This window comes from Haemaphysalis longicornis, unplaced genomic scaffold, assembly GCF_048455015.1.
Source record: "Haemaphysalis longicornis isolate Haplotype H1 unplaced genomic scaffold, Haemaphysalis longicornis Haplotype H1 scaffold_7, whole genome shotgun sequence".
NCBI lineage: Eukaryota > Metazoa > Arthropoda > Arachnida > Ixodida > Ixodidae > Haemaphysalis > Haemaphysalis longicornis.
The window spans coordinates 38,816,211-39,057,739 of record NW_027526422.1 but is presented as its reverse complement, the minus strand read 5'-3'; the positions used below and the strand labels follow the sequence as shown (position 1 = coordinate 39,057,739).

Genomic DNA, 241,529 nt, shown 5'->3' with positions numbered 1-241,529 from the left:
GGTGCATGATAGCTGGGACACCCTGTATATATATATATATATATATATATATATATATATATATATATATATATATATATATATATATATATATACAGAAAGATAGGTCGGCAGTCTACAACGCCAAAGGAGGCATAGGGGTGCTAGGATTTTTTTTTTACTGTGGTTAGTGCAGTCAGTTAACATTTTTGAGATATACGTAAGAAAGACAGAAAGAAAGATATAAAAACACGCGCCCAGAGTGGGGACCGAACCCACGCCTTTCGATTAGATCTCGAATGCCTTACCAATTCGGCTATCTGGGCGACTGTGTTATTCTTCACTTTCTGGGGTATTTATATTTACTAGAATGGTATCTGACGCTTGAGGGTGGTGGCCAGCGCCACTCTGACTTCACGGGGAGAAGGGGACCTTCTTTTTCAACCCCTTGGGCGTGACTCGAACGTCTACAGCCTGTCATGAGTGGGTCAACTGGCGTGGAACCCTCTTATGCTACCTTGGCATCAAGGCTGTCAGAGCCGAGACCCTCGCTAGGCTTTCGCAGAATAATATAGTTAGGAAATGAGGGACTCGTTGAGAAAATACAGAAAGATAGGTCGGCAGTCTACAACGCCAAAGGAGGCATAGGGGTGCTAGGAATTTTTTTTTTACTGTGGTTAGTGCAGTTAACATTTTTGAAATATACATAAGAAAGACAGAAAGAAAGAAAGAAAGAAAAACACGCGCCCCAGAGTGGGGACCGAATCCACGCCTTTCGATTAGATCTCGAATGCCTTACCAATTCGGCTATCTGGGCGACTGTGTTATTCTTCACTTTCTGTGGTATTTATATTTACTAGAGTTGTATCTGACGCTTGAGGGTGGTGGCCAGCGCCACTCTGACTTCACGGGGGGAAGGGGACCTTCTTTTTCAACCCCTTGGGCGTGACTCGAACGTCTACAACCTGTCATGAGCGGGTCAACTGACGGGGAACCCTCTTATGCTACCTTGGCATCAAGGCTGTCAGAGCCGAGACCCTCTCTAGGCGCTCATTAAATTGATGTTTTTTTGTTTATTTAGTAGTCTCAAGCTATAGTAGACATGAGAGAGTCCGATCTGTCTCCAGGAAACTAGGTTGGCCTCCCGGACATAGTCCAGCAACGAACGTTAGGCAGGACCATGGAGCCACCGATGGTAATGCGTGTCTTGCCGAAAATTTAGGCCTGCTGCCATCAAACACTTCCGTCGAAGGTCCTTAGTTCCAGGGCATGAAGACAGAAATAAGGGTTGACAACCCTCGGAAAGCAAAGGAGAGAATGTGAGATGAAGAATTTGAAAAGACAGAAAGAAAGTGAAGAAAAAATGCCCGCCGCGAGGGATCCCAACCCACGACCTTCAGAATACGCGTCTGGTATCGCTGTGCATAATCCTCTAATCGGAAGGGCGTGGAGGGAACGTTATCACTACCTTTTTGCGAACAAAGTTTGAACATTGGCTGAACAATTTTTACCGCACGGTGGAGAATCAACGTCACACTTCTAGCGCACTGTAGTTGTACGCGATGGATTTTACCTATACGCGTCGGCTTTTTCACTTTATACTTGCAATGAAATTAGATTACGGTTTCGGGTTGCCACCAAGTGCGCTTAATTTTAATCGTAAATGGGCTTTTCATTAGGCTGTTGAGTAGGAAGATACCAGGTAATCGCCACAACACGTTTTTAATTCAATATTAACGGTTCACGTTCCCAAAATTTTGACATTTTATAACCATTGACAACAAGCATCGTGATACACTTGATTACTCTTTGGGCATGATACCTTTACGACGCTTTGAGTGGCGCATAGCTGCAATAAAAGCTTCCTCGCCAGGTAGCACCCCATTTTTTACGGATATTACTCCACAGAATACTGGTCAGCTTTCCGAACGCTTAGAAAGTTGCGTCATATAATATCAATATTTTCATAGCCTTCCAACAAGCTTCTCCCCCCCCCCCCCCCCCCCCAACTCTCCAGCCGAGTTCTTTTTATGAATTCATGTGAGGAAGAGGGGTCAAAAGTAATAAACACCACCGTATACTCCAGATTCCAGATTATTATCGCTCCCCAATAATAAACAGCAGTACAGAAAGTACGTAAAGGTAGGGAAGAAAACGCGCGCAGAAGGCGCTGCTCTTCGATCGACCTGCCCTTCGTGAGGCATTGAAGCAAGGCAGCTGCCGGACAGGTGCCCGAAAAGAGCGCAGAAGAAAAAAATCCGGCGCCGGATTTTATCGGCTTACTTCAGCTTCCCTGGGCAGGGAACTATCGGCAAGGAGCTAAATATGCAAAGATCAGAAGCATGTGTCTTGCTGAAATACCTTTCTTTTCTCTCGTATGCCAAAAGACGCTTGGACGCTGTTTTTTCCGAGCTATACTGAAGTTGTCAGCTGTTTCTGGTTGAGCACAAGCATCGATTCAAAATTGATTGCGGCGCATTGTAGCAGGCCCCTCCTTTCTTTTGGAAGATCACGGTGTGAGAAAAATAACATCACAAATTCAGAAGTGTACACTTAGTAAAATGGATTGGCTACTCGATGGTCGACAAAATTAGAATTCGTCATCATCATCACCATCATAATCATCATCGTCGTGATCGCATTTATCTCCACTCTAGCACGAACGCCTCTCGTATAAACTTCCTTCCCCTTTTAAACTTCAATGTTCAAATGCCCCAATTTTCTCCTCATCATCGTCTTCTCCTATTTTTAATCCCGTCTCGGCGTAGCCATTCTTCCTGCACTCAAAAAATGTCATCTAGTCTGCCCTAGCCCTCTAGTCTAGTCCTCTAGTCTAGTCTAGTCTAGTCTAGTCTTCTTCCCCACAATGCATATAGAAGGTTAATCACTGCAATAAGAGTGGTAAGGTAGGCCAATGACAACCGAAAGCATAAAATGTAGCTTGAAAAGTGGGGTCCTTGCTTTGACATCACGCGATGCGAGTATGACGATTTCCATTGCGCGATGTCACAGCGCACATCACTTTTTAGGTGAAACTATATGTCGGGGCTCTTTATTTCTCAGATTAGTTCACGCGGATGCCGTGATTTCTCACTTAGAAGCATTGCCGCAAAGCAGGCCAAGAGGCAATTTTTTAACACGAAATTGTTTTATTCCTGCATACACAAAGATTTGACTGACGTCATATCCGTCACGGAAATGACGCCAGTACAACGAAGCAAGCGGCCTGCAAAGGTTGCACCCCTGCCCACAGCGTCTTCTTGCGGGGAAGCAACCTTTTCTTCTAAGGAGTATGTTATACTTATGGTTGTTCGTTTTCGGGTTTCATATTTTAACATGAATTGTTTTATGCCAGGATACACCAAGATTTCACTGACGTCATATCCGTCACGGAAATGACGCCAGTACACCTTTGCCGAAGCTACCCGCCAGCAGGACGTCGCTCGCTAAGCACACCCACAAGACAGCCACCGACCCGCAAATCATGCTCAGCTTCAGATTTCGCTGCATGTTTCACTTTCGTATTTTACCGATTCGTATGACAGAGGAATCAACCACAGTTTTTTTAGTGTGGTGTCCCGCACGTTATCAGGTTTTATTAGTAATTTTTTTTCTTAATTTGAACTAGTGTTCCTTCCACCCGAGCTTTCTCCCTTATTGAGACCGGCCATTTTCTATGCGAAATCGTTACTCCAGTCGTTCTATTTTAAAAGGCTGGTTTAGTTTGCCGAAGCTTCCTGTTGAAATGTTCAGAAAGTACTCAAGATTCTTCCTCGTAAGCCAACGCCGCGAGTACAAATCGGTATATCCCCTCCTCTTTAATGGCTAGAAAAAAACATGCTGATGGTAAAGGCCACAACCCGAAAGTAAGTAAATTGCCTATTAAATAAAGCGTTGCGATTGAATAGCGCTGAAGGGCTTATAAATAAAACACAAATCGAAAACCTTGAACAGCATAATGCAGAGTGATCAGGGAGGGCCCAAACGGCGACGAACAAAAGCTGCCATGAGCGGTCAAGAATAATCGCTTAGATCACAAACAGAAATCCTACTCAAGAGATCTTCTGGAAGAAGATGGCTTTAAAGATGAGTAAATGCAGCATATTTGTGGCATTCCCACACCCAAGAAGTGCAAGGAAACATGGTGAGCAATCAGGTTAGCTGCACAAGAAACAAAAAAATACTACCATGCGTACAATCACGTCGTATTTGTTTCGCTACTTACAGTCGTGAAACAGACAGATCGTTTTGGAAACTACTTTAATAATGTGCATGCGAGTGCATAGGAACGGGTGTGTCCGCGTTTGCCAGCAAATTGTGGAATTCTATGCTATACCAAGACTAAACCAAGCTGTGAACGATGCAGATGTTTGCTGGAACGAAGACCAGCTAACATTTCCAAGAATTATCGTGCCAGGGCTAAAACACCAACATCAGCTTCAGCGCGTTTCCAGCAACCGAAAGCTGGTGGTGATTAAACGTTCCACCTCAGGTCGCTGGGCGAGAATTTTGAAACTTCTTGTTCAAAACTGGCCACAGAGGGAGCAGGAGGAGGTGCTTTTTCAGCATTCGTTCGGCGCTCGCCAGAGGCCCGTAGAGAGGAAGACAGATAGGAGTTCGCTGAGGACTCGGCTTTATTAGAAACCTCCCGATATAAACGGACAGCGGCGGGGTCGCGAGGGCTGGAGCCATTGTGCGACGTCGCGACCATTGTGTTAAAGCCTAGCGACGATTAATCGGTGAGGACGCACGAGGTCCTTTGGGCGGCAAGTCTTTCAGCGAAGCCCGTGTGTATACTGCGGGGCGCAACGCTGGGCCCAGCGAAGGCAGCGTTCCGAATAAAACGGCGATTTGGAATGCAAATTGCCACGGGCAGTGTTTCATTGTCGGAAGAAGAGAGGTTCGCCATGGGGCGCTCCAAAATTACCATTGGCGGCTTGGACAAAGGCTGCGCGCGGAAACACACATAAGCGTGTGTGCCGTTTGAGTGCTGCCCTCTCTTGGCGCTTTTTTTCTTTACGGTGGCTGACAGCGGTTCCCGTACAGGTACATGCAGCATGGCGTGGATTCTATACAACATTCAAGGGAAACTCCACTCAGTGTTAGCTCATTGTTCATGCTCTTGAAATGCTCCTATACAAACTAGTGTTTGCGTGACGGCTTGACTAACTGCCTGCCTGAGTAACTCATTGTCGCCAGGCCCTAACTACCCAATTCTAGCTTTTGTTCGTTTCTTCCCCCTTCGTAGCCTGCTATAAGTTGAAGGGAAATAACTTCGTGCTCCCGACCCACTTACATGCCACTGTATGAACAAGCCGAAACTCTGGATACCAGATACCAGGTTAGAAAGGGATACCAGATTATTGGAGAATATTGCGCCAACACCAGTAACGAAACGCTACGTCAAATCAGGCAAAGGGAACAGCTGAATAAAAAAGCAGGGGTAATTGCGAAAGAAAAGCGGAATTTTTCCGAACAACTCGCAGGAGTGTTCGTTGACGTTTGCAGGAACTTCTGGTTGGTGTATGCAGGGAATGGTACACGCCGGTTGCCGGGATAAAAAAAAAATTTCAAGCATCTCCACGAAGTGAATCATGACGAGTGGGCGAAGCACTGGGGATCGTTCTTACCGTAAATCACCCGTGAGAGTGCTTACTGCTGCTAAAACGATTTCTAATCCAATCCAATTCAATCCAATTAAATTTAATCCAATCCAATCCAAATCCAATTCAACTCGATCCAATCAAATCCAATCCAATGCTCCTCGCGCATGCGCAGCATGGCTATCCAGGAGCTCTCTCTCTCTCTCTCTCTCTCTCTCTCTCTCTCTCTCTCTCTCTCTCTCTCTAACCATATGTGAACTTTTTATTTTGTTCTTGTTAACCTTTTGTGAACCTTTTGTGAACCTTTTGTGTACACGGAGCTGTGCCGTGAGCACGGACGCCGGACGCCGGACGGACAAGCCTCGGCCTTAATAAAGGTGCTTCGCCCCTAAAAGCAGAGGTAATTGCGAAATGCGGAATTTTTCCAAACTGCTCGCAGGAGTGTTCGTTGACGTTTGCGGGAACTTTTGGTTCGTGTAGGCAGGGAATGGCACACGCTGGTCGCCGAGGTGAAAAAACAGCGATCGGAAGCAGATAGAGGGAGAAAGAAAAAAGAGGGGGGGAGGAAGGGTGCACTATAGGTCAGTCGGAGCAGACGTGCAACGACTGCTTCAAAATGATCGACTCCAGGAGGGGGGCGAGTCAACGCGGCTGGCGTCCTTCTGCACAGCAGTGGCAGCGGCGCCGGTTCGCACATTGGGCAACTCGAAATCGGGGTCACGTGCTCACAATGCGTGAACAACCTTGGACGACCGAGTGCGAGAAATGAAAAACCAGGCGCGCCAGTGAAGCGCTATATACCTCCGTTTGTACGTGACTCCAGGAGAGGAACAGAGGAGGGTGCCGCCCTCTTTTCAATCGGCCAATCACGTAGCCAATCAAGGCACAAGTGGACGACCGGGCCACTGGACGGGAAAACAGCCAGAGCACCGCCGCCGCGCACGGTCCAGAACACATTCATTTCGGGGTGGTGGTGGGGACCGGCAAATGAACAACAAATGAAGTTGCTCGGAAAGCGGCTCTTAATGACAATGGGAGTTGCGAAAACAATTCGTTAGCAACTCCATTGGCATTCTGGGAACCGGGCAACGTGCCAGTCTCGTACCCTTGTTCGACGGGGCTAGTCGGAGGAAAACACTGCGGCCTCGATCAGAAGTACAAGAGACAGACGCTGAGTAAGACTGACGCGAGCAAAGTTCGTTTCCGTGCGAGCAGAGGTGAGGAAAAATTACTCCAGATCGTGACAAATGTTCTCTTGATCTTGTAGCAGCGATGCAAGCACGGCATAGACAGCAGCCACGATGTGGAAACTCTAAAGGTAAAAAGAAAACGTCTCAACTGTGAATGAAACACGGAGTGTTGATGACGAAGGTGCAGCAGAAAAAGGCTTGCGCAGGTGCTCAGGCTCAGAAGTTTAAATGCTCGCAAAATAGTTACAACTTGAAATGTTCAAAACGGGTTGACTTCAATTATTATAGGAACTCAAATGACTACTTGCACATTACCGTTCTTTTGAGTATTAAAAAAGTCACAATTTATAGCAATTTCCACATACATAACTTTTACTGTTTTTTTTTCCCTATGTGTAGGATAGCAAACTAGGCCACAGCCTGGTTGACATTCCTGCCTTTCATTTACCTTTAATCCTTCCTTCCTCCCCAGCATATATAGTGTGATTTCAGGAAAGAACAGTAATAATGAAATAAAACAAATGTAAAAAAATAACTTCGAAGCAATCCATTAGCAGAGCATACAACATACTTGACGTGGAGAAGTAGAAGTATGCGGGACAAATAATCAGCTCAGATTTGAACCCCGATAAATAATGTTAGGCCTAATAATGAACATAAAGTGAGGGTCTTTTGGGAAACCCTGCCAAATGCCAAAATAATCTTCAACTACGTCCCTACATCGGGAGACGTTTCATCACTGCGTCCTTCTTAGGCTATTCATAAGGCATAACTCCTGAAGAAACACCTCGCTGAACCGAACGCACCCAGAAAAAAGCCCACATCATGAATGAACAAGAGGATATTCCAGCTCGAACTAAATAAATAAAAAAAATGTTTGGAGCCCCTAAATAATTCCGTAGGAAGAATCCGTGGACACGGGTTGCTGTGGTCTCCTACACTATTGTAGATGCGTCAGCGCGGTCGAAACTAGAGAGCGCGATGACATTCGACCGCCCAGGAGCGCGGTCATGTTCCAGGTTGGGTCGCGTGGCACTGCTGACGCTGGAGGTTAAGCACCGCCTATGAGGATCATGGAAGTATGCGGATGTTGCGCTTAAGGCGGATGATGTTGACATTACTACAATTCTTATACTGTGTAAATGCGGGAATAAGTTGTCGCTGATTAAAGTGTAGCGGCAAAATGTTGCTGAGTTTGCTGCTACTGCATTAAGTCTCGGAATGTAATGTCGCTATGTGGCGGCTTATGATGTCTCGACAATGTCTGGCTACAAACCATATAACCTGAGATCTCTCAGCTGATGTTTCGGCACGTCACGTCCAAAAGAAACTTCGCAAAATTTGTTCTCAATTTTTGTCATGCGTTCTTCCGACCAGGCGGGCTTCCGTCCAACTCTTGATTTCACTTCACGTTCACACTACGTGCCGTATGCAAGCTTGCGCCATCTAAAGAATCGCCCGCGAGGCAGCGCCCAACCTCATTCATTGCCCTACGTTTCTTTACCACTGGTTGAGTATAGGTGCCTTAGTACAACTTGCGCCCTCTAGTGAATCGCCCCCCCAGGCATTTCTGTGCCACTTTTCTCCCGAGGCTTTCAAGATGGAAGAAGGTTTGTGGCTGCCAAAGGGTAAGTTGGGAATAGACAGACCAGAGAAAGAGGTGGAGTGATGAGCAAAAAATTATCTAGGAAAGGACTTTATTCAGATGACGGAATGTGGGAGCAGACGGAATTTATTAATTCACTGAAAAAGGCCTTTTTAAAGCGATGCTTTCTACCTCTACCCCCAAGGGTTCTGTCGCGACCGTTGGTGTCAACAGAAAACTCCTGCAAACAAATAAAAGAATTTACCAATATTGGACGAGCAATATATATATATATATATATATATATATTGCTTAGTCAATATATATATATAGAGAAGTCAAACTGAAAAAAATAACAACATTTATTCTAACGTTTCGACCGGGGGCCGGTCTTTTTCAAATCTTTGAAAAAGACCGGCCCCCGGTCGAAACGTTAGAATAAATGTTGTTATGTTTTTCAGTTTGACTTCTCTATCGTACAGCTAACCTCATAGCCAGGAACCTTTTCTCTTTCTCTCTCTCTCTCTCTCTCTCTTTCTCTCTCTCTCTCTCTTTATATATATATATATATATATATATATATATATATATATATATATATATATATATATATATATATATCGTTTGACTACTCGTACCTAGAATACAGCAAGTTTGGTGAGGTCCTACTAAACTAGTGATGACAAGTTAAAGGCGCGTAGATAACATTTTCGCAAAAATTTCGCAAAAATTCGCCGGTAACCGTCTACAGAGTTCATTTTTGTTCATCTTGCGTTTTCGGAATTAAAACTGTGTGCCCTAAATAAAAGGTTGGCGACAAAACGTCATGGTCATATGCTGCTGTGAATTTGTCTAATAGAATGGGAGCAAGGATAGCAGAGAACTTTAGATAAAACTCTCCACTCAAACCATCTGGGCCAGGGGTCTCGTTAATCTTAAGGTCAGAGATGGCAGCCTTAACTTCTTCAAGTGTAATATGTCCAGAAACCAGAGCGAACTCATCGTCTGTCAGCTTAGGCAATAAACCAATGAGGGAAGTAAATTCGTGCCCCCGAGCCAATGGACTTGACACCGCAAATAGTGTGCTGCAATGGTCATTGAAAGCACTAGCAATTTCAGCTGCTTCAGTGTACCTAATACCTTTATGTTGAACTTCAATTACTCCCTTTGCAAGTGCTGACGCCCACTCATCACCAAGTGACCAACGAGTGGGGTAGCTATCAAAGAATTTTTCAGTTCTCGACCCAATTAGAGCGCCATGGTATTTTTTGGTAACATGTTGCTGAAGTTGGTTTTTAACAATACCAATTTCCTCTGCACCTGATCCTGGACTGACTGCTTCGGGGTCATGAAGCTCAACCAAGGTACGAGTTAGTTCCCGTACACAAAAACGTCTTTGAAACGAAAGGCGAGCGGATTCTTCTATTGCGCAATTCCTTACCTCCTGTTTGAACAGATCCCATTTCTGATATAAAGAAAGACTGGGAGTTTCAAAAACACAAGTCAAGCAATCTGACACACGTTTACAAATTACTTCATCAGCCAATAAAGAGCTTCCACAGATCAATAAAGAGCTTCTACAGATCCCTTTGCGGCAGCACACTAAGCGGCCTTGATTTTCCTACGCAACACATACCATGCAGTGGTCTTTGCAGAAGATCGGGCGTACAATATAGCCAGAAATGCTAGGCATCTCTTCTGCTGAAACATATATCCGGTCAAGACGTGCATTCGAATTGCACTGAAAGTGATAAAAGTGCATAGTACTTACTCCCTTTTTCCTGACCAACATCGACAAGACTATCATGCACTAAATCAGACAGGGTGCCTGCACTTTGGTCATAGCGTGAACGTGGTCTATATCGGTCCTGCTTACTACAGACACAATTAAAATCCCACATGAGGGAGATTTTCCGTTGTGGGCTCAGAAAATGCCCTAACGATACATGCGGAGACGGAGGAGACAGACGGCGCATTCACCGAGCAGAGCTGCGGGTTTACCCCCTGCGTTCTCGCTGAATGTTAAGGGATAGCGTCAGGCGACTTCTCGCGCCGCTGTGCGCTAGGCCCACGCACGTGTAGCGGCCGTCTACACACAGAACACAAATAAGCCGGAATGGGAGTAAATGGCTTGTGTCATAACTCAGTACCAATTCGGAGTTTTCAAAACTCCTTCCAATGGGAGTTTCGCCTTACTCCCATTATTTCGGCAGTTTTTTCAGTAGCATATGGGAGTTTCATTTTACTGCCACTACAATGGGAGTTTACAGGGGTACCATTGGGAGTGTATTGTTTCCTCCAACTGGGAGTTTTCAGGGGGCGCATTCGAGGTTTTTTTTGTGTGTGTTTTTGTGCGCTTCATATATATGCGCTGCAGTTGAATTTATTACTGCATTTGGGAGTTCTTAATAAGGGCACAGGCCGCATTTTTATTTTTCGTTGGGGATCACGTAATTTCTAGTCTTTTTCCGCTTCAAACGTTGAATGGCGAAACGTGAAAAGTTTGTTTTCTGCACAGTCAATTTATTGCATAAAAATTACATGAATACGATACACGTGTGAACACGTTAATAAGACAATAAAAACACTGAATCAACAAAACACCTACATCGAGAACACAAGGTATCTTGGTAAGAACTTTATCTACTACAACACTCCTAGATCTCAACGAAAAAAATCTAAGCCATTTGCAAACAATGAGGTCAGCATGTCGTCGGTGCGCTGTTTGCTTGCACCTGCCTCCCAAACGCTGACGTTGCCGCACCCCCTGGCACGTTCTTCTGGAAGCCACAACAGCACATTGATTAGGGCGATAGCAAAACGCTTTAAATCTGCGGTAACAAATACATAAGCATATTGTGCATCTGACCTGAAAAAAAAAGAAAAAAAGAAACGACACTGTAAAGACGCTGAACTTGTCACTCTTATGTCCAACTTTCCGTAATGTCTGAATGTTTGTTTAAACCTACGCAAAATTGCACTTCTGTCCGAGACACCTGCGCTCACTTGTTCGTCAAAACGAAGTGTTCTGCTGTTCAAAAAGGTGCGCGACCCTTGTGGCGACCAACTTCTCAAAATGCTTCCTTTCCCTCTTTTCCTTGCCTGTAGTGTTCTGGGAACGAGCTTCAGGTTTTACCCCCCGCACTGCCCCTCTCTCCCCTCACCGAAATTTAAGGAAAAATTTCGGTCGGTGTGACACCTGCGCGTGCCCCCCTTCAAAAAAAAAAAATAAAATAAGCAGTCGTCTGTCGACTCTACAGAATGTTCCCTCGAATGGAGTTTGCTGGTTATAGTTACACGCGCCTAGCGTACGGAGAGCTCCCACGGGGCCCCGACCTTCTCCCTGTCCAGTGAAAGCAATTAATCGCCGGCGGCACGCGGCAGTCACCCTCCTCGTAGCAGGCGCGGCTGGCACCACACCTACTTCTCAATAAAAGCGGCCGCCCTGCGACGTTTGACCGGCCAACTTCACCCTCGCTTGCCAGTAAGCCACAGACACAGCCTAACTACAGTGGCCTAACAAAAACACCTAACAGCCGTCCACAGTTCGGACAGTTTTCATTCTGCTTGCGAGTGTGAATGAGTGAGTGTTCCGCTCGAGACCCGCGCAAATACGCATTGCTTTCACACCGTTCGGCCTCCCCAATGACGTTCCGGGCATGGTGCCGTCTTTCACGCACAACGCTCACCTCCAGTGGCGGAGAATCGCCCGTGCAGTGGCGCGGGAAACACGTTGAGTTTATTTGACGCTAGAAGGGGCACAAGTCTCCCAAAATGTTGCGTACAATAAAAAACGTGAAAATCTTACCTTCAACCACCTCGCAGAGGCACAACCACGTTGTTTTTAACGAGCCACTCTCAGCGATCACTGCATTTAGGCCTCGCGCCGGCTGGCTGGCGTATACCGTCGGCTCGAAAGTCGGTGACACGGAGGCGACGTTGCAGTCCGTCGCACGTCAATCCAGGCTGGTTCCACAATGTTCGCAACGAGCTTCGGTTGTTGGGAAGCACTTCACATCCATTCGTCCGGCCGCAAGTTCACACTGGCAATAAATTTTCGGGGACGCTGGGACGCTGGAGCTCACACGACACACGACACCAACTGGCAGCCATTTTGTAAGGACGCGTAGAGGAGGAAGGGGTGAAGGAGGAGGAGAAGGAAATGGAGGCGGCGTGGGAGTTTTTAATACTCCCATTAGGACAAACGCAGTAATCACAGCCAGATACTGCGTTTTGTGAAGAGGTACAACCGTGGTAAATGCGCTTATTTACGACGGCTTGTGGCCCCCGGTGTAAACTGGCAGTTTTTCCACCATCATACTACCAAACGTGGGAGCAGGCCGCCTGTCGTGAGGAGTTTAAAAGACGTATTCCAGCCAAGAAACTCCCATTCAGGCTAACTTGTGTTTTGTGTGTACGCGCCTTGCGCATGCGCTAGGTGTTATAAAAATTGAAAGAAGTTCACACCAACGCATGAAACCTCACTTCTCCTCCGTCCCTGACGCCAATCTCGCCACCCCCGTCGGTGGCGGCAGAGACGGAGGAGAAGTGAGATCGTCTAACACCGGGTTTTAGCTGTCTTTAATTTTATATAAAAAAAAAGAGTTTCCACTCATGTACTTCACCAATACAACTCAACCAACCACCGTTCATGAATCATGCGTTCAATATCTCTTTGAACCAATAAAAGGTGTGGCTAAGTGCTTTTAATTGTACGTGGTTTCTCTTTGTAGAGCTACGTGAGTGAATTCAAGTAAAGTCGCATGGGTAATCCAGCTGGGTGTCGTTTAGAGTATCGCTTTCCAACCCCCTTCACAGGATGGACTGGCGCGCATTTTCTTTTTCTGCGGTGGATGCCCACCTATTATGGGTATGAACGTGACTGTTCAAAAACTACTCTGAGTGTCACCTGTCGCCGCTGTCGTTCTGGGTGTCGTTTGCCAGATTTGCGTCCAGCTTAAACTTGTTTCGTTGGTTGCACCAAAGCACAGTTCTCTTGTTTGTTATCAAAATTGAGCTGATGTTCTTATGAATAGGAACCTAGCATGTACTACGTGATGGTTTATATACTATACTTCAATACAGAAAACTTGATCAGCTATCAGGCTTTCTTTCCCGGAAAAAAATAAGATGTGCATGTTATGTACATATTGCACTTTACAGTATATACTCATATCACACGTCCGTGTGGGCTGAATAACTCCTTTCGCGCCGGCGCAAACATTCCAAAAGCTGATACAAATACGTAAACAAAACCAAAAATGGACGAGAACCGGCGTATTCAGCATGGTACGGCCGATGGCAAAAAAATTGGAAACTTTCCTTTATTCGGTTTACTGTGGGGGCCACTAAACGCAGCGATCTCGTATTTGCAAATACCGTTTACGACACATTTATGGTTTTTTTCTTCGAGCAATTCAATTATAATACGTGGGGGTGGCCCCATAATCTCCAGGAAATAAAATGTTCAGCCGTTACACATACCCCAACGAATATGCATCGCACATGTATACATGTCCGAATTTAACGCAGCGAGAACCACAGTTTGCTCGCGTTCAGGGCCGTTAAATTTCCGTTTCACACCAACCTAGAACATAATTTTCAAACCCGCTTCCTTCGTACAATGTCGAAATCAAGGAAGAAAAGCAGAAAAACAACCTTAAACTTTGCCCTAAGCGAGATGCGCTGCCTCATTTTCTTTTCCTTCCGTCTGCCGTCTTTCTCCCCATTCGCGCGTCTTTTTAAGGACGTATCATCGCAACACCATTCCCTTCCACCTCGTCGCCGCAAAACTCCTCGGAGCAACGGCCGTGGGCCGGAACGGTAACGACCCGAATTGACTCCGGAAATGACCGTGGGAGGATCATTTCAACGAAGAAGTTATCTCCGCTCGCCGTTGCCGCCTCCTCTTTCCCCCGCGCCACAATACATCTCCCAACCTCCCTATTTGCGCCGGCAGAGATGAATAGATATACAGACAGATAGATAGCGGCCTCTGCTTCGACCCTCTTCCTCGCCTGGGCGCCATTACGCCGTCCAGCACCGTTTCAGCTTGCAAGGGCGGCTCGGGGCCGAGTGGGAGGGGCTGTAATGTTTGAGGTCTGTAATTTCGCCACCGGCCGGACTGCGACGACTGCTGCTGTTGATGTTTGTTGAACTTTTTCCTTTCACACTGGGTGCAAAAGTCTGCCCCCGCTTTGATTTATTTTTCGTTTGTAGCTCTCGGTGTTTCCAGTCACCAACTAAGCGCGCCTCCTCTGGCAGCAGCGACGCGCCTGGACACGGCACGTTTACGCGCTTCAGGCATGTATATTATTGTCGTACGTGGGTGCCACGCGGCAAAGCCGTATAACAGGAAGCGTTTTTCAACTGGCTACCACGTTTTCGGGCCGGCGTTTACGACCGCTTATTTTCCTCTTCATTTCAGCCGTGTCCTCGGTCTCTTCTTTTTAACGATTCGGGCGCGCGCGAGTTGTAACCCGATCCCGGTGAGGGCGAATGCTGTTGGCCGCCGCTGAGAAACAGATTTTGTTTCGGTCGTTCGGAATCCATCGTATTTCAGCGAAATTGAGGTTCCGCTTGGACAACGCGCGCGAGATTTTATCTTTCTTCCCCTCCCCCTTCCTTTTTTTTATTTTTTGCTTTAAAAGGAATGCCGCTGTCGAGCTCTAAAATGCGACGGGGTGCCTGCCTAGAATGATGAATTCAGCCGCGATAGACCAGTGTAGGGCTTCGGCTATTCTCTTTATGATACGGAGCGCTCGTATGTTAGGCTGAAGGATCTTGCGAAAGCAGCACGGGGACAAACAATTTGATGCTTCGAAGATATTTTATAGAGACTACAGCGTTTAGGCAAGTATTACCTTTAAAGCTACATTGAAATTGAGAAATAGGGGAGCTAAAGCAAGGCTCTGCCTAACAGGTATTACGATGTAGACGAGAATCTTCGGGACCCAATATTTGTGGGCATATTACAGGAAAGGAAGAACCTGTAAGACCAACACAATAGTTCGTTTAAATACGACTCAGATTTCCCAATCTAACAGCAAAACTCCCAAACATTCTGTGTGCATTCAAAAATGCGAATAATCTTCAGTACTTCCTCGTGAGCTCTTGCCCAGCTCCAGTTCGGGGTTCTCCCATACACATCATCGTTGACACACCGCAAGTAGATGGAGATTTATCGCGGTGAGACTGAAATTTGGAAACCAAAGAGTGTCCCCGTTCGGTTCGAGCATGCAGGGAGGATGGGACGCTGGTATCAGCACGGTGCGGCGAAAGTGACCGACGCGGAAAGTTCCATTTGTCTCCCTTATCCCGAAATAAGAGCATACAACCCATTCAAAGAAACTTACAAAGTTCGTTAAATATTGTTGAGCTGACCACCACGACCCCGATGCTGCATGCGAAGCCCAATCGAAGGCTTGATACCGATCACGATTAAACTGTAACGATTTATCCAATAAACTCTAAAGTGAAGCAATATTTGCCTCTTCCTTCAGGTTTTGAGTGGGCTGCTTCTGCTTCCAGGCCTGGAGCGCCGGCGGGTTTTACCTTGCACCATATAACACTAGCTGGTCTCCAGGTAAAGCGTCTGCGGGGCCCAGAAAGAGGCTCGCGGAAGGCGAACTTACGCGAGATAAGGCTCATTTTCTCGGACCGAGCCCTCGAGCGAGGAAGCTACCCAGTTCTCGTGTGTGTAACATTCTCACCGCTTGGAGCTGGCGGCCTCTTCGTCAGGGAGATATAAACATTGAACGTTTCTCCTTACGAATCGTATTTATGGACGCACTCGCCGCCATGGCTCACCGTTCTGAAGAATAAGAAACAATGTAAAACTTGATAGCAAAAAAAAATGACCCATTTAGGTTACTTTCAACCTGAGTGTGCCACGATGAAAGCTTCGCTGGTACGGTGATTCCCACCCATGCCTCGGATCCGTGAGCTCTCTCTCTCTCTCTCTCTCTCTCTCTCTCTCTCTCTCTCTCTCTCTCTCTCTCTCTCTCTCTCTCTCTCTCTCTCTCTCTCTCTCTCTCTCTCTCTCTCTCTCTCTCTCTCTCTCTCTCTCTCTCTCTCTCTCTCTCTCTCTCTCTCTCTCTCTCTCTCATGCAATGTGCAGTGAGTCCTGACAACAGGTGACGGCGATGGAAATTTCAGTTACGTCGTTTGTGTTAAAGGGACCCTGCAACACTTTGTTCAACATTTCTCGAAGCCCCAATTGCTTGCAGAACGTAGTCAACCAACACATCCAGTATTTAAATTAGGGGGTCTCAAAGTACATCAGCCAAGAATTACTGCTTTATGCCGGTCAGATAACTTACAAAGTTTCTATTTTTCTTTCTTTTCCGGTCTCGACACTCTTCAGGCCCGTTCACACTAGCGACGAAAGCGAGCGAAAGCGACGGAAATTCCGTCGCTTTGTCGCGCGACGATCTTTTTTGGCGAATGGTCGGGACAAATTCTTGTCGCGCGACAAAACGACAGAATTCCCGTCGCTTTCGTCGCAGTGTGAATGGGCCTTTAGGCCGGCGGAATTACGTCATTACAGTGGTGTAGAGGCGATTGGTCGGCTTTTCTTCAATTGCAGCAATGAACGCACTAGAGAGCGGCTTTGAAAAAGAAAAGCTACAAGAGCCAAGCAGAAACGGAAGGCGTATCTGTTGCGAAGAGCGAATCACGCAGTGCCGCGCCGTGCTGGCGATAACTATAGCTTTCGTGGTGCTTCCAGACACAAAGTAAAGAGTGAAAGCGTTTATCAGCAGAGTTGCAAAGTTCCTTTAAAGGGACCCCGAAACATTTTTTTTTTACTTTTTTTTTCTAAATACGTACTACATGCTTTCACAACGTAGTCAAGCAACACATCCAGTACTACGAGTAGGAGGTCACAAAGCACCTCATCCAAAAATTACTGCTATGCCCATCAACCTAAAAGCTTGCTCAAAAAAATTTCCACTCTTTCCCTGGCTTGGCGTTCTTCGAATGCTCGAATTACATCATTACAGCAGTGCAGCGGATATTGGGCGGTTTTCTTTCAGTTGCAGCTATAAGCGCGTTCGATAGCTTATTTAAAAAAAAAAACAGCTACAAAAGTCGAGATGCAAGCGGGCACGCGCATTGAGCTTACTGCCTACAATTTCGCCCTTGCATCAACACCGCCAGTGGCATGACCGGTCAGCTTAGTTGACGCTGGTCCCATTCCCTTTGCCTTTCTTTTCCTCACTTTCCCCTGTGAACATTTAACAAATTTTACGCGCGCACAAAACGCTGACAGGTGTCTTTGGCACCGTCTCACGCCCCACGGGGCGCACCGCTCGGCACAGAGTGTAGAGCTTCGTACGCATCTATGGCCGCACGTAAAGGCTGTTGCAGTGTTGTAACATTGAAAACGATTGAAGAAGACCACATTCCTTTAATTTAAATCCAATTGTTCGCTTTCACTCGCAACCTTTATTAGATAATATGTCACAGTCAAGCATGCCCCTCAATGCTCAATGTACAGCCAGGTTTCACGAGGCTGCGCGGGTCCTGCAGTGACCGCATGTGGCAACACAAGAACTTAAATTTACTCAATGCGTTGGTTTTACGGGTTCCTCGATCTTTAGGTGGGGGCCTGAAGCTTTCCGAGTCATTGGGTTACGTATTAGATTTGTTTGGGTATTTTACAACATGTAATTTTGCGCGGCGAAGTATTACAAAAATAAATGTACTTCTTTGCACAGGCATGGCCAAACAGATAACACTTCATTGCTGTGTTCGATGCACTGCAAGGTGGCGGCTTCTCCCACGCTATCCCTGGTGAGACCACTCAACGCCGGAAGCACCAGGAATATCATCGTTGGGGCGACGTCATACTGCTGACCGAATTTGAGCTTTGGTCAAGACGACAAGGCATTGGCTTTCGTCGTGCTTTCCGTGAAGTTGAAGAGGAGGGGGTAGATTAGCTGGTTCCCGCTGTCGGTGGTGTAGAGTGACGCGTCGCCCGGGTTGTAGGCAAGAAAAGTTGTGTTGCCGAACGGGTTGCTGAAGTTTAACCTCGGTGCGTCCGTCAACAAGGAGCCGGAGTACAGGTCGTAGGCGAGGCCCAGATCTGTGGTGTGCTCGCTCTGGCTGTTAACCGCGTACAGCACTCCGCAGACGACGAAGAGGTGCGCCACCTGCCGGTGGTCCACGGTAAGGTTCCAGATGTACTCCGGACGGAGGCTTTCTTCGTGCACCTGCATTCACAAAGACTCCGCTGATTCGACATGAACGCTATGGTAGATTATCGTTGCAACAAAGTCTTCGAAACAGGAAAGTGGCTTCGTTATAAGCGATAATTGGCTAAAAGCGAGGATGGTTGGCTCTTAAAGCCTTGCAATGGGAACACCATAGAACACCTCGCATAAAACGACATTTTGAGCAAAGCGATTTTATTTCTCTCTTCCTTTCTCAAAGTTCATGCAGCATTGTAAAAGCTACAGCTCAAATATGCCGGTAGCGGATATGCAGAGTGAGCACCAGCAAATGAAGGACGGAGATGTACCGACAAAAATGTTCCTCCGCAAAAAATACGCTCCACGGCGTCTGTTCCGAACACGCAGGAGGATCGGTGAATCTTACAAGAATCTTGTCTTCACGTTCTTAGCTGAACCCCTATGCTTATAGATGTTCCCAGAAGCGTTGCACGAGGTTAGCGAAAAGACGCTTGGATTGACTGCGCAAAACATTACCGCATATACCTTGAGTATCATTGTGTTGTTGGATCTCCGGCTGGAGTAACTGATCCACAGGCCGTTTTCGTCCGCCAAGAAGTTGACGTAGTTCCTGAGGGCCGCGTAGAGGTAGCTGCCGTTCCGGTACACGGCGTCATCCAGCTTCAAGCGCGCTGCCACCCTGGAAGTTCCCGGGCACTCGTGAAGGAAATCGCTTCGCTGTGGTCGCTTTACTCTCTAACCCGAGTTGAGTGGTCACATATCGCAGACTAAATGCGGCGCTTTTCATAGAGATGAAGGCATTGAAAAAGAAGGAATGAATGAGCTTTGAGGTTAAAACGATCCAAGTCCACTCTTTCCCTGGATTCGAACGTTTAGAATCACTGAATTCGAACGTTTAGTGCTTCAGCGCTGGGCGTACCTGTCTGCTCCAACTTTTCTTCATTCTTTCATTTCTCTTTTTTGCCTATGTTCCCTTTCCCACGTGCAGGATAGCAAACTAGGCTCTAGACAGGTTAACTTTCCTGCCTTGCTTCTACATCCTTCCTTCCTTCCTTCCAAGTCACGTGGTCGTAAATGCTTCAGCTTCCAGTTACGAAGTGCGGAAGCGGGAGATAATGTTGGCTCGGAGTACCCGGTGTATTTCAAAACCCTGCGGAGATTCCCGTGTCCCCGCCTACATCGAAAATTCAAAGCCAAATGACCACCTTCTTTGTGGCCGTAAGGCGAATCCTAACGTCTGCGACTACAAGCTTTCTAAAAGGAAAATGAGGAATATATTCCTCATTAAGAAGAGCAAGTTGGGCCACCTTTTTCACCCTGCTCCTATAGCGCAATGATGGGTCTTAACTGAGCTCAGGTTTTCCCTCCTCGTCAAGGCGAAAAAAGGCTGGGCGTATGCACGATTTCCCTCCCGATCTCACTTGCCACTAAGCTGATGGACCAAGCTCTTCTGGCCACTCTCATTAGCAGCGGGATGAGAACCCCAACTTCCCTTACATTTCTGATTGACTGATGCCACGAAACTAATGGCGTTTGATAAGAAATGATTCGTGATGGGTACAGTGCAGACAAAACTTGGACAAGAAAGAACACAGGACGGAGCGCCATGAACATATACCAACACAAACCTATGCCAACACCATGGTATAGCACAATGCTATAGCATCGAAAAGCGCCATGGCTATATCAGCACCATGAACCTACACGAACACTCTCAACTCGCAGTTCTTCTGAAGAAATGATTCGCAGTTAGTGAAGTCACAGTTCATGAGAATCGAGCCCTGTCTCCGTAAAATGCTCACTCCAAATTTTGCTTCATTATCAACGGCTCCCTCAAGAAGTTTATTTATTTATTTATTTATTTATTTATTTATTTATTTATTTATTTATTTATTTATTTATTTATTTATTTATTTATTTATTTATTTATTTATTTATTTATTTATTTATTTATTTATTTATTTATTTATTTATTTATTTATTTATTTATTTATTTATTTATTTATTTATTTATTTATTTATTTATTTATTTATTTATTTATTTATTTATTTATTTATTTATTTATTTATTTATTTATTTATTTATTTATTTATTTATTTATTTATTTATTTATTTATTTATTTATTTATTTATTTATTTATTTATTTATTTATTTATTTATTTATTTATTTATTTATTTATTTATTTATTTATTTATTTTGCTGCGGCAGCGCCCACCGTCATCATTTCCAGCAGTTCACACCAGCGCCATATCTATCCCGCCGGGTGACTCAGTGGCAAAGTCTCGCTCCCGGCTTCGGGGATTGTTTTGCAGATCCAGGCGAACACAAAAACGCCCGTGTATCGAGGTTTAGGCGCACGTTAGAGTACTCTAAAGTGGCCCTCCACATCGGCGTGCCTCATAGTACAGGTGCAGATTTTTTTGCCTCCTGCACTCCAGAGAGAGAGAGAGGCTTTTTTAACAGCGAAGCCGTTTAGCAAATCGTAATTTTTCGTGTCCACAGTTAAAAATACCAAAAAATTGCCGAGCGCGCGCACGTGACCACGGGCTTCGTGGCGACCACCGGACAGTTAACAAAACCATGAAAATGCCTAGCGCTCGTGTGTCCGTGCCTTACGACGACAGCCCAGCGTCCCCGGCGCATGTTAGTGAGGCCAACATTGCCTACTTAGAGAGACTGGCAAAAATTGCCCCCCCCCCCCCCCCCCCGCAAAAAAAAAAACCCACAGCTCACCGTAGCCGTGGAAATGCTTGCTCGGAACAACAAAGACGCGCCATAAAATACGCCCCTCCAAGGTGATGTCTCATGATTATCACTCCCCCCCCCCCCCCCCCTAAAAAAAAGAATGAAGGAAGCTCACACATATAGCTACAATGTTGGAGTAAGGGTCGTTGCAGCAGCGAAGAAGAAGCAAATCGGCTGCAATCGGGGACTTAAACCTTCGTGATGGTCGTGAGGGTTGCGCACAGCTTCCCTATCTTCAAGTGTTACGCGTTACTGTGAGCTTCTTACATTTTTTTTCCGTCAGACTAAGGCCTATTTCCTGCACCCCATGTATTTATTTTTTTGCACATCTTTCATCACTTGCGAATGATAAATCTTCACCCCGGGCAGCCACGGAAAGCGCTCTCAGGCAGTGCGAAGCGGCACTTACTGCAGCGTCTCTCCGCTGCCCCTGGTGCTGAGGGGCACCCGCACCACGTAGTTGGTGTCGTTCTGGTGGTAGTAGAGCGAGCCGTTGTACAGCACCTGTCCGTTTCCGTGGAAGGGCACGGGCAGCCTGAGCGTGCGGTAGCCCGAGCCGTTCTGGAAGGCGGCCTTGGAAGGGAACTCGAGCAGCGAGCTTTCGTCCTGCTCGTTGGCCACGTAGAAGGTGTTCGGCTCGAACGGCGTGCTCTCCCGCATCCAGTTGCTGAAGTGGCCGCCGGGCTTGCGGTTCAGCACGGGCTTGCCCACGCGCTCAATCACGCGACGCGTCACCAGGCACTCTGGGGAATTGAGAGGAACGAAGCGGGAAATAGATCGCATCGTGCTGCCCGCGTCACTCTGAATAATGTTCTATTTTATTTATTTATTTAAAACATACTGCAAGCCCATTGAAGGGCCCAAGCAGGAGGGGCATCCCAAGGAAAAAAAAAACATTTAGGCGCAATACACATGGCACACTGATCAAAATAGTTTTAACAAATACAGGAATGCACCAAAGTTACAAAAATACCCATACACGTGGCACACTGTTGGAAATATATTGTACACATACACAAGAATGCATCAAAATTGAAAAACAATGTCATTCCAATGTCTAAGAACTACAGAGGAAGTTACAAACACAGAGAAAATTATTTCTAAACTGTTAGTACTCTAATAGCCCGCTAAACCGCAACACTAACGGGATTTAATCGATAATCGCCTTTTTGTTTGCTTGTTTGCTTGCTTGCTGGGATCCTTGGAAAACCCTCGCCCCATTGTTTCGTTGTTTAAAGTGGTGCCGACTAATCCGGGGAATTTACGATACTGCGAAGCTTCCTTCCACGCCATGCAGGTGATCTTCCTGGTTTATTGCAAAGTAAACATGATTATTTTGTCGATACCAACCTTGCTCACACGCTTTCACTCCCGAGTAATCGAGGTGACGTTCAATAAGACAGTCCATTGATGCTATTGGAATAAAATTTATGTGGCAGTGGAAAACCCATCTCCGAATTTTTGTGCGCGCGTTTGCACGTGTTAGTGCGTCGACACCTAGCACGTATCTAAATAAATTGAATTATTTTGCCAGTTTAAAAGTTCAAGTGAGAGAAACCATGCCTTGTGAATCGAAAGGGGGAGTCCTAAACATGGGGCCACGATTTCTTATTGACAACAAGGTAAAACTGCTGTCTTTTGTGTGCTAGTTTTATGCCTGTTACAAGCGCAAGAAGGGAAAAGTAAATTTCATCGGGGCTTCTAGGTTTCGCCGCAACTTAAAAAACAACCATAAATAACATGCCATTGCTGCCTTAGACTCGTGCACACGCACTCAAACACGGCACTTATCCATACAAAAAAAAATTCACGTATCTCCACGAAGTGAATCATGACGAGTGGGCGAAGCACTGGGAATCGTTCTTACCGTAAATCACCCGTGGCATTGCCCACTCGCGCATGTGACAACGCGTGTGTACAGTATAACAACTCCAATCCAATCCAATCCAATCCGATACAATTCAATTTAATCCAATCCAATCCAATCCAAATCCAATCCAATACAATACAAGACAATACAATGCTCCTCGCGCATGCGCAACACCGTGTACACGGACGCTAAGGGACAAGCCAGGGACAAAGCGAGGTCCTAAGGTGCTTCGCCCCTAAAAAATTATGGTAGGTTGTTTGGTAGATCTGTACGAATGCCCGCGCGGCTCATCCCAGGAGGCTCAACTCTACGCACAACTCGGTATTTCTCGCGAGCACCTCGCACACCATGCCGCTGTGTTTTGCCTTCTAGCCATCTAAGAGGTCCCATTCGCGCGCTGTAGCAGCGGCACTGGCTGCCTGCCGCTTCTTTCGCCGACAACCAGTATCCAGATGTCGTCCCATCAATATCCTACAATCCTGTGTTGCGGCCTACTGAGCTCTACACTCGCTGCGCACTCAATTTTACAATACATACAAGCTGTGATGGGATGTGCCGACACGGTATGCGTCTATCCGTCAGCCGATCCACCACTAGGCTCATAGAGGTTCTATCGCTGCAGTCGCGGGCCGCCGTGGGTGGCGCCATTGCCGCTAGCGACGTTCCCCGCCTACTTATTTAGCTAGCCATAAGGCTTCTTTTTTGTCTCGAAGCCAAAATCAACAAAAAATGGTGACATTTTTTTCTTGTTCATTGTGCATGAAGCTTCTGCATAATCACTGACAAATTAATCTTTTTGGTGGTTCAATTTCATGATTACAAAACAAATTTGATGAACCTTCTACACTAATATTGTTGCTTTTTTGCAGCCAGAGCCATCTTTTCAGATTGTTTTTGAGCCATGACAAGTGGAACGTGCCTGCCCGGCAGTTGACAGAACGCTCGCCGAATCGCGGCTCCCCTAGACAGTGGCGCCAGATTTCCCTCTAGGATGTATTAGTATGGAACTCTATGGCTGACGTGAACCCTCTCCAACGCGCTCTCTCGTTCTTTGTTCATCCGTCGCTCTGTCCACGGATCGGCGGGGAAAAGTTTTGCCAGCATGCCCCATTTATTGGCCACGCAATAAGCAACGTAAGCCAATCGAAGGCAGAGCTGGAAGGTAATCTGTCTCAACCGATAAACATATGGGAGCATACAGCAGACGCCCACACCGAAAATAAAACGGTAATAAATAGAATGGGAAAGCAAGCGGCTATGAACGCTGACTTGTTTGATTGCTTCATCCTGTGCTTTTTGCTTATTGCAGAGGTCTATTGTCCCTTTTTTTTTTGTACCCAATCGCTCTTTGCGTGAAAGATAAAGTGCCGTTTGTTTTCTCTCATCCGCACAACATGGCTAGCGCGTTTCTCGACACTTTATTTTCTTTTTTTTATTCTTAGCTATTTTCCCCTTTATTCGTTGCAATTGCTCTCGCACGCTTTCACAGAAGCAGGAAACGGAGGAGAAATTGCGGAAAAATCTCCGACGTCTACGCTCTTCGCTTCTCCGCTCAGTTCTCCGGCACAATCGAACCAATTGGGGCTACCCCTGCTCCCGGTAGCCGTTTAAGATTGTAAAACGCAGGCGATACGCGTTCGCGGGATGCGTTCGCCAGAGCGCAACAAAGTTTGTAATGGGCCGGTGTTGGGGCGGCGCCAACAAAGGGCTGCGCTGAATGTTCCCGTGTTTCGTTTATTGCATTTACGGTGTTTAGGCGCACTTACGAAAGGTTAGCGTAGGCGGAAAAAAGCCAAATTACGGACGCAAATAGCTCCGATAACAGCTGCGCCCCGAAAAGGCGGTCATTTGTTACCGCAAGCGAAAATTCCCAGAAAGTGTGATATAGGCTTGGGGAAGGGTTATCCTCCGTGTTTCTGGAGAATTTGAAGTTAAACGACTGCAGATATAAAGCAAATACTTTTATTACCCCCCCCCCCCCTTCTCGTGACCCGACAACACACACACTTTTTCTTTCCTCATGCCTTAGGGGTTCATGTTTCCTGCTGCTGAACTGCAGGGCGGTTGTTCGATTCCAGGACGCGGTGGCTGTTTTTCTGGTGCATTTGAGATATACATGCGTTCGCCCGAGTGCAAGAGATTGCGCCGCAGGTTGAGGAACCACGGCAGCTTCTATCCTGTCGCGTGCCTCTCCACCTTACTTTTTCTGTTTTTTTAGGTTTGTTATGGTTATGATAGTCTGTACCTTATTCAACAAATAAATATGTAATTTACTTACCGATTTGTGTTATTTGACCTTTTCCGCTTTTGCTCGTATCCTAGTCTGGGCCTGGTGTTCTTTGTTCTTTGTTCTGCTATTTGATGTGCAAACTTCAACTTGTCTGCTAATTGTACTTTGTGTACCCACTCCTGCTATAGCCCTACTTGGGCTGCAGTATTTATAAATAAAATACAAATAAAATAAAGTATTCATTTTTATAGCCCTTGCCACTGGTGATGTGGTAGGCGGAGTCCTGTTTATGTGCTTTAAGCGCCAACATCAAATTTTTAGAGCGAAAGCTCTACTACGTTACATCTTTCAAGGTCGTTCATCACGTCGCATTGAACTTCAGCTGCCGGTGCACGAATTGCGCTTTTCATATCGCTTCGCTTGCTCGGAGCTTCGCCGGTGAGGGTGCAACGGCTACTTTGCCTACCCCTTATCGCTGAGCGGTGACTGGGCCGTGCGTGCGTGTGGCTCAGCGTAAGCGAATGACGTGACTAGGCGAGAGTTTAGCGACTGATATGCTCTAACACAGCGCTGATTGATTTGATTGATTGTAGGGTTTAACGCGCCGACGCAACGCAGGCGATGAGGCGCGCCGTAGTGGAGGGCTCCGAATTAATTTCGACCACCTGGGGATCTTTAACGTGCGCCGAAATCTCGTACACTCGGGCGTTTTTGCTTTTCGCCTCCATCAGAAAAGCGGCCGCCGCGGCCGGGAATCGAACCCGCGACCTCGTGCCAGCGCTGATTGAGTTTACAAGAACGAAGGCTAGAAAAACACACGATGCACGCAAACGAAAGAAGTGCTTTGCCGGCTGCTTTGGGGCGCTAATATTACTTGATTCTTCCGCAATCTTGCCATCGATTGCGCGCAAGCTGGGCTGTCTGCGCCTGCCAATCCAATCACCCAGTAGAGATAGCTAGACCGCAGGCTGCGAAATCTTAAGCAAAGGTAAATGTTTACGGAACACTGCGGGCATGGTCTTTGCTTTCGCTCATGATACAAGGTTTGAAAGTTCTAACCCTTACCCTTTTAAGACGAAAGTTTTATTCCCGGATACATGAAGATTTCCCTGACGTCATATCCGTCACGAAAGTGACATGAGTACAACGAAGCGGCCTGTAAAGGGTGCACCCCTGCACACAGGGTCTTCTTGCAGGGGAAGCAACGTTTAGTACTAAAGAGTGCTTTATATGTAGGGCTGTTTGTTTTCGGGTTTTATATTTTAAGGCGAAAGTGTTTTATCCCGGGATACACCAAGATTTCACTCACGTCATATCCCTCACGGAAATGACTCCAGTACCCCTTTGCCGAAGCGACCCGCCAGCAGGACGCCGCTAGCCAAGCACACCCACAAGACAGCCGCCGAACCGCGAATCATGCTCAGCTGCAGATTTCGCTGCGCATTTCACTTTCGTGTTTTACCGATTCCTATATGACAGAGGAATCAACCACAGTTTTTTTTGTTACTTTTGTCTGTCTGATGTTTAGTTTTTGGAGTAAAGCTCACAATTCCTTCCTCACCTTGGTTCCGCGGTCTCCTCGCCATCCAGTTAGTCCTATTGACTGTGCTGTCAACGTTCTGCACATTGATGATGTCCGTAAGCGTGCCTGCAACAGGTCATCACTCCTTATTAAAGTGTAACACAGGATATGACATGCTTTAAATGAAACTACGCAGCCGAAGTGGGCACCATGCGAAACATTTTACAGTATTCCCATGACATAACTGCACTATACCGAACACCCTTAACAAAAAAAGGTCATTAAAGGGCAGTAACGGCCGTATTTACTAACTCCTTACAAATCTCACTACCCCGCGGTACTGTATGTAGGCCCCGCCACTAGCAACTGCATGGTTAGGAAATTAACTCGGTGTAGAAAGTAGTATAAACTAGATTAAGGCTGTGCTTATGACTAGGTTATGCATGCCCAGTTAGTAAACGCATGTAGCTGAGGAGGGTGCTATCGCTAGGACTTTACTAGTGAAAGTAGCGGTGCTTACTCCCTGCTTCAGTTATAACATTGACTAGTGCTGCATTTACTACCTCCAGTTACTGAGTAACTAGTGTATACTGAGACAAGTAACTTGTTAGTGTTCCGTTAGTGAATGCCACAACCCTTTTTTTTTAAGAGGGAATAGTACGGCGTCAAAATAGCACGTTCAAAAACAGCACGGCCACAGAATAGGAGGGCCACAAAGGCTCGTTAAAACTCTAGAGTAGCATGGCAGGCTGCTGTGATGATATGCCCATTGCGTCAGCAGTGTGCACATAGCGTTAGGCAACCAAAGCTAGTTTTCTTCAGCCTCAAAAAGGAACGATGTTTCTTCATTTCAATTCTAAGGGCCGAGAAGTTTGCACCGGCCAAACAAGAACTAACGGTTATCACTTTTCTGTTTTAGTCAGTCCTTTCCTATTTTAATTAGTAGACGTACAATAAACTTTTCATTGTCACTTTCAAAGGCAGGATCAACAACACCAGGGGTATTATTACTTTATAACCTGTCTGACAAGCATTTATATTATTCTATAAGTACAACTTGTTTCAAATGTTAGCTAAGACAGAGCCCAATATTTCTGCATTATAAATTTTGGCCTGAGGGCACTCAATTGCAGTAAAATTTCAGCTCACAGCACTTCGGAAGATGAAGTTGTCACTACACAACTGCCCATCGATACAACTTCCATTGTGATGCGCAGAAGCCTCAGAGAAAAAGCGGCTGAATAAAGTTCGCTGAATTGGCCGCATTACCCCAGCGCTTGAACCAGGAACTAAAAGCTTCTTAATTCTTGTGCTGAGCCCCGTTCATAAAGACGTAAGCACTTCATTCGTTTCGTGACCTGTAGGATCGTCTACCTTTATATGCGTTGGTAATCCTCTTATCCGACTAAAGAAGCTAGTCGAATAAAGTGGGCAGTTTCAGTATTTTTTTTTCTCCATTGCACTTAAGGAAGGTACACGCGGTAAAATGTTTTCATGTGATACGCTCTGTCTTTTGTAGAAAGCCTGTTCATAGCGTCCTTCATAGCGTCCTTCTTTGCAAGCCATTAAGCGTTACGCGATACAATTCCCGCAGTCGTTTTTATTTTATGACGCAATACTTCATGAATAAATTCTTCATTGTTCCAAACGAGCATTAATAAATGACGAGACACAGGGCAGCCTCAAAAACAGGGCCACAATATACCATCCTTTCGGTGTCTTGCCTTACTAGCTGGAAATATATTTAATATATGCATAGAGGTACGCAAGTATGCAGCCAAATGTGTCTAGCGCCGTGGGGAAGGCTTAGAGATAGGTGTGTTACTTAACCGTGCGTTTTATCCGTGCTTAAGAGCGCTCAAGGAGCGAAGTTTCTTGTTTCTGTTTCTTTGGATTATTATAGTGGAACATTTATTTTGAACAAAGGTGCATTCTGGAGCGGACTTTTGTATACCTATTTTCTACTCATGCCATATCTATAGTGTTATGCTTTGCCTTGGTGCTCAGTTGAAAGGGCGTTAAAGCTTTATACTATTTTTACTGTGCTCTCTGTATGCTAAAAAGAACAAAATCAGCCTGCCTAGTACAAAATCGAGAAAATACGCTGGCGGGTCCTTATTTTTTATCGCGCACTATAATTTTCTTTAAAAAGCAGGTAGTTTTAAAATTGTCTGCGCTGACCACACATCGCCGCTCGCTAAATGCGTGAAGTTTAACATATCTATTTTCGATATCTTGAGACTTGAATGATTGCCTATATCAAAAGATACCATTTACTTTTTTTCTACAAACCCCCATTTATTATATCCAGCTATGGAGTGTATAGATTTGCTTTGTAGCGATGTAATCGAATTTGTAACGAAATTTGATTTATACAAATGAACATTTTTTTACCGCGACACCAGTGAGACGTGTTCAGTTTACGCGTACTCCCGTTCAACGAAATGCGCTTTTAGCGAAAATTTTCTTCCCTGAAGCCAAAGAAATCCTTAGCTGCTACTCAGTTTTTGTAAGTTTCGTTCCACTCGATTCCCCGGCATATTTAGCGCAAACAAATGGAAGCGGCTTGGCTCAGCTAACCTTGGATATGCAAACAAAAAGCTTAGCTTAGTCTGGTTGAGTCTTGGTTTCGCTTGGTTAACCTTTGATGTAGCTGCATTTCCGACCACGGCTGGAAGCCGTTCGGTCCCGTGTAGCGTCACTAAATAAGCTACGCTTAAGAGTACCGCCACTTCGTTCACCCGGAAGCGTCTCGGGGCCATTTTGTTTCGGGCTTGCAGTGTTGCCGTATCTCCCAACGAAACCGCCGCCGGTTATGACGGGCAGAGTGCGAGCGGCCGCTCTAGCGCCCGCCCAGCAGAGAGAGAGAGAGAGAGAGAGAGAGAGAGAGAGAGAGAGAGAGAGAGAGAGAGAGAGAGAGAGAGAGAGAGAGAGAGAGAGAGAGAGAGAGAGAGAGAGAGAGAGAGTCACTCAGAAACAAAATGGATGTGCCCATATGTAAACAAATATCACGTGGTGCCAACCGACCAAGGAAAATCTTGGCGGCACCTAACAATGGGAGAAAAGAGTGCCGATACTCTAAAAGCCTTTATTTAGTGACGCTAGTCCCGTGCAACGCTCATAATAAGAAGCCCGGCCTCGCTCTCATTCTAGGCGAACGCGGCGTTTCTCTTTCACGGCGAACCCGGCGCAAGATGAGTCACATAGCCCGAGACGCCCTAGCGGCGCATGCGTGGGAGGCTGCGGGTTTGGTCAGCCGTCGATCAGCTGAGCGGCCGCTCCGCCGCCGCCGCGACGGGAGCGGCCGTGATGTGAGTAGAACGACTTAAAATGGGGCCTTGTGCGCAGCGCCGACAGCGGGCCCGGCGAGTCACGCGATGCGCTTCGAGAGGTGCGGCGCCGGGGGTATGTCTCCATTCAAAAGGTTTACTTGCACATCCTCCGCGAAACCGTTGGGCTAAAGTAGTATAGCTTTGCTTTAAAAAACCGAAGGGAAACTTGCCAGGTCCGCATGTCTTCAGCCGAGCGCTGCTGCTGCAGTCGGGACACCGCTTGCACTCGCCCAACGTCTGTTTCGTCAGGGGCGCTGAAAGGGGATGAGGAAAACGAGATTTCCCTGCCATTTTATCAACAGCAGCAACCTATCCCGCTAACCATTGACTGACCTTGACCGGCTGTTCTTTCCGAGTCATCGAAGTCATCCGTTCTGTCGTCTTCACCTGGAATGTGCGCCAAAATTAAGGCACATGGATAATTTTAGAATTTTTACCCAGGCGAATACAATTGGCTTTAGGTCTGCTCCAGAACGAAGGTGTGTCCTGTGGGTAACAGCGCATTTGGGTGGATTTCAACTTATTCAAAAGGCAACACAAATAATCAGAAGCAGCCTAGCTGTCGTGCTGAACAGGAATAACGTTTATGGGTGTGTGACGGGGATGGGGGGCGTTGCACGGAGAGGAAGATGGAGGGAGAGGGAGTATGGAGAGAAAAAATGGAAGCTAAAACGTCGTTAGAGATGTACAGGGCTCAGAAATTGGACATCATAAAGGAACATTTCTGCGATAATTCCGAGAGCAGTGCTTTGTTTTTGAGGCTAGAGCAGGTTGCTTGCGAACTAAGAGCTTTGTTGGGGAGTATTCACAAAATAATGGGGTATGCGTGGTCTCCGGAAAAGAAACAGAAACTATGCGGCACATAGTGTTAGAATGTGAGGGTATCCATCCAAATCTACATGAAGGGAATATTGGGCTTTCAGAAGCCCTAGGATTTAAGGGTATCACAGAGGAAGTTAACTTCGAGGCTGTCGAGGGGACGAAAAGAAGATTAGAATGCTGGTGGACGAAAAGCAGAGAGGGGAATATTGCCTAGGACAGTTACCACCTGTAACAGAAAAAAATAAGTATTTTGTGCGTATTAAGCTTTTTCGTGCCTGCCCTAAGAGGAGCGCTGGTATTAAACGAAGTATAAAACATAAGTATATTTGTTTTATTTTAGGTAAGATGACACGTCATCACCCCGCTACAAAGGGGATACCAATACCTATCATCAATCACCATAATCATCGTCGTCATCGTCATCATCATCATAATCATCATCATTTCCCATAGCACTGGAGATCAGACTGACTTTATACCCGCACCGAGCGCTGGCCAGCCAACATTCCCACTGCTACGTCTAAAGAAGGGATGGGACCTGAATGATAGGTGTGTATTCGCATACAAGGTGACAGGTAGATTTAGGTGTGTGGCACTTCGGTAAGTCGTATGGGTATGTCATGGTGGATATTTAATTGAGGACGGTCGAGTTGAAGTCGGTCTCGGTATATTGTATAAAATTTTTATTTTCTATAGTTTAGTTAACATTTTGACAAATGTCTGCCATAACCCATTATGGTGGTGGCTCGGTGGCTAAGGTGTTGCGCTGCCGAGCACGAGGACGCGGGTTCGATTCCCGGCCGCGGCGGCCGCTTTTCTCATGGAGGCGAAATGCACAAACGCTCGTGTGTGCGAAATTTCGGCGCACGTTAAAGATCCCCAGTTGGCCAAAATTAATCCGAAGCCCTCCACTACGGCGCACCTCGTCACCTGCGTTGCTTCGACGCGTTAAACCCTATCATCAATCAAATGTCTGCCATAAATCAAGGTGCTCTAGAAATGAAAATATCGGCCTCCAGATAGGCGAGTACAGCGCGACTTGTTTCTGCGTAAAAATAAATATTCAGATTTCAATGGTACCGGAACAAGTATAGATGGCATAGAAAGGGGAAGTTTCACCATCGTACTACGCAACGCAACACAATAGGTGCAGCTTACTTTAGTAAGCAGTGCGGAAGTGATTTAAGCTTTCTTGTTAAAATGTGACTCAGAACAACCTCCCTTCCCAGACAATTTTTTTATAAGCGAAGCTTATCTTAGTGTACCCGGGCAGGTCTGTCTGGCATAGATTCTTCGATCGTTACTCATTTTCTCCTACATTTGTGATTTTATTAGGTTTAATGCACTCAAAGCAGTATTCTCAAGTCAGGAAATTGGGACTTTGTCTGCATCCTACTCTGGTTCTCTGTGTATTGGTGCTCTGAATTTGCATATGAACAGTTGAATTTCTCCTACCAGATCCCTATCACGGATAAGTCACGAACTTTTATAGGAGAGCGTAAAATCGAAATTAAGGTTTGGGGGGTTCACGCGCCGAAGCTACATCTGTGCTGTGAGGTGCGCGGTAGGGAAGGCCCACGTGACAATCTAAACCACCTGGGAATCTTTATTCTACGCCTGAATTTCTACACGCGGGCGTTTTAGTTTTTTGCCCACATTATAAATTGATGCCACCTCGGCCGGCATCGAACCTGCGTCCTTGAGCTCCGCAGCACAACGCCTTAACCACTTAGGCAACCTTGTAGGTGCGTATAAGCTTCGATGCAAAACAGAGCATGTTTGGGTAAACAAAAATTAAAAGAGGAAATGAATATTGAAATGTTCTCAAGAGGCAGAAAACAGAACGTTTGACACAAGAGAACGACGCAGCTTTTCCCTAGACAGGAAAGCATGCGCAACACGATATAAGCCGCAAAAATTACAGCCTCCCAACAGCCTGACCGCCAGTATATTGCTACGGTTTTGAAGGGACGCCCAGAGGCGTAACGCACCACTTCCATACACAAATCAGGGCCAATATTTACGGAGCTGTTCGCACGGAAAATATCGCAAGAGGAGTTTGTGATCACCCGACCTTCAGGTGTGTATGCGGGCAGCCAACCGCGTTATTGCGCCGGTCGATTCAACCGCCGATGTTGCTACAGCTTATCTGCGAACACCTCTGTTGGGCCTAGGTGGTGTCGCCGCAGTCAGAGGACCACTTAGCAGATCAAAGTGCATCCCGCATGCGCATTTGACCCGCCTAGTAGTGTACTCACTGTAGACGGTGAGCGAGCCGATGGCCTGACCCAGGGCGTTCTTGCTGACGCAGTGGTAGAGACCAAAGTCCTGCTGCTCCACCCGGGTCACGTTGAGCGTCATGATGGTCGAGTAGCCGCGGTCCTGCTCGCGGATGCGGTACTTGGCGCCGTCCTCGAGGAAGCGCCCCGATCGGAGAGTCCACGTGTTCACCGCTGCCGGGAAGGACTCCACGTGGCACTCGAGCAGCGCCCAGCCACCCAGCCGGGTTCCCACCGACCACTGCTTGATTCGGATGAATGGAGGAACTGCCGACACGGATGCAGAAGAAGCGGGCGGTAAGGGGGGCTGGGGGGTTACATTACCGGAAAAGGTTTAAATGCAGCAGGGGCCGTGCGAGAATGAAGCTACAAAGACTGCTAACAGGTGAGTTTTCACTCACGGTTGTCAAGCTGATAACTTCTTGCTTTTCTTTTCAGATTTATAGTCAAGAAGGTCTTCAACATTTTTAGTATAACATTAATCTCATAAGAACACCTACACACAAACAAAAACTCTTGCAGGGACATGCTAAATATTGACGAGGCAACAGAGGCTGTAGCCACTTTTGTTTCGAGCGCCAGGTGTTTCGTCTATTCAGGGCCGCTACACAGAACACTCAGTAGAGCTCAAGAAGGACGCCTATAGAAAACAGTTCTATGGCTTGTGCGTGCCGACTTAACTAGATCGATAAGAAAAATAGGCAGTAAGTAAAGTAGCACTACAGCATACCTGTAAAGCTAATACTAGTCGGTGTTTTTTTTTTTTTTTGCACTGCAGTAAGCACATAAAACAGAGCACAAAAAAGAAAACATGCTTTCTTCTAGCGCTGTTTTTCTAATGAAGGGAATGGCTGTCAGGCAGGGTAGACCCACAGGTGACCTCCAGGAGGACTTCCTTGGTGGCTTCGACCGGCACGCCGTTGGACGCGGTGCACAAGTAGCGGCCCATTTCCTCCCTGGTCACGTGGGTAAGGTTCAGCTGGCGATCCTCCACCAGCGACTCTGCAAGCCGAGAGCACGCGACTCGCGAACTCTTCACTACAGTGTATACCAGATTATGACCCCCATGCGCGGCAGCCGCGACTGGAACGGTTATTGCATTGCGGCACGCGATGTGACGGACGCTCCTCATTGAGATTCCACTACAGTTTGCCAAATGGCTTATTGTACGAGGGTCTACTGTGTATGGCCCTCATTATATACGACGCTGTCTTGCATCCAAGGGTTGGGAATTGCGGGTATTTGCACGCGATGAGTAAAAGAAAGTTCAAGCCCCTTTTCGGCAGCAATTTCAAAGGCCGATTGTAACACAATATGTGTCGTGCGTTGCTTCACAACTATTCTAAGGACTGGTAAGAGCGCCAGTACCGGCTGTAATCGCCTCGCATAACAGAACACGCCGACAGTCTGTTTACCCAACTAGCAGTAGCAATGTTTTGCGGTGCCTAGTGTTCTTATCACGGCATTGAACCTCTGTTGCAGCCATCCATGAAGTATGCTTTGTAGACAAAAATATGTCGCAGTTTTTGACAAAACGTTGGCCCTATCCTAGTGCACAAAAAAGGGGAATGTCAAAGAGGCTAAAAATTACAGGCCTATCAGCCTATCATCAGTTGTATACAATTTATTTACAACATTCACCCTTGGCATTTAACTATCGTGAGAAGAGGACAGCTTTCGGAGAGGTACCTCAAATATTGATCATATTCAGATAATTAGCCAGGTAATCAAGAAATCTGCAAATTTTAATAATCGTCGGTGTACCTATGGAGTCCATACATTAAGAAAGCCTTTGGCCACCGCCGCTGTGCTTGGAGCGCCAAGACAGCATGAGGATGCCTGCTGGATGCCTGCTAGATTGTGTATAGGCGATGCCCTGTAAAAGCCACATTCAAACGCAGCCGATGTAGAATGGCTTCATCGCTCTTACTAAGTTAATGAAATACAAGGAGTGCATACTTATAACTATTATTGAGCAAATTGCTGCTGCTCATGCAAATCGGGAGAACATTAAGCAGACAATTGTTATGGGCTGGGAGCATACATTAAGTACCTCGAAACGATGAGCACTACGCTACCTTTTCCTAAATCATTATATTCATCCACATCTTGAAGCATTTCATTACCTAGGCTTAATGCGAAGCTTGCCGTGTTTTTTAAACATCACTTTCGATCTCTCATATTCACCTTTATTCATATTACATAGCTGGCTCAGTACAGTTCCTGAGCCATTTTTATTGCAGTTGTTCTCCTGATTCACTCAACAACATAACGTCGTCTGGAAACCTCAAGTGGATCAACTGTTGTCATGACAATCATGATGATACTTAAATTCTTGTCGTCTTTTGAACGTGAGTGAGAACTGCTCACGTGTAGAAGCGCACCACTTGCAACCCCCGTATATACGCGCAAGCAACTCATAACCGGAAACGCATTGATTAGGCCATCTAAGCATCTTTACGTTCAGGCAGACACACTTATCTCGATGGCAAAGCGCTTGTTCTTTTTCTATTGTTATTCTCATTTGCTTCACGGGCTATTCTCAGGATCGTATGCCAATGACAAATGTGAGTGGGAATATAATACTAGTCCTGTCATTTAGAACGGATTATCTGAGCTTTTTGTTGCTTGGAAAACCACAAGCTTGTGAAACACTGAGCAGAGCAAGAGGCGGGGGAAATATGTACGCGCAGCTGGGTGATTGTTATCTGTAATTAATGCAATGAATATTCTTTCTACGCTGCTCGTTCTATTGCAAGGGAGAGACGGGAAAATTATGATACCGTTTCGTTTGGCTTCGTTTTGCTATGAACAGGAGCGGAGAAACTTTCACCAGTGTTGTCGGTGTGCAATAGCACACTTTCTTTAAGCATAACAAATAAGTGGTTCTAGAAGAAGCCCGTACCATTCTAATCTGCGCCTCACGTCTACCTCATTTGCAGCCCAGTAACGCTAAGGAAATCTTGTGCTCTGGTATAGGCGACTGCTTGCCAATGCAGGTCCTTCGCTCTCACAATCTCCGTTTTTCCTTTTATTCAAGTATTTTTACCCTCTGTGCCATTACAGTTCTCTCTCTCTCTCTCTCTCTCTCTCTCTCTCTCTCTCTCTCTCTCTCTCTCTCCTCTCTCTCTCTCTCTCTCTCTCTCTCTCTCTCTCTCTCTCTCTCTCTCTCTCTCTCTCTCTCTCTCTCTCTCATACGATTTTCTTCCCGCCGTCCCAGAGCTTGGCAACGTAGATAGGAAATAAGTACCGCAAGAGAAATTTACCCATTAACTAAAATTTATCTTATTTATTTTTGACAATGACAATTTTAACTACTACTGTGCTAGCTGGAAGATCCTATTCACTTTCCTCTTAAAAAAACTTTGTCAGGGATAACACGCTGTTCTTGACGTGAAAAATTGGGCGTGTTTGTAACCCTTTGTCAAAATTTTCTAGGCCAATACTAAGCCTTTTCGACCACAAAGAATTCAAAGAATAAGCTTTACCATTTAATGCGTCGAAAATATTTTACGACAGACAGAGAGGGAGGTGTTTCCTCTAGCTTTCAAGCATAAAACGTTTCAGCCTCGGTCGGTACCTTAGCTTGCACGTTGTTTTCTCTCTTTTTTTGCGGCCTGCGCGTTTCCGGCTTGGCCTAGAAAATTTTGACAATGACTGTACATCTTTTGCAGATAGCAGCGAAAAATAAGACAAGGACAGAGGCAGGATGACAAGGACTGCGCAGTCTTCGTCGTCCTGCGCAGGCGAGACAAGTGAGAGACATTGTCCCCACTCTCTCCTCCCTCTGCTCACCATGGAAGCGTTCTCCGTAGATGGGGCTTCCGTCCTCCTCCTCCAAGTGACCAGGGGCTCCGGCTGTCCCGTGGCCGAGCAGCGCAGACGGACGTTCTCGCCTTCCCGTATTGTCACCGTCTGCACCGTGTGCGTGTCCACAATCGAAGGGGGGACTGCGCATGCGCAATGGCAACGGAAAGGGAAGTCGGTGAAGCTGTAAATTAGGACGCAGAGTTATGGGTTCTCTTTTCTGCACTCTACGGCAATGGAGTTCAAAGTTCCCCTTCACTTTTGTTGCGACGTACGGTAAGTGTATGAGCGCCGATCTTAATATATGCGGGAAAAAAATTACCGCATTTTTCCCATTCTTAGTGCATCCTTCCCTGAAGACCTATTATGCTTTATTTGGCAATAAAGTATAAAATTAAAGCATGTGCACGCTAAAATATTAATTTTTTAGAGCTCTTGCTATCTCACTTGCTAGATCATCGCTTACTTATTATTTTAGAGCGCAGCTTTATGCGGACGTTTCTGCGGTTGAGCGACGTCGTACCCGAGTGAACCAGGAGCACGAGAAGCACAAGGGAGGATAGAAGAGGGCGACCGCAGGGCGCAGCGGAGGCTGAACGACGGTGATAGCGAATAGGTTACGAGGAAGAAAGTGGAGGAAGGCACATCCTAAGAACAAAGAGTGAAGCGGAGGAGATGAGTATTGTGAAGAGCGAGGAGGAATGTGGAGTTCTGCACTGGACGGGCTCCTCTGTGGCGACCCGCTAAGATATGGCGCCTGCCTGTATGCGCCGACTGCTGGCAAACGCGCCCACGCAATACTCCACGCGCTCCCTCTCGCGATCTCGCGATCAGAGAGGTATTCTTGCCCCATTCCGCGCAGTTTTCCATGTGCCGCACAACGTATTGTCCGCGCGGCAACGCTACTCGCAGCGTTCTCTTAATCAAAATACGAAACAGGCTCAGCCAGTTCTATCTGAACAACGACCAACGCAACCAATGGAAGTGCCTTGCCGGTCGCTACTCCCAAACGACCTTTCTGGACAAAGGTTCAGCGCTGCCGACGCCAGATGCCGGAGGTTCGCACGGCCGAGGCAGTAGCTAAACGCCGCCGCCGAGAGGCCCCTCTCTTAAATCCTTTACCGCAACATGTCGCAAAATCTAAACGCCTTAACATCTGCGTTTAAGTTTCACGCTAGGGAGTATCGTAATCGCAGTTAAATTGTTTACTTAACGTTTTACGGGCCAGCGAACCTTTCACATACGGGTGGTTGATTTAGGTTGTTCGTGTTTCCGCTTCAGGCGACTGAAATGTGAAGAGGTACAACGCCGCCTTATTCAAGGAATTTCACAGAACCCTAAAAATGCGACCGCCCTCGGCTTCCTCGCGGGAAATCGCCCACTCGGTTCCTTTTTAGCAGACTCCGGTGAATCCATTGTATGAAAAGTTGAATTTAATGGGCGCTTTTTGCAAACACCCCGCCTCGTGGTAGGCTTCATTGCTTCCCAACAGTTGATAGCGCAACTTTTCCCCCCGGGAGTGTGGTCGAGGTTTTCGAATGTGCGCCGCTTTTCTCCACAACAGGCGAGCGTAACGACGCAGCAAAGCGTCCCGTATTTGCATACGCATCCACTCGCGCGGTGGTGAAGGCGACGCAGCCGCCAAAAACGCGCTCGACTGCGGCGACACCCAGCGGCGAACGCGAGAATGATGCCCGGAGTTTTCAAAGACGCGAAGTGCGTATATGCTTCGGCGTGCGACTACCAGCATGGTCGTTCACCCGGAGCCGTAAACCATCTCGGAGCTCACTCGTCAGCAAGTTCAGAATCCGCAATGACTCCCGCGAGAGCGACACTTGAAATGCACCCCGCAGCCGCCGCCGCTGCCATTTCTTCTGATCACAGCCGTCGGGAACCTCCCAGGCGTGGGCACCGATCGACTAAGCACAAGGGGTGCGCGCAGGCGTGCTTTTTCAAGGAGTGCAGAAAAATAATTCTTGCTTCAGTTCACGTTTTTACCCTTTCTTTTCTCTCTTTTTCGTGTATTTCAAGGCCCAAAGCACCCCCGAGAGTGAATTTTAAGCTTCTTTCCGGGCGCGTAAACATAAACATGCGCGTCGACGGATCCCGGGGGAATATTTTATTGCGTTCCGTGGCGCTAAACACTTAAACTCGTAGCAGGCGGTTTTTCACCACCTGCGTTATTTTTGGCACCTTTATTTTTATGGGTTTTTAGTACGTGAACGTAAATGTAGAAAGGTCGTAAGATTTCTTTCTTAGGAACAAGCATCGTACGGCAGACGACATTTATTTCGTTGGCCTAAGAAAAGGAACGTAAAGTTCAACAGCGCGATATGATAATGTCATCAGCGATACGTCTCACGTACGGGACTCAATGTTCCTTGACAGCGAACACCAAAAGCTAAATGCCAGACGAATGTGTAGGATCATTGACTCTAGAGCAGCATTCTAAAAAAGGAAGTTGGCGCTGTGGTGTGCCCTTCTGCTCGTGCGCGTGTGCGCGTGCGTGCGCAGTGAGAGAGAGTGTTCTAAGCCACCCCACCCGCAGCACGCAGTAACAATCCTCGCTGGTTCATGTATATATTCCTCAAAATTTTGTGGCAGCGTATACTCATTCTGGCGTGGAACTTAAACTGGACGCTTCAACAACACTTGAGATCAACGCTTAACCTGCCTGTCGACCAACCAGTAAACCAACTAACCGCAGGGCTGAAAATCACCAAGTGACTGTGCACATATCCTTAAGTACAACCTAATATGGTAATTTGGTCATTAACTAGTAAACACAAAAAGGTGTAATGTTTTCTATACAAACATTGCATGGGTTAAAGATTTTCTGTCATCAAGGGTTCAATTCACATCTGCTAATAACGTTAATTCTTCTTTCGGTCAAGTACACTCTGGTGTTCCTCAAGGCAGTGTCCTGGGCCCTTTACTTTTTCTAATTTTTATCAATGACTTACCTAATTGCGTTTCTTCAAGGATCAGGCTGTTTGCTGATGACTGTGTTATTTACCGTACAATAACCTGCTCTACTGACCAACTGGCCCTCCAAACTGACCTTGACTCTATATCTACTTGGTGTTCCACTTGGTTAATGTCGTTGAATAATTCTAAAACTAAACTTATGTCATTTACAAACCACGCATCGCGCATTCAAACTTCCTATTCCTTAAATAACACAACTGTTGAGCTAGCAGACACCTACAAGTACCTGGGACTTAACCTGCACTGTGACCTGACATGGAATCATCATATCGACATCATTCTTGCATCCGCCAACCGCTCATTGGGTTTTTTAAAGCACAGACTAAAACATGCTCCATCTAACCTCCGCAAACTTGCATACACAACTCTCATCAGACCTAAAATTGAGTACGCATCTGCCATTTGGGACCCTGACAAAGCATACTTAGTTGACAAAATTGAATCCCTTCAAAATCGTGCCGTTCGTTTCATCTTTTCAGATTATTCACGTCATACCAGCGTCACGGCTCTAAAACATCGCGCATCTTTACCTATCCTATCAGATCGACGTAAACTGTCACGTTTATCATTGTTTCATAAACTGTACCATCACTCTTCTCTTCATCCTGATTTCTTTTCATCGACACCGACCATCTTTCCCCGACGGGACCATGCCTTAAAAGTGACACGTGTGAAATGCCACACTTCCAAATATTCACAATCCTTCATACCTCGCACAATTGTGGATTGGAATGCCCTACCATCTCACATTGTAAATTTTACAGATCCGACCAAATTCCAAGAACTTTTACACACTTACTTCGTATGTTAACTTTACTAAAAAGTGCTTTTATAGGTTCTAGAGTTCCTTCAAGATTTTTTGTTTGTTTTCCTTCTTTCTTGCTTTCTTTTTTTTCTTTTTTTCCTCACACCCACTTGTATTTATTTGTTTGCCTATTAACGTGCTGCTAGTATTCTTTTTTTTTCTCGTTCTCAATGTATCCTGCCCCCTATGTAATACCCTCCTAGTGAGGGCCTTTAGGGGTATTTTTGAATTAAAAAAATGAATAATAATAGAGGGGAGGTTTCGTTTACGTGGTATATCCGAATCGCCTGTCACAATTATCGGCGGACAACTTTCGAAGCCATTTCACGAACCTAGCCTGGAAAGACTGTCGGCGAGAACAACAGAGCCAAGCATGCGTGTCCGCCTTTGTATGCGTCTACCATTGAGCTTTCTTAGCGATCTTTTGCTTTCATAGATATCGAGTTGTTTCCGAAATTTACCCGTCGCTGAAAACAAAATTTTGGAAAACGCAGTCAGTCAAGTTAAACTTACTCAGTAAAGATTCGGTCTTGTGCAGGCGGGAGCTGTTCACCGTCCAAGCAGTGATGCCAGGCACGCCTGTAGAAGCACATCCATGCCGGGCCATTAATGAACTTCTGTGGGCAACCATATAATCTTTAACCACTGCGCTTCACCAAAAGCAGAGTTTCCAACGTTAAGCATATCGCGCTTCTAGTGCACCCACCGTCCATTATCCCCGTCCGAGTACGGGACCAAGGGGCCATGCAGGTATAATACAAGTTCGTTTCAGTAAAAAGGCTGTATTGTCCCGATAACAACAACGCCAATTTTATCTCCAACGTCAAAAAATTAATCGAGGTATTAAAGAAGGCATATTCAACAGTGGCGACCCCCTAATCACTTTCACAGAATCTCATTTTCGCGATTGGCAGACGCTGACCTTAGAAACCGCCAATAAACGTGACTCGGAGATTCTAGTGCGGCCTCTATTTCCATTTGATCGCATCACTTGAATGTTAACGCGCAGTTAACACAATGGGCCTCCTCGATTTACCAGTCTTGGACGGTCCGCGGGCAGTCCGAGGACTGCGCACGGGCCGGAAGCCCCATAGGAATACAAGGGAAAAACGAGCGCCGGATCGCGTCTTGGGCAGTCCACGGACGATCCGGGACCGATAATCGAGGAGGCCCAATGATAAGATGTTTCAGCGCCCGTCCATAACACGTAACTCCTGCCTGCCTGCATATTACGTCACTATTGCGCAAAATTTGAAAGTTTTTTCAACATTTCTTGTGTTTTTCTGTTTAAAAACGTCTTTCGCTGCTGGACGGGAGTTGGTGGGCAACCAAAGTTTAGTTCTTTCAAATAGAACAAAGTTTTGTTTTGTCTTTATGGCCCCTTCAAAAGGTTCAACGACCCCGTAGCCCTCTCGGCGTTTGTTCGGCGGCGAAATACGGTTTAATTGCCGAGAAATTACCAATTCAAATGCATATCCTCCCTCTCGCTATTTCATGCCGTTTCGCACGACGCAAACGGAGGACGCAAGTATACTAGAGAGGAAGCTGCGGCTGGGAATCCATATTGGTTGGGGCGGTTATTTCCTTATGGGAAGACCACAGCTACTGTCTTGGCATGTCTATCGTGTTCCGCATTGCTATGTCTACGGGGTAGCCGCTCCGGCTGAAATGGCCAAAACTGGCTTCGCTTCTCTCGCTTCGCTTAGAAACTCAACATTTGTTCCATCATTTCATGCCAGGACAGCTATTCTTCACTGTAAGCAATTGCGAGGACTGGCGCCGCCGGGCGACCATCAGTCCATGTTTACACAACTACAAACCCACAATGTAAACACGTTAGTTTGTGGTAAGCAGAGTGCGCTGAGTTCCCGGTTCTTTTTTGGAGTGGCAGTACACACGTTAACAGCCGCCGCATAGCTTGACTGAGCGGGTAATTAATCGCCGCGAAAGTTGTAGCAGATTGCCTGTTACGAAAACATGAACGTAAACACCGCGAAGGCGATGTTTCCCGAGGTACGCGCATAGAACGTTTCTAAGCTTTTTAAACATTTTGTTATTTGAAATGTTCGTAAAATAAGAGTATTTAATGAGTTTCTCCCCAAAGTTTTACGTGATTGTTAATTAACAGCTTGGTCTGCAGATTATAGACGTGGTTCCTTTTATATGTACTATCGTGACAAATTTAAATACGAACAACGCAGCGTGTGGCTTCCAATGCATGTCGCGCATTCTGGCAAAGGGCGCCGCATACGCAGGCCAAACAAGTTACGAGAGTTAGTGACCAACCTTGATATGGAAAGAACATCGTATTTCCATCGTCTGTTGGGTGCTCAGCACGGAAAAAAATAAAGGAATGTAGCTGCGTGCGCCGTTTCCATTCATCCCATCAACAAAGAATTAGAAAACGCTTGCGTAAGCGGGTGCGGAACGTGGTGCGAAGACAAACCAAAACGCTCACACGCCGGATGGCGGTGTCTCTATATCAACGTTGGACACAAACTCTCGTAACGTGATACGCAGCCCGCCGCCAGGATGCGCAGCATGTACTGAAAGCCACGCGTTCCGTTCTTCGTATTTCAATTTATCACGATAGTACATCGACTCAATCTGGAACTTTTTTTTTCTTTGTGAGTGAACAGCATTTATGTATTTGTTAGTGGGCACAAATTCCTGCATATGTACAGAGGTCAAAACTGGTAACAACAACGCGCCAACGCGTGGCTTTCGATACGTGCAGCGCAGCCTGTTGATAGCCACCAGCGTGGCCAGCGAGATTAGGTGACGGCGCTGCGGCGGTTTGGCATGCGAAAGCTATTGCCGATGCTTCCTCGTTTTGGGGGGAGAGATTCGGCACCAAAAGGCCCTCACCCCGACCACCGCCAACGCCTACATTAAACATTATCTGACACTGATCAGCAGCGCAGTCTCGTTTTCGCCTTTGGTATGTTTCCTACATTGCCCTTTTCTTTATATTGAAACCATACCAAAGGCTATGACAAGGCTGCACTGGTTATCAGCGTAAGATATGTTTAATATAGGCTTTGGCGGCGGTCGTGGTGAGGGCCTTTCGGCGTCGAACTTTGCCCACCAAAACACGGTGGGCATCGGCAGTAGCTTTCGCATGCCAAGCCGCCGCAGCGCCGTCAGCTAATCTCGCTGGTCACGCCGGTGGCTATCAGCAGGCTGCGCTGCACGTATCGAAAGCCAGGCGTTGGCGCGTTGTTGTTAACAGTTTTGACCTCTGTACAGGCCATCTTAAGACTTGCCATCCTAAAATCTGGAACGATGCCTGCAATATTAAAAACATAACGTAAAAACGGGTGTCGTCGTCATGTACATATTTCTGCGCTACGCGTTGCGAAAGGACGAGTCGTAACTGATTAACCGGCATTTATGGAGGTTGCCGACGTTTTTTTAAAGTAGGGTTGGTGCATGCAAAGAAAATTCCTATAGGAAGTTATTCCAGAAAGGCACAGACTTGAGCTAGTAAAGAATTGAAACAGGCTGGTTCACAGCCACGGCGGTAACGTTTGTTTTAGCTTTGATTTCGGCAAACGTTTTGTCTCGTACGGATCCGAGCAACATATTTACGTTGCCGAACGATAGAGCTATTGTTTTTTTTACTGCCTGCGTTTACCTTTGACAACAAGCAAGAAGTCTCTGAGCCCGAGAAGCCGCTAAGCGACTGCTCAGATTGTAGCCTTTACTGATCACTATGACGGCGAATTGTCCTGTATTTTCTCTACGCTATTCCGGGTGGCAGCACCTCACTGGCTCTGTGGACATAAAGTGGTCACAGAGTTTCATTTTGCATTACAGAATGATACAAGACGTCAGGTAAGTATACATAGCGCCGTTTGTAGTTGACCAAAAGTCCAAAGATCTAAGAAGCTGCCATATTAAAAAAAAAAAGAAAAAGTTGTTCAACTTGTATTACACTTTCAGAGATCAGCTGCATTCAATGATCGGCTGTTCAAACTGCGGGCCTCATCGTTTGGTTGATGCCCTTATGGTTGATGGTTGAAGCACACATGTTCTGCGTTTGTTTTTCCTCTCAGGTAAACAAAACCTTTCTGGTGTACCTGGTGTTCCCGGTTGGCCAGGCAGGCCCCTCTTCCCTCGTGATCCCGGAAGGCCTGAAACACGCACGTAGTGGTTAGTGGACCAACAGTTCGAGAAATCGATCAATAGGATGACCGACCTACCGGTGATCGATCGATCGATCGATCCATCAATCAATCAATCAATCAATCAATCAATCAATCAATCAATCAATCAATCAATCAATCAATCAATCAATCAATCAATCAATCAATCAATCAATCAATCAATCAATCAATCAATCAATCAATCAATCAATCAATCAATAAAATAGATAAATTTATCAATGCTAACGCTATGTGAAGGGAAGTATAGTAGAGTTCATTAGGGCGAAAGTTTCCAGGGTTCGATTTTTCGTAAAAGACAACTTCTTTACGGCCAGTTGGCTCAGTCCTTACATTCTGTTCGTTAGCGATGCATCACTCATCACAGCTCCATTGCCTTTGCGCGTATCACATGCTTAGACTCCCACGCAGTGCAGACATTAACTTTGATAGTTGAAATCGTGTCGTAATTCTTAGTCATTACATGGTGCTTTAAAGCCGCTTCAAATTGCCGCCACCATTACTTCATCGAATTGGTACCACTGCGATGTAGTAAAATAACATTCGTATTTGACTGAGTGCGATTTCAAAAACTGTGTTTTTTTAGAGCAGAAAACCTGCTGTTTAGAGAATAAATTATATTTATGAGATGCGCAAAACTTCCTGGCATTTGCTTTTCGCATAAATCCTTCGGTTAGTCCTCCAGCTTCATTATCAGTGCAGACGAGCATGTTAACGAAATGATGCGCTGTCAACCCTCAGTTTGCCATCATTTGCGAATTCTTTACAAGTTGGCTTGCGTCCTATATATAGCGGAGATCGGTTTCTCGCGACTTGTTGAGTAGAAGGGGCTGCGTTTCGCCCTCAAGCTCTCATTTTTAATAGAACATCGATTGGCAGAAACTGTACGAAGCAAACTAGACGCTCGAAATCATTCTCCTACTTGAACGGGTTTAGAACCAGAAGAAGGAAAAAAGTCCGTCCCGAATACGACGCTCTATACAGTTCGTAGCGAACCGGTCCCCAAGGTACTTGTCTCGACACTTCAACCCCCCTAAAAATGTTCGAACTTCCTTACCTGCCGCTCCCTTGGCACCGGGTGGTCCTTGGGGTCCGGGAAGGCCATCCTTTCCTTTTAAGCGCATGCAAACGGGACGATAAGGTTCCTTACTCCGCATGGCTTCTATGTTTGTGGTCTTTTGATACGTCAAGAAAATAAACTACGCAGCAGTCGTACTTGCGCCACTGAAGCACTATTTTCTCTGATGCTTTTTTCTTCTATAAGCTTTACAGGATACTAAAACAAGTAATAAACATTCTCTATTGGCACTTGCAGCACTGAAGCACCATTTTCGCTGGAGCTCTTTCATCTGTCAGCGTTAAAGGATACTAAAGCGAGCTTTAAATCTTGTGCATTAACGTTACCTGAATAAAATGTCGACCACAGCATATCGTCTGCGCTTTGTTTGCTTTCGGCGGATTAACGAACATTCTTTAGGCTACGGAAAGGTGCCTGGAAGCGCCGCTTCCCTCGAAAACCCTCTTTCCATATTTGTTGACGTCTCTATGAGCAAGTACGCGCCAATCCGCCGGTTGTAATTCCAAGAACTCCGAGCATGTATCACACTATATTTACGTGCACAACAAATCAATGTTTACCGGAAAACTGGGTAAAAATCAGTGTTTGAAGACAGATCATATCAAACTATGTTGTAAACCAGTGCCAGAGAAGAGAAATGTCGATTTCACGCCAACGCAATTAACGACAGTGCCAACTTCGAGTTCGATAGTATGAGCTATTCGCGGGAAGTTGGCTATAACAAAGAAGATCGATGCTTCACGCTTGCGGACATTTACGGGCTACGGTGGCCGGCATATCTTACCATCGATTCCGTCCGTGCCGTTTCGGCCGGGAATGCCGTCCTCTCCGTCTCGGCCATCAACACCGGGACGTCCATCCGGGCCCTGCGGCCCCGGGATGCCGTCCAGGCCTGGCTGTCCAGGAAGGCCGTCGCGGCCGTCCAGGCCGGCAGGCCCTGTCTCGCCCAGGGAGCCTGCACCAGGGAAAGAGGGAAGACAGGCAGGAAGGTTAACCTGGCTAGTGCTTAGTTTGCTATCTTGCACGTGCGAAAGGGAAAATAGGCAAGAAGAAAAAGGAAAGAATGAAGAAAAGTTGGAGTATACAGGTGTGCCCAGCGCTGAAACACTAAACGTTCAAGTTTAGTGATTTCCCCTGAAGGCTTTCAGTCTAGATTCTAGAGTTCAAGTCCGTCGCCTTAGAAAGCGTAAGAGTTCCTTAATCGCCTTCTGAGCGGATGTCAGAGGAGGCCAGTGGCACAGAATCTCCTCCTCCGGAAATGGCCGCCGGTAGTCTAGGTTCCTCAGTGCTGATGACAGCTTCTTCCTTGCAGGCGAGTAGCGTGGGCCCTCGCATAAAACGTGGCGTATCATCTCCGGCGTGCCGCACGTTTCGCACTCCTCACTTGCTGCCATTCCTATTAGGTATGAGTAAGCAATTGTGAATGCCACGCGCAGCCAGAGACGGCAAAGAAGAGTTGCTAAAAAATTAATCGGCGCTAAAACAGGGACGAAGAAGAAACACGTAACACACAACACGGTGCCGAACTTCCAACTAGAATTTATTTAAAAGATGCTGCTTATATACCCAAAACTAAAATACTAAAAGCATTGTGACGACAAAATGCATCACATTTCTAAAAGCGCTACTTCTCTATCTGTCAGTGATATGGACGGGGTACTAACGCAGTTAGCCCCTGCCTGTCTGATAAAAAGAGCTTCCATAATTTCGCGCTCAAGCTTACCTCTTGCTTTCCGCAAAAACTTTGTCCTATCTAGCAAAGGGCTACACTTGCAACTTTTGCAGTGCTCAGATAGGTTGCCACCAGCTTTATTTGCAACTGTGCAGTTGTGCTCATTTGCCCTCTCATTGAAGCACCTTCCAGTCTGCCCTATGTACACTTTTTTGCAACTCAGGGGAATTTCATAAACTACACCCTTGCTGCAGTCTGTGTAGCGAACAGCGTGGTTTTTAGCACAGGGTTCGGATTTTTTCTTCGAAGTATTGCTCATCATAGGGCAAACTTTGGCAGCTTTTCCGGGGCACTGAAAACGATATTTACCCGGTATCTTTGCGCCATTTTCTTTACATTGTGCGACACTCTGTGTAAATATGGTAGAGTTGCGTCAGACCGTGGAAGGCTTAGTGGAAGGGGAGGTTGCAGGTGTGGGTCAAGGGCACCAATACGTGCACATGTGAAAAAGGTTCGCACAATTGCCGATATTCTCAGCTTCAACTGCATAACACGCCTCATTAGATAATGACGTCAGTACTATGGCCGAACTAACTTAGTGTGTATCGGCGTTTCCCGTTTGGTTTAGTGCTGTGCTGAATACTGCTTCAAGAGAGCAGCCTACTCGTCAAGGTCTGTAACGTTGGCTCTAGCGGAATTTAGGTTATGTGGCAAAGTTTCGTAGCTGTGTCAGAAGTGCTGACCTGAGAACGTCCATGGGTTTAGCGTTGACCATCGTTATACGCAAGTATCGTGAATAGCTTCTGATGGAATATGGTGCACGAAGAGGAAGCTTTAATGTCATACCTCATCCTGAATATCTCGCGTATTCTCACTTTATTTAACGCAACAGAAACGTAAAAAAGGCAAATTTCTCACTGAAATGGACATGGCGCACTTTCACAAGGATGTCACTAGCGGTAGAAAAGCTTCGTTGTCGGTTGGAATAAGACAGGAAAGGTCCTACAGACGTAATCTGGCTTGCCAGAGGGTTGGTATCGGAACGTGCAGTGCGTGGAGTCTGGCGAGCAGTGATCCGTGGTGGCCCAAAAATAGGCGGCACAGAAAGGGAGACGTTTTCCACAGTTTTCGGGCTAAAGGGTATGATCCTCTTACATCCATCGTAAAAGTGGAGAACGGAAGCCTTTCTGAGACTTCGAGCAGTCGGACCAGGGATTTATACACCCCCCCTAACACCCCCCCAACACCCCCCCCCCCCCCCCCAGAAGGACTTCGACACCCCCCCAAAAAGATTCCACAACCACAAGCACCCTGCCTAGGGATTTATACAACACCCCCCAAAGATCCCACCGACACCCCCCCAAAATCAAAATTCTGCATTAACCCCTAATTCCAACCCCAGTATTGCACACAGGTAAGTCCACATTAGGCATGTGGGTATCGATACTTTCTCAGTATGACTAAAGTCTGAAGTTCAGCCAGCTGGCTAAACTTTAACAGTATTAAAAAACAAAGAGAAGAGCGGTCCTCGTTTTCTCCCTGAAGGAAAATTTTCCCGCTCACTCATAGCTTTCGTTGCACACCACAGAACGGCAGTACATTTTTTTTCCGGTACGTAAAGCAGTTTAGAGATCTTCAGAATACCGGCACCACGCCGCCCCAAAGCCTGAACTTTCGAGTGCGCTCTTCTTTTTTCTAAGTACAATATCTCAAATTGTGCGTATCGCAATTCAATGCTGTGCCGTTATGTGCGCATGGCTGCACTGTTATAGGAGGGCGGAGCTACATCTTATCATATACGCTGTGTGCGGTCCTGAATCCGCGTTATGACCAAAAAAATCTCGAGAGTTCCCGACTTCCGGCTCTAAAAGCGGCCGTTCTTTTTCTTGTTGCACACAACCAAATATTTAGGCAAAGAAACGAAGCAAAACCGGCATTGGGAGCCTCGGAAAAACAATCCTACCGGTCTCCGTTCGCTCGGATAGCGGCTGCGGCGCCATCATAGCTGCGAGTTTCTTCCGCGCTTTGATCTGGAAATGTGATTTCAGGAAGAATTTAGTTCCGAGGGCGTGCAGCGCAAGGCCGTATATGGAACGCTCGTACTACCTGGAAATCCATAGCCCACCGATCCACCACTTTCGCTACCGTATAGGCATCCTCTTCAATATCGAACCGAGCAAGCTCCCGCGTTGCGGCGAATATAAGCAGCCATTACCAGATCCTTGTTTATAAAGCTAGAGCTTCTGTAGGCTAGGGCAATTTTGTAGCTGCTGACGGGCAGCATTGTCCCCTCTATTCCTCCTGTTCGCACCCCTGTGATTCTTCGCTGCTTTTACCTAAGCTTAAATTTTTCCTCCGACCGAACCGGAGCAGTTGGGACGCCTGTGAAAGGTATTTTAAAGGAAATCGAATTACTTCCATTCGGCCAGCCAGCCAGCCAGCCAGCCAGCCAGCCAGCGAGATAGCCAAAAGTTTTCACGTAGACCACATTAGCTAACGGCAACGAAATTGATGTGACCATCTGGCCAAACTCTTTTCAAAAATCGTTTCTCCCATGACTACAGATGCGACGCGTTGCTTGTGGTGCTCACCACGCACCGGTATTGGTTTTTCTAGTTCGTATTAAGATGTTGCAGGTGTCTCACTAAGGGCCCCGCTCATCAGAGCGCCACGACCACGGCGGCGCCGATAAGAGCAAGCCACTGACAAGATTGTTGGATCAAGAAAAATCTTCTTTTCCCCTCCCCTCAGGGGAAGGCCAGTGTGTGTGTGTTGCTCCAACGGAACCTCGAGAGACAGCTACAGTGACCGCTACAGTGAAGCTTGAACATTACTTAGTTGTACTACACCTACTTAGTGGCGTCTTTCCCAATCCTACTTTCCATTCCCTACCCACAGGGCTTTATAGCCTCCTCCCTTAAATAAAGTCATTCATTCATTCATTCTTCTACTTCTTTCTTGACGTCGATCATAATGACATAAAATTTCAGGAGAGAAACTATGATTCTGAGCCCGTTGTGCTTAGAAGACAGCCAATACGGCACATGCGGTGAAAAGAAAAGGACTCGCCGAGGAAATCATTGGGCGGCAAGCCCATGCCCCCAGCGGCTTTCGGTGCCTGCCGTCCGATGGTGTTTGTCCCGCGTGCTCGGGGCCCGCATCATCGTCCCAGCCGCTCTTTTCAAATGGGCCGCGCGGTGCAGCAGCCGCGGCGCGTCACGTAGCGGGAATCGGGGAGCGCGTATAAAAAGCAGCGTTCCTCTACCGCCAGCGCCGCGTCGAAGGCCATTTTGGGCTGCCGATAAGGCAGTTCCCATTCGGCCAGCGTGGCTTCTCGGCCGCTGTGGCCGCCACCCCTGCGCTCGGTCCGCGTCAGAAACACGGAAAGGCACTTGATGCTGGCCTAGGCATCCTCGGCCCAAACTCGGTATATGTCCGCCATCGACGAACCGGGATGGCGGCGGCCCGGTAGCCCGGCTGTAGTGTTTCGTCGGCTGCCCACTTATCGCGCGCTGCTTCTTTTCGGCCCTGTTCTGAAGAATTCTTCGTTTAAAGTGCTCTGTGTGGCTCTGATGGGGAGTTTAAAATTTATGCGGAGGTGGGCGGCGAGACGAAGTCGTTGCAGTTTTGAAAGGCTACAATGTTAGTCTGGCTGAGCTGGCAAAGCCTTTTCTAGGGTACGGAAAGGAATGGTGGTCTTCCTTTCGTCCGTAGAGGTGATAAGCGGGCCGTGTAGAGGACGATGGCGCTGACCCTCAGTTCTTCTAGGGGCCAACATTGACGAGATAAAGGTTGGTTGCTAGGTATTACGTTATTGTGTTGAGGTATGCCTAATTGGCTGTTTTAGAGTTTTTTTCTAGCTGCATCCTGGCTATCAACTACGTAGTTCATCATTTTACGATTTATGGATTACGGAAAGAGGAAATGGGGAGTAATGAGAGGCGAGAGAATGGGATATTTTAGGGGAGTAGGAGGGAGGGAAGAGGGGGATGGAACACGAAAGGAAGAGAAGGAAAGGAGAGAGGTGGGCGGAGGAGGAGGAGGAAGAAAGAAGTTTGATTTGATTTGATTTCTTGGGGAAAACCAAGGGGAGACTGAGACTAAAGGCGGACGTGGCCTGACAGAGGCCACCGATTAACAGTGTACGCAATAAAAGTGAAGTTCTCAAATTTAAACCAATTGAAAGTTAGACAAAGTTCGCGCAAGAAGAAAGAACAGATGGGATGAGTCCACGTAAAGAGAGACGGGCAGGTGCTTGGAGTGCCAGAGAGGGTTTGGAGAAGAGTTGGATTGGAGGAGAAGGGAGTGAGAGGAGGCAAATGCAGGAAGAGGGGAGATGAGCAGATGGGAGCGTCCTTGGACGGAGAGGGAAATGGAAGAGCAAGAGTGGTTGTATAGCTAGGGGAAGAGAGCGAGGCGCTATGTGGCGAGGATGCGATCAATGCAATCGGCTTTCGGGGTCACTTGCCGGATGAAAGCAGATACGCCAGATACGCGGCCAATGTTCAGCGCTGTCGCTTTATCATAGCTGCATGAAGTTGGCGAAATGAAGTGACAAACATTCGAGGAGGTGTGAGCTCACCTTTGTCTCCCTTGAAGCCAGGAGGTCCGACGGGGCCGACAGGACCCGGGTTTCCAGGCACGCCCGGCAGTCCGCGTAGGCCCGTGTCGCCCTTCTCTCCAGGGTAGCCGGGAATGCCTGGGTGGATGGCGGCCACAAAAAAGAAAGGCGCGCAGAGTTCCGTGACGCGTTAAAGGGACTCTGCAACACTTTCGATAAGCGCTTTCTCTCTTTCCTTCCCGTCTGGAACCACTGCGAAAGTTATAGTTATCGCCAAGCACGGACCGGCACTGCGTGATTTGCTCGTCGCACCAGATACGCCTTCCATTTCTGCTTTGTTTTTGTGGCTTTTTTTAAGTTGCTATCTTAAAGCGTTCATTGCTGCAACTGAAGGAAAACCGGCCAACAGCCTCTACATGGCCTTAGTGACGTAAATCGAGATGTCGAAGAACGCCAAAACCGGGAAAGAGAGAAAAATTTTGGGGGTGAGTTTACAAGCTATCTGATGGGCATTGAGCAGTAATTTTTGGCTGAGGTACTTTGCGACCCCCTAATCTAAGTACTGGGTGTGTTGGGTGACCACGTTCTGCAAGCATTTAATATTTTTAAAAAAGTTGAAAAAAGTGTTGCAGGGTCCCTTTAACGGTCAGTTACGTGCCCCAAGAAGGCCTCTTATGCGGACATTGGTGTCGGATAGGCGTTGCTAAGGAAGTGAGGTTACAAAGCCAGCTGCCTCTTCAGGTGTTTATGAGCGTGACAGGTTGAGGTCATGCCTATTTCTACAGTTCTGCGGGCTTTTTCTTCACATTTGAAAACCGATTAGTCATGAGCTAACACCTTGGCCCACGAGGCTCATTTACTAACCATTAAAAATCTATTTTTGAAGCTCCATGGCTGCGCCTGCACAATCGCGGTAATTAATTTCGTCCGCCATTTTCTACCAAAAAGAAATGCTCGTTGTTTGAAGCCATTTAAAAACCCTGTAACTGATTTGTGGATTTATAGTTTGATTATTAACCGTTAAGAGGTTCTTCCTTGGAACTAGCAAAGAAGATGTTATTCTACTAAGGTGAGCCATTTTCTTAATGCTGAAGTGGACTATAAAAACATCGCACTATCAAACACTGGACAGAATGTAGCCATTTTTATTCGCTATGCACAATTCTGTAAGCCCATTTCGCGAACTTTTTTTTTATGTCAAGGCTAGGCTCGTTGTACTGCTGAGCATGAGGTCGCAGGTTCGATTCCCGGCCGCGGTGGGCGCTTTTCTGATGGAGGCGAAAAGCAAAAACGCCCGTGTGTACGAGATTTCGGCGCACGTTAAAGATCCGCAGGTGGTCAAAATTAATTTGGAGCCCTCCACTACGGCGCGCCTCATCGTCTGCGTCGCGTCGGCGCGTTAAACCCATAAATCAATCAATCAATCAATCAATCAATCAATCAATCAATCAATCAATCAATCAATCAATCAATCAATCAATCAATCAATCAATCAATCAATCAAGGCTAGGCTCAAAAAGAAGCACTGAAAGGAGATAGTTGCAAACGCATTCAAATTACTAATCACTTTTTCATATTAAAGTTTGAAATGGCTACACTGAATTGTTCTCTTTTTTTTCTTTTGTTCTGTGAAAAAAAAAGTGCTTTGAAAATTTCGGTTTCCCTTAAAACATATTTATTGTGTATTTGAACACTTCACATCACACACTTTGACAACACACTCCGACTCCCAATTCCGGACGGTGAAGTTCAACAGTTTGCGAACAGGTTTTCGAGAATTAACTACGCGTAAACAAATCAATTGTCAGAGTTCAACACGATAGATCAAACAATTTAAAGTGCGATGACTGAAATACAGCAAAACAACATTGCCAACTAGTGGGCCGTCATTGCGGTGGCTCACGAGGCGTTGGCCATGAATGGCCCCTGGCATTATCGATTTTTTTTTATTTTTAGTTTTGAAAGTCGACTAAGCGCCTATAGGCACCCCCTAAATAGTAAAACAGGGGATTACTTGAATTCAATTAGCCACAAATTTGCCAAATTGTCGGCGCAAAAAATAGTGCAGGAACTCTTCGCCCATCTTGACAGCACATCTGTGTCTGTGTCTTCAATCTCATTGAATTTTCTTTGATGCTCGGGCGCTTGTAGATCGCAGTGGCCGCTGGTAAGCCATATGCCTAAGATAGGTACCGCGCGGATGGCCATTCAGCCGATGTGAACACAAATTCTGCATTTCTGTTTTCTGCATCCTTTCTCAATAGAAAAATATTCAGGTTTAAATTCCTCGCTAACGTTGAGGATCTACTATCTGCATACATTCGGTAGCCGCCGGTCTTTCTTACCGCCATGAACATTTTATGTCAAGATTCTTTTTTTTTTCGCATGTACATTAACGCCGGAATTTATATCGAACAGCCTATGACGGTGGATATACGTAGCCAGGGCAAATATGTTGACGCTGCTTCCGCTAGTAAGTCAATATTGCTTCGTCCTTTCCTATACGCTAAACAGACTCGTTCAGGCTTTATTGCGTGAACACGCCATCTCAATTTGAGAAATCCATGCTACAACTAAACAGATTACCTAGAAGATGCACGTTATACTATACGCACAGTTTCGCGATACTGATGACGTAAAAACACCCTGCTACATTTTACTTTCATTCAATTTAAGTATCTGTGAACAGTTACCTACAGAGGGAGAGAAAGGCATAAAGGGGCAATGAAGACAAAATGCAAGTTTGTTTCATTCAAAAGATTGCCTCGTTAGAATCATGCATGCTGGCACTAATTTTAACGTAAACTTCGCTCAAATGAGCTGTATAATTAGGAAAAAAAAGGGAATGGCCATGCAACCCACTCGCTCATTTCCCGAAACAGAACCTATGATGTCCTACCAGCCAGCTCTGGGATTGGCGGAGGCTGGAAAACGCAAACGCAAATAAGGCAAAACATGCCGAACAAGATATTTGTGCCTGCCTGCATTTTGGGTGCATTCTTTTTATATCAGTAATAATGGTGGGACAAACAGTGGAAGTTACGAAAGCGCACGTAAACATAGAAGTACCGATGCGTACTGCTGTTGGTACTGCGCGCCCTATGCTTCGTTTAGATACACCCCACTGCGGGGCTTCGGTGTTGTCTCAGACGACACTGGCCGATTGAGACAAGCGGCGGTGTCTTACGTGACTACATTTGTCGAGCGAGCACCATGTTTCACGAAACGATTATTTTCTCCATGAACAAAAACAAGCCAGATTTAAAAAAAAAAACAACTGGGGGAGCTTGCACTTATGCGCAAGACTTGAATCGCGAAGCTGTTGTAGGTGAGCATTGACAGATACATAGGTATTTTCACTAGCATGCTCTGCCTTTCGGTTCACGGCCACTTCCACGGCCATGAGAGCTATCCGCAGCCGGGGGGCCATGCAGAGAACTGCGAAGACGTTGCGCGCGAGGTCACGACGATGCGAGCTAGCGCGATGGGCTCTCCTTATAAGGAGAGCCCATAGATACTGAGATACTGAGCGCATGCGCACGCCGCTCTCGAGTGTTGCGGCGGCCGCTATCACGTGTCCTTTCGTTGTAGAGTGGGTAATGCGACAGCTGCGTGACGCCTACATGATAACGTTCCTTGCGTGGAGTTTTCGGCGCGCACGAATCCCGAACTTATACGGCCAGTAACAACAGATCCGCTGTTAATACGGCCACAAACAAACCAAAGGCAGAAAACGGCTTGCCGTGGTGTGGTGGCTCCATGTAGGTTGACTAACGGTAAGCAAGTCTCCGCTCCACACCAAGTTTATTTAGCTCAAAGACCTGTTGTTATGATGTCATTGCAAACGTCGTTCAAACACACGTTTTGACGCGAGAATCAAAATTTTAGCTTAAATTGATTAAGTTCGCAGTGAATAGAACATCGTTTTCTTTTGGACAAGCGCTGGGGGCAGCATAGAACACGAAATCTTTCGAATAAAACAAACTTGTATTTTGTCTTCATGGCTCCTTTAAGAAATCCTAGATGTCCGGTGATATTATAGGTGCATGTTGATTGAACCCGTATTTTATTACAAAGCAAGCGGGTACTACTGAAATCAGATATGCCGAAAATCAAACGTCATAACAACAACGTAACAACGTTCACAAATGTCCCTCACCAGGTTTTCCCGGCTGCCCAGGGTCACCAGGTCCGCAGTACTCCTTGGAAGTAAAGCAGAATTCCTCCAGCACCGGCACCTACGAAGCCGTTTGGGGCACCGGAGTTCCTAAGGGTTCCAAACTGTAGATAAACTCACTCCGATACTGTGTAGCCGTGAGGCCGTGAGTGAATTGCTTTTTCACCTCTGAGGACGCGTGGTAAAGATGTTCTTTTTTTTCATTTTGAAAGTATTCTGGAGGTCATAAACAAATTATAACGATGCAAATAGATCATTTTCCCTATGTCTACAGGCACCTGCACACGTGAACCTGTCACAAGTGAAATCTCACCAAAACTTTTTCGTTTCGTTTTCCCCTTGCACATTTGCTCCCATTAGGTCCTTGTTAGTGAATGTATGCCATCTTCTTTTAGATATTTTCTATTCTTTAGAGACTACTCACTAGACTTATCTATGTGTCATTTGTTTTTTCTTGTATGTATTCCATCTATTTGTTTTAGTTTGGACTGGGTAAATACTTCACTTTAAACCCTACACTGTGTTCTTCTTTTCTTTTTTTTTCTTTTTTTTTCAGAGAGCAAAGGGCTAGCCAGCGTTGCCAGAGGCCTCGAAAACTAAATTCTTGAACACTTAATATCAAAAATAGTGTCCTGTGTTACTGCTTGCATCGCTCAAGCTGCGTTCGAAACCTAAGGCGCACGTGACATGCCTTGTCTCCCCTTGCATAGCTCAATTCACCCGCTGCCCTGAGTTACATCGGATGCTTTCCTGCATGCTGCCGCCGAAGGGCCTCTTCCGTCCATACACCCGACTCTATTCTTCATCCCATCGTTAACCTGCCATTTGTGGCCGATTGTGTGCCTCATCATCTGACATGCGCCAGACAGGTTCGATTTCTAGGGCATTGCACGACGCTTCATATGGACTGGATCTATAACCACGAGGTCCTTCATTGATCCAATTATTCCTTCGATCGGTGTGGTGTTCCCTACTTAGCCTCGCATGCCCGCCTATACGTAAACAGCAACAATTAAAGCGCATTTTTCTCTACAGTGATTGGCGTGCCCGCATTGAGCGCGATTATGCAGCGTCTGGAGAAACGGGGAGTAAGCGGAAATCAATGAGGAGGTAACGATGTCCGCTAGACAGCTCATCATTCAGCGCAGCGCCAACATGCGTTAACGGGCACAACAAACGGAATGATAATCGTCACTTCCAGTTCACCAATTCTCGTCTTCGATTGTTTCTGAGCAGAAACACAACTCACCGGTATCCTGGCGTACGAGCTGACGAGCATGGTATTTCCGTTCGGTCCGTTCATGTCGTTGCGTGGGAAGAACTCCACGTTGGGCACGGTTGCCGCCTTGGGCGACATCTTGGCGTAAACGGACTCCTCGGCATCTCGGCTGGGCTTCCTTGCTCCAGTGGGGCTTCGCTTGGTCCGTTCTGGTGATTCGACAAACCACCGGCGTTGCTCTGCCGCGTCTCCTGCCGCTGCGCCACCCCTCGTGGCTAACACGTGGCCACTCAAAGATTCCGGCGGAACACAACAGCGGCTGCACTCTTGAATGGTACACTGCGGTTCTTTCCTTAGCAGCAGATACAGGTTCGTCGCTGTCATCGCGTATAGAACTGTCAAAAGAACGTGGACGACTGCGAACGACCTGAATGGCGAAAAGTCTTCCGCGAGCTTCATGGTAAAGAGAGACAGTCGTGCCGGATAGGTATACTAAGCAAAGTGTAACGGCGTCACCAAAAACAAGAACAGGCTGGTGGAATGAACTTACTATTGCTGTCTACATTAGTCGCGTGTTGACAGTGTCTTGAATAAGCTAGCAGTACGATTTGAGCTCGTTTCATGGCACCAAAGCTATTCCGACCGTTGGCGTGTCGCAACTAGGGGACATGCCGCGGCCAGCGTGCTGCTCTTCGGTAACGGGATATCCGTCGTGCCCTCTCGTCGGAGTCAGCGCCTGCTTCAAAGCGGCTCCTGTCGCACAGAGGAGATGGCGTTGAAACGGCCCGAATCAGGGCCCCTCTGGCGGTGCGCTGATTGCGGTCGCTGGCAAATGTCAACACTTGAAACGTGATGCTCCCCGAGGGAAGCACGTATGATGAAAGAGTCTGCGCGGCTGCTACTGAATGAGCCTAGAATGGTTCCAGCCCTGTGGCTATTCGTGTGGCTCGCCTTTCTTTATGGCTTTTTTTGTAATTTTTACTGATCACGTCGTCGTCATCATCCCCCTCTCTTCTTTGCAAAGGGACGCACGTCTTGATATAGGCGGAAGAGTGACAGATTTGAGATGCGTATGTTTGGCTCTCTTCGTCATGTCATTTGGGAAGGAGCAGGCCGCCATTATGTGGAACCTAATTAAATAATCTTTCAACACGATAAGGATACAGGTTTTCAAATTGGCCTCATTCTTACAAGCGGCGCGGTAGCGCGTTACGTTGCACCTAAATTACTCTTAAATTATTTATTTAATCACGTTTGCCTTCCTACAAATAGGTGCGCATTCTTGTCAGGCACGATAATGGGCTTGACCGCAGATTTGGTATCTGGGCTAGGGCAAGTTCTTTATACCAGTAACATTTAGTTTGCACTGATGTAACGTTCACAATACTAGTTTCCTAACAAAGCTCATTTAGCAATCCCTAACAAGCCCTAATACGAACAATGTCGGCCGCATTAAATGTCCCGGATTTCCGCCGCTGGAGAGGCGGACGCCCCCTGGTACCTTTTATTGTTGTTATTTGAACATTGGGGCAAAAATGGTGATTTTGAAGAGAAAGAACAAAAAACATTTGCGTACATGGTACCGGGACCACTGGCATTATTTTTAATTTCTTAACCCTTTAAACTCACTCACTTCTTCAGTCAACCGCTTGTGCTTCGGCTGCTCTACTACACCTCATAAATTTGAAATTCCAAAATTTAAAACGCCAACTAAACCAAACTTCAAAATTTTTGTTTTGGGTTGCCAACCCAACTTTCAAGGCCGCAGGTAGAACAGAACGCTTGTATGGGCGCTTTCCTCCCACGTATCTTTTTTTTTTTTTTTTCGCTGAGGCCATGACAGAATACCCCAAGACCCGACGAGGGAAAAGATCGAATAGTTCAGAAAAGGGTCTTTTGGTGCCTTGTTCATGAAGTCGTCCAATTTTAGATGAACTAGGGCAGACGATAAAATAAACTATTACAAGCCGGATGAAAACTTCTTACGTACGCGAAGGAGAGAGAGTCTCGGAAAGGTTAAAAGGTCCCGGCATAGATGCAAAATTTCCGAATATATCAAAATGGGCTTAACAGTAAGAAACAACCAGTGTTTTTTTTCCTCCCTCCCTCAGAGAATCAATATTTAAAAAGTCAAAATTTGTTTTGGTAAATAACACCATTCTGCAAAGGCAGTGGGGGTTAATTAAGACTCTTAGAGTAAAGTTGAAGTTCGTCGCGTACGAAAGTTCTTGAAGATCGTGTCTTAAAAGGACACTGAAGTTATTTGTAGACATTGTCAGGTTACTTGTGCAGATATAAGTCTGGAGTCCCTATACCACATTTCGACCACTCTGGGTCGTTTACGCGAATTTATTTGGTAGAAACATTCATTCGAAAGTGCTGTTTTCCTTCCTGCATCCCCCGTGCGATGAAAACATGGCCTTAACGTCACCTTGTAACATAGAAAATGATTATGTAGTTGTGGGTATCATAACATACAGTGGTGACGAACGATCGTCTGCGGTCGCCTGCTACAATGAGGAGCTCGCGCAAGTAGCGACGGCGCTGGGGCTGCAGGCACTGACTGACGAGCGCCAGTGACGAGCCGCATGCCATGCACGTTGGAATAAACGAGGCCCTCCAGTTCGTTTGCAGGCACTGTAGTGTAGAGGTGTCTCGTCCTGCGATACATCCTCAACACTCTGTATTTGCAGCAAAAAAAAATGGCCTGAAATGCTCTTTGTTTCTCCGTGACTCAGTTTAGTGTCTAAATGTTGACAGGAGGTCATGACTACATAACGCCTAAATAGTATTTCGCCTCTAGCTGCTTTGAGAGCAGCAGTTGACCCACTGCTACTGAAAAGCTTATCTCTACATCTGCAACTTGGTTTTCCTAAAGGTCCCGCGCACGGCTTCGGCTTTGGGACCGTCTTCTCTACTACAACCCAACTGCAAATATGTATGATTTAGTGCAGTGAAATTGAACTGAATTGAATTGAATTTATTGTTGAAAGTGGTTACAAAGACGCGACATGTTTCATTCGCAGTTGATAACCGGGTGCCACAGTTTAGGAAGCGCTGTGGTGCCTTCCGGCAGTACGCGACTTGCATCGGCTGAAGCAAAAAAAGGAATGTGAAAGAAAGCCGCTAGCCTTGCTGCCTATAGTGCTGGTTTGTGAGGCGAAGAGGATAAAGGAGAGGGAAGGGCAAGATTATCAAAAAAAGATACGCAAGCACGCGCACTAGAAGGCACGTAAGTAGAATGCAAACTTGGGCTAGTTCGTACATTACGAAAACGAAAACTGCGCATAAAACAAGCACACAAGAGAAGACGACTGCGCCCTGCGCCCGTGTGTCTAGTCGTCTTCCCTTGTGTCCTTGTTTTATGCGCAGTTTTCGTTTCGTTTTCACGTAAGGTCGCACACTTGGACGCGCCAAAGCATGTCGGTGTGAAGGGATAGCAGTAGTTGACCCCCCACCCCCCGATCAGTGTTCCGATTGCCAGAGAAAAAAATGAAACCAACACGCAACCAGCTCATTCCCCTGCCCATATTCCTTTCGCGTCGCTATCTTCGCCTTCAGCCTCCGTCCCCTCATCCTCTCCTCGCATCCCCATCCCCTGACCCAGAGGCGACGATGACTCCTCGCACCCTCCTTTCCAGGGCTGAATATTTGCCTTGCCAGCACGGAGCAAGAACATGGCCTCCATCTGTCGGCGTCTGTGAAAACCGAGAGAGTTGGGCTGCCACAGCAGATGGCAGCACGTTGCCTGCAGCCTCTGTAGCCTAAGTTGCCTAAGTGGAGCCCAATACACTCCCTGGCCCCATTAAAATGGCTTGTGAACTCTCAAATGCGATTGCACTGATGTCATTTTCCCATGCTCTGTGCTGTTCTGTTTGTTTCAATATATTCGACCCCCTTTATTGGTTTTCTTGCTCCTTCAGAGCTCGCGTTTTTTGCATCTCGAATGGCAGAAGTTACTCTGTGGTCACTCTAATTACTGTGAATGCCGTTATGTCTCAAATCTGGTAGCAAAATCGCCAAAGTATCAATAAGCGAACTGTGATAGTTGCAGCAGTGCTATATGCTTAGCACAAGATTGCTGAAATTCTCATCATAAATGGCCTTATACAGGTTGACAGCCAGCCAACAACGCAAAAATAGTTGGCCTTTGGAAAAACCTCTCACTCTTTAGTGTAACTGCTGTTCTTTAAACCTAAGTTGATAAGATCAACCTTCCTTTCATTACACGAAATACATAAGATACTGACATCCAGCCATACAAAAATGTATTTTTTTTTTTATTAGAGGACATCTGGGGTACATTTTGGGCCAAAAGAGACTGCATTGGCACAGTCCAACGATAGAGTCACTCGATGAAACGTCCGAGGCTGTCTATTTTCGGTCTTGTATGCGTTCACACTTGGACAATTAATTTCACCACAGGACACACCTTTTCTTGCTGTACATTGGAGAGCCTTTGGGACACTTAAACGCCCTTGCAAACTCGGGCATGTTACTTAGGGGCACATTTATTCTGAAAATGAAGATAAAAGTGAACGTTAACAGCGCTGTGACTACCGCCAACAGAACGTGTGCAGTGCAACGTGCAACAAAACATGCACGTTTTATCCACGCCCTCCCCCCCCCCCCCCCCCCCCTCCTAATACAGGCACATATGGCCGTTTACCTTGCTCTTGTCGCTTTTATAGCGCAACTGCGTCACTGCAGGTCTATCCAAAATGTCGAAAGGTTATACTTTTTGTCTTACTAAAACAGAATTCCACTTACGTCACCTGTGGCTGATTTAGCTTTCCGATAAGCCTGCTTAATAACGGGGAAGAAAGGTCGCTCTAAACGTAGGACGTGTCTAAATTTTGAGCGTCGTAGACGTTAACACTGGATTCACAACCACGGGTTGAAAAGAAGGTCTCTCTTCCCTGCGTGTTCTGCAGTGAAGCAATTGATGAGGTACCATAAACCTAGTTATATTACTGCGTTAGCTACATGCTAGAATTCAACTGGCGCCACCAAGCAACACAAGGCCAAGAAATTTAACAGCAAAGTCGTGCTTATTGGTGGCATCCCTTCTTCGTTTCCGACAAACCCACAAACTAGTCCGCGTGACGACGTAGGGGCGGCACGAGGAATTGGTTGGAAAGTCTCACTCTTTTGTCTGTTTTCACCGTTATACACCGGGTGTTCAAAGTTAAGATTAAGTGTTTTCTTAAAATTAGGCACTGGGAGGCACGCGAAGGTCATCTGTGCAAATACGTTCTGTGGCCAGGAGGACACAAAGTGAGACGATGATTATCACTGTCAGCAGCCCAATTACTGAAATTGAATAAGTAACTTTCTTGTTTACTGCAGTAAGTGGGTATATTTGTATTGAGAAGTTAGAGACAGTCGTGTTTCTACGCAGTATCAGTAGGAAGAGTTCTTTAGCGTGTCTGTGCGCCTAAATATCCGACTCCAAACTTTAATTGCCGTTCGCATGATTACGCATGAAAGAGAGTTAGGTTCGGCGCAAAGCTCCTCCCTGGTGTGACGCGGCTGTTGCGCTTAGCTTGACAACGGAGCGGAGGCATTGACAAAGATGACAACTGTCCCCTTTCCCCTTTCGGCTGGAAAAATGAAAAGAAAAGACCGCGCAACAGCCGCAACAGCCGCGTCACACCAGGGAGGAGCTTTGCGCCGAACCTAACTCTCTTTCATGCGTAATCATGCGAACGGCAATTAAAATTTGGAGTCACATATCTAGGAGCACAGACACGCTAAAAGAACTCTTCCTACTGATACTGCGTAAAAACACGACTGCCTCTAACTTCTCAATACAAATATACCCGCTTACTGCAGTAAACAAGAAAGTTACTTATTCAATTTTACTTAATTGGGTTGCTGACAGCGATAATTATCATCTCACTTTGTGTCCTCCTGGCCACATAACTTATTTGCAGAGATGATCTTCGCGAGCCTCCCAGTGCCTAATTTTAAGAAAACCATAAATTTTAACTTTGAACACCCGGTAGATTGATTTTATTAAGTTTGCGCTAAAGTTGGCATAATTTTTATTTCGTCGTGAGAATTCTTCGAATGAACCCAACCTCCATTTTGCTCCATGCTTCTTTTCAAATTTCTAGTTTCATCAGTAACTTGTGGCGCAATCTTCTTTTTTTTTCGACGTACCTGTATCGTGCCGGTGCATGTTCGTCGCTGTATATCTGAGCTTTGAGGCGCTTTGCTCGGGGATTGGTGCACCACGTCTATAAAACACAAGAAGACAAAATGAACACTGAGAAAGGTATTAGTCAGTCTGGTAAATAGGAAAGTCAAGGTATTCTTAAACACAAGTCAGCTTTTGAGGGTGTGAAAGACGGGAATGTAAAAGAAGAATTGACGGTTTTACAAGCCAGGCCGTATAAGGCGACAATGCCATAAACTTTCGCAGGAGGCAACGCCAATAATTCTCACTATCAAAATAAAACTGATAACAATGAACCTTGCTGAGAGTATGTTATCGGGGAAACAACTACGCTCACAGAAAATGTCTAAAGAGTTCAGCCGAACATAAGTATACGTGCATAACAATGCTCTACGGCCAACACTAGCAGACACGGACAACTGAAATGCGAACACGACAATATAAATCATGAACCAAAAATAGCTCGATTTCTTTTCATGCAGGTCAATAGGATGCGTGACTTATTGACAAAAACAAAACTGGGAAATGTGGCTTTTCAAATATACCAATAGCACGCCATTGTTGGGCCTCAACGAACAGTATTTTTCAATATTGCGGGTTGGAGTTCATATATTCGTGTTTGCCTTTCATTTTTTTCATGACTGTATATTGCCGCGAACCATGTACGGGTTTGTTTATTTATGGTTTGTTTTTAATGCCCGGCCGCGCCCGGCTCTGTTATCTGTGTCCCATGCGAAGCGCGTGTTCCATTCTTTATTTTTATGCCGCACGGGCTATCTCATTCAGATAAGCAGAGTGTTTCGCCCTAACGCCGCTAGCCCAGAATAATCTTCTGTGATCTACAATGTTCTGGATGTGAATCGACGGTTCCAGAAACTCTGGCGCCTAAAGATAAAAGCCTGCACAGCAGACGCCGCGGCATTCGATTCTGCGACGCTCGCCGACGCAAGTCACTTTGTTGACCGCTGCTTCGCCGCCTCTGTATTCTTTTGAGTTGTTAGGGGAGCACAAGTTCGCTCCAATAAACTTGTTTCTCCTTCAAGACAACTGCGTCGTCCTTGTCTTCGTGACAATATATTGCGAATTCTTCTTATTATCTTTTTCTTGATTCCGAAACAATTATGCAGGTATGAACACTTGACATTTGCTGAGTGTCGTAACCGCTAACGTACCTGCAACCACTCGTAAACGTTAGGCGTAAATTTTGCATCAGGAATTTCCAAACACTACCCGATAAGTTTGTTGTACAGGTGTCATCATAAGTAATTAGAATGAGGATTTGTGAATATCACAAAATATTTGTCTTACTGGCTTTATGACAGCAATTACCGGTTAATAGGAAGCTTTTTCTATTAAGAAGTTCTTTCAATGCACAGCAATGCAGCCAGGCAGTTTCTGAGAAAATAAATTAAGAAATTCCTGTACAACGACGATACCGTTTTCCCATTACTTTTTAGGGCTCCTGCAAACTTTTGGAACACTAATCCTCAGAATTCAAGGTATTGCTTATGGTGGCAGAGAGGTACAGCCTATCCTCGAACTCAGGCTATCCTAGACTTCAAATTTAATTTTAACTTGTTGCTTCAGTGGGTCAACCACTAATGGGCCCATGTTGTGTCACTATTTGTTTGTGGGCCACGGTTAACTACTGTGTTATCCACCCGTGAATAACACGTCACTGGTCCCTTGTGGGTCATTAGTAAATTTTGGGTAACGGGTTGTGCAACACATGCTGCTTTAGCCCTGAGTGAGTGAGTGGGTGAGCGAGTGAGTGAGTGAGTGAGTGAGTGAGTGAGTGAGTGAGTGAGTGAGTGAGTGAGTGAGTGAGTGAGTGAGTGAGTGAGTGAGTGAGTGAGTGAGTGAGTGAGTGAGTGAGTGAGCGAGCGAGTGAGTGAGCGAGCGAGCGAGTGAGTGAGTGAGTGAGTGAGTGAGTGAGTGAGTGAGTGAGTGAGTGAGTGAGTGAGTGAGTGAGTGAGTGAGTGAGTGAGTGAGTGAGTGAGTGAGTGAGTGGTCTGAACATTCATATCGGCTGCGTCTAAGTGCGTGTAAAACTCCATCATTTGCAAGCCGCAGTGCTGAGAGAGAAAGCTAAATAGCTCACCAGGGCCACCGAAATGAAGAATAGTTGATCGGCAGTGAAGTTTTGTAGGCCAGGCAGCGACTGAATCTTGTTCTTTGCCGCCCAGAAACGGTAGGCCTGCGATGAATAACCATATGACGTCATATTAGTGCACGAGTAACGAGTTTACGAAGTACAAAGGATGATGGTCGAACTCTTTAGCACAAAGAAATATTGACTAAACATTAATTTTGGTTTGCTATCAGGAAGTTCTCTATAAGGAAGTTCTCTGATTAGATAAAGCGGATAACTACAACCGCTGGGAGCAGAATGACAGATATTGGTGATGGCTACTGAACATTCTGCACGAAACTGGATGCATGCCTGCCTGGAGACTCGACCACTCTTTTCGTTTTCCTCACCGTCTGTACCCCCGTTTTTCTCTCACTTTCCTACTTTAGCCTCTCTTCCATTCTTTAAACTTCTTTTTATAAGTCGCGTGGCGAAAACGTGAGCGAACTAAAAGATAAGGAAATGCGAGGAGGTGTATGTACATCTTATAAGTAGAAAAACTGCGCGTAAAAGACAAGAAGGACAGGATGGGCGCAGACTCGCAACAACTTTATTGAAAAAATGATCATAAATATATACCATTGATTGCACATACGCAAAAATCAGACAGTTTATTTCCTCTGTTCTTTTTTTCTTTATCATTGGACCACCCTGTTTAAAAACTGAAACTCATTTCCATACAAACTAACAGAAGGCTCGCCGACACAATTTTCATGGTTCTTACGAGTAAAAAAGGCCTCTATCAGCTCGCGGACGACGCGTTGCCGGCTTTCGCTCAGCACTGTTGCTTCATTCCGCATCGGCTGACATGGGAGTTTTGCTACTTTTAAGATGCAGTACCAACTAGCCCAACAACATGTAGTACGGAGGAGTACATGTTTCAGTCAAACCGTTCTGATCGAAGCACCAACTTACGCGGTATGCCTGATGAATTCCTCCATTGTCTGCTGTGTTCTCCCCTTTGGTTTTCGCACCATCAAGCTGTAAGAGGGAGCAGAAATGAGGCGATATATGCAGTTTCGCTTTTTTTTTTGTCATAGGATAGATATTATATCTTGCTCCACGCAACAAGAAAATGCCCCTAAGTGCATACGTACGTCATAGCTTTTTCGCTGTCATTTCCACCGTCAGCATAATATCGAACAGCTTAATCGCATTCCCCTCCTTATACCGTAACTCTTAAAGGTAGAATTTCCCGGAGCTTTCAACTGCACCCCAGTCCCCCTTGTTTGCTGTCCTATAAGAAGGAGTTGGCTGTGGCACAGTTGCTGCTGCTGGTGCGGCAAACTGCAGGTTTTTTGTATGTCGAAATGCAAATGTGAGCAAAAAACAAGTAAGCTCAATTAACTTTACAAAAGAGAATAGTACTATCGTGCTGAAAGAGATTGAGAAAAGCAAGACTGAAGTAATGAAATTTGTCTTGCAATTTCTACGTTCTCTCATAACCAGCCAACAAAACTGTTTTTTCTGGGCGTGGAGTCATAGGCGTGCGCAGGGTTCTAGATTATGGGGGCGAAGTCTTACCGCAGTGCACCCCCCCCCTCCCGCTGGCAACTCCCGACTTATACCCATGCGTAAGAATTTATAAGAAGAAGAAGAAATGCGTAAAAATTTATAAACTTGATACTGTCTATTCTGAAACTCTTTTTACGCGGCTGTTTTGATCGGTGCTGCTGCGCGCGTTGTTTACGAGGAAAAGTAGAAAGAGGACAAGTTCCGCAATAGATGTAAAAATGAAAATTATGTGATAACGTGTTTCTCACAACAGCCTGCTTTTGGTCCCAACCTTTCCGGGGCTGAAAGTAAATAGCTTTTGGAAGGTAACGGGGGGGTTCTTCGGCTGTCATTATCGTGAAAACGCACACGTGGTCATACCCTTACGAAACAGGTTCGATTGAGTAAAGGTATGGGGCACATTTGGCGCCCCCCCCCCCCCCCATAAGACCTAAGATGATTAGGGGGGCGGCTGCAACCCCCCCCCCCCCCCTGTGCGCACGCCTATGCGTGGAGTGATTGAATTGGACACGCCGCAACTATTTCCTTGCCTTCATTTTGATCCTTTCATCCGTGATGTTGCCGTACTGTTCCTTGAAGCAGGTGACCCTCTTCAGGAATTTCGTTTTTGTCCTGTTCGTCCACCAATTGTGCAGGTTTCCCTCACTGTCGAACTGGCATCCTAGACAGTATTAATAATACAGATAAACACCATGGGGCAGCAGGTCATCCTTCAATGCTCATCAAAAGTAAATAAGAGCTAAATGCGGAAGTCACTGCTCCGTCCCGCCTTCGGCACTGGCCGGCGTTGACACGGAGGGCAGATATCCGAACAGATTGTCCATCATTTCTCGCTTGCCACGGGATGCGGTGAGTTCATTTTCGAGATCAAAATTAATTACGTGACACGTCTAAGTCAGCCTCGTCAAGCATTGCATTCTCGTTAAATTGCATTCTCACTACTAGCGAATAGTGCCGAGGATATAAACAGAATACGGTTAAAACAGGTCACCGTATTCTTTTCGGTAAAACAACGGTTCCTCACTGCCTGTGTAACCGAATGGTCGCAACCAGTATACAGAAATCGCAACCAGTATACAGAAGTCATTAAGATTGTCTCAATTAAAAAAAATGTACGAAACGATTTTTGTAGATGGGCTGAGTTACAAGTCGTTAATCACTGCCCGCTTTTTTTCTTCGTTTCTCACTAAAAGATCATGTTGGGATCGGACACTTTTGCTTTAAAGAGGCCCCGCAGACAAAGTACAAGTTTGTTTCATTAGAAAGGTTTCGTGTTTTGCGGCGCTCCCGGCGCTTGTCCGCAAGTAAACGATGCTTTATTCACTGAGAAATTAATCAATTTAAGCTAAAATTTTGATTCCCCCGCCAAATCGTGTGTTTTCGTGACGTCTGTAATAATGTCATGTGCTGGGAAGCCTTGTTTACCGTTAGTCAACCTAGACGCGCCACCATGCCGCGGCTGCCCGTTTTCTGCCTTCGTTTTTGACCGTATTTGTACCTGGCTTCTTTTCGTTCAGGTAGAAAATAATCCTTTCGTGAAACATGGTGTTCGATCGACAAATATGGTCCCGTAAGATACGGTCGCTTACGCCAATCGACCAGTATCGTCTGAGATATCCCCAAAGCACCGGAGAGCTGTGACGCACTACTATCAACAGTAGTGCACGCACTACTATAGTAGTGCACGCACTAGTAGTGCACGCACTACTATCAACAGTACGTATCGGTACTTCTATGTTCACGTGTACTTTCGTAACTTCATGTGCTTACCCCACCATTCTTACTGCTATAAAAAGAATGTGCCCTAAATGTAAGCGCAAAAAGCTCGTTCGGCGAGCTATAAGCCCTGCTAATATGTCTTTGCTTTTGCCGGGCTCAGTCAATCGCAGAGCTGGCACGTATGACATCATAGGCTTTGTTGCGGGGAATGAGCTAGTGGTTCGCATGGCCATTCCCTTTTTTCCAAATTGTGTAGCTTATTTGAGCAAAGTTTACGTTGAAAGTGTGGTCAGTATTATTTTAACGAGGCAATCTTTGGAATGTACCAAACTTTTGGTTTGTCTACATGGCCCCTTAAAAGGTTGGCCTCGGCAGGAAGCTTGTTTTATATATTATTAAATACCTGAAATAATCTATATTATCAACGCTTCGTTTGTCAATCACATGTTATGAATGTCACACCATAATATTCCTCCTCCCAGTCTCTTATTGGGTATCCCAAGTAGGGTGCTCCATGATTTTTTTTTCTTTTGTATTCTATTGAGGGGTCGCTCCAGAGAGACTTCGGGTGGGTATGGATTGGGAGGGGGAGGATATTCTTTGAGAAAATTTGGTAAATTTGAACCGAACTCTTTTGGTGCTTGTAAAGAACACGTTTTTAAGTTGTGCTTTCGGAAATGGGGGAGGAAACCTAGGGGCGAGTAGTACTGCTGCATGTGAGAAAACATGGCATTGCCCGAAAATTGTTAAACAAAAAAAAGGCGTTTTAGGATTTACCTGTGTCGTCAAACGCATGTGTTACTTCGTGCCCGATAATTGTTCCGATGGCTCCCAAGTTCATATACCTGCTCACAGAGGCACAGGAAAGAAGAAGACGACGTGTACGCCCGTATTCACTATCGTGTGTTGGCTCACTCTCATGAGGAAGAGCGGGAACATTGTTTTGGCTCTTTAATTGAATAAATGAACAATTTCCACTTACATGGGCACACCGTACTCAAACACAGGCGGTTGTAGGACTCCAGCAGGAAAGGCTGTAACGAGCATGGAAATAATAATATTCATTATTTAAGCATTGCGTACTTTAGAGAGAAATTTGAATTCTCTCAATGTTTTACCAGAAGCCACCGAAGCGCGGTCGAGCGCCTAAGAGCGTTGTTATTCCATCGTTTATTTAAAACATGCATGCAAGCTTGGCATACAAATTATTACTGATTGTTACGCCGATTTTTTTCGGTCTGTTATGTTTTGTATGCTTCTAGTAACAAGTCTAAAGTGCGGAAAAAGCTTTGTGAGCCCCCCCTCCCACCGTGCGGGCGCCCAACCATAGGCGTCTGAAGCTCGTCTTAGTAAAGTTTTCACTCACTAAATCTGCCATGGCCTGCTCCACTTTGTTTTAAAGCCAAGGCTGTTGTTATACAGATTTTTTCGTAAAAATATATCTACTGTACTACGTGATTGTATACAGCTTGTTGTTTTCAGCTAACATTTTATGCACGTGTGTCATCGAAGCTGCACTTCTGGACCCCTGGCCCCGTCAAGCTGCGTCTAGCAGCTTTTATGCCAGGGTGGCCTTCAACATTGTAATGTTAAAAATAAACTCGATTTGATTTGATTTGATTTGATTTGATATTAACATTATCACTGACATAATTAAATTTCACTGTGATTAGACGTGCATAAGGGTGCAAGTACAATAGGTAGTTTATTTCGCACAGCTAAAAGACATTGAACGTCCGTAGCACGGACACAAAACATACCGTTGATCTACTTACTTATGCCATTCAGTTGCGGGTAATAGTATGCATTGACAATAGCTGGACCGGCCGACCAGCTGAAACAAAAAGTGCAGCAAAACGAATCCTCACTTGGAATCCAACGAAATGAGGAATGCAAACGCAGTTTATAATTCTGCATTTATTCAGTCAGTGCTGCGAAGGTCCTCCTTGCTCTTACATACCTGAAGCACCGGTATGTAGACCTGTGGCTAAAGGGTGCTGTGCTTGAGCTCAATCACATATGTGTTTCCAGTTCGCGGGCATGCATTTGGGAATTTAACTGCGCATAAAAACAAACCTTTGCTGTGTAAAATTCTATCATATAAACATAATTACTCTTTCACACCAAAGTGGCCTGAGAGTGTTCACATCCACAGTATATTTTTATATGAGCGTTAGCAACCATAACGTTTCATACTAATATGCACAAGAGGGAAATCTGGCGCCACTGTCTATGCGAGTCGCACTTCAGCGAGCTTTCCGCCTTGTACCGGGCAGGCACGTTGCCCTTGTCCTTGGCATGGCTCGTGAATAGGCTAGAAAGTTGCTTCTGGCTGCAAAAATGGAACAATAATACTGTAGAAGATAAATTTGTTTTGTTGATGTTAAATTGAAGCGCCCAAAAGATTTATTTGTCAGAGATTATTTAGAAGCTTCATGCCAGAAGAACAAGAAAAAGATGTTACCCTTTTTTCCTTGATTTTGGCTTCGAGACAGCAAAAGACTTGTGGCTAGCCAAGTCAAGTAGGCGAGGAACATCGCTAGCTGCAATGGCGGGGCCCACGACATCCCGCGATTGCAGCGCCAGTTTTCCCTCTAGTGTATATTAGTATGAAACTATATCTTAGCAACACAGCCTGAAATTCGTTTAACACAGGGCTGAATCAATTTTTTAAGCGCCGTTTCCCATCTCATAAGAACTGTAGTTAAGAAAACAGCCCCGCAGGCCTCCTGCTCGGTGATATAGCGGCGGCAACGGACAACGAGTTTGAAACCGACTCCATGAGTTACCATACCGTTCTTCAATAGACGTCTGTCGAAAACGTACATACGCTCTGACCCAAGCAATTTTTTGGGATTACACATGAAGCACACCCGGTTTTGATAGTTGTTACGCCATTCCGCAGCTAAAGAATGCCCCGCTGGATTCCACGTTGATGATAAATTTAGGCTTTCTTGCTCAACAATACAAGAAGGCTCGAACACACTTCGCTCCTTGCGCCTCGCCACCCCCCTTTCCTGCTCCAACACTTCCTCGAAAGCCCTAGATGGCAACCGCGATGTAGTTTGGGAGCAGTACACGTTCGATGGCGCCGTCAAATGTTATTAATTGCCATTCCTTAAAAAGGAAACGAAACAGAACGTACTCCTTTTGTCTGTTCCAGGGCCTGTGCAGCGCCCTGAGGTTGATCTTGGCCCATTGTTTCCGGAATGAAATGTAACTGAGGAGGAACGGTTGACCGGGCGGGACGTTGTCAACCTGGGGAAAATACATTGTTCGAATTATTTCTCACAGCTGGCTACCGGAGGGACATCGTGCGCTCAGGCGATAAGGGTCGCCTGGAACCGCAATGTGTAGTACATAAAAAGGGTAGGAGATAGGCACGTTGGTATCTGCACATCAGGGCTAACATGGACGAGCTCGTTTTCTGCGCTTCTATTCTCCACGTCCATTTTTAGCGATGTTCGTGGAGAGGTCGGTATACGATGTAATTTTGAATGCTAGATTTCTCCTTAACTGATGGTTGACCATCATTTTGGGGGAGCAGCAAGAGAAGGGGAGTTTTCTCTCAGAATTTAATGGTAGTGGACCGGCAGGTTTAATTTACAGAATTTTTCGGCAAATTACATGATGCGTAATTATTGCAGCAATTGTACGTATAAATTTACGCACCTCTTTAAACATTTCGTTCATGTAAGTGTCGTTCAGAAGAGAGTCAGCGTATCCAACTTGGGTGACCATGTTGTCTAGCTGGAACAGGCAGAAGCAAGTGGTTAATATCTGCATTGTGAATTCGCTTCCGAATTGCTCGGGATGAGATTCGCTGCCTAGTTTCTCTTATTTAAAATATACTACTGTAAATCAACACTTGCTTTTTTAAGAGCCTCGGCCTTTGTCGAGCGATCCATCCATCGTGTTTTCCGAATGCTTTTCCGAAACGCGTCCTTCAGTTCACGAACAAGCTCGATAATCTGCAAGGAAAATACTAGTATGGAGCCAATTTTTAACACTGACACGACACTACAATGTATTTTCTCCTCTACGAGCTAAATAGCGGCAGTGCTGATCTTTATATAAAATAATGACTGACTGACGGACCAACTGATTGACCGACACCCTTCTGCAACAGTTAGAACTACCAGGTCGTATTTCAGAGACTATATTACTTCGGTTACATAAGAGATAATAATAAGATATTTTTTAATAAGGGATAATAAGATAAGAGATAATAAGATAAGATAATAAGATAATAAGATAAGAGATAATAAGAGATAACAATAAGATATTTTTTTTTTCAAAGCATGGTAACTGATAATCAAAACATAACCGCAGGTTTCTTCCCCGTCCACTTAATGTAGCTAATGTTGCTGAGAAGTTGCTGAGATGTTTTAAATTGCTGAGATATCGAATTGACTTCAGCTTGCTATCATAGACTGCCCCTCAGATTTGCTGAAAGCAAATTTGTGTGTCTTCTTTTAAACTTGAAGCATGACGGCTGGAGTTGAATAAATTGCTTTGCATCGTTTACTTGCGCAGTTGCTTTATTCTATTATAGGTTAGACATTCGCAGTTGCTTTATTCCATCATAGGTTAGACATAAACTGTCTTCAGCTTATAGAAATGTATACATAGGAGTTACTCGCGCGGTTTCTTACTAATTTCAGCCTTACTTTTCATCTTTATTTGTAATAGTATATGAGTGAGCACATTTTAATCGTTGTTTTGACTGTTATGATATTACCCCTAAGTCTGCCTGGACATCCACTTTTCCTATAAAAACGACACATTCAAAAGCTTCAAGCTAATTTCACACGATTCAGCTTGGGGTTTACAGTGCCGAAGCTTCTACTGAGCTGTGGAACGCACTCTAGGAGGCGGGCTACGGGTCAATGTGGGCAATGTAGGGTGGTCTCACTGACCTAAAAAAAAAACACTATTTTGCCTCACAAAAAAGTGAGCGGAGGCCTCATCTGGTTGGCAAAGGCTTTGGCCCTTTATTTGTCACTGCGGACATGGTGCTAAAACATAATTATCTCCCTTTAGAGCTCAACAACCTCCTGCCCCTACGACTGCACTCACTGAACCACTACTCCTAACACAGTGTCCGAAGAGGTATTGCTTTGGGCCGCCAACCCACCAGCTCCTTTGCCCTCCTCCCCAGAGCAGTGGGAGACCCTGGTGGTCAACAAACGGCTTGAAGACCAGGGGTTTCGGATCTCTCGGGCCAGAATGGAGGCGAAGACACGCGGCCTACCGGACTAGCATGGACACCCGCTGTTCATTCCCTCTCCTCCTCCTTTTCCTCCACCTCGTTCTCCTCCTCCTTCCTTCTTCTTCCTCCTCCCCGTATCCTTCTCCTCTCCCTATACCTTTCATTCCAATTAACGCTTTCACCCCCTCCACTTTTAGAGCAGAATGTTATTACCAAGTGGTTGATAAAAGTAATGTTAACGGCGAAAAGTGTTGGTCACATTTCTGAGAACGAACATAAGACATCTAGAGCTCGCAATTGAAAACATGCACTTTCAAATATTCACATCCACACTATAATCTGCAACAACTTCGTGATGACAGCATCGTTTCTCAACTGACATGTGGTGAAAATATATGAAAGCCAATTGTTTTGAACGAAAACGCTTTGTGTATTCGTTATGTCCCGTTTAAATACCCCTATCCAGGTGTTTGTCGTAGCACCACTGCGTCAATATTATCCTGCATTTTTCTTGGGGTTTGATTTTGTGCCGACCTGTTTATTCCCAGTTTACGTAAGACTGGCCGGTTTCTGCGTAGTCTTGGACTTCCCCTCCCGTGCCGACACAATACGACAGGTTCCGCTAGCAGATTTAATGGCTTGCTTTAACTTAGAAAGACAACACTAAACACGCGCCCAATGGCTAAGGCGTCGTGCTGCTGAGCCCGAGGACGCGGGTTCTATTCCCAGTTGCGGCGGCCGCTTTTCTGATGGAGGCGAAAAGAGAAAACGTCCCTGTGTTCAAGTTTTCGGCGCACGTTGAAGGGGCCCTAAATAGGCTTCCGGAGGGCGCCATTGCAATCGCGCAATACCTAGAGTACCCCTTCACGACAACGTATACCAAATATAACACCTCTGAATAAAGCAGGGGCACACAAACACGCAAAAAAAGGTTAACTTGCGCATCCTCCACAAAACCACTGGACGAAAGTAGTAAAGCTTTGTTTTAAAAGGTCCTTTCTTTCTTTCTTCCCTTGTTTAGTTTACCTACCAATTGTTGTCGCCATACTGCGGCGCTCTGACGTGCGGCAGAATGCTCTGACGCAGCCTCTATGACGCACGAAGCACTGAACAGTACGGCGCCGCTATTGGTGGGCCCCTTTGAATGCTTTAGCCAATCAGCGTTCCCGGCTCGTGGGGAAACGCGGGTGCAGGTTTCAGCGAGTGGCGCTCTTGCACCGACGGCACGGCGTATCTTAGTAGGGACGAATGTCGATCGTCGCCATCCGTCACACGATCTTAAATGAATTTGTAGATACAGCACGTCGTTTACATGGTATTAGAAACGCTGAAAAACACGGGGAGTCTCTGTAGATGGAAACGCCGTTACACGCGCGACCGCGGCAAGCATCTGCCTCCACGGTCGACAAGTAGCCCACTCTGTGTTGTATGCACGATACAACGTACACCGCAGCTCTAAAACTTGTCACCGTCCGCAAGAGCGGGGCTATTGCTGAGAATTAGTTTATAAATGCATGAGAGGGGTTGTAGTGTAGCGAAAAAATGCGCTGGTGATCATCGTCGGCGCGGCTTCGTAAAGTGGTGACTGAATAACTACGCGGTTGCTAAGACTTTTCTGCGCTGCGAAAACTGACGTCCCGACGCGAACACGGCCGCACGGAATTTCGTTGCGAGCCGGCCGCCGACCGTCCCCGCTCAGCAGTAGAGTGGCGGCAGTAGCAGGCGGGGCATGGCCGTCGACTGCTAAAAAAATTCCCTCGCACTTCCCCGAGGGGGAGAGTGTGTAAGTGCGAATGCACGGTTGTTGATTGCGCGATTACGGTGGATATCGTGATCTTGGAGTGGAGAGGAGAGGAGGCGCCCAACACCCGCAGTCACTGAGCGGAGAGAGGAGGAGGAGAGTAGCGCCCGCCGTTACGGCGAGGGCTACACGAGCGCCCTCACGCGTCGGAATGCGGAGCGCCCGCTACGCGAGCGAGAGCTCTCCCGCCCGAAGTGGAGAGGAGGCGCCCAACACCCGCAGTCACTGAGCGGAGGGAGGAGGAGGAGAGTAGCGCGCGCCCATCTCCCCCCGTTGCTAGGGAAGACGAGGAGGAAGACGAGGAGCGCGCGCACCCGCAGCTGTTGCTATGCGGACGACGGCGGCGGACGATTCAGGCTCGCTTAAGAAGTGCATTCGCACTTAAAAAAGTATGGCGTACCGCCGAACGGACCAAATGGTTTCCCGCATCTCGAACCGGCAAGGAAGGGCCTCGCCCTATTTCTCTAGGTGGTCTTCCGCCTGGTCGGTAACGTCACAGTTTCCACGGTGCTTTGGAAGCGTGATGAGAGCGTAAAGGCTCCAGGCCTTATTGCTGGCCCTTTTTAATGAACGATAACTCGGCCAATACTAAACGCTTTTAAACCATTTTTGCAGCAGGACGTTCCTTGGGTTCCTTGGATAGTACTCCAGCGATTGCGCACGTAAAATCGCAACCTTTGGAACCCTGTATAGGCCCCTTTTAAAGATCCCCAGGTGAAAAACTAATCCGGAGCCCTCCACTACGGCGCGCCTCATCGCCTGAGTAGGGTCGATGCGTTAAACCGCGTAATCCCTCATTAGCACTTAAACATGCACCAAAAAACAAGAACTCGGAGCAGGGGTTTCCACGGCGTCTTCATATTGCTAGCGCCCTCAAAGAGCACCGGGCGTTATATAGCTCTGAACAAATAAAGAAGACACCCTTGACTTCGTGCAAAACTAGGGAGAACACAGCGATGCAACTTAAAACTTTAGCTGTTTGTGTAAACAGACTCACATCCTTCTTCGCTTCTTTGCTGAAGTAGCGCTGAACGTAGAGCCTTCCAGCGGGGAAGTCCATTACTTCGTTTACGTAATCCACGCACCGTTCCCGCAAGGACACGTCTCTCCGGACGCCACGCGATGCTTGACTCATTCTGAAGGCAAGCTTCCGAAACCTCGGCAGCGCTACATCCCCGAGGTTGCGAATCAGGCGCCATATCATGTAGTTGTACGTTGTGTACCTGCAGAACGATGGAAACAGCGTTAGCCTCGGCTAAGCGCAGGAGTTTGTTAGCTGTCTCGTCATGTCTTAATGGTTCTACGGATTGAGAGATTTTATTTCTTCAGGAGTACGAGGCTTGGTCTAAAAGTTACGAAAGCATGTAAGAGACCCCTGCCCCCTTCGGTACAGTTCTACGGCAGCATGCATACAATTCAGCAGACAAAAATGGCACACAAACAAGGCAGGTTACAAAGCAGGTTACACATTTCATTCACTGCTTCCGAGGCATAACAAACAGAGGCATTCTCCGCTCGCCGTGGATCAACGCAAGACAAACTAGGCGCGCCAGATCGCTGACAATGCAACTTCCTTACACAATTATTTCTGTGCAATATAACCGAATGAGCTGTCAGTGCCGCGACGGCTGCATTAGTGATGTTCAGCGTGGTTGATGTCCATAAAACAGTTCCTGTATGGTCCAATTAAAGTTCGATGGAGAAAACAACGTTACTGAGTAGCACGTAGCTGCGTAGGGAAATTTCTTAAGACCTGATGAACTGATTATTCACATAAACAATTTCGGTCAATCAATTGTATAAATAATAACTTCAACGTCTCAATCAAAGCACGGTTGTACCATACCAATGTCCTCCACGTTTGCATTGACCGGATTTCCCACCGTGCACAATAGGCCACCTTTTTGTTACTGTAACAAAACTTCCATGGGGAATCTCTTCGTGATTGTGAACATCTTCGACAGAACTCTGTCTGGTTGGGTTAAACTTGAAGAGGAAAATACACCAACCAAGGGCGTTTATTCAAAGCGGAGCCCTTCCCACCATCTACGCCCACGGCCTCCTACGCGCAAGGGCAAGATTCCAGCAAGAAAAAAGAAAAAGAAGAAGACACCTTCTATAACCGCTGCTTCTTGTCGTACACAGTCACCCCTGATGAAGGAGCCGAGTTGGCTCCGAAACGTTGGGACCGCTTTGAATAAACGCCCTTGGTTGGGGTATTTTCCTCTTCATGAATCTCTTCGTGTAATTGCGTAATTCAACAAGGCCTTAACGCTGTAATAAAGGTGTGTAACCCACCTTGAGGTGTTCCTCATAATGAAGTCGATGGCAGTCTTGAAGTAGTACAATTCGCTTAACGCCACCGGTTCTTGCGGTGTCAGCGTTATGTTCACGGGGTCAAAGAGTCGCTGAAAAAACTGCAGCCAGTCCACCTGTGTAAAAAGTATACGAACAGAGAACTATTGTCGTCATTACGTCTCAACTCGCCGCCATTATGTAAAAAAGATTAGGACGTGTGTGGTTACACATTATTTACCGGTATTATTCAACTCCATCTGCGGCTTATCAAACCATGATGCATCTCATGAGCAGCTTACCAGCAGTTTTGCTTGAAGCTTATTCGCAGATCGTAATCATGTTTTCATATTGTCAAACTTACTTCTTTTTCTTTTCTTTGTTTAAAATTGATATTGTAGTCTACTTTAAGTGTAATAACACTCGCTCAAAATTGTATAATGATGTTGTCACATAATGATGTTTTATGCCATTTCGCCTTGCCTCTGTTTTAATTTTCTACCCCACCTGATACCACGATGTTCATAATACCGTGCATTCCCAAATTCATGATGCTTCATTGTTGTTTCATTATTTACCCCAATTGAATTCCAGTGTACTGCGTTGTGTATTTTTGTTTTATTTTGTTTCCCCCTGAGGCAATGCTCTTCGGAGCCTGTGAGGTACTGTGAAATAAATAAATAAATAAATAAATAAATAAATAAATAAATAAATAAATAAATAAATAAATAAATAAATAAATAAATAAATAAATAAATAAATAAATAAATAAATAAATAAACAACGTAATAACTCTATGTAGAGAACGACGAATCCAAGTAAAGGGGAACTGTACGGGCTCATGTCAGTGTGTACTAAATTGAGTAGCCATGACATGATGCCCTGCGTGAAGCAGGTGAAAACAACTTACGTGCTCTGAATGAAATGCAGCGTGTTGTTATGGAAGGTTATTTAATAACTGGCTGCTTAATCGCTTTAATGGTACCACTGAAATACAGTATCGGGGGACGTTTGTCGGTACAAAAATACGCGCTGTCGCCAAATAAAGATCTGCATTTTCTCAAGTGCGGTAGTGGGGGTATGAAAAGCCGCCCCACCGACAAAATTCACTCACAATGATAACAATATTGACACCGCCAGCAAAACTGCCGCAGCTGTTTTGCTGGCCGTCTTAGATTAGTGTAGGAGAGTGTCTTAAGTTTGCACTTTCGCGGTGAACATTAAATGCTAGCTGCGAAGAATGAAAATACAACTTACGTGTTCCGAGATATTTCTTAAATCGGCGATAGTCATCTTATAGTAAGTGACATGTTCTGTTGATTTATTTTTTGCAGCCTCAACTATCTGCAATACGAAGCGAACATGTTGTCACGAAGCACATTCGACCCAACAAATGGCAGTTAAGTGCAGATGTTGTGTTACTGTATTCACCGTATAGTTAACATAGTTAGCCCTTCCGCTAGCAGATCTACCTGTATGACCGCCCGATTTTAATGAAAAGCTCTCTCTCTCTCTCTCTCTCTCTCTCTCTCTCTCTCTCTCTCTCTCTCTCTCTCTCTCTCTCTCTCTCTCTCTCTCTCTCTTGTATCCAACTGGTCAGCCTAGCTACCTATCCGCCCTCTCTACTTGGTAGTGACACCTTGAAAGTGATTTGTAGATACACTTAAGAGCACGGGGACTTGTATACCAGATGGCTTGCCCCCAAACAAATGACCCCCAAATGGTTTATTGCTGGTCATACACTTTATGCCAGTTCGTAAAAATGAAAGCCTCCTCTGTAATCGCTGTGTGCGTACAAGTCCAACCGTAAGAACTGCGTTTTAGCAACACAAGGTGCATTACGGGACCAGTGCCATTGTTGTTCGATATGGGTGCACTCCAGGCGCGACAACGGCTCCAGAGGGGAATGACAATGTGCAGTAATGTCTGTGCAGCCACAGGGTCGCAGAAACGCAACTTACTTGCCAAAACACAATTCTTAATGTCCGTACTGTGAGCCGCTAGAGAGGGTACTGAGTATCAGCCTTCTTCTACTTCGAGCCTCCCTGGTAGCGAAAACCCGCTTTCACAGCACTCCCCCTTTAGTTCGTTACCTATTAAGGACGGAGAGATGGGCTAGTTGGTTTGAGGATATTCGGTACATTGTACTGGCGCAAGGACAGGACCCAACACAGAGAAAACTACACTGAGATTTTCTTCCTCTTGTGTTCCGTCCGTGCGCTAGTACAATGTACCCAATATTCGTTACCTAGTCATCTACCTCCCCTGTGCCGGTGGCCATCAGCCCACCAAATTCTGCGCGCTCAAAACCACCCCTTTCGATAATAAAACGAAATAGTCATTCTGCTTTTGCAATGTGAAATCTAGTTTAATCTATCTTCGCTTAGATGGAAAGCACATGAAACGCTTTTGTTGCCACAAAAGTTTATTTTTGTACTTTTGCTGCGAAGTGTCAGATATCAGGGTAACGTGGCTAAAATCAGCAAAAAAGTGCCGCTGAAGGGAGAGAGAGACAGAGATTTTATTTGGGAAGGATGACTCTAGGTCAGGTGCGGGAAGTGGTAGTAGAAGGTTGCAGTGTTTGTGGGCAGGGACACCTTGAATGTCAACAGTTGGAGAGCGCACCTTGCTTTGTCGGCTTCGTTAACACGCACCTTCATGATATCCCCACAACCACTCAAAGGGCAGAGGTGCGAGGAGCAGTGAATGGTGCTGCGGTAAGCAATGGAATAGGTGTTGTTGACGTAGCTGATACCAACTCAGTAACCTTCGTAGTAAGACACAGCATCATAAATCCGTAGTTATATCCATCCCACCAAGCACAGTGATTTCCCAGCTCATGAAATATGGACACAGAAGATAACCAGGAAGGTTTCGGGGCAATCCTATAGTCTGTATTCACTGACGAGGCACGCATGCAGGTAACCATGTGAGTGCGCCGTTACTGGTTACGTCGGGCTCCGCGGGATGGCGGTACTTGTCTCTGATAAGCCCATGATCTGTGTTGGACGTTCCAAACTCTACCCCACTGAACGCAAAGTCACGCCTCGAGTCCAATATGAGTGCGATTAATAACATCTCTTTTGACGCCACCGTTGAGAATCGGATTGAAATAGAGCAGACGACGCACGCCGGTGTTTTTTTTTTCTTCGGGATGCGGGCGCAATGGCACAAGCCGCGCCATGTCCGTGCCCGTTTCCAATGTTGACAAGCGAAGAAATTCAGAGCTAAACTTTTCAATGAATGCCACCTATAGACCGCACTCTACAGTTACGGCTTGAATCAATCAACATTTCTTCAAAGCAAAAGCTTTAAGCTTCATCACGCATTTGTACATGCTGACTCACGAAGCATACAACTGGCCGCATTTTAATTAACACTCTTCTATATCATAGTGCTTAGCCGGAGAAATTCCTGCCTAAAACAGCCTTATCGTAAATAACAGGCGACTCTGTTGCAACTAAAGGTCGAAGCAAGTTAAGTTTTGTTATCAACACGTCATGACACTTCAAGAATGAGTTCTTTTTCAGCGTACTGTAATAGAGGATCTACCTTGCTTTTACAAGGCAATAGAAACTTTAAAATGTCCACGAAACATTTGAAACCCTTCCCTCAGGCAGTACGTCTGATAAACCAAGTCGAGCCATGCTAAGATTTCCCAAAACGAGCGCGGAGATCATTTATATTTCTTCTTGAGAAAGAAAATTACTTTTGGCTTCAGCCCTTCATATGCGTACCCTGGACATACTACCCTAAGAGGGGTTTGTCACCGGAGTCGGGAAAACGACTTTACTTCATTAAGAAAAAGCTCTATTTTTGCGCTGTTCCATGGTTAAAGGAATTGAGGCATTCCGCGGGGCTTACCTTGGCGATTTTGCTCTCAAACCACAGTATATCAATCATAACTTCTTTAACTTTTTTGTACGATAACCTTGGGTTAAAGGTCTTGATGCACGAAGCCATAAGAGAGAGGTACGCCTTGTCTCTGGGGCTCATGGTGACCTTTCGTTGGAGCCTGTGCCGATTTCTGAACTGCTGCAGGCCTGCAGGGTTCTTCGGCCTCTGCAACTGAAAAAGTTACGGGTGCACAAATCTTAGTATGAGCATGCTGAGGCTCATATTTTTCCGTTATTTTCATTTCTCCATGACCACATTTAAAACAAGCAAAACGAACTGACAATGAGTCAGAATATTGACTTTCTAAACTAATGTCCATAGCGGTGGTGAGTATCGAAGTTTGTATGTCTTCCTAAATCCCGGTTCGCAACTAGTATTTCTAGCATTTCAACTTACATTTTAGTTTGGCGATGCCTGTGTAACAGAAGTCAGACACAGACAAACGACTTTTTCGAGCTGAAATCAGGCCCCTAAAACCAACCTCCCCATCAAAGTTGCTATCAAGGTAGAGGTCCGCCTAGGAAAGGCCGCTTCACCTTTACTTGGGCGTAATTTACTTTCCACAAAGATTACCTTACCAAAAACTTCGCCTCCAACTTCGCCTTATTTCAACCGAAAGTTTTTCCTCATTTGAAGTCAGTTCAAAGCTATCTTCGAATACGCGTCAAACCCTTAATTAATTGAAAAATTATCCCTGCCTACTTAGCATTGGGGGCTATCATTAACAGCCACATTTAGCTCAAACGTGCAAAATTTATTCGCCTGAAATGTTTCAAGCAGGCTTCTCTCATTATCGCAGTTCATTATCACAGTTCATTCGTTATTCATTATCATTAATTCATTATCATTATTACAGTTTACAGTTTACTTGCCAGGTGACTGCATAACGTACAAGCTACAGTTCTAACTGCTCCAATACTCCCATGAACTTATTTTGGAGTATGGTTCCGTATACGAGGAAACTACAGTTTGTGCGGAATCATAAGTGCTTAAACCAAATCGAATCTTTATTTTGGACATTGATGCGTATGCCACGTGGCAAGGCAAAAGGAGATCCAAACGTCCCCTGACGGGGCCAACACCTCGCGTTTACACACAGGACAGCAGTGTGCATATATATTTTAAATCAACACGATGGATTCAATCTCAGCAACAATGGTAACGAATACACAGGCATATCCTCGCAAGTGGATGGGCTGCACAAAGGTCGGAGTGGCAGGACCCTCACCGCAGGTATCTACCACTGCACGCTATTGACCCGCACTGTGACTTCCGTTTTCCAAGCGGCCTCAACAAGCGGTGTGAAGGAGTTCTGCACCGACTGCGCCTGAATGTGGCGTTTACTCGGAGTTTTAAGTTTAAGATTGGTTGGGAAGATTCCCCCTGTGCCGGACTTGCGGTGTGCGCGAGACTGTAAATCACTTGCTGTGCGTCTGCCCTCGATACGCTGCTGCGCGAAAAACTGCAGCGAGCTCCCTCTCTCGTGTACGTCATGGAGGCAGCCTCGAACTTTTTCATTTTCTTGGGCCCTGGGCCAATAGTGCTGACAGTACCTTAGATACAAAAGTTCTGCTCCATTTCCTACGAGAGACTGAACTGGACAAATCTCTCTAGATCAGAGACAGAGCAAGTGTGTCACGATATCATCTCTTTCGCACTGTGGCGTTCATCTATTTACTTTTCTTGGGTTGGTGTTGTTACTTTTTTTCCCATCGTTTACTTTTCATTTTGTTTCAGCGTTTCCATTAACGATTTTCTTTTCAATTGTATTTTTTTTGTCCGGACTCTGTTGGCAGCCATCTCTTGTTTTTCTTGTCCTTTTTTTCATTTTTTTAACGCTTCCTGCTGTAACCCTGAAGTCTGATGTGCAATACTGATCAACGTAGTCACCCCCATCTGGTGTAGCAAGCCTTGTCCCTAGCAGGGCTGACCTCACCAGTTCATATTAAAGAGCATTCTCTCTCTCTCTCTCTCTTTCTTGCTACATGAACATTATCGAGAGACAAATTCTCCTGCAGATATTTGTGGGACCACGTCAGTCGAAGCACACAGTCGGTTTATGCTTAGTTTGCTCAGTCGATGAAGCCACGTTAATTGCCAGAACATCTTCTGGGCCTATGTTCCTAACACATTTGTACGGCCTTATGGCGTAGAAACAATCACCAGATTTCTTGTTGTAACATTTGGCGCTATACTGAGGTGCTCGATACTACCGAAGCAGTGAAAGAAGCATCTAACAGCGTTAATATTTGCAACAATGATCGTTTTGTACTGCAGAGTGACTGCCCTGTGCCAGTGATACATTCATGCTGAAAATTAGCAGAACGAGTTGATGCTAATCGTATTATGAAATTCTCAAGTAAACACTAAATATTAACAGACATACGATATGGTTTCAAGAAATGTTAGTCGACCGTAAGTCGGTTGTTTACAGTATTTCGTTTGTTTGCAATATGTATAGAGAACGAATGCTAATTCGCATACTGTAGTTGGATTTCAATAAACCATTCTGACAAAGTTCGCCATTGAGAGGTAATTTTTAAGCAGCGAAATTGCTACATTCAAGTAATACTAAATAATGAGTTTCCGACTATCATTACAAATCTTTCCGTGCATTTCTGTTGAGGCAATCAAGCCAAGCTGTTTCCTTGTGTCATCTGGGTACCCCAATAAATTGTTCTCAGACGACTACAATTCCACTAGGTCCACATTATTACGGCCGGAGTATTAACTCGGTTGTTTGTAGGACATTGTTTTATACCTCGGTTTCGCGCCTACATATACGATCAATCTGAAAGTGTGACCGTACCTCTAAATAATTTAAGCCGTGCATTCCCTCTGCGAACTCTAACTTTTTCTATGCAGTTGATGATGGAAATCATTTTACTGAACATAATATGCCTTTAAAGGATGGCAATAATTCTGCTTCCTTGCACCGTACGTTACTTGCCTGTCCCTTGTGTCGTGAAGAGCCCGTTATGCCTAACCCATATTGGGCTCCCGAGTATGCTATACGTAAATAAAGCAAAGCGAGTGCTTCTCCCATGGGGAGCGCTACTTGCCGTCAGGCGAGATTCATCTCACGCTAGCCGTTTACTGTACTACAGCTGATGATGCTGATGATTAGAGGCCCTCCCCTTGTATCGGGACGTCGGTTGTTACTAACCGACTTGCCTGTGTTATTTTGCTTATTTGCCCTACCCTTAACTAGCCTAATATGTGGCGGCGTTCCAGCGGCGATGGCGCAGGGGGTGAGTGACAACCAATGAGAGCGGCCCACGCGTCGCCGGTGCGCAAGCAGCCACGAACGCCACGAGCGTAGAATAAAACGGGGCCCCAGTTTTTGGGTGCACGGCATAGCGTTCAGACGTGTCTCGGCTCGTCTCTCTGTCGCGTTCGCGACTAATGGGTTAGCAGCCCTCCCCCCCCTCCCCCCCGGTTTTAAACTCCTATCGCTTCCCCCATTCCTGCCCTTGCACACTTGTTTACCCCTCCCCCCTTCTGTTCTAAATTCTAATTCGGTATATTAATTTCCTACATCCCACTCCCTTCGCTACTTTTCCTCCACCACCATTCGAGTCGCCTCTTCTTCACCTCTATGGCCCTGCAGTCGAGGCTACCCCTCACACCAAATTCCAAAGCCTCCGTCAACGTCGTTCGCTTGTAACGTACATGCGGGACGATGGGGACATCGTTCGGCCTCGGTCATATCTCTGTGCATTCTATGACAATATGCTCTACTGTCTCCCGATCCCTGTCGAAGCATACACAAGTTTCGTCGTGTTGCTTGGGGTCTCAATTCAGCGCCCCTAGCGTCTACGAAAGGCAGGCAATTACTGTGTTGAATAGGCATACGCATTCTTTACATCTACCTCCGCTGGTGGGAAAGGCTGCTTCCTTACATGAATGATCTTGTCGGTGACGTTGTCAGGGTCCTTGGCCACACCTACGACGAATATCAGGTTTATATCCATCTCATTGTGGATCCTCGTGAGTAGTTGGTCCCATGTGGGCAGCACTTCGCGTACGTGCGGCCGCGGCCAAACCGGCCAGTACTCTCCACCGACCCGCTTCAGCACTTCGTACAGGGCATAGAACTGCTTCTTCTCTGAAATTGCTAACAGTTTATAACGTTAGCATCCGAATTGCAATAAGAAGCACGACAAGTCATAACATTGAGCAACACATTTGCTGCTAAGCCGGAAATCTTAGCCGCCCTCTCCTTTCCTCCCACATTTTTTTCAAAGCTTTCAGTCGCAATATCTGTATCTTCATTTGTTTGTTCATTTATTCAAGGCCTTACAGGCTTATGGTGGGGCATAAAGTAAGGGTGAGCGCATAAGTAGAAACGAATTCGGCAATGAACAAAACATAAGTACCACGAGGCACAAAGTAAATACATAAAAGGAGGAAAAATGAAGCAAACACAATGCAAAACAAGACAAAAAAAAACTGAAATCATCGAGTCCATTCAAACAATACATTAAGACTGCTTCCAGTGTGTGCATATATAATCGAAAGTAAACAAATTCACGAGACGCGAGCTTGGGAAATCAGGAGCTTAGGCTTTGGAGCTTGCGCTTAGGAAGCTGAGATGGCAACTTAAGAAATAACAGATTCTTGCCAAAGGTGAGAAACAGACCACGAATAAAAAGTACACAAACACTAGATTTCTGCGAATTTCTGGAGCTCATAACAAGCTTTGCAAGTTTTAGATACCCGTTTAGCGGCATTATATGGGGTTTCGCATTTTATTCTTCCACGCATGTACGTTACGAGCGAAAGAAACTTGTCGGTATCACTTCCACACCTGTGTTGACGCGTACACGACACGTTGCGCGGAAAGAGCGTAGAATCTCGCGTTCCTCATTCATCTGCTCGGTATTGTTGCTGTTTATCTGCACAATAGCCCTATGCAGGCTAACTCACGCTAAGCTCTACAAAGGTTGTATTCACTGGCGTGGCACGCATGCGGGCAACCATGCGCGGTCGCCGCCATGTTGTTCCCCCAGCGTCTGGGTTGCTAAGGCGACGCCGCACTGGTTACGTCGGGCTCCACTAGATGGAAGCACCTAACCGAAAAAGCACAGCAGGTGACAACAATGAGCTGTTAAATGTTCCAAACTGTACCCTATCGAAAGCGGAGTAGTACTTCGATACCAAATGCTGCTACGTGCAGAACCTTACGGTCTACTTATCGCCAGATACGGTTGAAATTGTCGCACTACTAGGTCGAACGGTAATAAACTTCGGATCTGTATACGTAATACCCCTGTCACACGGGCATTTTCAATTCGGATTGAAGCGACGCGCGATTGAATTTTCGAGCGCGCTCGAAGCACCGCCGCTGCTAGACGGCACGTTTCAGTCCCGATTGAGAAGTAGCACCGGTTGCACTCACGTACGCCAGATAGCGCCATAAAAACACTTCGCGGCCGGCGTCTCGTAACTTCTCGCGCTTTTCGCGGTCGTAGGTATACGTAACTATATAAATGTTACCACACGCTTATTTGGCTCGAGTTATTTGATACAATTTCTCGCGTTTGTTGAAGTTTTCAACTTCTGTGCCGTCAGCCAGCGGGGACGAGAGTATGAACGCTTTTGTCCGATCGCGTTTGGGAGCCTCAATCGCACTTGAAAAACAGAAAAAACAGGGATCGGGCTCGATCGCGATTGAAACTGCCGTGTAGCAGCGCCCGATCCGGATTGAGCTCGATCCGGTTCGACTCAATCGCGATTGAAAGTTGCCGTGTGACAGTGGTATAAGCGTGCAACTGCGTCGTGATGTATCAAGTCAGATGCGTATGCAAGTGAAAGCCGATTCCCACTCAAGGCTGTCACCTGTTCAAAGACAACCAATATTCTTGCCGAAAATTTTGCCGCGCAAGCCAAACTTAAGTGATTTGTTCAAAGGTCGCTTGTGATTCGCCAGAGCTTGTGCCGGCTGGGCAGTGCGAGCACGGTACGGCTCGAGAGACGGCTTCGCATCCGCTAGCTGCTACGCTATGATCGTATCTAAATCAGCGTACGCGGGAAACATTTCTTCAAACCCATTATTTGTTTTTTGAACTAAACCACGCATTAGAGGGCACTCGTGGCGACATCCGTGGTGGCAGGCAACTGCAGCGTCGGCCTCTTGAGCGCCGTGTCGCTTTCGTTCGAAGCCGGGGTTTCATTCTCCGGAGATGCGATGTTGTCGAGGGCAAGAAGAGCGCCACCACATAACGCGAGTGTGATTAATAATATATCTGCTGACGCCACCGCCGAGAATCAGCTTGAGACGCGGCAGATGATGCATGCTGGTGTTTCTTTTTCTGTGAGATGCGGGCGCAAAGCGCATGCGCAGGCACAGCGGGCACTATCATTGCGGTTTTTATTGTTGTCAAGCCAAGAAATCGCCCGCTAAACTTTTCAGTAAATGCCATCTATACTGCGATGGTGAGCGTTCAAGTGTGCCTAGCGGACCAGTTTAATATAAAAAATCACAAAACCAAAACAAAAAGCGCTGAAAAACACTATACTTGTTGCCTGTGATATACGAAACATCGTATCTCTAGACCCATAACTTCGACTAGAAGGACGATGTGGAGTAGTTTCTAGCTGTTCTGCCGCGGGCCACGTCCACGGGAAATCCAGTGCCGCTGCTCGCGCAAGCGCGATCATAGCCTCGGAAGCCGTCTGCTACAGGAACACGTTTCTCTTTTGTTTGTTTTTTTTGTTTTTTTTTGGGGGGGGGGGGGGGGAGAAAATGGTTACCGGTCGAGCCGGAGCGCGAGCCAGCGTCTTCCTTTCCGTTTTTGTAGTTCGCGCCTCTCGCTCCAGAGCGAACCAGTCCCTTTGTTTACCGTCTGTTTTTGTTCTGCTTGCATATAGCCTCTCTTCGACGCCGTTTTCTTTATTCAACGTTTTTTCTTATATTCCTGAATGCAAATCCAACGAAAACCTTTAAATTAAAAGAACGCTTTAATGTTCGTTTATCTGTTTATGTTCTGCCTCAAATATGCTAAAGATTTACTCAGTGCTGAAGAATGTTGACATGTACAAGCCGTGCCAGCAGTGCCAGTAGTTTGTAAAGGTCTTGTCACTGTATGATTTGTATTCATGCTTTCATAATCCTTGTTATGACACAAATGTTTATGCAAGAGGTGCTTCAGGCGGGATGCCGCCGCCACGCCACCACTACTTCAATGTCAGGGTGCCTTCGGGCACGGCGGTCGACGCCATTATCGATGCGGCGGAGGCCATTGTCCCAACGTCCGACCTGTACAGCGTGCAGCACATGGGCGGATTGGATTTTCAAATCGGAGTCAACACCCAGGCAGCGGTAAGGAAACTTTTGGGCGCAAACTTTCTACGCATTGGAAGCAACCTAGTCACCCTCGTGCCAGCGAACAAACAATACGTTAGCATCGCCGTCTTTTTTTTGCCCACCTTTGTTACGGACGCCGAACTGGCGAAAGCTTTGGAACCTTACGGTAAAGTCGTGAATATTGATTCGAACTGCTTTCGTGACAAGCCGCACCTAAGGACGGGGTTGCGGTACGTCAAGATGGAAATGCGCATGGACAACCCAGTGCCGAACTTCTTGAGGGTCAGCGGCCAAAGGGCCACTTTTGACTATCGAGGAGTGCGGAAAGTGTGCCGGCGGTGCGGCATGGAGGGGCACTTCAAGGCCCAGTGTGCCACCCCGCGGTGTGACAGGTGTGTGGTATTCGGGCACGCGATGCAAGGTTGTGTGCGAGATTGTTCGCGGTGCGGCGGGACGCACGCTACGGCCGACTGCACCGCGCGCAAGTCGTACTCGATGGTGACGGCTTTTCCCCCGCTGCAGGAACAGCAAAAGAATGGCGACCAGGAGCGAAGTCAGGTGATGGAGGTGCACGTGGACGAAGCAACCCCTGAAACCACCGACGACACCAGGAGTGAAGACACGCAGTCTCAAAACACACAGGTAGCTCACAGTGACAGCAACGAGGAGGAGACGCAGCATCAAATGGTCGTAACGGTGGAAGCAAAGGGCGCAAGAAGTGAAGACGGCAGCGAGGCGCCAACCGGAGCGGGAGGGGGACAAGATGGCGGCAGAGGAGAAGACGGCCGCCATGACAGCAGCAACCGGGCAGTGCTCGGGGCGGAAAGGAGACAAGATGGCGCCGGAGAAGATGGCCGCCATGACGACAGCATCGAACAAAGCCAAAGGAGCAGACGGGCACTCAAAGGGCGAGGAAAGCTGAGCTTGCATCGTGACGATGGAGAAAACGAGACAGACACCCACTCCGACTTCCGTCCCGGCGGACCGGGCGCGCAGCAAGGAGACAACGGAAGCGACCCGACGGCGGTGCGGGAGGTGGCGGCGCACGCCGCGCTGCAGGCCGCGGCGCACGTTGCGCTGCCGACCGCAGCACAGGACGACGGGGCTGCTTCGGGAACTTCAACCGACGACGACAGGCTCGTCATAGACGAGCGGATAACCTCCACAAACAGTGGGGACAGTGCAACCAGCACGGATGAAACGGACGGACAGGGGGGGGGGGGGGGGGGGGGGAGTGAGTGAGTGAGTGTAATAGAGCACGCGACGAGCTAAAAAGAGCAAGCCGGCAAACCGACAGCGACGCTTCGACAAGCAAGGTGAAAAAGAAGCTCAAGAGCACGGAAAAACAGGGTGAGCAACTGTTTAACTCAGAGGAATGGACGAGTAGCGAAAATTTTGAGGATTACGACGATGATGACATGTGCTTCTAAAACATTGTAATAAGTTTCTTTACAGGTTTTTTTTTCTTTTTTCAAGTGTTTTCCTTCGTTTTTCCTCGCTTCTTCGTCCACAAAGGTGGTGTTTTTTTTTTTTTACACGCGTACGGAATTCGTTCTTCCTCGCGTCTTCGTTCACGGTGGTTTTTTTTTTTTTTTTTTTTGCAGATGGAGGGAGAGGAGGTGTGCGCCCCCCATATTATAGTCTGTCACTAGTACAAATGGGCAAAATAGAAAATAAGCAATCGCGCAGGCACGGGCCCGAGCGTATGGGCAAGGGCGGTGGAAAGGACATTGTTTTCGTGTGTTCCGGTGCCCCATTGGCACCCGCAGATCATGTGAACCTCTTGATGAGCAAACAGACGTGCCCCCAATCGGGGCCACGACTGGGAGTTGTGAGTGACAAGCGGCGGGCACGCCGACCCCAAAAACACAGTATCAGGTGGCTAACAGCTGTAACGAAATGCAGGGCAGGGAAAGCGTACTCCTTTCACTTGGTTTACGGTTTTAGAGAGAGCTGGAGCTTGCAGCAGGCCGAGTGCGGTGCACGGCCCGCCCGAAAGACAACGCAGTCAGATAAAGCACCTGTAGGGGACCCTGCATTTCTCGGGCATCTTTTCCTGTCTCGCACTGTTGAGCGTCCTGCTGGAACAGCGGACGCGCCCGACGAACGGGGCTCACCCCAGAGAATTGTTGCGCCTGAAAAGGTGTTGATGGAGAAGCGTGCCCGCAAATATTCAATGACGGGAAAATGGTCCTATGTTGTGTGCGATGCGCCTGCTAAGGTAGTCAGGGCAATGCCCCCACCTCCTCCTGTAAAGTGGTTCCGACACTGGAGCCACAGCAAGTGTACAACCGTTCTTGGCAATTCAGTACCAGCAAAAAATAGCAGCAGGTGCAAGTGTGTAACTGGCCTTTTAATCCAATGTCAAGTTGGTTTTTTTTTTTTTTTTTTTTTACGAGTGCTTTGGTGTCGCAGTTGGTGTGACCGCGCCAACCTTGACAACCCATCTATAAAATGTTGAACATTTGGACTTGGAACGTTCGGGGTTTTAGATCGCCCTCCAAACAGCAGCAGATAATAGACCTCGCGAAACAGAACAGATGTGACATACTGTGCATACAGGAAACAAATATCAAATCTATTCAGGATGTCCAAAAATTTGAGGCTCAGCATGGCCTTAAGGGCATCTTTTCTTTCCCAATGCAGAATTCTTGTGGAGCCGGCATAATAGTCCTTAATACATCCTTGTTGGCACATAGCCACTTCACCTTTGATACAGAAGGTAGAATAACAGTTTTGGACTTCAACTGGAGTGGTGACCGATACCGCCTAATTAATATTTATGCTCCCCCATACCCTTCCACTGGGAAAAACTTGTTCAAAAATATAGAATATCTGTTTCTCGAAAACCGGCATGTCATATGCCTTGGAGATTTTAACTGTGTATTAAACCAGGATGACAGGATAGGGCCCTCACATAGAGTAGATTACCAAGGACGGGATTTAAACAAGTTAATACTTCATTTTAATTTAATTGACGCACACGTACTCCTTCACGGAACAACGGTGCAGTACACATGGCAACAAGGAAGGACGAAAAGTAGACTAGACAGAGTCTACGTTAGCTCGGTTCTGGCAGACATTGTCACAGAGTGCGAAATAGTGGAAGCTGCAGCATCGCTTCCGCAAATCTCGGATCACAGCCCTGTGGGAATTAAAATAGCTAGCCAAGGAAACCCAAGCAGTAATCAGGCCTGGAAGCTGGACACTCGCATACTATATGACAGGACATGCAAAGACAGCCTAAGAAACGGAATAGCAGCGTCAATCGAAGGGAGGCAAGTTAACGACTGGGACTCGTTAAAAGTGGAATGGAGGACCCTCTGCATTGAAGAGGGAAAAAAGCTCAGACACCGGCAGTCAGATGAGTTAACAAACATCTTAAAACGAATAAGAATAATAGAACGAGGCAACCCCGCAACACTGCTAATGCTAAGATTTAAAACTGCTAAGATTTAAAACTGAGACACTCCAGATTAAGCAGGCTCTACTCCACCACTGCCGATGTTCATAGAGCTAGACAATCTCCCAGTGCCAACCCTGAAGTCTTGAGGTACGAACGAAACAGGCAGCTGAAAGCAGAAGCAAATAAGTCAAACCAAGCAAATCTCACACCAGGGGACATCGACAAGTTCATTACCTACTTTCAGGAAATGACCTCTAGTGAGACAACCAGAGACATCGATAGCATTACCTCTAGCTCCTACTTAGCAAGCCTTCCACAATTACCAGATGAAGACTTTGTACGCTTAATCGCTCCGATTACATTAAAAGAATTAACAGAGTCGATGAAGCAACTCCACAAGGGCAAGGCACCAGGAGTGGATGGATTGCCAGTCGAGTTTTACAGCACATTTTGGGACCTTCTTGGACCCTTCCTATGTGCAGTACTAAATGATGTTCTCACAACGCACACAGTACCCCGCAGTTTTAAACGAGGTAGGATTATCCTAATACCAAAAAATGCCGGGGTTTGGAACGAACCTACAAGCTGGCGCCCCATCACGTTACTGGGGACGGATTACAAATTACTTGCATCAGTGCTAACAAGACGACTACAACTTACTTTGCCGGAAGTGATAACATCGTGGCAAGCCTGCTCAGTTGCAGACAGGAACTGTCAAACCTTAAACATGTTAAACAGAGACATAATAGAGTACACCAAAACAAGACAGGCTAGAGGTTGGCTCATTTCTTTAGATCAAGCACAGGCGTTTGACAGAGTAGAACACAACTACATCTTCGCAACTTTAACAGCCTTCGGATATCCACAACAGTTTATTAATATATTAGCAATCCTTTATGAAAACATGCAGAGTGATCTAGTAGTAAACAAGCAAGTAGCAACTAGCCTGAGCGTAACAAGAGGGGTACGACAAGGGTGCCCACTTTCCCCATTACTTTTTGTTCTAGCAATAGAACCGTTCTTGAAAAATGTTGAAAATAACTCGCATATCCTAGGCTTACAGCTTCCAGGGAGTCAGACAGTTAAAGTAACGGCGTATGCCGATGATGTTAGCTTGTGTCTAAGGGACGAAGATAGTTTAGTGCACGCACTTAATTGTTTTGAGGAGTATTCCGAGTTAGCTGGTGCAAGACTAAATTGCACAAAATGTAAAGCCTTAAGCCTAAGTCCATCAGAAAAACAACACATATATGGCATCCCAGTAGTCGCACATGTAGAAATCCTCGGCGTTACTTACACGTCAAGCGGGGTATCACTTAAGACATGGCACCAGACACTTAAACAACTCAGGGAGGATGTAAACGAAGCCTTAGCTTACGACTTTCCATACGCGGTTAAAAGGTATCTGGCATTAAATGTTCTCACAGGGAAAGTATGGTATATAGCCGGGACAGCTGCCCTCCCTCGATACATAGCGGTTAAAATTACATCTGAAGTATTGCGCCTGTTCTGGTCGGATAAAACAGCCCTGGTCAAAACCGGGAAACTGGGCCTGCCCAGACAATTCGGGGGGTGGAACATCCCCTCTGTAACCAATTATGCCGCGACCTATGCTTTGAAAAGTGTTCTTAGGGTCCTTGATCTGCAGACGGGGCATCCAGCGAGGCGGCTCTGTGTATACTTCTTGGGAGCGCAAGCTAGGTTATTTCCCCAGCATACTCTGGATGGACCCAAGGCAACTCAGCCACCCCCCTTTTACGCCAAAGTAATAGCAGCATATAAAAAACTAACCACACATAACTCGCAAAGAGAAGTAGAAAACATGAGGAACATAGAACTGGCTCAGAAATTAGATGAGACGAGTCCTGAAAACCTAGAAGAGAAACAAAAGAACTTTCCTTGGCGCACGCTGATCAATGCAAATGTACCAGGTGAAGCCCAAGACGTAACATGGAAGTATGAGTGGTCAGTCTTGCAGACGAGAACTGTCTTAAGGAGATGGGGTACAACAACAACAGACAAGTGTGTGCACTGCAATCAGAGGGAGACAAATGAACACGCAATGGTCCAATGTACAGTCGCCAAAACATTTTGGCTCATAGTGAGTAGGGCATATAGACAACTCCGCATTCGGGACTTCCTGGAGGGCAGACGATGCCCAAGACACCCTCTAGCTGTGCTTATCATAACGATTGGTCTTTATGTACTGTGAATAAACAGGTATACTGCCGTCAAGCAATCACGCCCCCGACGTAACCAGTGGAACTTACTGATCCACATGCACACAAAACTAACCGAAAACCTGGAAGCAGAGCTCTTCTTTTTAGGGGAAGAAGAATTCTTGAGAAAATGGTCTTGTCCTTTCATTGAGGTTCAAAACGGGCGAGTGCACTTGAGCTGCACTCCAATACACGGGTTACGTTTCACAGGAACATAAAAGGAGGCTTATAAAAGTGGGTGTGCCTGAGCCGCACTCCAATACAGGGGCTACATTTCAGGGAAATAACGGGAGGATCATAAAGGCGAGTGCACTTGTTGCACCCCAATAACGTACGGGTCAAGTTTACGGGAACATAAGGGGAGGCTTTTAAAAGGCGCAGGCGCCTCGGGCGGGGGAGACTCTCCTCCCGCACCTGTGCACTTGGCGCCTCACTCTACTACAAAGTGAGCGGGCTCGCAAATGTAAGCCGCTTACTCGCGTTTTTACAGGTGTAAGCCATGTGGTGACTATGTGATTGTGTTGCTAATGCCAAAGGCAGTTCCAATTGCATTATGTAAACAGAAGTCATGTTCAGAGTATCTAAATAAGTCTTGTGGCCCCAAATGGGAAGGTGGGCCAGATAAGTGTATGCGGTACAGTCAACAAACCAATGGTCGGTTTCTTTTGTATTTGTTTTTGCATTTGAATGTCTTGAAGTTGTGTATGTATCAAGGAAGACCCGAGTAAATGAAACATCTTGTGTAAAGGGAGCTGGTGCTTGGGGTGGGGGAGTGGTTCCCCCCCTCCCAGGACACAGGCTGTCCTCTCAGTGCACAATTTATGTACCAAGAAGTGTACGTCATTTGTATTTGTGTTCATGCAATGTTAGTTTTTCACTCATTCTGTATCTGCTTTATTGATAGCAAGGAGAGATGTCGTCCTGCAATGTAACGGATGAACCAAGTATGTAAACGTGGGAAAGCGTAACCACGAGTGTTTTGTACTTCCTTTTGATACGAGAGAAAAATAAAAATTCCTTTGCTGAAAACGGCTTCAAAGAAAAGAGGCTACGACAAAAAGCCTCCTCAAAAAAACTAAACCCAGTTTCATCCACTGTGAAATCTTCTGAAACAACGGAGCTGCGGTTTTCTTGTGTCGGCTCCAACGTCAACGGGCGCTCGCCAGAGAACGGTAGCGCCGTCGCCGCGCAAATTCTACAGTTCAGGCACAGGAATCGTCAGCTAAACGTCAGCGGCGGGAGTCTCCCTCCCTACTTCCTTCCCTACCGGGAGGGAGAGGAACCCGCCCCTGCGAGACCACTGCACCCTCTATCGGGGGGTATGAAAACCGGCTTCTGCGAGGCCGCCGGCTGGTCTGGGAACCTTTTCCTACCCATCCGGGGTGCACGACGTGACACACGGGTGGGCTGAGTTTAAAAGTGCAGAGTACTTTAGGCTCTCGCCTTGTCGTCGTAGCTCGCCAGCTGGACCCAAGTAGAGCAACAGGGTATCCCGCGGCAACGCCGCCTGTATTAACATTGCCTAACGCGTGAGCGAAAAATGGCCAAACAGCCACTCTCCTGTTGCTCTCTCCTACCCTTCCCCGCTCCGTAGCCTTCCAGCGTGCTTTCGTGTCCGCCAGCCAGCGCCGCTTCTCGGAAACTATGCGAAATAGTGGAAAGTGTTTTTAGCGTTCCCGAGGCGGCGCTCCTACGCCTTCTTGTTTTTCACCATGCCTGTCTGTCTTGGTCTGTCACTGATAAAACTTCCTTTGTCACAAAGCAAAATCCCTTGCGCTGCCGCAGGCTGATGCCGGTTTTGCGCGCTTATCTACTCGGATCACAGGCCCTGAAATTTTCTGAGTGGGGCATCCCAACTCTATCCCCTCCGCATTTAGGTATTGTTTTGACCCCGCTGTTCGCACTCCGCATCGGTACGCACTTCTAAAATTGAGGACTGTACTGTAGACGCGCCCGGACAGCGTGGCGGGATCCCAGCTGCTTAACCTTTTGTTTCATATAATTTTCCGAAGTTTACAAGCACGTGATATTATTGGAAAGTAATCGTAGAAGTGAGCGCCTGAACAAAAAACGTGCACGCAATTTTTTCTTCTCTAAATACTCCAGAAAGAAAAATATCAGTAAAATAATGGCTGCCCCATCCGAAAATATCATTTTTCTGTTAGCTATATGTCTACCCGACAATCAGTATGTTCTTACACTATTTCAGTCCGCCTCCGTCTTTATCTTTGGAAAAATGCAGCAAGTATGAAGCGAGCGACACGTTGAACGAGATCCCCAGTGCGCCACAGAACTAGCGCCCCGTGGCGGCTAAGATGTAAGCGAAACGGCCCTTGAAGCCCAACAGGCAAGCTGACAGACACACGTCGTAGAAGTGGGTGCAGCGTTCGCGACTCGCGAGCAGTGACGTAAGGCTAAATGTCCGCCGGCACGCGCCACATAGCGGATCAGTGCCTGAACTAAGCGTCCCTACCCTTCCCATTGAAAAGCGCGCGACGCGTCAGGCAATGTTAATACAGGCGGCGTTGCCCGCGGTAACGCTGTCATTCGCGGCGTACCCCAGAGGTTTCGAAAGCCAAGCAGTTTATACAGTCACAAGCGTTCGAAACTCGCGAAGCGCTGGCGCTTGTCCCACATCTCTCCGTTGTTTAGCGCAAAGAAAACTATAGGTACATTTAGGGCAAAATATACGTAATTAAGCTGCAGCGCCCGCGTTCATTTAGTTAGGTACGCTTGTTGGGTTGGTTTTCACGATAGTAAGCGAAAGAAGCGGCAGCGCAAAGAAAGCAATGGCGCGTTCGAAATAACGCAGAAAGGCTCCAGCCGTGCAAGAAAAAAAACAGGTGTGTTCGAAATGCCGCGGACAGGCTCCAGCCCCGTAAGGAAAAAATTACGCGTTCGAAATGACGCAAAACAGCTCCAGCATACGAAATTAAAGCAAGCGTAGAAAGAACAGAACTCCCGCGGGCGCAGTTTCAGGCAGGGAGCGCGCGAGCACTGCGAAGGCGGGAAATACGAAATATGGGGTGGTAGCAGTGAGCGTATAACGGCGATACAGCCCCTTATGGCAGATCACTGCTCTGCACTTCCGAATGCTTTCACATTGAGTGGAACAGCTTTAATTTTTTTTTTGTAAAGCTCCAACGGCGGAACTAAAACTTAAACAACTCTGCTGTTAAAATCGACGCAAAAAAATCCTGCCGCATTTCGGCAAGATATCTCTTGCATATACAATTTTGTGCAGTCATCTAGCTCTGCCTATAGTGCTTATAACCTGGTTTTTGTACTAATACAAATTAAGGCACTTACGAGTGCGGAAAACTGGGAAAGTTGATGAATGTTAATAGTGAAAACATCGCATAAAAGACGAAGACAGAGATAGGGTGAACACAAACAAGGCACCGCGTTTGTGTTTACCCTATCTCTGTCTGCGGCTTTTAGCGCTGTTTTCACCATGAAATTAAGGCACGTGAGAGTAAATAGGTCATCGGTACCTCATGTGCCCGTCGTATTATTCGTAATCCTACGAGCTCCTTACCTTTTTTTGTAATAAGCTAGTAGGCTTTAAAAGATTTCCCACTCGGAGATAGCCTCACCGAATCGTAAGCCTTACCCACTCGACGATGTTCATTTTTATGGCCATTTGGTTCGTTGTGCTTCCAACGTACAGAAGTAGTAAAGTAGCAGTGCAGTATTGTGTTACCACTGGCGGCTTAGGTTTATGTGCCATCTACCTTTCAAACGTTTAAACAATACAATTTGCGAGAAAGTGATTGTTGTTCATCCGTGATCCTTTCCCATCGGGAACGAAAATGCACAGCAAAGGCTGTATGAGGGTAGCCTGATGGAACTTACTCTCAGACTGACTCACATGTGTTGATGCAGTTGTGGTACGACGCAAGCACCTTGTCAGTCACGTTCTGCCGTTCTGTTTTGTACGTTGTGTTTTCAAAAACTCCTGAAATCGAAGCGTGCACATTAAAGGGGAGAGAGATGTTGCTGTCTGGATGTTGAGCCTCAAAATTAAGAAAAACTGTTTGTAATTACGTTTTCGAAGGACAATTTGTTTCAGCCCAAAAGAACAGGCAAGCATTCGTTAAGCATTTTCACCATGAGTGACTCCCGACATCGGTGAGCAAAAAAATCATTTCTGTGTAATGAGCCAATTCTGAAGAAAACTGTCAATTCTGACAACATGGCTTCGAGTTTTACTCAACATTGCTTTGTAAGCGACGACGTAAATCAAGACGGCCTATATATCACCCGTCACGTGCAACCTCCCAAACTTACAAATTTGTAGTTTCACTTCTCGTGTCAAATAAAAAAAATACCTTGTCCTTAATTATATTTTGAACCAGGGCTGTAAATAAACTGAAATAAAAACTGCCTGCGACCGCTAATTTTTATTAGAAGGTAACTAAAAACTAAAGATTCACTTACACGTAGGAAACCTTCGCCATAGGCTTTATAACGCACCTTCTAAAAGTGACTGAAGTTTAGTTCGCCAAACTGAATCCCTCGTCAAGAGGTTAAAAAGCGCTTCATTTTCAGGGATGAAACTTGGTTTAGCGCGCACTTGGGCGTGAGTACTAGCGCAAAAAAAAGCAGAGTAAAGACATGAGAAAGGCCAGACCCCGCAAATTCTAGGTCCTACACCCTTCATCTTCGCTTATCCTTCTTTCGTCATTTTTGTACCCATCCCTTTGCAATATTTCAGGCCTCTCTCTTCTCAGCCCGATACTTCCAAGAGAGCGAGGCAATAAAAGCACCATACGCAACAAATCCCGGTTGAGCTGGTCGTCCAGTCCATTAAGAACGCTGGTAAGGCTCTTGTCATCTGGGATTGGGTTGTAAAATATCCAGTTGTTGCAAACGTGGTCGTAAAAGCTGTCGCATGGCTTGTAGTTGTTGTTCAAGGCCGCCTTAATGAACTTGGCTGAAAATAAAAAGGCTTAAATTTATTTAGAGCAATCTGCGCTGTTTTGTATTTGCATTATGGCTGCTAATTCTTTCGTTAATAGACATTTTCTAAAGCGCATTGCTTTCGCCCTAGACCGGTTACGATGCTAAACATTGTCAAATTCAAGATACCGTAGAGACGCCTATGTCCTTGCATTGAACAATATACACTAAATAAAGTTATTTTAAAATGCGCCAGCAATATTCAAAATAATTTCTATATGGTCATTTGCTAGCAGGCAAGTTCTTTTTTTATGTCATTTAAATGATTGGCTCGCTGTCACGCGTCATGTCATCCAGAGTGAGCGATTTTGTACCACTGCATACCGACGACGTGAAGACTCCACCCCTACCCATTCTGGCGGTGTCAGCTGGGCCGTGTAAACGCGCTTTGGTGACACACTTCAGGAACGCAGTACTCTATTACAGGATAAGGCGCTCTTGTGATTGCCCTGATCCCTCCTCCACCCCCACTTAATTTATTTGAAAGTAATTACCGAAAACCTCTAAATGTAATTACGTACAGTTATATAGGCCGCCAGGCGTCCCGACAACGTTCGATAAGGCTGCGCAGGTGTAAAGTTTAATGCTGACTTTCGGCTAAATGAGTGAATTCAGGAATAGCATCTAGCGTAGGTAGGTACCAATCACAGGGATTATGTTTGCTATTCATTTTTTTGCCACTTGTACTGTAGTGTGCAGTGCTCTAACCAATAAAGTTTCCGATGCCATAAAGTTGCCGACGTTCCGTGTTCTCGACGGAAACGCAAATAAATGGGCAGTGTTTCCGGCTTGTTCCCATTCAGTGAAATATTAAACTAAACACCAGGCAATTTTTTGCAATGTTTTATGCTTACACCAAGGATGAGGGAAGAGACAAGAAATAGAAAAAGGCACTGCCTTTTTTTACCTCTGATGTGGCAAGCTGGCGTGTTGCAAACGTTGGAGGAATTTGAGGCGTGTGTGTGTTTGCCTGCAGGGAAAAGATCATTAAAAGACAAAATACAGAAGACTCCCAACGAGTTGAAAAGGACTCTTCAACACTTCCGATAAACACACTTGTACTCTTTTCTTCGCATCTGGAAGCATTGTGGAAGCTACAGTCGCAGCATATCTGCCTTCCGTTTCTGCTTTGCTTCTGTGGCAATTTTTTTAAGTGGCTACCGTATCTGTTTATTGCTGCAACTAAAAGGAAACCAGCCAATAGCCGCATCCCGGCTGTAATGACATCACTCTGAGCGTTTGAAGAACGCCAATACCGGGAAAGAGAAAAAATTTTTGAGCAAGTTTCAAAGTTATCTGATTGGCATAGACAAGAAATTTTAGTTTGATGTAGTTTGTGACCTCCTATGGGCTTGTTGAGTACATTCTGAAAGCGTTATAAGATTTATAAAAATGTTGAAGAAATTGTTCCAGGGTATCTTTAAAACTTACTATAAATAGTATAAACGCAACAGGTTTTTCTATGCACATTTTAGAGCAAATGAATTTAAAAATCTGAGACTCATGACCTACCCTCATATTCTGGCTGATATTGTACGATATGGTTTTCGCAATTTCATTACGTGGCTGCTATTGCACAGCTTTTAAAAGCAAAATCCCGTCCTTGGACCCAAACGAAGTTCTCTATGCCGTTATACTTGTGTATGTCTCAGGAAAGGAGGTTCGGCGACGACTGCAGGAGCTTTTCTTCACCTCCATTATCGCGAAACAACGCAGTTTAAAGGTGCTGCACATATAGCCATTCAATTTTTTAGGCTGCATCGGTAACAATTTCGCGAAGCTTACTACTTCATGTGCAAACTCAGGAAACGCCTAGCAGCGTCCCTTTGACCTTCAAGCTCAGCCAAGGACACGCAAGCGCCTTGTGTGGTTTCGCGGCACCGGTGGCGCTTAGGTCTCGGGCCGATGCTTGGAGCTGGCAGAACAAGGTCTCGTAGCTGTGCGAAAGCAGCGCGTCTCGTTTGGGACAGAAAAATACATCGAAAATTGAAAACATTTTGTAAGGGACGAATTCAGAACGACACGCAACTGAAGCTTCGCTTCACGTCGTTTCCCACCGATGCGTGGGATTTACGAATTTAACTTTTTTTTTCAACATCTGAAGTGCTTTGATGGCGTGTCGACAACGCGTTTAGTCATTTGTGAAGTGGCCTTGAAGGGTCAGATACATATATCCCTCCTCTATGCACATCAGATAACTTTATGCCCCCTCAGATTTTCCGTCTGCCTCCGTCACTCAGTCACATCGCAGCTCTTGACCGGCTACGTTCCGTTGTTGCAATCAACGCATTGTATATCCACGTGAAAGAAAATTGCAACAAAACCAAACCAGAGGCAGTACTCGTAACACTTTTCCTAAAAATGTGCCTTCATGTCATTAAAGAATAACTCCCGGAGAGTTTGTTAATCGTTACAACTTATTGCAATAACACTAACTCACAAGAAGTGTGATATGGCCTATCGTTTTTCAATCTTGCACCTTTCTAGGTGGTAACACCAGGAACAGCGATTCTAAAATTTTGAAAAAAGTGTGCAAAAGTATATACAATAAGTCTTTTTTTAGCACTGCGTTTTATTTTTTCGTTCTTGCCTTTCTTATCACTGCTGCGTCTGTGTGCGCTCAGCGATTCTTACTACCACTATGTCGCTCTTTTTGTTTCATTTTTTTAAGCTCTCAGCCCTGCATATTGTTTTCTACCTTTTGTACGCCTCGTAATTTCTCGCAAGGAAGCACTAGCAATATTTCTCGCAAGAGAGCACTATAAGAGAGTCTCAGTGGGTCACTAAAACGTAGTACGTCATTTACTTCTGTCCTAACACTGAGAGAAAGTAATATACAAAAAACGTGGTAGATTCTTCTTTCATAGGAATCGGTAAGACACGAAAGTGAAATGTGCCTTCACAGGAGCATTTGAATGGGTATTGTGCATCGATATGCAATCGCACATGGCTATTTATACTTCGTCGGCATGGCACCGTTAGTCGCATCAACATCAGACACTGGATTACACGCGCCGGAGCATTGTGTAAATCTGATTGAAACCCCAAGCACTTGCAAACTGTGCGAACGAAACCGAACAGGTTGTCAGCGAACCGTTTGGCGAAGTCCCGATCCGCTACAGCTTAAAGGAGTATGATTTGAGTGTCGGCAGCTTTCTCTTGGGCGTGCTTGACGAGCGACGTCCTGCTGGCGGATCGCTTAGACAAAGATGTGACCACATTGGTCCTGCTCCGTGGCGTGTACGCCAGACACTCGCATTGCGGCGAGCTCAGCTTGTGGAACGCGGCGGCGGCGGCGTTCCACAAGGCGGCGAACGGATAAACCAGCAGTTTCCGCTGCTATACGCTGCCCTATCGAGGCGCCAACTATCGGCGCTCATTAGCGTCATGACGCACTACTTCGCTTCAGCTTTCCTAGACGGCAGCACCATCTGTTTGGAGAAGTTAGAGGGAAGGGCATAAAGCGCATTCATACAGCTATCCCGGCATGACTTCGTGGCTCAGTTGGCAGAGCGTTTGCTAGCACCGCCGCGTCAATGTAACTTTTTCTGGTGATGTCATTTCCGTGACGGACATGACGTCGGCGAGGGTTGTGTACCCGGCATAAAACACTTTCCTGTTAAAAACGTCTTTTTTCCCGCGCACAGTATTCAGCCCGTACTACAGGCAGCCTACTGGTACCTGAATTTACAGTAGCACAATCGACGCCATAACATCGTCTTTTTAATCAATTAGAATGACGTTTCCACGGCAAATATTTCTATATAACGGCCACCAGCATCCAGTGCTTTCGTCCACGGACATAATTCCTCGTATACGGCAACGACAGCTTAGCGATTGACATTTAAAACGTTACTTCCAATCCCAGTCCATTTTTCGATACTAAACCTCCTTTTCAGACCCTTGAAAAAGGCCGTCTCGGTGGCGTCTTATAAAAATGTTATGTAGAAAAAAGTAGCCAATAACAAAATGTAAGCCCAGTAAAAGACGTAGCTTGTTGCGCTAGCCAGATGCGGTTCAAACATAGAGCGAAAAAAACGTCGGGATGGATCGCGATATGGCGCACGCATAAACGCCCAAACGCATGCGACCACATAAGTATCTACGCCCACCAATTAATTAGCCGCCTTATGGAGGTGAAATAATTAGAAATTCTCTTACGGCAAATACAAAATTAAGTGCGAATGTAAGAGTTATCAGGAGTAGAACATTTACAGACATAAGGTCATAATAGAATGGTCAAATGACGACAAAGTAACGAAATGTCTCGAGGAAATTTTCGGCTCCCAGGCAAATGGCGTTCTTTAGACTGACCGTCGCTGGACTGGCCAAACTGAAGGGCAAAGTTTGGGTAGCATTTAGAGTCTGTCAGCTCAGAGCCGATGTGCGTAAAGCGATAATGTTATCCCTACTGTAAAGCGTCTCTTTGAGAACACGCAGGTGCATCGTGAAGACCGCCGCACAGCTACGCAGTGTCTTGCCAGTACGTCGCATTTCTCTCCGGGATAAGTACGCCAAGTCAAGCCATTTCAATGCACTCGACGGAGAAAAAACCTCCTACTTCTAACTATATCTACTAGTTCTGTCTACATAACAGAAAGCGCACGACTTAAGATTAAAAGAGGTGAAGCAGTTCCACAATGTGAAGCCTGGGAAGTGCGGAGCAGTGATTCGCCAACGGGGCCGTGGCGCTCTCTCTTGACAAGTTTCAGTATCAGCCTGGCGTTGGTACCGAAAGTAGTCCAGAGAGGGCGCCGCAGCTCGTGAAAAATGAAAAAGTATCAATCTTTAGGAGTATGGCTCAACGACAGCGAAGATTGCACGCACGCGCATGAGGCTCACCTTAAGACGAAAGGAAGACAGAACGCGGCTATAATGAAGCATAGAGCCCTCTGGGGATACAGCAAGTACAAGGCTGTTTTGGGAGTCCGGAAAGGGGTCATGGTACCGGGATTAACTTTCGGAAATTTTGTTCCGTGCATGAAACCAGAGACCCAAGCGGGCCTGGAGGTAATCAGAGGGCGGTAGCAGATTGGCCCTAGGGGCCCACAGCAAAACTACAAACGAAGCGGTACAGGGGAATATGGGCTGGTCGTCTTTCGAGGTGAGGGAGGCGCAGAGCGAGATAAAGTTTGAGGAGCAACTTCGTGACATGGAGGACGAAAAATGGGCCGCGAGGGTGTTTAAGTACCTGTATATGAGGAGCATGGACACGCGGTGGAGACGGAGGACCAGACAGCTGACCAAGCGGCCCGGAAAGTCGGTAGGGGAAGGCGGGGTGTACACAACAGTTAAAAAGCAGGTAAAGGCAGCAGAGCCGACAAAGTGGGCACAGAGAATGCAAGCTAAAAAAACCCTGGCGTCTTATAGGATAGCGAAACTAGACATCAGGAACTAAGGTTTCTATGGCAATACGAGAGGCAGTGCATTGCTCTTCGAAGCACGGGCGGGGTGCCTGGGAACCCGGGCATACACGGGTACCTACAGGCGGCAGGATGAAACATGTGCATGCTGCGGCAGTGATCGGGAAACTATAGACCATATTGTCAGAGGCTGCACAGAGATACGACAACCGCAGGGTGAGGGGGAAACGACGTTGGCAGAGGCTTTGGGATTTGGGGCGAGAGGGAACATCAACTTCAAGGCCATAGAGGTGACGAAGAGGCGACTGGAATGGTGGCGGAGGAAAACTAGGGAAGGGATGGGTACGCAGGCGGAGTAATCATATGGGTAAGAATTTAGAACAGCGGGGGAAAAAAAAGAGGGGTGGGAGCGATGAGAGTTTAAAACAGAGGTGAGGGGGAGATGGGGGGGGGGGGGAGGAAGCAAATCTATCGTGTTAGCTAGGAGTATGGCAAGTAAGTGGAATAAAACAGGCAAGTCGGTTTCTGACAACCGACGCCCCGATTCAAAGGGAGAGCCACTAATCAACATCATCATCATCATCATCATGCCTATAAGTAGACACTGGATTAAGTTTTCGTTATTTGTGGTAATTAATGTATTAATTCATGATTCTTTCTTTATTTTCTGCTATTGTGCGCTCATTTGCGGCCTAGAAACGGCAGCCCTCGTGGCAGCGCCCCAGCGCAGAGATCACCCCCAACACTTTGCATATGAAGAACGTGTGCCTGCGTCTGCGTGGCCCAATGAAATTACCATCGGTTTCGTGACGCGAGGGACCCACGTTGGATTCCGATCAGGGAAGGCGGTGATCTTTTAGAAGCCCCTGTTTGGGGGCTTGACGCGCTACGAGTTACTACGGTGGCAAACACCGTGACACCGGACGAGCTATAATGACCTGCCGGACCCCTAAAGTGATCCGCACTTAAAACAAAGCCTGAGCTGTTATTCTTGTCGTACTATGATTAGTGCTTGCGCTTTCTTACTTTTAGCTGCACATGCTGCTGAATCTGGGTGAGAATGTTAGTGATTCCTGCCGACGGCGCAAATTTGTTTTAGGCTCCTTTGGTAGACACTAATTCATAGTTCATAATTGTAACTGCGGTCCAGAAAGGAGCACTGGAGAAGGGCTCTCGTTTTTTAAAGGCGATCACAAACGCTGCTTTAAAAAGTTCTGAACGATTGGCCGAAATCAATCCGCATTCCACTGTTTGATATCTGACGGCATCCACATATTGAGGGTACATCATGCAAATGATTTGCTGGTGATCAGAAGAATGCGCTTAGCAAGGGCTGTCAGTTATCTGTTGTACACACGAGAACCGCCTCTATAGAAACGAAGCCGTTTGACTCCGGAGTCATAACTGGGAAACCCCTCTGGGGATGTGAGTGGTTCATTTCAGAGTAATCTTAGAAAATGTCAGCATACGGAGGCGGGAATGCGGCATATATAGTCATTAACATAGTGTGGAAAAACGTCAGGCGTACGGTGCACGAGGCTCCCATTATTAGCTGCCAGATTAACACGAAACAATTAAATCACTCCGAATAAAAACGTACGCAAAATACAATACCAGTCTAATTAGAGACTTGCCATTCACTCCAATCGACTTAGCGTAACCTTTGCCCTACACACGAAGCATGAGCAACCCTTGGCATAGAATTTCAAGTCGTTTGAAGTGTGCATATGTGAAATATTGGAAAACATGATGTGGGCGTACCTGTGGATGCGCTTCTTGTTTTGCAAGTCACGTGCCACGTAAAAGCGGACAAAATCCACAAAGCAATAAATACGTTTGAATCGATTGTTCGCATTTTTTGCGAGTCATCCGTTTCCTGGTGGGGCACAAGAAAAAGTTTGCGCAAGAAATATTTTTATTCTTAACAATACTTGCAGTAAAACGAAACAATAAACTGTTACTCAGCATTGCAAATCAGGACTCCTGAGTGCTAATGAAAGCATAAGATTTCTTAAAACAGAAATGACGCAGAAAATGGGTTACACAGGGATATGGTGCAGTGCTAAGCAATGCCACTTGGTATCTTAAAAAAGCATAAACGTTGTAGTGCAAAAAGGTGCAAGCGGCCAAAACGAGCAATCGATGCGCATCTGTGCATGCATTCTACTGAACATATTGAAAAAAAAACTTAGTTTTTCATTCAGGCTCTTATATAACTTAACGTGGACATAAAGTACGTAGTACGTTTGTTTTCTCTTCTTTTGACTAGGCCTAATTGTTCTCGCAGGAAAAACTATGAAAGAGCGTTTTCTGCGACAATTCACGTAGAAGGCTATTCCACTTTTCCGAATCCCATCTCGTAAACGCTTGCGTGGGCTTGTTACGATCGCTACACACATGGGTCACGGGGGCAGTATTCTTTCTCAACGGCAATAGTATATTCAGGCCTCCTACCATACGCTAAAAAGCATCGACTTCCGCGATTTATATCATCAGAACGCGCCCTTCATCAATTTAATTTTTAGGCTTGTTTTTTTTTTTGCCTAACAAAATTGACAAAGCGCCTTTAATAGTCTTTGCTGTTCTAATAATACTTGACATTCTTCGGAATACTCAGCTCGAAGGATATTCTCCAGAGTGTAGTCTAGCTCTTCTAACCCGTGGGTTTTAAAAACATAAAACACGATAAAGGATTTATTCCTGTTCCATAAACTGTCAGTGCAGATGATATCGCATACTTAACCATCCACGCTATTTCATCCGCAGTGCGTATTTTCGAAAATTAAACGCAGTTAACGTGAATTCTCTCAACATAACTTGTGGTGGAGCATACAATCCAATACCCTCTACACTATGCATGATTTTGATCTGCAACATAAATCGCACATTTACGCACAGTATTGCCGAATATAGTGTCATTTAAAGCCTGAGCATCGTTTGTGATCAATAAACAATTTCTTCCTTCCACTTATGGAACGATTCCGACACACAAGTGTAAGGCAATTAAAATACTAGGGAGCGGCCATATTGTTTCAATTAACTGGTTCTCAACCAAAGATTCTCCTATCGGTAAGTGACGTAGAAACCACCCACGGCAGCCAACAAAACGAAAACTTTCACACGAACTTCTTTCCATGTACGAACGCAGGAATTCGCCGGATCACACTGTTTTCCAAAATTTTAAAACGGGAGTTCCTAGAGTCAAGATTTTACCGGTTATAATCTGAGTTGTCCAAAGTAAATGTCAGATTACTGCTTAAACGTTATTACCTCTTTCGAAATGCTACCTGTGGAAATCCTTCCTCAGAGCGCCACCATCACCTTCATCGCAAGACGTATTGACATGTACGCGTCGAAGAGATGGGGAATCCAAAGCGCAAAATGAAGCAGTGCATACTCACCCCTGTTTCCCGTTCAACGTCTTCGGCAGCGAGCCGTCAAGGCGGCCATCTTTGCAGCAATCTAACCTGACGTCGCCGTCAGGCGCCGACGTCGTCGTCACAGCTCCAGAAGTCAAAACGCGTGGCATTTGCGAGAGCAGCTGCGGGCCAAGTGGCTGCCGGGAAGAAGGCCCCGCCGACCCTTTGTGTTTTCTCACAGAGAGGTCTTCCATCAAAACCACTAGGGCGGGTCCTTGTCCTGAACGTTTGTGAGAACATTTTCTTGCGCTGTGTTCATTTTTTAACATATTGTAACGTGAAATCGGAGAAAGAGAAATTGAACGTCGCAGCTAATTTCGAAGAAATCCTTCCCTATGACGAAAGGGCTTGATGGGCACACAACTTTACTCGTCGTACGTGCGCAAAGGATTACCAGCACTTCACATAGACTGTGTGCGTTCAACCACGACGTCCCCGATTTGATTCTTTGCGCCGGCGGGCCGGGTTTCTGAGAAAGAACATACCAGAGACGACCGGGATGGGAGTGATAAAAAGTTCTTACGCTGTATCCGGGACATTTTGTCAACGCTAGAAAATCCTAGGTAGCCGAAATATTTTTTTAGCTTTCACAACGTGGCATCCCTCTAACATCCAGGTGTTCCTCCAACGCTCTAGGACTTTCAGATTTTAATTTATTACGCAAAGAATTTTTTTTTGTAATGCGGTGAGCATTCTTTGCCCAGGGTACCCCTTCGCTCCTTCGCATAGCTTCAAGTTTCAAGTTTATTTAACATCACACGACGTTGGGAGGTACAGGGAAAAAGCCATGACAAGGCTTGGCTGGGCCGGCACCCCCTGCTTTGCAAACAGTGGAAATGTTTCACAGGGTACACTATTAACAAATCTGCCGTACAGTGCATCAATTGAAAATCAAAAAATACAGATTCGGATTCCGAAACAAAGATATTTACAGTCCGATTGCTGAAATTGCTATGATTGCTATGAAAGATTTCATAGGGTGAAACATACAGGGGAAAATGCACCACTTTATCTGTACATTATCAGTAATCCATGACAAGTGACTCAGCAAATTCCCATGAATAACAACGCAAATACATAAAGAAGAAAAAAGCATATCAGGCTAAAAGGAAAAAAAAGGGGGGGAAGACGTCAAAGAGAGGGAGAGAGAACAGCTCAGACACAAGAAAAAGTACGCACAAGGCAAAGAATTCGGCACAATGCGGAGTCATTGCAGTCATGCATCGCAAAAGAGACATAAGGGACTACTACTACTACTAGGTGGTTCGGGTGAAAAGGAAAGGAAGTGAACTGGGGATATTATTGAGCCCAACTGGGGGCTCACCTGCATACAACCCAGTGTGGTGGGGAGGGGGAGGAAGGGGATATAAACATTCGAGAGGAGAAAGGGGGTGATAAAGAGATAGGTGGGCGAGTAACAAAAGGGGAGAGAAAAAATACGTTTGTGTGCAAGTGCAAAAAACTACAAGAAATTTTCCCGTAAGCGTTTGAATGAGGTGAAAGTGATATCTGTGTTGCTTTCACGTGATAACGTATGAAGAATGGACGGTAGACGATATTTCAGCATCTGTGTACCATAATCTGTCCGGCATGTATCAATTTTGTAAGGCCCAGGATGGCGAGGGCAGTAACTTGGATCATTCATTCTTAGGTTAGCTAATTCAGCCAAAGTGGGTTCTCTTTTGTTAAGTTCCGTTTTGTAGCATCCACACAATCGGAAAGAATATAAAGATTTAACGCTAACAACTTTCAAATGGTGAAAGAACTGGGCAGTGTGGGCATTGCCTTGTATCGGAGCAAAAAACCTTATTTAGAGAAGTTCCCACATTTCATCCTCATAACAGGGCCGATTTAGGCCTTCGTAAAAAAATACAAATGAAAACAAAAAAACAAAGAAATTTATTGGGGCACTTAAATCTGTTTACGTGATTTGAAAGCGAAATCATTATAGCTTCCCTAGAAGTATACTTTTTCAAAAAAAATTCAAAGCTTCTTTCTTAAGTTCCTTCTTCCTTAGGTGCGAAGAGAAAGATGGTTAGAACGCGAAGCTTTCTCCAATGCAACCTAAGTCAAAGTCAAAAGCTAAAATCCAAACGTCTTTGACCGACTCAGAATGGCGCAATCTGATAAACAACGTCGGTTTTATAATGCTAGGGACCTAGGTTGGATTCGGACCATGGGAAGCGTTCTTTTATTTTCCCCTAGGGCGCTTGATGTTCCTTTGTTGAAACGTATTGTTCAATTTGGCTTTCCTTCAGTGTGTTTTGGCCGTGTCAATGGACGGCCCTAGTGAGGCGAGCGACGCTATCAGTGGAGCATAAGAAGCTTCGCTCTAAAACTTCGTTACGGCTACACCATGTTTACGCCTATTTCTTCGCTTTCGTTCCTTCTTCCTTGCACGCAAATTACTTCTAGAGGCAAACTGGTGACACTTCACGCCAAGGCTTCCCCAGGATCGTAGTTATTGGTGGGTGTTACGCACTTGTTCTACTCGCGTGCCGTCATGCTCGGCTGTAACGCAATACAGTAAAAGCTCGTCAATTCGAACTGGAAGGGCACCATAGAATTGTTCGAATTAAGCGAAGTTCGAATTATCGGGTGGGCGCTAGAATGAATAGACATCGCGCACACTGCGCGGGTAGAACACAAAGAAGCCACCTCTGGACTCACCATCACGTATTAGGCGCTACGGCGCGTTCTTGGCGGGTGATTTCGTAAATTTAGTTCATGGAGCTCGAAGAGCGAGCGAAATTAATTGATCAGTCAGTTATTTTTTTTCGGTTTCGTTGTTTTGCATCTCCAGAAATTTGGTTTGGTTTCGATTTGCAACACATTGTAATCACTCTGGGCCGACTGCTGCGAGAAGCGATGGACACCAGGGGATCCCAGTTCGAATTAACCGTTCTGGATGCCGACGCGTTCGAATTATCGGGAGTTTTCCCCCACTGAAATATGCAGGGTTATGCCGGGACAAGCGAGTGAGTTCGAATTAACCGGAAGTTCGAGTTAACCGAGTTCGAATCAACGAGCTCTTACTGTATAGCGTGACGTCATCGTGGCATGCACTAGGGTAACTCTGGTTCCCCCTATGGGAGTGTGCCAGGCTAGCGTATACTTTATAATTTACATTGCATACAGAAATGGGATGATATCCTTCTTCCTTACGCAGTTTGTCAAAATCATTACTTTTCGGCACTATAACAGTGTCGCATTCACTGTAGCATGATCTCTCGCACCACAGGATACAATTATCCGCTACAGTTTGGCTATGTAAGCCCTCTGGAGAAAAAAAAGGGCCTTTCCACTATGTGAAGAAAGATTACCAGCAAACCTGCGCCCAAACAACACGTTCATTTGTATTTTTGGTTGAGCACACTTTCTAGCTAATTAGCTGAATGATACTCAGAAAGGCTAAAGATTTATTCTAGCGGACAAACATTGGGCTGTCCATTTTCCTCCCGCGTCATAAGCATCGTACTGTCTGTGTAAACACCCTAACCCAAACCGCTTGACAACGCGGAGGACAGCAGTCAGATCGCATCCGCCCATGAGACGTCTACACTGAAATCTCAAACAAGCCTAAAGAGATGTCATCTGTGAGCGTATCAAGACTGCCCGCGCGTGCATGCCGCCGCACGCGCGGGGCATGCAGGCATACGTTCATATGTTCACCCCCCCCTCTTTTATACGTACACGCATAAAAGGCGACCGGTGATGTGCGCGTGTTCGAACGGGAAAAACACCGGCCAAAACGTCACTCCAGGCGCCCTTCAAAAAGGCAACGCAAAACATAACCTCTGGTGACGAAAAATGTCCGTTCTTCGCCGATTTGTCCACGCACGCTTGATGGGGACACCGAAATATATATATACAGCTTCGCTGCAAAATTCGACGAAGCCTGAACACTTCTTGTTGGTTGGGAACGCGAAAACATGAATGCCCAGTAGAACATCTTAGACGTCTTCCTTCCGCCTTGCGTTGCCGAATGGCCTTAGAATCTTGCCACTTCACCCGCTGTGCCTCGACATCCATAAACACCTTCGAATGGCTTTGATCCGTCTCCTACACGTTGCGCCGCTCCTTCTTCCTGCCACCTTGTAATGGGAGAGATGACGACGACGGGAAATTCTGCTGCTTGTTCTTCCGCTCCCCCATTCATGTACGGTGCGCTGGTGCGGAGGAAAACCTCTCGCTACTCCAGAATTTAGGCTCCGGATAGGGAACGCCACCAAAGGAACCGTTTTTCTGTTTTCCTGTTACGGACGCCAAAGCCGGACGCCGGCTCTTCCGCTCAATGGGCCATTTCAGACTTACGTCCTAACACATTGCTCCCCCAGTACTATTATTGCATAATGGATGGCTTCAGTTAGAGTCACGCACCTCCGGAGTTCACTGCGACTGGAAAGAAATAAAGTGCGACCAAGGTAAAACAAATAGGTCTAAACGTCCTTAGCAACTGCCAAACGAAACCTAATGACCCCTTTCAAACGTCATGGCAAAGTTACCGTCGCGATCGCAGTTTTGTAGATCCCTACGTCCACATTCCTTCCATTATTCCCGCAATACGTTTTTTTTTATTGATACTACAGCGGAAATGCAATCGTCCTTTCCATTATAGCCTGCCATTGCCGGTGCAATACGCTGCTGAAGTCATGTGAAAAATGCAGCGCTAGTCGAACACAAAAGAACACAGGTTCCCATAGACCTACCGCGAATACTACCAGGGTCATAAATATTATTCTCAATAGCGTGCTATGCTCGGATGGTTTTCATATGTATTGGACTTTGTCACGTGACTTTTTGGACACCGGTCGGGTGGCAGAAGGCTATGGTGGAATTATCGGGCTAGGTCAGCCTGTCGGTAACGGCTCCTGAGGGTTTTGGTTTCTGTCTTGTCTAAATAGGATAGACTCTTTTTTACTAGACATTTTCTAATTTTGCTACGCTATATTGCGTCATCAATATGAAAACAGTAACAAAGAGAGTTATTTTTCGAAAAGCTGTTGCGCTTCTTGTGGTGATAAATGCTTCATTTGGTAAGTAGTAACACCTTTTTCTTCCATAGTGCATCAAGATGCTATATTACGCCCTTGTAAAATTGTCGGGCCGAGTCACAAAATCATTCTTGCCCAAGTCCTCTCAACAGGTACCCAAGATGCAGCACGTGTACTGCCTACAGAGTGGTGAAGACTGCTACCCCCATTTTATTAAATAGATTATTCATGTCCCTTAGACCATCTCGCGGCGCAGTGGAAATTTAGCTTTGACGCAAACTTACCTGGCATGCCGTATTCAATTGGCCCTGTTTACACCGTTTACACAAGGTTTACACCGTGATGTTTATTCCACAGCTATTGAGGCAGTTCGCCCACTTCTGCAGACTACGACCTTCAAGAACGGGGTTTCAACAGCAAAAACCTTCTTTTATTAGATCACCATTTCTTGTTCCATACTTTCAATCAAGCAAAACTTGCACTTATTCGAGCAGGAAGATGGGATGCGGCCTACCTGTTCACTGGGTTAGAGTTGCAATTGAGCCCATACTATAAGTGATCTTTCGAGCTACCTTAACATCATGATTGGCTAAAATGGGGAAATCGTTGCATGATTCATATCTAGTACGTTAAGTTTAGTATATCGAGTTTGCCTTACTAGCTCTGGTGCTCTCGCGGGCCTATTTCGGGCTTAGTTCTTAAGTATCGAGCACAGTGGCGATCAGGAAGCCTTGTGCGATCTTTCCAGTGGAGTTGTTTTCAAAGCATTGGCTGTGACTTTGAGAGAATGGCCAGAACAATCGTCTAGGCGAGTAGCAAAGTACGTTTCTGGTTGATGACTTTTTTTGCTTGAAGTCGAGGGCGCCATCATGCGGCGTCATCATCGGAGGACGCCATCATGCGGCGTCCTCCGAAACCTGCGATCGTTCGACGCTGCTCCAACAGATGGCGCCAAAGAACTATCAAGTCGAAGGCGATAAGAATGCGGGAATGTGTCAAACTGACGTTAGGCCTAAAACTGCGCTTCGAACTTTTACGTGGACAGCCCGTACTCCCAGCATGGCGTTCAGTGACCATGACGTTCTTTAGCGCGCCGTAAGCCCTAACGTTGCGACTTCCCAACGTCAAGACTAGCTCTTCGACTAGCAAGAAGACTCAGCGAGAACTTCAGTTATATTAAAGGAAACAAGGAGAAAAGGACGCAAAGGAAAACGAAGGGTGATGGCACTGAATGGACACACGACCTCAGCGCGCGACGCGGCGACTTCACACTTTCGCCGCTTTTCACCCGGCCATACAGCAGTCACCAGCGATAGAGTGCGCTGTGGAGGCTCCCACAATACCGCGATATTTGTTGGCGGCTGAACACTAATGGTTTTACATTCAATACGTTATTTACGATGATGTCTTAGTTGTACTTGTAATTTTTGATGATAATTGATTCTTACTACTTGTGTTTGTCCTCTGTAAGATGGAACCAGTTTATCAGATAGAACCGGCTCCTCATATATTAAAAACATGAGATAAATGAAATCAAATGAAAAATGAAATGAAAAAAGAAAATGAAAAATGAAAAAGAAAAAAGAAAAACGAAAATGGAAAATGAAAGTATTATTTCAATTGCTTCCTACTTTTTGTTTTGGTGCCGTGTCTGGTGGGCAGCGATTAGTTTAACGCCCTTTGTCCGGAAACGTAAAATTCTCCTTGAAAAACAAAAAAAGGATAATGTTGCTAGCGGGGCGGTGGGATATCTGTTGTATATTTATTTGTTTTTACTCCACGCGAGTTTCGCCCTGTAAAAACATTGTAGACACCCTCGTACACGTAATAGAAGAACGTGCACATACGTGTGCGGAAATTCACGTCTACGAGATTTTTCTTGCGTCGGTTACAGAAAGACAAATTGACAAATTTGCACATTTAAAAATTCTTACACAGCAAGAAAAATATGGAATGCCTGAATTTATAGGCGTTTCCCCCAAAACAAAAATTCAGGAACCTTGGCGTTACCGAGTATGATCTCGTATAGTGAAAGCTCTCGCTTTGAGCGTTTTTTTTTTTTTTTTTCATTTTGTGCGCCTCTCTCTTGGCGTCAAACAGCGCCGATCCAGCATCGCTGATCAAGAAATGTTTAAATTGGGTGCTTCCCCGTTTCTACAGCTATTGCAGCCCGGAATGTGTCCCTGCCGTAGTCGCGTCTCTGTTGCCTCGCAGAAAAAACGCCGTTGCTAAGAAACCCTGGTGGTTTAGCAGCAAGAAGGTTTGGTCGCAATGAAAACAACGCACGTTTGTTCACCGTTTCCACTTTCAAAGTTGAATTCAAATACCTTTACACTCCGAACCATTACTGAGAATGGAAGGGGAGATGCAGGGGGGTAAGTGGCTGCCATCATTTAAGCGATAAAACTCGTTACTAGAATGTGGTGAAAACGATTTTTTTCGGGTGCGTTCTTGTTTGCAGTTTTTTGCATTTATTCTCTCTCTCGGTGAGAGAGAGAGAGATAATAAATTTTAATTAAAACAAGGAAATACTTCAGAGAGGCGCCCTTCATAGAGACAGCCCTTTCGATCAGGCGTATCTGATCTTCGAGGCCCGAGCTGGCCAAGGCTCTCACCCAAAGCTCCGTGAAAAAAATGGATGTTAGGGGGGGTCTAGGGTAGACTTGCCGGAGCCGCCCACTATGTGTCTGAAAGTCCAAAGCTCTGCACAGAAGCAACAAAGTCCAGAAAAGAATGTCCGGTGAAACGATGTCGCATGCAACAAAGTATAAGCGATGATGTCTGTGGTGTTACGCCACAAATTGGAAATTCGGTGGGTAAAACCAATAAAGCCGTAGACAGAAAAAAGCACCAGTGTTATTAACCGACTAAGCGAAATGGAACAACACCATGCCGAGGGTGCAAAAGCTTTGGTCGTTTAAACTACTCGGTTTGGTCGTCGACCATTGTTCAGTCTTTTTTTTTTTTTATTTGCAGGATTTGGCGCACCCGCCGTTTGCACCACGCCTGCCTGCAAGAGCCGAGGTATTTACCATTACTCCCAACAGCACTGCGCTTTCACCTTCAACTTGCGCCACATACCGTTGGTGCTTTTCCCCCAGACGCGCGAATTTTGCCAGTGCTCGAGTTAACTCAGCCCCGTTATCCCGTTCTAGGAGCTGAGCTCCTAGAAAGCATCAACACAAGCGTCAACCCATGCGACAACTTCTACGAGTTCGCCTGCGGACAGTGGATTTCGCGCCATCCAGTTCCCGGCTATGCGTCAATGCATGGTCACTTCCAAGACTTGGATACCCGCTCCAAATACGAGATGTCAGGTCAGTATATCCCACGACTTTCATCCATCACTAATCCACCCACAATGTGCTTTCCCGTGGTCGGTGTTGTCTTCATCGAGCACTGTGAGGCACACCCTGCCACGCCATCTCTAGGTGTTGCATACTCTGCTCATATCACTGGGGCAGGATATGCGCTCCACGAGGCAGTTCTGAGTGCATGCATGGCTCTTGAGCGTGCGACGTTGAGCCATGATCTTGAATGCGGTATACAGTTGAATCTCGTTTATGCGATTCGGCATAATACGCTTTTTGGCTTAATACATTTTTTTCTTTTTATTCCCGGCCAATGCCCCTCAGAAATATTGCATCTTTGTGCATTTAATACGATCACATTTTTGCCAGAAATTGGATCATGCGATCGCGAAAGCGCATCTTTACCGACATTTCTAGGACTCTTACGTTTACTCTTCGCTGTACTACGTCAAACCGCTTTCCAACAAGGCACGCTCTGTACGTTGAGGAGCCGCTGGGGCAGCGGTAGTGCTGGTTTTGAGGCGAAAACATCGCTGCCAGGCGTGGCCGCTCCGTCCAGTGATGATACGTCAGGTGATACACTGCGCCATCTTGCAAAACGTAGCATGCTCGCACCGGAAGACGTCCTGCTTGCATGGTTCGAGGAAGTTAGAGCGGCAGGATTCAACGTCGAAGGGGCAGTTCTACGTGAAAAAGTTGACATATCCGCGCTCTTCTTGCACACTGAAGACTTCCAAGCGTCCGGCGGCTGGATTCACCGATTTAAGGCTCGACACGAATTGTCGTACAAAACACGCTAGCCTCCTTTTTACGTTGCAGAAGAATATAGCCCTGGACGTTGAAAAGAAGAACGTGCCGCACGAATTGACCAGCAACTTCAACGTTGCTCAATATACGTGAGCTGCTGACAGAGTATGCATATTTTCCTCCCGTTTTTAACCTCTTTGGGTGATACAATTTCCGTATAATACGTTCTATTTTCCGGTTCCCCTGAAAAACGCATCAACGAAATTTCACTCTAGCTCGTAGGTACTCAGATAGTATATGCTGCGCAAGGCAGGGGGTCTGTCGTTCGGTCGTTTTCGAAAGTTTTAACAAGATACCTCTGGTGACAGGCCACACCGTACAGTATTAGTGGAAAAAGAATGCTAGCCCATGGCAGACTCCCGTTTAACTGGTGTTATTGTGACAATTTCATGTGAACACAGGCTCGTAATTTTTCTCGTCCACCCGTGTCTCTTTTCCGAAACTGAACCGCGATGCGCTCGAAATAATCAGAGGAAACTAATCAGAGGAGAGTAATCGGAGGAGTGACGGGTGGGGCCACAATCCCATTCCTCCTTAAAATAGAGTGTGGTGTCATCGCAATACACGACGCCTTATGCTAATGTACGTGCGTACAGACTTTTCTTTTTGCTGTCAGGCCTACATCATATACTATGGCAAAACCTGTTCCTCCCCGCTAGCCCCTGTAGTACTTAGAAGTCCCGCTTCCCTCCTTTATAGGGGAAAAAATAGAAGGTGCGAACGGAAAAAGCAAGTTGAGTGTGTTACCGGTTTCCAAGAATGCGTCAATGAGTACCGGTGGGTGAACCCACAAGTGTTCAATATTTGGAGTTCCCGGTATGTCGTTTTTAGGAGAAAAATTTGGGGGAGCAGCTAAAAGAAGGTCAAAGGACGTTCGCATCAGACACAGGCTTATTAGTACAAATAACAAGTTTCAGGGTGTAAAATTGAAATGTGAAAGAGGAGCTTGAAGGCAATACCAAACTTATAACACAATATTTCAAATACGATAAAAGAAAAAGAAACAATAGGACGAAAAGGGGGAATTGAAAGGAAGTAAAAAAGGATATGCTATTTAACAAAATCTCGCACTTACATGGTGATTTTGATGGTCCCGTTCCCGCTATATTTACAGTGCGACAGACATGTTTATGTAGATGACAATGTTTTGGTAGCTGCAAGTACGCCTGGTGTCTTTTTATACCTTTATTAATTGTATAAAGTCGGTAAATACGGTACGATTTACGTTGTTACCGCTCTCGGTTTGACTTAAAGTCGGTTGCTAAGTGTGTGATGCTTGGTTTCTCCAATGGTTTTGAAATCAATCAATCAATCAATCAATCAATCTCTCTCTCTCTCTCTCTCTCTCTCTCTCTATATATATATATATATATATATATATATATATATATATATATATATATATATATATATATATATATATATATAAATATATATATATATATATATTTATCTATTTGTGCGGGTGTGAGTGGGTGTCGACCTGGCGGTTTTTCGTAACAATAACAACACACTGCATGCGATCGTTCCTTTCAGAAAAACTCGCTATGTCCTTCAACCCGACAAGTGCCTCGGAAGAGCTGCTTTTTAAAGCTCACACGGCCTGCATGCTCGGCGCAGGTAAGTGGGGTCGTAAAGACAGCTTTTAATTATGTCGCTAATTGGCTTGTCGTAGACCACCAGAGCAGCCGACCATCAGTAGCAACGACGCGGATGCCCCCGTAACGACTAAGCTAGAACGTTGCTTAAACGACTCTTGACGCCTGCGGATGCCCGCGCACTTAATTTGTAAAGAAACGGCTGAGTAGCGAAGTGCGTGCTTTTTCGTTACCACCAGCAACAGGTAAAAATGCCGATGCCTTCGAAGTTTTTCGCGCATTTTCTTCAGAAAGGTTCCCGACGGTTTTGTCTTGCCGCGATGAAGGGAGATATTCTTATCACCTTACGCTAGCTTCCTAACTTGGACTTCTCCCCTATGCGAGGGTGTGCCAAACACTGATTCGAAATGTGCGAGACAAAATGTGCGAATATGCGCAGGAACGATTCGCAAAAAAATAACGGAAATTAAGGAGATGGAGCCGTAATGAAGCAACGTTTGAAAAATACGAACAGCAAGAAAAACTCTCCGCAACAGGCGAGCAGATAAAAAGGGTGCAGCGGAACTAAAGATGCGGTTTAGAAAGATGCGCGTAGCTTACAGCGTACTGAAGGCTGACTACATGCCCGCTCACAAAAAAAAAAGGATGCAATGGTCAACGGTGGCGGCGGTTGAACGCGAAGCTTTCGCGTGAGGAATTCCTTGGTTGTCGTCTGAGTTTGGACTTTCACTCGCAGACTGTTCGAACTTTTGATCGCAGAGGCTCTGACATGGATGCTTCGCCGTTTAATTTTGCGAAATAAAGAGCTTCTCATTCGACCATCGTCCTCGTCGTCAGACGGAGGTGTGCATGATTTCTGCGTCTAAATTTGCACGTTCATGGACCGCTCTCCAAATCCAAGCAGCTTCGGTCGTGTCGGAATGGTGCGAACACATAGGCGTCGGATTCGTAACTCAACGGGCCAAGCTTCGATTCCGACCACGGGAAGCGTTTTTTTTTTCTTTTTTTTTTCTTTCACTTGACACACGAACATCATCGATGATGATGATGATGATTGCTATTGGTTTTCCCTTTGAAGCGGGGTGATGACATGTCATCTTACCAAAAAGGACTAATATAACCATGTTTTACACTCTTGGTTTAATACTAGCGCTGCTTAGGGCAGCACTAAAGCTTATTAGGCACGAAATACATTTTTTTCCTGTTACAGGTGGTAACTGTCCTAGGCAATATTCCCCTCTCTGATTTTCGTCCACCAGCATTCTAATCTTCTTTTCGTCCCCTCGACAGCCTTGAAGTTAACTTCCTCTGTGATACCCTTAAAGCCTAGGGCTTCTGGAAGCCCAATATTCCCTTCATGTAGATTTGGATGGATACCATCACATTCTAACACTATGTGCCGAGTAGTTTCTGTTTCTTTTCCGCAGACCACGCATACCCTATCATTTTGTGAATATTTCCCCACAAAACTCTTAGTTCGCAGGCAACCTGCTCTAGCCTCAAAAAGCAAAAACACTGCCCTGGGAATTATCGTAGAAATTTTCCTTTCTGATGGTCAATTTTAGCTTCCATTTTTTCCCTCCATTTATTCGTTTCAATCTGCCTTGCCTCTTTTTTGGTTACCTTGGCTGTTTTGGATTCTCCACTGTTCTTTCCGTATTTCATCGTTAGCCTTCTAGTCTTTCTTAACCACTGCGTGTCCACGCTTTTCAAGTATAGGCATCTAAAAACCTTTGCTGCCCACCTTCGTTGATCCATGGCCCTCAACCTCATTTAAAAGCATATTTTACTCTGTGCTTCTCTAACTTCAAACGACGCCCAGCCTATATCTCCCTGAACTGCTTCGTTAGTTGTTTTTCCATGCGCGCCTAAGGCCAAACGTCCTACCGTTCTCTGGTTTACTTCAAGGCCTCATAGAACGTCTGATTTTAAGCAGAGCACAGCATTCGCAAACGTGAGGCCCGGAACCATTACTCCTTTCCACATTCCTCTTACTACTTCTGATTTCTTATACCCCCACAAAGCTCTATGCTTCATTATAGCGGCGTTTCGCTTTCCCTTAACCTTAAGTTGCGCCTCGTGAGTTCTTAAGTAGTTATCCCCTTCGTTTATCCACAGTCCCAAATATTTATATTCCTTCACTCTAGGTAATTCGCCTTGCTGGATAGACCCTACGTCAGTGGTAGCGTCATTGAAAACCATTATTCCTTATTTTTCTGCACTGAAATTTAACCCGAGGTCGGTGGCTTCCTGGCCGCTAATATTTATTAGCCGCTGCATATCGGTTTGGTTATCAGCCAAAAGAACAATGCCGTCTGCGTAAACATTCCCGGAATATGCTGTTGTACCACTTCGCCTTGCAGCATGTGGGTTAGGCTTAACCCTACTTGACTTTCTTCCAGTTTCTTTGCTAACCCTGCCATGTAAAGCATGAACAGTATTGGGCTCAAGGGGCATCCCTGTTTCAGTCATCATAGATAGAGAACGCACTGCCTTCCTGCATTGCGTTTTTGACGCGGCATTCGCCATCAGTCAGGCATAGAAAGCTTCGCTTTAAAAAACCGGTCAGTCAAACACTACACAGTTTATCTGACGTTTCGTTGTGGTACGGGAAAACTCTGGGCACGTAAAGATCAGGTGACGACAGCGCAGCTGGCGCGCGGACAGAAAGGGAGACGGCTGTACAAACACTAGCGCTCGGACCAGCACTTTACTGACAGGAGATACACATACATATATATTCGCAGTAGCCACACTATACTGCTTTTTAATCAACGGCGCGTGCGTATGAAGTTTAATTCCTTTCTAGACTTGGCTACGGACGGTGAGCTGACACATTCCCGCCCCAATCTGTTAGTTAGTTCTGCCTCAATAATCCCCCGTCTCACAAAGTCAGGGCATATTTTAACCAGAGCTGGTCTATCATTTAAACCAATCATTTAAACATCTTCAGGTTTGCCCAACGTAAACCTTGTTACCGCGAAGTGGAAGAAGGGGTTGCGTACAAAATTCCGCTTCGCTTAACAAGTTTTACGTTGGGCAAACCGGAAGATGTTTATATGATAGGTTAAGGGAGCATGCTTAAGAAAGACATGGCAATAAGGCAGTCGAAAGAAACGTGCCCGATTGGGTTCCTAGCACAACACTGCTCCACGTGCGGATGTGTATATTTCTTTGATAGAGCAGTTCTGTTGAAAAGATGCTCTGACTGTATGACGCGGGGGATTATTGAGGCAGAAGTAATTAACAGGTTGTGGCAGACATGTGTAAGCTCACCGTCCATAGCCCTGTCTGAGAAGGAATGAAGCTTCCTACACAGGCACCATTGGTGAACAAACAGTATAGTATGGCTACTGCGCATATACAGGGTGTCCCGCTATAATGCACCAAGATTTAAAAAAAGAGTGATGGCGTAAGTCGGAGAAAACCTAGTGGATAATGTTTTCAGTACTGAGGAGAAGCGGGCAGCATTTTTTTAGTTAATGAGGCTTAACTAATTAATTGCAATTAATTATCTAACTCGAGAAGTACTCGAGAACTCGAGAAAATGTCAATGAGGCACTTGTAGGTACCCACGAGGGGCATCTAACTGCGGTATTTTCAGCGACGAACTAATAGCGTACTCATTTATTCTGACTGATGAAGACAACCCAAGAAATATAAAAAATACCACGTGACGGCGCCTCCGCGCGCATCATAAAGCAATGCCCTCAAACAGGCTTCCTCTGAGTTAGCCAGAATGAAATAAGCAAAAGAAAGAAAGAAGAAATCGCGACCAAGTTTGTGCCTTATCTGCACACGCGCCCCGCGAATCTTGCTGTTGCTGCTCCTTCGATGCACGCCATTGTCAAGGTGATGCGCTCTCTCTTCGGGCGGGTGACAGGCGAAGCAGTTGCTTTCAATCAGCTAAATTTGGGGACTCTGCTTTACAATGCGCGCGGAAGCGCCGTCACGTTCTATTTTTCATATTTTGCGGGTTTTCTTCATCAGTCAGAATAAATGAGTACGCAATTAGTTCTTCGCTGCAAATACCGCAGATGATGCCCCTCGTGGGTACCTACAAGTGCCTCATTGACATTTTCTCGAGTTCTCGAGTACTTCTCGAGTTAGATAATTAATTACAATTAATTAGTTAAGTCTCATTAACGAAAAAAGTAACTATCCGCTTCTCCACAGTACTGCAAACATTATGCACTAGGTTTTCTTCGACTTACGCCATTACTCGTTTTTAAATTTTGGTGCGTGATAGCTGGGACACCCTGTATATGTGTGTGTATCCCTTTTCAATAAAGCGTTGGTCCCAGCGTGCGTGCGTGTCCAGTCGTCTCCCTTTTTGTCCGTGTGCCAGCTGCGCTGTCGTTACCAGGTAATATTAAGCCAACATGACCAAATAGTCACTTTAAGCGTGTCACGCTGATAAGGCGGCTGAAGAAAAGATACCTAGTGCCACAGTCCTTCAGTGCTTTCTCTACAACCCGCAGTGGGCTTGAAATAAGTTACGAAGTAAAAATTAATAATTTACACGTGGAAACAAAATAATATTTAATGCCCACATATCTTGAGATCTTGTGTTTCGAGCGTGGACAAGTAGTGAAGTTTCGTTTACCGTTCGGGAGCAGAAATTCCAGCGAAGAACGACTTCACTTATTTCTCGCTGCTCCAATATTGGGGCCATGCGGAACTATGTTTCAATATAAAATTTGAAGTTCTACGCGCGTTGTTGAAGTTCTATGCGCGTCACTGAAAGAATGTCGCCAACGCGGAGAAAAATGATAAAAGTGGAATAGCGGTATTCCTTGCGAAGCGATATAATAAAAAAAACACCATAGGATCTTCTGCACTGTCGCTTAAGGGGGCAAAGTTTACGATCTTCTGCAATGTCGCTTGAGGGGGCAAAGTTGAGAGATCTGGATAAGGGCTATCGCTGTGCAAATCTCCCACTCCGTTGAGGTTGGGGTTTGGGTATTTCAGCATATCACAGGCTGTACCATGCCTAATTCCTGAGCAATGTGCCGTCATATCATACAGGCATAACAAACTGAATCACACTCATTTGGACAGCCAAATGTAGGATACGCACCATATACAAACTGAAAAGTCAAATGGCCGATGTCCCCTTCGTTGCGATCCAAAGGTTAATCCGTAAGTTTTCCGTGACGGTGAAATTAACAGCTCGGGGAAGGGGTGACTAGCCTTAGCATGCCTCACGTACTGAAGCCCTCCATGGCTGTAATTCGTCGTCAATTCAATTGCAAATGCTTCTTCAGTCGCACCCTACATTGGGTAGGAGCGTACTATCCGCAATATCCACGATCGCTCACAAAACGAGGGGACGTAAATCTAGCTCCTCATTCTGCTCTTCACGTTAGTGATGAACCGCTTCACATGCGCGACTTGCGTGAGTGATGGGGTCGGGATAAACATCATCATTCGGTTTATCACGTTAGGGAGGTTCCTATCATCTTCCGGTTATTACAGAACGCTCATTATGACGATCGTAAGACTTTGAGATTGGCGCGACGTTCGAGCATCCCTGCGCATGGCCGCAGGACCCAATTTTCTTCGAGGCATGTGGGCACCAAATACTATCATTCTCAAAAATGCCTCAAGAAACTAACGAAAGCTGCATTTGCTTCGGGTTGCCCTATCTTGCATGTTTGCACTTTTCACCAGCCGACGATGAGAACAAGGATGACGAAGACGCCTGGAACGAGATTGTAACGAGCCTGGGCGTCGAAAATTGGCCCACCGGACCGGGAGACATGGTCATTCCCCTGTGGAGCGACCTGCTGGGGAAGATAATCGCCACCTTCGACTACGCGCCCGTTATCGACATCGGCGTGCGGCCCAACGAGGCCGGAAACAATAACACCATCCACGTAAGCTAAACAGGTGCCCCTGTTGACAGAGAGACAATCCGTTTCCAAGTCAGTGCCGGCCGGGCAGTTCCAGTTACATCTAGCGCCATCTATGGGTTACCTTTGAACACCACCGAACAAGCTCGCTGCCCGGTTTCCGTGGCATTGCATGCAGCGTCGCGGCTTCAAACACATCTAAGGTTATGCTCCCAGAGAGAGAGAGAGAGAGAGAGAGAGAGAGAGATTACTTTATTTGACGTGCGAAATGGGTTCTGAAGGGTAGATGTCGCTTGGACTGTCTCCCTCTTTCCCTCGGCAATCCGGACTGCTGTGGGTTGAGTTGTGGCTCCGGTGTGGAGCTGAGCAGAACAGTCTCCCATTGTTCCATAGTCCTAAGGTTGTATTAGCTAAGTGTAATCATATCACCCCTGCTGCTATAGTCCGACTTTTTTTTTTTTTGTAGCTCAAAGCAGGACCATAACATGTTCTGCAGGTATGCTTATGCTCCGCTGATACACAAGGTGCAGAGGTTTGAGTAAAGGTCTGGATAGCAAGGCTTGAGGGAAACAGGGCTTGGAAAAGTGTTCGCCTGCAACCGTCGCCACGTGATTGACTCTTTCATGGTAAGGGTGGGGTGGGCCGATGGACCCTTTTTATGCGTAGCATTCTTCGCCGAGTCACACCCAAAACCACGACCGTGTAACGTGCTGCATTTCCGCAAAAAGGCAGATTTAGTGGAAGTAATATTTTGAATTGCTAGAATAGCGTACATGAAGATAATTGGTAGGGCAAAATTTTGGAAACCCAAGAAATAAAAAAGAGAAAATAAAATTTTCCCGATAATGATCTGACAAAATCAAAAATATCCATTTATACATCTCCCCCCAAAACCGAAGAATAACGAAAAAGTCTGTAACCAAACGTTAAAAATACAAAAAAATAGTGAACATGGCGAGCCGTGTACCGCCCCGCATTTCCACAAAAATACATATTTAGCACAAGTAGCATCTTTATTCGTTATAATAGCGTAAATGGAGATAATTGGTCGAACACAATTTCTAAAAACAAAAAAAAATACAAATAGAATAATAAAATGTTCCCAAAAAGGACCTGACAAGATCAAATATATGCATTTTATTCACACATATCCCCCCCAAAATAAACGAATACTAAACAAAAAAATCCGAAAAAGAGAATTGGAAACCCGAAAACAAATAACGTAAACGGACCAACTCTCCAGTACGCCTTGCATCTTCGGGAAAACAAAATAATTAGCGAAGCAAAGGCACTTCATCATTATTGAAAAAACAAAATGAAACTTCAAAGGAACAAAATATTCCAACGCCTTTCGCTACTCATCGCCATATTTGGCTGTAAAGAACTCACACTCTAGACACGCGGCATAAGAATGCTACGCATCAGTAGACATTTGCCCCAATTTCAGCTGATTTTTATTTCCCAAATTTTACTATTAGAACGAAAGATTTCTTAGTTAACTAATGCGTTTTCCCATAGACCAGCTGGTCGACCGAAAAGATCTGATAAGATCTCTGGTAACAAGGCGCGTGCGTGAAACCTGGCTTCCATTGTGTCAAAATGGCTACTCGAAAATCGCGAAAAAGTAACGGTTCTAGATGAGACAATACACGCATCGATCATGAAGAAGAGTAACAGAATACCTCTATCTCATAAACCACGTATGGGCACCCATTTAAATCGTTCGCAGCTGCGTTTGCTTAGTGCGCAAAAATCGTCGCTGGGTCTTTGAAGGTTTGACGATAGATTGGACGCACTTTCAGCAAATGTTGGACACACTTTTAGCGAAGTTTTCGACGCAGATTTGATGTGAGAAAGCTTTCGCACTTCCCTCAACTTTCTTTAAGAAGGAATGGAAATGTTTTTGCGAAAATGGTCCCGTAGGTCCGTTTTACGCATTTTTGTTTCTTAACTGAGGATGGTTTAGTATTCGTCAGGTCGGTTTAGGGGGGAAGGGAGCCTACTACAACGTTTAATTAAAGCTCTGCATCACACCGAAGTGCCCGACCTGCAGTGACTTGGAAACGTAATGTATGGCTGGCAGGCGTCTCTTATTTACGCAACTGTCACTGTCATCCACGATATCGTTCCCGACGTTAATGTTCGCTAGCACCTAATCCTCACAAAACAGATATGTAAGATCCCCTGTTCAGTACAGGCAAAGCTATTGATCACGAAAAAAAATAGACAACTGTCAAATGTTTACAAGCTATGTTTTCACACGTGGCGATGTCATTATCATCATCCTCATCTTTATGGGCGTCGTGCCGTTTTCAGCTCACCAGTAGTTATAGAATGGGACAGCTGTTCTCTTACTAAAATTATAACATTGAGAAAACGTCCACTGTTGTCCATCTCTTATTTACCTTCGCTTGAATACAACAGCTAAATCGAACGAAAGAACAGCCGGAGAAACATTTGAAACCTGTGCTGTACTAACTTAAAAAATTCTCACGTTTTGGATTTAGACATACTCCTCGCCCTTTTTTCCTCTTCCCTCATTCCTGCATCTTTTTCAGTACAGCATGTATAACACATACAGCTCACTCCACCCCTTGTCCTTGGGTATACCGCTTCTTGCTGTTACTGTTCTCCCTGTAGCAACTATGCTAGCTCATACCACGGTACTTACTCTACCGATTTGTAAGCAGTTTTTACACCCTCTGAATCTGACGCGCTGGTTGACTACGTAATGGAAATATGAAAATGGTATGAACTAGTTCATGCGAAAACACGGTCCCAAAACTCACACAAAACTTTTTGTGACCAACATACTCACTGATACTGGAGGCAGAAACCAACGCCATTGAATGTGCGGATGTCTGTGGGGTAAACACCATTTACTGGATAATAACCTGCGCAATCTACATCACACCTAGAAAATCGAAAACAGACATCGACACCAGGAAATAAGAATGAGACATACCAGTGATTAACGACGCTGACTTTATTGTTGACACTGCCAAACACGACCAGGGCTTGCTCTTGTCTTTTTTCTTGGGAAAGCTTAGATTGATGTGCTACAAAGCACTGCAATCAACCACTCACACGGTACAGGTCGTGTGTGGTCTTGCAAACAAAGTGATTGTCGCTGCCATTACTCGAAAGCAATAAAGTATTGCATCAACCTATCACATAACATAGGGCGTTGCAACAACTTGGCAAGTCATCCACTTTCCCAGGGTCGGGACGATACATCAACTTCTTAACTATAAATTTATTTAATTTCTCACCGTTACCATTACCATAAACAATGACCCTTATTTTCTATCCACCGGCAACGGGATCGATGACAGTGATAGCGGCTTGTGCGCGAGCAGCCGAAATCTTCTTTGCAACAGCCAACACTGTGGAACATTCTTTCCAGATCAAGCCGGGTGGGCTGGCCACGAACTCCAAACATTTCAACAATCCCGAATACCTGTCCTACATTACGACTGTGTCCAACATACTCAATATCACATCCTTGGCTGGGGAGCAGTTAACCTCCGCTGTACAGCAAATGGTGGACTTCGAAAAACAACTCAGTGAGGTGAGTCTACCTTTCTCACAATAAGCTCAGCTTGGCCCCGTCGGGCGTGACCGGGCTTTTACCAGCATCGTACGAAGCCGCGTGCCTTTCACGATGACAATCACGCTTACATTCTAGAGCGAGGCAGAGTCTAATGCGGCAAGGATGCAAGTAGCGTCGTTGTATTCGCCGAAGCTGCCGAAAAACGAGAATGCGCGCGGCCAGTTCCCTCATTTGCTTACCTCACCCTGTTTTGTGACGTGTTGCTAGTCGTAGAGCTTTAACTTGGGAAAGGAGGGTAAAAAATAAAGCCGTTCCACTCAACGTGAAAGCTGTTGGAAGTGCAGAGCAGTCATTCGCCATAATGGACGTTGGCGCCGTTATCTGCTCACTGCTACCACCCAAAGCAAATCAAATTTCTCGCCTTCGCAGTGATCGCCCCCCCCCCCCCCCCTCCTACCTGAAACGACACCAGCGGGAGTTCTGTTCTTTTTGTGCTTGCTTTTCCTCCCGCGCATGCCGGCGTCGCACTGCTACTTTTCTTCGTTTACTATCGTAAGAACCAACCCAACGAGCGTTGTTAACTAAATGAACGCGGGCGCTGCCGGTTAAGCCTCTGGGTTACGCCGTGACGACAGCCGCTACGACGGAACGCCGTGTGGCTCTACTTATCCCAGCGAGCGAGCTACGACGGCAAGGCGAGCCCCTAAAGTGATCTGCACTTAAAACCACTGTGTGAGGAAAAGAGGTTAGCGGGGACGGGATTGAAGACCCAACATTGCGGGCCGCAGTGGCGGAAGATGCAGCGGCAGTCTGTTACTGGTTAAGCCTAGATTCCTCGAGGAATTCCTCCCCTCACCAAAAGTTCCCCTATAGACCACCGATCCAGATAGGGGTCGCTGAGGACATTACGAATGCGATGATGCAGCTCGTTGGTCACTGGCTGTAAAATAACTGCACTTATTGAGGTCGAAAGGAGAAGCCGATGTAGGGTTGAGTTACCCGCTCCGGGTCAAAGCACGTGCCGTTCTCGCGTCTTGCATAAACGATTAGGCATCATATATCGTCCTTTTGCTCAAACTGGTGTTCCCTTTCAAACTCCCGTTTCCAGCCTCTTGCCTGCCTTTTTAATGTGTAGCACTATTTGCCAATTACCCTCACAACCGGGACCGTGTAACGCCCTGCATTTCCTCAAAACTGCAGATTTGAAGTTTCACTTTTAATCGTTATTGTAGCATAAATGGAGTGATAACTGGTCCACCAGCGTTCTGAAAAACCAAGAAATAAGAAAATTATAAAAATAAGAATTCAACAAAAACGGTCTGACAAAATCAAAAACTTGCATTTTATAAATCTACCCCAAAAACCGAAGAATAAACGAAACGGGTCTGCGAAAGAACGTTCAAATTACGAAATAAAAAATAGCGAAAAAGGCGACACTCCGCGTTATGCTCTGCGTTTCCACAAAAATGCAGATTCGGAGGTAGTTCCACCTATAATGGTCATAATAACGTGAATGAGATAATTGCATGGTCGAACAGAATTTTGAAAAACCAATAATAAGAAACAAAAATAAAAAAATGAACAGCAATGATCTGAAAAATCCAAAATATGCATTTTATAGGTTGTACTCACTGGCGAGGCATCCATGCACAGGCAACCATGTGAGTGCGCCGTCACTGGTTACGTCGGCCTCCACGGAATGGCGATACTTGTCAGTGCTAAGCCCGTGATGTGCGTTGGACGTTCCATGTTGGACGTTCCAAAAGTAGTTTCTCTGGTGATTATGATACTCCCTAATGCGAAATTTGCGCCCTGGGCGAACTGCAGTCATCTGGGTGACGGTGCATACCTGCTGCGCCTCACTAAGGGATCTCGGCGTCAGCGAACGCACGAAAGCGCGCGATGTAGTCGGGCGTTGTCTCGTAGCGTGTTGCCGCGAGGGACCATGTTTCGCGCCTTTCGCCACACTTTCATCCTCCGCTTCCCTGCTCCTGCTATCTTGGCTGGCCTCTTCGTTCTCTCAGTTATCTCGTAGCGCGTTTCCGCAGGAGAGAATGACTCGCGCCGTGTCCGCGTACCGCCCTCCCCCTCCCACTTTCGCCATACTTTCCAACTCCACTCCCCTGCTTGCTCTATCTTGTTTGTCTTCGGTGTCCCCTTCGTTCGCTCGGTTACAACGAGGGACGGCGGTACCGTGAAACTACAGGAACGGTCGCTTAATTGCTGAAGCACTAAAACTTCTTCTTAGCAATGCATTTGTGTTGCGAGGTGAAGCCAAATTTAAAAATAGGTGTAAGCTTGTTCTTTGTAAGCTGGCCTTCCAACAGTGCCTGTTGTGCAGCGAAGCATGGCCATCTGCGCATGGATTATGTTTACAAAAAAACTCTTGTTTTATCAAAAACATTCCAAAAAAAATATCTGAGAATTCGGTGGTAAGAGGACTCTACCATTATGCCGAGTTTCATTTACTTGTCATAGTTCACAGCGAAGTTGTTTAGGTTGAACAATTACTGTTTGCTGTCAATATACGGCCTTATAAGGAGGGAGTATGGTTACAGAAAATGGTTGTAACTGTTCTGAAACGGAATTATGTGACTATTAGCCCCTAAGACGACTGCAACATTACGCACAAGAACGGAGCTGAAGCTAAAAAGAATATTTATAAAGACAAACCAGAGCTACGCTGTTTCAGCAGATTTCACAATGGTGGAACTGGGTTTACTCTTTTAACCTTACAAAGCTCCCCAAACGAAGTCGCATTGTGAGTTACAAGCTACAGTAAGAACACATGAACTCTTCCTGGGCTCTCTATCGCATCCAAATGAGAGATTCAGCTCATTGTGTGTCCCGAATTTTTCATTTTCGTACACACATACCACGACTTTACGAGTGGAGAGTCGCGACAAGTGAACCTTCACCGATAAGAGAATTCTCGTGTACAAAGTCGTTTAATTCGAGAGTATTCTCCTTTTTGTTTACTTTCAGATACTTAGAACGCCTTCCACGAATCAGGTCAATCTCACCACTGTGGGGGAGTTCGCAGCCGACCAGGAAATGGTGAGCCCGTTTTTACAGCGCCATGTTTGTGAGCCAGGATCCTAAATGAAGCCAGGAAGTACGACCTAAACAAAGCTCACAAAACATAGACTGTGAAACGCAAGGCCTGGTGTGCAACCTTACACAGCAAAGTGTAAACAAAATGTAAAGATACGAACGAAAAAAACATGCACCAGAAACACCGACAACACCTTTGAAATGCATTGTAGAGCAAAAAAAAAAAAAAAGCTGACGATTACTATATTGCCTAATACGAAATTTGTGCGCAGCGAAAATTGTGCTTCAGGGTCAACAGACAAACGTTGAGACTGGCGTCGCTTACGCTGTTGATCATACCGGCAAGCGCGACGCCGAGGTACTTGGCGCATCCGTTCTCCGAAACTACTGCAAAACTGTAAAGGTGACGGAGGCAATACGCCGCACAAACGCCAAGAGGTCGGGCCACATAAATGTATACGCTAACCTTAACTCCTGACTACTATTTTCTGTGCATCCTGTTGAGCTACCGCTCTCTCCATTGGCCCTCACAGCAGCCGCTATGCCTATCAAGGCCTGTGATACAGCCGCTTTAGGCAGTTTGAACGCTTACCGCCGCACATTAAAACGTCAAACGTACGGTACAGAAACTCAGTGTCAGCAGAAGTAGTTTTTTTTTTTTTTTTTTCGTAACCGGCCTGTGTCGCACTTTATTCCCCCCAGAGGCGATCTCAGGTCGACGTCTTCCGAGTGCTGAAAAACACCTTCGAGCCCGCCGACAAGAAAGTTTATGACACTGACCAGCTGTGGGTGACGGACATAGCAAAAGTTCGTAAACTGCTCATGGCTTGCGGGGAAGTGGAAAAGTAAGCCACATCATCCTCCCTCCACTTGTAATCTCTTTCCCATATTGGCGCGGGTCGAACTCACATAAGTAATAGAGACGCCTAAAACTCCTTCCTCGTGTTATAGGTGACAGCCTTACTGGCCAATCACCTCCAGAGCGTATGCAAGAATTATAGGCGGAGGGCTGACGCCACAGCCAGATGAGAATTGGTGAATCGGATTCGAACCTTTTGCGGCATCCGTCGTCAGGGTCCGCGCTCGACGAGGGACCACGGTCGGCCAGAGGTCCGCAATAGGGTCCGCGCTAGACTAGGTGCGCCTGTACCCATTAAATAAACTGGTGGGTGCTTGGTTGTACGCGAATTTGAACCCGGTACCTCTTAAATACGAGGCGAGTGCTGTACCTCAGAGCCATCATTGGCCAATCCATTTGATAAGGTACGTTGTTAGGCCTAGATTCAACCCCAAACAGCTTTACGCCATCCCTGCTTACTGTCAGGGCACATACTAAGTAACATCATAAAGATAAGGGGTTTTTACTATATGTACAATATACGCAAGATTTCAGGCTAAAATACTGGCTGGCGAGCAGGCTGGTTGGTCGGGTGCTTCCGCCGCCCAGGCGGGATCAGATCCTCGTCGTCTTCACCCTAGGGCCCTTTCGTGCCATTCTAAAGCTGCTCTGGAACAATGTAAACCCACATGAAGATCAATGCCAACAACCCAATCGCTGAAGAAACGAGAAATTTCAGAAAAATGGCTGCGGCTTAGCCCTGGATATGCAAAGCGAAAGCTTGGTTTAGCCTGGTTGAGCCTGTGTTTCACTTGGTTAGTTTTTGATTTGGCTGAAACTATTATGGTTAGGTATACACTCATCATTAAGCCAAGTATGACGGCTGTGCCTAGGTCGGTCTGTAGACATGGCTGTGATTATGCTTAGGTAGACACGCTCCAGTGAAGCAACTCGCCGGACGATATCCGCGAGGTGATCAGCCGCGGTCTGCCGATGACGGCTCAAAGCCTCCGCCCCGCGCAACGCTCAGAGAAGACGGCCAGGCCTCGCTCTCATCCGTGGCCAAGCTCACACTGACTAGGCGAGCGCAGCGCTCTTCTTACCCAGGTGCGTGGCAAGTCACGTGGTCAGGCGGTGACCCGGCTTCTCAGAGCGCATGCGCCAAGCCGGCGGTGGCGGCAGAAGCTAGGGCACGTTGCGGCGGCGGAGCTTTGCGCGCCGAGTCACGTGATGCGTTGCCAAGGCTATGACGCAGCTGCGGTCAAATGATGGTCAAATTGATGGAAACGACGAGAATCAGCTCAACTAAGTAAAGTTTTGCTTTAAAATACATACGAAAACCTACTTACGCTAATCCAGACTATCGCTTATATCTCCAGAAAAGTATAATGAAGACTGCAAACATCACCAAAAAGCCGATTCATTCCATACAGTTTGGAATTGTCCAATTACTTGGAACAAAAATCACTGTAAAATCTCCTTAGAGTACTGGGAGGAAGCCTTGTTCTGCTCGGAACCTGCAGAGCAGTTTGCGGTGCTTAGTAAGGCCATGGCTGGCCCAATGCCTTCTGAGGTCGTAGAATTTGCGTCGCACTCTTGATCTCTCCCCCTTTCGCCTCCCCTTTTACAAAATAAAGATTACTACTACTACTACTGCTACTACTACCTAACGCTAAGTAACCTTACCGGTGAACTTAAAGACTTTACAAACTATGTGAATCTCACTGCACGTCACGCTACGGACTAGGTGACCTCGTTGGGCTCAAGACCTAAAGTAAGGCCGCCGCACACCGGTGTTTGCGGCCACACGACGCGTATCAGCCAATGGAGTAGCCACGCAGGTGCATATTCGCAGCAAAGTAAGGCGTCCGGCCAGCGCATACCCCCGTTCGCAGCCAATAAGGAAGTAATTGTGGGCGGGCATGCTGACTTTTTAGTCGGTATAGTTTTCTTTCACTGCTTGGAATATAACCACCGAAGCATCTCATTTTTTGTATAATTTCTCGAGAGATGGGCATGATAAAATTGTGCAACTGACGTGAGCTATTTTAGCTTTTTTTTTTTCTAAATAGCAAGTATTCATCAAATGTCCTTTCTTTGTAAGGTTACGAGTTTTTCAGGATGTACAGCTTTTGAAGTTGCAAAACGCAACGTTAAAAGAATGCCACTGCGAAAAATGAGGTCCCACAAGATGCAATAAATACTAACTTTCGAAATTCGCGCTACACAATGCCAGCAGTGACGCAATCCGCTTTTTTGCGACGACATTACCGACACCAATTCCGGCAAAAAACGGTAAGAGCCGAAAAACATTCGCCACGAGTGTGCCGTGCAGTCCCTCCGTGAGTCATGACAGGGGAAAGTATCAGTGCATTACGCGTCAGGCGTCCATCCAAATCGTATTCCTAAATCAACACACAACCGGGGAGTTAATTTCACGGTGCCCCATAACAGGATTGCAGTGACGACAAAACCCCGAAGTTAAATGCAACCGCGCCGTTAACAAGTGGCCAGTGTACGAGCGGATAGGGCAAGCGGCAACCACCAGTGAGCGAGCGGCTCCTGCGACGGCTAGCCAACAGCGAGTGCGAGCGCTGAAGTGGCGCTCACCGTAATGAGTGCTTGCACATCACGCGGATGCACTCACTATTCGCGAGTGACGAGAGGCCCGAGCGGTGAGAGGGGCTTACCACTCGCGAGTGGTGACCAATGAGAGGTGCTCACATTCGCGAGTGGTGAGTGGGGCTCACCGCGAGTGGTGAGTATAGGGCTCGTACTCGTGAGCCCGAAACGATGGCAAAGCACTTTCACCCCTCAATTCGGAGTGGGGAGTTAGCGGTGTGTGAGTGCACTCATGAGTGAGCCTGCGAAGTGTGACACGCGATGGAGGAACATAAAAACACAGTTATCATTGAGTTAACTGCACGTTTGCATTCAAACGATACGATCAAACGCCCTACTGCAATCATCCATTCATGTATCTTAGCAGGCTCTCATACGTGGCGGCCAAGCGCACAAACAATTTTATGTGACGTCACAAAATCCTCGCTTGGAAGTGGCTGGGAAGTCGCTGCTTCTTTATCTGTTCTCATTATTATGAAGATTACTATTTTTTACGCAAAACTGCATATGGATAGGATCCCGGGTTTCTCTTCCGGTGGCGACGACTTACCCGCCACCGCTCTTTAACTCCTCCTCGCCACCGCCGAGGCCTGTTTCACAAGTTTTATACACCTCGCGCCCCTTTCATAGGCTGAGCAAATGGCTGACAACAGCGCTAGCGCTGTTATCAGCCGTTGAACTTCTAACTCGCTATGGGAAGGACGCGTGCCGTTTGCTCCAAGGAATAAGAACGGGAATTAAAGGAGCGTCGACGCGCGAAAACATTTACTGGAGCGAAAACAACGAAAAAACAACGAAAAGTCGCTGTCGCAGAACGTTCAGCCGCTGCCATTGCCGCTTCAAGTTCCACCTCGACGAGTAGCTTCGAATCACTCCCAGATGAAGTGCAACTTGCCCGCTTAGAGAGCCGAAGTTAGCCAATAATGATAATATATAAATTATGTGTAGCAAAAATATGCCATAGCAAAACCCATCATAGCTACCGCTTCACTTGTTTCCATTTTCGAAGAGTGGAAAGCTCTGCTTTTTTTGTTTGCGATAAAATTGCCATAAATGTTGTCACTACCAAGTAGGTTTTTTAATTAACCCAACTTGTATTCTGTCTTTGTGGCCCTTTGAGAAAAAAAAATTGGTGAATACGTCAAATTTACCCTTTCTGTGCTGCTGTTGGCATGAGTCCCCAGTAGCGCTGCAGTTACTCAATACCAAATAATCCCGGTGAACACAACGCCTCCCGTGCGGTGGTAGAATGATTTTTTTCTTATCTCAACTTTTATCTTTTACATGTGCACGTTCGATTCCCGTTTTCGAATAGTTCGCTATGCTTTAAAGTTAATGAAGAGTTTTCCTTTTAACGACTAGCCCCATAAAGAACTGCTTTACATGACCAATTGCCCTATTACGATGGTCTTTTGACGAAAGATCCGTATGCCAATAAGGATGGGGTGCCTAAAACTGCATTAATGCTGGATATAGATTTTAATTAAAGCGCAATTAGCGAAAAAATTATTAATGAAGTCTTGTATCGTTTACAAAGCCCAGCTGCTAATAATTCTTCGTGAAGTGAGCTTTCAAGGAATACAAGGCAGTTATATGCACACTGCTCTATGTCTCCAAGAAAGGCAAGAACAGCTAACTACGTATGTGTGACTTTCCGCTCCATCCGAAGTGCGACTTCTCTCCCAGGCATATCGTGTCGAACGTCTTGATCTGGAACCTGGCGCAAACCGTGGGCACGGAAGTGATGCCGGAATTGCGGGTTCTGCGCGATACGTTCAAGGCCCAGCTACGTGGCAAGAAGTACACCGCAAGCCTTCCGCAGACGCTGCATTGCAACGGCGTTCTGGCAAGACTCTCGCCAGTGGCATACAGCGCGTTCTTCAACGATCATGTATTCACGTCGACGCCGTCGATCATTAAAACCGTAAGTGTGGCCTTCATCTTGGTAATCAGCAAGGAACGTTCCAGTGCCGTTAATAGGCCACAAGCTCTCTAGTTTCCAACAAAAATTTATACTTCATGTTCTCAATTAAAATAATTTTAAATTGGTCCAGACTATACGATGTCCTTGCCTAACTATTCGTCATAATGAGTTAGGAATGCTGCCCAAGAAATTATTTCTTTTCGCGAAAGCTTTCTCACTAGGCTCAGGGCATGGCAGTGTAGTCACGTGCTCATAAGCGCATAGACCCTAAAGCTCAAGCCCAATAAATACCAATATGATGACAACTTTATTTAAAGGCGTTTCCCAACAACTAAAGTTGATTTTTTTTTTCTTGTAATATCGATGATGAACTTGTAGGCAGGGCAGGCCGTCGCTTGAAGAAGCGGGCCTCCCGCGTCACAAATGTTGCACGGCGCCTGTGGTCGAGGGCTCCAGGGCCGCGCAGAAAGGAGGCGCAGACACAGTGGTGGCTTTCGAGCCTTGCAGCCTACTTCGTTCTTCTCTTCTTTTATCAGATGGCCCCGCATTCTAGCGATAACGGTGGAGTCAATGGGGATGCCGCTGCAAACTAAAGGGGAAAAAAATTGCAGCACTGCAGCAATTGTGTTATAAAACAATATCTATCTATCTATCTATCTATCTATCTATCTATCTATCTATCTATCTATCTATCTATCTATCTATCTATCTATCTATCTATCTATCTATCTATCTATCTATCTATCTATCTATCTATCTATCTATCTATCTATCTATCTATCTATCTATTTATTTATTTATCTATCTATCTATCTATCTATCTATCTATCTATCTATCTATCTATCTATCTATCTATCTATCTATCTATCTATCTATCTATCTATCTGTCTGTCTGTCTGTCTGTCTGTCTGTCTGTCTGTCTGTCTGTCTGTCTGTGCGTCTGTCTGTCTGCCGGTCCGTCTGCCTGTCGGTCTGTCCGTCCGTCCGTCCATCCACCTGGCTCGCTGGCTAACTAGCTGTATGTAGCTGGGAAAGAGACGCTCACTGAATAAACATAGGGATGATAGTTAATGGCTAGGAAACCCAAGTATAGGCGTAGGTAAAACTTTATTTGTGCGTGCGTGTGTGTGCACGCGCGCTACAGAAAGCACAGAAACCGACTTCGTCGCTCAATGGGCCGTCCCGTTGTCCGGTCGTGCCTCTTCTGTGCCGTTGTGTTTATCGCGCTCTTAGAAGCCACTCTAAGAAGACAACAGAAGGCCCTTGTTTACTGTTGTCCCAGTTCACTTCAACCAGCCAATGCCCGTCAAGCAAGCTCGTGCGCGTGCACCTCCTAGCCATAAATTCAGCCCAGGGACTTTGCAATGAAGCCGAAGAAGGGCAAATCTCAATTAAAGGATGCTAGCATATAAACTCGGCACGTGTGCTGAAACTCATTAATAATTCGCGCTCTGATCCTCCTTTTGCCTCTATCGCAGTAACAAACTGGATGCTGCCGCGTTCGCTTTGGCTTCCAAATGTAGCGCTATAAAGTCACCGCAAGTGAAAATGATTACTTAACAATCCCGGCGCATAGTCGCCAGGCCTTCAACTGACACTTAGGGACTCAGTAGTCGGTGTGGAAAGCCTGGTCTCGATATTCTGGGGAAAACGAGGAAAGATAGAGTTCGTACACCGACCGGCGAAACTCTCCTTGCTTAGTGACAACCAGTAGAGCCGGACTCATCTAACTCTCGGCCCTTGAGGCCGGACTGGCTCCATGACATTCCTGTGGACTTCTGTCCGATACATATGGACGATGAGTTGGAGAAAAGAGGACTGTAGGAACTTTCATAGAAAGCAAAGATGACACTGGCAACCAGCTCAGCAGGCACATAGACGAAGATGAAGACGACTAGTAGAGGCGGCAAGATGGATTCTCACGGTACGGTTCTATGTAAATAATGTAAATATATTGGGTTTCTATCGACGATGGCCCCCTCCCTTGCCTCCCTGGACGTTCTTCCACGAGGACATAAAGGGATTCATGCAGGCCGATGAGCGAGCTAGTTTATTTACACGAGTTCGCAAACAAAGTACCGGCACCCGGTGACTGTGAAAAGCAGGAGCTGCAAGACCCCGAGTTTAGTGGAAAACTTCCTTGATGAATCGAATGCTCCACTGATCATGGCCCGTTTGTATTCACGGCTGTGTATGCGAGCGTTGAGCAGGTGCTAGTGCTGCACCCCCATTTGGGGTGACAGCACTAGCACCTGCTCGGGAGCACTCTGTCCCTGACGGTCGGAGCTCAGCAAGCAGACCTTATAATCCCGTTGCAGGGGCCACAAAATTTGCAAATTGGCGTAGTCTGATGCCCCACCTGAGGTGAGAAATCAGTACTGAAAATGAGTCAGACACTGCTGGATCAGAACAAAAACCAGCGGCCCCCCATTCTCTCCCCATTTCCTATAACCCAATAATGTCATGTCCATTTTTCCCTTTCCCTTCAACCCAACCCTTTCCCCTACATCCCACGGGAGATTCAGGGGGGATATCTCCTGGCCCGCGACCCTGGCTGTGGGTCACTGAGTAGCTTTGCCCCTTTATTTCACCTCTACCCACGGAGAGTCACATTCCACTTGCCATTTTTACTATTCATTTGTTTTACGATTGGGTATTAGCCACTTGGACGTTGTGTGGAAGCCGGGAGGCCTTTGCCTAATTTTCTCAATGTGCATACGACACGTCTTGCTTTACCATCGCATCTGCGCGGTAGTGAAGGAGAGTGCCAGACTTTTCCCTTCTCTCAGGCCGACATCTCTACTCCCTTTCGTGAACAGGTGCGTGATATGGTCACATTCCAGAAGAATATATTTCACGGGGAGCTAGTAGCTAACGAGTGGATGGACGAAGAAACGAGAACTGCTGCCATTAACAAGGTACGTTTCCTGTCGTCTGTCAGTACTTTTTGCTCTCAGAGTCATGATTATTTGCATTGCTGCCCGAGACATACCCCGGATGTTTCCAATGAGTAGAACAACACCTGCTCTTAAAACAATCCGTTTCCTTCCGCTCTATGAAGAAGGATGACTAGCGACCTGCCGTGGTGGCTCAGTGGCTAAGGCGTTGGGATGCTAAGCCCAAGGATGCGGGTTCCATTGCCGGCCGCGGCGATCACTTTTCTATGAAGAAGGATGACTAGCGACCTGTGGTGGTGGCTCAGTGGCTAAGGCGTTGGGATGCTAAGCCCAAGGATGCGGGTTCCATTGCCGGCCGCGGCGATCACTTTTCTGATAAAGGTGAAAAGAGAAAATGCTCTTGTGTTCAAGATTTCGGCGCACGTTAAAGATTCCCAGGCGGCCAAAATTAATCCGAAGCCTTCCACTGCGGCGCGCCTCATCGCCTGTGAAGCGTCGGCGCGTTATATCGCATAATCAATCAATCAATCAATCAATCAATCAATCAATCAATCAATCAATCAATCAATCAATCAATCAATCAATCAATCAATCAATCAATCAATCAATCAAAATGATGACTTGCGAATCTCGACGTAGCGCAAGAAGTGCACGAAATGAAACGTGTTTGTTATTTGCGATTAAGGATACTCACACGGAGGAGAAAGAGAAACTTGCAAGAAGGAGGAGGAGTAGAAAAGCGAAAAGAAAAGCAGAGAGGTAAACAGGCGTAGAACAGGGTTTGCTACTCGGCACTGGTGATGAGCGTTCGGGGGGGGGGGGGGGGGGGCGAAAGACAGGACCTCGAAAAAAAATTAGTCTTACTCCAGGAGACAGACCTGAGGCTCTCAGACTGTAGCGCAAGGAACTGCTCTCTGTGAAGTCAATGAACTCTATCGTCTATAGTGTCGTAACGCCGTCCGCACCTCTTTACGTTCTGTATTTACCTTCCCCTTCTTTTACTATTTCATCTTTTTTTTCCCATTGTTCCCCTTCCCCACGTGTAGGATAGCAAACTAGGCCACAGCCTGGTTGACATCCCTGCCTTTCATTTACCTTTATTCATTCCTTCCTTCTGTTTCGCTTCCGCGTCGTAGACATTTTACTATCTGTGAAATGCTTCAACCCAAACCGCTCGACGACAGACGTCAGCAAGCAGGTTGCATCGGGCCGTGAGACTTACACGTTGAAATCTGCCCCCAGCAGAATGGGTATGATAACGATAAGCGCGTGAAACCTGCCTGCTTTAACAAATCAGCACTATGTACAGCCATGGACTAATGAAACGCGAACGCGAAATTATAAACCCACAAATAGTGCCCTTTGTTTCGGGGCAGGTGAAATTATCGCATTGCATTACAACAGTAACAAAGGCTGAAAATGTGTCCATATCCTTTGATTTTGCGAGTTCTGGTTCATATTTCCATGCTCAAGTTTCATTTTTCCATGACAGTACTTCAGCGTTGCTCTGTGCGCACGAATTTTGGAAAAGTTCCGCGTGTGACGGTGAAGCCAGCTCATCAAACGTGTTCCGACAAGCCGTAGCCTGGCTGCCCCGCGCCACGATCGGTCTGCTGAGTTACGGGCCCGTTGCATGATCCAGTGCGAACCAGCTCCAGCAGCGCGGCGTGTTTAAACAAGCCGTCTACAAACAGCGGCCGCCCGTTGGATCCCTCCTCTAACCCCCTCTCTTTCACAGCGTGCACCGGCTTTTGTGGAACGCCTCACCAAACCTATAGAAAGCGTTTTGTGTATTTGTACTTTTTGGTGCCGTGTGCCGCCGAACGCCTCTTGATGGTTTGGAATTTCACAAGCCCAGGCCAGGTCGTCCTGGTCCACCGTGGGAAACGTTTCTCTGCCCGTTCAAGTTGACATGTAAACACGTAAGCATGTTGCAACCTGTATTACCACTGTTCTCTACTCGCCATGCATTAAGCAAATTAAGTTTGACTCCCGGCTCGTCGTCTTTGGTACGGAATCAACTCCCCTGCAAGTCGCTCGCCCGCCACGCTACCACGACGGGACGGGTCGTAGTCGCACGTCTGCACCAATGTTACACTGCGTGTCCACGCCCCCATAAGCGAGTTCAACCCGCCGCGGTGGCTCAGTGGATAAGGCGTTGCGCTGCTGAGCTCGAGGACGCGGGTTCGATTCCCGGCCGCAGCGGCCGCTTTTCTGATGGAGGCGAAAAGCAAAAACACCCGTGTGTACGAGATTTCGGCGCACGTTAAAGATCTCCAGGTGGTCAAAATTAATCCGGAGCCCTCCACTATGGCGTGCCTCATCATATGTGTTGCGTGGGCGCGTTACGCTCTACAATCAATCAACCATAAGCGAGTTCAAAAGTGACAAGGGGGAGGGGGAGATGGACGCCGTGCGTGGCGAGCAGTATTGGCCGCGAGGGCCACCACTGGGGAAGCTGGCGCTGCGATCGTTTTGACGTCACTCATAGGATCCCCGTTCCTACCTTGCTGCGGAGTTGGTTTGCAGCGAGTGCCGTTCGTTCAATACGCGCTTTCGAAATTTGTTTTCGGGATAATCATTGGCGTTTGTGAAGCATCATTTGACCACCTGAGGAATATGTGACCGTATCGACATTGGTAGGCTGCCCGCAAACAACTTGACCGTGGTGGTGTATGCGCCGGAGGTATGCGACCAAACCAGGAGTGAGCGAATGCTGCGGCCCGCTTTTTCGATCAACATTGTATGCTACGTTGATCTCTCGGGTAAATTTCTGTTTTACTCGTCGTTCGCAACAAAAAGATGAGGCAGGAAATCCTCAAAGGAGCCATGACGACAAAACACAAGTTGGATTCATTCAAAAGATTGCCTCGTTAGAATCATACGGACACCACTTTTACAAAAACTTCGCTCAAATAAGCTAAATAATTAGGAAAAAAGGCAATGACCATGCGGTCCACTCGCTCATTTCCCGCAACCGAACATATGATGTCAAACCAGCCTGCTCTATGATTGGCGGAGGCCGGCAAAAGCAAACGCAAATTGGGCAGAACTTATAAGCTTCCAGAACGAGCTATTTGTGCTTAAATTTAGGGCACATTCCTTTTAAACCAGTAAGAATGGTGGGACAACAGTGGAAGTTACGAAAGCACACGTAAACATAGAAGTACCGATGCGTACTGCTGTTGGTACTGCGCGCACTATCCTTGGTTTAGCTACACAGGACTGCGGGGCTTTGGGGTTGTCTCAGACGACACTGGCCGATTGGTGTAAGCAACGGTGTCTTACGTGACCATATTTGTCGAGCGAGCACTGTGTTTCGCGAAACAATTATTTTCTCCCCAAACAAAAACAAGCCAGGTTCAAATACGGTCAAAAACAAGCCAGACGCAGAAAACGGCTTGCCACGGTATGGTGGCGCCATCTAGGTTCAGTAACGTAAACAAACGCGCGAACGCCGCCGCTCTAGCGCGGCCGTACGCCGGGCTGCAAAGCGGTCGGTTCCTGTGATGTCATTGCAGACCACGAAAACACGATTTAGCGGGAAAATCTAAATTTAACTTAAATTGATTAATTTCTCAGTGAATAAAGCATCGTTTTTATCCGGACAAGTGCTGGGGGCACTATAAAACACGAAACCTTTCGAATAAAACAAACTTGTGTTTTGTCTTTATGGCTCCTTTGAGCGTTTTCTGCACGCGAAACGCTCAGCGCCACATTAGCCGTGCCTGCTCGCATGGCCGACGAAGCGAAGCAACCGGAGCGGGCCGCGGGAGCAAGTTTGTCGCCGTTCTTCAGCATAACACTGATTGCGAAAAACGAGCTCCACATAATATAAAGTTGATCTTAGTGTGCTGAAAAAATAAGCTATGGGTTGTAATTCGCGGGATTTTGAAAGCAGCGAAAAAAATATCTGCCGCGACACTAAGCCCAAAGTTCCCAAACTCGGAGGACGTTGATCCTAGCCACCGAAGCCTGCTTCGAGCTGTTTGGGAAGACCCTCTTATAAAACTTGGCGCGCGCGAGTGTGTTTCGTGTGGGTTGCCCTAACTACTTGGGTCGCCCAACGCTGGGTTGCCCTATTCCGCATCTGCCTATATATTACCCAATTCATTACCCCACGACGTGCTTCGCCTCGTACACAGCCCCACCTCCTGTGAGCAGTCCCGAGTTCTCCAGCTGCTGTTTGATGAACTTGATGATGCCAGAGAAAGGCAGGCTCATTGCAAACAGACAAAAGCAGAAAAGCCCCCGTTGCAAATATAATCTTCCACGGTGAGATCCTAATGAAACGTAGCCTAGGCATGTGTACACTCGCCCGGAAGGCGTTGAAAACTCGCTTTCATACACTGCCGACCACTTGTCACGAAAAGTAAACATACAATTCCTACACAGTACGGTGGTGATCGTTAATATCAAATAAGGGCGTAACTGAAAAAAGAATTGAAGGGTAAAAGCCACAGCTTGAGCCAGCCTGCAAATCCTACTAGCTCCTTTAAAGGGACCATGCAGAGAAAATAAAAGTTTGTTTTATTCGAGATATTTTGTGCTTTAAAGTTCCCCCAGCGCTTTTCGGAAGCAAACGATACTTTATCCACAGAGAAATTAATCAATTTATGTTGAAATTTCGATTCCCAGCTCAATCGTGTGTTTACATTACGTCTGCAATGACATCACAAGAACAGGCCTTCAAGCCGCTGTGGGGCCTTGTTTACCATTAGTTAACCTAGATGGCACCACCATACTGCGGCGAGCCGTTTTCTACCTTTGCTTTATTTTTGACCGTATTTATACCTGGCTTGTTACCTGTTACGGCAGAAAATAATCGTTTCGTGAAACATGGTGTTCGGTCGAGAAATATGGTCACGTAAGACACCACCGCTTACGCCAATCGGCCAGTGTCGTCTGAGACAACCCCAAAGCGCCGCAGTGCTGAGCAGCTAAAACAAGCACACTGCGCGCAGTACCAACAGCAGTACGCATCGGTACTCCTATGTTTACGTGTACTTTCGTAACTTCGACTGCTTACCCCACCTTTTTACTGCTTTAAAAATAATGTGCCATAAATTTACGCTCAAATAGCTCGTCCGGCAAGCTTATAAGCCCTGCCGAAATTCACTTGCTTTTGCCGGCCTCAGCCAATCACAGAGCTGGCACATATGACATCATAGGTTCTGTTGCAGGAAACGAGCTACTGGGTCGCACGGTCAATCCCTTTTTTCCTAATTATATAGCTTTCTTGAGTGAAGTTTACGTCAAAAGTGGTGTCAGTATGGTTCTAGCGAGGCAATCTTTCCAATTAAACAAACTTGTGTTTTGTCAGCATGGCCCCTTTAAGCATGTGCGGAGAACCAATCGGCTCACCGTTCCCATGTAATCATTACCGACCATGAGCGACGTGCGGGCTAATGAGATTACAACTGAGCGGCCCGTATTCGTCGCTGTTGCAAGGTCTAATGTATTCGTAGCACACCCTGTCTAATACAGGCAACGTTGCAATATTTTATAATGAATTAGGAGCGTATTTTTCTCGGCATCAGTTGCGTCGTTCTCTGTGGCATTGGCTGGCCGTAAGAGCTGTGGGCCACGATGATCACAAAGAATTTCTTGTTTTCTCGCTGGAATAATTACGACAGTAGAACACATTTTTGTGTAATTTGCGTCAAAGCCATGAGGAGGGAAGCACACAATGGCCACAACAACAAAAAACGCGGTCGCATAAGCGCAGGAAATGTTTCCTACACTCGGGAACAAGTTAAGGACGGCAGTAGGTTATGTACTGTTGGGTACGGGGAGGCCGACCTGAGCCGAGCTCCGTCGCCTCCGCCATACGTTTGGAAGCGTGGTGTGAAGCGAGCGGCCAGCCACTGTTGCAGACGTGAAGAAGTCCAGAAGCCGTAGGCTAACGTAACTGTTTACTTCTTAGCGAGAGGTGAGCCGAAGCCAAAGAACAACACTCGAGCAGAGTGACAGCATTGATTCTCTGCTCAAACAGGAATGAGTTATTGTGCTTGAGGGGCTCGTATTTATACCCAAAAGCGCCTACGGTCAAAACAGCGCTCCCTATAGGTTGTTCACACGCCACGAACGTCACAGACACACACCACACTCTTTCCAGAGTTCGTGAGCAGTCGGTAGCAGCGGCGCACACTGAGTTCGAGAGAGGGGAGAAAGGAGGACTCCGCTGCGAATGCGGGGTTCTCGTGTCCTTGGGGCGCGTCTCGACGTGCCTCGCCGGCAACCGCCGGAGTTTGAAGCGCGCCGAAAACGAGGCGTCTGACCCAGGCTTGTCCAGACGTGAAAGCATGAGTCACCAACATGGTGGGGCTTGTTTGAAAGGCGCACGTAGCGGAGGCTTCGCCGCACAGCCGAGGAGTGTTGAAAGAAAGCCCAGCTACGGGCTCAGTCGTAACAGTACGGTATCAATCCGCCAAAGCGACGGACCCGGATGTCAACAGGCGTGCACGTTTTGGAAGGAGATTGCTATGAATGCGTGATATCGTCTGCCTTTTCTCGCGTAGTTTGTTTGTCGTCGCTGCAGAAGTTTATAAGTATATTAAGTCCAAACAATCACAGAACAAGCTAGTACCACGTTCAAAATATTCCCAGTGACGCACTACTTACACCGCGCAGAGTAACATCCGGCTGCGGTGGTGATGATCATAACCATCATCACCAGCCTATCTACGCCCAATGCAAGGCAAAGGCCTCTTCCATAAATCCCCAATTATCCCGGTCCTGTGCTAACTGCGACCAATTTATCCCCGCAAATTTCTTGATCTCATCTGCCCATCTAACTTTCTGCCGCCCCCTGCCACGCTTGCCTTTTCTAGGGATTCACTCTGTTACCCTTAATGACCAACGGTTATCTGGCCTTCGCATTACATGCCCTGCCCACGCCCATTTCTTCTTCTTAATCTCTACTAATATGTCCTTAACACGGGTTTGTTCCCTGACCAACCCCGCTCTCTTCTTGTCCCTTAATGTTACACCTATCATCTTCCGTTCCATTGCTCGCTTTAAGTTGAACCCTCTTAGTGAGCCTCCAGGTTTCTGCCCCGTAGGTGAGTACAGGTAAGATGCAGCTGCCATGCACTTTCTTCTTCGGGGACAATGGTAGGCTGCCATTCATTATCTGAGAATGCCTGCTGAATGCACTCCACCTCATTCTTATCCTTCGAATTTTCTCTGCCTCATGGTTGGGATCCGGGGTCACAACTTGGCCTAAGTAGATATATACGCAGCGGCAACTCGCGTTGCTGTTCTTAAGTTGTACCCTAGTATAGCAGACGACTGCGTAATCCAGCATCCTATGAGGGACATCACTCGTAGGTGGCGCCGCGGTATGTCCTCGAGGCCATATTATACGCGGCTTGAGTAAGACGCGGCAGCAGTGGAGAGGAGTATAAAGGGGGGATGTACCCATACTCCCTCCGTAGATGACCATGCTTCACTGCGCAACGCACACAGTGGGAAAACCACCTTACAAAAACCATGCTTACACCAATTTTTTAGCGTCGGCTTCTCCTCTAGACACAAATGCATTGCTGAGACGATAGTTTTCAGGGGAAATGTAAACATTAAAGGAGCACTGACACGAAAATTTTATGTTACACTTTTATTGCTTTTATCGATGCTTAATGGTCTGGCGAACCTGAAACAGCACTTCAAATACTTCAGCGCGCGATAGTTAATTACATTGAACGGCCTGAAAATCGTTTGTTTCAAATTCCCGCGCTTTCATCCCGAACGGCGCATATGACAGCCTCCCGATTTGACCTCACCGCTTTGTGCGGACGTCACCGGCGCCCGCTTGAGAGGGTGATGCGCCCGCTCGCCGCTCGTGGGGCCGCGCGCGTGAAGTGACGTCACGAGTTTTTGGCGACCGCTGTCGAGTCACTTCTTTTTGCTCTCCTGGAGTGATGTCACGCTGATGTCCATTTGCTGAGTGCCACTCCGCGCGCTGCTCCGTCGGCACGATAAATGCGATGCAATTGAACTATGTTCTTCGCGTCGCAGGCCGCTCATATTTCAGCCAGGGTATTCTGTTGAGTGAAGGAAGCGAACTGTGCAATAATATTAACGCCGAAAATTGGTGTCAGTGCTCCTTTAAGATATGGAAACCCTCATTTTGTTTTCTGTAATTTTTAAAGACCACAGTCTTTCTTGGGCTACTTCAACGCAGAAAGTTTGGTCTGTATGTCTGTCTGTCAAAAAGAGAATTTATTAGAACTAGTTACAGTTAGGACTCGCTGCAGTTAGCTACTACACGGGTCGACAAGGTACAGGATATAAGCAATGTGCTACAAAGGAAACGAAGTGAACATCACGCAAGTTCACAAAAAATGAGGTCCACCGCACGGAAGGCGTTTTACGTTAATGTCCACGGCACAAGGTCCAGACACCAGAGTTCACGTGTGGGAGTCAACATAAAAGCCACAACAGTTCACACACATCAGTTCTACTCTGTACTCATGTCTATGTCCGTACACAGAGGCATGCTCAGCCAGGCTGCATAAACTGCGCCTTGGCTTCTGAACATACGACTCCCTTCAATAGACATCACGCAAGTGTTACAACTTGTTGATAAGGCACTATACACCATTTCGCGGTGTTATTGGCGACCTTGATGAAGCGAGTCGACCAACGCAGGAGGATTCTTCCCACAGCGCCACCAGCTTATGTTGCAGGTGCTCTATGGCCATTTTACAAACGCGCCACAACGGGGGGTACATGGCACGCTGCGGTCATGGCTGCAGGGCGGCTATACCTCGCTGGCACCAAACAACAAAGGCACCCACGCACAGCAGTAAGCTGACGAACGAATCTATTCGTTTCGTGTGGGTTTTAAAACCTTAGCTCAAACATTCTGCTGAGTAAAACCCGGAATTTGGTGTCCACACGACACTCAAAAAGAGCATGCTCTAGAGTCTCAGTGCGTCCGCATTGCGGGAACCCGGAAGATCGAACCACACCAAATGCTGCAAGTCGATCACTAGTCGACAGGGCCGTCCAGCCACGCAGCCACACGAAATGACCAAAATCTGCAGGAAGCACCGCTGACGTTAACTGTTGCCAGCGGGCCCCGCGGGACTTCTCTTTTTGCCTGTCTGTCTGAGACTCGATTCAGCCACCCGGCCAAAGTGAAACAGAAGCTGGGCAATAGTCTTATATACCCACAGCCAAATCTAAGCGTCTACATTCCGGTGGCAATGTTCATACTTGTCAACATTGGTGAACAAGAACAAGACATTACGCAAATATAAGGCCGAAAATCAATACGTAAATAATATTTGCAGTGTTCCTTTATTTAAAAAATCATGGAGGCTTGGTTTTTGCGATAGCAAATGAACTACTACATTAACTGCAGAAAATGACTTGCGCGTCACGATAGCTTCTGATAGAATTTTAAGAAATGAAATGGAAACGGTAACGAAAGGTTCCACTGGATCAGTTTCCCGTTCCGCTTAACGCACGAGGAGTAGGGCTACGAGGTTCTATAAACGTTGTAGTAGGGTTCCTCGATTGGCGCGCGTCTTCATACGGCAGCGCTGGCACCGAGGCGTCCGACTTGGAGCAGTAGAACGCGGTAACTTTAAATTGACTTGAGCCAACCTCTAGCGTGTTTATCTTTGGAGGAGCGATACGGGAGAGGAACAGCCTGAGAGGTGAGTGGGAAAAAGAAGGGGGGCATTTACTCGGCAGGGGTGCCAGTCGACTATCGTTTTTCGTCGACATTTGCAACGAAAGAAGCAGATACGCGGCCATTTTTTCCATACGCTTCCCACTTGGTTCAACCGCATTTATCCACGCCAAATTTATACCTAAATTCGATGTCACCCCTGCATCGTGTGCTAAATTACTCCGCTGGTCACCCAGCTTGACAGAGGGGAATTGCTCGTGGTTTTGGCACTGCATCGGTCCCCCTCTTCTCATACCAACCAAACTAAGGATACAGAGGCATACGGCCGGGTGAAAGCTCGTGGGAAACTTTTTACTCTGTTTTACAGCTTGAAAAAATAGCTACCGAGGTCGGCTACGCCGCGGAGACCAGAACCAAGGATTGGATAGAGCAACAGATCCCGAAGGTATGTTAGCATACTTCCCTATGTTGGGTGGCAATTATTTCAGCATACGTAACGTTCTGAAAGTTTAGTTAAGACATAATCAAGACATACTCTGAACCGCCCTTAAAACGTTTATTTGTAGTGTTAAAGATTTTTGTTTGGTCCACAACTGTGAAAATATTAATTCCCATACTTTCTTCTTTGTTGATACTCCTAGCATCTTTCTATTATTCCCACCATAGAACCGAAGGGCGGGTAGGTAATTTCTCATTAGAAAAATGGGATTGAATCTCATGGTATTGCTTCATTTGGTTTCAAAACTGCAGCGACTAATATTATCGCGAACTCTAGCCTGATATTTTATCTAGCCGCTGTACATTGTCTGGTCATTTTCTTGATGAATGGAATCAGCGAAGAAACAAACGGTTTCTGACCGCTTTTTTTTTTTTTTTGTTGTCAGCTGAACGTATGGCTAAAAAAACTACGAAAGCGCAAGGGAGAAAAGAACTAGCCACTTTCCAGGAAATCTGTCACTCTCGACAGTTCAGAAAAAAAACTAGGTTTCGTGGAAAGCTGGTCGCCTGTTTTTGCAGATCGGAGATGTACAAGGCGAGCGGTTCGTGCACTTCTACGTTGCTTTCGCAAGATTCACGAAGACTAATTTGTTGAAGTCACTCCGGATGGCACCCGAGCAACCACGGTGAGTGGCACGGTGCCTCCCTTAAAGGGACGCTGAAGTGATTTATTTACATTTCGAATTACTAGCGCGTATTGTATACACTGGAGTCTCTAGTCCTTATTTAGACTACTCTCGCTTCGTTTAGCGACTTTATTCAGTAGAAAAGACCATTCTAAAGTGTTGTTCTTCTCTCCGCATCCTCCTTGCCGATTTCGATGACGTTTCGTATGACGTTAAAACGAGATGGCCTGGCTTGACTGCACAACTGCACGGCTCGCCGGCGCTCCGGCAGAATCAGTCGGCCCAGCGTTTAGTCGGCCGGTCACCGGCGGGTCATCGCAGTTCATTCGCTCATTTGAAACTACGCCACGACACATTTGTGCCTGGAAGAATGCGCGTTTAGTGTTTAGTTGTCCGCGCTTCGCTGACGGTACGCTAGTTGAAAATATAAGGCTAATATAGGTACTAACTAATAGTTAAGTATAGTTAAAAAAGTTAATATAGGTACTGATGAATTAAAATGAACCGAAACCTTTATTTACAGCGTAAAACGAAGATGCGGGAAACACTTTTTGCGCTGGGCGGAGGACCACAGCGGCCAGCAGCACGACAGCACATTGTCGGTCGCTTTTCTGCATAAGTAATGCAGTCGCTAGAGATGAGATATTTGCGGTAATTTAGGGGACGCTTACTGCACCAGCGTTATTTAAAATATAGTCATCTAAGCTGCTTGAAATGCTGAAACAAAATAAAGATGTAGACCGGCTGTGCGATATATACTTTGTACTTCTGCACCTGGAAGCGCTTGTTCATGGCCAAGAATTCTGGAGCGTAAGGTCATTGTTATGCAATTCGCAAGTTCGAATCCCGATAACGCTAGTTTTTTTTAGCTTATTTATTTTGGGCAATGTTTTTACAGCAAGGCTGTAAATGGCTAGGATCCAGCAGATCGTCTCCGGTCCCAGAGCGATGTAGACAGGAATCGCTAGCGAGCGTAGTGCCACGTTGCGGAGCCCACTCAAATCCCCGGAATCGTAAAACTGCGCGCCACACCCCCGGGGCATGGAAAAAATCATACAAAATTAAAAAGCTCCTAGGGCCGTCATAGAGCATGCGCCGTGATTACCATACCCGCGCTATAATAAATTTCTACCCACGATTGCTGTGTGTTCCGTAGCGTAAGCTACACTGGCCGAGGTTTAGGAGTTCCGCGTGTGCCGTGAAGGGCCGTTCTGAGCAAACGCGAGGGGCATTGGATTGCATCAAAACACACAGGAATCGTGGGTAGAAATTTATTATTGCGCGGGTATAGTAATCACGGCGCATGCTCTATGACGGCCCTAGGAGCTTTTTAATTTTGTATGATTTTTTTTCCATGCCCCGGGGGTGTGGCGCGCAGTTTTACGATTCCGGGGATTTGAGTGGGCTCCGCAACGTGGCACTACGCTCACTAGCGATTCCTGTCTACATCGCTCTGGGACCGGAGACGATCTGCTGGATCCTAGCCATTTACAGCTTTGCTGTAAAAGAACTTATTAAACAACATGAGCTAAGATTACCTTTGGCGGCTGTACCAAGCATGAAGCACCGAGCGCACTGCATTTCCTGTAATCAAGACCTGAGGATACACTTCGTATGCTCAGGAAGCTCGCCGGCGACGGTAAAGCCTGTGCCGGTTAAGTTACCGCTCGCGGTAACTTCTTGCTCATGCGCAGTCTTGCTCATGCGCAGCACGGTAGGCGGTTACGTAAAGTAAATTTCTACGGGTGGACACGCGTCGCCACGGCTGTTACCGCTCTCTCAACCCCCAAGAGCTGATCGCAGATTCAGGAGCACAACGGAGTGCCCCGCCGCATAGAGTTTCGCACTAATAATATACACCAGAAGGATATGAGTCGCTGCAATCGCGTGCCATCGTGGGTGCCGCCATTGCGGCTAGCAACGTCTCTTTCCTACTTGGCTTGGCTAGCCACATGGCTTCTTTCCGCCCTTAAAGCCAGAGTTAACAAAAAGGAGTAGCATGTTTTTGTCCGTCTTCCACGAAGCTTCGGAATAATTCCTGACAAATGACTCTTTTGGAGCTCCATTTTCTAATAAAAAAACAACATTTAGTAATCCCTTACAATAATATCATTGTCGTTTTCTCGCAACCACAAGCAACCTTTGGGCTTGCTAGCGATCCATGCCAAGCAACGATGGAACGTTTCTCCGCGGTACATGACGGAATGCTCGCTAAAACATTGCTCGCTTAGCCACTAGTGCCAGATTTTCCTCTATTGAATATTAGTATGAAATTATGCCACACTGCTTGCGGAAATGAGAGGGTAGATTAATTTTGGTTCTACGCGCATGCGAGGTTGAGAATGTGTCTGAGTGTTCTTTATTGCGCGGGATTCATACAGAATGGGGAGCAGCACGTGCATCAGTATTTGGTGGAAATAACTATTGCTTTGGACTAACCTGACTGTGGTCTCCTTTGTCTATGTTAAAGAGACTCTGCAACACTTCCGATAAACGCTTTCACTCTTTCCATCTCGCCTGGAAGCACTAAGAAAGCTAGAGTTATCGCCAGCTCGGAGCTGCACTGCGTGGTTCGCTCATCGCAGCAGATTCGCCTTCAGTTTCTGCTTTGATTTTGTGGCTTTCTTTTTAAAAGGGCTACCGAATGCGTTCATTGCTGCAACTGAAAGAAAGGCGGTTAATAGTCGCTACACCGCTGTAATGATGTAATTCTAGCTGCCAAAAGCTCCAAGACCGCGAAAGAGAAAAAAAATTTTTGAGCAAGTTTTTAAGTTATCTGATGGTCATAGAGCAGTGATTTTTGGCTGAGGTACTTTGCGACCCCTTATTCTAAGTACTGAGCGTGTTTTGCAGCAAAGCTGCTAGCCTCTCGTTAATCGAAAAATTCCGTGTCGTAAACAAAAAACCCAGGCAGGACCCAGCAGTTCTTGCCCAAGATGTCGAGTGCATGCGTCAGGATAATCAGGCGTGCAGCATAGAGCTCAGTATTCGTGCAAAAAAAAAAAAAACACAAAACAAGAATCGAAACTGCGTGATAGATGATAAGGCGCCGGTGAACAATGGGACGCCCTCCTTCATGTGTTCTGGTAAAAATTATGTTTGCAGCTTGTCTCGAAAAGGGTCGGGGGTTGATGTCATGGGAGTGGTAGCGCATGCGTCAGGCTAGGCAGGGCCCAACAGTTCTCGCCCAAGACGGCGAGCGCATGCGCCGGGACCCAGAATTTGCCTCCAGAGAAGCCGAGTGCAAGTGGCACTCGTCGAGTGACAGGCGAGTGACAAGTGACAGGCCCGCCGAGACAACGAGGAACATTTCATACTCTCTCCCATCAGCATGTGTGGTGGTTTACAGCAGCTGCGCTGGACATCCATTTTCAGTGCGGGATGGCGTTGATTACGTTCTGCAAGCATTTAACGATTCGAAAAAGTTTAAAAAAGCGTTGAAGGGTTCCTGTAAGTGTAGGTTCAGTTACAGAAGTGTTCAGCCATTAAGCCTGTAATGTTGAGGGGTTTCTTGGTAAACCGTAAGGGGTGAAGAAAATCGCCTTCGTGTAAAATGGGTACGAGAGCCTCGTTTCGCGTGATGGGATAACGCCAGACGTGGCAGTACTAAACGAACAAGTTTATTCTATGGCAAGAGAACAAAAAACACAAAACTATCCCGCGCTTTCCAAGGCCGGTGAAAAGAACGGAACGCAACCCTAGGTGAACACGGACAACATCTCGTGATAACAGTTGACTAGGAGGAGCAGTGGAATAGTAACCACCCTTGCCGGTGAGCTACGCTATGTCAGCCGGTCGTGTTCAAGCAAAGTCGGCCACTTACTCGAATTCCTTGGCGCCCCCCATCGTCCTGCCGTCCGGGTCACGTATTTCCAAGCGCTTCGCTGCATAGAGCACCCACCTGACCTGTTCGCGCGTTGGAGAACGGTAATTCAACGTGGTCACTGGCTGCCCCCCAAACCTAAAGTGACCTAAAACATACCAAATCACCATTATTAACGAAAACGACCCATAGATTTGAGTTTAGAAAAAATGAATAAAAAACAATAGACAATAAAAAAAACTAACGGCTGGGGCCGGAACCCAAGCCGTCAGCGCCAGTACTCTGCTCTACTTAAAGGCTACAGAGCCAGAACAGTCGGTTCGTTTTAGCAGGCGCTCAAAAGAATAGCGCCAGCAGTGACATCACACATGTCACGTGGGTGCTCTGTGCAGCGAAGCGTTTGGAAACACTCGTCTGGGTCCGTGTGCTCTCAGCCTCTTCCGCGGGTCACCTCGCCACTGCCCCGTTTATCATGACTGACCGCCCCCCTCGGCTTCACTGGCCGACTCTTACAGTCGCCACTATCAGCCTATGCTGTGCGCGCATTCTGCGTAGAAGATTGGTATCTCCCGCCGGCTGTGAACTATCAAGGTTCCGTCGTGTGTGATGCTCGCTGTTCCCGGCTGTCGTCATGCGCGCATGCGCTCAACGCCCTGGGCTGATGTGGCCCACATGGGTAAAGGTTCGGTAGGGCCCTCCTCTTCTGGTCAAGGGAGCCTCGGGCCATGACGTTGGCTTGCTCGTTGGCCCCTGGGGAGAGGCGGGCCGGCGACCAAATCACTTCTGACGTCCTGTCTGCCGATTGTTTACTACTCGCAATCTGTTGATAGTCGCCAGTCCGCACAATTATTGGCAGGTGGATGTACTTTCCCCTGACTTTGTGCTAGCCTCGTCTGATGGTCAAATTGCGTATTGGATGCGCTGGAACGTGGTGCCTTGCATTAATCCTATTTTCTACATTCTTATTCTTTCTGGTGAAGCACGTATTTTACCCCTCAAGTAAGCGGTTATCTGCTAGACTGTACTGCCATCTTGCACGACATTATTTACTGCCCTTTTTGCCAGCTTCCCGGGATTCAGGTTTTTCCTATTACTGCAAGGCTGTTTTCGAAGTAAACCAATATCTTTAAGTGGGGCTGTTGTTACCACATATTAATTTTGCTATGCTAAGCCCTTAAATACAAACATTCATTGGCATTTTTTTTTTATTATTTTCAGTGAAGTCTTCGATGTAACCGTCGTGAACGCCTATTACAATCGGAAAAAGAACAAAGTTTGTAAGTCCCTTAAACTTTATCCTTACATCTTTCCGCTAAATCGTCTCACGCTCAGGCAGCGAGGTGCGGAGAACTGCTGGCGCGTAAGGTCGGTTTCGTTAACGCTCAGATTCTGGTGTAACGTCGGATGCCGTCACTGGATTCCCATTTGGAAAACAACGGAAAACACTAGGTTCCAGGCTGAAAAACAACAAAAAACACTGGGTTCCCGGTTGGAAAACCACAGAAAACACTAGGTTCCCGGTTGGAAAAAATAGAAAACACTAGGTTACTAGGTTTCCACTTGGACAACAATCGAAAACACTCGGTTCTCAGTTGTAAAGCAACCTGTGCGTGAAGTGTCGCTTTAAATCTGTGGCCCTTTTTGTACAGGATGCAGTTCCCCACACGAGATAGGCAAAAATTTTAATGAAAAAAAAAATTTTAGTCCTCTATTTGTGAAGCGACTTATCGTCTCTAGACACGGCCTATTTTGCTTGTGGCGGTTGCTTGTTTAGTCAACACTGAGGAATCGCATTAGTTTTTGACAAACGACACCAGCGCATATTTTTTTAAAGGCGGAAGCTGCAGTGACGGCTTAAATTCGCAGGCCCTAGCATTATTGTGAGGAGCAGGGCTAAACAAAGCTGAAAGGATTGGACGGCGTTATAGAAAAAGCAGGGTGATTTTTCTCCGGGAACATCACAGTATCGCTTCACGCAGCTTCTCGTGGTTTTGAGGAGAGAACTTATCATAGTGCACCTCTCTTGTAAGGCGAAAGCCTCAGGTCTTTATGTTTCGTGGAACGCGTGAGGTACGGAAAATCATTCCGAGGTACGTAGAGTCGCACTTCTAGAAAATCGGAGCGCACGCCGGGGGAGGCAAACAGCAGCACTTGAGAGGAATAGGTAGCAGCCATACGTGCAATACGAGCTACCTTAAAAAGAGAAGGAATCGACGGCGGCCCTCCTGGCGATGGCGAGCAACCGGAACGAGCTTCAGAGGATGCTGTCCAGAGGGCTGGTCAAGTTATGACGGGCGCGGCGGCAAAGTTGAACAAAAGGTCCGACTAGACTTTTGCCTGCACATTCCTAAAACATTGTAAAGGACCTTGACTCTGACCCACTCGCTTATCGTGTGAGGTGAAGATGCACTAGACTTTGGAGGCTCAGGTGAAGATGCAATACCAGAAAGTTGCCCCTGATTTTTTCTTACAGTTCGGAAAAAATTTGCTGAGGTAACCCGAATAGCTAGTCACCGTCGGGTGTCAATGTCGAATTCTGTAACACACAATTCATACAAGCCGGAACACGTAACAATATGTTGCAAATTCGCGTATTGAAACCGGTCACACTTACCTTTCTCGCTTTTCGGTACGACCATCTATCTGTAAGTGTGTTTATATACCGCGTTTTCATCTTTTTTTCAGTCATCCCATCTGGCATTTTGCGGAGGCCCTTTTTTGACCCTGACTTGCCTGGGTAAGTTTGACGTTTCAAGACTTTTTCCTACACTTAAATCAATCCCGTGGTTCCACTTCCTTGCAATGCACTCTAGTGACCAATCCGTACTTCGAACAAAGCAAATTCGGCGAATGACAGCAACTTTCCTAACATTTCATTCAAGAAAACGTGATCGCGCTGTGGCTTTGCGCAATGCATAACGCCATGCTTGCATTGCGTGAGGGCACAGTGCAGAACGAAACCTTATTGTTGGCTGCGCAGATTGGCCAATCGAATAGGTAAGTTGAACCAGGTGATTGCGGGATAGTGTAACACGCACAAACTCTCAACTCTGGATATGTTTATTTCTAGTGAGCAGAGAAGGAAAGTTCGGCTTCAAAGCCCCTTTTGAAGGGATCGGTGCGAACGTAGTGTACGATAGCAGGTGATGGGGACATACTACATGCATACACAGGCAAACCAACGCAAATTTCTCATGAATCCGCTTGTCGCAAGCGTGAGAGGGGATGATTCGTCCTGAGAAATGGATCGAATCCCTATCCTCCCTCGCTCAAGGAAGGTGTGACCCGTTGACGTCTCTTATAAGAACAACGATTGAGCATCATTTTCCTCGCGTTTAGGGATGAGCGGTAACTCCCTCCTGTTAGCGAAGAGCGAGGCATAATATTGACGACAATGATGCATGTTTAGATGCGACCACACACTTTTTTCATCTCGAGGTCTGCTTTCTCTCCAGACGCGGAAGTAGAAGAATACCTTTACCCGTAGATTTCGGCCGAGTACGCGGCAAAAAAGCTGTATTATAAACATTCAGAATTTAACTCATGCTTAAGGCTGGTCACGGAAGAAAAACCTTTATTAACTTGTGTACATGGCGCTAGTTTTAGGGGCGAAGCAGCATGAGGCCGAGGCTTGTCTGTCCGGTGACCGCCGTTCGTGCTCACGGCACAGCAACCTGTAAATCGAAACATTTGTGAACAAAAGATTCACGAAAGGTTAACAAGAACGAAATAAAGCGTTCACAAAAGATTAGAGAGAGAGAGAGAGAGAGAGAGAGAGAGAGAGAGAGAGAGAGAGAGAGAGAGAGAGAGAGAGAGAGAGGCGCACAGTACCATGCAAATCGAAACATCCGTAAACAAAAGGTTCACAAAAGGTTAGACAGGGAGAAAGAGAGTGTGTGTGCTCCTGGATAGCCGTGCTGCGCATGCGCGAGGAGCGTTGGATTGGATTGAATTTGGATTGGATTGAAATGGATTGGGTTGGCTTGGCTAGGATTAAATTGAATTGTATTGGGTTGGATTGGGAATCGTTAGCAGCAGTAAGCACTCTCACGGGTGACTTACGGTAAGAACGATCACCAGTGCTTCGCCCACTCGTCATGATTCACTTCGTGGAGATGCGTGAATTTTTTTAGTGCATAGCACTTTGGCGCCCGCCACTTGGCGCCCGGCGGCGTTGTCCTCGTTACCGAGCGAACGAAACGAGAACCGAAGACAAAGAAAACAGAAGAGGAGTATGGCGAAAGTGTGAGAGGGATACCAGCATGCCGAAGCGGTACGAGACACTCCCCGGCGGCGAAGCATGACGAATGTGTGAAGGGGAGGCAGTGAGACATGCTGGGCGCTGGCGACGCGCTGCGAGATGACGCCGCTCAAGCGCGTGCCGTCGTGCGCTCGACGATGACGCGTTCACTTCCTGGGACGCATTTCTGGTCCCTTCCCGAGACGCAGATTGCGATCACTTCCTAAGACGCCATTCGCGCGGCCGACGCGGGGGCTTACCATCGCTGACATTTGATTTGCGCAGGAGGTTCACTGCAGATTTGCGCTGCGCACGAATTTCGCATTAGGGAGTACATAGTAATCGTCAGCCATTTTTAATGGGAAGAAGAGAAATAAGTGAAGCGTCCCAGTTAAGAGGCATCTTAACGAACCTCGAAGCCATGCTAACTGCATATGTTCCGCATAAAGGAGCTAGCCGCCGTGCATATTCCGCATGATGAGACAGCGATGGTTGAACCGCGGCCACTCGTTGAAAGACGCCTCTGTTTCATTAGTTGAACGAATAGAACGAGTAGCTTTGCAGCCTTACTTCCCGGAACAAAAAGCGTGTAATAAATCAGGGGCGGTATTCTCGAGTTTTGTCCCTTTTGCGTCCCTTTCAAAAGTGTCCCTTTTGGCGAGCCAAGATTGGCAAAAAGCAAATAACCGGAAGTGACGTAACGCAAGCGCAACAAACCTACTGCCAACGCTTACTGCTTAACCGGAAGTACATCACCGTGAAAGGGAAAGGAACGTTTTCAAAAGGGACAGTTACGAGAATACCGCCCCAGCTTTGGGTAGCTTTCTTGACGCTATAGCTAAACATGCCGGCGGGTGCAACGTACCGGTACGCGGCGTTTGAAGACACCGAGGGCACGGTAGTGTTTTCAATTGCTGCAAAGCCTCCCTGCGCATCCGATTTTAAATAAAGCATGTATGCATAATTTACAGTGTTTGTCAAAATTTTGTGGGCCAAAACGGAAACGCGCAGGCTGCAAAAAATTCAAAGTATACAAGCATACGTCCCCAGCGAGGCTGAAACTTTATATGCAGGAAAGCTAGAGAAAACACCTTTCTTTCTTACTGGCGTAAAATATTTTTGTCGAATTTAAAGGTAAAGCCGATTCTTTGAGCTCTTTGTGGTCCGGAAGGCTTAGGATTGGCCCACAAAGTTTTGACAAAGGGTTTACTTTGCGCACATGCTAGATATCTGGGCTTGGAAAACGTGGTCTTGCGACATCTCCGCCTAGCACCAACTCATACTAAGATGACGACGCTGACGATTAGGATGTTGGCTATCCTCGTTACGACGATAAGAATGCGTTGTGGCGACGCACATGTCTGCATCATCACCCATGTTCACTATTATGATCGTCGCCAGCGTTCTTGGTCAGTGCGGAACATGATGATGACTATGACGATAGGTCATGACGTACGATGAATAATTCGCTCATCTTTATTATAAAATTACAAAGCGAAATCACGATGGCTGAGTCATTAGCACAATTTTTTATAATTTTCGGCAGGTACCTAAACTACGCTTCCTTGGGCTACATCGTGTTCCATGAAATCGCTCATGGTTTCGACAGCAATGGTAAGGATGCCGAAGATAATGGGTAAGCGTCCGCCTCTCGCATACAATATTATCCCTGGCAACTGCGTAACCGTCATTAGTGGTTATGTCCAACGTAATCACGTTGATCGCCTGCAGTGTGATGCCATATTTTCATTGCACGCGCGTTCACGAACAGTGGTGTTTGCAGGCGCGGCGTTAGAAATAAAGTGCTCCTTTCTCCTGCACGCCGCATAGTGACAACTTTTGACGAGAAGCCGAGATACAACAGCTAAAAAAAAGCGTTACCTGATTACATTCCTAATTTATACTGTAATTATTTAAAAGAATGATGATATTGTCGGGCGTGTTGATCTCGAATATTTTGCCTCAAATATCCCTCATGTCTTCTTATGGCGGAACAATGTTGATATGTATCCAGTTTTATTAATTAAAATCGTTTTATCTATAGTCTAACCTCGTCATGACGAATTAGTATCAGTGGTATCGGGGCAGTAAATCAGTTCGCTATATTCGATATTCGTTAATAACAGTACAGGTAAAAATAGGCTCTAAAAAATCGCCAATACGGCTTCCGCAAAAGTCTTAGATAAAAACAAAACGCATTATTCTATGTTTTCGAGCCTTAAAATCATTTCCTGCCTTCTTGTGGCATTTCAAACTAAATGAACCCGCACATGAGAACGTGAAATTACTACAGAACAAAGTTAGTTTGACAAAACAGGCGCGCGTCTTTATTCATTTGAAGAAGGATGTGACCTTCGTCTGGTACTAGTCTGGTACGGCCTTTTCTACTTCAACGGTTTTGGACGTCGGGAGTTTTTCGTTCGTTACAGCCGATATCGCGCGCGGCTCTCGTGGTTTCGGTATCGTTATAAAAAAAATAAGTGTCACTAAAATCAAGCTTCACCAATCAACGTTCGCATTCGATTCGCTATTGCCGATAATTCGCTGTATTAATGTTTGTTATAACGTGGCTCAACATACTTCTTATGCGAAAATTCTCTCGACTCTTGACCCGGTGTTTGAATCGAGTGCCAGACAGACAGACAGACAGACAGACAGACAGACAGACAGACAGACAGACATGTTCGAGTTTAGGGAGCCCCCAAAAGACTATCGTTTTTCAAAGACCAAACATTACCTCCACTCCTAATGTAAAAGACATAACAAACATCGAGCTTTTTTCCGACGTTTCAAGAGGCTGTGACAGGGGCTAGTTGGTACGCCAATAGCCGCGGCTCTGATGCTAGCCCCATCGCAATTGGTAAATGTTGCACGAACGACATTTCACCCATATGCCTCCAAAACATAGACCCACACGACGGGGCCCGAGCTTCGTTCACCGTCAAGCACGCTAAAATACCTTCCAATGATTTGACTTCCCCTGTCCAAATTGCAGGGCATTTTAGATATCCCCAGGTGGTCAATCTTGGTCCGTAGCCCTCCACTACGGCGCGCCTAATTGCCTAAGTGGAGCTTCGGTGCGTTAAACCGCCAAAATTTGAATTCCATTCGACTTCCTGTCGGCGTCGGCGCTCTCAGCACGTGAAGGACGCAAGAACGCGCGGTAATGGCTTCGTCCGTTTGCCTCGGGCTGTTTCCGGGGCACGGGTCGCGTGCGGCAACCATGTAGCGGCTTCAGACTGCAGTTGCAGTTTGCACAAGTATGCATAAAAAAAGATCAGCTTTCTAACTACGAAACTGTTTTTATTTCTGCCCCATTGAGCGACTCACCGTGAAAGAATCATCGTAATCCTGTCAAAATAAACTCGGTTTTTGTTGGATTTTGCAGTTTTTGCAACTGTTATCATTCGGGAAATCCTGTGGATGACACAAAAACTTGCCGGAAAATGTTTTGTCCAGACGTCTTTGATTGATAGGATCGAGTTCCAAGTGAGCCCTGGCCGTGGGAAGCAACTACAAAATAAATGCGGTAAAAAGTACATACTTTCGCCTCCACTTGCATTCATTGCAATGGTAGGTATCGTGTGCTTTTACTTAGTCAGAGCGAGAGAGAACATCTTTATTTGCACTTTATTTAATGAGAAAGTGACCCCGGCCATCCAGCCTGTGGCGAATGTGCAGCAAGCACATCATACTTTCGCTCCTAAAAATCTTTGAAGTAGATCTCGTACATGTCTACTATCTCTAATTATCTCATATCCCGTAAATACCTTCTACTATTCGCGTGCAGAAGGCATCACATAACGATAGGTGCAGCTTTCGTATATGTCACCCACCACTGGAGGAGGAAGAATAGGCTTAATTTGTACCAAAGATTGGTCCATATTGGGACTTAAGGCGATCGTCTTCTTTTTAGTCCGAAAGTCCCTGGGGTGTCACTGCCTGGCGGGCCCTTTCGACCGGCTGAAGCTGATCACCGCGGGTCCGGGCTGGCTAACATGCCTTCCCACTGCTCATTGTTCTTTTTTAATGCATGATTTGTATTTACTGCCGAAGATATTTTGACATGCCGATGTTTCCGCAACGAATCTTTCTTTGTCATAGCTTAAACACTGCTAGCTTGGCGCAGTCTACTACATCACGTGGCGTGGCTGAATTAGGTTGATTTACAAGGTTCCCGCGAATGGCTTAGGCCGGATGTGATTGCCAGTAAAACTTCGTTTAAGATCCAAGAATCGGTTCTTCGTTTTACCTTGCTATAATGTTTCGTCGGTGGCTGCGGTGCTCTAACGTTAAGATGACATTTAATGAAACCGGGTGGGTATTTTATTTGTTCGTTTGTTTGCTTTACGCCTACTTAAATTCGCTAAAAATGGCATTTTGGAGACCCCAACCATGCTAAGGTGTGGAAGTAATACTAAAATACTAATACTAATACTAATCCGTACACCGCAGCTACGATGTAGAGCTGCGGTCTAAAATAGTGTTTTCTTTTGTTTTTTATTATTAGTTTTTCTTGCTGACGCGTTAAGTTGAAAATGATTTCATGAAGACACATTTCGAATATGCACAATGTAGCTCCATTTCACCCCTAACACCTGGAGACGTGCAATACGAGACTATACAGCAAATATTACTCAGCTTGTGCGACAACGCATAGATTTCGCAGCAGTTTTTCAGCCTGCTGGGATATGCGCGCCCGAACATCGTTACCCATACGATGCCCATCTGCCAACAAGAACCAACGAAGATCGAAGCCACGTATTTGGGGTGCAGAGCACGTTGCAACGTCACGAGTTTGTTTTCAACCTGTCTCCGACATTTTTAGCCGGAAAAATTACTTTCGACTGCTTTCTTACTCGCCCTCGCCTTTCGCAATGTTTTCATGACGGAATGTAACAGCGCAATAAACGAAGACGGACACGGGGACACAGCGCCCGTCTTGCGAATTTCTTCTGTGTCCCTCGTCGTTTATTGCACTGTTACATTCCATCATGAATACGTACCAACTCGCCAAACTTTCCATCTTGTCGCAATGTTTGTTTCATTACCTGGTATGTTCGTATGAAGTCGACAGTGCTTGTTCCATCTGCACGCAACCTGCGCAGGGAGACACTTTGACGAAAACGGGCAACTGCGTGACTGGTGGTCTGCAAAGACAGCCGAAGTCTTTCTACAGAAATCGGAGTGCTTTGTCAACCAGTACGGCAACATAACGGATCCTGACTCTCACATCCAGGTGAGAAGCAGTTTGAGCTGCGTCGTTATGTATTCCAGTGGTCTTTGGTGTCTCTCGTTCAATGTATAGAACTGAAGACTTTTGACAAAAAAAAAAAAAAACTACGCGGCGATCCCGCGACATGATGCGATATTAGAGAGTTTCAGCATACCGGGTACCGTCCGCTAACGCTATGGCGGCGGGTAGCGGGGCCCGACTGGGAAGGTTAAAAATAGGTTCCGGGGGGGGGGGGGGGGGGGGGATTCGTTCCGCCGGCCGGCCTTCGCCATGCCCGCGCCTTCTCTCCACTGAGGGGCAACCTCCTCGCCCTCCCCGCGCGCGCATGCGCGGTCGGGTCCCGGTAACCCGCCCCCGTATAGCGTGAGCCTCCGCTAGCCGCTATAGTTTTAGCGTAGCAGTTAGCGGAGTTAGCGGGACCCGACTGCGCATGCGCGGGCGGGGAAGGCGCGGAGGTCGCCCCTCAGCGGAACTAATGCGCGGGCATGGCGAGGGCCGTTCCGCGGAACTAATCCACTCTACCAGAACGAATCCGCAAGTGCCCAGTCGAGCCGCGGTACCCGCCGCCGTAGCGTTAGCGGACGCTACCCGCTATGCTAAAACTCTGTTAGCAGTTGTAGTACGTGCATGTTAGGCAAAGGAAAATTTGACATTCAGCTGAAATGCGGCCGTACGGCTACAAAGAAAACCTATACAGCTTTCTCAAGAAATTTGCAGTTGAAGAAAAATTCGACCCGTACCAGGATTCAAACCCGGGACCACCAGTACTGGGTTCGAACCACCCGGGACCAGTTGGTCGAGCGACTGCTGTTGGGAAGCGGTGGGGACAGCGATTGCTGTACACAGGCGACCCTGTGGTGACACGCGTCACATCAGGGTCGTCTGCTTTCAGCCAGTCAGGGCTCGGCCAAAATGCACACGTTGAAATGAACATAAGAAGAACAAAAAAGAGAATTCCGCCCCAGGTGGACTAAACTGAACTAATCCGTGAGCCTCAACTAGGGCGCACCACGTGCGCTTGCCAGGAGTGGCTTCGGCGTGCTAATTTCTATGCAGGTAAAGAAAATAAAAACTGGCAGTTCCTCTGCATGTTCGCCGCCAAAAACCCGGGAATTTTCGAGCTTGTCAGTGCCACAAACATCCCCGTGCATAATTGATAGTGTATCCATCTAATCGCTTTTATTTTGGTTCAAAGATATGCATCCTGTCTATATTACAAGATGGATTTCCCAATCTTTTTAATAGTCTTATCCATGCATTCTTTCACATTAAAAGCTTCCTTGAGCGGTTTTTTTTCTCCACCTTATCATGTTCATTCGGTTCCATCTCCTCAACCCTACCAAACCCTACGGGAAAACAATGTTAAAATTTTATGAAACATCTTTCCAGCTAAACTCCAAGCTCACCCTCGGCGAAGACATCTCAGACAACGCCGCAGCCCGCCAGAGCTACTTGGTGAGTTTGGAAATCACTAAGGTGTTAATCCCACTCGCGTGACCAATTTTAGCCCGGTGGTCAACTGAAGGCGACGAAGTGCTCTTAAAGGAGCCATGAAGACAAAATACAAGTTGGGTTTGTTAGAAAGACTGCTTAGTCCCGATAACTATGATACCAATATCATCGCAATCTTCGAACAAAGAACGGAGATATTAAAGAAAACGTGTGAAGCAGTCGCGACCCCCTGGCCAATTTCCCGCAACTTTTCTATGACGTCACGGAACCTTGTTTGTGCGATTGGCGGCCCCCTAACTCACCTGTCGCGACGACACATGACTGGACGCCTGTAATGGAGCCTCTAGTTCTATTTGACCGCATCACTTGAATGCTAACGTGTAGTTAAGGCACTGAAAATTGTGCTTTATTGTTGGCCCGTATGACGTCATTCTTGCTCATAACACGTCACTGTGGCGCAAAATTTGAAAGTTTTTAAATACTTCTTGCTTTTTTGTCTATTAAAAAACATCTTTTGTGGCTGTAATGGAGATGAGTGAGATACTGAATTGTAGTTCTTTCAAATTAAACGAAGTTTTATTTTCTCTTCGTGGCTCCATTAACACCTCTCGCTGGGAAACACAGGCATTCCAGGCGATGGAGCGCGAAAACGCAAGGCTGGAACTGCTGCCCGGAATGGAAGCTTACACGCCCGCACAGCTACACTTTATCATGGCCGCTCAGGTAGGCACGCATTCTCTTCTCCCTCTTTTCGTTTTAGATGTCGCTCTGTTAGATACCCCGGGGATATCAGTGGCGGAGGCGTTTTTAATCGGTGGACGGAGACATGAAGCAGCGCATACACATTACCGCGGTCACAATACTGGACACAGGTGTAAGACTTCGGAAGAACTTGCAATAAAATAGCATAGGATCGTAAGGCAACGGGTGTACTGAAGCGTGGGATAAACCACCAGTGCCTCTTGTGAGGATCAAAAGCCCGATACCGCTTATTGTAGTCACTAGGTTAGCTAGGAGCAGCCATCTCCTGTTTACTGAGAAGTAGCTAGTGATGATGACGATGATATGATGATGATGATGTGGTGGTGGTGGTATGTTATTGTAGATAATGATGATGATGGTTATGGGGAAATGCACCTAGTGAAAGGTGAGGTGCAGGAGGTCTTGCTGCGGAGGCTTCGAGTTGGGGTGGTGTTATCCCCAGCAGTTATTCACGCTTGGCCTACCAGCTATCACGCGCCGTTTGCGAACACCTGCCCCTTTTGTGTACTTCCTGCGTCAGAAGCCGACGCTGAACACCTGATGTGCATTTGCCCAGCTCTTAGAAACGCACGAATGAAACACCTCCGAAGCACAGGGCTCCACCCTGGGAGACTCCCAGATCTTAAGCGTTTGATTTGGGGACCCGGGCCCGAACCGGTCTCCATCTGCATTTTTGCGCGAAAGGTGTGCGGTGTTGTACCTTTGAAGACTTTCTCTTAGGCTGTAGGGCAATCTTTCACAAAAAACAAAATTGCTTGAAGAAGCTTCACAGAGCAGTCTGCGAATTTACCGCGAAACCGCCAGAGGTAGGGTAAAGCATGAAATAAAAATATCAACGACAGGGCTGGAGCGCTCAAAGTGCCTCGAATGCAACTATGCAATGTCCCGCAAAATTAACAGGAAACGACGCGCCTATTAGGAGCGGAGTACCTTAGGACCTCACAATGTCCGTCCGCGTCCGTGCGCATAGCATTTACAATCGCAAAAAATCGCACAGGCACCAGCAGGATTCCAGCGTGTGTCTGGTAGACCAGACAGAGTTAGTGGCAGTCGTCTTACCCACTGGGCTACGACCGTGAGTTAGTACCTGAAAGTCAAATGGCTTACTCCCTCGCCTGAAACGGTGCGGACTACCTTAGGACCTCCCAATGTCCGTCCGCGTCCATCCGTGCGCACACCAGCATCAAGCGATTTAGGGAACAATCAAGGTGCAACTCACGGCTCAAATCGAATGACGGTCGGGGCGCAAACAGAATGTCAATCTGGGCGCAACTGGGATGTCATTTCGGGTCCCCGTTCTCCGCACCCTCGCCGTCATCCAAGGAGTGGAGATGCTGCCATATTTTAATCTTGCCATCACGCTAGCCGTCAATCAACAACACATCGCACGAAATTAATGCTCCTCCGCGAAAGACGCTGCCAATTCGCATTGCTCTGTTCCTATTTCCAGCCCTGGTGCAAGACGTACAGCCCGGAATCGAAGGAGTTAGTCATCGCAGACGACGTTCATTCCATATCTGAATACAGGTGGGCAGTGCTTGACGTTCTATTTTTTTTATTATTCTTTGTATTTTCTCAACCATAAAGATAAAATTATTTCTTAGTGCTTCTTTTTCTACCGTCCAGCAGCTGTGCATTCGAAGAAGTATCACTGAACTCTTTGTAAACTAGTCCCGCACAAAGCAGTGTGCTTAGAAGCGAGGTCGTTAAGCTTAAATAGACGATTTTTACAGCTATCGGTACACTACCCCATCGCGGTCGCGACCTTAAATTGTCTCACGACTGCAGCTTCCGTGCTCAGCTGTGCGCTCAAGTTTAGAACATCCAGAGGCCATAGTCTTTTTGCAGCTGTAAAAGGTGCATGAGCACCTTTTTGCACGGCCTTGAGAATCGCGCTCTGGCATGCTTGTTAACGGGAACATTGCATGGCTAGGTCGGGGAAAGTGTGCACCCAGCTGCAATCCGGAAAAGACGCTCACAAAAACAGACACTTGCCGCACACAAATTGCACCATCCAAAGAAAAGGAAAACCTGTGGCAGCACCACTAATCGAACCTACAGGGGCGCGCGGTGATATACAGGTGACCATACGACCACTCAGTGCGGACGCCTTTTTTATGGCACTCCACGCTGACGCCACGCGGAACAAGGCGTTCAAAAATTACTTTAAATATGAGCGAAAGGGGGCCAAGAAAATAAATAAAACACAAAGGAACACAGCGGCCGCCTACCATCACTTCACAACTTGGTCCTAAGAAATAAAACAAAGGCGCGCGCCTGTAGCTTTTTTTTCTTTCGCACCGGCAAAGTGTTGTTTATTGAACTTTTGATGATAAAAAAATTGCCAAGGCGCTGAGACAAAAGGCCACTGTATTAATCGTCTGACTTGGCCCCTAGCACCTGACAGCGCAAGCGACAGGAACAGAGGTATAAACCTGAGGTATAAAATCATGGTGCTGTGCGTGTGATTGGGCGCTTCCTGGAGGTAGATTGTCAAGACGGCAAGCTGGCCAAAGGAGCTAGTTCGATCCTGAAGTCTAGAAAGTCACTGTATGATCAGAAATGTGCCAGCTGTGCGACCTATATAAGCTTCCATAGGTGATCGGTAGGAAGCGCGAAGGCTGATGGGTACATTATCTGCTCCCGCGAAGTCTCGCCACTTGCAGTTCGAGAGCTCTCCTGGCCTCCCGTAGGCCTCCGGCTTTTACACGAGCGTGTGCTTGTTTTTTATCTGTTTCCACAAAAAAAAATTAAAACGCTCATGCATCGCGCATTCAATTAATAACAACGATGAATCCTACTAGGGGCCTTTCTGAAAGGTAAGCACTCTGTGACGAATAAACAACAGCGCACGCGCGCGTAAAAGCCGGCGGCGTACGGGATGCCAGGCGAGACCTCGAACCGGAAGTGGCACGGGCAGACGACGTACCCATGAGCCTTTGCGCTTTTTACCGGTCATCTATCATTCGAAGGTAAAGGCATGCCATCGCGTTCTCATCTGATCAGAATATGGTTGAAGATACTTTTCAACTTCATAACGAGAACTTGCAAATATGCTGCTTTTTTTTTTTTTGCTGCAGCCATTCAGTAAAGATTTAGGCTGCGTTGCAACGTGCGCCTTCACGGTAAATGATTGAGGACTTTCACTGCGAGATAATCGCGATTAAGAGAATGCTGACTGGCGTGAACAACGAGTTGCGTGGTACATGGTAAAATGAGGCATATCTATAGTGTGGCGCGACTGCCTTGGTAATCGGGTATAGCGGGAAAAAGAGCGGTTTATGCGTCGGCGCGTTTCACAGCAGTCGCTGTAAACAAGCGTCGGCCAACGGGAGACGGGCGATGGTGCGCTGCTTTAGCGCCATCTCTTTGCCGCCGTGAACAGACCTCCGCTCATGCAGAGCTTAGGTTCCTCTGCAGCACGACCTTTACTCGTAACCATACGACTTCGGTTGCATGGTAGGTTCAGCAATAACACGGAGCAGGAAGGAGTGCACGAATAACAGTACGTTCCTCCTTTACATCGTTTCTCACTTTTTCGAAGTTTTCTCCGTTTCTTTCCTTAGCATTCTGCAATCGTTGATTCTCCATAGCTCTCCGCTCTCGCCCTCTTCGATGCTTCCCTACTTCAAATCAAATCAAATCAAAATCAAATTTATTTTTGAGTACAAGTATACAAGCATATTAATATACAGAAGAGGGTCCCAGAGTCCGCAGACTGTAACGGGACCCTCTATAAAAACGCACAAAGTGAGTTTGTCGGAGCAGTGATTAAGAAATAAACATGAGCAAACCTACGGAAGAGAGAAGAGAAGTACACATAACTGCATAGTATTATGATTAGCAAACATTGGTTTAAACTAAGTTTCATATAAATGCACAATATTTGAAGCAACAAAACACAATGTAGTGCAAAGCCGTAAATGTAGACGTATAGACAAGTGAATGGCAATAATAACAAAAAAAAAATACAGTGGAAGTCGATACTTGAAGTTAATTACAACAAAAAATTTTTCAAGGAAGTTTTAAAGCTTGTTATAGACGATAATGATTTTACGGCAAAAGGGAGGCTATTCCAAGGGAGGCTACTTCAATAGATTGTTCGCTTGGCAACGCCGACGCCAGTCGCACGAACTGGCCCTTAAGAGATGCGCTCTAAAACCAACTTCCACGGTTGATGCGTTAAATGTAGGCACCTCCAGGTCAATGAAAATGCGTACTGGTGAAAGCTATCGTGATGTCTAGTTTATTTTTGCTTGGTTTGTCTTTCTCACAATCGTGACTGACCAGGAAACGTATACTTTCAGGGTCAACGTTGCGATGGGAAACACACGAGCGTTTTCCAACGTCTTCAAGTGCCCACCTGGGCGCAAGATGAACACAGCGAATAAGTGCAAAGTCTGGTAAACTATGACCAGAGCGTATTGTAATACACAGCTGTCACCTTAAGCTTTAAGCGGCGCGTTTTACGTCGTGGCATATTAAAGCCTTCTTCGTTGATGCGTTGGTCAAATGTATTGAGTATGCTTGTTGCGGCAGTTTTCTTTTTACATCTAATAGCAGTAGTTAATTAAGAGTACCTAATGCACGATATATCGCTTTCGTTTTGATGCGTGGGAATGACGCATTAGTAGCTCCAGACATCACTTGCAAAAATATCAGAACACCTACAGCCTAAATGACTTCATCTCTCCCCAGAAAAAAGCAGCGCTATGGCCTTCACCCGTAAGAGCATGGATAGATATCCTTTAATCCTCGGTGGCCGGCCCTTGAAATACGTCCGTACCCAAAGGTATCTTGGTGTTACAATCGACAGAAACCTCTCCTGGGCTCCTGAAGTAAAGAGACTACGTATGCGAATTTCCACGGCATCCCAAATTATTGGATATCTTGCTGGCACACGCTGGGGCAGCGATTGTCGTTCCATGGTGGTTCTCTTCAAGGCGTATGTTGACGGCGTGTTGCGCTACAGCCTCCCTGTCCTGCAGCAGCTGTCCCCTACAAGCAAAAGACAGCTTGAAGCGGCGAGGAATAACTGTCTCAGGAAGTGCCTCGGCCTTCCTAAAGGATCGTCGCGTTCTGGGACAATTGCTGAAGCCGGCTGCCTGCCCTTAGACGTGTTACGACTTCAAGAAACACTACGAATTCATTTGAGGCACAGGTTACATACAAGAACGCATTCGTTGGCTCATATCGCAGATCGAAGCAATTCCAGCTTTGGGCAAGCAATCAGGGCTATTAAAGCTCAAATTCCAACTCAAGCACCGCAGACAATGCCCCTGGGATTCCCGCCCTGGACTCTGTCGCCCCTTCGGATAAAAACATTTATACCTGGAATTGATTAAAAAAAGCAAATGCCTCAAATCAGCCTACTTCAGATGACACTCGCTCACATTAACAAATTTTACACTGCAACAACTCACATTTTTACTGTTGGGTCGGCAACATCCGAGTGCAGTTCATCAGGAATTTTTATTCCATCAGCTGGGAAAGCCCTGTCATACCGCCTTGAGCGACCGACTTCGTCCACGTCGGCTGAGCTTCATGGGATAAAAGAAGCCATCCGATACATTCTTCGCCAGCCGTCGACACAGTGGACCATTTTTTGCGATTCGAAGGCAGCTCTTCAGACCCTGCAACGCGCTAGCTGTTTCAGCCTTCATGAACATGCCCAGCGAGAAGTGAAGTATCTCCACCATCTCGCATTCGTCTCTGGACATCGTGTGACACTACAGTGGCTCCCAGGCCACTGTGGCATATTGGGTAACCAGAAAGCGGATGAGGCTGCCCGCAGGGGCCTAGGATTGAGAACACGGAGAAGGATTTTTTTTCACGAAAAATGATGCCTCAGCTATGACTAAGGCAGTAGTTTTGGCTGAGAGAAACCGCTTATGGTCCCTTCCGGAGTTTCATCAGGCCTTTCTATATTGCATAGACCCGTACATGAGAATGAGGCTGCCGGAACGACTACCTCGCCGACTGGAGACACTGTACCATCGACTGCGCCTTAATGCAGCGTTTACAAATTCGTTCCTTCATCGTATAGGCCAGACTTCCAACCCATACTGTGACAACTGTGGCTCACCCGAAACCATCGAACATATACTACTAGAGTGCTCTGCTTATGCTGAATCAAGGGCCCGTTTACAGCAAAGAATTGAATGTCTCCAACCTGGACCAATAACACTAAGCTTGATGCTTGGACCATTCCACTCACCATCCTCCCAGCGCAAAGCCCTGTCTGCATTATTTGAGTACCTGTAGGACATTGGCGTCGCTACAACACTGTAGCCATCTCCATAGCATGTGCAGTCAAGTTTTTTACTCAGCTTAAACAGGACTCTATTCATTTTTAATTTTTATTCTTTTTTTTATTCTTATCTTTTGTCTCCTACTCTTCTTCTTCCCCCTTCTTCCTTTGTTTCCTTCTCCCCCCTTCCCTGCAGAGTAGCATGTCAGCGAATTCATGCTGGCAAACCTCTCTGTTTTCTCTGTAATAAAGAGTCTCTCTCTCTCTCTCTCTCTCTACCCCACTTGATAAAGAACTACCATTACTCCAAAGCGCTTCTTACACTGCAGCAAATGTGAAAGCATTGGTACGTGTTTAAGTGCTCCGGAGTGTTGGGCGCCAGGAGGAGAGGCACGGCCGCTCGGTGGAAGCAAGGTCTCCATCGAGCGGCCGTGCGAGAGGCATTGGCCACAGCACAAGCAAGCGTGTGCGTCGGCGAGCCACACGGAGCACTCGGGCTCCCTGGAGACTACTGTGCCTCTGGGTGCGGCAGTGGAAGAAAAAGGAGCTCAGCGTAATTACTGGTTTCCCTAAATTGGGCTTTCTCACATTTTACACTCCAGTGAAGCCTACTCATAAAGAAGCGAGTTCTTGCGTGCTCTGCGACGCCATACTGTGCAACACTGAACTCTGCGGCACAAACTCAGCGGCACCAAATTGAGTAACGCTGAACCCTGCGACATAACTAAGCGATAAGTGATGTCCACGCATCCTCACATCATAATAGAGAGCCCAGGAGTCCCCGTAGGTTCACTTCGATTGCTAAATTCGTTATTTGCGTAAAAGAAAGCCGGGCACGGCCGGGTTTGCAGTAAGGCTGCTATGGCAGTTGATAAGCGCACTTGCTGTGTCCTACAAGCGGAATTATATTGATGAGTCTTGCACTTATAAGCGCGCTTCTCCCGATTTCTGACGTGTCCTTTCACTGTCCTCACTTTGCAAAGGCAACGCGTGGTTGGTTACTTCAGTTAACACAAGAGACAAGGCGCACCAGCCGGGACTGGCCAGTCAAAAACAATAAAGCTGCGCCTCGTTTGCCCAAGCCTGATTCTGTTGGGTTCGCGGCTTGGCAGCCTGTCGGAAACAAGAAAGCAACTAAAAAAAAAAGCTTGACGGAACATAGCATTTGAACCAATGGCATGGCTGTTAGTGACCCTCTCAATTCCGGCCGCTGCGGAATGGCGAAACGTATGTACGATGGACCCTACCGCATCCCACCTCGTTTGCACCTCTTTTTTTTTTATAAAAGACGTATATTAATGAGAGTATCTGATTCTATGAGGCGAATGTGTGATGTTCATATACAACAGAATCAGTGCTCGCATCGCTGCGGGATTGGAAACGCTGAAATTCTTACAGAGTGCTTCAGTGTGGAGAAAGGAAGGGTAGGAAGCTTTGAGCAACTCTTTCTGTGGCACATCGAGACATTCGCGGCTTACAATCGTCTCAGCTTCTTCAAAATACACTGGCTGTGGTTACGTACCACTAAAGAATTTATTTAAGTGGAACCGCAAGCACAATGGTTTTAATGAACATGTATCGCTTGCAAAGACCTGCCACCGAATGCCGAAATATCCATTGTAAATCCCAAATAAAAAGTTATACAGTTGCTGGGTATAAAATCTAGGAAGAACTTATACGAGCCATCCGTCGCACAGTTTGAACAATTCGTCAAGTAATTTCCCGGGGATTTTACACGCAAGTTTTTTATTAGTAGTTTGGTTTACCTTCGTTTGTTTGTTTGTTGTCTTCTTCGTTCGTTAGTTCGTCTGTCTGTTTGTCTGTTTGCTTGTCTGTCTGTCTGACTGTCTGTTTGCTTATCTGTCTGTCTGTTTGCTTGTGTGTCTGTCTGTCGGTTTGTTTGCTTGTCTGTCTGTCTGTTTGTTTGTTTGCTTGTCTGTCTGTCTGTTTGTTTGTTTGTTTGTTTGTTTGTTTGTTTGTTTGTCTGTCTGTCTGTCTGTCTGTCTGTCTGTCTGTTTGTTTGTTTGTTTGTTTGTTTGTTTACACCCATGGCAGTGCATACAGCGCGTGTTCCCCGTGTCAACGACAATGGCTGATCTCTTGTCGCGTGATGTCTGGAAGTAGCGCTGCTTCGTGACCGGGGAGCTCCCACCTGTGCTGCTTCCTGCCGTTCCCGCCAAAGAATAAAAACTACAAAGAGGATCACAGGCGAGCCATGCTGCGCGCACACAGCGTTGAGGAGAGAGCAGGCACGCAAAACCGGCGTTTTTTTTTTTTTTTGTTTGCGCTGTCCCCCAAAGCAGCTGTGGAAGCGGAAGGCATTGCCGCAAGGGGAACACAGCTGCGCATTCATGCAGCCTTTGACAGACGACTCCATGGAACTTGTGGCCAGCAAGAAACATATTTAGGGAAATTCAGCACTCCTTTCTTTAGTACAGAACATGAAGTAGAGGTAAGGTCACCAAGTACTTCTTTTTTACAACAGAGGCTATTCTTCGGAAGGCTGCATCTGAACATTTTTGAGGTGAGTGTAGAGAATTTGCGCTCCTTTGTTGCGATAATCGACCGCAGGGCTGAAAAATTCAAAAGATCATGATGTATTACAGGATCAAAAATGTTTGGCAAATCTTACCTGCGCCCATAAGAAAGGTGGGATCTGAAAGGTTGCTATTTGCAAATAATCTCAGTGATTTGCATACTGCCATTTTGGTTTTGTTTTCTGTTTGCTTTTTGAGGAGGTCCGGCAACAACTCAGCCTTTTTCTTGTTGTTGTTATTATGTTGCTTTTTATTTTGTTGTATGCGCGCTGCTTTGTGATCAAATAAAGCAAACTACAAATGCTGACAGTGCCTAAACAGAAGAGTGGTGAAGGTCCTAACCTCGTTTATTTCAGAAATTATTAATAACGAATGAATGAGGCCAAATTGTTTGTTGTTGTTGTTTGTGGTTTGACGGAAAGGAAAAGGAAACGACGTGCCCTGGGGATACTTTTGAGCTCGGCAGGGAGCTCACCTGCATACAACCCTGTGCGGAGGAAGGGAAGTAGAGGGGGAGTGAAAGGATAAAGTAGAGTGTTAGAGAGATAGAGAAAGATATGAATAAACGATAAAGAATAAGAGATAGGGCTGTCAGTCCGGGCACATCGGTCAGTAACACGGCAGTCCGGGCTGCAGCCGCTATTTGAGGCCGGTTGCCTCCAGGTAGTGGAGCAGGTGGGCGAAGACTGCCCGTTGGGCAGCCGTAGACCTCTTCGGGAATAAAGGAGCCGAAAATTAATTCTGTGGGAGCGCGGGAGAAGGGAGGATGGGGCCATGCATGAGTGCGTGGATATGCGTGCTCTGTCGTGCTTGGCATAAACTTAATTTTGAATTTATATTTCAATTTATTTCGGACATGAATACATACATGCAGTTATGTCCACGAGGCGTGGCAAAATGAGACTCGTACGTTTCCTGACGAGGCCAACACTTCGGAAGTAGACATCGAGAAGGAGTGGATGCAATCAAAGAAAACCGAAGAGTGCAAAAACTATGCATTAAAACAGAAAAAAGAACACTTGGAATATATGATAAAGATAAAACGAGCAAGCACACTTGGTGCAGTGTACAAATAAGATGTTGATCACATGCGCATATGAAAACTAATCACATTTCTGGACAATAGCTTGTTACAATCGTATGTTTATACAAGATAAACAGTTAACATAGGTGATGCACACCACAATAACTTGGTTATTCCATACAATGTTCAACACGCACGAAAGTCAGTAAAGACCGGGTGTATCTAGCGGAAGCAGTCTTATTTTCCTTTTATATTTCCAGACAGTTTTAGAGTTATGAGCTGCATCAATTACGGAGGAATGGCTGTTACAGAGATATACAATGTTATTATGTGTAGTTTGGCCACCATAGTTTCTCCGGGGTCCATGTCTGACTAGCAATTTCGTATATAAATTATATACTACATCTCGATATTAATGTTTGTCAAAGAGGAGTGCAAAGTTATTCTTAATTTCGTGATGAAGACAAATTGCTAAGAAGAGACTATACTGTTTAGAAAAGGGTAAACTTTTTATAATTCGAGAAATGAGCTTCCTGTTTGAGATATCGGGCATACGAATCCTTACGCTTTCCTTTGGAAGTACTGGAGCCGATCTGAGCCAGCTTTATTACCTAATCCCCATACTAAATGGCGATACACTGGGGGTAAATGAATAAGGGAAAAATACAATTGTTTCTTCAACCACATTGTTAGATCTGTCTGAGCCGGTACAGCAAACACTTACTTGGTGTGTAGCTAGCATGCAGTGCCTGTGCGCCTGCCGACGTACGGGTACGATGCGATCTGGCAAACCGTATGCAGGGACTTGACATCGCTCTCGACCGAGCACAGCCAACAATAAAGAACGCCAGAAAAACATGAGAAAAGTAAGCAGGCCTTTTTTGTGTTAAGACAGTTGTTTTGAAAGGCTGGAAAGAAATAAATTACGGAAAATGTGCGCTCCAGGTGAATCCCAAGCCCACAATCTTCGCATAAGGCTACCGATGCTCCACAGGAACGGCGTTATTCTCTTCCGCTGATCACAGGCGGCTAATAAAATAGGCGATGTCTCAAAGATTCAAAAATGGTAAAAGATTGCTAGTACTGATGTCACATTTTTCAGTTAAGGTTGTAACGGGCAAGTTTCTTAAAGTGACCCTAGGTTCACACTGGTCATTACAAGATGTAAGGACAGACACATGGAACTTAAGGGGCGAAGCATCTTATAGGGGCTCGGGCTGTCTGAGTCTCCTGTCGTCGTTTCCTGTAGTCGCAGTGCTAAAACACAGGGACCCTCGTTTTCCAACGCCTCACGCTAGAACGTAACGCGTACTAAGAGAAAGTGCAGATTGGATAAAACCAGTTCAATATAAACTAACATGATTTAAAGATTTGTGGAAGACTCCCTGCCCGCTTCAGCAATCGTCAAGCGCAAGCAGAAGCTGTTTTTAGACGGGTTATAATTTGTTTGACACACACCCACTGGCTCTCGACGCTAGGCCTGATCGGGTCGGGTGGTTTGTCGAAGCAAGAAAAGTCATACTTACCTGGTTCCGGGGCCTCGTGGATCACCGCGGTGATCCACGAGGACGAGCGCCCAGGGCGAGGTGTCGGCATTACATTGCACTCGCGTTGACCCATGCCACTACCCAAACTGGGACGGATAGGGCATGCAAATTGCTTATAGCCGGTTCAACGCAAGTGAGGGCGCCACTGCCTCAGCAAGCGCGTGATTGCTCCTCCCACCAGCGCTTCTCCGGCGCCCAATCATTGAGCGCCGTGTGGCAAGAGAGCTGGTGGTGGAACGCAATTTATTGGCCTTTAAAAGGGGATGGGGTTGGGGAAAGGAGGCCCGGCCCGGCTCAGGGCAATCCGAGTGCCATGGACGGGCCTGTGCTCTGCCGACCAGAAGGAGCTTGTCCTCGCCGGGAGGGGCTGTCCAGGATAAGCCTCCAAGGCCTAGGAGCATGACGGTACGGAATACGGATGCTGCTACTGCTGGCTTGTTGTGGTGCCTGTCTCGAAAGCAAGAGAGGAGGAGTGCCCATCCGAGGGACCGGAAGAGGGGCGGACGGGAGGCCCGGGGTGTGAGTGCAAAGCCACACCATGTGCTCCACGGTTCCGTCGCCTCCACAGAACTTGCACTGAGGGTTGGTGAACTTCATCGGGTAAAATTGGTGGAGTCTGACTGGACACTTGAGGGTGTTTGCCTGCAGTCGCCTTAGCATTGTCTGTTGTGGTTTGGTGAGGTTGGGATGGGGATGTGGCAGCCGTCGCCGCCTGGACCGGAAATGCTCAATGATTTCCGCGAAAGACGTCAGGCTATCGGGTATGGAATCCACAGTTTCGTCTTCATTGAAATTGGTGTTTACAGAACCGGGTGGAGGAGGGCGAGTTTGAGGGGCTCGACGCTTGTGGGCGACGTGGGTTAGAGCGCTGGCCACCGCGTGAGCTCGCTCATTGCCCCTGTTGCCTGAATGTGCCGGATCCAAAGTAGGTGGAATGTTGTACTTGTGTGGTGGTGCCTTGATGGCGAGGCGAGCAGAATCTCCTGGGCTGTCTTTGAGACGACCCCGGAGATGAAGTTTCTGCATGCCACTGCTGAGTCAGAGACTACGTAGATGTTGGGGGACATTGTTGGTGCCTGAGCAATGGCCAAGGCGATTGCCACTTCTTCGGCTTCCAGGACTGAGACCGGTGGAAGGATTGTCATATCGGAGACGGTGTGTCCATTGACGACGACTGCAACCATAAGCTTTTCATTGTAGTTGGCGCCCCTGATGGGCAGGGCTGCAGCATCCGTGTAGAGAACCGCTTGTGGCGGGATGCGCGATAGGCGCGCTTCGATGGTAGCCGCTCTTTTCCACCTGCGGTCACGATGTTGCATGGGATGTTTCTGGGGATGGGATCGACGTGTATTCTAGACGTCGGTAAGAAGTGGTTTAATCGGATCTCGGGAGGCCCATGCGTGGGGAGGCCTAGGCGTCGGAGTACGTGTGCCCCCACCTCTGTTTTTTCGAGCCTTCTGTATTGGCACGTCAGATGGGCTGAGGTTAGTTCATCAATCGTGTTATAGAGACCCAGTTCTTCTAATCTGTCTGTATTGGTCCATTGTGGTAGGCCCAGCACCTGTTTATAGCATTTCCGTTTAATGATGTTTATCTCTTTTTTAATGTTTTATATGGCAAGAGAGAGACTTGCAATCTTTGAATACACTTATTTCTTTTTTATAAGCTGAATACACTTATTCACTGCATGCTTCGCCTATCCCCAGGTTTCACGGTAGTGGAGGTGGCCCTCTTTAGAGATGGCCCTCTGAGCACCTTGGGTGCTCAGGCTGTCGGCGTGTCATGTAGTCGCGGTACTAAAACACTGGTAAACTTGTTTTCCAACGCCTCGCGCTAGAACGTTTGATCTCCATGGGCAAAAAGCGTACTAAAAAACAAACCGGGACACTCGTTTTTCAACGCCTCGTGTAGAAAGCTTCGTGCTTCACAGACACGAGACTTTTACAGCAGAGCTGCATACCTCTACACCCAACGGTTTCATCTCCGTGAGAAAAACCTCCAAGGCGCCAAGGCCTAAGGCGCCGAGCGCTCAGCATCGAAACCGCATTATACATTTCATCATAACTTCTAAACCGCGTCATCAAAACCGCATCATATACACTGCATGCGTCACCCCTCTTCAGGTTTCAGTTTAGTGGAGGGGACCTGGTTTTTGTTTTATATATACAGAGGAACCCCGGTTATCTGTCCCAGGGTTTTACGACAACCCTGTTTTTACAACTTACAAAAGGGGCCCAGGAGAAGTCCCCGCAGAAACAATGCCTTAAAAACCTCGGTTATCCGGCGCGATTTTATGCCTGACCCGTGTTATTCGACGACTCACAAGATGCGCGCCACCGATCGGCAGACGAAATTAAAACTGCCGCGGTCCTGTTGCGCGGACCTTGAGCCTGTTCGATCGGTTCTCTCCGGCATTGCTTTCCTCTCCGTCCGATTTTTCCTTTCGTTCCCTTCAGCAGCTCCTTTGCACAATGGCCTCTTCCCTCTCCTCGCTGGCATCGCGTCTTGTTGCGCAGCAGGTCGCACGGACAGTGTACAGGGATTCATTTCTCCCACTCAGCAGTGAATCGCCAACGAGGATACGATGACAGGGTTACCTTCCCATGTGCTTGTCGTCATCGCGTGTGCCATGATTGCACTGGCTGGTGGAATCGCGTCAGTGGACTGCGGTACAAGGTTTGTTTTATACAGCGTGATTGACCCCTGCACTGCATCATTCTTTTTCATTTTTGGGATTATTTGGGTCTCCGAGCCTTGCGTAGCATTAGTTTGTAGTTTACATTTCAATTTCTCGCAAATCTGTCGCGCGAAACTGAATTTATAGCGTATTGCTGTTGTTAGGATTTTACGACGCCCGCATTTTACGACGCTGTCTCGCAGTCCCGAGAAAGTCGTATAACCGGGGTTCTACTGTATTTAATAGAACCAATTGGCTCAATGTCGCTTACGGCCCGGTGTTGCGGGGCTGCTTCGGTGTAGTACCGCACGGGCTCGTACGAAGGGCTGGACGTTCACCGCAACCAAGCTGCTTCGGGGCGGGCTTGAACGGTGACGTGGATTCCGCCGCGGTCCCGCCGCTGTGGCTCCGGCCCGAGGGATGGACCGCGCTCAGGCTGCTGCTACGCGGGCTCGAGCGATGAGGTGGAGTCCGCCGCGATGAGGTCGCTACTGCGCGGGCTCGAACGGTGGCTGGTCGTCGGTTGGCTAAGTGTGGATGCGGATGCTTAGATGTTGCACCCGAGCGATGGCTATAGACTCCGGAACCCGACGACCCCCTGTCTTCTCTCTAGCGCTTCTTGCGACTCGTCTCATCCGCTCCCCGGATCGCTCTCCTCCTCTCTTCGGTTGGCCTCCTCTTTTAGTACTTTTCATCGCTTTGTTCCACTCCCCCTGCCTCGCTGTAGTTGACGCTGTCCCTTCGTCTGTGTCGTCATTGAATCGTTCCCGTAGCGTCCGCCGGGGTCATAATGACTGTCACACTCAGGCTGTCACAAAAGGTGTCTTTTTATCGTATGGGTTCGAGCGGCTTCCTAGCAACGGGACTAATAGGCCCAGTATACAAGATGAGCAATTGGCGCTTCCCAACGCTAAAGCACGGCCGCTCGATGGAAACAAGACCTTGTTTCCATCGAGCAGCCGTGGCAATAGCCTGTCTTCGCTCCCAAAATTGCCATTGTTGGCCCGGTGACGCGGTGCCAGTACGGCGCACTGAGCCGTTTTTCAGAAGAGTCCCCTACCGGAGTCCCTTCGCCGAACATTAGGATTTCAATGTGCGCACGCTCACACGCATACACTGGACTTCTAGGCCCTGTACAAGATTAGACTGTGACGGCTTCACAGCGCTAGCCTGTTTTCGCGCCGGTTCCCGACATTGGCGTTGTTGGCCGGATGACGCGGTGCCAGTATGGCGCCATGAAAGAGAGAGAGAGAAACTTTATTCTTTAAACAGCCCTAGTCCGGGCCGTCGTGCCACAGTCTCTTCATTAGGAGACGGCTGGTCCGTAGAACTCCCAGAGGTCCGCACTAAAACGAAGGCAGTGGGCTGCCAGAAGTTCTCGCGTCGATTTGACATCTACGCCAGGACCCGGGTCCAACCAGTCCTCCCAGGAAGCGATGCGGGAACGCAGGTGTGGTGGTAGGTATGGCGTATGGCACTCCCAGTAAAGGTGTCGTACTGATGGGTAGGAAGGGCAGTTGGGTGTGGAGCAAGTGGGACGCGAGAGGATACCATGCATGTAGTGGATACGGGATGGAGTGATAAGAGATGAGGTCGTGCTTTCCGGACCACAGATGCGGCTTCAAGGGAGAGGACGAGGTGGGGTACCGGAAAACACTGCCTGCTTGTGCGTAGCTCGCAGAGGTGCTGTCGGCATGCCTGATGTCCTGAAATCTTTTGAGTGCCAGGGTGGTACACATGGGGCCACAACATGGACGGACCCGGGGAGAGTACTCGGGTAAGCTCGTGTGCTCGAGCATTGTCGTCCAAGTTGGCGTGGCCGGGGACCCATACCAGCGTTATCTTGTAGGGAGGATGGGCGCGAAGGGCGCAGTTGAGGGTGTCAGAGGTATGAGGGTGTGTGGTGTATCGGGAAATATTTCGTAGCGCCTCCTGTGAGTCACGAAACAAGAAAATTGGGGTGGCAGGGGGCTCGACTTTCACAGCGTATTCGACGGCGGCGGCTATGGAGAATTCTTCGAGGGTTGTACAAGTTGGGGCGTTTTTGAAGTGGACAATGGTGTCTACAGATCTGGTAGGGCTATGGAGGGCGATAACACCATCTCTAGAAGTGGAGTCAAAACTGGCGTCCGTGAATTAGAGATTGCCGCACCATTCTATTTAAGTCAATTAATGCGCCTGTTCAATGCTTTTGTGCCTTGTTGCATGCGGACCAAGTTGTGAGCAGGGTGCATGTGGCGAGGAATACGCACAATTACTAGGTTTGGGAAGCTAGACCAGGGAGGAGGTTCGGGAGGGATTGGGGGAAGACTGTCTGTTGGGTAGTTTAAGAGGGTGAGAATCGTCCGACCTGAAGCCGAGAGCTTTAAGCGCTCGAGCTGGGCCTGGAGGTGAGATGCGATCCGTTCCTCGAGGGTATTATGAATGCCTACGGCTAAGACGCCTTGTGTGGCGGCATAATGAGGTATCCCCAGTGCCAAACGGTACAGGGCACGGAGGGCTCCTTCAAGACGGTTTGTCTGGGCAAGTGAGAGGCGGAGGTAGGGCACAGTGTACAGGACGCGACATGTCGCGAAAGAGTCCACAATGCGGAGAAGGTGAGGCTCTTTGAGGCCTTGTGTGCGGTTAGAAACGCGCTTGACAAGATGAGAGACCTGAGAGATCTGGGAGTGGAGTATTTGTAGTTGAGGAACAGCAGATCCATTGCGTATGAGGGTGAGGTCCAAAATTTTTAAGGAATCCACTTGTGGTATGGAGGCTGCGCCAATCAACAGCTGTATTAAAGAGCGATCGGGGTCAGGGCCTCGTCGGTGAGACACCACTAAAAGGCCAGATGTTTAGCCCTATGGAAGATGCATGGTCGAGAATGGAGTCGCAGGCCAATTGTAAGGTTTCCTCGATATGTGCCGGACTACCGCAGTTCCCCCAAAGGGTATTGTCATCCGCGTAGATGGAATGATTGAGGCCGGGGATCCTGGCTAGGCGCGGGGGCAGTGATGACAGGGCAAGGTTAAAAAGAGTGGGGGAGAGTATAGAGCCGAGGGGTCCCTGATGTGAGATAAAAAGGGGTAGCCTGTGAACCGGGAATCGAGTTAGCGGCAGTGCGGTTCGAGGGGAAATCTCGAATGTAATTGTACATGCAGCGGCCGCACCCCGTTGATGCCAATGTGTCGAGGATGGGGGTATGAGCAACGCGATCGAAGGCCTTTTCTAAGTCTAGGGCTAGAATAGCCCGCAGTTGGGCTGAGCTCGAAATTTCGTACAGATCCTCTTTTAGGCGGAGTAGGGTGTCTTGGGTGGAGAGGTGGGCTCGGAAGCAAGTCTGGGTGGCAGGCAAGGGAGCGTGATGTGTGAGATGCCACTCAAGACGAGTGAGAGCCATACGCTCGAGCAGCTTCCCGACACACGAGGTAAGCGAAATGGGCCGTAAGTTGGTTGGCGTATGGGGCTTACCAGGTTTAGGAAGGAGAACAACTTTTGAATGTTTCCAAGTTTCTGGAATTCGGCCAGTTTCCCATATGCTATTGAAAAGGCGGAGAAGATCTTGAATACCCTCATCTGGGAAGTTTCGGAAGAGCTTATATTGCATACCATCCTCACCCGGTGCGGTATCTCGTAACTCCTCCACTAGAACCCCACCCTTACCCCTAGCGAGCGATGGGAGATCTTGCTGTCCAGCCCCGCCTTGGAGGATCAGCTGCGGCTGGTTACCAGGGGCCAGGTGGCGAATGCAGCATATGGAATCCTGTGAAGAGGGATCCGCTCTTATCCAGCGCGTTTAGCGCTGACATGCTGTGCAATTAAAGTTGTTCCTCCCCCTCCTCCTTGTCGTAGACGGTCGAGAGCGTTGAGTAGTTCGGTCAACGTAAAGGGAGTATCCAGAGGAGATGGTGAAAATGTGTGAATTGGAAGAGCGGGCAGTGGGTTATCTGAACTGACAGGGAAGTGGAGGAGTCGCAGATCATTAGCGAGTTCTGTAGGAGAAGCCCCACTGTTGAGCAGGATACGAGAGATGGGTTGACAAGGGCAGGAGGGGTTAATAAGGACACGGAGGAGGCGCCAAGCACGTTTAGTATGCATTCGTAGGCTAAGTTCATCACACAGATTTCACCAGTTGAATCGAACAAGTTCATCAGCATACGTTTGGGCCTCTTGGGTCAAGATGTTTATACGGAGGCGCAGTTTCCGATTGTGTTTCTGGCGGCGCCAACGGCTAAGAAGAGAACGACGGGCATCCCATAGGTGCAGGAGGTGGGTGTCGATGTAGGGCGCCTCCGTGTTCTGGTAGACGCGTTTAGTGTGCCGCTGACAAAGATCCTGTATCTGCTGAAGCCAGGAATCTGGATCCGCGGGGTCTAAAGGGGGAAAGGAGGCCTCTGACTGCATGCCAATCTGTCAATTTTGTAGGCTTATGTGCTCGCCAGCGTGGGCGAGTGGATGATAACGTGATTTCCAAGATGGCCTGGTCACTGCCAAGGAACTCGTGCGTGTGTGACCATGTTGGGCAGCCTGGGCCTATGTAGAAAGCTAAGTCCGGAGTTGTGTCTCGGGCAGCACTGTGGCCAGTGCGTGTGGGAACATCAGGATCTGTGAGGAGGGAGTACGATTTGCGCTGTATTATTTCCGCTAGAGCACGGTCACCAATCCCGATTTGAGGGTAACCCCAAAGGGGTGGGGGCAATTGAAGTCCCCCAGGACTAGACGTGGTGGGGTCTGACGAGCGCTTTTTGGGGAACAGTGAATCTAGGGGCTGAACCCTCTTGCCTTGGCGGTGGTACACATTAACGAGTTGTATGGGTTGGATAAGTGTAGTAAATGAGACGACTACCCCGTGGGCCAGAAAATCTGGGGAAGATGGAAGGGAGTCGACAAGCGGAGTAAATGGAAGGTGAGAGGCTATAAGAGTGATAAGGCAGAGTGAGCTAGGATCCGTGGAGTTCCCTGTGTGATAGACCGCATAGCCAGGGGTTCACGGCAGGCAGAAAGCTTCTTGTAAGAGAATTACGTCCGGGGGGGCGGGGGGGGGGGGTAGGGCGAGTTTGAATAAATGCACTAAGAGAGTTTCCGTTTGAGACCTTGACAGTTTCATTGCCACACTGAGATAACAAGGGATTGGGAGGGAGAGGTGGATGCTTGCCCATTAGTCGAATTCGTCGGAGCTGATGTCGACATCCTCAGTTTCGGCGGTGGGGCTTTGCAGATGAGCTGGGCGTTTTCCAGCACTGCCGGAGTCGGCGCCCAAGTTAGGGGGCTGTCGGTCGAGGCTGAAGCTATGATGAGGCGCGGGTCGTTTTCCAGACTTGCGACACTGGGCGTCTTCCACTCGTTGCAGGCGCTCTCCTAGGGCGTTAACAGCCTGGATGAGCCCCACTAGCAATGAAAATAAATCGGCCACTGTTGCGGGGGCTTTCGCAGAGACTGTGATGCGGCAAGTGGCGGTGGACTGGGGTGCTGCCATAGCTGCGCGGTAGACGGGTGATTCAGTGATCGGGGATGACGAAAGTTTGGTCGGTGCTCCTTGATGGGAACCGGGAGGAGTCGACTTGCTCACATAGGAGTGTTGGGACGTTGCTTGTGTCTCTGGCTGACCTGGCGGCGGGAGCTTCGGCCATTGGACACGACCATTGTGTTTGGAAGGGGGGAGAAGGGGGGGGGGAGTGGCGGCGGCGCTAGGTTTTTCCTTCCTTTGGATGAAGAGCGTTGACGTACTTTGGAACGCGAACGGGATCGATGACCTGAAGTGTGCTTTGTTCGGAGGGCCTGGATGCGTTTCTTGGCTTGTTGTGCCATGAAAGCGACTGCTTGCTGGCGGGCGGGGCAGTCGGTGGAGGTGCTGGCGTGCGACGACGCATGACTGCGTACCGAAGTGCCGCCATGAGCGGTTTCATGAGACGAGCTACCGACCGGAGTCCCTTCGCCGAAAGTGAGCCGGACGTCACAGTTGGCCACGATGGAAGGAGCTCAGGCTAAACATTGAAACAGTGGAAGGTCCATAAAAAATGGTTCAAGACACGTCATTTCTACTTAACATAAAAGGTTACCTACAAGTTCTGTGTATCTTCTTCATAGCCACTCCTAATGGCGAAACATGCCAAACACCCCAACATGAAAGGGGATTTCCAGGACGGCGCTTTAAGCCCAACTCTTTTCAGCATATGCATGTAGCCTCCCACCATTTGTCCTTAACGTTGCCAATATTTCGTTGTAAGAAGGAAAAAATGATACCCGGGCCTCAGGCAGTAAACGCTGGAACATTCACGCCAAACTACAGACGATAAGGCGTGCAACAAAACGGCGAAGAGTGTGTCAGCCCTGCAGTGAATGCGTTTGGCAAAATTAACTATCTGCGCTTGAGATTTCGGCGGAAACAGTTACAACCAACGTTTGTGTTTAAGCGCATAGATTCGCTGATATGCCGGTGCAAACACTGTAAGCTATACAAGGAGACAGCAGATGTCTTAAGATAAAGTCTAACAGGGTCGACGACTCTACAACGGCTAAACACATTTCACAACACTTTCAAGGTGATTACGAAACCTGAATCCTGGCCAGGAAGCTTGAAAGTTGAAATAAAATTGATAAACAGACATAGAAAAGCTATCACATTCAAAATATTTTTTTGTCGAGGCGAGATTGTAGCAAAACGTCAGACTGCTTTAGAATCTGTTCTGTTCGCACCAGTCTATACTGCATCCTGTTTTCAGTTAAATGAACTCTACGATCCTCCCCAACCAACGGTGCTGCGCTATCGACGACGAAGAGGGCCGATAAAAAAAAAAAAACTTCATCGAGTTCAAGGTAACCCATGTCAAAATTCTTCTGTGTTATTTTTCGCGTTGGCTTATTGCAGTCCAGCTGCCTTTATTCAAATACGCTGTCCCGGTCATGCACAACAGATAGGTTTTATGTCTGACTCATATGAATACTGCATTTCACGCGTGGCGACCGAGTGATTGCCCGGTCGAATACAGTCTGTGAGTGATTAGAAAACTTTAGTTTGACTGCGATTTTCGATGCCCATTTTATTCACCCCGCATCATAGATGTGGCTTTTCGTAGAGTGTCTACTACAAACATATCGGCGCATCCCCTGGGCGGTGCTTCATCATTACTTTGGGTTGTACGAGTCATTCGCTTTGCTTCAGACCAACCTCTCAGAAACGTTTGATTGGTTTAGCTTGCATTATTGTTTTAATGAGCTTTTTTTTTTGCTGGATCATTTCAGGGCTGGTTAAGTGATTGTCACTGATTCGGCTAAAAGTAGGGCGATTCGAGCGCAACCATTAACTCTCTACATTTTCAGTATCTGTTTATACAGCTATCGTTACCGACACACGAGACATCGACAGTGGACACCGTTTTCTCTGTTAAGCCCTTCCAGCGCATTTTGATATGCTTCATCAGTTCTATGCGAATTCAACGAGGAACCGTGTCTGTGGGCCTGTAACTCTTGATATGTCAGTCGCGGAATCAGAAAATGTTTTTTTTTTTTTTATAAAAGACCACGGGCCCTTCACATTTTCACATACAAGCTTCTATGCTGTTTCTGAAAACGTACTTGTGCTTAGTAAAGAAGCGAACTTTAAACTGTCTCTGTGTACAGCTTTCTGGAGGGGTACATGGGATCTCATTTAGGTATCTAATTAAAGACGCTAGGGCTTCATATTTCGATATCAAAATTTCTATATTGCCCTTTAAAAGGTCTGCTCAGCAACGTATTCGTTTATAGTGGGGCAACTGACTTTGAAGGGACCATGCAGACAAAATACAAGTTTGTTTCAATCGAAAGTTTCCCTCGTTATAATAACACTGACACCACTTTAAACGCGAACTTTACTCAAATAAGCTATATAATTAGTAAAAAAAGAAAATGGCCGTGCGACCCACTAGCTCATTTTCCGCACTGGTACCTACGATGTATCATGGACAGTAGTGCGATTGGCTGAGGCCGGCAAAAGCAAACGCAAATTGAACAGTGATTGTAAGTTTGCAGAACAAAGCTATTTGTACTTAAATTTAGGGCACATATTCATTTTATAGCAATAAGAACGGTGGGTTAAACAATAAAAGTTACGAACGAACACGTAAATATCGAGGCAGTTAGTGCGATACTTTGCCGGCTGACACTGCCTAGAACAGCCGTCGGACGCGTTGGACTTGTCTGAAACCGCACCGACCAATGAACATAAGCGCCACGGCTACTTACATGACCATGTTTGTCGAGTCATAGCTTGTAAATGTTTTAGGAAACGATTAGTATCAACCCTAATAAAAATACGGCAGGTGTAGAAGTCCAACCAGAAGCAAAGTGCACACACTGGTATTTCAGCGGTATTGCAGCGCCACCTGTGAAAGTGGGAGATAAATTAAATCAGCCCGGTAGCAGCCCTCTTCAGCAGACCATCTTTAGTTTTAAGGATCTGCTCTCACGTCATTGTAGACGTCAAGAAACACATGATTTAGCGCAAGAATTAAAATTTTTGCTTTAAAGGTATATGTTCTCAGTGAATAAAGCATCTTTTGATGCTGGGCAAGCGCTGAGGGCACTCTAAAACGCCAAATCTTTCAAATAAAACAAACTTGTACTCTGTCTGCATGTCCCTTTAAGGGGGCAAGGTGTATAGCCTTTCAAATGTGCACATGCCGTCTTATGCCAGTATTTCATAAAAGTCACTAAAGGCCCTTGTACCTTGATTCCATAATTTTCATATTGCAGAGAAAAAAAATGTATTTCACTCAGGGACCTGGCATAGCAGTGAAACCGACTTTGAGTGGCTGGGTGTATAGCGCTACATGCGGGTACGTCGGGTCTTAGGGGTTATATACTAAATAAAAGGCCTTGGGGCCGTACTGTTACGATATCAGATTGTTTTCATTGCCCTTGAAAAATTACTTCCCAGCAATAAATTAATCCGAATGGATAAAGTCGAATTTAAAGGAGCTCGGTGTTGAGTAGAGCAGCTTATGGATTGCCGGCGATTTTGACTTGGGGGACCCTTTTAAAGCGAAGCTTTCTTTCCCTCACTGGTGGCATCCGTACACGAAAAACGCATTGTGGGAAAGCCAACTTTCTCTGACGATGATGTCGACCGTGGGTGAAGCAAAAGATGCCTGAAACGCGGAGGTTCCTCTGGTCAAAAGCCAATGTCTAAAGTCCAAAGTCAAAGTCCAAAATCCAAATCCTTACGCCAAACACGCACTGCAAAAAAGCCAACTTACAAAACGGGTTTAGACAAAGGCCCATCAAGCGCAGGTGCACAGAAAACTATTTATCCCTGAACAATCCCCCCGAGTGGGTACGCGCCAAACACTTCAAGGGCATAATCATCATCAAAGTCCAAACTCAGACGACGAACTAATCCCTCTCGAGATTGGACTTTGATGCGACTCGGTTTGCGGCGGAAGAAAGCTTCGCGTGCCAGTTATCCTTGTCGTCAGGCAAAGGAGGTTCCAACTTTTACAGCGAAGCTGTTAGCGTCTCATTGGTCGGAAAATTTCACGACGTAAACGAATAACCCAAGCAGTACCCAGCATTTCTCGCCCAAGACGCCGAGCACAAGAATAGCACGTTTACAGATAAGAATGGAAACCCGTCTCTATCTGTAAATGTGTTATTTTTATGCCAACGGGCATTCTATCTAAAAAATGCGTCAAGCTAATCAGGCGTGCAGCATAGAGCTTAGTATTCGGGTAAAGAAAAAACCACAAAAGAAGCATCAAGACCGCATGATGGTCATAAGGCGCCGGTCAACAATTGGACCCCCCCCCCCCCTTCCCCCATGTGTTCTGGTAAAGATTAGGTTTGCGGCTGCTCTCGAAAGGGGAGGGGGCTCGGCGTCATTCGAGAGCTAGCGCATGCGTCGGGCTAGGCAGGATCAGCAGTTCTCGCCCAAGACGCCGAGCGCGCGCGTCAGGAGCCAGAATTTGCCGCCAGAGAAGCCGCCGAGTTCAAGCGACAAGCCCGCCGAGACAACGAGGAACATTTCACACTCTCCCCCATCCGCATGTGTACTGGTTCACAACAACTCCGCTTGACATCCACTTTCGCAATGCGGGATGGCGTCCATTTTTTCCTTTGAGCCTTTTAAACGTTACAATAGAGTTCAATAATCATCCTGTGCTTCCAATGCTCCTCCTCACGACGCACTCGCCTTCTCCCTCTCTCCAGTAGGAACGCAGGCCTAAGCGAAGCCATTGTACACAACGCAGTTGAAAAACCTGTGCTGGTGATGGATGCGGCTCCCGCAAAGAAGGGGACCGCGCAGTTTCGGCTACAGGACAGCCGGCAGAGCTGGTTCGCGCTAGCCCTGTGCGCGGTGATTCTGCACACGTCCACGCTGGGCAGCCGCTCGCACGGTGCAATGTACGTCGGCATGCGACAGCACTTCAATGTCAGCCACAGCGAGGCTTCATTCCCGCCTTCACTGCAAGCATCGCTTTGCTTGGTCGGAGGTATGCACTGGTCTCAACGCACTGCCTGTAGTGGTGACGCGGAGTAAAAATAAATTACGTTGCATTCGATCAATCGGAAACACGGGGCAAGAATATATATACGAGGCGAATCGGCTCATTGCAGCAAGCGCGGGCGAGTGACCAGATAATGTCACAGCGAAAACCAACATGTACTACAAAGCTTCGTAGCTGCGACGGCGAAGGAGAGGGTAGCGGCACCTGAGGGCGAAATGATAGCGGCCGAAATTCATTCTGGGGCTACGCAGTGAAATTCCGATCGCGGCGGCCACGTAGTTTCTTCTGCCGTGACAGATGCCGCTAGCTGAACCTAAACCGAGCGTTTGTGACGTTATCTGGCCTCCTTAGGAAGCGTCGTTTTTCCTCCTGTTTTGTTCTTGCTCCGTGGGCTGAAAGCTGCTTTAGAATGTTCCAAAGTAACAAAAATTTGAAGCTGCGTATGACTACACCTTCAGGCGCACACCCATATGCATGGAACGTCTCACATTAGAGCACAATAATTCAAACAGGCGCTGGCAGGTAAAAAGCTATTGTTTGTTTTGCTGAAAAAAAAAACAAGAATCACCGTGACCACCCCAACCAGCTTATTTATTCCCACCGAAGAACAAAGGCGTATCTTACGACCATCTAATTGCTCCTGCTGCGTAATCCTAAGACATATTTTGCAACCGAATTTTCTCTCATCCCCCCTATACCCAGCTTGCGATATTCCTCTACTGCTCACTCCATCCCTGGGTAGCCATCTTGTTGCGCGCGTAATACACCCCTTCTTTACATTCTGAAAAGACCTCCAGACAGCAGAAGCAATTGTAGCGGCTCCCAGAATAATCGTGCTGTCTTCTTCGTGTCCTTCTCTTTGTAACTATTTTTTTTCTTCAAAGTGTACCCGCTGGCCGCAGTTGCGATCCTTCTGTTTGCTGAAAGATCCATCCGTCGAAAGATGGGTTGCAAGGGTTACAGCCCGTGCTCATTGGCTTCGTGGTGCTCAACCACTTCAATATCGCACCCATGTCTCCACACATGAACAAAGAACGAAACCTCACCACTGCCGTAAGATGTAAGATTCCCCGCTAATTCCGGCAACGACATGTCTTCACGCCTTCATGCTTATTTGCCTATACGTACCACTCGCGCCGTGATCGCTAGCTAATCAGGCACAGCTTAGTCCAGTAAAAGCAGAATTACTTGCATAGCCTTAACACTGCCCATACCACCCCCCGCCCCAATATAACTAATCTGTACAGAGTCCCAATACGTCACCTATCTTCTGGCTCAGAGTCTAACGTACCCCACGGTGACACCAGCCCGAGCAAATGTCAACGGGCTTGGCAACGTGCACTGGATAACAGGACACACCGCAACGGCTGGGAACGAATGAGCTCATCCACTTGCCTGAAAGGCGCTGCCCGGGTTTCTGCCATCGGTCACCCGGGCAAGACTAGGCTAGACGTAGGAGATTATCCAGGAACCGGGAGGTTTGAAGGCCCAATACACCCTCTTTTCAAAATTCAAAAAACGATGAATTGGAAAGGTATAGAGAGAGTAGAAAAGACTTTATTTTGCCCAGGATGGAGTCAGGGGGTGGGGGAGGGGGGAGAGAAGAGCGGGGAGATCCTCTTCTGTCTTCTTCCCTCTTCAGGCGGCGGCCAGGAGTCCGTCGACCGTAGCGGCGACTTTAGCCTTCCGATTGAAAACGTAAAAATTGTAGAATAGTGCGTGCCGCGTGATGCCTGAACGTGATAACGCGTAAGTAAAACAGGTGTACTCCAGCTAGAGAAGCTGTGGCGTGTGCCAGTCCGCCTGCTGACGTAATTCGGTCGTAAGACGAAGAAATGAAAGCGATAAAGAGAGCAGTAACAAAATCGTTAATAAGCATCTCCAGGTTTTCGCCTCCAATACACGTACGCAGACTTAAGTGCCCCAAGGAGTTCATTAAGCCTATGTTTTCCGTACACGCGTCTTGCCGTCGCTGGTGCACTTCCGCGTGTGTAACAATATCAAAAAGACCAACGCCCGATGTCAGTTCCTGTCCCATGCAGCCTCGTCTCATTTTACAGGAATTTTATCCGGCTACCTGTGCGAAGTTGTTCCCCTGCGATGGGTGTCTTTGGGGTCCACGCTGATTGCATCTCTGGCCTTCACTGTGTGCTACTTTAGCCCTAACGTGACCGTCATTTCGCTTCTCTTCGGCTTTATCCACGGTAAGCACAAACTCCATGCTTGCAGCATGCACGCGCTCTACTATATATATGCTGAAGCTCACTTCAAGCCGACACTGTATCAAATATGCGGGCATGGTGTGTCGAAGACCCCTACCAATGTATATTGGATCCGTACGGCTGTCATCTCACCTGACACGTGTGCGAGGCGCTTTAAAAGACAAGCTAAAAGAGAAATACATTTGAAGCCAAGAGCTGGCCCTGAAGTTTGGCGAGCGCGATTAAGGTACTTTGACAATGTGGAATTTGGTGACTTAGCAACTAATCACAACCGAATTATAATCACAGAGCCTCAAAATCGTTTACACTTATTGCGCATCCAAAACTAGTCAAAAAGAAAGCCAAGAGCCCTCTCGTTTAACCTGGGTATCGCTCCCACCTGAACTGTTTGGGAAGCGATTTTTCTGAACCCATAACCATTTCATCTTTGCAATTTGAGTTGTAATTTATTCGGGGACCTTTCATTGCCCGTGCAGGAATGGCCATAAGTGTCACCTTCGTGTTGACGTCAGTGTTGCTGTGCGAGTACTTCGTACGCTGGCGCGCCACAGCATGCGCCTTCAGCAGTGCATCCAAGAGCTCGCACTTCCTTACGCCATTTATAGCCAACTATATCCTCGTCGAATACGGCTCGCCGGCTGTTTTCCTGTTGCTAGGAGCCCTGTCCTTCAACGGATTCGTGGCTGCACTTCTCATCGACATACCTCCATGGCTCGAGAAGAAGAAAGTTGTCGCGAGTGCCACCTCTGCGCCTAGAGCAACAGCATCACATCCCTTGCGGTGTCTAAGCGCCGAGAATGCAGGGGCCGCACCAGCTGATTGCAACAATCTTCCCTCTCCAGAAGGCGCCCATGTCACGGATTCCTTGCTGTCAGCGCTCCCGGAAGGCAACAAAGCTAGCGGATGCAATAATTCCACTCGGGCCTTTGCACGCAATGACGAAAATGCTACTAACCTGGATGCCTGTGAAAAATTCTTGGACCGAGACCTCAAGGACATAGATCTCAGTACTCATGTGGATGCTAGTGGAAGATGCTTGGATGTCGATTTCAAGGACAAAGATCTCAGTGACTGTGTGACTGAAGCAGGTGTGCAATTGACAATTAAAAGCAAACGTTCGAACTCCTTAACCTGCTATTACAAGGTTTCGGCGTTCCTGAGAAAAGCCGCCAGGTCACTCCTTGCAGTGAATTGGAGAGTCTTCGCGACGCCCGCATTCGTCCTTGACTCACTGTCGTTTTCGCTGCAGAATTTCACGTTGTCAAACTTCGTCCTCTTCCACCTTGATGTGACGCTAAATGCCGGCTTAGACGCAGGCTACGCGTCGTACCTTTTCCTGACTTTCAACGCCAGCGTCGTGCTGGGGTGCTTGGTCATCGGCGTCGTCATAGACAGACACTGGCTTTCACTGGAAACAACGATTGTGCTCAGCTGCTTGGGCAACGCGACGGCGTGCCAAGGTCTTGTGTGGTCTTGGTCCGGTGGCCAGCTTCTAGCGTGTGCTGTGGTCCAGGGCCTGAGCTGCGGCGTCATGGCTCCTCTCTCGTGTCCCGTACTCATAAAAGACTTCAGCGGCGAAAGCCTTCCTCTCGTCATGGGCGGCTGCCACACCGTCATGGGAATCGGGCTGCTCACCAGACCACCTCTCATAGGTACTTAAATAATGCTTTTATTTTTTCATCACTTACGTTCACGTAACTGCTTGTTGTTTACGGACATGGTAGACGTATTTACGAAGAGTATGTAAACGGTTCACGTGTTGTTATGAACCGCATAAGATCAAGTAAATCGTTGTACGGTACCTCAGTGTTTGTTACGTAGTCTATGCAAAGATACTCGCATTTCTTGCAGCCTTTCTTCTCCGCGCCACTGTTCAAGTTTCAAAGCGACGCATTTTGTGTTGTCGAGTCTCCAATCTCGAATTGATCCTTTTTTATGACAAGTAATAGATAAACCCGTGGGAGCGAACCTTATTACTCAGTACAGACAATACAGGTTAGCACAAACACTTATGGTCATCTTTATGCCCCGGCCAATGCTCTTTGTTTATTAAACTGAAAAAGAAATGACAACGGAAAATCTGGAAATATCATTATCATCATCATAACGACAATGCTTAGCATCAAGAAGTATTCCAATAGTCTCTAGTTCATCCTCACCATACTAAACTGCGATCACTATACAAGAATAAGACAATAGAAGAGAACCGTACCTAACTTTCTTTTTCCTTTAGACTGATACCCAAGAGCGCAAAACGCTCAATCACGCTATGTATTATGTGGTGGCAGAACCGACGAGGTGAGGCATGGTTGAGAATGATGACCGATCTATTTGCATTATCTACAAGGCGGCCATGTCACAACTCGAGCAAAGCACGCGACAGCCACCTCTTCGTCGTCGTTGTCGTTCTTGGGTCAGAGCGCTGGGCGGCATTGCCAAACTGAGTCCCTGAGTCCCGAACATACACGGATGTGTAGATGCTGGCAAGCGCATCATCATAATTCTAAGGGGTAAACCTCAACAGCGTAAGAGTTTGCGGATGCACGCATGCTATTAACACCATAGAGCTTAAAAACTCTATGATTAACACGTCCCTTCTTCTGAAACGAAACAGTTCGACATGTGAAAATGTATTTAACAAAATGCCTCGCGCACGTGCCAGCGATAAGAAGCATTCATTTGTTGCTTCGAGTGTAAATAATGCTCTCTGACGGTATTTTTTATGTCGTCGTTGTTGCAGATTGCTCTTTCCTAGTGTTAACACGTGTCCTCGGGTGGAAATTACGCAGGATATTTCAAGGATACCCTGGGATCCTACAGTGGAATACAACACATCTTCACTTCCCTCCATGCCCTCCTAGCGGCCATCTGGCTAGCCAGGGTTCTGCGATCACTACGAAGCAATAAATGACGTCTAAATGTTCATCACCAGAAAAAAATTTTGACAACGCAGGTTGAACAGTTGTTTTTTTCTTTTGCTCATCATCGCTGAACTTCGGCACAAACGGCCATGGACGGAAAATTTCGCCGTGCAAGTTCGAAACAAGAAATAGGTGGCATGAACATGGGAAAACTGTGAAAACAGTTGCGATATAGCAATCAGGTATTTCAGTTTTATTGTTACATATTCCTAATATGTATACACCTATATTAGATGAAACGCATCTCTTTAACTCGTCTTGTCCCGCGTCGTTGTCGCGGCGTAGTCCGGATCCCTCCCCCATTCTCCTCGCCGCGGCAGCTGCGCGCTCCGCCGCTCTCACCGCAGCGCCATCTGTGCGTCAGCGTGGTCAGCGCGCAGCTTGCGCTCGGCTGCGCTCGCTCCCGTCGCCGTGCCAGCTGTGCGTTAGCGCGCAGCTTGCGCTCGGTTAAAAATTTACACCATCTTCCCGCGAAGGGAACCATGGGGTAGATGCGACACATCGGCGGTGAACATGCTGCGTAAATAGGATACACAACAACAGCAATCCACACGCTGACATCGCTAACATAACGGAAACGCAACGGCAACCCCCGATGCGTCGCATCTACCCCATGGTTCCCCTCGCGGGAAGATGATGTAAATTTTTAAGTGCGAATGCACTTCTTAAGCGAGCCTGAATCGTCCACCGCCGTAGTCCGCATAGCAACAGCTGCGGGTGCGCGCGCTCCTCGTCTTCCTCCTCGTCTTCCCTAGCAACGGGGGGAGATGGGCGCGCGCTACTCTCCTCCTCCTCTCTCCGCTCAGTGACTGCGGGTGTTGGGCGCCTCCTCATGGCACATACCCACGTGAGGGATTGACCAGGAATCGGGCGTGAGAAGGGCTAATGCACCCGCAACGACAACACAAATAGGTGTCTGCGAATGCAACCGTGCGAATGCAACCGTGCATTCGCACTTACACACTCTCCCCCTCGGGGAAGTGCGAGGGAATTTTTTTTTAAGGGCGTGCATATTTAAAGCACCGCCTTCACTGAAGCAATGTTTGTGTGCTTCTCCTCTCTCTCTCTCTCTCTCTCTCTCTCTCTCTCTCTCTCTCTCTCTCTCTCTCTCTCTCTCTCTCTCTCTCTCTCTCTTCCACTTAAATGAAACATGCTTTTAAACGGTGCAAACTTTGAAGCCGATTTACTGGTGGAGAGTAGTTTTTTTTGTGTGTTACCCTTCGTTTTACCCGCTGTAATTGCTTATGCAAGTATACTTTTTGTGCAGCCCCGCGGTATAACTGAGCAAAACATTTACAGACAACGTAACTGGCAGGGAATGAAGAACAACACTTCAATCATTGCAGAAGCGGATGTCCGTAAAATGTTTTTTTTTTAGTTTCAGGCACAAATGTGTTTAACGTGCAGGGAAAGAAGGAATTGTCTGTGGCGAAGCTTCTATTGATGGTAAATTCAATTCGTAGAGCATGTTTGCGCCTGATAGTCCCTGTACATGCAAGAGCAATCTTGAAAACTACCCTGGAGGCAGGAACAGACGGCGTGACGCGGATGGAGAAAAGATCCTTACACACAGATGAACCACGGTAATGCCTTTAGTGACTGCAAAACGAACATTTTGCCCGCAAAGCGGGGTACCCGATTGTCAAACGCATATGAAGGTCAGCAGCGTAAAACGGCGTGGAGCGGTACTGTATTTAAGGACACCTTTGAGGCGCACATCTGTAAGCAGTAGTTGATTTATTGAAGGGTTTAACGCGCCGACGCAACGCAGGCGATGAGGCGCGCCGTAGTGGAGGGCTCCAGATTAATTTTGACCGGATTAAATTTGATTAATTTTGATCTTTAACGTGCGCCGGAATCTCGTACACACGGGCGGTTTTGCTTTTCGCCTCCATCAGAAAAGCGGTCGCGCCGTGGCCGGGAATCGAACCCACGTCCTCGTGCTCTGTAAGCAATAGTGGCATCGTAGTTGTTTTCACCTGTTGGGCTAGCTGTAATACTTGCTCGCAATTCCACATTTTAAACCTTCGCCTCAAAGCTACTAATTAAAAGCTAACAAAGTCAAATTAATTATGCTAATTAACATTCACGTGTAGCATTTTTGGCAAGTGAACTGGGGTTTTCAGGGTGTTCGGACCAAATTTTTCACGCGCAGTTTCTCTCGATGCAGGGGTTGTCCTGGTGCGAAAAACCTCTAGCGCCGTCTATGTACAGCCGTGATCAAAAGTTTACGGACCAGGAAAATGGCAATATCAGGTTATTTCTCTTCCGGTAAAAGTCCGACAAGCTGCCGCGTGCGTGTGAGATGTCGCATAGTTACTAAAGTAACGAAAAATACATCACGTAGTACCCCGGGCAGCTGCGCGGCAGAGAAGTAACCCAAAGTTGCTGCTTTCATGGTCCGTAATATTTTGTTCTTGGGTGTACATTACGTAGCAGCAACCCAGCGTGAGGACGGAATACGTACTGTCAAAAGAAGACGATGAAGAGGGCAACTCAATTAGCTCTCTAAATCTGTTTATGATGTTTGAGCCAGCAACCAGGTACTCGGCGCCAAACCACAACCACAGAAGGCCGGACATCTTTTCTTGAAGCACATCGCCAGGAAACTTGGCCCGGAAGTCGCGGTCTGCCCGAGCATCCGGTATGGCTTCGTCCGTGATCTCATGGCAAATACACAAAATCCTGTCCTGACAGGAGCGAAGCTGGTTGATCATTGCAGAGCAGCGATCCGGGTCCTTTCGGCCATCGAAGCTTTCTAGCTCAGTGGCCACATGCAAGGTTGACTTCCTGGTCAGCCCAGTAGAACTACGGAAGGGCTGAATCATCCTCCTTGAGCGTGGCGAGTGGTTTCTTAAACTTCAGTCTCTACAGCCACTTCCTCAGAGAATTCATGGTGCGACTTGTCGTTCTGTTGCTCATGCTCGTTGACTTGATCCAAAGGACTGACGGAAATCACAACAGCCATTACCACAGCCGACGATTCAGTCAGAACGTCCAGGCACGCCCGCACGCGGCCGCCACATTGAAATATAGTCAACATTCAGCCGACTGCGTGAAACGGTTCAGGCATGTCAGCACTGCTTAGAGCGCAGGTAGCTTTGGCACATATAGGGCAAAAGGCAAGTACTACAGTATCTTTAATAAAACTTTACATGCAAAAATAGAGAACAGAGATTAAAAATGGCGCTCAAAGGAGTCGAGACGAAAGCAGAACAAAACAGAAGGCAAAATAAAGAGTACCTCACGCTGCGAATGGTTCCAAACACAATATAATGAAAAATAAGCCGGTGTGTGATTATGAAAAAATGCCGTGAAAGAGGGGAGATCAAAGTAGAACTACAGCAGACGACAAACGTCCTTCCTCGCCCTGTCGCGAGCGGCGCTAAACGAAACACGGGAAAAGTATTAAGTACGTTTTGCTGGTATGGATCCCACAGGTCTGGTCAGCCAAGGTGCCCGAAAAAAGCGCTACACGGAACAAAAACTTATCTCTGCCTGCCTGCCCTGGCCTGGCCTGGCCTGGCCTGGCCTTGCCCTGCCCTGCCTGGCCTTGGCTTTGCCTTGCCCTGCCCTGCCTGGCCTTGGCCTTGCCCTGCCCGCCCGCCTGCCCGCCCGCCCGCCCGCCCGCCCGTTCGCCCGCCCGCTTGCCCACCTGCCTGCCTGCCTGCCTGCCTGCCTCCCTGTCTGTCTCTCGGTCGGTCGGTTGGTCTGTGTTTGGATTTTTGTTGGCGAAAGGATTCACACTCACAGAAGTAATGGTTTTAATGACGTTTCGACAGCGGGAGGAGCATTTTGAGATTCAGAAATGTGACGATAGTTGTACTGTTTGCTCACGGCCGCCTTAAAAAAGGCGGCGGTAGGAGATACATTGATAATTTCTACAACAAAAAAATGCGAACTTAGGAACCTCTTATCATAAAAGTGTCGTTTTATATCCCTGTGCTCACTGTCCTCCGGTAAATTCCTCTTCCCAATGCCGCGAGCAGACGCCCATAATACAGTTAAAGCTCGTTAATTCGAACTCGGTTAATTCGAATTGATGTCGTGGTCCCGGCACAGCCCTGTATATTTCAATGGGGGGAAAACTCACGATAATTCGACTTCGGCGGTATCCAGAACGGTTAATCCTAACTGCGATCCCTTGGTTTCCATCGCTTCTCGCAAAAAACGTCGGCCCGGAGTGGTTACAATGCGTTGCAAATCCAAAACAAACGAAATTTACTGGAGATGCAACACAATAAAACACAGAAACAACACAGTAGCGCGAGCTCGCTACGCTGCAGCGATAGCTTATTTTTCTGCAACGGCCCATGCCGTTGCAGGTTTTCTTTGTGCCGCGGTCGCTGTTCTGGGCCTGCGATCACGTGGCGTGCGCAACAAACATGTAGTAGCGCCGAATTGGCGACAACGAGTCCAGAGGTGGCTTTGTTGTGTTCTGCCCGCGCAGTGGGCGCGATGTCCATTCATTCTAGCACCAGCCTGAACTCCGCCTAATTCGAAAAATTTTATATTCCCCTTCCAGTTCGAATTACCGAGCTTTTACTGTACTATACTGCTTGTTTTTTTACCGCAGTTGAAGTTGATAATGACGATTTATATTGCATTATTCTATAAACATTGTTAATATTGAAATCGACTATATCAATAATTGTACGTGGATTTTGCGCGAGATCGCAAGTAAATTTCGCCACTCCATGGCTGAAAGTTGAGCCAAAACGTAGATATGACGTCACTTCGGAACTTCCACCACACCGACCTGGGTGACGTTGGGACCGACAACGTATTGAGTCTGGATGTCCTGTAGGAAACAAATAAAAATATATGTATTGTTTAGCGTCACGTACACTACACATTCTCTCACAAAGAACGTAGAACAATGGATATCTTTTTGTAAGACTAACTGCTCTTAAAGCAGTAGTTGATGGCCAGAAAAGATGTAAACAAAGCCGCGTGGACGAGTTCATTACCTTAAATATTTTTTTCGGTCCCTCTCACTTATTCCACGCTAATAGGAATTCCTACGCACGAATAGAATGAAAAAAATTCAAAAAATTCCCTTCACACTTATCTCAGCTGCAAGCTTCCGAGAATTCTAGCACTCTTCAGCCCGGCACTTACGACTCCACTGTGCGAAGCAATAGCGAGAATTTATGTGCGGCTGTTTCTTAGCCCATTCCTTTACTGTAAGGTTGAATAAAATCGCATTCAGAATCCTTCGGAGGGCGTGGTTTCATCTAACCCACCCAAAACACATCACTGTCTCTCTACACTACCAGTACACTTCCAGAGCAATGCTCAACATCTAAATACCATTTCTGGTTTGGTTATTTAAGGGGACCCTGCAACACTTTTTTCACCTTTTTTGCAATCTCAAATGCTTGCAGAGCGTAGTCACCCAACACACCCAATACTTAGATTAGGGGGTCGCAAAGTACCCCAGCCAGAAATTCCTGCTCTATGCCCATCAGATAACTTGGAAACTCGCTGAAAAGGTTTTCCTCTCTTTCACGGTCTTGGCGTTCTTTGACGGCCCGAATTACGTCACTGAGGCCATGTAGAGGCTGTTGGCCGGTTTTCCTTCAGTTGCAGCAATGAACACATTCGATAGCAACTTTAAAAATAAAGCCACAGAAACAAAGCAGAAACGGAATGCGTATCTGGTGCGATGAGCAAATCACGCAGTGCTTCTCCGTGCTATCGATAACTGTAGCTTTCGCAGTGCTTCCAGACGCGAAGGAAAGAATGAAAGCGTTTATCGAAAGTGTTGCAGGGTCCCTTTAAAAAGAAGTGGTGTTATGATAGTAATCTTTGAAGAAAAGAGGAACTCGTATTATAAAATATTGGATGTTAACGTAATGTAAGTGTAGCGGCGACGTTGGTGCGAAACAGGTAAAGTTCCTCCGGCACCTACTATTGGTGTTATAGGGTAGCCGGAGTATGAGCGCGACTGAGTTCTATCGTGTTTTTTTTTTTTCGTAGCCGATGTACACGTGCCGTCATAAATAATTGAACAAGGATTTGTGAATCCCAAAATATTTGTCTTGCGGGATTTATGAAAGCGATTATTGATTGACAGGAAGCTTTTTCTATTATGGAGGGCTCCTTTAAACGCACACCAATGCTGCCAGGCAGTTTCCGGGAAAAAAATATTGTAAACGTACGAGACCGTGTTCCAAATACTTTTTACGGCACCTGTACAACCGAAAATCCAGATTTTTGCTGTAGCTATCCTTAAATTGCGTTCAGAGATAAGCATCTTCGTCGTAGAGAGCCAGGCTTACCCTTCCGCTGTAGCGGTTGTAGATGATTTGGAAGACGATCGCCGTGCCGACCGCGAACAGCGACACCAAAACGACAATCGCCAGGATCAGCGTGTGGTCCTGGCGCCCTCCGACTGCGCAGCGTATAAAGGAAAGTCAGTCAGTCAAAGTGTCTTCCAAGGAAACGTTTCCAACTGCGGACCGAGAGTTTTAACGTCATGCATGCAGAAGACCAGGACAGAGAACTCAATTGCTTGGATATCTGGCTTACTATTGTGCACCGCAAAATCACTGCGAACGCTAATATTCTGCCAGATTAGACCATTTTGGACCCCTTATCACAAAAGCTCCTGTGGCAGGACTGAAAGCCAACAAAATTTTCAATAATTCCGCTGGTTATCCTCCCCGTCAAAAACGTTTACGTGACGTCGCCCGCTCAGTACCGGATTTACACCCACCCTGATTTCAAAACTCCTCTTCGGAAACCTCTTATTAACGCCTTCGTCTTTAGCTCTGTTCGCAGCGATGGTAAACTGGCGCTTTAAAATGTGCTTGACACTGCTGTTCCAGCTTACCGGCCGTGTCAAGCGAGCCTGTGACGTTATCTTATGACCGACACATGTACCCTGTCTTTCCGCTTGTATCGGTGGCAATTCCTGGAAATTGATGTGGCGGTTCGGACCCGAATGGCGCTGAGTGTGAGCAGTGACTTGACTATCAGTTAACCACTGAGCTTTCTTGTGCAACGTCGAAGTGCATAAAAAGGAACGTGAATTGTTTAATGACGACATCTGCTCACACTTGTCCGACTGACACCGTTATTTAAAAAAACTTTTTACAGTTTTCGAGGTGACCTGTCCAGCTTTTAAGGCACCCCTCAATTACCCCTGCAGGAGCTTTTTTTTTTATTTATTCTTAATACCCTCAAGGCAATATCTGTTTCCCTCGTCTTTGCGTTCCCTTGCAAGATGGGATTTAAATTTTCCCGACGGCTAAAGGACGGCCGTTAGAATGCCGTTAGATTCCATCCGTTGACACTTGGTAAATCGAGCTTTCAAAAAGTGAATTTTTGATCCGCGAAAATGCACGCGCTACAGAAGGATTGCATCTTTGAGTCAAGAAAATACCGAAATGGTCGAAAATTCTCACGGCCACCAATCATACGAAATAAAAAACGGCGAAACGCTAAGGACGCAGTATTCAAACAAGTGAGTGAACAAGCAAGGTGTAGGCACTTACTGCAAAGCCGCTCGTCGCTCCCGTCGCCGCAGTTGTTGACGCCGTCGCACACGAACCCCGACCAAATGCAGTGTCGGTTGCTGCAGGCGTACATGCCGGACTCGCAGTTACCGGCGAGGTCTGCGAGCACGCAGGAACGGTTAACGACAGAATGATGCGTTCTCGCCAACGTACAGAACATGTCGATTCATATGTCTGCAAATCACGGTAAGCGCACATAATTCATTACGCTAACAAGCCATTCAAGGGCGCTCGAAGAGCCAACGGTAAGTTCGTATATGGCCGCTTCGACCTTCAGAAATTCTGATACTTTGGTGAACTCGTTTCTGTGCGTATGATACCACGAGTGGCGTCACCGTAATGCACTTAGCCCTGCAGTAAATGCGCAGCCGTGACTCGTAGGGTGTGATTTCGGAAGCAGTGTTTATTCAAAGGCAGGATTATTGGGAGTGCTTAGATGAATATATTGGGCTGGTTGAAACTGTCGTTCAGAATTACCACCGCTTAAAAAATCTCTATAGGGATCGAACAGGTATAAGTCAGTTCATTATGCTTGTTAGAGGAACTGCAAAAACGGCAAGTGAGTATCCCTGCTGGAGCGCAAATGACTGTAATGTTTTTTTCAGGCCCTAATTGGCCCCGTCCCTGAAATATTTCCAATGCAAGAAACGACTGATTATGAAGTTTCAGCTATCTGTCCTTCCCGCGTCCTCTAAGCGGTTAGAGAGCAGCGTACCGCTGTCCTTGTAGCTGGTGACCACCATGTGGATGCGACCGGGCTTCTGCCCGCCGTTGTTGATGACCCACTCCAGTGACATCGACGACGAGGTCGAGCTGATACTCTTGCCCGACGCCTTCTTACCGCACACCAGGTCCGGCTTGTCGCTCATGAACAGCTGCAGGCGATGTCGCAAGAGCGTAACGCACTCATTAAACTCGAAAAAGCCATTAAGACAAATTACAACTTTGCTTACTTTGAAAAACTTGCCTTTGGTAAATCATTAGACTCCATTCTAGCCACTGAAGACCCGTTTTTAACCGTAAAAACGCAGGAAATGTTGACAAACTTTTGAATTTCGCGCTACACTAACGTAACATGGGCAGAGGTGGCGTAATATATATGCCATCACCGGGTATCTTCGATTATCAATCCCGGACCGGGGACGCGATAGGGCGCTCTATTTTCTCGTGCATTTCTTCGGGGATCCCAGTCGAAGTGCAGCCCTTGGTTTGACCGCGGACTACCCGGGGCTGGTAATCGATGATGCCCACTAAACACACAGTTATCATTGCGTTAGCTGCACTTCAGTATTCAATTGATACGATCAAACGGAACTGGAGGTCTGTCTACAATCGCTCAGTCAGGCTTATTGGCGGTGGCTTAGGTCGTCGTCTGCTAAGCGGCGCAAACAAGATTCCTTTACGTCATAGAAGAATCACCGGAAATTTAAGCGACTGGGGAGTCAGTCGGCAGTGCTTAGGCTATTTTCCTGAACATCTCCGTCATTCGTTTGAAGTTTACGATAAAGTTGGTACAGTCGAGCTTCGTTATAACGAAGTAGTATCGGGACAGTTCTTTAGTTCGTTATATCCGATATTCGTTGTAACGGTAGAGCTAAAAATCGGTTAAAACCAATGGATAATTTGGCTCCCTCAAAAATCCTTGATACCAAAATGCACTATTTTCATCTTGGAACCTAGTATAAACAAGGTAACCCTTTTCTTTGTCGTTGCGGCATTTCAAGCTCAATGAACCAGAACATGAAACGGGAAATTACAACCGAACAAAGTTCACTTGACAAAACAGGCCTGTGTTCCTATTTTTTCGGGGAAGGGTGTGATCTTTGTCTGGTGGCTATTCACAGGACTAAGCAGGATGAAGTTTTCGCCATTTTATGTCAGAGAACAAAGGGGCCTTTTCTACTGCGGCAGTTTTGGACGCCTGAAGTTTTTCCAAGTAGCTTCTCAGCCTGCTGTTCAAATATTTCTTCGTTATATCCGATATTGCGCGCGGCTCGCACAGTTTCACTTTCATTATAAAAGACTGTCATTTAAATGAAGCGTGACCAACCAAAGTTCGTATTTAGTTCGCTGTAGCCGATATTTCGCTATAACAATGTTCGTTAGAACGAGGTTCAACTGTATCATGTTATCGGGGCGGGGTGATCGTTTTACGAACAAAATTTGTATTTTTTCTTTAAGGCCCATTTAATTTAGGCTCTACTGTGAAATTACACAGCTATATAGCTCGTCTTTCTCTCAGTATACAACCTTGAGGTACATGTAGCACACGAAGGGCGACTCCACAGTGTCCAGCGTGACGAAGGCGACGGTGAGGCGCGCGTGTGACTCGGTCTGTATCAGGATGCTGCACTTGCTGACGGAGCGCGGGAGCACGTCCTCCCTGTGCGACTTGATCGCCATGCTGGCCTTCTGGTCGCGCAGGCTCAGGTAGTGCGACCGCTGCACCCGGCTCGCCACTCCGCCGCACGCCTCGGACAGGTACACTGGCCGGTTAAACGACGACGACGTTCATTCCCCGTTTCGCAGAAGCAGTTTGAAACAGATCATGACGATGGCGCATAAGTGTTCCTCATTAATGAAGACATCATGACCCCGTTCCTCAAGGGGGACAGTGAGATACACAGGTTTAAGAGGAAACCTCATGATGTTGGCCCCGACTGCCCGTTGTGAAAGCACGCACAGTACTTGTCAAATTTTTCTAAGCCACGCCAAGGGTTTCTGGGCCCCAGAGAATTGAAAGCAAAAGCTCAACGCTTAACTGTGACAGGAAGGTTTTTCTCCGGCTTTCTGGCATAAACGTCTCAATGTCGCTCGAGAGGGAAGCTTGTATTATGAAATTTGTGTGGCATATGCACTTTTGGCAAGGCCAAGAAAATTTTGACAAAGACTGTACATATACTATACGTGAGAATGAATTTTCGCTTTGAAGCCCGGAATTCGGCGTGGTGTTCGCCGTAAATTCAGCACCCACTTCGAGGCTTCTAAGGTGCTCTACGCTACAAGTATGCCCGCTCTCGAAAAGTTTGAGGTGTACGCTATTTACAGATAAGGTGATGCGCGTTTTCCAGTTCAGTAATCTTGCTGTAAGAAACGAGAGGCAGATGTCAACAAGATACTGCGTTCTGTCTGAAGCAAAAAATGGCTTAGCTCGGCTGTGCCAGGATATACATAGCGTGAGTTAAGGTTCAGCTGGTTATTCTTAGCTTTTCTGGTTGTCTAGGATTAGCTTGATTACCATGCTCACTGCTGCTTCAATGACACACACACGGAATGCGCATTATGTGACACATGTATATTTATCAAGTGGCTCCAGCGCAGCGTCACCAATCGCCCCAGAGCTAAGCTGGTTCCACAGGCGCGCGCGGGTGTTGCTGCGACGCATGCACGAGCCACCGGTTCCACAGCCGGCCACCCCTCGCATGATCATCAAGTGGACCGGGTCACCACGTGCGGAACGGATGGCGGCGAGAACGCTGGGCGTGTGGGGTGTGTGAGAGACGCCGGGCAACGAGCAACGTTCTGTGCGCCGTGTGACGTCACCGCTCCTCGCGCATGCGCAGCACGGCTCTCCAGGAGCCACGCGAAACTGCTCAACCTCGGCCAGTGTAGCTCACGCTACAAAATGTTTCTCGATAGTGGTTACTTCGTGTTTTCTTTGTCCTGCGACATTCGATCGTGTGCCTCTGAGCCCACAATCATCGGGCCTTATAAGCTGCGGGATGGTAGTCCCTCACATTCTTGGAGATAGATAGTGGTGGGTTTGATCTAGATCTCACGTCAACAAGAAAAACACCGTGTCACCCGCTTCCCACTCACGTAAAGCTCGCACTGCGCAGAATTATGGGCTGAAGAATTGTGGGCTCACACCGGCGTTCCGACCGGGCAAGTTGTTCTTACACAGCATGTACTCGGCGAGGTGAAACTTGAGACGGCAACGGCGGCGGCTTTCGGTCGTTTTTAGGTCCATTAGCACTTCTGTTGATTATCCGCATTCATGTTATAACGACGCTACCGGCGTTGTCAGCCGATTGTGCATCTTGAAAAAGAGGGGTAGAGGTGTAGAGGAGGAGCCCCGAAGCAGCGCCGAGTTTATAAAGCAGCTTCACCGGAATGAAAACTGGAATGGGGTTTGACATATACGGCTTCGCAGGAAAAAGTAGCCCTGAATGTCTTTCGTAAAGGCATGCGCCACGACATCATTTTCTTCAACCGACAGGTGTTTGTAGCACGCGGCAAAACGCCGTAAGCCCTGGTTATACCAAAGTCCTCGAGGAAAGAACTATCTTCTCTGTAAGATATATTTCGTTAAAAGCGGGTAGAATGTGCTCTGCACTGCAGTGGTAACCGAAAAACACGTCATATAAAGCGAGATTTCGTATCAAGCGACTTCGTGATAACCAGGTTTACGTGCGCCCATCCTTTCAACCTCTGCTAAGCTCTTATTTTACAGCGCGATCTGTTAATGGGATATCCCCGGCATTCGCGTCATCCGTCACCGAAAGGCAGGCGTGGAAGAAACTTTTCCCGATTGCGGCGCAACCGTTGGCGCCAGCGGAACGATATTTGGTCCCCGCATGCTACTGAGGAAGAAGCAAAGTTTGACGCTCAATCCGCTTTGTTGATTCAGGCGAAATGCGAGTAAAAAAAGAATTGGCTTCAATCCACGCTTTGTAGGTGGTTGGAAATCAACGACGCCCACAACAATTGCCCATGTGACGTCACTTGAATTCACACACGTGGCTCTACAACCAGAGATCTGCCTGCCGTTACCTAGAATTCGCGGGGGCGGCGTCCCGAAAGCAGATGCGTCGACCACGGCCGGGCTAGAGCGGCGCACGCCGCCGCTGTAGCCCGGACGTGCGTCGGCAGAAAGAAAACGGCGAGGAGCGTCATTCGAAGGGTGAGACAGCGGAACCTAGCCATCCTGATGTGCTAGCTTGGGGCTACACCATCGCGGTACACAAGTGGAGACAGCGAAACAATTGGGCATGTGAGATTAGTGATTCCCATTTATACCGATTTAGACTGACTAGTAAGTTTGGAAATTGCGAGAAGGCTGAGGGAACTCTTATAATCGATATTTATCAGAACCAGTTGCTACTTTCGCCTTTTTTAATACCTCTTAAAACACAACAGAGTTGGTATTCATTAACTTAGAAAACGGAGTCCCATTCGTGGCAAGCAGTGCGCAAAAGGTAGCGTTTGTCTATCGGCCAGATGACTGCATGTGGTCTCTACATTTTGTTTTCCCGCCCTGCAAACCAATATTTAACGTATATTTTCCCTACGACCACTTAATTCCATCGTGTCCGGCATTGTCTGTCTTCGCAAGGGCCACTGTCTGCAACTTGTTTTTTCTGGCGAAAGTGCGGTTCGTGATGCAAACTATTCACTGTTCCCGTGTTCGTGTGAATAAGTTGCATCGTATTTTTGCTATTTTAATATGGAATTCCACATGGGAACGCACGAGCTGAAGTTCTCTTTTTCGAAGAGTGAAGCTGGGAGGGCTCTGGCTATCGCATATATACGTAAAGCAAATTGTTAATCGTTTTATGTTCTTGAGGGACTCAAGCGACACTTGTTTGCGAAGTTTTTTCCAAGTTGCACTTACCAATGCTTTACCGCAGTTCATCGTTTCTTCATGCAACAAGGAATGGCCTACAATTAAAGGATATCTGAAAGAAGTAGTTGACGCAGTTAGATTCCTTTCTGTGCGGTTTTCTTTGGAGTATTTCTCAAATGTTTCGAGGAGAGGTCTGAAAAAAGATCTGAAAGAAATTCTCTTTCCTGTAACTCTGTATCGAGCAGTCCAGAGTGAAAGCTATGGTAATCCCAGCCTCTGTGAAAGCCTTCTTTTTTTAAATTGCACACCAACATACTACTTGTGAAAAAATGGATGGAAGAGCGAGGTGCTTGGAACAACTTGTGCGTCATCTGTCAAAAACTTGAAACTACAGAACATGTCTTTATAGACAGTTGTAATGCCATTTTCTTCTGGGACGTCCTGATGAGAACCCTAAAGAAGGAGTATCCGGTGACACCCTATAGAATCAGGTTCCTCAGTGTAAATAATGAAGACGATGACCCGCATGACATGATTATGCTTTTAGGATTGCATAGCATCTGGCGTTCTCGAATGGCGGTGCGCCATGCGGATGTCAATGCGCAAACCGTGAGCGCATATTTCAAAGAAAAACTATCTGTGTGAGTTGTACAAAGTGGAAAATCCTGACGCTGAAATCTTGCCAGTGCTTCAAAAATTTACATCATTTGATGTTTGTAGTAGTTTCCGCCAGCCAAAACAGGGTAGGCGCTTTTTATTACATCGTTGACTTGTAAAAATGTAAAAAAAAGGAAATAAGGAATGCAAAGAATGGTCGAGCCCAATGGGCAAGACGACTGACACTAATTCTGTCTGGTCTACCAGACACAGGCTCGAATCCTGCCGGTGCCTGTGTGATTTTTTGCGATTGTAAATGCTATGCGCACGGACGAGGACGGACATTGTGCGGTCCTAAGGAACTACGCACTTAAAAGGTCTTTCCCACATTTGCGGGGGCGGATTGTTTTGCTGACGTCGCTCACGCGGCAGCCTCCACCCTCCAATGTGGCAGTGCAACGCCGGCACGTGCGGGGAGAAAAGCACAAAGAGAACAGAACTCCAGCTGGCGCAGTTTCAGTCAGGAGGCGCGCGAGCACTGCGAAGGCGGGAAATTCGAATTGCATGGGGTGGTAACAGTGAGCGGATAACGGTGGTACAGCCCAATAAGGCTAATCACTGCTCTGCACTTCCGACAGCTTTCACATTGAGTGGAACGGCTTTAATTTTTTCACCTTGATCTGAACTTTTTTTTACTCTGCATTGAAGTTTTCTTTCTGCTTAATTTATCTCACGGTATGATACCACAGCGCAGTTTTTTTTTTTTTTTTGCCTGAAACTGGTTACAGCCCTTACGCGCTTCCTGCAATATTTCCGCGAACTTTGATATTTCAATTCCCTCGCACAGCGTCATTGCACTAACAACAATCGAGAGATAAGCAGAGCTCTTGTTTGAAAATGTGTTTTCTGCGTCTGCAAGGCGATTTACTCAGTATATAATACTGCTTCGCAGAAGTTTTGGATGTCTGAATGGCTTTGTAGGCTTTAAATTGCCTCTGCCGAACGGACAGGCATCCCTGCGAACTTCAAAGTGAATGCTCACAAGTTACGCTTAAGGTCATTTTCGCCTGGGATGGAAACGATGTTGTGTGGGACGTTGTTTTAGGGCTGCGTCTACTCTCATGGCAGCCGTGCCGGGAAATTCTCACGGCAGTTTACATAAAAGCTGACTGGCCTAAAATTTGCTAAATATATTACGTCCCAACCTAACCTAACATAACATAACCTCACCCAACCTAGCGTAACCTAACCGAACACGTCATAACCTACCCAAATCCAGCCCAACTGCGACAAACCTAATCTTACCCAGCCCAACGACTCAGAACACAACCTATACTAAACGTAATTCAACCCATTCTAGAAGTCACGTGAGTCAATCTCTTGATCTAGTAAAAACCAGAGTAAAAAGTAGTAGTATTAACGAAATCATGATGACCGAAAAATTCTTAAAGTTAAAAAAAAAAAACACCGCAATATCGGACTCGAACCTAAGCGTTCTCGTTTAAAACCAAGTACCACGTACACCGCAGCGCTACAGGGGCAGCTACAAACACGGCTTTTTAGGGAATATTTATCCTATAGAATCTCCGCGGAGCGTGCTTAGCCAATGAGAGGCGACGGCCGTGAGAAATTTCTGACGGTAATTCTCACGGTTGCCGGGGTAGTAAACACTACCCTGTTTTAGGGCAGCCCCACCCGCAAAAAAAGATCCGCAAATCACAAAAGATTGCAAAAGGTAAAAATTGTGGCACCCGATGGACTCGCGTCCTTATCTGTACTCTGCCACAGCATTGGAAGAACTGAGACTCCAGTGAAGGCGCAAAGTCGCGTGTGCATCGACGCGAACTTACGGTCGCGGTAAGACACCCCGTATTGTGGCGGCGATCCCGCTCCTCGATTGGATATGTTGTTTGCCCTCTGGCTGAGAAAGCCTCCGCGCAGGCGCATCCCTGGGTAATACGGCGGGGAGGCCGCCGCGAACCAAACCAGGCAGGGCAGGATCGCTAAGAGGGCCATGGCGGCCGGCACGGCGCGAGTTCTCGTTCTCAATCACGACAATGGCGTCCGCAGCGAGCCATCGAATAATGGTGATGACGTTGACGACGACCATGGTGATGATGGCGGTGGTGCTGGTGGTGGTGGCGACGATTGTGCAGTCACAGACTTTGTCATATACCCACAAGAGGGGGCATCTTTAAGGTGATAATGTTCCTCGTGATGATAATTCCAAATTAAGGTAATTAGGTCGAAACTAAATTCCGACTGAATGATGGCAATTAATATGTGCTCTGAGAAATCTCTCTAAAATATTTTTATACCTTCATGTCTTCGTTCTCAGCCGCACAGTTGTGTACATATATAAGGGAGATTGGATGCCACGATACGCAGTATTCTCTTGGTTATACTCGACGCAACGGGTACGAAAGCTCCCCCAACTTGCCTAACCTGGGTGGATGCATCTCAATGGGCAGAGAGGTTGGACTACAACGTTTGCAGATTCCTTAGAGTAGATATTTTCATACGGATTTCGGACTGCAGCGCAGCCATTTTTTAGACATGTTTGGACTTGCTCTCGCTGTTTGTATAGTACCGCGGGATGCCGCTCAAGTGGTCCTATTTTCAGATTCCCTGTCTTGTGGTTCCGGCTCTTCAAACTTTATCTGATTAGTCCCTATTTTTTGTACAAGCCTTTGCCGATTCCCGGACATAAGAGGGAAGTATGTTTGGCATAAGCTCCAGATCACCTTATGCCTGCAGGTCAGAGTCAGGAGTGCCTGGAGACATATATGGGGCCTGTGCAATGGCGCCCTTGCTTGCTATCGGAGTGGAGCTGACCACGAAAGACGGTCAGCCAACACTTGATATTGTGAACTCATTTGCGGCCTAGCAACGCCACAGCTTCCATGGCAACGGCGTAGCGCAGAGATCACCCCCGACACTTCGCATATGGGTAGCGTGTGCCTGTGTGGGCCAATGATATGGACATAGGCTTCGTAACGAGAGGAAGAGAGGAACCCAGGTTCGTTCGCGACCAGAGGAAGCAGAGATGTCTTCGAAGCCTCTGTTTTGGTGCTTGCCGTCGCATCACCCGTTACGTTGTACTGCGGTGGCTAGATACCGTGAACCCGGACGAGCTACGACGACAAGCCGGGCCCTTGTGGTGATACGCACTTAATAACAATACTGAATGGCAGGACGTGCGAGTTGTGCGTGTGTGCAGTGCTGAACGCGGTGGCCGTTGCAGGAGGCTCGCTGCCCGTACTGCTGCTGGTGGTGTCTGCGATGATGCACGTGCTTCCAACGCCCACGGCCTGCACGTTCCCGCAGATCGTGCTGCTGCCCGTGTGTAAGCGATGGCCGCTTACACGCCGGTACGCCGGCGTGTTTCCAAACGCTTCACTGCACAGAGCACCCACGTGAAATGTGTGATGTCACTGCGCGCGCTATTCAATTTATCGCCTGCTAAATGAAGCCGACCGTTCGGGCTCTGTACTGCTTCGCGCGAGTCTATTTCTGGTGCCCTGGTTTCTGGGATTTTTCCCGTACCTTTATATCGCGTTCCGTACCTGCAGTGTCCGTACCAGGATGTCCTCAATAGAGTGTGTAAAATGTGTGTTCAACCAGGTGTTAAAACATTTTTCTTTAAATTACACACTGGCACGCTCCCTGTTAAAACTTGGATGAAAGACCGGGGTCTGTTTATAGCTTGGTCGACAGACTGTCGGCTCTATTCTCGACCGGAGACAATTGATCACTGCTTTGTAGACTGCATAGATGCTGTCTTTTTCTGGGACATTTTACAGCGAACGCTAATAAAGGACATGGTATTACGCCTTTTTCTATCCGATTTTTGCCATTCGACTATCCTGGTGAGCCGCCTTATGACATGTTTGTGTTGATTGGTTTGTCCAGTCTGTGGCGATGCCGCTTATGTGATAGGCATGCTGAGCCACCAAGATCAACTAAGTCATATTTCCTAGGAACTGCGGCATTTGTACGTAGTGTGTATGATTCGCATGACCTGACTGGTTCCCTCTTTTGAACGCTTGTGTGGGTTTGCCTGAATTTTGATGCATTTGTGCTTCTGCTAACTTCAGTGTATTCTTTTGTTTGCTTGATTATGTAGTCCTAGTACTGGCACGTCTGAGCGTATTCTCCCATGTAATAAAAAAAACTCTGTGGCCTTGATGCAGAGTACTGAGTATTGGTGCTGACTGCTTGGGTTCGAGCCCTAGCAGGTCTATCTCTCAGTGTTTTTTTTTTTAATTGCTTACTTTTTTATTTCTAAATTTATTTTTTAACAGAAATCACCGTGTTGTTTTTGTTAATAATAGTGATGTGGTTTGTTTCAGGTCGCTTTATGTTTGGGGAGCCGCCAATGGCGACATTAGTTGCCGTTCTGCAGAGCGCGCGAACAGACATGTCACGTGGGTGCTCTGTGCAACGAAGCGCTTGGAAATACACCGCCGGTACGCTGCGCTTATCACACTGCTTCACCCGCTGCCATTCTGAACGAAGCGACTTATTCTTATCAATGCCCTGTAGACAAGTGACTTGATTCGATTTTGAAAGCCACGTATATGTTGCTTTTTAACACAATAGACCACGATAGACCCTGCATTGTCATTTGAGCAGGATTGAGTGAGAGGTTCGTGGAAAAATTGAAAAATACTAGCCGTGATAAGCAACGCCCCGCAAATCTCACTTTGCGAATTCTCCAGGAATTTTATAGAAACACCTAAAAAAGACGCCGGGTAGTCAGATACATAGAAATAAGAGTTTTGAGTGATTGATTGATTGTAGGGTTTAACGCACCGACGCAACGCAGGCGATGAGGCGCGCCGGAGTGGAGGGCTCCGGATTAATTTTAACCACCTGGGGATCTTTAACGTGCGCCTAAATCTCGTACACACGGGCGTTTTTGCTTTTCGCCTCCATCAGAAAAGCGGCCGCCGCGGCCGGGAATCGAACCCGCGACCTTGTGCTCAGCAGCGCAACGCCTTAGCCACTGAGCCACCGCGGCGGGTAAGAGTTTTGAGTGTTATGCTTAGATAGGATGCGATCCGAGCCGATTCGGAAACAAGGCCGCGTAGTGGAGAATTTAAAGAACCAAAGAATAACATTGGCCTGTAGGAGACAAAGAAATAGTTTCGCCGGACACGACGAAGGACCGACGACCAGGCAACCATCCGAGTAATCAAGCGGCTACCTAGAGATCCGATCATAAGTAGGGACGGGCGGAGCGATGAGGAAAGAAAATACGGAAAAGTAAACGTACTCGGAGGATTCCCAATAGAAGTAATAGGCATTGTTTACAATGGGCATTGTTGTAATAGGCATTGTTTACAGAAACCGCAAGATGCTGCCGCCGAACGTGATGATCCTAATCTACCAGTCTTTATTTTATTCTCACCTAAACTACTGTCACTTAGTTTGGGGCACTACGACACAAGAAAACTTACACAAATCGCATGTCCTACAAAAGAGCTTCTTACGCGTAATGGAAAACCTTCCTCGGTGGCACACAACAACCGAACTTTTTGCCAAGCACAAAATTGTGCCTGTAACTAAATTATATGACTATCGTCTGTGTCATTCCTTCAAGCGTGAAATTAAATATAGTACATTTCTACTTCGTAAGATTGCTTTGCTAGAGCCGCGAAAACATAAGCAGAACAAGAAATACAGATATATATAACGTTCAAACATACCGAACAAGTTATGGCGCGCAAACCCCGGAAAACAACCTTCCGCGACTGCTCAATAGCTTCGCAGCTAAAAACACACCCCTTGAAAGATTTACAAATAGAGAGTTATTATCATTTTTTCTTTCATAATTTATGTTATCTCTTTGTGTACTTCCTTTGTGTACTTCCTTTGAATATGTGTACTTTGAAAAAGTGTACTTCAAAGTGTACTTTGAAAAAGTGTACTTCCTTTGAATGTCTTCTGTTCTTTTTTTGCAAATACAAACCATTGCAGCTTTTTATTCCTAACTTTTTGTTCCACTGTGCATCTTCTTTTTTCATGTTTTTTTTTTCTTTTTCTTTTACTTTTCCGTAGTAGGTTGTAACAAGGCTTAGAAATGGTTTCCCAGTGTTCCTGTGTATTGGTGTTATGTATATTTGGTTGCATTTTCTTTTTCTCATCTTGACCCTTGCTGTCCGCCAAGTTAGGGGTCAGCAGCTTCAGTCAAGCTGTTTTTTGGAGCGTTTACTGGAGCTTTCTTTTGAGCTTTTGCAGCTTTTACTGCGGGCCCCTGTCATCATGTAATGATGATGAAATAAACGTATTGTGTTGTATTGTAAGTGGTGGAGGTTTTAAAAAAAGCGTCCTTGCTCTTTTTCATTATATGATGGTGATAATGACGACGACAATGGTGATATTTCGGCATCTTTATCCCCTCTTCACTGCCATTCTGCTAATCCAGTTCGTCCGCTCACCTGGCCTGTTCTACCACGCCGCTGTCCTGGTAATCCACAGCCAGAACGCCCGCATCCGGTCCGGTCGCTGCTCCTTGACCTCGCCGCGCTTTGGCTACTAGCCACCCTGTATCTGACCAATATGGTCACGACGCTCATTCCGCATGCGTCCTCCGGGCCAATACCAGACAAGTGTGCCAAGAGAGATCAACAGGGTGGTCGCTGCTCAAAAAAGAATTCGCCACGAACACACCGAGCACTTCATAGATCACTCGTCTGTTCAAACATGGTTCTGGATTCTAGGCTTCTGGCTTTGGGTCGGATACATCTCAATTGTTCTTGAAATGCTGTGGTTTGTTCTGCGTACTGCTAGCGTTAGAAACTTGCAGAAGTTACCTAGGTGCACCTCGTCCCGCAAGAGTGAAAGGGTACGTTCTCTGTATCGTAGTCATTCTCTCGCAGCCTATACCAGAACCCATTGAGGATCTACCCTGTCATGCTCTGCACTGGTGTACAAAACCTACGTCTACAGCCTCCTGCTGCCGTGCTGTCTTCCTCCCCCGCCCCCCTCTCCGGGCTGCCGGCCGGCCGCAAGAATTTATACCAGATCCTTCAGAAATCCGTAGTGCACCTGTATATACTGTCAGAGTATGAAACACTGTCGCAAACAAAATCATGCGCACCGCGGAACGCCTTGCGCAAGGAACTCGCCGACCACGTCTATATCGATCACGACACGTCCCGCACCACGGTAACGCACTTTATTAGGAAACGGCGCTACAGAAATACCTCCCCGAAAACAACAATATCCGGCTTGCCGTTTTATTTTTTGCCACAAGCACTTATCGCCAACATGCGATAACCGGCAGCCTTGCAGATTCCGAGGTGCTACTGTGTAACAATTCACTGGGCTAGTAATCACCGGCTGAACATTTGCGGCGCGGCCGTTGACGACCGAGCCCGCCGAAGTCGCACGTTACACTTGTGGCGAGAGCACGGCTCCAAACGCAGAATACGCGCTTCAAAAGGTAACTGTTGTTTCATGATCAAAAGTTTATACCTGCTATTTGATCGTATCGTCACGCTGCTGCGACACACTAAGGATGTCAGTGCCTTCAGATGGAATACGTTGCTATCGGCAACGAGAAACAGGTTGTAATAACTTGCATAAAGAACTTATATGCAGCGGATTTAGCATTTTCCCACAAAACGGCTTTTTCATCTCACGGAAAGCCGCAAGTCGTGAAACAGGATATTTCATTATGTCGTATCAATGACAAATCGGCTGCATTTTAGGCGTGTCATTTTGTGTGTGCTGTGTTCAGCCCACAAAACCAGTACACCTCAAAGGCTTGCAGGCATTACAAGCCTTCGGTTGCACGAAGACATGTACTTCTAAGACGAACTGGAGGACGAAGACGTGCGTCAATTTAATTCATTTAATTCTCATAGGCCCTGCCTATTTCTACTCTAACGATGCTCGCATTAGCAAGATGCTCAGCAGTCGACTTTTCGGTTGCGTTTTAGCCAATTCCCTTTTTGAGCATGCGCCAGTTTCGTCGGGAGCATCATCAGTGGCATTTTCTAAGCATGCTGATTGTAGCTTTCCTCAGGCCACGTGTAGAGTGCGATCCCGGCATGCATCAGCCCTCACAGGGAGCACCCACCGCGAGACGACGAGGTAACAGTGCTGGCAGAGAGCTCAGATAAACAAAAGACGGGAGCGATTCCAACAATGTTGGCGGCTGATATATACACCAAAGATCATTACGCGCTCTGGTGGACCTGCCACCACGAAACAAAGGCGCAATCATCTGACACAAAATTCAAACAGTGTCGCAAACAAAGCGCGCTGTGGCACACAACGACGTCACAATGAACATGTGCACTTGAAGTTTCCGAGAAGAAGAAGAAACAATCCGCATCAAACCCGCCAACTCGCGCACTTGTAAACAAAAGTAACGACAGGGGCACGGGGAAACGATTCGGGGTGGAAATCGGCGACATTTTTAGCTCTGTGGGATGAAGGCTGCAAGCGAAAAAAGAAGACGACGCGAGGCGGAACAGCTGTGCTATACAGTAACAGAGAAGCGCGCTTACCATGTCGTCTGTCTTCGCGTTAGTTCCTTTTAAGTTTCAAGCGTGCAACGGAAAACATTGAACACACGGAGCAAAAGGGGAGAAAATCCATGGCAAAATACCGTTTTCTTGGCCTAGGGCTGGCCCCGCGAAGCGGGCGAGCGTACAAAATATCTAGTTTAATTCGTCGCGCCTCCCGTTGCGTTTGTTGTCGGTTTTGTTGTTCTCTTTTTTTGCTCTTGTCGGTCACAAATGTGCCCTTTTTAAACTGCTCACTACAAACAGCAAGTCTTTCTTTAACAGCCACGCACACTTGATCACTTGAGTCCTCACACACTGTTTGTGTCGTGGTATAGACAGCGTCTCCCTTGGGACACTCGCACGGCGTGACGTCCGCGAAAGAGGCCGCCTGTGGCGTCCGGGGTTAGCAGTGGGGCCCCCGTCGACCAGGCGGGCTCCTTAGTCGTGGATGCGTCGCAGCCGAGGGGCGACCTTGGACATGAGAATGTCGATGGGCAGCTTGTCGTCGAAGAGCGACGGCGCCTCGAGGATGATACATGCGGAGCCCACGACGCATGTGAACGTGAACAGCAGCAGGAATAGGCGGTCCAGGACCATGGCCACGTAGCGCCAGTCTTCGATGACCTGCGCACCGACCGGGCACCGTGTACGTATACGAGTGCTTGTAAACTCCCTTGGATTACGCTCGCAATGTCTATGTTGAACGCTCTGTCAGATGGATGGAAATAGAGGAGCTACAAATTGCGCGTGCGTAGACGGCACGAATATTCCGCCGCAATAAATGTCAGGCCACATACTCCTCAGGTAGAGGAGAGCTACAATCCGGCGGCCTGCGTCCTAGTGAAGCGAATTTAGAAGCCCACAATGTGCTCCAGGACCAGAATATACGTTTTCCAGGTAAAACATGCCAGAGGATACCAAACCAGGACGTTCGTATTACCGCTTCCTTACTCTGCTACTAGATCCACTAGATGGCGCAAGCTGTCCTAAGGAGCAGTAGTTCGCACCTGAGGATTAGAAACGGATTGTATTGTAGGAAAGGTGCCACTGTCAGTGCTATGAAGTCTTCGTCGTCCGAAGTTCAATTTCTCGCACGCTTTCGCTTTTTCAGCTGGTAAGAATAAGTTGAGGGATCCTCTGCAACTTTTTTTAAGGTGGACGGTCGGGTAAGTGTTTGTACTTTCTGAACTAGTTTTTGCGTTCGTTTCTGTGCAAGTTTTTTTTTTTTTATTGCAGAAGCCATGTGTGTGGCCAACACGGTGCTATTAAAAAGTTGTCATCAGCGGAAGCTGTAATTCATGCGAAGTGTAGTATTGTACCCTACTAGCCCAGCCCGGCTCATATACTGGAATCCCGCCACTACTATACAAGGTACCCAAGGCCTGAAAGACAGCCCGAAGCTCAAACGGAGTAAGCATTCGAAACTCGCAGGGCAAGCACGCTTACTCCAACTAGTAATCATCCCGTCATTCGCCTTCTGTGGGACAATTTGCAATGCAATCTTCTCTGTTATTAATCAGGGACACCATGCCACCCAGTTCCGAGTCTGTGAGATGCCTTCCACCTTTAAGCGCTACTTTCAGCCACACCACATAAAGACAACGATAGAGTAGCCTGCAAAAGCTGGAACCAAACATAGAGACTGCCGCTGCTGTGGCACAGCAGCAGCGCCCCTGACCTGGTCGAAGTGGTCGGCGTTCTCCATGTGCTGCGCGATGAAGCGCACGTTGAACACGGGCCGCGCCAAGTCCTGCTCAAGCAGGGCACCAGGGTCGACGCCGGCGTCGGGGGGCGAAGGCAGCGCCCGCGGCGAGGCGTCGTCCCCGCCGCTGTCGGGGGGCTCGGCCGAGTGGTAGGCGCAGAGCGTCAGTTCCTGCGTCGTTTGTTACACGGGTCAGGACAGCACGGTGCCACAATCCACGGCAAACCGTATACTCGAAGAAGGTGAGCCTGGAGTAGTATGCTTTAGGATGGAAGACCAGCTTTGTCTTTTACTTATTACGTGTGGGAGCGCAGCGCTCGTCAAAAGGTAGGCAGTTCAATGCTCATGAGCAGGCGTAAATGGGTACAATGCGACAAAAAAGAATTTTCTTTGTGTAACGCGGTCTGCCAACGGGGCACTGCTCCCCTCCAGGAATCATGGACTCGCGTTCCATTTACTCTTCCGTGACGTTAGACAAGCGGAAGCATCGCGTATGGTAAACAAATCCAGCGCTTCAGTTCAGTGCCTACCGACCGGGAAAGATGCGAAAATGCGAGGTTCGTACAACAGTTATTCCCAGCTTCTACCAGGGTCTAGCAGAATCGCATGTTACCCGCGTAACACTTGTGTTCCGTGTGCACGCGAAGCGTACACTCTGGTGGATAAATACAAAAGTAGTGCGGCTGTGCGTTAGCACTTCGCGAGGCAGTGGTGGGCAGTGTGGCTTTCTGCAACCCAGTAGGTTAAAACGACGCCAACAAGATGTCGTCCCATGCAGTATACTCACCTGTAGTGGCGGCGGCGGTGGTGGCGGCGGTGGCGGCGGCGGCGGCGGCGGAGGCGGCGGAGCTCGGTTGTCGGCGGACGGCGTGGCATCGAAGCCCATGGCACTGGCATCGTCATCGTCATCATCGTCTTGGGGCCGTTTCATGAGGAGGTAGCGGGGCAGGAGCTTGAGGAAGACGTGCTTGACCCAGGGCGCCATCTTGTGCGTCGCGGGCGAGCGGAAGTTGACGTTGAGCACCGCGATAGTGACGAAGACGGAGAGCGAGACGAGCACCATGGTGAAGAGGAGGTACTTGCCCAGCAGCGGCACGGCCAGCGAGGTGGGCGGGATGATCTCGGAGAGCAGCAGGAAGAAGACGCCCAGCGAGAGCATGATGGAGATGGAGAGCGAGACCTTCTCGCCGGAGTCCGAGGGCAGGTAGAAGACCAGCACCGAGAGGAAGGAGATGGCCACGCAGGGGATGATCAGGTTGACGGTGTAGAACAGGGTTTTGCGCCGCAGCGTGATGTTGAAGGTGATGTCCGGAAAGGGCTCCTCGCAGCACGAGTAGAACTTCTCCTTGCGCCGCGCGGGCACCGCCATGATGTCCCACTCGACGCTCAGGTAGAACTCGCTCAGGTCGATGCCCACCGCGATGTCGTTCGAGTCATCGCGCTGGTGCTTGTGCTTCAGGTCGACCTGCAGCGGGAGGACCACCACGGGAAGAGAAGATTAAGCCTCTGGCCTCCTCGGACAACAAAGCAACGCCTCCTGGAGGTGCTGCTTCTATTCGGACTTCCCCGTAACTGGGGCGTCCAATTGGGCATTTCAAGCGTTACTGGGAACACCTTGCATGAAGATACCTGCTCCTCCCATATCATCAGCAAAAGCTGGGAACTCTGAGAGGATGTAGAGCACAGAGAGGAACGACATCACAACATTATTCTTTAAGAGGAAGCGCCCTACGACCCTTGGGAGCTCTAGGAAAGCCTATAGCAGGTATTCTGTTACAGGGACGCGGAATCCAATTCGACTGTACACAAACGCAGAACGCGCTGAGGATACGCACACTGCGATACAAAACTGGGATCATTCTAAGTGCTAAAGGTGAAGTTAATATTGTTAAAAAAATTACGATGTGTCATGCCTTTCCATGCCGCTTAAAAAACAAATATATGGTGCTAATTTCACCTTCTGCATTGAATAAGTGTTTTATACTAGTTAATAAGTTTATTTTCCACCCACAATATATGCAGTAACGAAGTGAAGTAGCTTCCCTCTTGTAATGCTCTTTGCGCTTTTGCAAGCTTTAGACGGCAAATTTATCAAGTTTATCAGTCGCTCTTCCTCTCGTGCCTTTGGTGTTCGTTGCAGTAATAGTAGCCTAGAGTATCTAATAACTGACCCTAGAGCACCTGTCTCGCGTCCAGTTGAAGCACGCTGGGAGGTAATACTGACCGTGTATCCGTCGTAGGTCCAAGATCCAAACTTCATAAAGCAGGTCTGCTGGTCAAACGGAAAATACTGCACGTCTATTTCACAGGAGCTCTTGTAAATGGCCGGCGGCTTCCAGATGACGAGGCCATCCGAGTGGAGAATGGCCTTGGTCATGATGGTCACCTCGTAGTTACCGTCAGCGCTGGTCAGGAAAACGCGCGCCAAGAAACAAAATAAAACGTTAATGAAGATATCAACAGATTACTCGTTCATACCACCATATTATACTTTCTATACTATATATCTCTCTTTCTTTCTCTCCCTCTACACACACGCACGCACGCGCACACACACGCACACACACACACACACACACACACACGCACGCACGCACGCGCACACACACACACACACACACACACACACACACACACACACACACACACACACACACACACACACACACACTAAAATGCTAGGCCTTAATTTCAATGATCATGTCAGGCGTTTCGTGCAAAGTTTGTGTACTTCACCACGTCCAACATTTGCGAAGCGTTTACCCAAACCACATGCGGTATACCTCAGGGTGTTTTGTTTTTTTTTCAAACCGTGTTGTTGGACAAGCTGACATATGACCTTATTTACGCCCTTTTCTTTTTCTAACGCAAGTTGTATGCGGTAATACGCGGTGCTCAAGCGTGGAACTTCATTTTGAACGGGAGTTGAGGCGTAAATTCGACGCGGACCCCTCCAAAATGCCCAGTGGAAGTATTCGGACACAGGAGGCTTCCAGCAAAACGTTTCCGCGGTGGTCCCAGTAATAGTTATACCGCACGTTCTTACGTTTGTAACATACCATGCCGGTTGTGACGACATTTAGCGTACGACTTTTAGCGTACAGTCTGCACTGTCCGCACCTTTAGAAACCGACAAAGGTCTTTTGGTCTCACTGGAGCTCGCTTTCTCCTCCGTGGTTTTAAGATTCGCATCACAAAGAGCCGGCATGTGAGCGTCTAAGAGCAACCCACTTCCCTCTACTATATAGGTATGGCCTCTCCGTGTGCTTTTACTGTTCCGCCTGCATATAAAACCTATGCTCCTCAGTTTTAGCTGGTACCCAATCGACCTTCAATTTAATTTGCTTGATTTTGTTTTACTTTAGTCACCGCCTTCTTTTTACTTTATTTTATTTTAAACTGATTCCACAGTTTCTGCGTAGTGCCAGGAGGCTATACTCTGCTTTCCACTCGGCTCGATCAGTGCTCACTTGTTGTAGAGGACAATGTCCGGAAGCCAGATCTGTTCGGCTGGCACGTGGACCTTGGACACTCCGCCGTATTCCTCGGGGTCCCAGCGGAGCTTGTAGTCATTCCATTCCTGCCGAGAAAGCAGCGTATCCAAGAAACATTACATACGCTAAGCTCAGAATCAGCCAGTTGGAACAGCTCCCTCAAAAAAGAAAAAAAGAAAAAGAAACTAACCTCACGTCGCAAAACTTATGCTGCATCAGCTGGGAAACTAAAATAAACACCGGTCCACAAGCCGAGATTTTCATTTCAGTATAACCGTTGTAACCACTCTACGATAAGGCGGAGCAGTACATAAATATCGTGTCCCAAAACTTTATTTGAGGTGGGTTGGGGGGGGGTGGGGGGAGGGGAATCCACATTTGTGCAAAAATAAATGCTAAAGACGTCACCTTGTTACGTTTACAGGCTGTTTTATTGACAGCCTTTTTCGTGAGTTTTTCTAATTGGGTTCTCGTCAGAGCTGCTCATAAATCTTGTAGCACTTGGTGGAGGAGGAGGAGGAATAAATGTTTATTCCACGAGCGCTGGTGCTGCTGTTAGGGCACCCGCCCGGTGGGGGGCGTCGTGGTGAGTGTAGAACGCGACCATAAAACACTCAGTGTAGCGTGCATCTGTCTCTAGGTTGTGTTGACCGCTCAGATGTGCAGCGGCTTGTCTTAGTTGCCATTTTTTTATTCTCTTGGGTTTTATTAGACCTCAGCCTTTCTTTCCGACTTGATGACTGACTGAAATTTTGCGGCATTTTTATGATAAAATTTTTTTAGGCCATGACAATGTTGAGAGTATTACGTCAAGTCATGGTTTTTAACGTGCGTTCATGCTATTCAAAAATTTCTGACCTCTTTCTCTCAACCTCGCCTTTGCTTCGCCTTCTCTATGGCTTATCAAATCACTGAGGCACCATCCCGTTCATTCTCCCCTATTTTCTCCATTCTGTCCTGTGATCCTGGCGTCTTCCCCTGTACCTCATCTTCACCCACCTTCTGTTACTACTCTCCTGATCCTATCCATTATTACTACTTTCTGTTTTATCCATTCTCATTTTCATCTTTCGCATTTTTCCTGCGTTCGTTTTCTTCTATTTTATAAAGTTCTCTTTTTAAGCGAATACAAGAGCCCTTTCATTTTTTTAGGAGCCACCGCAGACCTTCTGCCCAGTGTAGAGACAAGGAGGCTTTACCTCATAGACATCATCCTGTAGGTGAAAAAAGCTTTACAGGCAACATTGAGAACAAAATCAGCGCAGTGGTGAAGTGGGTGCTACTGAAGGGAACTCTAAGCTGTTGTAAATACACGCCGCAACAAGTAGGCCGAAAGGGGGCTTTCAGTACCGGCGCATGCGCATCTGTATCTTTAATAAGAAAATCGAGAAGTAGTGGAAAAGTTCGTTCCCTGGTCACGGATGAATTGATCGGCTACTTGGCCTCTAAACTTTATCATGAAGGTTCCATTCCCCGAAATGTATTCCGCGGCAAGGATCGCAGCATTCGGCCGTGCTGCTCGTGCAAAAAAGTCATGCTTGCCCTTTGAGTTCTGAGAATGCGTGTGATGTCTGTACCCCTTATTTTCTTTCGTTGTTCGTTCGTTCGTTCATTTGTATTTTTTTTGTTTTTTTGTTTATCTGTCTGTCTGTCTGTCTGTCTGCTTGCATGTTTGTTTGTTTGTTTGTTAGCTTACATGTTTGTTTGTTTGTTTGTTTGTTTGTTTGTTTGTTTGTCTGTCTGTTTGTTTGTTTGTTTGTTTGTTTGTTTGTTTGTTTGTTTGTTTGTTTGTTTGTTTGTTTGTTTGTTTGTTTGTTTGTTTGTTTGCTTGTTTGTTTGTTTGTTTGTTTGTTTGTTTGTTTGTTTGTTTGTTTGTTTGTTTGTTTGTTTGTTTGTTTGTTTGTTTGTTTGTTTGTTTGTTTGTTTGTTTGTTTGTTTGTTTGTTTGCTTGCTTGTTTGTTTGTTCTCCCGTACAAGCACGCGTGCGTATGCGGTGTGCGTAGTGCGAGCGGAAGACGCCTGCAAACTATTGGAGACCGATAACGTGCACTCCGTTAGATCTATGACACAGCAACACGATGGCCGGATACAGTTCCAAGTCCAGCGACACTGCATTAAAAGTATTGGTACACTACCAACTGTTAGCTCGGAATCAGTCTGCCTTATTCTGCTCCGTCTAGATCACTAAACCCAATGACACGAGTGAAAAGTTCCGTTTAGCTTGTACAAGGTACAGAAGTGTGACTTGCATATTTATATCTATATCTAGGCCATGTTACTTACCTGTTCAACCCAAACATTTGTTGTCATTATCTGGTTCTTGAGGTTCTGCAAAGGAAGAAAATGATGCATAGGCTAGAAAAAAACACACCAGAATAATTTGATTAAATATTCATAGTTACGTTCACAAACAACGGTAATCTAAAAAATCGTAAGTTTCTGTAGGTGTTCTAAGTAGACAAAATAATTATGCCCGCCCAAATTTTTGAAAGATCAGTATTGCGGTGGTTTCAAAACCGAGATATAGTTCATCGAGGTAATTTTTACTCGCGTAGGTGTGACGTAAAATGACACTCGGTTTCCTTCTAATTCATTTTTCATACTGCCACATCTACTCCATTTCTTTTCATCCCTCAAAATTATCACCCATCCCCCGCAACATGTTTAACTCCCCCGAACAAGATTCGTATACGGCTTAATAGTAAGTCATTTTGAAGTGTTTTTCTTCGTGAAGAAAGAATCCTTGTAGTTTCGGCCACTGTGCTTGCTTCGTTGCCTACTGCCACTCATACCAGATAACTTCTGGGCAAACGCCTTCTTTGCAAAATTGTCATAGCCTTTTTTTAACGAGTTATTTTTGTCTTAAATGTCTTTTCCGCCTCTGAAATGTGTAAGCACGTCCCCCGATTTTTTCTCCTTTTTCACACGTTCCGACCAGTGGCACTGGCGACGCTCTCGTCCGGTCGCAGTGGTAGAAGGAAGTATTGAATAATAACATAACAGCTCGTACATATTCGGGCCCGCTCATATATGGCAGTGTACTGGGCATCACACGCAGCTTTATAAAATCATAACTTGTCCTGGTGTTCTACCCACTAATGGACTGCGGCTACCAACTTGCATAATTGCTAGCTATGTACCGGCTTTTCCCGCATTTCTTGACGGAAAAACCACTTTAAAAGCATGTATACAAAGCCACAATTTAACTAGGTTGGCGCAACAAAAAGGATACCAACAGATAATGATACAACACAAACACATATCGCATTTCGGTAGAATGCGCTATAATTATGGTATCCTGCCTCAGTCCTCTTTGAATATTGTACACCCCATTCGTGAATCTAACACCTCGTGCTATGATTACCAGGCTGTTAAGCGAGCTAACTTAAAAAAAATAAATTGGTTAACTTTTCGATAACTCCACGCTTAGCCATTTCAACCACAGCGCGCGCAAAAAAAGGTCGCGAGCGAGCAGGTCTCCGTAATTCAAAAGGCTAGCCTAACACCGAACGTGAGTTGCCTCTACTGCTTCCGTTTAAAGTACGTCAGAGCTGGTTAAGGTGAACCGGCCCATTGAATATCGAACAGCAATTTATAACAGGCCGTGTTCTCCCGCAATGCGCAAAAAACGTTTCTCATCGCCGTCGGTATGCATCCCTGCACACGTTTATCGTCTGTGAGGTAGATATTTTAAGTCCTCTCCATGGCATCAAGCGCAAAATATTCCCAAGATTAGTATTCTAAGACGAGCCAGATGGGAGTCGCCATTTTTACTTGCGGTTGGTCAGTGACAACGTCCGTAATTGTTCACTATTGATAAAATGGTAACGGTCAGTTTCAACTCCTTCATCGTGTCTACCTGCTTGGCGATGTGTTTTAGAGATTTTAAACTTTATTTAAGCTACTTAAAACTGTTTTTTGCCTGAATCCGCAAGTTAGGAGAGGCATTCAGGTAGGCGTCAACCAAATACGCAGCGATTGCAAATGGCGGTTGGCATCCGCATGAAGGAAATAGGTGCAATCGTTCCCGTGAGTACGAGCACGTCAAGGTCGCCTACAGCTCATGCGAAGTCCTTAAGCGTGCGCACGATCCGCAGTGTGGCTGTCGGGAGGGAAGGGGCGGATGGGGAGACGGGGGCCGATCGATGTGGCGCCGCGGCCGCTCACCACGTCGATGAGCTGGGATAGCCGGAGGCCCATCTTGACCGTGAGCCGGTCCGAGTTGTTCCCTACGGGGCGGATGAGCGAGCTGTAGCCGTTGATGAGGTCGTGGTAGAGGCGCTTGGTGTCCGCATTGGCCGCGCAGCCGGGCGTTCGCCAGCTGAGCAGCGCCACGATGAGCGCCGACAGGCGCAGCCGCCATGCGGGCCCGGCCCCGGCCGCAGCCGCGGCGGCCGGCGACTGCGGCACTGTCGTCGTCCTCGACGGGGTCTCGCCCATGGCCCTTCACATGTCTTCCGCGTGCGGAGTCTGACGACGGCGGTCGCTGGGCGCCCGTCTCTGCGATGCCGCGTCCGCTCCTCGAGCGTCCGGGAGTCGCCGGCTACGCCCTCCCTCCGCCCTCCGCATCCGTGCTGCCTCTTCCGGGATGCATCCCGGCCCGCACAGGGAACGACGGGAAGAAGAGCGGCCGAGCGCCGCCGGAGAAGCTGGGGAACCAGAGCGCCGCGCCGCGGCGCGCGAGGAAGTGTTACGGCTGGGTCGCAACAAGGGAGTCCACTTTGAGACACGTAAACGGTAACAGGCACGCTTAAGCTATCGGAGATTGATCACATCAGACACACTTATGCAAAGAAATTGGACTCTCTCCCCTTCTCCTCCCGCCCTTTTTTAATAAACTTTTAGCTGCTGGTCTCAGTGTCGTTTATTATCAAACCATTCAAAAGTTACGTCTCCCACACGCGAACCGTCGTTTACGCGCACAAAGCAGCTAGGGAAGATAATAAAGCTCGGACTAGCCGCCTAGGATGCGAGGAGTAGTGATTCCCTACGAAAATACAGCTCTAAGGACACTCGCCGATTTTGCGGCTACCGTGACACCGGTTATGCATACCAGAGGCAACTTCGGCTGTTACCGGCCGGTGATCGTGTTTACCTCCAGCAATACAAAGCCCCGCCTCGAAGTGAACTCTTCACCTCCTACTGCCACGTCTTTCTTATAAGTTTACCCTAGAACCCTCGTTAATCTCAATTCTTGGTCCCAAAACCGGTACAAAGAAGCACTCGCCCCATCGCGCTGCGGCGATTCCCTGAAGGAATGTCACCTGCCGTGCGATGTTGCGAGCTGCGTGCGCGGTACATGACACGCGGGATCAATCACATCAGCGCCCTCGGGAGGCGCAAGAGCAGCAGCGGCGGCGGCGGCAGATCGATGCTCCGGAAGAGCAGGAGGCGGAAGAGGCTGCGGCGGATGGAGGAGGAGGCGGAGGAGGCGGAGGAGGCGAAGGAAGGGCCCAAGATGGCGTCTCCCTGCGGCCGCTGAGCGCCGACATCCATGGCGGCGGCGGTGGCGGAGCTGCTGGTCGCGGCTCTGCTCGCGCTCTGCGCGGCCCCGCCACGCTGCCTGGGGAACCCTGACGCCAAGAGGTTGTACGACGACCTCATGAGCAGCTACAACCGGCTCATCCGACCCGTCAGCAACAACTCAGACAGGCTCACCGTCCGCATGGGACTCAAGCTCTCACAGCTCATCGATGTGGTACGTCGGCCGGAAACAGGGGCGCGGTGGCTGTCTTATTCGCATGATTACTTCAAGAGCAGCAGCTCACGCGTGATTCAAATACTGCACGTGCGCTACCCGTATGCCTCATCGATTATGCACATGGGGCTTTTTCTAAGGCTTTTAATTTTCGCAAGTGATATTGTCTATGTGTGCCCGAGAAGTGGGTGAATTTCTCCATCATTCCTCCACTTTCTTCTCCGTCCTAGTCGCACGCGTTTGTCTGGGTAAAATAGCTGGTTTGCATGTTGCTATAGCCTCCATTCGTGCATAGCTAGCAATTGAGAGCAATAAAATTTCTTTGACCTTTAGCAAAAGGTAGTGACGAGATCAAAACTTTACCAGCAGACATCGGAACTGCTATTTCTGGTTGTTTTCCCCTTTGTATATTTGTATGACACTTCTCGGGTAGAGTTAGAACCAAAATAAAGAAAGAAAGACACATTTTTTCTTCTTTTGTTTTTGTTTTGTAAAGCAGAACCCCCGCGCTTCAACAACTTTTAATGAGGACACCTGACGAAAATCTTTACGAAAATCTCTACAAGCTGCAGTATTAGTTTCACTCCGGTTTTGACGTGGGAGCGTATAAAATTGAGCTACTTCTTTTTTTTTTTTTTTTTTGCAGAATCTAAAGAACCAGATAATGACTACGAACGTCTGGGTGAATCAGGTAAGCATCAGCGTGCCGCATCACAGCTAGATACGATTGAAGTTGAAGTTCGGGAGCCTCGGATGGCGCATTGTTGGCCAGTGCATGTTTAAAGTGAACGTGTTTGCTTATGGTGTACAACGACGTCAAGTGGAAAGGGATAAACAGGTGTCGTGAGTGAGAAGCATGCAGGTGCAGCATGATGCGATGGTTGGAAAAGCACACTGCCCTACTCCGGTGCATTCACTGGGTCTTTTTAACGTTGTAAGCGTACGCTGTATCCCTGCGATTGTTCCGAGAAGACCATTCGAATATCATTGGCATGGTGTCAAAATCGAGGATGTCTACAGAGGCAAAAGGAGACGGTCAGATCTCTCGGGAAGGGATTGAGAAGCGAGAATCGGCCTAAGCCCCAACAGTACGAAAGGGCCGAAAGTTATGAATAACATGAAGCGCAGGGGAGAGGGACGAGACAGCCGTGAATGCGCACTTTCCCAGTGAGAAAGGATGACAACGCAGATTTAAAATTGAATTTGCTGGATTCGGAGTTCAGGACTCAGGCGCCACTTCCTTGCAGCCCGTGCCACACATCGCTGCGTACTTTCTTCCAGGAGTGGTCGGACCACAAGCTCAAATGGGATCCCCAGGAATACGGGGGCGTCACTGAACTCTACGTGCCTGCGGAGCAGATTTGGCTCCCGGACATTGTCCTCTACAACAAGTAAGCACCGCTCAACAAGGATTCCGTGGGCAGCTGTTTTAAATCTTGCCCGCCGTTGAGGTTCAGCGCATGGCTAAGGCGTCGTGATGTTGAACCCGTCGATTCGGGTTCCATCCCAGCCGCGGGGGCCGTTTTTCTTGTAGAGGCAAAAAACAAGCGCCTGTCGGTAGAGATTTTGGTGCTCTTTATGGATCAAGAAGTGGTCTAAATTAGCCGGTAGCCCTTCAATAAGGCGCGCCTTATAGCCCAGGTGTAGTAGGCTCGGCGCGCAAAACCCCAAAATCTTAATTTTCGAACTATAAGCTTTGTGTTTTCTTTTTTTTTTTTTGCGACCTTTACCATCACGCTATTGGCGAAGGAAGGTTCATCAGGGGCCAGTCAGTGAAGTTAGAGACCATAGCATATAGGAGTCATTTTCTAGTTCAGCGGGAAGTTATAAAAGGCAGCGTTATTTGGCCTTTGCAATGTATACCTTCATATTTTTACCCTCGTTTATCTCACCCACGTTGCCCACGCTTGCATGAGCAGCAGAAGCTAGTGCAACGTCAAAGTTTTTCCAGAGTTGCTCAAGGCCCCATCTGTTTTGCCACGTCCCTCTCCCCAATGTCCTCCTCGCAGTGCTGATGGCAACTACGAGGTGACCATCATGACTAAAGCGATAATCCACGAGGACGGAAGGGTGGTGTGGAACCCGCCAGCTATCTACAAGAGCTTCTGCCAGATTGACGTACAGTACTTCCCGTTCGACAAGCAGGACTGCTTCATGAAGTTCGGATCTTGGACCTACGACGGCTTCCAGGTGACTCGATTCGTATATATGCGCGTTCAAACTGCGCCTCCGGCTACGTAATGGGTTTTAGGTTTTAGGTTTTAGGTTTTAGTTTAGTTAGGTTTTAAGTGGGTTTTAGGTTGTTTCCTTGCGGCTGAGATTTAAAAATGCGGTGGTTTATTAACAGCGGAGCTGTTTAGGCCGAGAGAGAGAGAGAGAGAGAGAGAGAGAGAGAGAGAGAGAGAGAGAGAGAGAGAGAGAGAGAGAGAGAGAGACTTATTATTGAAAAGGAGGAGAGGTCGGCCTGAGAAAGTTATCTTGGGCCTGCTACTTCCCACTGGGGGGGAGGGTACTGGGGATAAAAAGAGAAAGGTATGAATATGGAAGGTATGAGAAATGACAATGAAATCGACAAATGAACTATGTACAAGCCGTAAAACCTCACATACAGCGGGGCGCTGAATCGGACGATTGCAGTCCACTTGTCAGCACATGATTATCGTTCATAAAAAAACAAAACAAAAAACATGGCGACATTATTTTGCAGTCTTTTAAATTTTGTCACAACCTAGAGCCGAGAATCCCGAGAGGAGTCCATAAGAAATGTAAGCAGGGCTTTAATTGCTAAAAACACCTAGAAGTGTGAGGGAAAATGACGTGGAGGCAAGAAGCCCACGACGAGCAGGTGTTGCAAGTGCGCGCCTCAAGAAAAGCATTCAGTTAGGGAGATACAAGGAATCGAACCCGGGACATTACGCCATGAAATCGGCAACCTTACCACCGGGCCACCCCAAAGGTCCGTTGGGTACGGGGTTAGCAGCAGCGGGGAACAATAACAATCATAATAATAATAATAACAATAACACATTCAATAACAATAACACATGATGTAACGACTGGTTGATGACACCTAATACAAATAAATGTAAAGTAATGCAAGTAACGCGAAAACCACCTCGAAGCCCTAATTATACCCTTCATGGGAATATTCTTGAGACCGTAGCTTTCTATAAATACTTAGGCGTCTATATATCATCCAATCTTTCCTGGGAACCGCATATAAACTAAATAACAAACAATGCGAACCTCACATTGGGCTATTTAAAACGTAATTTTTCTGGTCTAACATCTTCGCTGAAACTACACCTGTACAAAACGCTTATACGCCCTAAATTGGAATACGCCGCTTCTATATGGGACCCTGGCCTCACATATTTAGCTTCATCTGTCGAGTTCATCCAGAACCGCTCCGCACGCTTCATCCTTTCCGAATATCATCGCACTGCTAGTGTAACGACAATGAAATCACAGTTGCTACTACCTGATCTGTCTTTACGCCGCCAGATACAACGTTTGTGTTTATTAGATGCGCCGCATCTCTTGCTCTGAGGCATGTCCCTCCTGCGTCGTCGTCGCGCCGTCCGTCCGCATCCCTCCTCCGTTCTTCTCTCCCACAGCTGGGTGCAACACTCTCACTCCGGCTCATTAGCATACCACAGCTGGCGCGCTTGTATGGGCGCGCTTCGCTGCGTAACGTTGCATTAACAACTGCTCCGGCGCGCGCAAGTGCGCGCATGTGCGACTCTCCTCCATTGTCTCCTCTCCTTCAAGCGCTGTGAATATAAAGCGGGTATCGCGCTGCGGCGGTTCAGTCAAGCGCTCGCTCTCGCACTGGACGTGACCTTGCTTGACTATTTCGTGCTTGAGTTGGTTCTTCCGATGAAGACGTGATGGAAGCGACGTGAGTGGTGTGACACAACAATTACGCCCATCGTCCCGCGTATAGAAACACCCGCATGTGATGGAAATGCATCATACGCGTTCACAACACGTTTCACGCGATTTAGAGAATCAACCCAACGGAAACACCAATTGAACCCCCCGATGCGTCGCATCATACCAGGATTACCTCGCGAAAAGATGGGCGTAATTTTTTGACAATTTTTTTTTTTTATCACGGGACTCTTCATGACTTACTCCTATCAAGTCCCTCTTTCATATCTCGTCGCTTAGATCATCGCCTTAAAATTGAACCCATTCATTGTCATGCAAATCAGTTCTATTACTCTTTTCTACCCCAAGCAATCAACCATTGGAACCGCCTTCCTGAACCCCTTGTATTTATCCGTAACAATAAGTTGTTTAGATCAGCTTTGACTACCCACGTTTGCAATAATACTTGATTCTAAAATTTCTTTAGTGCTGTTGTGCCTTTTTGTCCTCATTTTGTCGTTGGTTCCGAACTGTTCCCCGACATCACTATATCAGCCACTGCATATAAGTAATATGTATCGCATCATAAACAGTTTTGTAGCGCCTTTTTTTCCATTTTATCGCCCTTAGGTATCGGTTTTCAAATGCTTATCCGTCGCTATTGTACACAGGCTACATTACTGTGCTTTTCTTGTGACTTTTCTCTTGATTTTGCTGTTTTGTCATTCCTTCTTTATTTTGACTTGTACTCTTGTTTGTCTTGTATGCTTAGTATTTTCTTGTATATCTGTACCTTTTATGTCCACTCCCCTCTGTAACACCCTACCCGGGCCTTGAGGGTAACCTTAAATAAATAAATAAATAAATTAGAAAGAAAAAACGTTTCCCGTGGTAGGAAATGAACTTGGGCTCCTCACGTTATGAAACCGGCACCTATCCGATTGAGCTATCACCGCATTCCGGGGCGCAGAGCATTTCCTTTGGGTTCATAGCGCGGGTGTTGGCTTTGAACTTAACCTCCGGTAGTGCGCGCTAACGTGGTTGATTGATTGATTGTAGGGTTTAACGCGCCAACGCAACGCAGGCGAAGAGGCGCGCCGTAGTGGAGGGCTCCGGATTAGTTTTGACCACCTGGGGATCTTTCACGTGCGCCTAAATCTCAAACGCGCGGGTGTTTTCGCTTTTCGCCTCCATCAGAAAAGCGGCCGCCGCATCCGGGAATCGAAACCGCGACCTCGTGCTCAGCAGCCTTAGCCACCGCGGCGGGTCGCGCTAACGTGGTCCACTTTCGTAGAGATGTGAAGGCCTTCGGACAAAACGATCCGGGCCTGCCGTCATGGAGAACTTTCAGCGGCAATTAAGTTCGGAAATAAATGTGAGGTGCCACAGCCGGGTCTCCGACGAAGGGAAAGGGTGCCTCCATCTCCGCTGTTTCTCAAGCCTTGCACCCCTAGTGCAAGCTACGCCAATTTTTCTTATGCCCAGTCTTGTTGCCGACCTACCGACATGTCAGAAGTTACATCAAGTACTACCAAAATTTCAAACGTATACCCTCAACGCGTGAGTGTGGCTAGCGTTGGTGTAACCTGCCTCTTACGTGGTGCAGTCAATTTAACACACAATATTTCCCCTTCAGTAAGCTTCTCAAACTACCGCTTTATGAGCGGGGGCTGTCAGTCCCAATACCGGTACTATGTTTCATCCTCTGCCACTTCTTCATCAGGTGGTTATTTTCAGAAACGCAACACGCATTCGAGTTATCTGAAATGTAAAAGTAAGGCAGTTCCTGATAGCATTCTTTCCCACCGTGTCTACGGTACCTTTGTAGCCATTACCACTAAGTAAGTCTATCCCTTGCTACTTCCGAATTAAACTCCCTATATTGTACACCTACCCTTTTTTTGTACCACGCCAGTACCTTGCTACGCATATGCGCTACTCTTCTCTCAAATCTGCTGCTTCGCCAACACACCCTGTATTATCCCCTTCCCCAGAGCTGTTGCAGAGCGAGCTGACAAGCTCGCGGCTTGAGGACCAGGAATTCTTGGTAAACCGGGCCAAAGCAGCAGACGTAACCCGCAGCTTCCTGAAATGAGAAGATGCCACCCCCTTTTCTATTCTCTAGTATCGGCTCCAGTAAAGGTTTCCCTCCACCACCTCCTCCCCCTCGTAGTATGTGACACCAAGCACTTTCTGTTGCCGCTCACGCGTGGTGGGCTGTTCCGTGTACACCCAGGTGGACCTGAAGCACATGAGCGAGATTCCGGACACCAACGTGGTGCCGGTGGGCATCGACCTGAGCGAGTTCTACCTGAGCGTGGAGTGGGACATCATGGCCGTTCCGGCCATGCGCCGCGAGAAGTTCTACTCGTGCTGCGAACAGCCCTACCCGGACATCACCTTCAACATCACGCTGCGCCGGAAGACGCTCTTCTACACCGTCAACCTCATCATCCCCTGCGTCGGCATCTCGTGCCTCTCGGTTCTCGTCTTCTACCTGCCTTCGGACTCGGGAGAAAAGGTGCTCACAGTCCCATACCCCCCGGCAGGCAGCCCCGCATCTTAGAGAGCCTCCTCCCCTTGACCGTAGTCCCTCTGCTCGTACTCGCATACGCAGGTGTCGCTGTCCATCTCGATCATGCTCTCGCTGACGTTCTTCTTCCTCGTGCTGGCCGAGATCATCCCGCCCACGTCGCTGGCCATGCCCCTTCTGGGCAAGTACCTGGTCTTCACCATGATCCTGGTCACAGTCTCGGTGCTCGTCACCATCGCAGTGCTCAACGTGCACTTCCGCTCGCCGTCCACGCACCGCATGGCCCCCTGGGTGCGACGCCTCTTCGTGCACCTCATGCCGCGCCTGCTGCTCATGAGGCCGCCGCAGTACCGCATTGAGGTACACCTCTGCCCGGAGCCCGGGCCCCCGCAGTACCCCGACGTTCTTGTTGGAGGAGTTTGCGTCAGCACTTTTAAGCTTATGCGGCCATTTCCAAGCAACAGACAACCGATTTTTGTCGAGTATATTTTCTATATCCCCAACGAAAGAGCATCCCTTAAAACACTTTAAACCGGAACGGTTTTGCTGATAGCACCGTAGAACTTTTGAAATAAGAATCTTCAGATCTACCAGCCTTACGTGGCCTGCCAAAAGGAACGCTGGACACCATGACAGTGAGCCGTGCGGCTCTGTACGTGAGACGAGAAGCGGTATTTAAAACCTTATTCCCCGCCTGAAACCACAATAATGTGCAGTCTTTCCAAATCATTTATGCGTTTTTTAATCACTCTTTCAAACAGACGAAGTTGTCTGCAGTAGTGTCCCGTTTTGGCACTTCATGGCGCCACCTTTCAAACTTCAGAAAGTTTAGTGTCAAATTGAAATTCTTTCCGCCTGTTTATTTCCAAAAGTCCTCGAGGTACCCCAGAATATAAAACGCTGGGCTGTCTGTCCCTTAAAGCAGAACAGGCTGTTTCAAATGTATTGTGCGCTATATACTCTAAGAAGTAACGGGCCACCCAGGCACTTCGTGCAAACTATAGATGGCATTTCCTAAAAAGTTTAGCTGTCAATTTCTTCACTTGGCAACATTGGAAACGGCCACTTACATGGCCGAGGAGCTACGGACATGGCGCGGCTTGTGCCACTGCGCCCTCAAGTCGCAGAGAAAAAAAACGCCGTGCGTCATCTGCTCCACTTCAACCCGATTCTCAACGGTGGTGTCAACAGAGAAGTTATTAATCGCACTCACACTGGAGTCAAGGCATTACTTTGCGTTCGGTAGGGTAGAGTTTGAAACGACCAACACCCATCATGTGCTTAGCACGGACAAGTACCGCCATCCCGCGGAGCCCGACGTAACCAGTGACGGCGCAGTGACATGGTTGCCTGTATGCTAGCCTAACCAGTGAATACTCGGCGCAGGTGGACGAAGGGTCGTCTGCCAAGTCCCCGCACCAGGGGAACGCCCATGGCGGCATGCACGTGGATGACTCGATGATTCTGCCGGAGCCACTGCTGCTGGCGCGACCTCAGGGGCTACACCAGGCTGAGCCCGTGGGGGACCAGCCGCCGGGCGACTTGGAGCGCGCCATCCACAACGCCATGTTCATCGCGCAGCACATAGACAACAACGACGACTTCGAGAGCGTGAGTGTGCACGTGGTCGGCAGCTCCGTGAGATGTATCCGCGCAAGCGTACACGTCGCGCACCGAGAAATTCAGCATTGATTTTCCAAACTTGGCGCTGAATAAAAGGACCTGCAGGTCTGTAAGGCGCATGGTATTTTAAGGGGACATGAGGATCAGTTTGAACCACCTGCGCTTGTTTTTATAATGCCCACCGATATCTAGCAGCCGCCATCGCGTGTACCCGGTATTCTTATCGCCAAAAGAAACATGCCCTCGCAACCAGCTACAAAAAATAGCCGTTAAAAAGCGCGAGGCCGTCTCATTAGAACGTCTGGAACAGAAAACGAACAAAAAATCTGCTGCAGTAATTGGGGGAATAAGCGATGGACGCGCAGCGCTTCTTGGGGCGTGGAGTTCGTGAGAACCTCTGTTTTGGGTGACCAGGTGTCTTAAGGCGACGGTGTCTTAATTGGGATGGAATACGGAGATGTACTACGTACATTTACAAAATTCGCGTTAATTGTTATCACCTTTAGTAAAACAGGCCGAACGCGCTATCCTCCAAAGGGCTAAGGTTTTTGTTTCGCAGTGTGGGAAGAAATGCTTGGCTGGTCTTCAATATTTCCTTTAGCTGTAGTCTCCCGTCTACGGAATGTTCAACTAGCACCTTTCTCTCCGATGCATTCCAGTTTCTCCGTCAGCACTTCATTTATTAAACACATTTGTGCCTTCATAACCGATGCTCTTCTCCGCGCAGATCCGCGAGGACTGGAAATACGTGGCCATGGTCCTGGATCGGCTCTTCCTCTGGCTCTTCACGATAGCCTGCGTCGTCGGCACGGCGGGCATCTTCCTCCAAGCTCCTTCTCTCTACGACCAGACCGACCCGATCGACGTGAAGTTTTCCCAAGTGGCTCGCCGAATGCGCAAGGACTATCCCTGGACAGATGTCTGAAAGCAGCCGCGCGGCGACAACCGCTTGGCAAACTTTTGCAAGAGATAGTACAACCGCTTTGCAGAGAGACCAGCCGGCGTCACAAGGCGTCTCAATCAGATCACCGGTGTGAATGCTTGGCTGATCGATGGCCGAAAGCCACGAACACAAAGTTGGCGGCTTAAAGGGATAGACAACAGGTTTTTGTCGAGTATATTTTCTATATCTCAAATGAAAGGGCATAACTTAAAACACTAGAACTTTCAAAATCAGAATTTTAACACGAAAATGTTTTATTCCGGGATCCACGAAGATTTCGCTGACGTCATATCCGTCACGGAAATGATGCCAGTACAACTAAGCAAGTGGCCTGTAAAGGGTGCACCCCTACCCACAGGGTCTTCTTGCAAGAAAGCCACCTTTAGTACTAAAGAGTACGTTATACTTGGGGTTGCTCGTTTTCGGGTTTTATATTTTAACACGAAAGTGTTGTATGCCGCGATACCCCAAGATTTCGCTGACGTCATATCCGTTATGGAAATGACGCAAGTACAACTTCGCCGAAGCGACCCGCCAGCAGGGCGTCGCTCGCCAAGCACACTCACAAGATAGCCGCCGACCCGAAAATCATGTTCAGCTGCAGATTTCGCTGCACATTTCACTTTCGGGTTTTACCGATTCATATGACAGAGAAATCAACCACACTTTTTTAGATCTACCAGACATACGCGGCCTGCCAAGAGGAATGCAGGCAACTATGACAGTGAGCTGTGTGGCGACATACTTTTAACTGTACGTGAGTTGAAAAGAGATATTCAAAACCTAATCACCGGCTAAAACAACAACAATGTTCAGTCTTTCCTATTCCTTTGTGCAGTTTTTGAATTACGCATCGAAACCGACGGAATTGTTTTGACACGTACTGTAGTGTCACGTTTTGACACTGCATGGCGCCACCTTTCAGACTTCAGAAAGTTTAGGGCCAAACTAAAATTATTTCCGCCTGTTCATTTGGAAATTCCTTGCAGTTACGCCACTATATAAAACGTTGGATTTCATATGAGCTAGAGGACGTGCACTCCAAAAAAATCGGTTGTCTGTCCCTTTAACTCCCTCATCCGACGCTTTCGACGGGCTCGTCTCTTCTAACGTGAGCAGAGACGTCTCAAACGCCTGCTCAGTCTGGAGCTCAATGAAATGTATGTAGGACCTAAGCACCGTAAATTAAGCAAAAAGATCAATTATTTCGCCGTCTGTCGCTCTACGAACCACTGCTCTCGACGGTTCCAGGCCTCTGAACAAAGTTACGTACCCATTGACAGGCGCTGCGCAAACCCGGGATATTTGACTGTGTTATTACGGTGTCTTAGTGAAAAGTGGTAGCACCTATTCAAACAGCGACATGACTGCACATTCGGAGTCACCTGCTGCGCATGCGCAGTTACATGGGAAAAACTGCGGTCACTGAACTTGAGTTGCTCCTGATACATCCTATGGTACCAGTTAAGCGGTTATTTGTTCACACAACAGTAGTTCTGACGTGTATAAAATGCCTCAACAAAAGAATTGCTCATACGTTAAACCCGTTATGTTACATTCGTGCTCACCGAGAAGCAAACGCCTTTGTTGTTGGCGGCGTAATAAAGCAATTAAACCTCTTCTTGCATCCTCTTTGTTCATCATTAATCTCCCATTAATCTCCAATTACCCCGGTCCTGTACTAACTGCGACCCATTTATCCCCGTAACTTCTTGATCTCATCTGCGCATCTAACTTTCTGTCGCCCCCTGCAACGCTTGCCTTCTCTATAGGGAGGAGGAGGAGGAGGAGGAAAAACTTTATTGTGAGCCAGGTGATGTGGGAGTGCCACTCTGTTACAACGGTTATCTTGCCCTCGCATTACATGCCCTGCCCACGTCCATTTCTTCTTCTTAATTTCTACTAATATGTCCTTAACACGCGTTTGTTCCCTGACCCACTCCGCTCTCTTCTTGTCCCTTAATGTTACACCTATCATTTTCCGCTCCATTGCCCGCTGAGTCATCCCCAATTTAAGTTGAACCCTCTTAGTGAGCCTCCAAGTTTCTTCCCCGTAGGTGAATACCGGTGAGGTGCAGCTGTCATACACTTTCTTCTTCAGGGACAATGGTAGGCTGCCATTCATTATCTGAGAATGCCTGCCGAATGCACTCCACCCCATTCTTATCCTTCTAATTATCTCTGCCTCATGGTTGGGATCCAGGGTCAAAACTTGGCCCACTTCCACTGCCTCGCCACCTATCTTAAATCCTCTTTGTTACCGGAGGATAAAAGAACTGTGTGCACAACGTTCTGTGCGAATTGAGTTCCCATTAAAGCCCCCTTCAGGAAGAGTTAGATTCAACACTGGTATACGTTGAACACGACGTATGATATTGCTCGCCTATAACACGTTTGTTCAGCTAGCAAGAGTGCAGACTATAAATTTTGACGCCCCACCTCCTGCCTTCTGTTTGGAACACCAGCCAAAGTTAAGTGCTGGCATAACTGTTCCAAGCGAAGCAGTAGCTAGATGGCGCTGAGTGCGCCCAGGAAGCGACGGGCCCGTACCTACAAGGGAACGGATTATTGCACAGGCGCCGACTACGGAAGTTGGGGGAGAGAGGGGGGGGGTGCATTTCCCGGAGGGGGCAATGCCCTCCACCCCGGCAATGATGATCCCTGCCTGCCCCCTTTCCCACCCTGCTCCCCAAAGTTTCATCACCAGTGCCATTGCCAGTTGATGCTTCTTTTGAGTTGCCTCTAGCTTTCCACTTAGAATTTTATTGCCACAATCTTGGAAGAACCGTCCGCTTTCGTCGCTAAATCCAAATTCTTCCGTT

General features: G+C 47.1%; 6 protein-coding genes and 1 pseudogene across 8 annotated transcripts; 3 read left to right on the top strand and 4 right to left on the bottom strand.

The window, feature by feature from the left end:
* Positions 1–17,746: 17,746 nt before the first annotated feature.
* LOC144145280 (uncharacterized) lies at positions 17,747–58,604 on the bottom strand (annotated as a pseudogene). Its single transcript, XR_013317463.1, has 16 exons — positions 57,857–58,604; positions 56,590–56,668; positions 52,452–52,568; positions 46,982–47,152; positions 46,177–46,230; positions 45,036–45,089; positions 41,467–41,532; positions 37,149–37,303; positions 34,227–34,355; positions 33,333–33,620; positions 30,586–30,639; positions 30,423–30,506; positions 26,960–27,046; positions 21,708–22,041; positions 19,076–19,229; positions 17,747–18,571 (listed from the first exon to the last, which is right to left on the bottom strand). The product of XR_013317463.1 is annotated as an uncharacterized LOC144145280 (transcript).
* A 3,483-nt stretch (positions 58,605–62,087) lies between these two features.
* LOC144145279 (neprilysin-1-like) lies at positions 62,088–109,395 on the bottom strand. The gene is made up of 21 exons (XM_077676832.1): positions 109,238–109,395; positions 107,598–107,712; positions 101,381–101,443; positions 100,286–100,447; positions 99,383–99,469; positions 86,480–86,694; positions 82,545–82,748; positions 79,938–80,024; positions 78,684–78,817; positions 77,383–77,608; positions 73,245–73,343; positions 73,045–73,122; positions 72,518–72,630; positions 71,148–71,206; positions 70,355–70,406; positions 70,150–70,217; positions 68,184–68,314; positions 67,054–67,119; positions 66,109–66,204; positions 63,992–64,068; positions 62,088–62,342 (listed from the first exon to the last, which is right to left on the bottom strand). Exons 2-21 carry the CDS (start codon positions 107,689–107,691, stop codon positions 62,243–62,245), a joined length of 2,211 nt encoding a protein of 736 aa, XP_077532958.1. The 5' UTR covers positions 107,692–107,712; positions 109,238–109,395; the 3' UTR covers positions 62,088–62,242.
* A 7,631-nt stretch (positions 109,396–117,026) lies between these two features.
* On the top strand, positions 117,027–171,445 carry LOC144146262 (endothelin-converting enzyme 1-like). Its single transcript, XM_077678223.1, has 19 exons — positions 117,027–117,061; positions 117,226–117,566; positions 119,904–119,987; positions 125,639–125,844; positions 129,227–129,391; positions 132,359–132,430; positions 133,130–133,272; positions 137,574–137,811; positions 140,632–140,730; positions 150,720–150,797; positions 151,370–151,476; positions 156,518–156,576; positions 157,985–158,036; positions 161,086–161,153; positions 164,648–164,778; positions 166,165–166,230; positions 166,852–166,950; positions 168,440–168,516; positions 171,297–171,445. Exons 1-19 carry the CDS (start codon positions 117,027–117,029, stop codon positions 171,394–171,396), a joined length of 2,220 nt encoding a protein of 739 aa, XP_077534349.1. The 3' UTR covers positions 171,397–171,445.
* A 4,154-nt stretch (positions 171,446–175,599) lies between these two features.
* LOC144147405 (uncharacterized) lies at positions 175,600–196,657 on the top strand. Of its 2 annotated transcripts, XM_077679530.1 has the most exons (6): positions 175,600–175,763; positions 187,729–187,822; positions 191,192–191,475; positions 193,551–193,694; positions 194,189–195,364; positions 196,502–196,657. In XM_077679530.1, the coding sequence occupies exons 3-6, from the start codon at positions 191,253–191,255 to the stop codon at positions 196,621–196,623; spliced, it is 1,665 nt and encodes a 554-aa protein (XP_077535656.1). In that variant the 5' UTR covers positions 175,600–175,763; positions 187,729–187,822; positions 191,192–191,252; the 3' UTR covers positions 196,624–196,657. The 2 variants fall into 2 exon arrangements, with proteins under 2 accessions (XP_077535656.1, XP_077535658.1); XM_077679532.1 differs by lacking the exon at positions 194,189–195,364.
* Positions 196,658–201,365: 4,708 nt separating this feature from the next.
* Positions 201,366–212,335, bottom strand: LOC144146260 (uncharacterized). The gene is made up of 6 exons (XM_077678222.1): positions 212,170–212,335; positions 206,407–206,642; positions 204,872–205,031; positions 204,136–204,255; positions 202,918–203,030; positions 201,366–201,434 (listed from the first exon to the last, which is right to left on the bottom strand). The coding sequence occupies exons 1-6, from the start codon at positions 212,333–212,335 to the stop codon at positions 201,366–201,368; spliced, it is 864 nt and encodes a 287-aa protein (XP_077534348.1).
* Positions 212,336–217,449: 5,114 nt separating this feature from the next.
* Positions 217,450–228,679, bottom strand: LOC144145276 (acetylcholine receptor subunit alpha-like 1). The gene is made up of 7 exons (XM_077676829.1): positions 228,205–228,679; positions 226,321–226,365; positions 224,014–224,123; positions 222,768–222,948; positions 221,331–222,008; positions 220,520–220,714; positions 217,450–219,465 (listed from the first exon to the last, which is right to left on the bottom strand). The coding sequence occupies exons 1-7, from the start codon at positions 228,475–228,477 to the stop codon at positions 219,280–219,282; spliced, it is 1,668 nt and encodes a 555-aa protein (XP_077532955.1). The 5' UTR covers positions 228,478–228,679; the 3' UTR covers positions 217,450–219,279.
* Positions 228,680–229,477: 798 nt separating this feature from the next.
* Positions 229,478–240,320, top strand: LOC144145277 (acetylcholine receptor subunit alpha-like 1). Its single transcript, XM_077676830.1, has 8 exons — positions 229,478–229,735; positions 230,382–230,426; positions 231,017–231,126; positions 231,745–231,925; positions 235,845–236,129; positions 236,226–236,501; positions 237,528–237,752; positions 238,492–240,320. Exons 1-8 carry the CDS (start codon positions 229,532–229,534, stop codon positions 238,687–238,689), a joined length of 1,524 nt encoding a protein of 507 aa, XP_077532956.1. The 5' UTR covers positions 229,478–229,531; the 3' UTR covers positions 238,690–240,320.
* Positions 240,321–241,529: the final 1,209 nt, after the last annotated feature.

Bases quoted from the DNA above. Each gene is read 5' to 3' on its own strand.
- LOC144146260 (XM_077678222.1), bottom strand. From the start codon at position 212,335: ATGGCCCTCTTAGCGATCCTGCCCTGCCTGGTTTGGTTCGCGGCGGCC. The intron at 204,256-204,871 runs GTACGCTGCTCT...GCGTGCTCGCAG, and splicing joins CACCAGCTACAAGGACAGCG to ACCTCGCCGGTAACTGCGAG. The intron at 201,435-202,917 runs GTAAGCCTGGCT...TGTTTCCTACAG, and splicing joins ACAACCGCTACAGCGGAAGG to GACATCCAGACTCAATACGT.
- LOC144146262 (XM_077678223.1), top strand. From the start codon at position 117,027: ATGTCTGTGGTGTTACGCCACAAATTGGAAATTCG. The intron at 129,392-132,358 runs GTGAGTCTACCT...GTTTACTTTCAG, and splicing joins TCGAAAAACAACTCAGTGAG to ATACTTAGAACGCCTTCCAC. The intron at 150,798-151,369 runs GTATGTTAGCAT...CTGTTTTTGCAG, and splicing joins TAGAGCAACAGATCCCGAAG to ATCGGAGATGTACAAGGCGA.
- LOC144147405 (XM_077679530.1), top strand. From the start codon at position 191,253: ATGGATGCGGCTCCCGCAAAGAAGGGGACCGCGCAGTTTCGGCTACAG. The intron at 193,695-194,188 runs GTAAGCACAAAC...TTGCCCGTGCAG, and splicing joins TCTCTTCGGCTTTATCCACG to GAATGGCCATAAGTGTCACC. The intron at 195,365-196,501 runs GTACTTAAATAA...GAAATTACGCAG, and splicing joins CACCAGACCACCTCTCATAG to GATATTTCAAGGATACCCTG.
- LOC144145277 (XM_077676830.1), top strand. From the start codon at position 229,532: ATGGCGGCGGCGGTGGCGGAGCTGCTGGTCGCGGCTCTGCTCGCGCTC. The intron at 236,502-237,527 runs GTACACCTCTGC...TACTCGGCGCAG, and splicing joins CGCCGCAGTACCGCATTGAG to GTGGACGAAGGGTCGTCTGC. The intron at 237,753-238,491 runs GTGAGTGTGCAC...TTCTCCGCGCAG, and splicing joins ACAACGACGACTTCGAGAGC to ATCCGCGAGGACTGGAAATA.
- LOC144145279 (XM_077676832.1), bottom strand. From the start codon at position 107,691: ATGCGAACAATCGATTCAAACGTATTTATTGCTTTGTGGATTTTGTCC. The intron at 68,315-70,149 runs GTAAATCCTAAA...AATACTGTCTAG, and splicing joins ACATGCGTTTGACGACACAG to GATGCCAGTTCGACAGTGAG. The intron at 62,343-63,991 runs GTACGTCGAAAA...CTTCATTTTCAG, and splicing joins CATGCACCGGCACGATACAG to AATAAATGTGCCCCTAAGTA.
- LOC144145276 (XM_077676829.1), bottom strand. From the start codon at position 228,477: ATGGGCGAGACCCCGTCGAGGACGACGACAGTGCCGCAGTCGCCGGCC. The intron at 224,124-226,320 runs GTAAGTAACATG...CTTTCTCGGCAG, and splicing joins CAAATGTTTGGGTTGAACAG to GAATGGAATGACTACAAGCT. The intron at 222,009-222,767 runs GTCAGTATTACC...CTCCCGCTGCAG, and splicing joins GGACCTACGACGGATACACG to GTCGACCTGAAGCACAAGCA.